Source organism: Amblyomma mixtum, chromosome 10 (genome assembly GCF_055824585.1).
Source record: "Amblyomma mixtum isolate Tamu chromosome 10, ASM5582458v1, whole genome shotgun sequence".
In the NCBI taxonomy this organism is placed as follows: domain Eukaryota; kingdom Metazoa; phylum Arthropoda; class Arachnida; order Ixodida; family Ixodidae; genus Amblyomma; species Amblyomma mixtum.
The window spans coordinates 144,166,664-144,455,021 of record NC_143021.1 but is presented as its reverse complement, the minus strand read 5'-3'; the positions used below and the strand labels follow the sequence as shown (position 1 = coordinate 144,455,021).

Here is a 288,358-nt window from a genome sequence, read left to right as displayed (position 1 = left end):
TACACTGGCTGCCGCACTCTCTACAGCGCTGCCAACGAGATGCTGACCCCCGAGCAGAAGCAGGAGCTGCAGGGATGGATCCCACCTATCCGGGTGGCCGTCCCGGACCTGACCAGCGATATGCTTGAGCTCCTAGTTGAATCTGCCTACTACACTCCCCTCCACGAATTCCTCGGGTTGCAAAATGTCAGCCAGGTGCTCGACTTGGCCAAGGACTACAAGGTGAGTTAGTAGAAATTAGCAACGCAGATCTTCAGAAGAAGAGTAAAACACGTGCTGAATAGGCACGACACCGACAGTTCTGACTGAGCGCACGTGTTCTGACCGAACAGAGAAAATGAAATCAGGACAGCAGTATCCCAGTGATATTGTGACTAACTATGATCCGGTGGTGTGGAAACGCGAAGTTGTAAAGACATAGTTGACCACAGGACTATTGCTGTCGGTTTGGCGAGACTATACCCGGCTCCTGAGAGTTCATAGAATTGAAGACAAGCAGACTCTAATCCGGACAGTTACGAGAGGAACGGCCACCATACCATCGCCCTTCTAATAGCTTAGCGCAAGAGCAAAGACCGCAAACGGGTATAAAAGAGAACACCGCTTAAATACAACCGATATGCGAGGCATTTATTATCTACTAGCGCTCGGCGCTGAAAAGGCAGTAATGTACCGCCCTACACCCTACCTCCACCTTCAACCAGGCTGGCTCCGTTCCGTTCCCTCTAAACACCGTGGAGCCCCGGCGGGGTGGATCATGGTGCTCGGCTGCTGAACCGAAAGACGTGGGTTCGATCCCGGCCACGGCGTTCGCATTTCGACGGAGGCGAAATGTCAGTGTCTTTAAAGAATCCCAGGTGGTCAAAATTATAGCGAACCTTCTACTACGAAGCCTCATAGCTTGAGTAGCTCTGGGACTTTAAACCTCAGAAAATCAATCCAATCTAAACACTTTGGCGTCATGAGAGCAAAGTGGACTGCAACAGAACAGAAGCGAAACAACCTAGGCTGGAAGCGAGCTTGCAAAGCAATGGAAGAAGGTGGGCAATTCATAGATATTGCTGACAAAATCAAGGCAGAAAGATGATGGTTGATGGGTTTAGAGGTTATTCCCGAAGCTGCATGTAGTCTATGAGGGTTGCTTTAGTGAAACGCTTCAGATTTCTTCCACATGAGTTTCCTTATGCTGTGACATTGCAAAGCATTCAACTCTTTTTCATCTGAATCAAAATTTGGTCACCACGGCCCGAGTCTATTGCCGCGACGATGTGCTTAGCAGCCGAACGTTAGAGTCACAGCTTTGGGTGGTATAGAAAGCAGATGTTGTAATTGAAACATCTGAAAAGCAGACGTTGACGTGAGCTTCTGTAAACAATCAATGTACAGTCTTTGTCAAAAGTTTAGAGCCCAGGGGGTTCACTTCCAAGCTTTATATTGGGACTCCAGGAGCATTCATAGAAGTCCTACCTATTGCAGGAGACAGTACCAGAAATCTTCTCACGTCCAGGAAATTTGGAGCGCTAGAGATCCATTAAGGCGGGGGTACCACGGCGGCCATCTTGGACAAGACGTTAGTTCAACCACCAGGGCGGCTCCATTTGTCCGTGGAAGCGAAAAAGCGCTCCTCCGAGACGGTCTGGTCCTCCTCTCTGCGTTACCTTGACCTCCTCTCCCTCGCGTTGTGGCAGAAGGAGGTGGTTAGTCACGGAGGGGGGATAAACACCACGACAATGACGACCGCGCTCGAACGTGTTTGGCACACCCGTACTGCTTCTTTCGCCCCTACGCACCCCTTGGCGGCCCTGCCATGGTGCCTGGCGATTCTTTTTTAGGAGGCACTATTTCGAATGTGACCTTTTGCGGGGCTAGTTGATGTGACATTGTGTTCAGTTGGAGTCAGCGCCTGTCCTGTCCGTCTTTCTGTGTGTTTTGTGTAGAATTTAGCGCTGTTTTTACTTTCCTGAACACGAAGTCTCTATATCTTTGACATTTATAGAACTAATATTTTGTTTCCATTTTTTTCCAGAGTTGTACACGTTGTTTTATAGTTATTCTTTTCTCGCGACCCTGACAAATGTTTTGATGACTAGCAGCGGCAGCCACGGGAAGCAATATTACAAAATAAAGCTTCGTAGGTTCCACTGGCATCCATAACAAAGGGCCACAAGACATCTATGGGCTATGGCCTTCGTAAAACTATGGATGATGTCGAAATGGATGCAGCGGAATAGTAGATGACCTCTTGGTTTCAAAGGGCGGTTGCCATGTGTGTTGTCACCGCCTTTTCTGAGGTCAAAGGCGCGTGGCGCGTAGCTTGTGTGCTATTGATTCCCGTTCCCCATGCAAACGTTTATTTCGCAATTCCAGGAAAAACACCTGCAGTGAAACATCAACCCGAGATTTCGAAGCATGGCGAGTGTTTTTATTGTTTACTCACACACTGCCAGTGCCATGTAGAATTCTAAGAGACAGCTGATATGGTAACAGTAAATAAGAGAAAATGGGCAGAATAAGTCATATCAGAATGGTACAAACATATTGCGTTCAAGTCGTTAGGTCAGTAGCTGCGGAGAGGAAAAGAAAGCAATATCACAGTGTGTTAGCCCCCTTCATCTCCCACCAGTTCCCGATAATAGCTTGGGAGAGGTAGTCTGTGACGTTGACAAGGGCGTCCGCAGAATTTTTTGCAGGGGGGGGCCCCATTGGTTGTTGGCGCCGGAGGGGGGGGGGGGGGGCATGTTCGTAGCAAAAAGGCACTATTTGCGGTATGAATTTATTTATTTATATATAAATAAAAAATAAGTGAAATACACACATGAAATAAAAATTACAAACAGCAAATTAAAGTGTGGCTAGGAGAGATACATTGCAGTTTATCAACGAAGAAACAATTAAAATTAATAAAAAATCCAAAAATATACTGTCACTTCGTGGAGAAGAGTGCTCAGTATTGCTGCATACGGGTTCTCGACTCACCCGGATTGATGACCAGCACACAGCACAATATGGTCACAAACACGCAACTACGTCACTCAGTCAGTCTTCCTTGAACAGCTACTGTAGACTCCACGGATTTTTCTGGGCGAATTGCGTGATTACACGGGTGATAAATTCATTTCTGCGCTTCATTACACGCTCTCGGTGGACACTCGTCACACACATTGATTGGAAAAACGGTTGAACGCGTACGTTGAAAACAAAAGATGTCTATACATACAACGAAAACTTATTTACAAGATAAATGCACGCTCGCAGCTTCATACACCTCGCTCCATCTTGCTCGCGCATCCGCACAGTCGAGCAACCGCACGCACACTGCTCGCCGCTCGTAGTTTTCTCGTCCACTGTCTTGGTTGTTCTCAGCTTCGTTGACAAACGGCCACTAAAAACACCGAAGCACAAATACAGAGGCGCGCACACGTGCAAGGGCTTACTTCCGTGCGACTTCCAAGGGGAAGGGACACTCGCCACTCCGGTAGGAAAATTTGTTTTGTGTGTTCTTATGGGGTCCAGAGCCCCAAAACGACTCAGGTTATGAGGAACGGAGTAGTACAGAGCTCCGGATAATGTCGACCACCTGGGTCTCTTTACCGGGCACTGACCTCGCACAGTACACGGGCGCTGTTGTCATTTGAGGCCCAGCCAGAGGTGACAGGCGAGCCAGGCAGGCGCCATCGGGCTGCGTTGACCAAAGGCGCTGGTTTTCGGAGAAGACGCAAGGGACGCTGGTGTGGGGGCGCCTCTGGAGACTGCGTCGCCGTGAACAAAAGATGCTGATCTCCTTTGCCGAAGATTCTGATAGCGGCGCTTCTACCGCACTGCGCTCTCCCGTGGATCGGAGGCACAGCGAGCGGCGGCGGCGCCAACTGATCGCCCGCTTGCCCATGAGCAGCCCGACAAAGCGGGGGTGGACACGGCTGATTTGTGTTTCCCTCCTGAAGAATTCATCGGTGGCCGGCATAACGAAGGCGAAAACAAGATGCACTGTGCACTGTCTGCCTCCGTGTCGCTATCTGTCTAGAGATCAAAGAAACAGGCACCCATTTCAAGACGGCTTGAAACACATGCTCGCCGGTGCCGCTGTATGTCTGCAACAGGTCGGCCTTCAACAGAGCTAACGATGGCGTGGTTTGAAAACGGCATAAAGACGCGTGCCCGGACGCGGCATTTCGCAGATGTGACCCAAAGCGTGGAAGCGGGGCTGCTTTTACCCTTTTGGCTGAGTCCACCACGGCCCCTGGCGTGCGGCCATCACTCACGGTTCGAGGGAGTGATTTTCCAGGGGGGTGCAGCCGCCCCCCCCTTGCCCCCCCCCCCCTCCGGACGCCCATGGACGTTGAGATACGTTGCAAGTAATGCTGATTTTCTTTCTTTCCGTCCGCGCATCCATGCTCGATAACAAAAATCCCGAAAGCGCTTACGGCCGCAGCCGGCAACATTCTTTTCGTTCACTTTTTTTTGTCAAATAAACTACTACCATCACCAAGGTTCGAAAAACGAAAAGGAAACACTGGCTGTGAAACTTCGGCTGGAGACTGCGGGACATAGCTGGCAAGAGCTAATAAGTACTCATTACAATCGCGTCGAGTTTCTCCCTACTGTGGCCTTAGCATAGCATTTCCATCCATTCAATGGAACTGCATTTTGTTGCCACACGAGGCAACGTTCCTGCTTTTGTGATATCGTTAGTGAACAGCACGAAATTGTGATAATTCCAACATTTCTAATTCCCTGCTGTCTTGTGAACACGGATGTGAGCGTGCGGCAGCATCTGTCTAGAAAATAAGCGATCGAATGTGGATATTGCACTACCCCCCCCCCCCCTCCCATCTTTTTGTACTGGCACTGTTTGTGTAGTAGATCTGTATAGTAAAAGGCTCATTTTTTCTGCATTCCGGGGAATGCGGGAAGTCAGAGCTATACGCCCCGTTTTAGTCCTCTAGCTGATGTCCGCAAAATCAGTGGACTTTTGCTTTCACGTCACTTTTCAACTGAAATCGCTTCTGCTTCTCTGTTTCGTTTGCTCTGTTTCGTGTTTGTTCTAGCATAAGAAAACATTTTGTACTCACGCTGAGGTCTGGGGCGAATCTATCCTTGCACAGTTAGTGAATTTCGGCGACAGGTAGCGGAAATTCGCAGATCTGGCCTCCCAGTGGTCTGCATTGTCCAGGAGCCGATGCGAAATATATGGCGGCGTTTCAAGACAGCGCTTCTCAACCGATGAGCCATAGCGCGAGGCAGGGGTGCAAGATCGTGTCTTCGCCCTAGGATAATCATCTCTGGCCGCCTCCTGTCTCGCTACTCACAGCGTTCCCTGTGCTCCTTCTAACACGGAGCGCCCGGCAGCTCTCTCGCTGTAAAAAAAAAAAATCTTTTAGAATAGCTGTGGAAACTGCGCAACGGCACCGGTTGTCAGAGCGTCAGCCAACACAGGGCATTCGTCCCGTGGATACCTAAGCCCGACAGAAGTCGAGTTCAGTCCGCATTTTGAGGGAATGTGAAAAAAAAATCGAGGAAGAGAGTAGAGGAGTCTCGGTTTTCGTTCTCAAAAGTTGCTCTTTCGAATACTCAGCTCGACCTGCACTCTGACCGCATTTCTTTTGATCGTGATAGTACGTTCAAAAAAGCGCTTGAGTAAGAGGCCTCAAGGGTCCAACTGCAAATTTTGCAGTAACACTTATTTCGTCGGTCGTGTTAAAAAAACTGCGCGAAAAAATACCCAGGAAGCGAGAAATAAATACGCCAACTGGCAGTACGGTTTTCTTTTTTTACTTTTTCGCGAAGTGTTGCAGTCACTTGATGCGCTAACCCCCGCGCCTTGGCAGCGACACGCGGTACGCCGGAGTCTCTAATGTCAAGTGCGAGCCATCTTGGCCCGGCACAGCAGCATACTCGATATCCGTAGCGGCAACTATTTTTCTGAAGAAACATGTCTGTTCCAAAAGTAACAACAGTGGAGCGAAGGCATAAGTCTAAACAGATCATATCAACATTTTGAAAAAATATCATCTACCAACCACGCGCACGGATGTCGAACCTGCTTCTTTCAGCCACACCTGACTGTATAGTTGTTATAAAGGTTATTCACGTGACAAAAGCTTGATAAGCCACTTGCCCAGAAAATTTGATAATGGCATCCACTCCAGAGGCACACGAGGGGCATAATTTGTCAGTACCCTCCGGCTGACGCCTTCTGAAGAAATGAGCACTGTTAGGGCACCCCTGTTGGCACCCTCATTTTTTGTACGATGTGCACGATGATCGGCTACCGTGATACAGGCTCGCCACAAACGAGCCTCCTAGAGCCCTCAAATCCTCAATAGTCCTGGAAGCCAGGCTAGTCGAGGAAGACTGCATACTGCATGTCTACTCGAAACGCAAAGCTCAACTTAGCAACTAATTTCTCATGATGAGAGCTGTGCCCGCTTCAGCACTCCTGCGTAACACAAAAACTGCAACAACTAAAACTCTTTATTATGAGAAATAAATAACCATCCAAAAATATAAAAACCGGAAAAGAGAAACAGACAATAAAGTGGCTGGACTACCAATTGTTTATTCGCAGGTCTGGGGATCAAATATATAAAGGGCACTCAGTCACACGATCCGCGCACCACTGCTATCACATCAACCCTCCTTCGTGGAATCACAGTTTGCAACGACTTCAGCATCTTCAATCTGACCGTCGATCTCCAAGTTCCGGTTTCCTGCTTATTGTACAAAAGTATCTTTGCAGAAGCAGCGTCAGAAAATCATTGCAAAATACAGTGATATACAATAAATCGGCAAAAAGAACAACAAACAAACAAAAAAGCGACAGAACGCTTTCAGCGCATAGCAATAAATCCACAACACGCAGAAAGGACTTCTTTATTAGAAGTCATTCACTATCAAGGCCTGGTGATTATGAAAAAGCATATAATGCAGCAGAACAAGCACTACAACATGCGGCTCCTTTCTTTGCAATGAGAAAAGCCCCAAAGAACCTCGCGCGCTGTCTTATTCGCGACTCCTGCCAAGAACCTTGATACTGTCAAGCGCCGGCTCCCATTTCCACTCTGCGCAGTGAAGAGGTAAATTAGATCCAGTTCCCTTTTCTAGCGATTTTGAGTGCTCTCATGCTGCGAATTTCATATACCACACCAACTGCACAATCCGCAAAGCATTCACAATGCCTCTTTTCGCACTGGTGCTTTTTTCTTCGCCCATTACGTGTGCGCAAACCGCTGAGCTGTATCGTGGCCGAGAAAACAACAGGCACGCCATACCTGGCCGCAATATTTTTCAGGCTGTGTAAAAGCAAGGCTTTTCCCTAGTTGTCTAAGCAGGGATAAGATTCCTTATAAAGTGCTAGCATGCGTCAAGGTGCGGTTACCTCGTCAACACATCTGCATATTCGCAGGACAGAGCCGTCGTCAGCAGAAGGTGCTAAGGCACGGTCAATGGAAGATAAAAATATATTGCATAGCACCGGTGCAACACCAGGAACAAACATGTTTGTTCCAAAAGAAACAACAGTGGAGCTAAGCACAACAAGAATCTTTGCACACTAATACCTGTTAAAATTTGAAACGATGTATCCCCATTGAAATCAGTACACTCGCGCATACTGCCTCAGGCAGTTCTGCGCGTGGCACAGACTATAATAAACCTTCAACATCAATTGAAAATAAAAACCCAACGTCCGTCTGCTTTCTCAAAAAAGGTGTCACATCTGTCACATCCTTGGTGGCGAAGGGAAGAACACGGCTAATTTGCGGTTGACATGAATTGCTCTCGGTAACAATACATCTGAAAAGCACATCGGGCATATGCGTTACCTCTAAATGACCCTTCTTGCACTTGCTTGGGCTCCATATCCTAACACAAGCCTATCGTTATGGTGTTCACTGTGCAGGCTTGTCTCCTCACCTGAACGAAGTTTTTCTATAGCGCGGATTGGTTGTGATGACAGCCTCAGCCGCCAACAAAAAGGCCTCCCTATAGGAGGCCTATAGGGACCCCTTTTTGTTGGAGGTTGGGGCTGTCATCACAACGAAAAACTTCGTTCAGGTGAGCAGATAAGCCTGCAGAGTGAACACCATAACGATAGGCCTGTGTAAGGATATGGAGCGCACTAGCTCCTTTTTGTTGTATAGTTTGGGGCTGTCATAGACTGGCTTTCTCCCAAAAGGACGGTAGGCAGGGAGTAGTTGTAAGCTACTTCGAAGACGACGACCTATGACTTTTTTATGCTGATAAACAAGACGATTCGTGGAGATGACAGCCCCAACCTAAAACAAAAAGGCGGCCCTTTGTTGTAGGTTTGGGTGGTCATCACCACAAATCCGTCTTTTTTGCCTCCATGAAGAAGCCATAGGTCGTCGTCTTCGAAGTAGCTCACTACTTGCTGCCTACCGTCCTTTGGGAGAAGGCCATTCTGTGCGGTTCGCGTTAGGCGATTACTTCCGCTAGAAGCTCCAGGACTGCGTCCATGCCCGACGCGCTCCAGTGGACGCAATCCAGCCGCCTGGCCACTCCTATCCTCCTGAAAGAAATAACAGTCGTTATTTTGAGCGGAAAATGCTGACATCTTTACTTACCTTTCGTAAAAACAGTATTTCACGCGATTTTTGCGCAGTGTGAAGAGGCGGTGCATCTGCACTGGCACCACGTCAGACAGGGCATTGCACCTCCTACTCCTTGCTCTTCATTCTTCCAGCGTCCCCTGTCCCTTTCAGTTCATTTTCTTTTTCCGTACAATGGTCCATTCTGCCATCCTATTCGTTATGTGAACGCGTAGAATTTTTCTGACCTCACACGTTTGCTGGGTATCGCTTCCTCGACTCAACATGGTAACCATCTTTCGTCCCAAGTATTCGTTACCTGTCCGACTCAGTAAAGCCGGCAAACTGCACCGGGTCCTCGCCTCCTGGAATATCTGACGATTATGCCGGAGGCTGGATGTCCACGCACTGTGCATGGCCATGCAGCACACTTTGACAGAGGTGGTTGTCCTGCAGCTGCGAAGGTTGCCGGAAGCGTTTTCAGGAACAGTAACCAATTTTCATGCAATTCCACAACTGTAGTAGAGGAAAAGCCGCAAACTAAGCTACCTCGCTGCACATGACGCGAGCGCTGCACAGCTTGTACATTCCGTTGGGGAAACGTTGTGAGCGACGCTTACGATAAAGAATAAATGTCAGGTTTTTCGAAATGACCAACACGGTTCTCTGCAACCTGTTACGATTGTGTGAACACGTGCGCTGCTTTTGTCGTTGCGAGATAAAAACGTCACTGGTGCTAATCTAATGCTAATCACGACTGTACTTCTGATTTTCTGTTTCAGGCAGGGCTATGGCTGCGTTGTTTATAAAGGAGGATGATAAAACATCATACAAAAACCTTCTTAGTGAATCTGCAAGAATCCAAAAGCCGGTTACGTACCCTGCAGAGCTAAAGCGCCTTCACTGTGGCGGCGTGGCCTATACTGGGGCAGGTACTAGGTGGTGCCCTGACAACAATCGCGCATCTCCATCATGCTTATGACACGCTTTACACTCGCACTAAAAGGACGTCTTCCAAGCCGCTAATTGGAAATTGTAACATACCTCCTGCTGATAAAGCATGATTGATTCGAGTGCAGAACACCCGTTTCCAAAGCTCTGCCTTGTTAGCCCTGCGTGACAAACGCCCTTGCAGTGTATGTCCCGTACTACATAAACCTCGTGTGTCAAAAACCCCGTGCCAGAAAGCTTGCGACAAAAGCCTCGTACCAAAACGCATTTGCCCAGCAGTGAGTTTGGCGAACACACTATACTTGGTCCGGCAAGGCGAGTGTGTAGTCTCAGCAGCCGTGCTCCGCTGTACCGTGCTCCGCGTCAACCCCCCGCCGTTGTTGACGCAGCAAGCGTCGTTCCTGGAAAGAAACGCGCAACGCACCGCTTCACCACAACGGTGAGAGCAAGGGTTGGGTGCCGCGCTAAAGATTTTTATTACAAACCCCACTGCGCCCAGGGCGGGTGCGCCCTGACAACTTGTACCCACTCCCCGCAGCAGAGGCACACAGGTCTGTCTCCTCTTTCTAGCCTGGCATTGGCTGCAGAAGAACCTTGGATTGGAATGGCCGCATGTCAATCGCCTTCGCAAAACATCAGCTTCGCAGAACTGTGAAACCCCCTCCTTATTGTAAGCAGCGTGACGTCAAAACGTTGTGGCCCGGTTGGCAGAACTGACAACTTTTGGTTCTGAGCAGGTGTTGTTGGTCCCGAGGGCTCCTTCGCCGTCTTTCTACCCCGATTCGAGACGCCTCGCCTGCCCTCACAGGATAGAAGAGGGGAAACGCTTGCGCTGAATGACTTAGGCCGGGTGGCAGGAGCGCGCTCCAGGCGCCAGTGAATCCGGCCGGTGCCTCATAATAGACCTCTCCCTGATGTAAACAGTGTGACGTCAAAAAGGTGTGCCCCGATGGTCAAAATCGTCGACTTTCGGTTCTGAACCGGTTTTTCAGGTGCCGAGCATTCCCCCACCAGCTTTGCTCCCTGATTCGAAACGCCTGGCAGCCTTTCTTCTCCCAGTGTGAGCCTTCTCGGTACGGCGCATGTTTTGCCCATCGGACCAAAAACACGTGCGTTGAGGACGTGTGTCTTGAAGGAAGTCAGTTTTCTTTGCACGTGTTGGGCTGCCTGCAAATCTGTATGCGCAGTCGCGTTTTTTTTTTTCTTTTTCAGGTGAGAAAAATGCAGAGCCTAAGATGTGTATCCCAGAAAATAGTGAAAACATTTTTTTTTTCTGCCAACTTGAAGGAGCGAAAATTGCTAATTGATCACGTGCACTCAGTGGAGCAGATTGTCAATGAAACGCTGTTACCTCAATGGGGAAGTGTGTGTCCTAAGTGAATCAACTCGAAATTCGAGGCCAATACAATGGGGTTTTGTTACGTTTTGCGCTAATAATAATAAACACAATCTTTATGCGAGCATAAAATAAAGTGCCTCTAAACAGATATGCGAAGCTGAAGAGATTACCGAGCATGCGGGAACACTTTATTTGCAGAGCCATAGCTATATGTGCTCATTCATGTGCAAGCAAACATTTTGACTTAGAAGTTACATTCAGCCAGAGCAATGCCTACTCCCGTAATATCTTAGAATTTCATGAAATGTTGAGGAAAATAGATGTGTGTGTAAATGATGGCAGATTTTTTGCACGTTTCATGACCATGCACACAAAAGCAACCGCTGTGGCAAATGCTATTTCAAGGCCGGAATGCGCAGACAATGCAAGCATGCTGCTGCTGTATGCTTTTTTGTAAACAAGCATGAGGAACCGTCCTGAACAAGAGGCTGAAGCGTTCGTCAGATCTGGTAAAATGTAGAGTTCCGGCCCCTTCCAATTAGGTTTTTTTCATAACCACGCTAATGAAAATCTGGTCGTAAATGTTTATCAGCTAGACGAGCACAATTTTGAAAATATTTATGGTCTTCTAATTTGTGAATACGGATCGACACTAACGTCATTTTATGTCCCCCGCTTTGTAAACCAGGTCGAAAAATAATTTGCGATGTAAAACCTGCTTCCCGCATAACCTTGCTGAATTATCCTGAAGTCCTTGATGGTGTTGGTGAGAGGGCTTCGAAATCTGCTGAAAAATAGCTCTTAGACGAAATGTTTTCACCAATGTCATCCACAGACCACGCAGCCAAAGGACTTCATACCGGTTTCCAAGAAATTTCACCGGAAGCTCTCGGCCCCTCGTGTTCACTGAACTATCCTGAGTAGTAATAGTAAGTGGCTTTTATTGCAAATGCAAAAGAAGGTAAAATGATTCTTGCCAGCCCCGGCATCTGCTATCATGTCTAGAAGCACCTGAGCTGGGGGATGGAAATGGAAAGCGAGATGACAGTGAAGGGGAAAACAAAGGGTAGAGAGAGAGGGAAAAAGGGAATACCTTCCCACCTGCTTGTATTTCCATTACGCGAGGCGATACAGCCAGTGGGAAGGACCGCGAAAAGTTTCAGCAGCCTCGCGTTGCCGGCGACCTGACACGTGAGGCGCGCACTTCGGGAGAGGGCGACCGCGCTCTCTCTCTCACACACACACATACACACACACTACGCTCCGCAAGCTCCCCCTCTCACTCGCATGCAACAAGCTGCCCCGCACGCCCGCAGCACAATTTTCTCCATTCTTGACCGGAGCGGAATTCCAGCCATGACTAACAATGAGGGACACCACCCCTTTTGAGCACCCGCGAGCAGATTGGCACGTGCACATAGAGGAAGTGCCAGCGGTGCGAGCAGCAAGCCCACCATAGCAGACTTCCATATTTATGCAACTCACCTACTCCTATCTAGACACTACACGCGCATTCGTGCAGCGCCATGCGCAGCAAATGTCGCTGTACTATTGCGGAGCAGCTCTTCCGGAAACCGCGCCATTTACAAGAGCTAGTTTTGAATCATAATACCCTGTAGCCGAGACTGACAACTGATTGCATTTCTAGCGATTTCGGTATCCGTGGTTTGCACACCGCTGAGGAAAAGTACTGGTATTTTATGCAGTGCAAACAATGGCAAGAGATGCTGGCATTGTTTTTGCTGCATTGTGCGCATGCATATCACCAGCTACGCTGCCATATACCTTTCAAGAATGTTATCCGTGCATTCTTTTTTTCTTGCAGTGTGTGATTGACATATAATTTTGGGGGCATGCTTTGCATTCACTACAATGCTAGTGAAATCGCACTGTCCACACATACACTTCGCCAGTGGTAGAGGCAGAAGCAGAAGGCTTCATTCACTTCCATTGATGTGCATTTTCAAAAGACAAACGCATGTTCCTTATAAAAACAGGACCATTTTATTGCAACATCTGCTAAGCACGTTCAGATGCCTTGCACAACTCCCCCATACATCATGGTGGCTGCCTGCAAGCAAACAAGTCCATACCAATGTCATATGTGAGTCTATTTCCAGGAAGTGACAGGAAATGTCAGTGCTCAAAAGTGGGTATTAGCTTGTTCTTTACTGCTCAATCATTGCAGTTACTTTCCATTGACTTAGTGTTTCAGTAACACACAAAGACATATGCTTACCTCCCGTCATACAAAAATGTGAGGGCAGTAATGGAAAAGGAAAGAAAATATGTGCCTAAACATAGCAAGTGGACTGAAAAGTCCTTACATACATCTAAGTAATTTGCTGCCACTGTAACAATGAGAGCAGATATGTTAGGATAAAAGCCTGCTGAGCACGATAGAAACATATTCTGCTTACGCCATACAGGGTGATACAAAGCTGCTGGAACAATGATACACTGCTTGTTTTGATGTCACCAGCAGTTCACGAAGAAAAAGCTTACCAGCAGAAGGCTGTATCCATTACACGCAAGCAGAAAAATGTGAGCTGTGAGGCGAGAAAACTATTTTTTTGAGGAGTGGGAAGGACAGATTTGAGAGAGAGGTGGTCGAAGCCTTTTACATCAGGAAAGAAGGGAGCAGATGCGTCAGCAAGCCATCCATTACGCTTAGCAACGAGGAGTACACTTTTCTAGAAAGTTTTCTGTAGGCTCTTCGTTTTGTTTTGTTGTGCACGCTCTTTCCTTTGGCATTGGTTGCAATTTTTGACGATTTTTTTGACGATGTGCGGTTTTTGCGCGGTTTTTGTTCTCGTTTTTTACACCTTTGACGCTGACCTTGGTCTGAGCTCCGCGTTCATCCTTTTTCATGTTTCTTGTTGGTCATCGGTTATCATTCATATGGCTGCTGGTTGTTCGTTTCCAATTTTTTTTTCTCGTTTTTATACCTTTGACGCCGACTTTGGTCTCAGCTTCGCGTCCATCTTTTTTCTGGTTGGTCATCGGTTATCATTCATGTGGCTGCTGGTTTTTGGTTTCCAATTTTTAAGGTTTGCACTCTTCATCCATTTCAACCTTTTTTTACCTTTGACACTGCTTTGGTCTTAACGCTTCATTCTTCACCTTTTTTCCACGTTTCTTGTTGGTCATCTCGTATCACTCATGAGTGTGTATCGTTTTTGGTGTTGAAGAGTTGTTTGGTCATGACCGTTTTAGTGTTGTTTGCTATACTTTTGTTGGGTTTTTTTTTAGCCATGATAGTATGTTACGTGGTTGCTTTTGCGCTTCATGTGGTAGATATCTTACAGTTATCTTTTCTACTGCCTGTGCTTGATTACACGGATGTTAGGGCGTGTTGGCCTACATAAAGGCGGGTTTGGTGCGAAATAAAATTCAGTTGTAAGTTGGCGCTGGTCCTGTCGTGTTTGTCTCTTTTGTCCACGTCTTTTGCGCCATTTTCCTGTTGAATCATGAACCAACTAGCCCAAACTAGAGTTCTTCGTGAGGTTGAATATCCCTTGAAAGTGTATATTGATACTGTGCTTCCAAGGAAAGTGAACGCCACAAGCGGGCTAGTAGCAAAAGAAAAGACGCAGCTATAGAACAGAACAAAGGAAAGTAATGGGCAGGCATAAGAAGTACAACATGTCCAACTAAGCTATACTTGGGAAAAAGAAACTCAACAGTGCCGTTGCAACGCAAATATAAAAGCCCCACATTTTTGAAAATATAAAGCGGAAAAAAATTAAAACACACTGTTTCATGTTTCGTATAGCAGCGATCTCGACGGTTATATTTGAAAATCAATTAGAAACATATTTAGAGTGCATTCATCCACAAATGTGCTTCAGCGCCTTTTCAGCTAATGAAAACACCCAACTCAAGGAGGGCTGTGTAGCTTTCAAGCATTTGTATGAAACAAGTGATAAGTTTATAGCAAAAATACCCTCTATAATGATTTTACCTAACATGTACTCACCTACGAGGCCATAACAGGAGGGCGTAAAGAAAAACTATTGTTGCAAAAGAGCAAACGACTAGGCGAGGTCTGATGGTCTGCAGCGGCAAGTCTTCAGGGAGTGCAGACATGTTGCATGCCATTTTGAAAATACAGTACCAGCATTTTTTCCAGCGCTAGATGTGGTGCGTATAAAAATTAGGCTCCCCGTGAAATTAGGCTCCCCGTGCTGCCAAATGCCACTCGCATAGAAAGGTGTCCATCCCCCCACAACGTAAACTGCCGCTTACACGCACTGCGAGCTCCTAACGAGCTCAGGAGGAATGCAAAACGCAAACGCGAAATGTTTTGCGCAATACAGAATGAGCAGGTGATTTTATCGCCCTGTATAAGCTGTAGTATATTTTTTAGAAATGCCAACAGTTTATAGACTTACTTCAGAGCGGAGTGAAGAAAAAAATTCCATCTGCCACATCTGGGATCCAACCCGCGACGTGCGCATGCTCAGGACGAGAGTCGTCATATACATAAAATATCCCTCAATGCCCTCTGTGACTTTTAAAACTCATCGCTTATTTCTAAACACAAGCCCGTCAACTCTCCAATTTAGAGCCACTTCTACAGGCCCCCAGCTAAGGAACAAATTATTATGCAGCAGATTTCTGCTCTCACCTTACGAAATGTCACAGTGCCGTGACGCTCGTAATCTTGCACACGCGTTCATGAAAAACCGCACTCGATAACACACACTACGAGGTAGCTCACGCACGCGACACAGGTACAATTGGGACCTCAATGCATATACTAATAACAAAATTGCGGTCCGAATGGCTCACCTGCGTTTGGCCCTGATATCAGCCATGCGCGTACGAAGCTTTGTCATCGTCGTCCTTTTGCGCTGAAGGTATCGTCGCCGATTCCCCATTTGACACTTTTACACACAAAAAAACTGGCAAGATAACGTGATAAAAAACAGCGCTGAACATAAATACAAAAGCACAGTAAAAAAAACACCAACAAGCAAGACAGCACGATACGCCGATGACAGCCTGCTGAGCAGCCGAAGAAACGACCGAAAGGAAGGACAAGTTTCAGCGAAGTCAGTCGTCTGTCTCGTAAGTCTTGCTTCAAAATATTTGACAGCGCCACTGTCGTTGACCGCCAGAACTCCATTGTTGAGTCAAAACGCCCGCGAGATTCAAATGCAGCAGCCCCGTCGACCAACAAAGGGGCGAGTGCGAGCTAACATGAGTCGTTTATTATGCCCAAATTTACATCACTGGTAGTATTAAGACCAGCGATTTCAGTTCCTGTCAAAAAAGCCTGGAATATAGCAGCGATCTTTCGCGCTGGATGTATTTTGCGGAGGTTACGGCGCACAAAAAATGGCGCAATTGAATGGCGCAGTACTACCGTTTTGTTTGTCATAGCGAAATGCCGCCTCGAGAGGATTTCGAATATTTCCTAAATATTTCGTGTGGCGAATTTGTTCCCTATACGACGTTTACTTGCTTCTAAAACTCAGATCAAAAAAGCGCAGTTTCTAGGTTACGACCAATTTTGAACAATGAAAACTTAAAAATTATGACATGTAGCTCAATGAAATTTTCAAGAATTAACAACATGGGTACTATCTACAATCCTGCTAAATATGTTTGTGATTTATGAATTGGACTAGGAGTTATTAATGCGTCATTCTTTTAAATTTCACACTTATTTATGGCACCAGTTCTAAATAACTACCCAATATAAGTCAATAACTTGCCTGTGAGGTTCTCGAGTCACACTTCATCTAAAAGCTGCAGAAGAACTTTTCTTTTCGGAGCAGTAGTTTTCGTAAAAATGCGGTCCAACGCAGGCAAGTCGAGCACAAATATCGTTTTATTCCCCTCGCTCTGTTGCTCACTGCTATTATACTAACGTGTATAGCTTTTAGCGACACATACCATCGCAAAGAAGATACAATTATCTTTACAATGCGCTCAATATCATTTTTCTAGCTCAAACGGATGAGCCACACCGCTCACACAAACATGACGAAAAACGGCTGCTGACCGCCGCTAGCGTACACAGTGTGGCTCAAAAGAAAACTCCCTGGGCTCCAAACTTTTGACAAAGGCTGTACGTATTCCCGGAGCGTAAGTTTAAAAATAAGCCCGTCCACTGATCAGGCGTCCAACATGGTGTTGTCTGTACCGATACTGTCGTTCTACGAAAGATGAAAAGCGTCTGACTGTGACATTGCAAGTGTGCATATGTGGAATACGCTCTATGCATGGCATGTATTAGCCATGATGCACGGATTTAAGTACAGGAGAAGCTGCAGCTATGTGCAATTGTAAATGAAAGGCGGCAAAACATTACTGGCCCTGGGGCAGCAAGGAAGCGTTGTGTGAAATGCGCTTCGGGTGCCCCGGTGCCACTTAGTGCCAACTGACATGTATACTGCAAGGCACTGTCAGGGCTCTGTTTTCAGCAGGCGCAGTCTGTCAGCGTATCAAAGGCAACTTTGGATTACGCTATGTCACTCCTGGCAGGGTAACTGCTAGTAGAGCCAGCATATTACATTTTGCTTACCGTTATCAGAAAAAGAGACGGCTTTCCTCGATCATGGTTAAAGCACTTCTTTGTTGAGTGACCTGTATGACGTTCAAACACAAAAATCATTCTTCTGAGTTCATGAGGTTATGATGCCATATATTACGAATCGATCACTTTGTATTTCAACACGGCCTTTATATTGGCCCCACTCCAGGCTTAGTTGTAAGTCGCGTATGAGATACGCATTCATGGTAGTCCTTAAAGGGAAACTGCATAAGTTTTAGAAATCAACGAGCTTAAGAGGGTCGAATGTGTGAAACTTGCAGGTAACGCATGGGAAATCTTTTTGGGCTAGCACTTGAAATAGTGAAGTAATCGCTGAACAAAATCCGGATGCCCTTCAAGCTTCTCCGCAGCGCACAACGCAAGGGGGAGGGGGGGGGCATGATGACGTCGAAGGCATCTGTACATTTCCAACGCACAAACGCCTGCTTTGAAGGAAAAAATCAACGCCATCGAAAGCAAACCCTGCCGAGAGTTGTTTGGCAGCGTCTGACGAGTCAGGGCAGGGTGTGGCTGACGACAGCGGTAATTTGAAATCATACTTCCATGACGTCACGCTGAATTTTCCTGCACTACTCCGGTGCATTGAGAAGCGCAAAATTAAATAGTCGATTACGTCATTATTTTAAATGCTAGTGCAAAAACACTTGGCCTGCTTTACCTGCAGCCTATATCGATTTGAATCCTTAAATATCGCGAAATTCTCAAAAAAGTGCTGCAGTTTCCCTTTAACGTGTTCGTTTCCTTTGTTTCTATTAGGAAATGCGGTCTGACTGAATAAAGCTTCAAACCAGATTCTTAGAAGCTTCTTTTAATGCGAATCCTTCAGTTTCAGTCCCGACAAGATTTTCCGACTAGTCGCCGTTACTTGATAAGAGCGCAGAAAAGAAAACACATATACAGAATAGTTAGTACTTACCAAATTTTCGCACCGGGCATTCAGTATCGTCTACAAACGGAAGATTCACGAGGCAATCACTATAAAATTACGATTTGCAAAAAGTGGAGTTTTCTAACCTGTGGTATTTAAACCGTGTCTGAACAGATTTTTCGCTCCTAATTTAAGGGGTTCTAGATTAAGAAAGTTGACCATCCCTGGCCACCTCTTTCTCCTAGTTACGGTGGGTAAAAATCTACCTAGTGAGCTACGCCTTGTTTCTAAGTTGCACCGCCAATGTGGAGCTAAGCAATGGGTCGGAGATTAAAATTATGTGAAATAAGAAACGGAAACACAGTGGCGACAACTAGTTAAGGAATTGATATTTACATACCACAAAAACACGAATACTTTCCTTGACATGACATGTAACGCTTGAAATATTTTAAAATTTAGTATAAATTGCCCTGTTAAATTGTTAAACATTGAGAGAGCTAGAAAACCTTTTCTCTTACGTTCCGAGGTGCGACAAAATAGAGATTGCATCTTAACACTGCGTGGAATTGCGGTTAGTATTTTGTTGTCGAAGCAAGGTTAGTCATAGCGGATGGCAACAACACAACTAGTTACTATTATACTTGCCGACTAGTGCCACAACGACCGCTTGTTCGTCTAGGGCGGAAGGTTCTGGCTTGGATGGACACTGCCATGTTTTCATGCGAAATGTGAAAATACCAAAGCTAACTTCTGAAAATTTGGTCCGTACGCTAACTTTATGTGCGTGTTAGCGATCTGCGCATTGCACTCTGGACGCGTAATTCCGCTAAGCACCCAGTCATGCAAAGCCCGCTATGTGAAAAAATTGCGAGGACACTTTGGCAAATAAAGTGCTGAGAGGCGAAAGCCGAGGTCACTATGCCGTCACTACTTCCGGTGGATGTGACGTCATACCGTTCCCGTGGCGGTATCGATACCCAAATTATACATCTTTTGTTGATCTTATGTGTTAATTGCGCTTAATTGCACATTTTTCTCTCTAAATTGACACAAATCCGACGTTTTTCCGACCATTGTGTGACAATTTTCACCATGCCGTGCCCCCCCCCCCCCCCGCCGTGATCACGTCACGAGACGCTGTGCGTGCGCGCTCCCTTCTCAGTTTATTTTTCTTCTATGCGAGTCCCCCAAAACAAGGTTTTAATTACTAGTGCAGCAGAGCCTTTCCCTCGCTCGCCCACTTGACCGCTCCACACACACCGCTTATCCTCCGTGCTTCTTGCGTACGCCTTGACTCCAATGAATGACATGGGCTTTGGAGCGGAGAAAAGACACAAACACACGGAACACAAACACGCATGGAGAAAAGCAAACGGGCGGTTGCCGGGTCCGCGCTTCGCCGTGTGTTTCGAACACAACCGACTTCCGCCCCTCAGCTCGTGAAACGGTGGGGAGGCCTAAAAAAAATGAAAAGGTGGCTCGCTAACTGGGAATGACAAAAGATGTATGAAAGGATGCGCTCGCTAACAAGTCTAGCGGCGAAACACCGCGAGGAGACCCAAAGAGCAAAACAGAGAGGGTGTTAGGAAACCCGCAGCGCCCCCCCCCCCTCCCCTCGAATAGATCCAGTAGCAAAAACCAAGAAAAGAATTCTATTGAAGGCGGGGCCATGACGTAGACGTGTCACGCACTCCCAGACACCACGCCTCCGGCTAACCTCGGAGAACGAAGGGGTGATTTTGCCTTGCCGAGCCTACTCGACGAGGAGCGGGAGAGAAAAATCTCGAGGAGGGAATGGAAGGAGAGGAGGCTCGCTCCAAGATAGGTAGAGAGTGTTTTCGTTAAAGGGCCACTGACCACCCTTGACGTACCGAAGCGTGGCCTTGTGGTAGAGCTTCCGCCTCGCATTCGGGAGGTGCTGGGTTCGATCCCCAGTGCCGCCGGGTACCCACCGGTTTCTTTAATGGGTACAAGATTTCCCCTGGCCTGGTGCTCGGCTATTCTAGGGTGAAATGCTTGGGAAAAGGGTCTTAGACCAAAACAGTTGCCTTGACGGATGAGTGATGAGTTCCCCCGCCAGGCAACCATAAGTCCGCCTCGTGCGGCATAAGCCCAATTTGTGGCCCTTTTTTTTTCACTTCTCCCAAACGTACACCCCTAATGGAAGCCGAGCGCCAGGCCGGGGACCGCTCGTACCCTTTTGACCGGTGGGTGCCCGGCGGTGGGTTTCGAACCACCCACCTCCCGCAGCCGAGACGGGCGCTCAAACCACTAGGCCACGACTGCGGTGGGGGGGCGCTGCGGGTTTCCTAACACCCTCTCTGTTTTGCTCTTTGGGTCTCCTCGCGGTGTTTCGCCGCTTTCATACATCTGTTTGTCATTCCCAGTTAGCGAGCCACCTTTTCATTTTTTTAGGCCTCCCCACCGTTTCACGAGCGGAGGGGCGTAAGTCGGTTGTGTTCGAAACACACGGCGAAGCGCGGACCCGGCAACAGCCCGTTTGCTTTTCTCCATGCGTGTTTGTGTTCTGTGTGTTTGTGTCTTTTCTCCGCTCCAAAGCCCATGTCATTCATTGGAGTCAAGGCGTACGCAAGATGCACGGAGGATAATCGGTGTGTGTGCGGAGCGGTCAAGTGGGCGAGCGAGGGAAAGGCTCTGCTGCACTAGTAATTAAAGCCTTGTTTTGGGGGGCTCGCATAGAAGAAAAAAAACTGAGAAGGGCGCACGCAGAGCGTCTCGTGACGTGATCACGCGGGGGGGGGGGGGGGGCGAACCAACCCACTCAGTTTTACTATTTTTTACTTTTTATTTCTAGGGTTCAAGGCTGTCGCCGTACGCTCCCTCCGCAGTTTTTTTTGTTGTTTCTTTATGCGCGTTTGTATGCATGTGCAGAACAGAAGGCGCTGCGGAAAACGTTGTGCAGACGACGCGACGTCAAGGCTACGCCAAACCTCCTCCCGTCAGTCAGAACGATGCACCAATGGAGTGCCTTTAGCGAAAGTAACCCCCATGACGTCAACGGGGTTCAGAGTAGTGGGGCCGGGACGTTTTTGTTGAAGGAAAGAACGAACGGGCTTTGATTTGAATTTTTGCAGCTTTTCGGGGCGCGCATGGCTCTAGTATTTTGCAGACTTCGATGCCTCATCTATGCAGTGGGCTTGTTTTTCAAAAATGTCCGGACCCTGGTCAGTGGCCCTTTAAAGCTTCATTTTCCTTTAACTCTTTCAAGTTGTACTGTCTTCATACGTTGCATGGCGTCTGCTGATTATAAATCTGTAGCGGGTTTCTGAAGGCTTTTTTTTTTCTTTTGTAATGAACTGAGGGAGTGGAACACACACGTGTGCTCAGTTTCTGCAGGACCGATGATTACTTCACACCTCTGTGCTATGCTTGGCTTCATGGCAATATTGAGACAAGTACTAAAAATTTGGCCATAATGGGGTATACACAATTAAGTCCTCCCAACCAGTTTTGTTCTCCTTCATTCTGGTCCGTGCTATTTCAACGCAATTTAGACATTTTTGTCTATAATTATTTAACTAATTAATTTACAGTTATCAAACTTAACTTCTAGATTTATTTTTTGCTCTTCTATCTGAAGCAACTATTCGTTTTCTTCTATCTTTTTTAGTTCCCGAGTTAACACGAGTTAAACGCTGCCAAAGGTGTGACACCCTTTGCGCAACGGACGGCAGTATGAGCCATTAAAGGCTTTCGCCTTAAAACAGTCTTATTTCACATGCGGAATCATAGCAACACTTCACTCGTGGACCACCCGCCCCGTTAAGTGACGAGGAGACGCGTTCGTAGGCCGTGCAAGTCTGGGGCCGCATTTTAGCGAGTGCGACATAACTTGAGACTCGTCTTCCCTTTTGTTTCGCTGGGCATGCCGTTAAGGTCGTCGGCGTCGCAGCGTTCGCAAGGATGTGGATGTTTAGAGGCGAACTCGAGTCCTTCCTAGATAAATTTTTCGCCAGTAGCGTGCAACATTAGCATGAGTGGCGCAAAACGAGGGTGCAAAAAAGTGTTTCGATTGCGATCGTGCCCACTGTGGTATTGCTTGGGAAGGGGAAGATCAAGATAATTCGATATTCTTTGTCACAGCTGAGATAATTTATTTGTAAAGAAACAAAGGTATCACGCGCCAAGTTATCTTCGCACCATTGTGTGAGTACATACATTCGCTCTTTTACATACCCTAAAATATAATACTGCACTCGACTGATCCTTTAAGGAGTGCCGACGTAAATAACTGTGTTATTGCAGCTAGGCCACAAAAATTAATGAACGAAATCTTAAATCCCTGTGACTTAGGCAAAAAAGAATGGTTACTTATCTTCTCGACTGATTCTAGAGAACACGCATTTCGCATTATACTTTCGCCTTAAAACATGGCCTATCTAGCCGAGAATGAGCAAAATAGAGTGGGGCGATGTTTACTTGGCCATGGTTTAGAAACACCCTTCGATGAAAAGATTTTACATTAAGCGCATGTCCTTCCCACCGCAGAAAACAGCGTTCAAAAGTTTTATAGTGAATGTTTGCCATTTACCGTCCAAAAAGAGCGTGTTTATCTAAAATGACCTCATTATAGTAGTAATAACTGGTTATCAAGGACATACAGACGCTCAATGTGTTTCACTTTCCATGGACACCCGAGGCGCGCCTTGGCGAGGGGAAATGGGGAGAAAAATAGGAAACAGAGGGAAAGAAAATCCGCAGCCGAACGCACTGGCTTAATTTCGGTTCTTTGCACGCGCAGACCGCACAGCACACGGACGTGTTTTTGCGTACCGGCTGCATCTACGTGCGGCACTGCGGCGGTACTCCACTCATCTTGATTACGCATTTATTTGGAGAGATAAGACACTCGAAATTAAAAAAAAGTAGACGAGCGAGGACTAGCCTCTAAGCTAATCCGCGGTAGTTGTGAGTGTGGCGTACCCATTAACCTACCTACACTGGTTTTGCAGGAAGGCAGCTTCTCAGGAAAATTCTTTTTTAGCCCGCAAAATAAGGCTCTAGCGAGTTATCTCGGAAGACAGTGGCCCGAGGAGGAAGTTGGAAAAGGGCCCAACAAGTCCATGCCAACCTGCTCGAATGGAAGTCTGGGCACTTGGACAGGCTGCAGTAAACCAGCTGGCCTTACAGACGGTATTTTCCGTCGCTGGCAATCGTGGCACGTCCGTACATAGTGGCGCACAGCCGCCGCAAGTTTGGGCCAGTAAAACCTCTTTTGAATGCGAGCCAAAGTTCGAGCATAGCCGAGATGGCCGGCGGTGGGCTCATCATGACATGCCTGCAAGACTTCGTCGCGGAGACACTCTGGCACGACGAGGAGATAATCCTTTCCCGTTGGAGAAAAGTTGATCTTGTACAGCACGTCGTTTAGGAGACAAAACGAAGAGTGCGTTCTGGCGAAGGGACGGGGTAGTTCCGTAGTACGCGCTTGCAGGAAGTCGATGAGTGGTGCGAGCCCTGGGTCCTCACGTTGGTGCTGCGAAACAGTGACTGCGTCGACAGTTGCGATGAGAGGGGAATCGGGCTCTTCGTCTTCGTTCGCCGACTGGATAGGCGAACGGGACAAGCAGTCGGCGTCGTTGTGCTGGCGCCCGGACTTATACACGATGGTCATGTCGAACTCCTGGAGACGGAAGCTCTAACGTGCAAGGCGTCCAGAGGGATCGCGCATGTTCGTTAACCAGCAAAGAGAATGATGGTCACTCACGACCTGGAAGCGGCGGCCATAAAGATACGGGCGAAATTTCATCACTGCCCAGACAACAGCGAGGCATTCTTTCTCGGTGGTGGAATAATTGGATTCAGCACGAGACAAAGTCCGGCTAGCGTACGCGATGACTCGCTCAGCGCCGTCCTGCCACTGTACGAGCACAGCTCCGAGGCCTACATTGCTTGCATCCGTGTGAACCAGGGTATCGGCATGGGCATCGAAGTAGGCAAGCACAGGCGTTGTTTGCAAGCGATGCCGTAATTCATCGAATGCCTTTTGCTGTTCGTCTGTCCAGGTGAAGGTGACATCATCTCGGGTGAGACGCGTCAACGGGGCAGCGATTCGTGAAAAGTTTGCAATGAATAGGCGGTAATAGGCGCAGAGTCCCAAGAAACGCCGGACTGTCTTCTTGTCGGAGGGAGTAGGGAAGTTGGCGACGGCTGCAGTTTTGGCGGGATCGGGCTGAACACCTCGACGGCTGACGACGTGGCCCAGGAACAGGAGCTCTTTATTTATTTATTTATTCAAATACCTCACGGGCTCCGACTGGAGTATTATGTGAGGGGGGTTACATACATAGCTCTTCATAACCAAAGTGGCATTTTTCAGGTTTTAACGTGAGGCCGGCAGATCTGATAGCCCGTAGCACGGTTGAAAGACGTTGGAGGTGTTCCTCGAACGTTGGGGAAAACACAATAACGTCGTCCAGATAGACTAAACAAGTTTGCCATTTAAGGCCGGATAAGACTGCGTCCATCATCCGCTGGAATGTCGCTGGAGCGGAGCACAATCCAAACGGTAGGACCTTGAACTCGTAAAGTCCATCCGTCGTGACAAACGCTGTCTTCTCACGATCCCGTTCGTCTACTTCGATCTGCCAATAACCACTTTTGAGATCGAGCGAGGAGAAGTAGCGCGCATGGCGCAGCCGGTCTAAGGAGTCATCAATGCGTGATAGCGGGTAGACGTCTTTTTTTGTGACCTGGTTAAGTTTGCGGTAGTCAACGCAGAATCTCAGACTTCCATCTTTCTTCTTAACCAAGACGACAGGTGACGCCCAGGGACTCCTAGATGGCTGTATGACACCGTCATTCAGCGTTTCGTCTACCTGCTGAGCGATGACTTCGCGTTCCCGCGGTGACACGCGGTATGGGTTCTGTCGGACTGGTCGGATGCGTTCGTCGGTAATTATGCGGTGCTTGGTGAGGGGCGTCACCGCGGAGGCAGACGAGAAACAGTCTTTAAACTGACAGAGCAGCCCTACGAGTCGATCCCTCTCGGTTGGTGATAGAGCGGGGTTCACATCGAGGGCGAATTGGGCCGTTTGGCTGGCGAATGTCCTGGTCTGGAGTGCGAGGCAGTCAGAAGTTTCGGCGATATCTTCCAAGTAGGCGACCGTGGTCCCTTTAGCGATGCGTTGTCGTTCATTGACGAAGTTTGTAAGCAGTACATCCGCGAGGCTGTTGGTCAGATGGACGATACCGCGGGCAACACAGACGCCGTGGTGGAGCAGCAGGTCAGTGTTCTGTTCGGCCACCCCTGCAGCACTGGACTGGTCATCGCACCGGACGGTAACGAGGGTACATGAGCGCGGCGGCATGGTTACATCCGCGTCAAGGATGCGCAAAGGTGCGTGGCGTCGTTCGGCGTTTGAGGAAGTCGGTGCAGGCGGTGAAAACGTGACCAAACGGCGAGGAACGTTAATGACGGCACCATGCTGTCGTAAAAAGTCAAGGCCCAGTATGAGGTCCTTGCAACAGTTAGGCAGAATAACGAAAACGGCAACAAACACGGAGTCGGCAATGGTGACTCGTGCAGTGCAACGCCCTAAAGGTGTCATAAGGTGGCCACCAGCAGTACGAATTTGGGGTCCAGGCCATTCAGTCCTAACTTTTGCGAGCCGATCCACGAAATTCTTGCTGATTATTGAGAAGTCTGCTCCTGTATCCACTAAAGCAGTCACTGGGTGCCCGTCGACAAGCACGGGAAGGTCGGCGCTAGGTGTGTCATCGATATGAGGGAAGCTCGGAGTCACGGAATCACGCTGCGGCGGCATAGCTGTCACGGAATCACGCTGCGTCGTCACGGGGGGTTCTTCGGGACGTCGGTTTCGTTTGTCAGCAACCTGCCCCCCTGAGGTCGCCGCCTTCAGTTTCCCCGGCGTGGGCTTGGCGACCGCCCCCTCAGCGTATCGCTGAAAGTACGACGGCTAGGTGATGAGTAGCGGACGGGAGAAGGTGACCGTTGGCGGCCGTTCGGTGAAGTCTGCCGGGCAGCAAGGTATTCCTCGATTTCTCGAGGTCGCTCACCGAACCGTGGGCGCGGGGCGTGACGTGAAAATCCCTGAAGCCCGAGTTCGCGGTAGGGGCAGCGCCGGTACAGGTGGCCGGCTTCCCCGCAGTGGAAGCAGAGCGGCCGCTGACGAGGAGTGCGCCAGATGTCTGCCTTCCGGACCGGTGGTTGCATGGCGAGTCCCGGCTGCGGTGGCCGCTGGTAGGAGGGTGGTGGCAGAACGGACGGCGGCTGCGAGTCGAACGGGAGAGGCTGCGCGTGAGGCACCGCGGGCTGACGGACAGCTGCTGCATAACTCAGAGGGCGTGGCTCGGGCAGCAACTGAGTCGGTGCAAACGCTTGCCGGATCTCCTCGCGCACGACTTCAGTGAGGGCAGCGGCTGGCGGATCAGGCGAGATGATGTGGAGTTTGCGGAGCTCTCGCGAACTACGTCTCGGATCAACTTTCGCAAGGAGAGTTCACTGGTGCTGCACGAAGCGGCCACCGTGCTGAAGGGCTGAACGCACGCAGACTCGTTACGTCGAGAACGTTGCTGCAGGGCTCGCTCAATGAGGGTTGCTTCGCTGATGAAGTCGGCAACGGTCTGGGGGGGATTCCGGACCAAACCAGCGAAAAGGTGTTCTTTTACCCCCTGCATCAGGTGGCGCAACTTCGCGGCCTCGGTCATGTCGGGATCAGCCCGCCGACAAAGACGGGTCACGTCCTCGGCAAACATGGCGACGGTCTCGTTCGGCTTTTGGATACGGGCTTCCAGGAGGCGGCGCGCTCGATCGCGGCGGTCGGGGCTGGCAAACGTATCGCGCAGCTGTTGGCGGAAGGCATCCCAGCTTTGAAGACCGGTCTCCCGGTTCTCGTACCAGTTTTTGGCGCCGTCTTCCAGCGCGAAGTATACGTTGCGCAGCTTCATGGCACAACTCCACTGATTGAAGTTGGCCACCCGTTCAAACTGCTCTAGCCAGTCGTCGACGTCTTCAACAGGAGCGCCATGGAAACTGGTCGGCACACGGGGCTGCTGGAGGGTTAGATGAGGAGAACTCGCCTGCGCCATGGGATGAAGCTCAACGGGGCGGCGGGCGGGAAGGAGACCGAACTCGGGGGAGAGGCCGTGAATGCAGCGGCTGCTGCGATGCACGGGCGTAGACACCAGCGGGAGTCGGTCGGGACTCGCAGAACCGCTGCGAGAAGAGGTCCGGGACATGGGATCTTGAATGCACCTCCACCAGTGTTACGTAGCCGTTGGGGCTCGTAACCGAAAGGCTTTAATGGGGGGTTGACGTGCACGGCACCGGAGAACAAGCCAAGAGCACCCAGAGGAGGCCGGAACCGATCTTCTTCTTCTTCCACTCGGCGGTGCACGCGACTTGCGAAGAGCAGCCGCCTAGTGGCTGCTTGTAGAAACGTGGCAATACCAACGAAATTTGTTTTCACTTGGCTGTAGCCGACCATGCTAACACTTCCCTTGGTAGAATGTGTGTATTTGTGGATAAACGAAAAAATATTAAACACTACGCAACTAGGAAGCCTGTTTGAATTGCATTTTGCATACATACAACGTGCGCAAAAGAATTTCAGAAGCTCAACTATTGACATACTGTTGAAATATATCGTGATATTGTTTTTCTTCGATGAATTCTGATGGCGCAGTTACCCATGCTTCGTCAGTACTGCATCAACATGCTAAGGCGGAGCCTGGATCCCGACACCTGCATCGGGATCTACCTCCTGGCAGTCAGCAAGGTATACAATCTCCTCGCTGCAGACGCCTGCAACTACCTGCTTTTAAACTTCAATGAGGTACGGCCTTTTGGGTGCACCTTCAATAATCAACGGCGATTGGCACCGAACCGATCCATTCCTTCAGGCTTTCAGGGGACATTTTTTATTTGCGTCGAAAGCAAATATCCTCCCCCCTGCCCCCCTTAATAGTATATTGAGTCATGAAGAAGGAAAAATGGCCTTTTTTTGAGCGGAAAACGCCAGCAGATAATTTTTAACAGCTTATATTTATGCACCGCCACCCGTGAATCTGAAACGCCTCGCAAGTGCCCTTTTCGCTCTCTTGGATCCCGATGGATAGGCAATCAAGGCTTTCTGACATTCTTTCTTGTCTTACGTGAAATTACGTATACTGCGTTCACACAAAAACCTGGTCCTGGTAAGTCCTTGGTCCAGAATCCGAGTGATGCAATCCAGAGCTTGGCTCGTGATGTTGGAGGCGTTTTTTTCTGTCTCCTTGGAAATCACTTTTTCGTAGCGAAAGCTACATTGGCCACGAACTTGCGATTTCGCTGTAGCGGTGCTCCGAGGAGGCACAGAGACCGACCTTGAGCCGTTGCCTAGCAACCGCCGCAGCTGGCGGACGCCGCGCGCTCGCCGCGCTATCTAGCATGACGTCACACCGCGCGCCTCGCCGTATCATCATCATCATCATCATCAAAACGTTTATTTCCACCGAAATGAGACTCCTTTTTGGACCCCCCGGCACGCAGGCCTAAGGGAGCCCTACTTAGGAGCCTCGCAAACTAAGGTCTGGTGAAGACACATTCTCTTCACGGCCTCAGCCGCCAGGCGGATGGCTTGTTGCTGCTTAGCGGGGTCCTCGCTCCGCAGCAAGATCTCCCAGGCTTCTCTATCTTCTATATTTTGCTCGGCGCCCGGGCTTCCAGCACATTCCCATATGACATGGTCGAGAGTGCCCCTCTCCCCGCACGTTATGCAATATTGGTCTTTCTCCTCTTTGGAGATTGTTATGTATACCCAGAAGGGGCTTATATGATTCCCCCCTTGCAATCTTCTCCTCGCAATTGCCTCCTCTTTTGCGAGGGAACGGTCGGGCGGCGGATAGACCCTCCTGCTCAGCTTATAATGTTCCGTGATCTCATGGTATGAAATTAGGCTATCTTTCATGTCTATGCGGGAGGGCTGCTCTGCGGCCGCCCGGTGATAGAGAGCTCGGGCAAGCTCGTGTGCAGCCTCATTTCCTGCAATAGACTCATGCGCTGGGATCCATATTATCTCTATGTTACGTTCTATCGGCCTCGCCTCGAGGACGTGTTTGGCCTCTTCCGAGATTCTTCCTTTCGCGAAGTTTCTTACTGCAGTTTTGCTGTCACTTAAAATCGTCGTGGCCTTGGTACCGACGCAAGCGAGCGCTATCGCCAACTCTTCCGCCGCATTGGCATCTCTCGTGCGGCTCGAAGCCGCTACCGTTGGTACTCCTGCCCCGTCGACCACAGCGGATACAGCCGCCCCGTGCTGTCCGCACGCCGCGTCTACGTACGCCACCTGGTCTGCCGGTCGCTCCTTCATCTTCCTCTCTTAGGCCTTAGCCCTATGTTCTCGCCTTTCCTTGTTATACACGGGGTGCATGTTCCGCGGCATAGGTGGGACGAGGCATACGCCTCGCCGTAGAGCCGCCGTGTGGTATGACGTCACACCACCGACCTCATCGTTGCGCTCGCCTCCGCTCGCTTCACCAGCTGTGTCGTCGCATGCCTGCTTTCGCTACGTATATCTTGGCATAACCGATCTAAGCCATTGCCAATTTTTTTCTTATGGCGACCTTATCCGCGATGCAAAGTTCTGAGCGCGCAGCGAAGCTTTGCGTTTGTCAAAAGATTTGTTTGGTTTTGTCTCACATAATTAAGAACGTAGCGTTGAGACTACACATAGAGAAGATTAAGACAGGACGTGCGCTGCACGTCCTGTATTCGCTCTTTTCTGCGTGGTTGTATCAAGGCTACGTACTTCGTTTAAACCCTGTATGTGACCCAATGGCCCAACGGCATACTTTGTCAATGCTCATTTCCCAGTCAGGCCCGTTTCCCGAGGATATTCATTGGCGTCCTTTCGGACCATCCAGTTCTCGAAGCTTAAGGTATTGCTGCATCTACAACACTAGCGATGTCTGCAGTTTGACGGTAGGAACTTCAGTTTTGCTTACCAGGAGCAGGACAGTTGCGTGCATTATACGTTATGTTGTGCAGTCACCGGAGTATAGCATAAGTAACAGTTATAAACACACTTATGGCAGTCGGCGCCTTTCGGTGTCGTGTGCATACCATTCTTCGTAGGGGTGGGTGTTTACAGTTTTGCACGATATAACGTTATCGCTCCTGTTTTGCATGAAATCCGGTCTCGTCATCGTCATCGTTATGAACGAAAAATTCCCGCAGAAGCCACTTAGGTGGGATACCTAGGTCGTATGACCTTGTGGCGTCATCACAACCTGCCCGCCGGAGTGTGAGCAAACTGACCTCCCTGGCAAGTGGGAGTTAAATTAAAATTCGCCTCGAGAGGTTGCTCGGGAAGAGCAACCTGGGTCGCATTAAACCCCACAGGTGGCAACACCTGTCATAGAGTGAACCGTTTTCCTCACTATTTGTGCCACGTCTCTGTCTTTTATTGCATTAAAGCCACGGATTTCGAAAGGCAGTACGAACTAGCCTAGCACAAAGCGTTATAAAAAAAAACGTCATAATTCGTACTTATTTAAGCCGAGAGTGGTCTAAGCACCGCCAGGGATCTACGAATATTTGCCGAGAGTGTCCACTTCCACGCTATGGGCATTCAACTCATTAACGCTATTGCATAATACACTTAAGGCGGAGATTAAGTGTGCACTCCGATTTTTGAACTAGCGTTGTGTAAGCCACGGCATCCCCGGGTAGCGACCCAAGCTTAATTGCCTCAGAGATGCCCAAACGAGGAGCTTGTTGTCTCACGCAAGATGGCGATCTTGATGGCCCCGAGCATTGGTCGTAGTCCCGTAATGATAAGGCGACTGCTTTTTCGCCTTGCCACGCATGTGAAACATAGGTCCATTGTTGCCAAAAAGCTCTTAAAGATTAGCACAAAGCTTGGAGGTGAGGGAAAGCGACTGGCATTCAAATGCGAAAAGTGCGTTAAAAGATCTTCAAATGCCGCAACCATCACAAGGACGCCGGAAAAGATGTACACATGGGCACTGTGTGTACGTCTGTGACGCCCCTCTTACGACTTGGTTGAGCTGTTTTAAGATGACCTGCCACCAACTCCCCCAAGCTTCTACACTTGAGTTAAAACCGATGAAAAAAGGAAGAAGAAACCAAAAACAGCGATAACAGCCGCAGTACATAATGAGACCGCTATGATTTATCTTAAAAGAGATTCCTCGTCCACTCAGGATATAGGAAGCAAAACTAAATGCGCCTCCCGGCAACTACGGACGTGGCAGGCACCCACCATTTTTCTAGTTATATGAGCAGGATGACAAACAAGAGCACTTTTCTAGATGAAAGTGATAAAGTCGCGAGATGGCAACTTGTAGTATTCCTACGTTCTCGGAGCTAGATATATTTTATTTATTTTATTTTTATTTATGAATACTGCGATCTTGTACACAAGATCATAGCAGGTGGGAAACAATGTATTAAGATACAAAAAATACAGACACGTACTAACAAAACATAATTTCACATAGACAAATCAGAATTGCACATAGAATTGCACATAGAATTGCACATAGAAAAATCAGGAAGAAAAATACCGCGGCAAGGTCATAAACAAACAATTATTTCTAATGCTCTTCAAACAAATGCAATAATCTCTGCCTGACAACATCATCCGTAAGGTTATTCCAATCAGTTATGATCCTTGGAAAAAAAAGAATATTTAAAACAATTAACTCGAGAATTTAATGGCGTTATGGAAAGAGAATGGCGATTTCTAGGTTGGTACCCGGAAGAATAAGCAAGGATATTAGAAGTGTCAACTTTGAAATTATTATGAATTAATTGAAAGAAAAATTTTAAGCGACATATGCGATTTATGTTAGGAATAGAGGGTAAGACGCTTTTTTTGAGGAGATCACTGACTGATGCTCGCCCGTAAGTATTATAAATAAACCGTACTGCTTTCTTTTGGATTCTTTCAAGTTTATTTATGTTTACCTTTGTGAACGGGTCACAGATAATCACTGCATATGATCAGGCATGAGGTAGTCTTTGTTGGTGCAGCCACATGACAGAGCTATTTTGAACACTTCACTCAGAGTGCATGGAGCAACCGACAACTTGCTTTTAGCGGCTGCATAGCTGTCTCTTACCGGTACTCACCTATGGGGCAGAAACGTGGAGGCTAACAAAGAGGGTTCACCTTAAGTTAACGACAACGCAGCGAGACATGGAAAGAAAAATGATAGGTGTAACGTTAAGAGATCGGAAGAGGGCGGAGTGGATGAGGGAACAAACGCGGGTTAATGACGTTTTAGTCGAAATCAAGAAAAAGGAAATGGGCTTGGACAGGGCATGTAATGCGATGGAAAGATAACTGCTGGTTCTTAAGGGTGACGGAGTGGATTCCAAGAGAAGGCAAACGTAGCAGGGAGCAGCAGAAAGTTAGGTGGGCGGATGAGATTACGAAGTTTGCGGGGATACGGAGGCCGCAACTGGCAAAGGACCGGGTTAATTGGAGAGGCATGGGAGAGGCCTTTGCCCTACAGTGGGCCTAGTCAGGCTAATGATGATGATGATGATCAGCTCCGGTCATAGAAAAAGTCCGCTGCCGGATTTTTCTTGCCTTCAAGCGCAACAAAAAGAAAAATGAAGCAAGTGGATATGAAGTCCAAAAAATAAAACCGTAGTAAAGCTCTCCAATCGCGAAGATTGCAGGCCACAGTTGCCTCCTCGATAACTTAGACACACCACGGAAAGCTGACCATAGCCATCGGGGTGGAAAAGTGGCGATGGCAGTCGCCTGCTGACCCGAAAGACGCGGGTTCGATCCCGGCCGTGGCGGTCGAATTTCGATGGAGTCGAAATTCTAGAGGCCCGTGTACTGTGCGATGTCAGTGCATGTTAAAGAACCCCAAGTGGTCGGAATCTCCGGAGCCCTTCACTACGGCGTCCCTCATAGCCTGAGTCGCTTTGGGATGTTGAACACGGTAAAGCAAACCATACAGCTGACCACACATGCTTTCGGCCCATGTGTGCTGTTGAGTAGAAGCCCGTGTACTGTGCTATGTCAGTACACGTTAAAGAACCCCAGGTGGTCTGAATTTCCAGAGCCCTTTGCTACGGCGTCCCTCATTAGTCACTTTGGGATGTTAAACACTATAAACCAAACCATACAGCTGACCACACATGCTTTCTGCCCATCTGTGCTGTCGAGTAGAAGCTGTCTCATCTCACTGCCTCTCACAGGTATGGGTGAGCAGCGCCGAGTTCTCGTCGCTGACGCCCGAGGAGATGCGTGCTATCCTGGAAAACAACCGGCTGTCGCTCCCAGTGAAGCGGATGACACCTTCTCCGCCATCCTGAAATGGTTCGGTGCGGATGCGGACGAGAGGAGGAAACACCTGGCCCAGTTCCTGCCCCTCGTCCGATTCATTCAATGCTCCGTCAGGTACGTTCTGTGATCTGGCCGCGGCTTTCTTTCGAAGCCCTGGGAGTGGCTTCCTAACAAGGCAATAATGACATCAAGAACTGAATAAGACAGGAAGACAGTATTACCACGTTACGCTGCAAACAATACTTAAACAAATCCAGGTATGGTATTGCGAGTTTTTCATGATGTAATGTGAATTAAGGACGGAAAAGCACAAACCGTCAAAAGGACAGGCTGCGATAAAAGCGGGAATATCAGTGGATCTCACTAGCTGGTCGTAATGACTTTCTTAGATCTTCCCAAATGTACGTCTTCAACAACTAAACATGTTTTTTTACAGCTTCGTTCTCTTCCTAGGTCAATGTAGTACACCAAAACGGTGTGTTGGAAAGCGACGCTGCCGTAGTTTCAACGCTCGAAACAGCTGAAAACTTATGGCAGTGCCCATCGTAGTTCTCGATTGCTTGTTTATACGAAATGAGCTCCTGAAGCTCGTGAATCCTTGCTGCACACTTTTCTGCATGCAATTTCTTTCGTGTCAGCATTTAGGGTTAATTTCTGCGTCATTTTAGAGGTATATAATTCCTTCACAGTGCTTTTTCAGAGAAGCATAACTGGATTTGAAAGCAAAAGTAGATTTGGTGTGAGTAATACCCCTGTCACAAAAACAAATTTAATGTCATTCGAACCTAATGGCATTCGATGCATCGAATGTCATTTGGTCTCTGTCGGTGCAACACGGAAAAAAATAATATCATTCGAAAATGATGGCATCGACAATCAGTGAAAAAAAAAATAGTCCAACTGAACGACATCAGCGCGCATAAAAGATGTTTGAAATTGTTGTGCAGTGTTTCAAAAGCGGGTGGGAACATTTATGTGCCGTATTATAAGCTTAAAACATTTTTTGCGGCCATCCTGCACCACTTTAGCAATCAAAAGCCAAGCCAAGTACAAAGTCAACCACAAGTCCGATAAATGTAAACAAACAAAATGGCTGACATGGCGGCGCGCGGACACGCGCGGAGATTGGAAATGACTTCCAAAAGGTGAACTGCTCAGTTACGTCTTTAAGTACCTTCGAGCTTAACGAACATGGCACGCCAACCAGCAAAGAATCACGCATCCTAAAATGACCGACGGTCGCGGGAAAGACGCTGCTTCACGCTCAGCCACTGCTGTATGCTGCTGAGACCGAGAGTAATGACTATCCACGACAGCCTCTAGTGTGAACAGATTCACACCAACGTTAACTTTTTTCAGCAGAACTAAATAAATGCACTTTCTACGTTTGGCAGTCTGCACAATATTTTTTCGCGTCGCTTGTTCTTGCTGCGTGTCTGGTGTCCAGGGTAGGCATTCGGTTCGAGATCGAATGCGAATGAGTTCCCCTAACTCATTCGATGGCGAATGTCATTCGAACCTAATGACATTAAATGTTCCCGTGCAGCAGTGGATTAATGACATTAGGTGCTAATGTAATTTGATTCAAATGACATTAAATTTGCTAGTTTGACAGGGGCATAAAACCGTGAAGTGATGAAACGAGCAAGAAAGAACAGTTAAGCGGTACCATTTTCAATGTTGCCGCTGCCGTACCGTAATATTTTGAGCTTGAACGCCACCTTAGGAATGAAGACCGAATTAGGACAGTTGTTTTGAATGGCTTCAGCATTTCAGATCGGACACCTTGAGAGCAGAAATGAAGAAATCAGTGGGCGCCTTCGATCATCAATCAGCGACGCAGAAGTTCCTGCCTTTAAGAAATTCATGCGAGGAAAGCCTTTTAAACATGTGAAATGTTTTGTGGACACTTTAATCACTCTAATGACACTACGTTTAAGTGTACAACTTCACCAACTGCTCCGACTCAAAAAATTAGGCGCTATAGCCCAAGCAACATGCATGGATCATCTGACAATCAGCATATATTCAACAAGAATCCTCTGGGAACCAATAACGGAACCTCCAATTATTTCTCTAACCTTGCTCCTTCTGAAATTTGCTGTGCGCTGCTCCAGAAATGGGGCGATGGCCGCCGTGAGCAATGAATGGCTAAGTTAGAAAAGCTCGATTTTACAGCATGTTATAAAAGTATATGGCATTATGAAGCCCACTGACATAAGCGGCGAACATGTCCACACATGTCGAGTGCATAAACCTAACTTTCATGCCATTCAAATTTCTGTCTAAGTAAACAGCGAAAGTCCGCGAACTTGTTGACTTCCTGTCGTATATTAGGACTGAAGTAACAGAACAGTGAATCGTCTTCGTCAAAAGTAAACAGGTAAGATTGTTTGTTTCTCAGCCGTAGAGCGAATTCGTATACAACAGTCCTAAACACAAGAACTTCTCTAAAGATGAGCGCAAAGGTTCTCCTTACACATAATTTAGCTTAAGGAGAGCTCCGCTACACGTGTAAGAAACAAACCCCGTTTCTTGGTAAAGGTTGCCAAAAGACGACGCTAGCCATCCCCGGATAATACAATCGCATTGTTCAAAGCAAGTTTACACTCTAGCAGTTTTCATTTATCAAACTTAGCGGTGTCGGATCGTTATCGAGCTAGCATTTCCTTGTTCGCAGTATCAGAATGCAGTAAAACAAAGGTGTCACCGATCGCTGCGCTCTGAACAACATTATAAGGCGGAAGCCATTAATGGCTCATACTCGCGGTGTCCGTCCGTGCGCTGGAATCGTGCCAACTCTGGCCTCTCCTTCGTACAGCGGCGCAACCTCTTCCCCACCTTAGCAACCGGCGCGCCGGTGGGGGGCGTAGTGTGCATAGCAACCGTGACGTCACACAGTAGCGGTAGAACGAGCGCGCGCGCGTCGGCGGTGGCAGCAGTTTAGTTCCATTAACGTTGGTGGCAGCTGCACCGCCGCTCCTTCGCCAGACGTCTCGTCGCAGACGAGTGAGTGAGACGCATGGCTCCGAAGCAGCCCAGAGAATCTCTCGTTTACTACAAGCATCTTTGGGTAATTCAAAAGGATATCGGCGAACACTTTGGCCATTCCACTGGGGCGCCATGTACAACACGGTATATGCAGTGGGTTGACCACAAGGCTTTCTTCAAGCACACTTTATGATTTCCAATGTGTTCAGCGGTAATTTTTACGGCGTTTTTCTAGTCCAAATGTTGTCAGATCAGAGACAAGTTCCTTAATGCGGCAGAAGAATTGAGCCCTTAAAGACAAAATAGCGGTGTCTGACGGCTTCCTTGACGCTCTTTCGTCGAAAGAAATGTGGTGCTGCGGATACTCATCTATCCTCGAATTGACGCGAAACGCAAACAATGCATTTGGCGAGGAAAAGAGTTCGCCGAAAAACGTGGACTAAGTGGAGAAACGGGTACTTTTCGTAGCAATACGCTCCAAAATTTTTTAAATTGAAAACATGCCTGATATCGAGCATTTACTTGTTAGTATTCAGAATCCACCCGGTTATTTTATACCCAGAGAACTGCAACAGCAATGGTGGAGTCGGAAATTTTAGGCCTTCAGCGATCCAGCCGAAATTGTTTCCACTCTAAATAAATGGAGATGCTAGGCCTAAATATTGGAGCACGTGAGTTTTTGAAAGATTATAGACGTGACACTTTTGTAAAGTTGTAAGACCAGTGCGCTTACTGCCGGATCGGCCGACTGGGCTTTGTGGAAGGAGAGCTAACGGATGTGTTGGAGAGTTACAGGGATGCCATAGCAGCCGCACTGCTCGGCTCAGAAACAACGGTGCTGGTAGCGGACTTTTAAAAACTACAGATGATGCGATGAGGCAACTTCGGTTTAGGCTGGCTTGCGGGATCTTTGTCAATTAGTTACAGCTCCGAAAGGACAAGGCACCGCTGGTATGCTTCTCCTCTCATCCTGGATCCTGGTCACATGCGGCTCTTACCGGTAGCCTTAAGTGCGTTCAGAGCTTCGTGAAGTGATTTCTGTGCCTGCGGTCATTCTTTTCAGCGCCAGTGGTCGCAATGTGTTCAAGCATTTGTTTCTATTTTTTGCGCTTTGAACAGCGACTGCGAGAAGGTGGTCACCAACCCAGAAGTGCAAGCTCACAAAAACAGCGTAGCGGTTCTGAATGTTATCCATCAGGTAGGCTGCTGTTCTTACCGAGGCGCTATTGCCTGTGTAAAAGCCGGCCCTGAGTAAATATGTGCATATTTGTGCCTGAGAGATGCTGCACATAGACCTTTTCGTGAAGCTATTAAAAGTAATGGCCGATTCTTTGTCCGCTTCCCATCAGAAAATCACAGCGTTGCGGCCTTCCTCTCTGTTAGCTTAGCAAGGGACACCGCGTTCAAACACAGCTATTTAACATCTCGAAAGCGCACGCAAAGCCAAGAGCTACGCTCAATCTTTGTGCCGCGAATTGCTGGCGGCTAACGCCGTCGTTGTCCTGAAAAGCCACTTACGCTGAAATCCCAGGGAAGAAATTCCACCCCTTGTAAAATCTATGAGGTAGTACGAAGTATCTCGTCACTGCTTTATTTTTTAAGCGGCCATTATTTTGGACGTCATGAGGAGTGCGCGAAAAGTGACGCGTAAATGCGTCAGAGATGTCAGCCGCGCTGCTGCTCCTGGTACCGTCCGGCAAAACTACCCCCTCCACGCGGGCCTGTCGCTCCTCGTCAAGGCTACCTGCCCGTACTTGGCGTAATACGGTCGGATCGGAAACCGGTTGGCCCTGTACGAGCGCCCTACTTGCTGTTCGCGATGACTGACGCAGGAGTGCGTGGTAGCGCGCCTTCAAGATGTTCAAGTAATCGCGCATGGCGAAAGTAAGCGGCGCGCCGCGCTGCATGTCTATCCTGATAATTCAGTGCATCTGTCCTACATTGCACTTTTCGATGCGAGGATGTTTTTCTCAGGCAAATGCTGTGCGTCCTCTTTTGTTGTGTTAGTTTCCGGCATTTCGTTGCAATCTTGTCTATGTTTGACACACAAGGCATCAGCTTTCATCTTTATCTGATGCCGCCGCTTAGCTATATCTCCAACGTTGTTGTCATACTCCTGCCTCGAGTGTGGTAAAGGCTTTGAGTTTGTATGCAAGCGGCTATTTTTTGGGCCTTGTGACGACCATTGACGAAAAGTTAAGGGCCATTTCCCTTAACCGTACACCCCATCGATCTTTCCCGATGCATATTTCCGGTCAAGATAACCGTACGCCCCACCGATCTTTCCCGATGCATATTTCCAGTCAAGATAACCCGCATGATGTTGGAACATGTCCGTTTGAAGTTTGTATACACAATTCATTTGGGCTTGTTTTAAATAGAAGTGGGACTTACAATAACATGAGTGCGTTAATTTTATGACCTTTGCCTTCCAAATGCCTTTTTAAGCGAAATGCTTCACTAGGGTAGTCAACACCGAGGCTATAGCGTGGGCCCCGTCATCAGAAAAAGCCACAGGTGCGCATGCGCGAACTGCGTGACGTCACGGTGGACACCCGAACCGCGCCGTAAGGGAAGGAAAATGAAAAAAAAATTGGTTTTAAAAGAGCAACACAGCTACTTGGCAATCTCAGCCTAACACACAGACTAACATGGACACCTGGTCACGAAGGACTAGCTGGAAATGAGGTAGCCAACGATCTAGCCCGAGATTTAACCCACCGGGCGGATCCTCATCCCTACCCCACGCCCATGCCTAGCACCTATGGTGACAGATTAGAACATATGCGGCTGGTGCGCCGAAAATACCCACCCCCTCACATAAAACTAGACTCCTCCGCAGCCATAGACTGGAGGAAAATTCAGACCAACACTTTCCCTAACTTCCTACACAAGATTAGCCCCACTCAATATCAGAATACATGCCCTTGGTGTGGAGCTTGCCCTACGCTCTACCACATATCGTGGGAATGTACAACGAAACCAAAACACTTAACTGTATCCAACCCGACATATGAGCAGTGGGAGGTGGCCCTGACCAGCGAGACCCTGGATCAGCAACTTAAGTTGGTTCAGCAAGTCCGTCAGTCAGCTAAAGCCAGTGGCGCCTTTGACTAGGGGTGCCACCCAAGTTGCTCGAGCAACCTTCCTCATTTTAAATAAAAGTTTTCTCTCTCTCTCTCTAAAGCAACCTTCAAGACAGCACCGTATTCACTACATGGGCGGCTCCTCCTCCGCCTTGCCGCAGCTTTTCGCTTCGAGATATCCAGGCTTAACTTCAGCTAAGCTACAGCCAATTTTGTTTCTCCGAATTTAATCGAAAATTCCTCTTATTGCAAAGACACCAATCCCCTTGTGGTTTTTTTCAATTCTGTATTTATGAAAACGTCCAGTTTGCAGTTCTGAACACGCGGGTGATGACCAGATTTCCTGTGACATCTTCCTGTTTCCCGGCATTTTGGCTCAACTTTGCGGCTTCTACCTTAGAACGTATGTCATTAAGCGTAGAAAGTTAGGCTAGTGGTTGCTAGTACTATTGTGAGAGTGAGTGAAGAAACCTTATTTCCGCCAGAAGAAGACCCGTGCCCCTCCGGGTCCGCACGCAGGCGTCCGGGGAGGGGCAGCGTCGCAGCTGGAAGACTAGCAACGATATAGTCGCGCAGCTTCTGCTGCCAGGCGGGTAGCGTATCGTTGTATGCTAAGGTCGGCACTTCTGAGTATTGTCAGACATTCCAACGGCTAAAAAGACGTGGACGAAGGCAGACAGGACGTCCTGTCTGTCTACCTTCGTCTTCGTCTTTCTAGCCGCTGGAATGTCTCACAATAGTACCTTGGAACGTGCACTTCTCGTTTCCGTTTTTTTTTTCCAGGAGCAGGAAACTGCTAGAAGATGGTTCCGTAACAACAAAAGCTGCTGCGCAAGCACCTGAATGGGAAAGGGGACTTAGGCAAGCACACCTGCAGTCCTAGCTGTGGGAGACCAGGTGAATGGAAAGACTCACTGGATGAAGCTAGTTCCGTCATCCTGCTTCTCAAGAACTCAGATGAATAAAATATGCGTTCGTCCCCTAAGCTGTCTCGCATCTTTGCAGGGAAAATATTGTACAGTGATGAGATGGGTTTATTTCCACACAGAAGTTAAGAGTAGTGCTGGCTTCGCTCTGAAGAGGTCAGACAGGCGTGATTCATCGGGGGACACATATTCCGTACTGCACTACATTATTTTAATTCGTGACTAATGGCCACTGGCAGAGCTGATCGCGTCGAATCATTGCCTCATAGGTGATTATGTCGTCGACTGAGAATATGTTCGTGAAAGAACGCGTGCAGCAGATAATACGTACTGAGCCTCAAGATAATAGAATTATTGCATAGCATGATCGGCTATCCGCTTTCGCGGTGCGCTTCACACTTGTCCGAAAAACCGGCGAGCGAAGCGGATTCTCTCACCGGAAAAACTATAGAAAGATATAACTTAAATAAGCAGCAATTGCTAACATTGGGCCGCGGGGTGCTGTATTACTCCGCTGGCTAATCGCAACTATAAACGAAATCAGCTTTTTAATGTTTGACTACACCAAACAACCCACGTATCAATATTCTAGACCTCAATAATTTTTTTCTTGCGATAAGCTTCTTACTCCAGGCCACCACGTCATCGCTCGCAGCAAACACAGATATGGTTAGAAACGAGCATAAATCGACGGTATTTTGTTCTATAACCGTATGCACGCTTGCGTACATTAAACGGGGCCACATTCCCGCTTTTCGTTCAGCGCTCCCTGGGCGCTGCCATATTGTTCACTGGACTGTCGTGACCCCTCGCTAGCACGGTGGAAGCGGCGGCGGAACCGGTTTCCGACAGTCCAGAGAGGAGGCTTTTCGACAACTCCCTCGCCCGATGCAAAGGTCTATAGCCGGACGGTAATTTCAACCTAGTGGCGCCATCTGCTTGTCAGGACCGGAAGCATTACTCTCAACAAACGCACGCAGATGACGGGCGCGTGGCGCCCGTCATCTGCGCTTTTATTGCGCCGTGCGCAGTGGCGACTCGGGGAAGCACATCGCGTGGACAGCCGGAACTCGAAGGGAACGGTTCATTTCAGAATGTTCTACTTTGGGCGAATGTGCCTTGGGATGTTTGGTGCAAGTTTCTGGCCGTAATGTTGGGAATAAACAAAGTCACGTGCTGCACCTGTTGCTCTGATTCGATAACAAGACTACTCGTACATCAAGATGGATGGACAGTTGGGCAAGTTCGTAACGGTTCATATCGGAATGGCGTAGCGCAAGAGACGCAAGACGTACAGAAAGAGGACAAAGGCAAGCGCTGACTCAACACAAATTTTAAAATAAAATTAGTTGCGAGTTAGCCCTTGTCTTTGTCCTCTTTCTGTGCCTCATGTGTCTCTTTTGCGTTGTACTAGAGTCTTTCTATGCTTTACTAAAATTATTAAAGGACTGTAGCTGTACCTTCCAATACGTGTACCCGTACATGACTGCAATCTGAAATTTTCCTAAGCAGAATTTCTCCAGTACCAGTACTCCTTCAAACCACATCACACATTGCTCAGTAGGCGCGCTTAGTGTTTTCGGGGTGATATGTGTTTGTTTGGGTTGATGCCTAATCACGTGCACAGAAATGTACCCGACGCTCTCCCCCTTTGAGTTAAAACAGGGATGCGAACGCGATGAGCAAGTAGAGGCAGGTATCAGTGAAGGGAAAGCGCCATTGTACCCAATTTGGCTACAGATGGCCCAGGCTGACAACAGTCTGGCAGCCTCTGGGCCTGAGGCCAAGGGTTCCCAGGGGCCCTAAGGTAGGGGCCCATGGGCACCTCGAGCCTACTCTGTTTTGTTATCCTGCTGAGGGGGTATTGTGAAGCCACGACAGGGATAAGGAGGGCCACCTCCAAACCTGTTTCCATTCACCACTGAAGTCGTCTAGTCTTTGTCTGTCTTCCCCCCATATGACTCACTATCGCCGTTTACAGGAACGCGACGCCCTGCTGTGGCATTCTGGCTTCTGCAAGCTTCTCTCCCTTGTTGTTAACCCTTTCACCCTACCCCCTCCACTTCCACATGTCCCTTTCTCATGCTTTCAGGGTCTTTGGTATCTGAAATGTCGTCATCAGCAAAAACGCCCAATGAGCAAAGCAGACTTCCAGTGATCTGGTACTCACCCGACACTCATTGGTGAAGACGTTAGTTTGTCGTCGCCTATAAGATAGGGTGCGCCCAATATGAAAGGAGCTTTCCAGTGGTCTGGCACCCGCCCTATACTTCGTCACCGCCTCGTAGGCGAGGAGGGTATATGCTAGATTTGCTTTAAAAAGGCCTGCAGCGGCCATACCGAGTCCAGTCTGTCGTTCTACCGGGTGGTAGTAATAGCTTGGTTTAGGCTGACAGTTCGAGACAGCGCCTGTCCCGTCCACTTGTGTGTCGTCCGTGTCCTTTTTGCTCTATGTTTTCAAAGCATTTTTCGTCGCTTCGTGTTCGTGTCGTGCCGGTGGTCAGTGGGCCAAGGCTTCGCTCCGGGTGCTGTTCGAGTCCGTCCTCGTACCGAGTGTCCCGTCTTCTGCACATCTGAGGACGTCAAGCAAGCGGAACCTTGGAGGAATGGAAGGTGAGTGTGATCTCCCGTTTCGAGCGTCCGCGCTCGTCACCATGGCCCGTACCAAGCAAACCGCGCTTGCTCGCGCGTGTGTTGCCTCGGTGCGTTAGCCGTTTGCGGATTTCCTTCCGAGAGACTGCGGCTTCGATTCTACCTGGGTGAACTGTTTCCATTCCATTCTGGACGCGTTTAGCCAGGTTTCGGGAGCTTCTTGTTGATTGTTGGCGCGGCGTGTTTACACGCGCGCGCGGTCACCGCGCTAAAGCGGCCGCCCGATCAGGCGGTCGCCACGTGGTGTGCCATCATGGTATCGCCCTCGCGGCTCAGGCCGTTTACGTTTTTCTCGCGTGTGCCGCAAGGCTTCACGAATGCTGATTTATGCAAGGACTTGGTTCAGCGTTTCAACAAGCACGAGCTTGGTGGAGTGCAGGATTTTGGTGCTGGTCGATTTGAAGTGATTTTTAAGACGAGGCAGGCAGTTGAGCGCTTTTTAAGCGATCCTGTTGTTAAGGTGCGGGATGTAGTGGTTGTGTTTGAGTACCGCGGTGTGCGGTCCAAGTTCGTTCGCGTGTTTGGCTTCCCCCTGGACCTGCCCGAATCTCTGCTCACTTCTGAGCTCGACGTTTTTGGAAAGGTGCACGGCCGTACGATGGAGTGTGTGCCTGGTTTTCCAGATGTCCCCTCTGGTAACCTTAAGATCAAGATGGAGATGGCGAGACCCGTCCCGAACCTGCTGCACGTGGCTGACAAGGTCATCCAGTGCGAGTACGAGGGGGTCGTTCGCGTTTGCCGCCGGTGTAACTTTGAAGGACACCACGCGGCCGCGTGCAAGACACCCAAGTGCTCGCTCTGCGACCAGTTCGGCCACGAGGCATGCCAGACAGCGTGTGCCAGCTGTCAAGGCGATCACGCAGTGTCCACGTGTCACGTGCGCACTTTCACCTCAGTCGCGGCCAACTCAGGCACGCAAGAGGCTACAGAAGGCATGTTCTTTGTTCCAGAGATGCCGCCCGAGCAGAACAAGGAATCGAGCCCTGTCCACGTGGTCGCCCCAGAGGAGGGAGCTGACGAGGCCAACGCCGGGAGAGAGGAGGTCCCGCCTGCCGCGGCGCTGCCCTTTGTCCCCGCCACACCCAGTGGCGGCGAGGGTGACGCATCCGCGGCGGGGTCGCCCCCTTCTCTCGCTTCCGCTGCGCCCAGCAGTGGCGAGAAGGGTGCGGCAGAACCTGTTGTCTCGAACAACAGCGAGGGCGCGGCGGGTGTTCCCGCGCCCATCAGCCAAGAGCCTGCAAACCAGCCAGCCTTGGATGCGAGCACTTCGGTGACCGCGGCTGCTGCGTCACTGCAGGACGAGGGGTTCAAAACTGTGAAATCCCGCAAGCGCCGCAAAAAGCGCAGCGACAAAGGCGTATCCAGTGCTGCCCAGGCACGGCCTGCAGCCAGGCGCCACGTGGCAGCGAGGTCTCCTCCAGCAAAGGCCTCCCGTGCGGTCCACTCCTCCCCCTCGGACATGGACTCGGATATTGGTGAGCGCAATTCCATTTGTCCAAATTGTCTGGTTGAGGATTGCGAGTGTTCTGTGCTTTCATCCGCCTCCTACTCCTCCACTCACGAGGGGTAAAACTTTCTGCTGGGCGAGTTGGCTGATTATACTAGTATGTTGTAGACTGAAGAAGTTACTGTACTCATCGCTCTCAAAAACACTTCTATGTTTGCACATGTGCAGTTGGTTGCTAAATGTATTATGTGACTAGAATTTGTTTACATTCTGAGTGTAGGTGCTAAGAAATTGTATGCACCAGGACTCTATCAGCGAGGTTGAACTGCGGCTCAGTGGTTATGGTGCTCGGCTGTGCTGACCCGAAAGACGCGGGTTCGATCCCGGCCGCTGCGGGATTGAACCGGCCTGTTAATGTCATGACCATTATGCAAATTGTTTTGGCAGTAGACGTGGACACTATATGTTGTTCTTTGCTGCTGTTCTGCTTCAAATCTAACATTGACAACACAGCAGTGGCAAGGTACAACAATTGCACACATTAGGTTTCAGAGCGTGTTGAGCATGAGGTAGGTTCTCTGAAAGTAGGCCAAAATATAGGTTTTAATTTATTTTCTTAGTGAGCTACTTCTGTTCGCTATCTGACGTGACTGGCTTCTGAATTGCAAGTTAGGGTAGAACTTCTTAGCTCTTTGGGGGGCATCATTATTTGACAGCATTAGCAAGACCATTTACTTGCTGTGTATACTTGGAAAAAGCATGCCACCACCACCTCTGCCGGTTGTAATGGTGTGATTCGTTGGCAGTACCGTTAATAGGATGTTGCTTTAAAATGTTGCTGTTTCGCTTTTGTGAGACTTGTGTGATGTTCCATTCACAGAGAGCTGATGCCAGTGCTGCCCCAAGATGGCATCTTTGTGGTGGACTCACTCCTTGTAAAACCCAACGCCCACCAGACCGATGCAGTGCTGTGGAAGTGGAGGGATATGGCACCCATACTCTTCTATTGACTGCAAGATCATGGAGGTTGGTGCCTGCATGTTCACTTGTGGCTGCTATTTTACAACTGCAACCATTTCATACTATGTCCTGGTTCACAAATGAGCAAGCGCTGGGCTGCGTACGCTCATCACCTTTTCACTGTTTATGCCTTGCACTGCCTGTAGTGTGATATTGAAAGTTAAACTACAGCGTAATCCACTTACGATACCAGATATAACTATATAGTGCTTAAGATGCTTTGTCTCCTTGCTTTTTTTTTATAGCCTTCTCCGCAGTGCTCAGGTGCATTTGGGCAAAGTATCGAAATGATGACTAGCTTGGCTGGCATTTCCTCTTAGTCTCTGAATGGATCATGCTGTCAGAATTTGACGAAATTAGGGACATGTACACCAGGGAATTGTTTTAGAAATTTATCCAGGATTTATATTGTGAAGATAAATAGCGTAAGATGCATAATTTTTGCGTTTGTTATACGGCAGATTACACGAACCAAGGACAAAATAGCAAGGTTCTACTGTATTTCTCTGAAGGGCTGTGATGGCTTTGCAGGGTGTGTAGCAACCTTGAATCATCAGGGGAATTTTCTTTACCTGGAGAAATGAGGGAATTGTGAGGGATACGATCAAGAAAGTGGCCAAGTTAGAAAAAAGGACTGACTGAAATTAACGCAGTGGTCTGCCGCAAGTTTCGACGGTACTGCGAGTGCCCAGCACACGGTCTCTCCACATTGGCGTGGCATATTTTTGCTTCTAACATGTATAAGGCATGGCAGCCTGTCTGTTTTAGGTGTCTTTTTCTTGTCATCCATGATGTGAGCATTGTATATACTAGTTCATTCTGTACAGGTTCCTGGACTCGACAGTAAATTTGCCACCCTAGCGTGGCATCAAAATCAATCGAGAAATCTTGCTCTCGGGCCTCGTCAGTCTTGTAGGCCATTGCAGAAACAAACAAATACAGGCTAGTTTCGCTGCGGTTTGAGCTGTGATGTGGTCATAGAAAGCTGATATTTTTTATGGAAATCTCTTGGTTAGTTATATGGGGTTTTATGGCGCATAAGCAACTATGGCTATCATGCGCCAAACACAAGGAATTCTCTTGGTGCTTGTCCCGTGGCATTGCTGAGGTCGAAAGGGGTGCCAGAGTGAGCACGGGTGCCTTCATTAGAAAGGCAGGAAAGGGCAGTACTTTTCACTGGTAGAAAAACCAACCTTTGAAAGCCTGAAATAATCTCTGGCAGTACAATGAGCAGTTTATGAATCCCCTGAAAGCATGCGGAGTGTTTCGTTTAGATAATTTTCCAGCATTTTCTCAAAGTGGTGCTCTTTGTTTCTTCTGTAAAAGCACGTATGACCACCACTCTTATGAACCATTAAAAGAGAGCAGAAACTTGTGAGCATAATTTTTAGAGACTTCCAGATCTAAGAGCCCAGATCACTGAGGCACTTCTCGTCTGGTGAGAAGGAAAACAGCTGCTGAAATTGCTGCACAGATTCCGAATTGAAATGTGCCAGCATCTGTGATCCTGTTATGGCAAGGGATTCCAGTGTGGTGAAACCCATACACAAGAGCTAAGCGGGCCATGTTCCGTCAAGAATGATGCATCTGGGACAGCATTCCACGGTTGGAGCTTTCTCTAGGTTGTCACGAGGCAGCGTGGAAGACGTAGTCTTGTTAAAGCTCTCACTCGCGTTGTAGCTTAAGCTGCTGTTCATTGATTTTTTTGTGTAATCTTTTGTTTCTCATGAGTGTGCCACATCACGTCATACGCCTTTGCAGTGTGAACTGTGGCAAGAGCATCATCTCCACTTGCCAGCTTACAAATTCAAGCTGTCACGTTTTTCCCTGCTCGCAGTTATGCTTCAGGCAAATTGTACCATTCTACATGATTTCCCCTCATTCATTGAGATGCTCAATAAGCATTAGGATGTGATATATTATGAGGAGTAAAATATTGGTGTGGAATACTCTGTTTCATTGCTGCATTTTAACTATCAATTTTAACTGCAACTATCTGTATTGATATCTGAACTACTCTAGAATATTCAGTTGTATTTGCTCTGAATTTTATTACTATTGTCTGCTTCAAAATGAAAAATTTGATGTTGACACGCACTTGGCAGAGAACATCAAATGCTGGGAAGAATAAAGAAGCTTTCTCAAACAGGGAAAGCAAATCTCTTTTCAATGCAGCTTTTGCAGCTTCATTAATTTTTTTCTGTGAATTGATCATGTATACTGTCCATTATTATCGCCACTATGTTTCTCGCTTCAACCGTCGGGAATTCAAAATGAGTAGCTTGTTGGACGCCCAGTTTTAGTTTTCTTTGTTGAATGTTCCAGCTCTCCTAGATAGGATATTTAACTCAGGAATGCATTTAGCGGCTACATTTTTGTCTTTTTGTCCGCAGTTTTTTGTTATTCCATCCACACTGCAAGGAAACTCGACCATGTAACGCACGCGGAAAGATATTTGAATGGGATTGGATTCGTACTTTATGTGCAATGTGGATAGCACCAATGCACTGCACTGGGAGCATTTTCATCCAATGCAAGCAGATGCTGCTTTCAGTTGGCATCTAGATCACAAGGAAAGCAAATATTTATTTAAAAAATGCATTGTAGAAAACAAATTTTATCTGCTTATGAATGCACAACATACAGTGCGAGATCACCAAAAAAAACTGCCGGAAAACGTTGCACCCTTTTATCCTTTTGGAATGGGCTGAGTGTTCCAAGTCTAAAACCCAAAGCTGAATACAACGGCCAAATCGTGTATTCCGGCAGTGATTGTCCCAAGTGAGCTGCTTGGTTTCAAAACTCGACATTGCCCCTCACCCGCTTTGCTAAGCATATCGTAGTACCGGCCGGCAATTCGAAAAGCCCTGCTATGCACAGCGTGTGTACGAGAGCAGACGACGCAGCAGTTCCTTTGTCTCTACTTTTGGAGCCCGCGTGACCAGGGTTGCTGCTCTTCCTTGGGAGTGACGTTATGACACACCCCGGCGCTCAGAAAGCGAAACCGCTCAGTATAACACGATAATAAATTATTTATGGTGCATATATCAATCGCGCAGCATGTATATGTGCCCTGGGCAATACGCAATGTTCGAAACAAAGACGCCAACGAAAAAATTTGGTGTCCTCCTCCCTTCCCCATTATAGGTTTTGGGTTTAGCATATGGAGCCTTCGACCTCCTGTGTGCCGCCAGCGTCGGGAGCCACAAAAGGAAATGCAGCAGTGTTGCTGGCTGGCCAAGCTTAACTGCCAAGACTTGATACCGGATAATTTGATCCTCTTAATTAGTACTGGTCTGACCCAGTGAAACCCTTTTGTTGTTTGTCTTGACTATTTTCATTCTCTGTTGAGCTCTGTGCACACTTTTTGTGTGTCGTTCTTCCAGCACATATTGAACAATGTTGCCTTTATCTTTCAAATGTCCATGCACAAGGCCACTACAGGAGTGTGTAGGCTGCTGCGATAGTGTGTTGAGAGATGTCCTAATCTTTTTCTGTCTTGCATGCACCTATTCATCGTTCCAGGCTACTGGCTCAAGAACGTGCTCACAAGTCTGCACCCTGGCCTGCAAGCAGAGTGACAATAGACCTATGTCGGCCGGAACTGCTGTGCCAAATAAAGCATTCCTACCAACATGCCTTGTCAGTGATTAATGAAGCGTATGAATAGATTACTAACAACTCGTTGGCCCTATAGACAAACCATGTTACAAAACAGTCGGTTGAGACCATACCCAGCCACCACATTGTTTCCTCTGCAGAGCCGCATATTGCCTTTCTGTTCGTGCCCTTGCAGCAGAAAATGCTGCAGAGAGTTAATGAGGAAAATAAATTTCACTGACAAGCTGCTCCGAGACTACTGCTAAAAGGGTACTGAAGCCCAGTGGAAATGTAAATTAGGTAATGAATGTTTGTGGGCGCTGCACGTGTACTTTCCATACATAGGAGGGGCCAATTTCAACTTTTTTTACAGGTAGGTCGCGCCTTTTCTGATTGCACCATCCCTTGGTATGGGATGCTTCTACCTATACTGCCACCTCATTCAGCACTGACAGTGCTAGGAAAGCTCTTGCTGAATATTGTAATCTGGGTGCTTTTAATTGAATGGTCTTTGTAGGTACATCAAAAGGGGTAGGCAACCGTCCTAGCACTACTGGGGTTCCAACCAACAACAAACTAGGCAGATTCTTTAGCGCTTGGCTCTCGCTGGCAGTTAGTGAAATTGGTATATCCCTAAACTGCACTTTAAAAGAGCATAAAGAAAACTCTTAAACGGTAATTCATGACATGGAAAGCATCACGTGGCTAAATTTCTCTTGAAGGCACTTTTTGAGCAGGAATTGGGTTTCACCCAGTTTTCATGATGATGCTTTGGGTGCTCAAACTGGGTAATGTTGGTCTTTACCTGTTAAAAAAGGACCCTAAATGATTAAAATGATATTTGGTAAATTCGATTTACAGTCTTCTTTTACCGTTTCTGACCTATCTTTCCTCAAACAGAACAGTGGCTGATTGAATTCGCATCACTTGTTAATGTCAGATTAAATTTTTTTCTTGCTCTGACCTTTCTTATCTGCTAAGGGCCATTATTGCCCGAGAGGTATGTAGGGTGTGTACTGTACACACACGGAAATCACTTCATTCAAACCTGCGGTATTTACGAAAAGGTACTTCGATCCCGTCAAAATCTCGTATTTCAGTGCGACAAAACTGCCGGTAGTACACGCTTATTCAAAGGCCGTACAGCTTACCTGTCCTGACCGATGATAAAGCATGGCAATGCAGCGTGCTGCACGCGGCCATAGCGCTTTCGACAGCCCCCGGACCGATAGTCTATGAAAGGCCATTACATGCACTATGCGCGCGTTGCTTGGTGTGGGTTGTGGTGTTTGCAGCTGCTTCACTGCAGTTCTTTTTTTTCCCCCTGCGCTGCTGTCACGACGTGAGGCCAGTTTATTTTAGAACATGCGAGGCCGATCGAGTGGCATCTATGAGGCGCCGCTAATGCTGCCAGTGCTGATGAGCGGTCGCGTAAGAATGACAAGACCAGTGAATGAATTAAACCCTCTGGTCGGGCTCTCTTTATTCCGAACTGTGTCAAGAACTATTTTCGGTCCCCTTGCCCTTCATTTAAAATCAGCATGATTTGAACAAATTTTTGAGACCCTTAACAGTTTGAAGTATTAGACGTCGAGATATTCCCGACCATTGGCGCTTGGCGTTGCAACGATATATATCCTTTCCACGGCGCGCGCACAATTTGGCTCTAAACGTGATGGTCCTTGCCTTCATCTTCAAAAGCCTTGGCGCAAATCTCAAAAGTTTACTCGCAACAAACATAAATATAAGACTGCTCAAAGAGAGCACGCGGCTACCAATCCACCGTACCGCACACACGTGTCCACTATTAGCACCATCAGTTTGAATAGAATTTGACCAAAAGTTTGAGCTAAGAAAGCGAGCACGAAACAAAGAGAGTTCACCGTGAGTGCGTGTGTTTGAGGAAGGGTCGTGCACAATAAGTTTTGCCACTAAAAGCACTGATCGTGGTGCTTGCGTGCGGTACAGCGAAACAGTGATATCGATACGAGATGGAAGTACGCGTTATATGTTGTTCCGCAGCTGGCGCTTGCCAATGAAAAGTGGAATGAATGGACAATGAAAAGTGGAAGGGTTGATTTTTTGTTCTGCAAAACAAACCTCGAGTAGAACCCCGCAGTTACGTTCGCGGTTGCTGTTTTACCAGTGCTACGTCTTCATGAGCCAGTCCAGCTGCCATAGATCGAAGCCCATGTATATGTAATTGAAACTCGATCGCCTGTATCTGTTACATAATGCAATTGTTGCATCATTTCCGCATCGCATGCTGCGGAAGTCGCCTCGCGATGATAGCTTACACCGTTCCGGCATTCGTTCAATGCGTGTGCAAAGACAGTGCCGGGTAGAAAAAGCGAAACTATACACTCTATCGGCGCTTGTCCGCCGCTGTGTTAGGCGACTTCTGGCGGGAAGCCCCCAGGCCAAAGCGAGCACGCTTACAGAATAGGTTATTTTTGGTGCGGCTGTTGGCCCAGTTACATCGCCGCTGTGATGCCAGCACGAACGACCCTAACGCGCGAAAACGAAACTATGCCGCGGCAGACAACACAAGCAGCACTATACGAGATGCGGTTACGCGTGTTGGCTCCGACGGTTTTGTTTTTACCATCCGCTTTATTCTTGTCACTTGCACCTTGTCACCTGCACCTTAAAAAAAAATTTTGACTTGGTCAGTGACCCTATGTTTTTATTATGCCTCTACCTGACCAGACGACGTTTCGTCAAACTCTTGACTACACCTTAAGATACACAATTTCGAGATTCCAGTAGGCGATGATCCTATGGGATTAATGTGGCCACCGCGATAACAGCGAAAAGGAGCACGCGTACCGCAGCTTCGCATGTTCTAGGCATGCTCCCTCTTAGCTGCTAAAATCCTTCCACAGACAGCTGCTCAGAAGCGGAATCGACATTTGAGCTATATATATAGTTGGCATAGCATCATGGAAAAAATAGCACACTCATCACTTGTGTTCTTTGGTTTTCTTTGCTCATGCAGAACGATCATGAGAACCACGCAGCCTTGCTAATTCCAGAGAAGAATATGGCGCACACGTCATAATAATAAAAAAAACTGCAGGCAACGGTGCACAATTTTTTTTCACGCTAAACATTCACCTGCCACGTTTCCTGGCTGTTCCTTTTTTTTTGCGGTCCTATGAAACACTCTGCAGCAATGTGTTTTGTTGCATTCGATGCTCTGGTGCATTTAACAACTATATGTGGACACTTGAGTGCACTCTCAACTCTCACTTAAGGTCGTACACGCATATATGTAGCCCAAAAATTTAACTTCATGTTGTCTCTCCCAGATGCACACAAATCACGTACATCACCACCTGGACAACATGACCACAGATGTCATGCATATTCAAGAATGCTGATTCCATGGCTGCAGTTGAGGTTTTCGGCCAGAAGCATGGGTAACGGGGCGAGCTGGCACAGGTTGATCGCTTGCAACAGAGAAGTAATCACTAGCGAAATGCGTCGTTGTATGTGCACCGACATTTGCAGCTGAACTGGTTTTTACTGCAATGTGAAATTTGTAGTTGTCACTGAAGAAGAAAATAAGAAAAGCGTGTATTGCAGAAACAAAAAAAAAATAAAATTTATTCAGCAGGTGACTGTGAGAGTTTTCAATTGCAACATATATATGCCAATCCTAATTTATCTTCGAGAAAGTACTCTACAAGCTTTAATTAGTCCAAAATTGATGGCCTGCGGATTGTTTCACTGAAGATGTGGCAATTTTTTAAATAGATTAAATACAGCTAAGATGTTTATTTAACCCGCAGGCTTGTAAATTAATATAACATATTTAACTTTTTACCAGTTGCAGTAATGCACCTTATTTATTGAGAGGTTGATTATAGCTGGCCGTAATATCCGGATCAGTTTTTAGATTTTTCAAATTGTGATTCTCATCGCGGCTGCAGCGCACTGAGTTTGGGGTGCCCAAATGGGCGAAACTCTACGGGCCAGGAGCACTCGCATCCACGCCGACAAGTCCATACCCAGTTCTTTCCTCGAGCAGTTCCCACTGCGGTAACTAAAGTGTATACACACTTTATTCCCTGCTACTGTTTTTCAAGCTCAGCCAGTGTAAAAGCAGGTCCCTTTAAGAGCTGTTCCTTATAAAAGAACTAATCCCAGCTAGGACATATCTTCCACAGAAAGATTACAGCAGAAGCCTTAACACACTGAAATACCTGCAGGCTTTTGACAGGTATCAACTGAAAATGTAGACAGTTTACTCTCACAAATCCCAACTGACCCTTGCTGAGATCACACACAACCCTGTGGTTTCCGTAGCTGGTGATCACTCGAAATCTGCCATGCTTGTGAAGTTGACCTGCTATTGGTCCAGGACAAACATTTGGCTTTTATTATGTCATTAACTAGAACTATTTGCAATGATATTTCAGGCACACCTCAGTTTTGATTACACAGTTTCACTTGGTTCCAGCTCGAACAGTGAAGCTGCTTTGCAAGAGAAGGTGCGGCATCATCTATTAGCAAACCGCTATGATTCTTAATTTGAAACTGTGGCCAACAGATTTCTGGTTGAGACTGAGTGATATTAGTACATATCAGCTGCAACTATGTCAAATTTCAGTTTAGGATGTTTCCCTTGCACATATGTAAATCCAGATGGGAATTGCCCAGTGAAAGCAAATTATATTTCACCTGAACTATAGCTTATCAGCTACTGCCTTCATGACTGTAGAAAAAAAGGTTTAAAGCTCCTTCAAGTAAGTGAAATATTAGTACAAGACCCACTTAATTTTCATTGAAAGGTATGATGGCATTTTCATCAAGCAGAGAGATACAGTAGGAATTAGAACTGCAATGTGGGACATGGGTCATATGGTTACTTGGTCATCACAAAGCTGAACTTTTCTTATTAAATAGAAGCAGAAATAATTTGCTCATTGTTAAGATGTCAGGTTGAAAGCTCTTGACTTTAGTCGTTATCAAAGCTGCTGAGGCAAGAAAATTGTGTAAAGCACACATTTTACCCCATTAAAGGTGAAGCATGGAAGAACATACCATCAGATGAACCTGTGCTCACTGAAAAAATGATGCAGACAGTACAATAAGAGCCAACAGCACCTGTAAAAGAATTTAAAGGCCCAGATTGCAGTATAAATCAATCATAAATCAATATGTTCAGAACTATGCTTGCAAAGTTTCAAATCAGGTCATTTACTGAGCAGAACAAATAAAATGTACTGCACTCATTCTGCCCACACATTTTTGAAAAGGCATGAATGGATGCCTGACAGTGTAATAGACCTCTTCGCTGTTTTTCTTCCATTCACACAATGTTAAATTAAAGATTACAAACAGCCTGACAATTGGATGACACAAGGTGGATGAACTCGTCCGCAGCGACAACCGGCTTTCGTCTAGAATAGAGAAGAATGTCAAACAGGAAGGGGTCCGCACATTCGAATGACAACTTGCAGTCTCTTCGAGCGCTAATATAGCTGCGAAAAGAACGCGGTGACCGCAGTGCAGGAGAGTGACTATATGGGCTCGAAGTCTCAGGTTTTATAGCGTCCAAGCGGGTGAGAAGGACCGGATGAGAGAGGAGAGTGAGAAAGTACGTGGAGAGGAGGAACAAAGGGCTCATCCAGACAGGACTGGAGTCTGCAGGGAGTGGCAGATGAAAGGAAATAGTCCCCCCCCCCCTCCGTAGTCGGGGATAGACCCCTCTCTCCATTGTGGCACCGCTCCTTGCACTGTTACCCTGGCAGGGTCATGAGAATCGGCCGTAGCCATTGTCTGGGAGGGGGTTTTTTTGCCGGGGAAAAGCCGCTTCGTTCTTAAGCTGTACCCGACAGTGCCTCTACAGGTACACGTGACGTCGCAGTTGATCCCCGAAAGTGAAATCACAGCTGACTGGAAGGTGCCTCCGCGAAATGGGGTTAACTGCGGCGTCATGACAGTCTGTCTACGCCATGGTTTCGAGAACTTCCCTTGAGGAGTATTTGCAGCAGATTTTTTTGTATGAGAATGCTGGTTCTGGTAGTCACCTGCAGGCGTTAAGCCTTGCCCACTGAACTAAGCATCGATGTTTTCAAAGACCGTGGGTTTGTTATGCGATCTTTTCTTGGAACCAGCTTAGAGGAGCTTCCAGCTAAACAGCAGCACATTTTAGGTCTTGAGCTAGTGCAATGAAAAAAGAAACATGGCCTCTTTGAATAGTAGATATTGTCCCGTTTCTACACATATGGAGAAGACAGAATGAAAGCATACCTTGTAATCCTTCTCTCATGCGGGTCAGGCTTCACTGCATCAGGCCCACGTGGGTGCAGCTTTCCTTTGCGGGGCGACCCCTCTCCCCTGCGGGGCGGTCGGAAGCGATAGCAGGGCATTCTGTGCGTGCAGAAGTAACAACACTGACAACCCATTTCAGGTGACTCACCTTACTGTCCCATGTGCAGGGACCTTCCTGCTTTTTCTTTCTTCTATTTCTCTCTCTCTCTGCCTAAGAAAACTGGGAACCACACCCGAATATCTGTGACCTGACGTATTCAGACAGAGATTCTGTGCTCACTGGCTGCTTTTCTCGGAAGAAAGTGCGGAATAAAGGTGACCAAGAACCTACCCTTATGTACCAGCTCGTCAGTGCGTCTACGGCCCGCGCTTTTTTTTTCGAAGCTAAAGATTTCGGTGCCGAAGATTCAAGGCGGTATTTTAGGCACGAGAGATGCAGGGGCTATTAGGGGGTCATTCTTGGAAGAGCGGAAGTTGGGCTTCGGCCAGCCCGCTTTGAACATGTATGCTTGAAAATTTTCCGCTGAAAACTTGTAGGGAGAGTGGTTTTTCTATTTGTAGTTTTTGTGGTTTCTTTAGGCGCCGGCTACCGCGCCCTCCGTCCTATTCGCTGTTACGACCCATCTTGAGACCCGAGATGAAACGGAGGGAGATTCAACGTAGCGGCAATTTTGACGGGTTGTTTGACTTCAACTTGACCTCACGAAAAAGGGTGACTTTCTGGGAAGTGGCCGACGAGGCTCTTCCCACACTCGGCTCGGCGAAAACGACCTCCCCTTCGAGAAGCAACCGACGACAGGAGAAGAAAGGGTGTCCCTCGTCTTGAAAAAAAACCTGGAACGAATCAGAGGAAGCCTGCGCAGCTGCGGCTGTGAGGTCAACACGACACAATGCTATAGGAATGCGGAATGCGGACTTAGCCTCTTCCTTGCCAGTTTCCACGTGCGGGCTCTCAACAGGTGTCTTGGCCAGCTGCGTCTGTGACGTGTGGTGGCGATCTTTTGTGCCACGATGAGTTACCGCCTAGTGAGGGGGCGCAACAGGTCTACGATGGCGGTGCTGGTGCCGAACTTTTGTGTCACGATGGAATGTCGCCTGGTGAAAGGGCGGAGCCTTGGGCTATATAAACTGCGACCAAAGTGGGCACGAAGGCTCTGGACCTTCGGTAATAGGTTCATCCAGTGTGGCTCTGAACCTTGGGTAATAGGTTCATCCAGTAGCTCTGAGCCTTGGATAACAGGCTCATCCAGACGCTCGACGCTATGAACTCTTAACTTTTGATTCCTTGCTCTTCTTTTTGTAAATTTATGTAAATAAGTGTCTTAGTTTCTTGCCATTAAATCTGCTTGTTTTTGTAATCTCTAACCAACCATCTGAAGTTCAAACCGTTTCCTCATCCCGGACGAGCCCCCAGGTGCAACAACTGGCCACGCCACCTCGAGCCGCAACAACTGGTGGCCGCGGTGGGATCCTGCTACCTTGCGTCTCAACATCGCCTGTACACCCGATACATGGAATAAATTATGGATACGATTTAAACCGCGAAGATCAGGCTGATAGCCAGGGAATGGGTCATTATCAAGCAGGTAGAAAGAGGCCGTGCTACAGGATGAACAAAAAAAATCTCCATCTATTGCCCTTCTGCGTTGAAAAAATGAAAATTGTTCATTTTTTTAGGAAAGCAAACTGTGCAGTAATTGTCTCACATGTCGGTGGCAAATTCCTGCTTGAACGTTCTGTATGTTCCCAGCGCTGATTCCGTCCGTATCCCTGTTTCCCACACTGTCACAGAAGTGGCAGCAGCCTGTAAATTACTTTTGTTTGTATAAAACTGATGCGTCCGCGTTTCTTTGTATGTGTCTCGGGAAGAGCAAGAATGCATGCACGCTTTTTTCAGTTATGTAGACAACCCCTCGCATTGCGAAAGCGGAGGCGGCTCAAAGTCGTCCCCGATACTGCCGAAGTCTGGAGCTGACCATTAGCGGGAAAGAAGTTGCGGCCTACGTGACTGGCTTTTTGGTTGTGTTTTACTTTTTTGCGTTTCCAAGGTCACCGAATCGAGAGTCGAAGCCTGGGGCTTCTTTTTAGTTGTGCGTTAATTTTTTCCTCCTCCAAGATGGCGGCCATGCAGAGTCAAAGCGTAGGTGCCTACGTGCTCTCGTCGCGCTTTTTGGTGTTTTGTTTTTTTCTACGCCGACGCTGTGGCGCCGCGAGTGCTCGCTCGCTAGCGCCAGAGAGCTTGAAAAGGGGGCCGTATGGAAACGAACTTCAGGGCGCTCGTCGGTGGAAACGCTGCCGCCGCGAACTCCCGGGTCTCCGAGCCGCCGCACCGCATCCTCGAAACCGCAAGCTGCCCTGGACGGACGTCGCCTTCGGGGGCCGCACTGACTGCGTTTCTGTGGATGGACTGCAGCCGCGCTTCCCGGTTGACTGTATGTTTGTTCACCTTCCGAATTTTGATCGACTGTATCTAATTGGCCTCTCACTTGTGTTCTGACCTGTGTAGAAATATTCAACGTATAACTTAATTCAGTGTGTTTACTCCTATGTGCTTCCCGCAATTGTTTTGTAGAATGTGAATTATGTATCTGTGAAAGCTGCCGCATCGTTCAATCGAACTATAAACGTTATTTTGTTGTTGTTACCTCTTAAACACGCCTCGGTCTCAGTCACTGCGTTTGCTTACCGGCTACGCCGGGCATCAAACGACCACCCCCTCATTGTCCGGATTCGGTGATGATGTCGACTAGTCGCCGAACCCGTGACACACACATTCCTCTCCGTTTTCTTTAACCTTTTTTTTCTTAATCTATAATTCTTGTTTTTCCCCTGCACTGCAAATATTTGGTTGACAATTTTCTAGTCCGCTTTCTCCGATTTGTGTCGACATTGATCATGTATGTACAAGTAACTGCAAAACTTCCTAGTCCTTTGCTTTTCACCCATTTCAAGGTGCGAGCACGTAGTGACGCCCTCTAGCAGTCCGCCAGAATAACCTATTAGGCTTACTTCCGGGAACAGTTAAAAAAAGCGCCGGTTTTGTCCAGTCAGAGCAGGCGTGCGTGACCAACCTATGGACATGCCTGTCGCGAAGTGCGTTGTCAGCACTGCACCTAATAAGCTTCCTTTCTTTCTTTCCATCTTTCTTTCTGTCTTTCCTTCTTTCTTTCTTCCTTTCTTTCTCTCTCTCTTTCTTTCTTCCTTTCTTTCCTTCTCTCTTTCTCTCTCTCTTTCTTTCTTTCCTTCTTTCTTTCTGTCTTTCCTTCTTTCTTTCTTCCTTTCTTTCTCTCTCTCTTTCTTTCTTCCTTTCTTTCCTTCTCTCTTTCTCTCTCTCTTTCTTTCTTTCCTTCTTTCTTTCTTTCTCTCTTTCTTTCTTTCTTCCTTTCTTTCTCTCTCTCTTTCTTTCTTCCTTTCTTTCCTTCTCTCTTTCTCTCTCTCTTTCTTTCTTTCCTTCTTTCTCTCTTTCTTTCTTTCTTGCTTAGACGTTTACCTAGAAGGAGCTGAGGCTAAAGGCACAATGTTGCCTGACAGGTCCTTAGCCCCCTACTACATGACAAACAAACATGTAATTTACAAAAGTCCGGCGGTCCGGTACGAAACAGTATCGTTGAAAACGGCATAAAACGAAATCAAAGAAAAGTAGGCACAAAAGTAAGCATTATACAGAGCAAAATACATACATACGAAAAAAAAAAGAGCGAAGCGCTAGACAAGGATTTGCATCGTAAATGTACGATGAGTATATAGAATCAGAGACCAGGACTTATACATGAAACACTACATCAAATAACGATGTTCTACTTAAGGCTAGGGCCTCGAGGGACAGTCCATCCGGAGGGTGTAGATACGGCCCGCTGGTGTGGGTTTCAGGAGCGGGGAGGTGGGAATGGTACAGGGCGTAGCCGCAGGAACCTCGAGGAGCCACGAAGGAGGCATCCGTGAAGGCTACACCCTGGATATCAAAGAGAGGGGAATGGTGCTGCGTGGCCCCATGACGACGGCCGGCGTGCAGGACGGGGAACATGTTGGTGGGGAGGGGGATGATACGAAGATTGGGAGCAGGGGTTGGAATAGGAGAGGTAAAAGGGGCGATGGGAATGGGCGAGATACCCGCTTGAGGCAGTAACCACTGACGCTGACGGGTAAGGGAAAGGCGGGCAAGCTGCGAGTCACGATGGAGTGAGAGAAGAGAACGGAGAATATGAAAGAGGCCTGTGGCAAAGGTCTTAGCGGTAGAGGTAGTGACAGGGAGGTTGAGAGCTACCTTGTAGAGGCCCCCAAGGGCAGTCTCGAGAGTGTTAAATTGAGTCTGATTGAAGGAAATGTAGGGTGCAAAGTACAAGACCTTGTTGAGGGCCAGCGCGTGGGCAACTCGGCACGCGTGAGCCTCGTAGAGACCTAAGCGCCGAGTGACCACGCGCCGCAGTAGGTGAGTTACGGAGTGGCAGGTGGTGACATCGTGGTGGAGGGCTTGCACGTTCTTGACCGCATGCAAAGGAAAGCCAAGAGCTTTGCACTGCGTGACGGCAGGAATCGAATAGCCAGAAAGGTGGAGATAGACGAAGTGGTTGTGTGAGCGCTGGTATCGGGAATGGTTGAGGAGAAGGAGCTCAGATTTTTCAGGAGCAGGAGAGAGGCCAGCAGTGGTGAGAAAGCCCGACGAACACCACAGAGTGATGCCATCGGCGTAAAATATATGATGCAGGTCGGGAATTTCAGCTAGCTGGGAGGCGAGAGGGGCCATAGTAAGATTGAAAAGGGTAGGAGAGAGAACAGCACCTTCAGGAGTGCCACGGGTGAGGTGGTGGGGGTCGGACAGATGGGTGTCTACTCGAAAGCGAGCCATACGTTTAGAGAGAAATGAACGGATATAAGAGTACATGCGGGGGCCACAGTCTAGGGAGTCGAATTGGGAACGGATGTGGTCGTGGCAAACACTGTCGAAGGCCTTGCGAACATCGACGGTCACAAGTGCGTGAATTTGAGGGGGGGGGGGGGGGGGGGGGTAGGTGATAGAAAGGTGTGCTGAAGAATCAGAAACATGTCCTGTGCACAGACGCGGCGTCGGAAGCCGATGAGAGAATGGGGGAAGACTCCCTCGCCTCGAGAAAATTAGAGAGGCGAGTCAAGGCCATTCGCTCAAGGGTCTTACCAACGCACGATGTCAGGGAGATTGGGCGGAGGTTGGGCGGGAGAGAGGGAGGCTTGCCCGGCTTCGGAATCATAGAAATGAGGGAGGAGGTCCAGGAGCTCGGCAGGCAGCCGCTGTTCCAGGCCTCATTGTAGGTTTGAAGGAGAAATTCTTTGGCGCAGTCAGGAAGGTTGCGAAGTGTGGTGTATGTAATGGCATCCTCACCGGGAGCCGAGCGTGTAGCATTAGCAGCCAGAGCCGATTCGAGCTCTCGGAGAGTGCAGGAGTGGTCCAGATCGGGGTTAGGTCCGCCCGAGTACATCGGGTAGGAAGGTGCCAGAGGGGGAGGGAGGTAGAGAGAGGCGAGCTGCAAAGCAGAGTCAAGACGGTCAAAAGGAGCACTCCAACGAGAGTGCTCGAGTGAGGCGCAGTTGGCGACGATCTCGGCCCGCAGAGCAGTGATCCGGGAGGAGAGTTGGGCATTGTGGGGTTGGGAGCGAAAGGAGCGTTGAAGACGTTTACGGCGACGCCATAAACGGAGAAGAGGAGGATCTGGGACTGTGTGACCAGTGCGAATGCGACGGCTACTGGACGTGAGCTCTCCTTCCCTCTCTTCAAGAGTACACAGTCTATTCAGACTCACAAGCCGCTATACACCACATACAGAAACGCACCCTAACCCCTTCTCTCCAACAGGAGGTCGAACGAGCGGTCTCCGCATTGCAGCTTTCCATCGTTTTCCTCCGCTGGGTCCCTGGGCATTCAGGGATTGACGGCAATGAGCTGGCCCATCAGCTCGCCCGGGACACACTTTTCCGGGCACCGTTGATCCCCTGGCCCAAGCCCTCGGAGGACGGTGTGAGACTCACCCTTCACCGCACCATAAACAAGGTCTACCTCGAGCTCCGCCCAGACAAACGCCTTTACCCTCCACCTCATCCATTGCTCACGGTCCCGGAGGCTCACCTTCTTCGGCACATCCAAATGAATGCAGTTATCACCCCGTCTCGCCTCTTTCTCTATCGCTATCAATCGGACCCTTCCTGTCCCAACTGCCCCCGTATCTATGCGGACCTGGCCCATTGCCTCTTCTATTGCCCGGCTGCTCAGCAGACGGGTTCCTACCCCCCACCTTCTTTATCCATCACCACCTGGCTCGACTGGCTTGGCGCTGAAGGGGAGGAAGAACAGCGACTTCTGGTCGCCCAGGCGGTCGACATGCTCGGCCTGTAAATTATGGCCGAATAAAGGTCACGTACTACTACTACTACTTAAGGCTTATTCTAGCCTACTGAAAAACAAGGCATTATGGACATATAAGCACAAACAAGAATACACAGACGCGAACACAAAATCACTAATTGTGAAAAAAAATGGACTACAACATGCTTGAATGAGAAATTTTCGTGAACGGTATAGGCGACATCGCTACAGAGAAGAACTCCCTTAGATTCGTTTCTGAAAGTGGACAAGGGTTTACTGTAATTTATATTTATATCTCTTCTATTGAGAATTTTGATAACTTGAAAAGAGTGCTTGACGACCATAACTTGTCCTTATCCTCGGCATCTTTATTTTCGGGTTTCTGACAGCGTACAAGTTTACTCTGTCGGTGGATGTGACATACAAACGATTTTTATGCATCCATTGTAGCAACTTAAAGTAGTATACCATATCTGCCCTCAGCATATTGTACTTTATAAAAAGTGGATGCGTTTTGAGTTCCCTTTTCTCGCCATGATAATTTTCGCAGTTGCGTAACACTTTCTTCCGTATAGTCATTATTTTTTTTTGTAATGAGAATCACCTTAATTCTAGACTCAAGGACGCTTGAGAAGCGTACCGCGCGTTTTTGCTTGGAGCCGATGAATGCATGGATCACTTGCGTGGTCACGTATATGCTAGTACTGCGCATTGTCGTCTGGCGGATTACCTCGACGTGCACTCCCAACGCAACGCCCTCGTTTGCAACATTGCTTTACGCAGAAATCTGGCACGAAATGCTCTCCGTCGCATTATGGAGAACGCGGCTGTCGACAGTACAGAGTTTTAGCGACGCCTGAGAACCATACGGGAAATATGATAACGCGCTGCCGTTGCTACCGTTGCCAGAGTCGCCTAGCCGCATTTGCCATACTGGGGCGGTTACCTTAATCACCGTGTTTACCGTACAGGGGTGCTAATAAAAGCCTCTAATTGATCTTGGAAGCCTCTCACACTAAGCAGCAAGAGGCGCGGTTTCGCTAGCGCTGACTGTGCTTCGAGGTGTTCTCGGGCAAATCTCCAATACCTTGAGCGCGGGGAACAACTTAATTATTTCCTGTCTGGAGAGAATTTACACACATGGAGTGGAATACATTTTATTTATTTATTTATTTATTTATTTATTTATTTATTTATTTATTTATTTATACCTCAAAGGTTTCACACTTGGAACATTGTGTGAGGTCAGGGGTTACAATATTTAGCAGGCAAAAGATGGTACAAACTGGGAAAGCATAAAAGGAAACAATATTACATACATTGGACTGCAAACAATTATTAAAACGTATTAAAAAAATAATTATTAACGGATGAGCTCTCTGTTTAGTACCCTTAATGCCCCGCCGCGGTGGCTCAGTGGCTATGGTGCTCGGCTGCTGACCCGAAAGACGCGGGTTCGATCCCGGCAGCCGCGGCTGGAATTTCTTTGGAGGAGAAATTCTAGAGGCCCGTGTACTGTGCGATGTCAGTGCACGTTAAAGAACCCCAGGTGGTCGAAATTTCCGGAGCCCTTCACTACGGCGCCTCTCATAGCCTGAGTCGCTTTGGGACGTTAAACCCCATAAACCAAACCAAACCATTGAAAGAAAAATATTTTATATTGACACAGAAGAAAAAAAAACAGCAAACGAATAGCGGCAGTGCATGGATTTGACTACACATACGAACACAATTTATGTACAATATCATGGATGCATAAAGGTGGTCAATTCGTTTTTGAACATTAATGGGTCACGTATGGTAGCAATGCAATCCGGAAGAACATTCCAACACTTGATAGCACGTGACAAAGCAGAAGAATTAAACGCGAGTGTTCGGCCGAATAGACGTTGGAAGCTAAGATTATTACGTAGGCGACGTGAAGTGCGCATTGGGCGTGTAAGTGGCAGTGTGGACGCGTGACGACTGTATATTAGTTTCTGCAGTAAGCAAAGAAGTGCGATATCCCTACGTGTCTGTAAACTTGTTAGCGATAAAGATAACTTGATGCTTGTAACGCTTGTTAACTTGATGCCCTTTTAGCGGTGCCTAAGGCCTGCTATCTATGACGGAAAGAGTTGGTAATCTTAGTCACCGTTTGCAACAGGTTCCTGAAAAAAACGTACCCATTTTCAAAATGGGAAAAAGTGTCTCGAAACGGGTACCACAAAACGTCCCGTAGCCTCCTGCAGTTTCATTTCATTTAATTTCATTTTAATGCGTTAATGACCCACTGGGGGGGTATTATATAAGGGGTGGGTACAAAACAGTCAATTGAACAAGTGTTATGTTGAAAAAAGGTTGGTAACAGCTTCGGCGAATGTGGATGGGCATGAGATGGTAGCGATGTCATTGGAGAGGTCGTTCCAGCCTACAGAAACACGGTGAAAAAAAGAAGCGGCGCAGGTGACAGTACGGGCACGTGGGCGATACACTTGGAAAGGATGACGAATGTGGTGGGATATGCCGGATGGCGGGGCAATGTAGGGTGCGCAGCGCAGCGAATTATGGAAAAATTTATGGTATAGGCAGAGGCTAGAAATACGACGACGAAGTGAAAGGGGTGCTAAACTGGATTCCGCGTTTAAAGATGTCACACTGATGTCGTACGAATAGGAAGAAAGAATGAATCTGGCTGCTCTGTATTGAAGTGACTCGAGCGCATTGATAAGGTAAACTTGATGAGGATTCCTAACTGGCGATGCATAATCGAACTTTGACCTGACAAGAGATTTATATGCTAGTAATTTTACCTCTTGTGGGCCGCATACGAGACGTAGGGGTTTGGACCCCAGTGCCCCCTGGTGGCCACCAGTTTTCTAACGTGTACAAGCCTTCCCATGGGCTGGTGCTCAGCTTATCTTAAAGTGCAGTAACGCCATGCAGTAAGCTCTAAACTTCGATACTTGTCCCCGCTGGTGCTGTGCCAGCGTAGATATAAGCTTTAATTGCGGCCCGTTCCCCAAGCTGTCCGAGGAACACTAGACTGCTTTGATCCAAGATGTGTTCTTCAGGAGGGTCAACGCAGCTACAACATGGAAACTGTGTTTACTCAAATATATGGTGTACAGGGAACATAATGCGTCAAAAAACACAAAACTTGTTTCGTACCATGTATCAAAGGTGTTTTCTATGAAACCCCCTTAAGCTGCGGGTAATGCTGCGTTGTACAAACGGGCCCGTACCATAGCGATCGGCTCCGAGAACTCAGTACTAAAGTCGAAAACCTGCGCCGAAGAAATTTACGCCAAGTAAATCTTTCTCTGCGTTGCAGGAACTGGAAAGAATGCACGCCCTGGTTCAAAGGACAACGGTGGTAGGCAAAGTCGGACACAAATTAAGTCTGCAGTGAAGCTTCGACTACATTCAGCCTCCGCGCAAAGAAATCATCGACGACAAAAGTCCACTGCTCCACTGTCCACTGTAGTCCACTGCTTAACCGTTTCATGTTTTCTAAACAAGAAGCTTCTCGCAAGAAAAAAATTATGAGCTCTAGAATTTTGATGCGTGGATTGTTTGATATAGCCAAACCAAAGATGATTTCGTTTACTGTTGCGATTGTCCAGCGGAGTAATACAGGACGCTGCGGCCCAATGTTAGCAACTGCTGTTGTTTTAAGTTGTATCCTACTATAGGAGCCAAATCACATTACGAGAGATAATAGGGGCAGAAGCTATCAAACGAAAAGGCACGTATGCGTTAGAGCAGAGTCCGTAATACTCCTAGACAAAGAATTTTCTGGTGACATATCAACCATACACATGCATGGTTCGACATTTAATTCACGGGCTAGTCATCTCGGGTTGTCTGGGAAGGGGGTAAAGGTATAATGCCAAACGATATTTTATGCTTTTATAGTTATTCATTTTTTCTTCTTTTAGCTGCCGCGGTGGCTCAGGGGTCAGGGTGCTAGGCTGCTGACCCGAAAGACGCAGGTGCGATCCTAGCTGCGGCGGTAACATTTCGATGGAGGCGAAACTCTAGAGGCCCGGGTACTGTGCGATGTCATCGCACGATTAAGAACCCCAGGTGGTCGAAATTATCCGCTTGAGACGTTAAACCCCGTAAAACAAAACATTTCTTCCGTCTTTTATTTACTGACAATGGAAAGCCATGTAGAGCTCGACCTGCTGTCTAATTTGCTTGTTATCATTTGTTCACCTTTTTTTTTTCACTGTGTCTGAACATAACACTATTTTCAGATGGCACATGATGGAAGGCCTTGTACAGATCGACCCTGCTATGTCTTTTGGTTCGTCGTTGTTCACATGTTGTTCTCTGATGTTGGTAATAATGGTCTTAGAAGGCATACGGCGTTTTGAGGTCTACTGCATCTCAGAAGCTTCTTATAAATGCCCCCTTTTTCAGCAAAGCTGACTTGAAAGTAAGCGCTGTGTGCGTTTTACTCACTGTGCGTCCTTTTTTGTGCACGCTATTTGAACCAACACAGTGCAATATCACCAAGGTCAAGAAAACTCTGTCTCACTTCCACAAACCCACAGCGGGGTGTACGTAAAAAATGACGGCAGCGGAAAGGCGGAGGCTCAGCTCAAGTGCGTCTCTGGATCGTTCGGCAGTTGAGCGAAGTCACCGGCGGAAGGGCTTCGTGGTGTGCCTTTCTTGGCACGATCTGCACTACATGTGCATTGTGTCACCTGGTACTGCAGAATGCTCCATGATTACTTCTGTCCTCAAAGTTAAAGGTGCACTGAAGAAGAATCTGAACTCGTCTTTTTGCCGCGGACACTCGATCTACACGTTCCGAGCATTCTTAGAAACTTCGACTTATCGCCCCGTGTGGCCGATTTCCTTAGTTAAATCGAAATAACGTCTGGCTGCCGCCTTTATTTTTTGAATTCTCCCCGTACGGTGGGCGGAGTCGACCGATGCGTGGAGTGCCTTTTAGCCATCTTCGTTTAGCCTTTGCTTTCGCTTTGTTTTTTAGGTTTTCGTAAATAAATAATTTCATTCGCAGATAATATAGCCGCAAAATAAGCCCACATAAATAAAAATACGCGCGGACTATTTGCTTCTACGGACTACTATGTATTACTCCGCCGATTCCAGAGCGGCAAGCCGCCACGGGACTGGGTGAAAGGCACTCCGCGCGTTGGTCGACTCCGCCCACCGTATGGGGAGAATTAAAAAAAAAAAGCGGGAGCCGGATGTTAATTCCATTGAATTAGGGAAATCGGCCACATAGGGCAAAAATTCTAAGTTTCTAAGAATGCTCGGAACGTGTTGATCGAGTTCCCGCGGTAAAAAAGACGAGTACAGATTCCTCTTCAGTACCCCTTTAAGGAAGAGTCTAATAAAAGGAGCATTTTTTTTTTCATTGTGGGTGCTTCCTCAGTGACATTTTTTTTTTCCGAGAACATTTTTTTCTACAGCAGTTTGCAATAAAGGTGCACAGAGCGAACCGCTGTTCGGCAGATTGTGCCGCATACACAGGCTGCTGTCAATGACAGATGTGTTCACTCATCTCGTCCTGCGCTGCGTACGACACACCGTACGCGACAAAAACTGCAAAGCAAAAACAGTGTCTGGCCTGGGGTGCATAAGATTACTTGTGACTGTGGCATCGAAAAAAAAAGAAACGCAAGAAATGGCACCGCGCAGAGCTCATAGTTTTATGTGGCATAAAAAAATACAAAAACAAAAAAATTACAGCTTGTGTGCAGGGACTTGCAACCGTCACGATTCTTCTTAAACCCCGTTACATTACTTTATCAAGGAAAATTCATGCACGCGTTAAGGTCTTCTAGACCATCAACAAGTTCGAGCGATGCTCAATAACGCCATTTATTAAAATAGCGCAATTTAGCATTAGGTTCACTATGTCTTGACGGTGTTGCTATTCTTAGGAAGAGGTTCATGCGATAATTAGTTGAAAGTCAGGCTTGGACCAACTACTCCTTTCCAGCAACATGACCCGAAAGACGCGGGTTCGTTCCCGGCCGCGGCGGTTGAATTTCTTTGGAGGAGAAATTCTAGAGGCCCGTGTACTGTGCGGTGTCAGTGCACGTTAAAGAACCCCAGGTGGTCGAAATTTCCGGAGCCCTTCACTAATGGCGTCCCTCATAGCATGAGTCGGTTTGGGACGTTAAACCTCATAAACCAAACCAAACCTTTCCAACAACACGATTAGGAGCTGTCAGACAATGCGAGAATCACGAGGGGGCCACGTGGCAGCAGGAAATCGAACACCACACGACCACGTCTCGTCTACTGAAACACATTAAACCGGTCTCTGTTCAGCGAACCTCAGCTTCGACACAAAGACTGCTATCGTTCAAAGCGCCAAGCTTTCACCAGGGAAGCGCCCTTTGCGTCGAAGCTGAAATTCACCGAACGGACACAGGCTTCCTTCACTTCCTCTTCTCTTCTTCGTAGGTCTTTGCGACACTGCCAGGAGAAAGTGAGCACAATATCAATCTCCCGTCGCTTGACACGGTACAAAATTCACAGCTGTAAGTGCACGCGCGTATGATTGGCCATTTAGCGGACGTTTCCTATCTTTAACATTCTCGCTTTCAAAGGAAAACAATGCAATTTGCTTGAAGGCCATTAGAACTCCCCGGAAGCGTTAGGATAGGCTCTGGCAAACAGAATGCACAACTGCGCTGTAGTTCAGATGCTGCAGGTGTTAGCTGGAATTTGCAACTTGCAGAATAACAAGCGCCTTCTACAATTTTCCGACCAAACACCCTCGTTCACAGACGGGAATCTCGCATTCTTCTTCGAAGAGGGAGGAGAGAGGTGTCCCTACATCTGTATAAGAGGGAAATTGGCGAAAGGACATAATAGAGCCGGGGCGCGAATGCGAAGAGCGGGTCGAAACAGGTACTCGTCAGGGGAATGCTACTTTGTAACCTTTGCTCAACTTTCCTTTATGCTCTTGGTGATGTCCGGAGGGGCTTCAGGTTCACGCGAATTTGGGGGGCAGCCCCGCACACCTTTTCGAAGAAGGATACAGCAGAGGACTGCTGACTCATTTCCCCCCGCGCTAACCCCTTCAGGCAGCGGGGCAGGACGCGAAAACGTGTCTGTGAACGATGTTTTTGGTTGGAAAACATCTTCCTGTGAGGCAGCTTTCGTGCAATTTTGCAAGTTGTCAGTTAGTTGAAGCATACAAATTCCTATGCTGAAAAAAAACCCTCGGCAGCCGACTTTCACGCGACCAAAGTGCGCCCGCATTTATCGTTTCCCTCTCACGTCAGCGTCGAATGAGTCGGGTCCACATGTGCCCGAAAGTAAAGTCACGGGGTCGTTTGAAACGTAGAACTTTTTAAGGCGAAAACCTTTAATGGTTCATACTGTCGTGACTAAGACGTGTCAGCAAATTTTTCCGCGTTTCAGATTGGTGGAAATGGTCGTGACGTCACTGTACGCGAATTTGGACGGGTGTCCACCGAAATATGTGAGGCGAAATATGGAAGACGGAGAGAGCGGCGATAGCGGCTGCACGCTGATGACGCGCGCGCTGTGCAGTGGTTACTGAACAGAATATGCAACACTTTTTCTTTTTATTTATTTATTTTATTTATTGAAATGCCCTAAAGGCCCTCCGGGGAGGGTATTACATAGGGGGGACACACGAAGCACTTCGATGACAATTTGTTCTTAATCGAAGGTGCAGAAAAGAGGGAATAATAAAATACAGACACCATTTTTAAAGTACAGAAAAAACAAATACAAACAACAAAAACGACAACAATAGAGCGCAATAAAAGCTAAAAAATGCAAACAGCTGAAATTAAGAATACAAAAACAACGCAGAACAAAAACCAATAGACCCTTTAGAAAATTCAGTCTGGCAACTTGGCAGGCATCATCATCAGCAACTTCCGTCGGCGCAGTGCGCCTTATTTTGGGCACCTTTGGCTAGCAGACGCGCAGCTGTAGCACTCTGCTCAGCCTTTGCACCAGTTTCCATCTTGTGGCATGTCTACAATACTTTCGTTGGGTTTGTGAAAGCGATGGCGCAAAATCTGCAGTCGTCGAGGGACCTGATTATCGTGCCGGGCGCATTTTCGGAAAGGCTTTTGGACTCCTTGTCCGGCCGCACCTCTCACGGAAGCTACAAAGCTGGTATAGGAGAATTACTGTGATTCGTCTACAGTGCGCGTTGCCGTGCAGGTCGAATCTGCTGTCGATAAAGGAGGGCTAACAACACCGGACTCGAGTACGAGCAGGCGCACTGCAGGGCGAAATGCATGTCGATCCGGATGCGTGCACTCGATCAGCAGTGCCGGTGCGCTAGCCGTCGGTGCAAAATCACTCGCGTTGTAGCTGTTCACATGCATAGTTTGCTCACTTCTGATCAAGGTGAAAAATTACCGGAGCGCTTGCTAAACCGCAGGCACTGACCCAACGAAAACACATAGCTGCTGCACTCTGCCTATCTCGCCGTCGTTTGTTGCAGATTCGCAACGGAGAGAACGACGGCGCTCCTCGCCGCACCGCATCGTCGCGCTCACGAAACTCACTATGAATGGTTTAGTCGCGGACGCTAGCAAACCCAAAACAAGCGGGCTTAAGCAATGTTTGATTTTGTGATGCGCCGAAACAGTCGCCAGCATCGGAATGCGTGTCCTCGAGTGCACCGAAGGTGGCACATATGTATATTTGTGCTCACAATACACCGGAAGGGTTACACGGTAGGATAACTTTTATGTCATTTATTTTCATGTGAAAACGAACAGGTCACGGACGAGAAGAAAGAAGCATGCCGCTATTTCATGCGCTCCGTGCTCTGGATACACAGCTTGTTTCCGTGCGCCTCATTCACACTTAGCAGAGGCCGCGCGACTGTTTTGGAAAAGCGACAGTCGCGGACCAGTCACTCCCTGCTCGATTTTCCAGCCTTGCGACTGCAAGTCACAAACCGTTAAACCAAACAGCGAGCGAGTCGAGCTTTCACCAATGACACCGTTCGCGGGCGCGCCGGGCGACGAACTGCGCTGCTCCCTGCTCGCCCTAGTCGTCGCTAAGCCTAGCCGGTTTCATATATCGATGCCGCAGCTGAAGGCGCGTCGGATCATGGCAAGCGCTAGTAATTACTGAGATGCTGCTTTCGTCACCGCTTTATTGTGAACCTCGTCTCATAATAATATTACGACGTGCTCGATTTCCGCGGCGCCTTCAGCAATGGGGTTAGCAGACAACAGTCGAGCCGCAGAGGGCAGCCGCAGCAAAGCGGCTATGGGAAGAAATTTGCTTGCGTCGCAGTTATCATTTCTACCAGCAACTCGGTATTGACCAGCGATCTTCAAAAATTATTCACTTTTTACATGCCTCTACCTACGGGCTTGGTGTGAACGCGAACAAACAATATTGGCGCATTTTTCTGACGCCGGCGGCCGGCATACAGGCTGGCAGGCCGACTCTGCAGAGAAGCGCGCCTCTGTCATCATGACGCTTGTACGACCGCGGTGCACTTCAAAACCTTCACAACATCCTCCTCTTCGCTAAGGTCGTAGTAGTACATTGCTAATAGCAGTTCAGAGGACCGAGCGCGAGTGCAGGAGGCGCGGCCAAAGCAGAATAAACTCTCGAAAGCGCGCGAACAACGTCAATATTCCCGAGAGTTTCGCGTGAACAACGTCAATATTCCCGAGAGTTTCCGCATCAAACGAGAATATAACGAGAAGGCGACCTGCTGGTCGCGCTTGCAAGTGTGAACAACGGTGTCGTCGATCTGCTCACTGGTCGCAAGCGAATGCTGATCGCATGCCCTTCGCGGCTCGCAAATGTGAATGGGTCCTGCGCTGGCTGCAGAGAGGCACACAGCAGGATGCCGGCATCGCGACTATAGCTTGGAGCAGAGAGCCAATGTCAAGGAAGGTGGCCAGGACACGAAACAAGAAAGTTGCGCTTGTTGTGGCTTCGACGGGCGCCGTACTTTTCAATGCGGCCCAAGCGCAGTCCGGCAGGTGTGTGCCCAAGAAATGGCGGAGGCACCGCGGTTCGCGCGCCACCCACCAGATGGCGCTGAATTTTCTAAAGGGTCTATTACAGCGCAGATTAAGAATACAAAAAAAATCTGAAAAAAGGTAGTGGTATTCGAGGGAGCAAAAAAGTAGGATTATTAACTCTGTAAGTATGCAGTGTTGCACGGGGACCTCACATTCTGATGTAGGTAATTAGCAGTTTGTAAAATTTGTCTGGGTGAACCTCGGTAGCAATATCTGATGGTAGGTGATTCCAGTCACTTATGGTTCTAGGTATGAATGATTGCGCGTAAAGAGATAACTGACACACTGGGCGATTGACTTTGTAGGGATGATACGGCGAGGGAAAATGAGGCAAGGTGGCTGAAAGCAGTCGTCATGTGAAACGTCGTGGTGATAAAGCTTGCGAAACAGAGATAGGCGAGCGTGTTTTCGTCGTAGTGATAGGGGATCTAATTCGGCACGGTTTTTTAGACATGTAACACTGGTGTACAGGGACTAGTCTGAAAAAATGAAGCGAATAGCACGGCTTTGCAGGGATTCAGTGTTACGTATAATGTAATGCTGGCTCGGGTCCCAGATTGCACATGCATATTCAGTGAAATGCAATTTCAATTAAAATTGAAAACGCTGCACCGGTATGCGTTGTCTCGTAGATCGTCTCAGGCCTTGCTCGGAGTCTCTTTCTTTCTTTCTTTCTTTCTTTCTTTCTTTCTTTCTTTCTTTCTTTCTTTCTTTCTTTCTTTCTTTCTTTCTTTCTTTCTTTCTTTCTTTCTTTCTTTCTTTCTTTCTTTCTTTCTTTCTTTCTTTCTTTCCTTCTTTCTTCCTTTCTTTCTTTCTTTCTTTGTTTCTCTCTTTCTTTCTTTCTTTCTTTCTTTCTTTCCTTCCATCTTTCTTTCTTTCCTTCCTTCTTTCTTTCTTTCCTTCTTTCTTTCTTTCTTTCTTTCTCTCTTTATTTCGTCATTTCCTTCTTCCTTTCTTCCTTGCTTCCTTTCTTTCTTTCTTTCTTTCTTTCTTGCTTGCTTGCTTTCTTTTACTTACGTCCATTTTTACAAAATGGAGGAGGCCGAGGTAAAAGCTGCGACAGTGCAGCTTGAGACGCCCTCGACCCCCTTTACGTGTGGCAGCGCGGAGAGGCACAAGTTACAAAACACCACGTATACAGGTCACCTTTCCCGGATATACATAAAAGATAAGATGAAAAACAACAGCTACAACGCACTACATAAGCGGTCGAAACCACATGAACCTGAGAAAGTCCTAATATTTGAGGGGCTCATTTTTTCCATACTGATGCCATTTTCATTAAGGGAATTTAATAGTTTATTGCGGCTGCCTCCGTTGTTGCTGTTCCTGTCTTAGGGTCAGCGGGAGAAGCGACTCTGGGAACCTGTTTGGGAGAGTTTGCGCCGTTCGGCGTGTTGTTTGTACAGCCAGACTGGTCAGTAGTCGTTGGCGGAATAGTTGGCGGGCCAGCTGCCGGGCTTTCCTCTCTCTCCCGACTTTTGGGCTGATGATGCTCCATTGCACAGCTGCGTTGCAAGCGAACCTGATCTGCGTGTGGCGAGGACAGCCCAGCTCCATGGTTGCTACTGTTGCCATCCTGGCACCGGACGCCGTCCTGACCCGTCCCGATATCCACTTGTCCCTTCTCGCACAGTTCGGCACGTAAACACTGATATCCGGCAGTAACGTCCTCTCATCTTGACCGTGCCGTGCCTCTGCAAGAATAGAAGGAAGAGAAGAGTCCAGCCGGGGTCGCATTTGATAACCACGAAGCATCTCTGCTGGAGATTGCCCACTTTGCTGTGGAGTTCTTGGGTACTTGAACAACAGTCTTACTAGAATGTCCTCCAACTTCCATTGCTTCATTTTTCGAAGCCCATCCTTCACCGTTCGGACAACTATTTCAGCAGCTCCATTTGCCTTCGCGTAGCAGGGGGCGCACCTTACATGCACTATGTTGCTTGTCTATAGCCGATTCTTGGGATCACGCGTGCTGACCGGGACCGGACGGACTGACGACTGCGAGAGCGACGTCAGTGCGTCAAATAGATGAGTGCTTTCTTTTAATATTTTGAAAATAGGGTGCAGTGTTTAGTTTTAGGCTAGCTAGTACTTTCTTTTATTATTTTGGGAATAGGGTGTGTTTAGTTTTAGGCTAGTTAGGGGAAGTGCAGGCTAAAGAGAAGAATTTAGGTCAGCGACCTATAACGGTCGGGTCTATTCTGGCCAGCAGCTGTAGTTTTTCAGCGCTCATTTGAGACATATATTTTTTTAGAAAGAAAGATATTAATTTTCTAGGTGATCAGCGTTTGCGGTAGGCTGAATTTTATTTGTGCACGTGTTTCTAAGTGGTTTTTTGTCTTGAGTCTGTAGGTATTCTAGAATTTTTGTGGGAGCAATAATCGATTTCTGCTAGGATGGTCAAGCAACTGAAAGTTAAATGCAAGGAGTGTGAGGCGTCGGTAAATTTGAAAGAACCGCTTTTCGAATCGGTACAGGAGGCCGGAGGCGCGAATTTTATGTGCAAATGTTGCGTATTAGGTGCGCGAATGGACAGCGCTGACCAAGCGAACACCAAACTATTGTTACGGATGGATGCTCTAGAAAGAAAGCTACGTGTAGAGAGTGCAGAGAAGCGCAAACTTCAAGGACAGCTTGGTCATTTGGAAGCAAAAATGGCTGACACTGCCATCGGACGCCACATTGGCGGACATTCCAGCGCCAGCCACGTGCATGGTGCTTGCACTGGCATGGACAGCGATAAGAAAGTAAGTAGGGTGTTGTATCGTATCGCGGCGTCTGCTCATGGCTTGTCGCGTTCGCTATTCCTTGCTGCGCATGCGCCGGCGTCTCACCGAATGTATTTAATCCCGTACGAATGCCGGAGGTGGTGGAGCAATTGCGGATTCGGCCGCCTACGCTTTTAGCTCCCGTTGTCGGCAGTGTTTTGACGTCACGCCGAGACCGAGAGCCAACATCCGGGCACTGAATTCCACTCATCCGGGCACTGAAACGAGAGCATCCGGGCACCGTACGAGGTTTAACGAGACCCTCGAAGAGAGAGGGCCGCGCTTCCGCGCCGTCCCCAAGGATGGCGCCGCGGTCCCACACTCACGCATGTAAAAGACCGGCCGCTGGGCCTACAGTTCATGAAGGTTCCCCCTTTGGCTGGCAGATGTATACACGCTCGCGGAGTATTCGAACGCGCTGAAGATACATTCTTCTCAGGCCTGCGTCTCGTCGTGTCCGCGTACGCTTCTACATCGTCCTGCATTTCATTGCCGCCACCGTCACAGCTGCTTAAGCCGAGCAATGGAGCGTGATGAAAGGAGAGATAGAAAGTGTCTTGCGGAAAGCGATCGCTTTGCGAGTGATACGCCACAGCAGAAGACTGCTCGCCCCTGCCGACAACGCCAGGTTATGCGGCCGCTCCCGAAAGCTACAAGGCCGCCACGGTTCGCGGCTGTCTACCTAAGCCCACAATATTGCAGGAGATCGCTTCGACGCAACAAGAAGAGTGTGGTGTGGTGGGCTGATGTGCTTGACGTTTTGAGGGAACTGAAAAAATTTTAACATACCGTGTCAGCCAAAGCTTAGTTGACACGTTATTGTACATTGTTGTGAACGTCGAAGTCGGGAATAAAAAAAAAGAGTGTGGTGTGGCGTGTTGAACACTAGACCCATTTCAAGATTTTGACTAGTACCATCTACAACCAATGTGTTATGCCCGCAAACATTTCATGCTTACTCTACTCTCGGTTACGGGAGAGGCAGATATTTTTTCAGCAGCGTCCGCTTCGGCGGACGCGGTTGTTGCAGCGACGCGCGTTTTTTCTTTTCTTTGTCTCTTTCACCTGATCTTTTAATTCTCTTCTATCTGCACGCGGCAGCGGTGGTGGCTCGGCTCGAGCCAGTAGGCAGGCCCGTGAAATTTCCTTTTCATCCTTCTCCCAGTCACAACAACAACATGCACGGGAGTCGTTGGTTCGAGGCTGGTAGTGAGCACCTCGTAATAAAGCGTCCCGTTCCCTGGCCGGCGTCTGGTTACAACAAATGACGACGAGGAGGACAACCAAGAAACCAGAATGACCGCAAGCGTCGGGAAGCTACAGGAGTTCCAGCAGGAAAGTGGCAACTTCGAAGTGTACTTGGAAGGCTTCCAATTATTCGCTGCTGCCAACGACATCAAGGATGGCAAGAAAGTGCAAGTTTTCTTAACGGCTATTGGCGAAAAAGCCTATGTCACGCTCAGGAGCTTGCTGTTGCCGGCGGCAGCTGCTAAGTCTTCATTCAAGGAAGTGGTAAGTGCTCTAAAGAAGCACTACGCTTCCAAACGCTCACTTGTCACCGAACGCTACCGGTTCAACCAGCGCAAGCAATAAACCGATGAGACCATCGCGGACTTCATTGTCGAATTGAAGAGACTAGCTTCAGCCTCCGAACTCGGCACGTTTCTGAGCGAAGCTCTGCGGGTTTGGTTCGTCGTGGGATTGCGTTCCGAAGCCATACGGTGCCAACTGCTAGCCCTTCCTGACGATGAGATAACATGTGACCCAGAGTGTAGTGTGGCCATAGCAATGGAAGATGCAAACCAGGACACCAAAGACATGCTGAAATCGCCGAGCAACAGAACAGCTTTGTCGGACAGCACCGAAGTCTACTGGACACGATAGGCAGGGAAGCAGCGTAATGCTGATAACAGAGAAACGCCTTTCAAGGAAAGAGGCAGAGAGAGTCCAGTTCGGAAGACGTCACATGAGACGAACGCTCAATGGCGCCCATGTGGAGGTCAACACTCACCCGTGAGTTGCTCTTTTTAAAAGAGCCGGTGGTACAGGTGTAAAAAGAGGGGACACGTTGCAAAAATGTGCAGAACTAAAGTAGTTGTGAGGACTCTGTGTGATTGCAGGTCTTATTTTAAACAGACACAAAAGTACAAACAATAAACGAGGCGGCTTTTATCGGAAAGGAAACCAATTTCAATATGAGCGAGAAAAAAGGAAAGGAACAAGACAGCAACGCAACAACACACGGGAAAAACACACGGGGGAACAGAACAAAGTGCTTACGAAAAATGCAGAAAAAAGAGTCAAAGAGTAAAGTCACACTACTTGTCTTATTCGAGCAACGAGCGGGGAGGACTGGCTGGGTGTCGGGCAGTCAGGGAGTCTCTGGGCGTTCCAATGTTGATGCAACGCTACCGCAGCGTCGGCGTCCGTGGGCTCCCGGCACGGTTTCCAGGTCTGGTATCCCGGAAAAGTCACGTAGGCGCCAGAAGCGGCCTGTGTGGAGCAGCTGACGGATGGACGGAGAAGAGTGGCGCCTGGGCCTGGTGGTTGAGGTCTCGACGATGGATGTCCAGGTCTGGTGGCCCGGACGTCTGCGGCTGAGGCCCAAGCCCGGAACTCGGGGAGCCAGCAGAACTCGTCCACGTCCGTCGCCCACCGCGCTCTTCTCTTCTCTGCCACGTAATCCTCTTCGACCTGCCCCGCGTTCCCCTCCGCACGCGCTCCTCGTGCTTTGTCTTCTTCTCCTCACGAACGCCGCTGGGTGGCGCTATCTCCTTACAGAAGGCCCCCTCTTCGGAAGTTTTTTCCAAGGGAAAGAACTCAACTTCAGGAGAGCGACACCAGACGCGTTCGACGATCGCAACACAGAACACCGCACCACAGCGCGCACACTACACACCACACACAATACGACGGTCGTCAATGTTCGAAGCGTTCACAGACCTTCACACACACAGCACAGAGATCACATGGAAAGTCAACGTAAAGCGTCCATAGAGGGCGAAGAAACACGGAAAGCATAAAAAGTAGATAGCCGACACTCAAAAACAAACATGAACAAACAAAAACAATTCCAACAACAGGTGTGGGCTACATTCTTCCGTATTCCATTGTTCACATCAAACCACTTCACCGTCGCGAGAACTTTTTCGGCTAGTACTTCCGTTTTCCTTTGTGAAACCGTTTTCTCCAAACCGACCTCCGTTTCCACCATGATTTTACATGTTCCCGTCCTACGATGTTATTCACTCTGTTCTCCCTTGCCTTCGACACAGTCTGCTGACACATATCACACGATCTGACATAACTCTTAATGTCAGCCTGTACACCGGGCCAGTAAAACTCACTGAGCACCCTAGCTATTGTTTGCCGTATTCCATGATGGCCGGATAATGCACTCTTATGTGCCAACTTAAGAACTTGCGTGCGTAAGCCCTTCGGTACCACCGCTTGCTCAACGACTTGGCCGGGACACACTTGGTACGACCGGAAAAGAACACCGTCATCTGTATCAAAGGAGTGGGCGGTCTGTCCCTTGCCATGAAATATTTGCCCCAACTTCCTGCGACACACCTCTAAGGTCGGGTCTTCTTCCTGTTTGAGGCGAAACTCCGGCCGTGACAAGTGGAGTGTGTTCAGAGTGGGGCTTTTACTACTCTCTGAAACCTTTGCTGTCACCATAAGGGAAGGAACATCGACCGCACCCGTCATGGCAAGGGAAACTGCCTGATCAGTGAGAACTGGCGGGTCAACCGGGAATGGAGGTTTAGCCCCGGGGACATTGCCTATTATAATGTCGTATAAGGGTGTAGACAAGCAGCGCGCGATGGCCTTACCCGAGAAGTATGGAGAAGAAATCATCACCTCCGCTTCCGGAACTTCTACACGGGTCCCATTGGCCAAGAATAATGTAGCCTTTTTCCCTGTTAGTGCCGCTGGCGGTACAAGAGACTCACGCACAACAATACCGGTGCTGCCCGTATCCCGTAATACCGAACCAGGCTGGCCGAACACCTCACCGTGCCCCACGGGCATAGCAGTTTCCACCGGGTTGGAAGGACAGACCATCTCCCCCAACTGGCCCTCTACGCGCGTTACCTCTGCAGGGTTATCGGGATGTGAATATCAAGGTGTCATGCAACAGGAGGACTCCTCACGGTCTCCTGGCCTCTTAGCTTTGCACGACTGGGCATCATGTCCTACCTCGCGGCACCAGGTGCAATACGATTGCTTCGGCTTCGTCCGACAATCCGCCGCCTTGTGCCCAGTCTTCTCGCAAAGAAAACACCGCAGGCGAGATTGTGAACCTGAAACCTCGTCCTTGGCTTTATTCATCGTATGCTCCCCCTGTTCTTTGAAGAACAACAAGTTATTTTGCCGCTGTGCTTCGAGAAAATGATCGGCAGCCTCCGCCAGCTTGGAAACTGTCTTGCCCTCCCGTTCACGTAAGAAAAGGGCTAAACGAGAATGACAGTTGTTCAGAAATTGTTCGCTCACGACCATCTCGCGAACCACCTCAAAAGTGCGGCCTTCTCCCCGCATCTCGACCCAATGGTCAAAGAAGCTAAACAACCTGGCAGCATATTGCGAGGCCGTTTCTCCATCCTGGGGCTTGCTCTGGCGAAACTTCTCTCGGTACCCTTCCGCGGTGAACCTAAACCTCTGAAGCAAGGCAAGCTTCGCTTTATCATAATCCACGGAATCCTCAGGCGAGAGCTGACCGAAGACCCTAGTGCTTCGCCGCCAAGGCACAAGCTCAACGCCGTTGCCCACTTTTCTTTTGGCCAACCCTGCCCCGTGGCCACATGCTCAAACCTCTTTAAGAAGGCATCGAGGTCATCCCGCGCTTCATTGAACTGTGGTATGAGGCTGTGCGGGTTAATGGAGCTGGTCGATGAGACGCTACGCTCTCCACGGTCACTCGGAGGATTTGCGCCATCCTCCTTGAGCCTTATTTGTAGCTGCAAGTTCTGCGCCGCTAACTCCAATTTCTGTTTCTCCGTCTCTAAATTCCGTGCCTCTAAATCCAATTTCTGCTTCGCAGCTTCACGCTCCGTCTCTAAATTCCGTGCCTCTAGCTCCAAATTCCGTGCCTCTAACTCCAGCTTCTGCTTCGCAGCTTCACGCTCAGCGGCTCTCTCTTCCCGTGCCTTACGAAGCTCGTCCTCCACCCACGCTCGTAACTCCGCGCCGCACAAGCCCATGCGCTCGCCTAAAGCAACCAACTCTGACGCGCTCATACTGTTCCTAAATTAACACAACAGGCAAAGAAATAATAACCGACCTCGTCCTGTCGTAGTGGACGCCAAATTTGTGAGGACTGTGTGTGATTGCAGGTCTTATTTTAAACAGACACAAAAGTACAAACAATAAACGAGGCGGCTTTTATCGGAAAAGAAACCAATTTCAATATGAGCGAGAAAAAAGGAAAGGAACAAGACAGCAACGCAACAACACACGGGAAAAACACACGGGGGAACAGAACAAAGTGCTTACGAAAAATGCAGAAAACAGAGTCAAAGAGTAAAGTCACACTACTTGTCTCTTATTCGAGCAACGAGCGGGGAGGACTGGCTGGGTGTCGGGCAGTCAGGGAGTCTCTGGGCGTTCCAATGTTGATGCAACGCTACCGCAGCGTCGGCGTCCGTGGGCTCCCGGCACGGTTTCCAGGTCTGGTATCCCGGGAAAGTCACGTAGGCGCCCGAAGCGGCCTGTGTGGAGCAGCTGACGAATGGACGGAGAAGAGTGGCGCCTGGGCCTGGTGGTTGAGGTCTCGACGATGGATGTCCAGGTCTGGTGGCCCGGACGTCTGCGGCTGAGGCCCAAGCCCGGAACTCGGGGAGCCAGCAGAACTCGTCCACGTCCGTCGCCACCACGCTGTTCTCTTCTCTGCCACGTAATCCTCTTCGACCTGCCCCGCGTTCCCCTCCGCACGCGCTCCTCGTGCTTTGTCTTCTTCTCCTCACGAACGCCGCTGGGTGGCGCTATCTCCTTACAGTAGTGCACTCTGTAGAGCCGGATGATAGCAGTGTTGAGCTACTGACTTTGTGTCACACTACCCAAAAAGCTGGTATACCTGCTATTGTTATTGTGGTTACGATAAATGGCAAAGATATTCCCATCAAAATTGATACAGGAGCAGCTGTCTCAATCATGTCGGAAGTCGAGTGGGCGAAACACTTTCCTAATGCCATTTTAAGACAAGCCAGTGTGAAATTGGCGAAATACAACGGCACAGCTGTGCCTACTGCTGGAGTTATGGACGCAAAGTGCTGTATATAAAGATCAGTGTTTCGACTGTCTCTAGTTATTGCAAAGGAAACGCAGGGCGCGAGATTGCCCGCGTTATTCGGCCGAGACTGGCTTTCCCAAATTAGGATCAATGGCCACGAGATCATGACTGTGCAGGCAGTGGAAAGTGACACTCCCCTTAAAAAAAAAAAAAGTATAGCCATGTGTTCGACTCAGGTTTTGGCGCTATTAAATGGTTCAAAGCTAGCATTGTCTTGAAAGAAAATGCGCGACCAGTGTTTGGTAAAGCGAGGCCAGTGCCTTACGCTTTACTTGAGCAAGCCGAACAGGAATTGACACATCTAGAGAAAGCTAGCGTCGTGTATCGGGTGAGGCACAGCACTTGGGCAACGCCTCTGGTTATAGTCTCTAAAAAGAACAGCAAGGAGCTTCACCTTTGCGGTGATTACCGGGCCACCGTAACCAGTGCTGCCAACCTACAGAGTCACTTCTACCCTAATTTGCAACTAAAAATTCCCTAGATTTCCCTAGATACGAAAAATAGCGTTCAGCTGTGCATTGTAAAATTTATGCGTAGTTCAGTACCAAGTTTTATCATGCAGCTACCCTATTACCAGACGCTGGTAAGCAAATTAGCTGTACATTTGAAATGAAGGATGTAAAATGAAGAACTTCTAAATGAAGCTACAGGATAAACCGTAGCGCTCTTTGGAAATTACAAATTAAAGGCTTTATATCGTATGTCTTTTTTTTTTCACTGTACGCAAGATATTAGTAAACATGCATCGGCATGTGAAATTAACTGAATATTTTTCCCTCATGTTGTGTCGGTCTAGACTTCAGCCGAAGGATACCATGTACAAAATGCCTGGAGGTCGCTTGAGGAGTGTACGGAAACTGCGATATAAAAGCTGCGTGTTCATTTGCTGCGATTTCTCCAGAGGGTGGCTGACGTAATAGATTGAGTCAATTAAAGCAATGAAGCAGTGATTGGCTTTTGTATGACTCTTGTGACCTCAACTCACTTTGTTCGTCGTGATGGAACTTGAAATTATGGTTTATGATTTTGGAGGGTATAACGTCCCAAAGCGACCCAGGCTATAAGGGATGAAACAGTGAAGGGCTCCGGAAATTTCGACCACCTGGGGTTCTTTAACGTGCACTCACATTCCACAGTACACGGCTTCCAGAATTCCACCTCCTTCGAAATTCGACCGCCGAGATCGGGATTGAAGCCTCGTCTTTCGGGTTAACAGCCGAGCGCCATAACCACTGAGCCACCGCGGCGGGTGAACTGGCAATTGTTCTCTTAGACTAGCTCCGATTTCCAGCGCGGCTCTCCTTTATAAAAAAAAAAAACGGCGCCCTTGTTCTTGTCTAGTCATCAAAACAAAAATGCAGATATGCTTACTAAATAGGAATTTCACTTCGTGCAGCGAGCTCCAAATATAGCGTAAGGAAGGGGTGCGCGTTTTGAGGGAAGGCGGTGGCGCGCCAGATCACAGCAGCGGGTGCAACTGGCCACGTCAGGGACCATACACGTCCGACTACGTCCGTGTAAAGGCTGGTTCACATGCATGCAAGCGGCAAATTTCTAACTTGTTGGAACATCGCCGCTCTGATTGCTGGAGCCGCCGCGATGGCTCTAAACAGCTTTTGCGCCGCAGCAACAAAGCGTCTTCACTAGCATGTGAAACAGGCTTTACTCGAGCGCGCGGCGGTGTTGTGCAGGCCTCCGTCAGTTCTAGAGAAAAAAAAAACAAAAAACTTGTACTGTCTTCAAAGTTTGAGAGAGGAAAAAAAAGAACTCTCCGAGCAAGTGAAATTTCCCTAGATTATACAAAAAACCCCTTTTCCCCTAAACAACGTCCAAACTCTCTAGATCTAAGGAAAAATCCATAGGATTGCCAGCATTGCCGAGCAGCCGCGATGGCGGCCGGAACGGGCTCGGAACCGAGCGGAGGCGCTGCGGTCTGCGGCGCTGGCCGCTACCCCCCGTCGTCGAGTGTAAACTGGGTGGCGTAAACCCATGCTCTCCCCCTCCTTCCTTGGATAATAGGAAGTAAGCTGGTATGGTATGAGCGGCAATCAGCTGTCACATGGAAGGCGGCTTCAGACTGGCGAGTCGCAAACGTAGTAGTACTAGTAGTAGTGGTTTTATTGGTACATTTCATATGGAAGGTAAGAGTGTTCGCTGCCCCGGCATCTGCTATCTCAGCTGGAAGCACCTGAGCTGGGGCAGCGGAAATAAAGGATAGCAGACAGTGTGTAGAAGTGAAAAAAAAGAGGGGAGAGGATAGCAGAAAGGACAGGGGGAGGAGTACACTGCCACGGTCAATCAGACTGTGCGGCTAATCAGACGGATCTCCAGCAAAAACGAGGCACGAAAGAGAAAGATCTATGTCGACTTGTGCAGGCTTTCGTGCTGAGCAGGATCGTCTACTCCCTCCCTTACCTGCAACTGCAGCTGGCGGAAAGAAACAAGGTCGAAGCTACAATCCGGCAGGCCTACAAGGCGGCCCTTGGGCTCCCGCACAGTACGTCCACGGAGAGGTTGCTGGCCCTTGGGGTTCAAACACTCTCTCGGAGTTGTGCGAGGCGCACCTCGTTTCACAGCTCGGACGACTCACTCGTGTGAGTGCGGGAAGACCCCTCCTATACAGACTAAAGATGTGCGAACAGCTCCCAGAGAGAGAATCGAAAACGCAGTTACCCACGCACATCAAGAAAGCTCTTTTGATCAAACCCCTACCCAAGGACATGCACCCCACGCACCACGAAGGCCGACGAACAGCGAGGGCTCGCGCACTACACACCAAATACAGCTGACACGACAACGTGGCGTACATGGACGCAGCGGAATACCGACAAACCCCGAGAAAAGCGTTTGCAGTGGTCGCGGTGAACGGGAACGGCGCCCCGTTGGCGGCCGCGTCGATAGAAACCACCTCCTCCGAGACGGCGGAGGAAGCGGCAATAGCCTTAGCTATAGCGAACACGCGTGCTGATATTATATTCAGCGACTCCAAAACAGCCATTCGCAAGTTCGCGAGGGGCCGTATCACATCTACCTCACTCCGCATCCTTCAAAACACCCGCCTTGCGATTAGAGAAGTTGAATTGATCTGGGTCCCGGCCCACTCGTCTAATCCGGGGAACGAGGCGGCTCACGCGCAAGCCCGAGGTTTCGTCGACCGGGCAGTGAGCGCGCCCTCCGACCCGAATTTCACGAGGGACGGGTTAATCTCATTTCATGACATCACCCATCACTTTAGGCTGGAGAGGCGCGCATATCCCCCTCCCTACAAGTCGTTAACAAAAGCGCAGGAAGTTACCTGGCGCCGTCTTCAAACACGCTCCCTTCTCAATCCGGCTCTGCTTGCCCTCATGTACCCTGGCCAGTACTATCCAAACTGCCATAAATGTGGTGAAAGGGCCACCTACGACCACATTCTGTGGAATTGCGCAGATGATCCGCCTCCGGCGGAGTTGATACAGCTCCCTTCTCCCGAACGGTGGGAGGCCGTGCTGGTCAGCTCGGACCCCAAGATCCAAGTGCGGGCAATCGAGCGGGCCAACGAGGTCGCCGCTAGCCTTGGGCTAGCGGCCATCTAGTACGTGCCTCCGCAACCTGCTCTCGACACAATAAATGTTTTACAATCCAATCCACTGTCAATAAATCTATTTACATATCTACGTGAAAAATATAAACATATATACAGCTCGCCCACGCGTGGGGATCTGGTAGGTCACAGTACAATCACACGCGCACGACACAAAGCACAGAAAAAGCTGGAGTGGGGGCGTCCAGCGGTTCATTGTCCGAGGTAGCACACGCTGAGAGTTCGGTCACTGCACGCAACTACCCGGCGGGGAACCGAACGATTTCGTTCAATTGGCTACGGTTTCCGAAGCACCAGGAAAGCGGGGGGAGAGCGCAGCAAATCGATTTAAGGCTGTCGCGCGACCTCCACGGTTAGCCAGCATTAGCTTGCAGGCTTATGTCAGCCAGTTGCCTTTCATTTCCGGTCTCACGAACTTCCCAACTGACAGTTTGCAACTTGCAACTTGCAGTTTAACATGGAGAAAATCGATCATGCTCTAAAGAGCGGAGGTAGCCTAAAAGCAGCGAAGAGAAAACTAGGCGTAGGCGATAAGAGACAAAGAGGGCAATGTCATTAGCAATATGAATAAGATAGTTAAAGTAGCCGAAGAATTTTACACAAATCTATACAGTAGCGATTGCAATCAGAATGTTACTGAGAGAGACAGTGGAACACAGCAATGGGACATCCCGCCAGTGACGAAGGAGGAAGTAAAGAAAGCCTTGGGAGCAATGCAGAGAGGGAAAGCAGCTGGTGAGGATCAGATAACAGCAGATTTGTTGAAGGATGGAGGAGAGATTGTGCTCGAAAAACTAGCCACCCTGTATACGCAGTGCCTTGTGACCTCGAGCGTACCTAGAGCTTGGAAAAACGCTAACGTTATCTTAATTCATAAGAAAGGGAACGTCAAGAACCTGAAGAATTACAGACCGATCTTTGCCTACAAGGTATTTACTAAGGTAATTGCTAATCGGGTCACGACAATCTTAGACTTCAATCAACCAAATGACCAGGCAGGCTTTCGTAAAGGATACTCGACAATGGACCATAATCACGCAATCAATCAGGTGATAGAGAAATGCGCAGAATATAACCAGCCCCTATATATAGCGTTCATTGATTACGAGAAAGCATTCGACTCAGTAGAAACCTGAGCAGTAATGGAGGCATTGCGGAATCAGGGTGTAGAAGAGTGTTATGTGAAAATAGTGGAAGATATTTATAACGATTGCACTGCTACCATAGTTCTCCATAAAGTCAGCAATAAAATTCCAATACGGAAAGGTGTCAAGCAGGGAGACACGATCTCGCCTATGCTATTCACTGCCTGTTTACAGGAGGTATTCCGGGGCCTGAAATGGGAACAGTTGGGCATAAAAGTTAATGGAGAATACCTAAGTAATTTGTGATTCGCTGATGACATTGCCTTGCTAAGTCACTCAGGACATGAACTGCAAAGCATGATCAATGAATTAGACAGGCAGAGCAGAACCGTGGGGCTAAAAATTAACATGTAGAAAACCAAAGTAATGTTCAACAGCCTAGCAAGGGAACAGCAGTTCGCAGTTGGCAGCCAGGTGCTGGAAGTAGTAAGAGAATATGTCTATTTAGGGCAGGTAGTGACAGCTGATCCAGATCATGAGAGGGAAATAACTAGAAGAATAAGAATGGGGTGGAGCGCATATGGCAGGTTCTGTCAGATCATGAATGGTAGCTTACCAATATCCCTGAAGAGGAAAGTATACAACAGCTGTGTCCTACCGGTACTCACCTATGGGGCAGAGGCGTGGAGGTTATCAAAGGGGTTCAGCTTAAGTTAAGGACAACGCAGCGAACTATGGGAAGAAAAATGATAGGTGTAACGTTAAGAGACCGGAAGCGGGCGGAGTGGGTGAGAGAACAAACGCGCGTTAATGATATCTATAGTTGAAATCAAGAGGAAGAAGTGGGCTTGGGCAGGGCATGTAATGCGAAGGCAAGATAACCGCTGGTCCTTAAGGGTAACGGAGTGGATTCCAAGAGAAGGCAAACGTAGCAGGGGGCGGCAGAAAATTAGGTGGCCGGATGAGATTAAGAAATTTGCGGAAATATGGTGGCCGCGGCTGGTGAAGGACCGGGTTAATTGGAGAGACATGGGAGAGGCCTTTGCCCTGCAGTGACGTAATCAGGCTGATTATGCTGATGATTAAAATAACGAGCGCCCTCTATAATTTGCCAACCAAACACCCTCGTTCGCAGACGGCAATCTCGCATTCTTCTTCGGAAAGGGAGGGGAGAGATGTCCCTTTATCTGTACGAGAGTGAAAGGACTCAATAGAGCAGGGGCGCGAGGAGCGGGTCGAGACAGGCACTCGTCAAGGGAATGCATCATGGTAACCTTTGCACAACTTTCCTTTACACTCAATCTCGAAAGCTGGTAATGTCCAGAGGGGCTTCAGAGTCACGCAGATTTGGGGGGCAGTCCCGCACACTTTTTCGAAGAATGACACAGCGGAGGGCTGTTCACTCATCTCCCCTCGCGCTGACCCTTTCAGGCAGCATGGCAGGAAGCGAATACGTGTCTGTGAACGAGCAACGCTAACGAGGTTATGAAACCTGAAAATACGAGAGTGCAATTCGCTGCATCAGCCTCTAGAGTGCATTCTTATTTTTTAGGAAGAACAGGATTGACGCTGTTAATTTCGCACGTCGCTGCTGAAGCACGGAGAACTGCGTTGGTTTTACGTGCATGGTGCCACGGACTGATATTGCGCATGCTCTTTAGTCACCTCAGTCTTTATACCGAACTGCGAAGGATGTGGGTTAAAACGACTCATCTCACGTTTCACGGTCAGCGTCTTCTGGCATCCAAGTGATGTAGGGCTGTGTTAACCCTTTCACGCACCTAGCAACGATCCTAAAAGTTTCTCAATACTACCAATAGACAAGGCATTGGCCACCGCAGCTAATTCATCACGAAACGGAACAGGCATGCCGGGAGGATTAGGTTTGGTGGTTTGGTTTGGTTTATGGGGTTTAACGTCCCAAACCGACTAAGGCTATGAGAGACGCCGTAGTGGAGGGCTCCGGAAATTTCGACCACCTGGGTTTCTTTAACGTGCACTGACATCGCACAGTACACGTGTTTGGCTCAGGTATTGTTGGCAAAAAACGTGGTCTCTTGCAATAACGACACGTTTCTTCTTGTAGCAAACCTCGAGGAAATGCTAATGCAGTTTTGAGTAATTACTTTTTTGAGCAATGAGTAATTACTCCCTTATTAAAAACCACAACGTCTATGTCAAGTTTAAGTGAAAGGCAAGTATGCGCGTCATAGGCAAGTAAGTATTGCGCGCAGCAGTAGCGCGTCTTCTTTGCTGAACTGTGTGGTCTACCTGAGTAGCTTTGCACGACTCATTCCAGAGACGCTTATACCTGTTTACATTCTTCTGGGAGAAATACGTGGCACATGCTAGCATCGCTATACTGTGAGAGCAGGTAAGCTGCAGGTTGGCCTTCTTTAGCAAGCTCTTTTTTTGTGTGTGTGGTCTGTGGTGTAAGTGGTCAATTTGTCCACCACAGAACGCGGTGGCCTTTCAGTGCAAGCCAACATTTATTTGTCCAAAATGTGCCTTCCAGAGACTTCTAATTGCCCGTGAAGGTTCAGCGTGCTCAAAATTCGACTTGCAGCATCTAAAAAAAAAACAGATGATCGGGGCCTACGTGAGCGCTGTTCACGCACGCTGGCTATGCCATTATAGGCAGACACGGAGTGAGAGAATAGTTGTCTCCCGTCTTCTTAAATAAAATAAATGAATAAATTTTGAGGACACTGTGGGCAACGCGCATGTTTGTTAACTTTGTTGGAATTTTTTAACACCGATTGGTCCCGAGGTATCTTCCTGAAAAAGATTCAATTCAATACCCGTAATCGTACACATACAAAGCGGCGACGATGCGGCTGTAGCTGTGTTGGTCATATGGCAGCGACAGGTGAAGTGGATGACGGTTTGCCATCCACTTTCGGCCAGTGAAATGGAAGCAACGTTTTACGGAACCCCTTCACTGCAATATAGAAGAGTTTCTATTACACACTCACTGCCTTGAAGGCGCGGTAAACTGGATTAAATTGTCCCTGAAAAGGGTGCTTGATGTTGCCTATAATGCGCTTGCATTATGTAGAGTACAGGGCACCGAGTGCAAACATGCCGCATACAGGACCTCAAAAGCGAACCGAATATTTACAGTATATTTTTTAAAATTCCCGCTATCACGCCTCGCGGCGACCTGCTGCGCCGAGCTTTCGCCGTAATCCGAACGCAATGCGTCACGCAGCGATCGTTGCGTCGCAGCGAAGTGCTGTAATTGGTTCGCATTGACGTCTCTCTCTGACGTCACACAGCTTCAGTGGCCGCGGCCGGAAGCTCCGCCCCCTCCTCCTGCGCGTTTGCCGGCCGGCGGAGCAGCGCCGACATTCCAGCGTGCAAAAAGTGACGTGAGGAAAAAGGCGCGGAGACCTGTCAATTTCCATTATTACTACAAATAACTCAGTTTCTACTAGACGCATTAAAAAAAAATTCTTGCTGGAGTATATTTGTGAAGCGGCGTCGTTTAACATCCTAGGTATACCACAGGTTTAGTCGGAGCCCCTTTCAGTTAAGTTGATACCCACGACGGGATTAGCTGGGAACACGCGTGTGTTGTCATTCCGCCATCAGAAGCAGTCGAGGAGTGCAATCGACTCAGAGTTCCCAGTAAACACGTGCACGCTAGCTGTAATGGTTAGAAAGTTTCAGAATCATTTTAATTGATTGCTAGGTTAACGTGAATTGTCTTCCTGCTTTTTCTGTGCCTGGTCACATAAAATGTGTAATGAAGATACGTTTCGTGTGCGGCACGCAGTACATCAGATGCAATACAAAAACAACCGCAATAAATCAAGGGAGCCTGGCGTCGCCTACTGACTCGATTAATTGGTCAGCACTACCTCTCGGTGACGTTGCCGCACTCTCAGTGTGCAACGCCTACGGGTAACCCAGACAACAGCCACGATACGGACCATATCCAAGATCTTCAAGTGACTGCAATGCTCACATTCTTTATGGATGTCCTCCGTGCTCTGCTTCTAGCCTGCGCACGCCAGCAGCGTACTGCGCACTGGACGCGCTACATCCAATTATTGCGGATCAACTTAAATGCAGCCATCATCCGAGAACCTACACATCAATGGACACTGCGGTACGAAAAGAAACCGCAATGTGTAGCTACTTGAGAGCGACTGGCTTAAGGGACACACTGTAGTCTTTGACCCTTCTCTCTTTTCCTTGAAAGGTCTCCTGATCCCCGGTGCAGGGTAGCCAACCGGAACACCCTTCCGGTTAGCATCCCTCCCTTCCTTCTTTATCTGTCTATGCCTTCGCACAAGTAGCGGTTTTTGTATTAGTCACCCCACTAATGCATAAATATGTCGTAATGTGTAACTGCGGAATATAACTAAGCACTAAATTCTGTGTGCTGTGAACCTCTTGAAAAACGGAGGCTTTTCTTCGCAACCTGCGACTTACGTACAGCTTGTCATACGGCCATCTCGGTTCCCATCAAGTCCGTTTATCTATCGTCGTAGGAACGGCAAGGACGAGGTACCAGAGACTTCACAAGAACTGCCATTGAAACATAAGCGCGTGGCTTAAACGTTCGCTTTTGCATCCTCTTGCACTTTTTGACCCCGGTCCTCCTCATAGCGCTGTTGCGACAACCATGAAAAAGTTGCAAGCCCGGACATTTATTTTAGACTAATCTACAAATGTAATTTCTGGTCAGACAATATGCACTTATTTACTCAATATAAATGCATTCGTCTATAAAAAAAGATGGAGAGGTTAGGGCACGCTGCAGGCAAATTATTTTTCTTTCTTTTATTTGTTGCTTAGACGTTTGCGACAAGCAAGCGTCCACGTGTAGCTGTTTGGCATGCTGGACCGCCCTGGGGATGGAAAGTGCCTGGTTGAAAGATGGATGAATTGAGTCTTGCGTCCTCTCCTGACGCACCTGAAGCCAATGGCTAGAAAATGTCAATAAGACCTAGCAACGCTCTAGTAGGTGCTGAAACATATTATTCAGAACAGCTACTTACTGTTAAGCGCGTGGGGAGAGAGCAACTAACGAAAAGAACACCGGGTGCGTGAGGTACATATAGGCATCACTTCATTGGTATCACAAAACGATCATTATCACAGCAGGCATGTTGCCGGTTCGTTCATAGTATACGGCCCCGCAAAAAAGAGGCAACACAAATTTCCACAACTAAGACAAACGGCAAAGCGCATTAATCATTGAAAGATATTACAGCTTTGGTTTAGCCATTTCTTACTGCATATGGCCGTTGATTCTATATCGTCAGCCGTAAGAGAAAGCCTCGGCATGTCAATGCTAATCAGAGAAATCTGACCTGGCCCCCCGCCGTGTTCCACCTCAATCTTCTCTCAATCTTTCCTTCTGGCCTTAAATCTCCCCTTACACGGAGAGGAGAATTTCACACTCTTCAATTTATACCTGCCAACTAGGGCAGGTGGTGACCAATAAATTGAATTTAAATTATGAAAATAAATTTAATCACTTCATTACGCTACGTACATTCAGTTCGCTTAGTAATTAAGGCCATACGGCTGACGCTGTGGTACCATGGCAGAATGCATGCCTATGTGGCTAAAATAACTAAAACAGCTTTCGCTCTTAACGAACAAAAATGGAAGCACAAGGCAGAACGAAGTGATCATATTTTGGACAATGCACAGACGTAGCACACATTTTTGCATGCTTTTCGCACTAATCTCGCCTCCGACTCATTTCAATCCTACGACGACTGGACGTCGCGCATCTCTGCAGCGATCACGTCCAGTAGCCGTCGCGTTCGCTCTCGTTACCCAATCCAAGACCCAGATCCTAACCTTCTCCGTTTATGGCGTCGCCGTAAACGTCTTCAACGCTCCTTTCGCTCCCAACCACACAATGCCCAACTTTCCTCCCGGATCACTGCTCTGCGGGCCGAGATCGTCGCCCACTGCGCCTCCCTCGAGCACTCTCGTTGGAGTGCTCTTTGTGATGGCCTTGATTCTGCATTGCACTCGCGATCCGCATGGTCTCTCTTAAAATCCCTCCTTGGCACTAAGCCTTCCCTTGCTCCCACTGTAGCTAAAGCCCTCACTCAGGGGACTCCCTCCGGAGTTTTTGATCAACTCGCCTCTCTCTACCTCCCGCCCCCTCTGCCACCCTCCTACCCGGTGTACTCAGGTGGACCTAACCCCGATCTGGACCAATACTTCACTCTCCGGGAGCTCAAATCTGCTCTGGCTGCTAATGCTACAAGCTCGGCTCCCGGTGAGGATGCCATTACGTACGCCACACTTCGTAACCTTCCTGACTGCGCCAAAGAATTCCTCCTTCAAACCTACAATGAGGCCTGAGAGAGCGGCTGCTTGCCGAGCTCCTGGACATCCTCCCTTATTTCTATGATTCCAAAGCCGGGCAAACCTCCCTCTCCCTCTAACCTCCGCCCAATCTCCCTGACGTCGTGCGTTGTTAAGACCCTTGAGCGAATGGCTCTGACTCGTCTCTCTGATTTTCTTGAGGCACGGGAGTTCTTCCCCCACTCTCTTATCGGCTTCCGACGCCGCGTCTGTGCACAGGACGTGTTTATGATTCCCCAGCAAACGTTCCTGTCCCCTACACCCACTCAAATTTACGCACTTGTGACCGTCGATGTTCGCAAGGCCTTTGACGGTGTTTGCCACGATCACATCCTTTCTCAACTCGCCTCTTTGGATTGTGGCTCCCGCATGTACTCCTATATCCGCTGATTCCTCTCTAAACGTGTGGCTCGCTTTCGAGTAGATACCCACTTGTCTAACCAACACCACCTCACCCGTGGCACTCCTCAAGGTGCTGTTCTCTCTCCTACCCTTTTCAATCTCGCTATGGCCCCTCTCGCCTCCCAGCTAGCTGAAATTCCCGACCTGCATCATATATTTTACGCCGATGGCATCACTCTCTGGTGTTCATCTGGCTCTCCCGGTCACGTACAGGACACCCTGCAACGTGGCCTAGATCTCATCGACTCCTTTCTCACCACCGCTGGCCTCTCTCCTGCTCCTGAGAAATGCGAGCTTCTCCTTCTCAACCATTCCTCCTACCAGCGCTCACACCACCACTTCGTCTCTCTCCACCTTTCTGGCTCTCCCATTCCTGTCGGCACACAGTGCAAAGTTCTTGGCTTCCCTTTGCATGCGGCTAAGAATGTGCAAGCCCTCCACCGCGCTGTCACCACCTGCCACTCTAACTCACCTCCTGCGGCGCGTGGTCACTCGACGCTCAGGCATCCACGAGGCTCACGCGTGCCGAGTTGCCCACGCGCTGGCCCTCAACAAGGTTTTGTATTTTGCACCGTACGCTTCCTTCACTCAGACTCAACTCAACGCTCTCGAGACTGCCCTTGTGGGCCTCTACAAGGCAGTTCTCAACCTCCCTATCACTACCTCTACCACTAAGCTCTTTGCCACAGGCCTCTTCCATCCTCTTCGTTCTCTTCTCAGTCTCCATCGTCACTCGCAGCTTGCCCGGCTTTCCCTTACCCGTCAGGGTCAGTGGTTATTGACTCAAGCGGGTATCTCGCCCATTCCAATCTCCCCGTTTACCTCTCCTATTCCCACCCCCGCTCCCAATCTTCGTATCCTTCCCCTCCCGACCAACATGTCCCCCGTCCTGCACGCCGGACGTCGTCATGCGGCCGCACAGCACCATTCCCCTCTCTTTGATACCCGGGGTGTAGCTTACACGGATGCCTCCTTCGTGGCTCCTCGAGGTTCCTGCGGCTACGCCCTGTACCATCCACACCTCCCTGCTCCTGAAACCCACACCAGTGGGCCGTATCTACACCCTCCAGACGCATTGTCTCTCGAGATTCTCACTATTGCGCATGCGCTCCAGTCATTTGCCCTCCTTCCCTCTCTCCAAGAGCACACAGTCTATTCAGACTCACAAGCCGCTATAAACCACATACAGAAACGCACCCTGACCCCTTCTCTCCAACAGGAGGTCGAACGAGCGGTCTCCGCACTGCAGCCTTCCATCGTTTTCCTCCGCTGGGTCCCTGCGCATTCAGGGATTGACGGCAATGAGCTGGCCCATCAGCTCACCCGCGACACACTTTTCCGGGCACCGTTGATCCCCTGGCCCAAGCCCTCGGAGGACTATGGGAGACTCACCCTTCGCCGCACCATAAAAGAGGTCTACCTTGAGCTCCGCCTCGACAAACGCCTTTACCCTCCCCCTCATCCATCACTCACGGTGCCGGAGTCTCGCCTTCTTCGGCACATTCAGATGAATGCAGTTATCAACCTGTTCCGCCTCTTCCTCTATCGCTATCGATCGGACCCTTCCTGTCCCAACTGCCCCTGTATCTATGCGGAACTGGCCCATTGCCTCTTCTATTGCCCGGCTGCTCAGCAGTCGGGTTCCTTCCCCCCACCCTCTCTATCCATCACCACCTGGCTCGACTGGCTTGGCGCTGAAGGGGAAGAACAGCGGCTTCTGGTCGCCCAGGCGGTCGACATGCTCGGCCTATAAATTATGGTCGATTAAAAGTCTTTTACTACTATTTACATGAACACGCGTGCAACATTCAGTACGGCATCATTCTACTCCGGTGAAACGGGCACGTCGCTCAAGAGCAAGAACTGCCGTATGTGACGTAGACAGGGTTCGGGCAAGTCACCCAGTTGCGTCATCCCGTCATCTCTGGCGCTGCATTCTACGCCGTCACGCACTACGCCTGCGAGGCGCATGAACTCCGCGAAGTCCTGCAGTCCGAGCACACACCGAGAAATCAGTTGCTGTGCTTGAGCTTCGTCGATAAACGCCGTCGCCTGAAGCTCGTCTACCAAGGTCGGAGAGGTGGAGACCATCTCGAAGGCCTCCGCAGTGTACTTCACACGGGTGCCGGTGACGAAGCGAGCAGCGCGCTTTGCCAAGGCTCGGTTCCTGTGTAGGATGTCATGGATGGCCAGGCGCTCGGTCATACACTCATCACCATTATAAAAACAGCTCATGTGAAGCAGAGTGTAATTATCCGCAAGCTCCGCCTTTGAGAGCTCCGTGATGAACGAAGTGAAAGCTTCGCGACTGGGAGCGTGTAATGTGAAACTACGGAGGGCTCGACTTCGGTGCAGGAGGCTGACCAGCGGTGCCATGTCACAGGAGTTCTGCCTAGAGAAGATGAAGGTCATATTGCTGATGCTCGGATTTCGGCACACGGCTTCGCATATAGCGGGTCCGCACACATTCCAGCACCGGCTACAGCACTCCGATTCCAGAGACAGCGCCAGGTGAGTGATGCTAGTCGCGCTCTGGATCATCTGAACGATGGGCGTTGTGGCTGGTTCTGTCGCACCATTAAAGCACAAAATCGAGAACACCCGTAGCTTGACGTGCGTGAGGTTGCTAGACACGGCCGCTCCGTCCCCAGCGGTCTGGAGCAGGCCGAGGGGCACGGCGAACGAGGGCCAGCCCAGCGGACGGGTGCCTCTGCCTGGGTAGTACACAGCACAGTGGCCACTGACAACCACTCTGTCTTGCAGGCCACATTCAGAGAGCGTTTTGCAGATTTCCCATCTGTGGTGACCGAGGTTTTCGAGGATGATCTTCTTCAGCGACTTGTTCGCGGTCACCGCTCGACAAAATTTCTGGCACTCTAAGAGGCTAAAGCCGCACATTGAGAATGTCAGCTCCGTGATGGAGGTGTCATTCTCGAGCAGAGCGGAGATCCAGGGCATTACATGGTCATCGTCACTGTAGTGCAGAATGTGGCACCTTCGGCATACATGCCTATGAAATTCTTCAAATGCTTCGTCGTCATCGTCGGTGTAGCTGCACCTCAAGCTGAAGTGCCTGAGCGTCTTGTTGGTGCGCAGAAGCTGCTTTATTGCCGTGGCGTACTCCATCCTGAGTGTGTTAACCTCTAGCTTAAGTCTGACCAGCACCTTGTGAGTAGCCAGGGCATCGCAGATAGTCAAGACGTCCACTTTTTGACCATACTTAACCTCTTTTATAAACAGCGATCTTAGGGACGAATTCTGCTGCAGGAACGCTCCAAGAACGATATGCGGGTTGCCTGGGCCGTAGGGTATAGCGCCGGCGTTAAGAATCCTTGACGAGAGTGACAGGTCTCGGATGCTCCTATTTTGGAAGAGCCTTGATAGGAAGGTTTTGGAGGCCTCAGGGTGCACACGGACCTCCAAAGCTATAAGCGTCTTCAAGGTAGTTGTTTGCGCGAGGAGTGGCGCAAGATCGGCAATCAACTGCCAGTGCAAGTCCACGGACAGGTCGAGCGATGTCAGTCGTGTCAGGGATATTATAGCCGCTGCAACGATGCCGGAGACAACGACTCTTGGCGACTTCAAGTCCAAAGAAAGCCTATTCAGTTCCAGCGCGTCGCGAATTGCGAGGCACACGATATCTTGATGGCCAGCGAGGATTTCATCGTTGATGGTGACTTCCGCAACGCACCGGTGCTTAGTCAGCAGATGGTATAAAAGTGCCGAGGCTCGGTGCTTCTTTTCCGTCATGTTGGGGTTTCTCGTGCATGTGCCGTCAATCGTCGGAACGAGGATGAGCTGGGAGGAAGCGTCCTCTTGTAGTTCCAGCCCCACGGCCCAGAAGAAGCTGTTCCAAGCTTTAATATTGGCTACGATGTGGCACAGGTGGCCTTCCCGGCTCGTGCATGGTCGACGATGGTCGACACTTAGACCGCCGTACCGGCTGCAGACTCCGTCCATTTCTTCCAGTGGTAGCAACGGGGCCTTGAGCGCCTCAACGTCTTCGGGCACGTCCACGTTTTCGGGCGCTTCCTTGTTTACGCGCTCCTCGACACCTGCGGGTTCCTCGACGCCTGCGGGCTCCTCGACGCCTGCGGGCTCCTCGACGCGTGTGGGCTGCTCGACGCCTGTGGGCTCCTCGACGCCTGCGGGCTCCTCGAAGCCTGAGGGCTCCTCGACGCCTGTGGGCTTCTCGGTGCCTGTGGGCTTCTCGGTGCCTGAAGATGCCTCGACTTCGGCAGGCACCACCACATCAGCGGGCACCTGCTCGTCTTCGGGTACTACTTTGTTTTCGGGAACATCAGCCTCCTCGGGAACTGGCACCTCCACAGGAACCTCTTCGGACTCTGGAACCTTTTTGGGCGCCACAACCTCCGCTTCGTCAGTTCTGACGGCAGCGCTTTCATCTGGGCGCTTCCGCTTTGGCATGGTGGCAGCCTCGTCTGGCTGGAGCTGGCCTGCAAGAAAAGCATCGCGGAATAAATAAAAGGCACTTGGCGCGTAGCTCAAATGACGAAACAGATTTCCTGCTGATCTCACCCAGGCTCGTGACATGATGAATGTACAGCATCTTGAATTTAAATCATTCACCATGCATGTTTTACAGCAACGCGTCCGCACTGCCGTGATCTCGTTCATTCGTCTGATTAGTCAACCGGCCATGACCCACAACGGCCTAGTTGGAGTGTAAGGTTGCCTGGAAAACATGTTGGCACGATAATCCTGGGCATGAGACGAGCTAAGAATTTTCTTAAAATCGCCTTCTGCCCCTACCTTCTGCTGTAAGATCTATCCCCGCAGTACAAGCATGGAACTGATGACGTCACGTCCAAATCATTTATCCATCCAGAGAATAGATGAAAATTCAGCTTGAGAGGATGATGAAGTCTCCTTAAAAAGCTGCCACAAGGATGCGTTCTTAAGTAAACAAAGTAAAAGAAAACAGGAGAAATGGTAAATGAAGCCAAAGAAAAAAGCACTCGAGTGTCACGGCGTCGTGCGGAATGTAAAATCATCATCATGAGCCTACGTCCACTTTAGGACAAACGCATCGCCAATGCATCTCCAATTAACCCAGTCATGTGCCAACTGCGCACAGCTTATCCCTGCAAACTTCTTTATCTCATCCACCGAACTATCTTTCTGCCGCACCGTGCTACGATTGCCTTCTCTTGGTGTCCAGTCCGTTACCGTTAACGACCATCGATAATTCTGCCTTTGCATTGCGTGGCCTGGCCAAGCCCATTTCTTTTTGTGATTTCGACTAGGACGTCATCACCCCACGATTGTTCCCTGACCCACCCTGCCCTCTTCCCGTCCCTTCATCATCGTCATCAGCTTGACTACGCCCACTGCAGGGCAAAAGCCTCTCCCATGCCTCTCCAATTAGCCCTATCATTTGCCAGTTGTGGCCACTGTATCCCCGCAAGCTTCTTAATCTCATCCACCCACCTAACTGTCTGCCGTCCCCTGCTACGTTTGCCTTCTCTTCGAATCCACTCCGTTACCCTTAAGGACCAGCGGTTATCTTGCCTTCGCATTACTTGCTCTGCCCTTACGCATTTCATCCTCTTCTCCATAGCTCGCTCTGTTGTCCTCAATTTAAGTTTAACCCTTTTCGTTAATTTCCACGTCCCTGCCCCATAGGTTAGCCCCGGTAAGATACAGCCGCTATATAGTTTTCCCTTATGGGATATTCACGATCAGGGAGAACCGGCAGTTATAATCTCCCCTCTACGGCTGCGCCAGTTGAAATCCTCTCTTAAGATCTCGTAGAGGAAAATTGGGTTGAAGATGATAATTGTAGGATTCTTGACATCTTGCAGGTTCGAATTGCTCAATCACATTGCAAGAGGACACTTCTGGAGAGGTTAAACTTTTATAACAATTAAAAGCACAAAGGAAGACACAAGCAAGGAGAAAACATATTTACACTTGACTGACTCGATGTGACGAAACCAGCCCTCGGTCCTGCCGAAGCAGCGGGTTTTAAATCCTATGTCCCCGCCCTCGGTGGGAGGAATAACCAGTCAGGTACTGTACAAACATCCACCCAATAACTTATTGGGAAAAGGAAAACACAACCAAGCAATGATTGGGGAAAGAAGGTAGCTCATCGCGACACCGTACACATATCGTATGTACACTTTCCACCATCACGAATGTGCTTTCCTGCTGCGAGCTTCGCGAACACTCTCACTTTCCCATGATGCAGATTACTTCAATGTCTGGTTGACCCAAGTTCCAGGAAAGCCACTTCAACTCATCTGTTAAGCATCGTAGCTCCTCATGCCTGCAGCTAGCGTGACAATATGTCAAAGCACGCCGCTGCAGACATGGCACAAAAGCCCACGCACTGTGATGTGGCCTAACGACTCCGTCCATGAGGGGAGCTTAACGTCTCCCGTAATCCCCCGCCATTCGGCGCCCCCCTTTCTCCCGCTGGGTTGAGTGACCCCTTTCTGTGTGGTTGTGCGGAGGGCCCAAGAAAAAGAAAGTAATGGGCATTCCACTATCGCGAACCGGATGCGGCAAAACAAAGTACAGCACCGTAAACTTCACTCCGGCCAAATGCGCTCAAACTCAGTTTTATTCTTCTAGTTATTTCTCTCTCATGATCCAGATCTGCGGTCACTACCTGCCCTATGCAAACGTACTTCCTTACCACTTCCAGAGCCTTAAAACTATTTGTTAACTCGTTTTCTTGCGAGAGTTTCAGGCCAACCGTTCTTCTCTGCCTGTCTGAGTCACTGATAATACTTTGCAATGCATCACCTGAGTGACTTAGCAAGGAAATGTCAGCAGCGAATCTATATTACTAAAGCCTCCCTAGACTGTGCCTCCCGCATGCACTGTTATATCCGCTAATTCCTCTCTAAACGTGCCGCTCGCTTTCGAGTCGACACTTATCTGTCCGACCTCCACAACCTCACCCGAGGCACTCCTCAAGGTGCTGTACTCTCTCCTACCCTTTTCAATCTTGCTATGGACCCTCTCGCCTCCCAGCTAGCTGAAATTCCCGACCTGCATCACATATTTTACGCCGATGACATCACTCTCTGGTGTTCGTCTGGCTCTCCCGGTCACGTACAGGACACCCTGCAACGTGGCCTAGATCTCATCGAATCCTTTCTCACCACTGCTGGCCTCTCTCCTGCTCCTGAAAAATCCGAGCTTCTTCTTCTCAACTATTCCTCATATCAGCTCTCACACAACCACTTCGTCTCTCTCCACCTTTCTGGCTCTCCCATTCCTGTCGTCACGCAGTGCAAAGTTCTTGGCTTTCCTTTGCATGCAGCTAAGAACGTGCAAGCCTTCCACCACGCTGTCACCACCTGCCACTCCGTAACTCACCTCATGCGGCGCGTGGTAACTCGGCGCTCAGGTCTCCACGAGGCTCATGCGTGCCGAGTTGCCCACGCACTGGCCCTCAACAAGGTCTTGTACTTTGCGCCCTACGTTTCCTTCAATCAGACTCAAGAGCCGCGGTGGCTCAGTGGCTATGGTGCTCGGCTGCTGACCCGAAAGACGCGGGTTCGATCCCGGCCGCGGCGGCTGAATTTCTTTGGAGGAGAAATTCGAGGCCCGTGTACTGTGCGATGTCAGTGCACGTTAAAGAACCCCAGGTGGTCGAAATTTCCGGAACCCTCCACTACGGCGTCTCTCATAACCTTAGTCGCTTTGGGACGTTAAACCCCATAAACCAAACCAAACCATCAACTTAACGCTCTTGAGACTGCCCTTGTGGGCCTCTACAAGGCAGCTCTCAACCTCCCTATCACTACCTCTACTGCAAAGATCTTTGCCACAGGCCTCTTTCATCCTCTCCGTTCTCTGCTCTCTCTCCATCATGATTCGCAGCTTGGCCGGCTTTCCCTTACCCGTCAGGGTCAGTGGTTACTGACTCAAGCGGGTATCTCGCCCATTCCCTGCGCCCCGTTTACCTCTCCTATTCCCACCCCGGCTCCCAATCTTCGGATCCTCCCCCTTCCGTCCAACATTCCGTTCTGCATGCCGGCCATCGTGATGCGGCCGCAAAGAACCATTCCCCTCTCTTTGATACCCAGGGTGTAGCTTACACGGATGCCTCCTTCGTGGCTCCTCGAGGTTCCTGTGGCTACGCCCTGTACCACCCCCACCTCCCCGCTCCTGAAACTCACAGCAGCGGGCCGTTTCTACGCCCTCCGGATGCATTGTCCCTCGAGGTCCTCGCCATTGCGCATGCCCTCCAGTCATTTGCCCTCCTTCCCTCTCTTCAAGAGTACACAGTCTATTCAGACTCACAAGCCGCTATACACCACATACAGAAACGCACCCTAACCCCTTCTCTTCAACAGGAGGTCGAACGAGCGGTCTCCGCATTGCAGGCTTCCATCGTTGTCCTCCGCTGGGTCCCTGGGCATTCAGGGATTGACGGCAATGAGCTGGCTCATCAGCTCGCCCGTGAGACACTTTTCCGGGCACCGTTGAACCCCTGGCCCAAGCCTTCGGAGTACGGTGGGAGACTCACCCTTCGCCGCACCATAAAAGAGGTCTACCTCGAGCTCCGCCTCGACAAACGCCTTCACCCTCCCCCTCATCCATCACTCACAGTGCCGGAGGCTCGCCTTCTTCGGCACGTTCAAATGAATGCAGTCATCACCCCGTCTCGCCTCTTTCTCTATCGCTATCGATCGGACCCTTCCTGTCCCAACTGCCCCTGAATCTATGCGGACCTTGCCCATTGCCTCTTCTATTGCCCGCCTGCTAAGCAATCGGGATCTTACCCCCCACTTTCTTTATCCATCACCACCTGGCTCGACTGGCTTGGCGCTTAAGGGGAGGAAGAACAGCGACTTCTGGTCGCCCAGGCGGTCCACATGCTCGGCCTGTAAATTTTGGCCGAATAAACGTCTTCTACTACTACTACTACTACTAAAGTATTCCTAAACTCTTATCCCAAGTGTTCTTAATTCAAGCCTCTGAATACCTCTTGCAAATAGGCGGTTACTTTATGAAGGATCCATAAGTGTTCGGCGGAGTTCAGTGAACACTTATAGCAAGATTAAGCATTAGGTTAAATGTGATGAATGACCAAAGAGTAATCTGAGACAGAAAAACAATAGCGCTGAAGGGACACAAACGCGGCGGCAGCTCGTGGGATCACCTGCTTATCGAGGAATCCTGCTTTTTATAGGTTGGTGTACAAAACACTCTTATTATTTTATCTACAATTAGCCAACAATGTTGCTGCTGCTGCCGCTGCCATAGTGTCACCCTGCAATTGTTCCTTCCGTGATTTGTTGTTGTTGCTGCTGTGCTTTTTTTTCCCTAAGATTTTCAGCTATGTCTTATAATTGCCTCTCATGTCAGTTGCCCATTGACTTGGATGAAGGATCGGTGTCACTGCAATGCTCAGAATGCTCGAGCGAGTACCACTTTGGCAAGTGCGCTGGCGTAACCGAGAAATCCTTTAAGGGAAAAACCGAAACCGCCAAGGCTAATTGGAGAGGCCCAACATGCCGAAGCGCTGCGACACGCGTTCAAAGCGAAGTTGAAACCGACGTTCTCATGGCCATTAATCAAAAGCTCGAAAGCTTGCCTGCACTTGTTGAAAAGATCAGTGAATGGAAAAATCTGTTCAGTTCATGTCAGAAAAGTTCGATGAATTTGAGCAGAAGAAGACAGGACGAAGAAATAAAGGTGCTCAGAGAGCGGGCGGCAGAATTGGGAGAGAAGGACTTAGCTCGTGCTACAGTACAAGTTGATCTTGAGCAACATATAAATGACCTAGAATTTCGCAGTAGGTGGCTTAATCTGCAAGTACATGGTGTCCCTGTTGTCGCGGGCGAAAACCTGTTATCATCTCTGAATCAGATCGCCAACACGCTTCAAGTCCCTCAGCTTACTGACGTTGACATCGCATCAGCTCACCGGTTGCCAGCCCGGAGAGATAAAATCCTCGGAATTATTATCCGGTTTACCAAGCAGGAGACAAAGGACACTTGGCTTCATAAAAGGAGCGCGCTGAAAGACAGTTAATCAAACGTTTTCATTCAAGAAAACCGAACTCGCTACCACAGAGAACTTCTTAGGGACGCTAAGAATAAGGCAAAGGAAAAAGGCTATGCTTCTGTCTGGTACGTGAACGGAAAAGTTCTGGTTCGATGACCAGCGGTGCAGTTGCCATCGTTATTAAGACCAAAGCTGACCTTGATAGCCTGTAACTGACGCATTGCTCGTTCTAATTTGTTGAAAAAAAGGAAAAAAGGAAAAAAAGTGATGGATGATACTCGCTATTATTTTCCCTGTGATGTGGATCAAGTGGTGTCAGATTTTCCGGCGACCTCTTACAAATGTATTCACCTGAATACTAGTTCTGTGAAAAACAAAGTATTCTGCCTGGAAGAATTTTTTGCTAGTTTTTCCTTTGAATTATCTGCAATAATGTTAACCGAGACGTGGAGCACAAGTGACTGTGATGTTTTCAGGTTGAAGAATTATACGACATATTATGCAAACAGACATTTTCGTGGCGGTGGTGTTGCATTATTGCTTGAGGACGACGTTGAAGGCGAATTACTTGAAGCGTACACTTTAATTACCCCAGATTATGAAATTATTTCAGTTTCTACACAAAGTGCATGTTCTCTGTGTGTTATCGCCCTCCTAACGGTAATACTGCATCATTTTTACAGTTTTTTGACATGTTCCTGGCTTTTGTTGTTAAGTATCACAATAAAAAAACCTTAATAGCTTGTGGTGACTTTAATATTGACATGGGTAATTCTAACCCATCTGCTAAAGATTTTAATGTGACTATTATGTCCAATGGCTTTGTTAACCTGATCAATACACCAACCAGAGTCACAAGCGAAGGCCATTCAGTTCTCGATTTAATTATTACTAACTCCATGCAGCTGAATGCTTTTTCTGGTGTTTTATCTTGTTGTGTTAGTGATCATCTTGTGTTTGGTTGCATTGAGAAGGCTAGTACAATAGGAAGTAAGTCCACATCAATCTCATACCAAGCTATTAGAGAATCATCATTGAAATCCTTTAGGGACCCGCTCATGAAAGTATATTGGAGTAAGATAGCTGAACTTCATGACGCAAATGTTGCCTATAATACGCTTGTCGATTGCTTTAAACGTATATCACGACTGCTTTCCTCTTTTAACACGTGTGAAAAGTCGCAGAATCCGCAAGCCATGGGTAACGCCAGAGCTTCGCAGAGAAATACAAATGAAAGACAAGCTCTATAGAAAATTTTTGAGCAACCGGAAGGTTGAGGACCTTGCGGTATTTAAGAAATATAGGAATAAACTGACTAAAAAACTGCGGTCTGCACGAACATCCTATCACGTGTCACTTCTAGAGTTTAAGAATGCTCTAAATGGTGTACTATGGTCGAGATTAAATACACTCTTGCATCGGGACAGTTCACGCATTGCATTAACAAAATTAAATATTGATGGAAAGGAAGTTTCTGACGTGGAACTGGCTAATGTATTCAATACTTATTTAACGAGCTTGGCTACCCGTGCTGTAACACGTGCTGCCGGATCTGACGCTTGCAAATATGTTCGAATTCAGAATGATGGAACAATTTTTCTGCACCCAGTCACGGTAGACGAAGTAGTGTCGGTGATAACAAATCTTAAAAATAGCAGCAGCTGTGACATTGATGATATCCAAATACGACCAGTCAAGCACGTAGTTGATATAATTGCTCCCATACTTGCTCACATCTTTAACATCTGTTTAGAAACTACAGTTTTTCCGGAAAAATGCAATTAGCAAAAGTTGTTCTTTACAAAAAAGGAGATCGCAAGGCCCTCGCCAACTACAGACCAATCTCTGTTTTTCCAGTGTTTTCGAAAGCATTTGAAAAAATGCTCCATCTAAGAATGTTAAATTTCATCCATAAATTTAACTTCCTAACACCATTTCATTTTGGCTTCTGCAAACGCAAATCAACTGAACTTACATTGCTCCAACAAAAGGAATATATAATAAAGCAACTTGAAAACAAAGCTATTGTCATTGGTGTATTTGTGGACTTCTCAAAGGCTTTTGACCTGGTAAATCATAAAATCTTACTAAATAAATTACACTACTATGGTATCTGAGGAAAAGCGCTCTCACTGTTAAGTTCTTATTTGTCGTTTAGACAGCAAGTGGTGTTCATAAATGGTATACGGTCTGAACCGAAGCCGCTCTTCTGCGGTGTCCCCCAAGGCAGTACACTAGGGCCTCTACTCTTCAATATTTACCTAAATGATATTGTCAACATTAGCGATAATACAAAGTTTTTCATCTATGCCGACGATAGGAGAGTATTTTTTTCAGGTGAAAATGTTCATGAACTTATCAAACAATGTAATGCCACAATGAAAGCTCTTGAGGTCTGGTCTGCAGTTAACCTGATGCAAATAAACGAGAGTACCAAAGCTGTCATATTTAGGCCGAAAATTAAAGTTATACCACCGCACGATAATAATATATTAAACTCGCGGGCTGTAGAAATTGTTGAGCAGTTTAAATGCCTCGGGGTTATATTTTCTGCCAGTATGTCAGGGAGTTATCATGTCAATTATATCTTGAAAAAAATAGCTCAGATCACTGGTGTTATAGGCCGTCTAAAATACATACTTCCCACAAAAACTAAGATGCTGGTATACAATTCAATATTCAACTCGCATTTAAACTATTGCCAGTTAGTGTGGGGCGCTACAACATTCACTAACCTTGAACGTATTCATTTAATGCAAAAAAGATATCTCCGAAATACATATAATTTACCGTTGCGACATCCAAGTGCAGCTTTCTTTTGTTATTCCAGAGTTATTAAAGCACATAATCTTTATAAATATCGCCTCAGTGTTACTTTTGAAACATAAATTAGGAAAAATGTAACAAATCTTAAAAATTTAGCAGAACTACGGAAAAAAGAATCATTCTATCCAACAAGACGTGGCGGAGAATGGACAGTGCCAACACCTCGACTAAATCTTGGTAGGGAATGCCTTCAGTACACTCTTCCATCTCTTCTAAATAGGTATATCCACATTAACCTCGATTTGTTTTCTTTTTCACGTCGTCAACTACATAATTTGTTTTTGAATAACATGGTTTAAGTTTCATTATGTATACATATTGCTGTTTCGTGTATTCTCTGGTGCTTCCTTGATGTGCTTGTTTTTTTAAAATTGTATAAACTCTTGTGTTGCCTCCCTGTCAATAATTAGGATTGTAGACTCGTCAAGCTGCCCAAGGGCAGCTTTTTTCTACGATTCCTCCATCTGTAGAGTTAGATGGGAAATAAACTTTGAAACTACTAGAGTTAGGCGCCTAGTTGTAATTAGAGATCTTAATAGCCATATCAGTGTTTAGAATTTCGAAAACGCAATTACCCTCGCCGCTGCGGCTCGACAACGTTTGGCTGCATCGTGCGAAAATACATGCGCTTTTGAAGGCAGGCAGGAAACGCAACCCCTCCAGGGCACATAACTATAGTGGGATACAACTTGGAAAAAAAAACAGCAGTTGCTAACACTGGACCGCGGTCTGTGCCGGTTTGTATTACTCCGCTGGCCAATAGCAACTGTAAACGAAATCAGACTTTTAATGTTTCACTACACCAAACAGTCCACGTGTAAAAATTCTAGAGCTCACATTCTTTTTCTTGTGATAAGCATCTTCTTCAGGTAACGGGCAACGTTTAAGCAGCGGGCTACTTTTTCGTCGTGGTGAAATTCTCTGCGCAGAGGCTGAATGTGCGACTTCAATGCAGACTTCAGTTGTATCCGACTACAGACGAACAAGCCAAATTTTGTCGAGCCACAGCGCTAAGGGTAATCGCGCTCTTGAAATTCTAAAAACTGATATCGCTATTACTAACCGCCGGGTACAGATCTCTAATTGCAACCAGGCGCCTAACTCTAATAGTTAAGAAGTTAATTATTAGAAATTGGTTAACCAGCATGCTAGCTAGTGTGCTGGTGTCTGCCAGGCCTGGCAATAGCATGCCGCAAAAGCCATAATTTTACCCCTAAAAACCTACTTTTGAAAACTTTTGAAAATGTTCGCTCAAACACCGGGTATATAGAAAGCATTCAGCACAGTGTTGAGAAAGATGTGCACCTCCTAGTTTTTTTTAGTCATCGTTCATGCTCAGCAGCACGGTCAATAACGCTCCGCCCTGTTTGGCACACACAGGTTTTTCCGCTAGTCAGCGCTATCATGTATACCACTGACCTTTGCTGCGCGGGTTGCAGGGCTGCATTGTTTTACTACATTTCCTAAAGGCCAAGCAGTGCGTAGCAACGTTAATGTGAGGAAAAAAGAAATCGCAGTGCACAAGAATGTATGCACTCCTAAAGCAAACACGCTGCACAGATTGCCACGGTCATTCAGCATCCACTTGAAATGAAATGCAATTGCTGCAGGTGCCTCAGGCGCTAGCTGCCACTCAAAATACAATAATAATACCATAGTAAATTAGTACCTCACGTAATGGGCAATGCATCGAGAAATGGGGACAAGCAGCGAGCTATGGAAAGAATAAAAGTGGCTTGGCTTGGCTCGGCTATGCCAGGATACACGTAGCGAAAGCGAGCACAACGACGAGGCAAGCGGTGTGACGTCATGCCAAACAGCAGCAGCGGCTCAGCGGCGAGGCGCGCGGTGTGACGTCATGCCAGATTGCGCGGCGAGCGCGCGGCGTCCGCCAGCTTCGGCGGTTGCTAGGCAAAGGCTCAAGGTCGGTCTCGGTGCCTCCTGGGAGCACCGCCACAGCGAAATCGCAAGTTCGGGGCCAATGTAGCTTTCGCTACAAAAATTATAGGTGCGACGTTGAGACAGCGGAAGCGAGCAGAGTGGGTGAGGGAACAAACACGGGTTACTGACATCTTAGTCGAAAAAAAAGCTGGGCTGAGGCTTAGCGAAAGTGTTAAGCCTGGATATCACGAAGCGAAAAGCTTCGCGGCGAAGCTCGTTGTTTAGCTTAAGGTTTCAACATAGGCCTACAATTTGGGTATAGCTTTCTAGCTTTTCCAAAACGTGCTGTCTTAGGTATACAAAGCTTGTACAATCGCTATACAAGGCTATTAAAATCTCTTCTCATCTTGGGACGGCGGCGGCGACCGCGCGGCGCCGAGGGGTGGCTCACGCGAAGCGTGGTGTTGACGAGCCTAGTGAAGCTTTTCGCTTCAAAAGTCGAGGAAGAAATGGGCTTGGGCAGGGCATGTATTTGAACAAGGCTTTCAAATTTAACCTGCGCTGTTACGTTTATATGGTGCAGGAAGGCAAGCTTACCAGAGGGCCGCAGAAAGTTAGGTCAGCGGATGGGATTAAGAGGTTTGCGGAGATACGGTGGCCACAGCTGACAAAGGACAGATCTCATTGGAGAGACGTGGGAGAGGCCTTTGCATTGCAGTGGGCGTAGTCACAACTGATGATGATGACAGTAGTACATGATCTTAATGGAGCTGAAGACGAGCGCGCTACTGCAAGGCTTACAAAAAAAGAAAAGACCGAAGCGCATGCAGGCACAGCCGGCAATCGCTAGCAGCGCTCTTATGATCTCGCACTGCCTGTAACCTAAGCGAAAACTGGAATTATGAGCCATTTCGAACTGGAAAGCAACGGGGAAAACAAAGCACAATAATGGAGGAGCAACGCTTACACAACGTTAAAGCGTTGTGGGAATCCTGGCTTTCCGCCGTCGCCTTTGCGCGGCTCTGCCGGCCTCCCGCGTTGTTTCTCCTCTTTCCCTTGCTCCCGCCTCAGGCGGTGGAGAGGCGGCTGGGTGACTAATCACTGTCATTTGGCCACAGCTCCGCCCCGGCTCCCCAACGGCCTTTGCCATTGGCGCCTTTTGGCGGGAATCGGGACCCGCTTTGGGGCGGCCGCGCACCGCGCGACCGTCCGAGCGGGGCCCAGAGAGAGAGAGATCCCTCCGAGACAGCGTAAGGTGCGTACGCTACTGTTTGTCCGTGCCGGCCTTTGCCGTTCGGACCAGTGTTTACTCGAGCTCGCCCGCACGTGTCCTCTGACCTGCAGCGGCTCGAGCCTGTCACTCGGGGTCCAGCGACCTCCGACAGGCGTACCTTGCGTTTATTGCCCACTCTCTCTCGCAACCGGCCCAACGGTCGACACGAGAGGGAGATCACAGCACTGCCGCGGGGACATTCTCCTGCAGCGGCGTGTTAGCGGCGCGCATTACTCGAGTCGCTTCGTGCGCGCAGCGGAGCCTTGCTCCTCGCGCGCCCCCGGGACGGGGTGACTATTGAGTGTGTGTGTATCAGCTAGAGGACGATGTGAATAAACGTCTCCTCTGTGAACTTGGAGGCCTATTTCTTTGCGGCGAATCGCTCTCCTCCCAGCGGAGGTTGAGTGCGCCGCAGCGGTGTCCCAGTGTGTGTGTGTGTGGTGACGGCTGATCGGGGCCCTTGGCTCGCGCGAAGCTCGAACCCGCGGTGGGTGGTGGCCTGTGTCCACGTAGAAACCCACAACTGGCGCCCAACGTGATAAGTCATTGGCGCTTACGCCTTTGATGACACATTAGCCGAGCAGGTCGCCTTGCCGATCACGCTTGCGCACCATGTCTACCCCCAGCGGGCCACTCGGTAGCTACATGTCGGCTCCCTACGGAGTTGTAGCGTCGTTTGATCCGCTGGCTGCTGTTCCTTCGAATAGCCAGACACCGTGGTTGGCCGCGGCCCCCGTTGGGGTTTACGGCGCCACAACCCAAAATGTCGACCACGCGGCTCCCATTGGAGCTGTATCGGAAGCACCCTGCGGTGCATCCGCTGGTCACATGCCTCAGCTGTGCACGCTTTCCGCCCAGTGCGAAAGCAGTTCGTGTCACGCTGCCGCAACCGGCAGTTTCGAACAGCAGCAGCCGTGCCCCGCGAGCAGTCAATTCTGCTCTGGGAACGGCGAGGCGCTGGCCCGGTTCCCTGCGGAAACCGCGCCGCTCATCGAACTAGGAGCCTTGCCTCCCTCGTTCGTGCAGCCCGCCCAAACCTCCACTGAGGCCGGGGCGCAGGCGCTGCTAGCCAGTGCTGCCCAGATGATCCAGTCGCTGTCAGGGGCTGTTGGGACACTTTTGGCCACGCCGAAGTTGTCTCACCCCGCGGTCAAGTTGCCCATGCCAACATACCGCGGGTATGATGACCTACTCAGTGCCCGGGATTTCCTTGAGTCCCTCACCCATTATCAGAGAACTATGGGTCTCACTGAGCAGGTGGTGCTTGCACACATCATCCCCGCAGCGCTGACTGACACGGCAGCTCGGTGGCATCGGCTTTCCGGCCACCGGGCAGCGACTCTCGAGGAGTTCCGTGCAGCATTCCTGCGCGAATTCCTGCCCGCTGACTACGAGCGTAGGATGCGGCGAGAGCTGGAGCTCCGTACTCAGGCTCCGGATGAGTCGCTGCAAGAGTATGTTCGTGCGATGGAAGACCTTTTCTCAATCGCCGAGCCCAGAGCCTTGAACGAGGAGCGTGTCGAACGGACGATCAGGCAGGCACATCCGACCTTTTCGGCTTACCTGCGCGGCGGCCGATTCCGAGATTTGGAGGAGTTGGCCGCCGAGGCAAAGCGCATTCAAGGCGACATTCTCGCCGCGCGCGCCTATCGTCCGCCACCGCCGGCAAGCGAGGCCCTTGAGCCACGCTGTGCATGGAGAGGGGCCTTGCCCTTACCCAACCGGCGACCACCCGCACAACCTGCCTTTGCAGCTGTTAGCGGGCAAAACGAGGCATGGGAGTTGAGCGAAAGAGCTCTCGATCCCTACTCGTACGGGAGACGGGCAGCCTGCGCTGCACCGTTTTCTGAAGCGCGTGCTGAGGGGCGCCAAGCGCTCCAACGCACAGCGGAGGGGGAAACCCGACTCGGCCGACCCTTTGGTCGTGCAGCGGGCGGACCCAGGCAGGGAGAGGCGCCATTGTCCCGCGACCAAGCTCGCGGCGGTGTGCGCTGCTTCCGCTGCCAAGAGAGGGGCCACTTAGCAAGAGAATGCATCGTAGCCAGGCCTCCTGCGAGGCAGGGAAACGGCGGCGGGGGTCGGTCGTAAAGGGACCACCGGCCCAATCTCTGCTAATTCCCTCTGCGTACAGAGCAAGCTGCCTTGCTAATGCGCACACGCCGTTTATTCCGGTCACCATTGCTGGCCGCGAATTTTCGGCGTTACTGGATACGGGAGCCAGCGCTTCCTTGTTCGGTGAAGAGGTGTTGTCCCACTTGCAAAAGCACTCTGTGCGCTTGCGGGACTGCCGTACGGCATTCAACCTTGCGAAAGGCGTAGCCCATTCGGCTGGCGCCGCGAGGCTGACTGTCAGGTGGGGAGAGCGGACGAGACGCACGCGTTTCATCCATCTCCCAGGGCTCAGTGTGCCCATGATTCTCGGACGGGTCTTTCTCCTGAAAACCGGGATCGTGGTGGACATTGCGAATGGCGGCTATCGCGATGGACCATTTTCCCAGCTTAAGCCGTTCATTAGCCCACCGGCGTCAGTATCTGCCTGCGCAGTGAAGGCGTTCGGAGAGTGCCACGCTCAGCGGACAGGGCCACGCCCTTGTGTCGAGCGTTCCGTCGTTCAGCCTCCCCATTGGGACCGAGCGGCGCGGCACGACCAGGCACCACATCCGCTGGCCGCCAGTGCGGTAACATTGGATGACACACAGAAGGCTCGTTTGACAGCGCTATTGCGTCAGTACGATGAGCTCTTCACGGATCAACCTGGCTGTACCACTTTAGTGAGCCACAAGATCCACACTGGAGACGCGCTTCCTTTGAAGTGCAACCCTAGACCCGTCAGCCTTGCGAAAAGGCAGGTGATTGATGGGTTGCTGGATGAGATGCTGTCGGCGGACATTATCCGCCGCTCGTCCAGCGCCTGGGCGTCTCCGGTGGTGTTGGTGCCTAAGAAAGATGGCAGCCACCGTTTGTGTGTGGATTATCGCCGTCTAAATGCGCTGACTCGCAAGGATGCCTATCCGCTCCCGACGATCAGCTCAATCGTAGGAAACCTGGGCAGCGCGCGGTACTTTTCCACGCTAGATGCCTCCAAAGGTTACCTACAGGTCCAGATGGCTGACACTGACCGGTCTAATCCCCGTATTCACAAACCACACTTGCCCTTATCTTTAGCGCCCCTTCACTTTTCTGCTCCTTAACGCGTTTCAGAAACAGACCTTACCCTTAACGGTCCCCTTTAGCCCAACTTAAAATTCAGGTAAAGGGAGCCATTTAAGGTGCCAACCCAGGCACCTTAAACTGCTCCTTACCACAATTCAACATGGCGGCGTGCTACGATGACGACTTCAGTGATGCTGAATTCCAATGGCAGATCGAGACCGCTCCGTCGGATCGCATACGGAGCGCGTCGGAGCGCGTAGATTTGCCACCTCCCATTTTGCGATTGGAATGCCAGTGCTCCCTCGGGAGCGCGATGCCAACGCCGCAGCGGCGAGCCGCGGAAACTAGGCGCGCCGCCGGAGCGGACGCCCTGCTAGCTTCGTGTTCGAGTGCGACAGGAGTTGCGCGAGGCGCGATCTCCGCGTTGACAGACGCCGTATCGGCGAAACAAAAAGGAGGTAGAACGAAGGCCGTAATGTAAAACCAAAACCAAAGCGTATGCACAGGATGGTCCACTCTCCGTGAACACGCGAGTATGCGGCCGCGGTCTTCGGAGAGCCAGTGAGTCTGTCCCTACCGTTCACGAAAGAAGTGGCGGACGACGCGCAGGCAAGTTGCTCGCTGCTCGATTTTCCAGCCTTGCGACTGCGAGACGCAAGCCGCTGAACCAATCAGCGAGACAGTCGAGCTTTCGGCAACGACGCCGCCCGCGGACACGCCGAGCGACGAACTGCGCTGCCCCCCGGCAAACGTTTCTCCCTGGCTGCCGTAGTCGTCGCTAAGCCTAACTGTTTTTCATCGATGCCGCAGCTGAGGGCGCTTCGGAATTGGTCAGCGTCCGGAGACCTTGTAAACGTGTCCCAGCCGACAGTTTCCCGGATTGTAACTCGATTGTCGAACATGATTGTCGAACCGACGTCGAGAAGCAAACACTCGCAAAAGAGGCGGGCGACGTGAAATCAACAAGCACGTTATTGTGACGGCTACACTACAGGGTGGCCTGCAAAAGAAGAAAAAATGTCAAAATTGGAAAATTGTTTGCCTAATATCTCTGATGCTTACTTGCAAGCGTGCTAGGAGAAATTTTTATTCACTTTTTGTCGTAGGAATAAATTATACGTGTATCTCCAGATGATTCCAACATAAAAACGCGAGTAGCCTCGCTCCCATATCACCAACATTTTCGGATAGGAGCCCCTTTTCGTAAGGCGCCCTTAAAATCGCGTAAGGTTGGTTTTTGAGGCTGACTTCAGCCTTATCTTACGTTTCAACTTAGGCCGTCCTTGCCGAAGGCCCACTTAACGCTTTAAGGAAAGGAACATTTGTGAATACGGGGTTACCGCGTTCACGTGTCACAGAGGGCTGTTTGAGTTTACTCGTATGCCCTTTGGTCTCTGCAATGGTCCTGCGACTTTTCAGAGGCTCATGGACCGCGTCCTGGGGGAAGCGAAATGGTCCCACGCCATGTGCTACCTGGACGATATCGTGATTTATTCACGAACCTTCGATGAGCACTTAGGCCACATTGCCGACGTGCTCGAGAGGGTACGGGCTGCTGGGATGACTTTGAATCCTGCGAAAGCCCAAATAGCGCGGACCCAGGTTCAGTTACTAGGGTTCACGCTGGGCGAGGGCTCCATTGAGCCTGATGCGGAGAAACTTCGAGCCATACTCGAATTTCCCGCGCCCAAGGACGTACGCGGCCTCCGCCGCTTTCTGGGAATGGCCAATTTTTATCGGTCGTTCATCCCGTCCTGTGCCCGCGTGCAGGCACCCTTGACCAAGCTCTTGGGAAAGACTGCAGCGTGGCGATGGGGGCCCGAGCAAGAGCGATCCTTTCGCCTCCTGTCTAGTGCCATTGCCGAGACAGCGCAGCTCAGGCTACCCGACCTGACCAGACAGTTCGTAGTCCAGACTGACGCGAGCGATCTGGGTTTAGGAGCAGTTCTCCTACAGGAATTCGATGGCGTGCTGCAACCGCTGGCCTTTGCCAGCCGCTCCTTGCTGCCCTCGGAGAGGAATTATTCCGTGACCGAGAAGGAGTGCCTCGCCATCGTGTTTGCACTGCGCAAATTTGACGTCTACCTTGATGGAACGCAATTCGTGGTGCAGACAGACCACAGTGCGCTCAGTTGGCTGATGCGGCTCCGCGAGCCTGCGGGTCGGCTGGCGCGCTGGGCTCTCCTGATACAGCATTACGACTTTTCCGTGCAGTATCGAAAGGGGAGCACAAACGTGGTAGCTGACGCGCTATCCCGTGCCCCACTCGCCAGCGGCGCCTTGACGCCTGTAGGCGGAGGGGGCGAAACAGCGGACGAGCCGCCGGGCGGCAAGGAGGGAGAGCCCGCGAACGGGTTAACCCATTCCGCTAACCAGGCAAGCAGCGCTTCGCAAAGAGGACGAGAGGCGAAGCTTTTCGTGAGCGCCTCGGAGTTGCCGACGCGAACGGAAATTTTGGCTGCAAACCTGAGTGGGGACGAGACCACGCTCCCCTCTGGAATGACTGGAATCGTTTTCAGCCGTAAAGAGCTACTGAAAGCCCAGCAAAATGACCCCTTTTGTCGCGTAATGAGCGACGGTCTCAGGGAGACGGAGCGCCGTGACGCTACTGGTATTGTAGCGGGCGCAGGGGGGCAGAAGCCAGCGTGTGTCGCGGCGAACCCCGGGGATTCATATTTGCTGGACCATGACGGGCTCGTGCTGAAGTACATAGCCACCGATGACGAGTCCATCGACCCGTTTAAGGTGGTTATCCCCAAAAGTCTAAGAGGCGCACTTTTGCGATTCTCGCATGACGAACCACTGGCCGGTCATATGAGTGGCTCCAAAGTTTTTGCAAAACTGAGTCAATCGGTGACGTGGCCCGGCATGAAGCGTGACATTTTCCGCTATTGCCGTTCCTGCCATGTCTGTCAAGCGGTGAAGTCACGGGGCGGCAAGCCGCCTGGAATGCTGAAACCAATTGACAGTGTGCGTCCGTGGCAGATGGCCACCTGCGATTTGATGGGGCCTTTCCCCAGGAGCAAGCAGGGGTTCATTTACCTGATGGTAGTCGCTGACCACTTTTCCAAATGGGTTGAGTTGTACCCCCTTCGGAAAGTGTCAGCACGAGCGGTGCTGGATAAACTCCAGGAAGTGTTCTGTCGGTTCGGCTTTCCGGAAAGACTGATCATGGACAATGCGTCCTATTTCACCGCTCGGGTGTTCGGTAACACGTGCCGTTCCCTCGGAATCGAGCACTACACCACTTCACCCTACCACCCCCAGTCCAATTTGACCGAGCGAATCAACCGAACGCTCAAGCCAATGCTTGCGGCCTTTGCCGAGTGTCAAAAGGATTGGGCAGACCATTTGAGTGAGTTCGCGTTCGCCATCCGAACAGCTGAGAATCGCTCAACTGGTTTCTCTCCCGCCTTCCTCAATTTCGGGAGGGAGCTGGCGAATCCGATGTCAAACGTCGTGCAGAGCCAGCTCGGGGATGAGCAGACGCGGGCAGACTGCTCTGCTTATGCGTCGACGCTTCGGGACCGGCTTGGTCGGGCTCTCAACAGAGCAAGGCAGAGTTTGGCGGCAGCCAGAGCCCAACAGAAGGCTCAATATGACCGCAAGCACCGCCGCCTGACTTTTCAGGTGGGTGATCTTGTCCTGAAGCGCAACCACGTTCTTAGCGATGCGAGCAAGGGGTTCTCAGCCTCGCTCGCTCCTAAGTGGCTTGGTCCGTACCGAGTGGTCAGAGTCTGGTCGCCACTCGCGTACCTGCTGGAGGATCCCCTTACGGGGAAAACCAGCCGTGCCCACATCGCAGACCTGAAGGCCTACGCGTCACGGTCTGACGAACTTGCGCCGGTACCCATTGGTATCAAAGGCAAGCGCAAAGGCACAACTGGTGCTGCGGAACGCAAGCGTACGGAGCACCGGTACAATCTGAGGCGACGGTCACCGGTGTGATTGATGCCGGACGGCGGACTTTTCCGCAACCGAAGGCACGCAGCCTCAGCTAGCTGGCGAGCTTTCTCGTCAGGCCCTACCCAGGCGAAGCACGGTGTGTTATTTTTTTTGTTTGTTTTTGCAGTATGCTCAGTTCCAGCCTTGTGTGTTTATCTGTTTATTTATTTGTTTGCTTGAGTCAGTTTCTAGCCACTTTCGTTTCCCGCTTGCTCGTCTGTTTTTTTTTCCTAACGTACCCAGATGTACATAGGCAAACTTCAGCCCGCTCGTGCTTGCTCTTATCTTCTAGAAGCAAAAGATTGGATTAGGTGTCGTTTGTACAGCGCGCCTTTTCTCATTTCCGGCCCGACTGTGGGTGGTTGGCTCGTTAAGGAGCCGTGTGTGGCGGTGCGAGTTTCGTGCGGCCCGTATGACGGGGCGTTTGGGGCGATGGGGGGGGGGGGGGGGGGCGGAAAGTGCACCCTTTGACCCTCGCCGCGGCGCCTCTGGACGCTTCTGAAGAGGGGATCGTTGTCGCCGACCAGCGTCCGCGCACTTGCCGGTGTATGCGTGGTTGTGGCTGTGACTGTGTGCGCGCGTAACCATGAGCCAAGGCGACGCCTGTGAGTTGTGCCGTTGTGTCCTTCTGCGTGAGCGCGAGGATGAGAAGGACCCCTCGCTGTGGACAAGGTTACACATCTGGACGCCGCCGAACGTCCTCGCCCGTTTCAGCTGGCGTGAAGGGGGTGCACTAACTGTCTTGTGCCCGAACGTGATGTCGTGTCCAAGGGCGCGAGGTCAGTGCTCTGCCGCGGCCCCGTCGTCATCAACGCACCCTACATCAACGGAAAGAAGACCGCCATCAGTCGTCGCCCCTCCCAACCCGTTCAACTTGAAGTCTGCGAGCGGTGAGTCGCCGACCGGCCCACTGGGCCGCGCCATCGAACTTTGAGGCTGACATCCACCTGTCACATAGTTGTACAGTTGAATTCACATCGCCTTGTGTACCGTGTATATAATCTGCAAGCTGTTTTGATTTACTGAAGTGTATGCAAGTGTTGTTTGCCTTGTTTTTCCTTTGTTTTCTTACGTTGTTCTGGCTGGAACTGAAGTGTAGCTAGTTTTTTTTTGTGTATTCATTTTGGAACTGAAGTGTAGTTTTTTGTTTGTGTATTGATTTCTTTATTTTGGCCGCGTGCTTTGCCGATGGGTAGGAGGGCATTTAAGGAGAGGGGGATGTGGGAATCCTGGCTTTCCGCCGTCGCCTTTGCGCGGCTCTGCCGGCCTCCCGCGTTGTTTCTCCTCTTTCCCTTGCTCCCGCCTCAGGCGGTGGAGAGGCGGCTGGGTGACTAATCACTGTCATTTGGCCACAGCTCCGCCCCGGCTCCCCAACGGCCTTTGCCATTGGCGCCTTTTGGCGGGAATCGGGACCCGCTTTGGGGCGGCCGCGCACCGCGCGACCGTCCGAGCGGGGCCCAGAGAGAGAGAGATCCCTCCGAGACAGCGTAAGGTGCGTACGCTACTGTTTGTCCGTGCCGGCCTTTGCCGTTCGGACCAGTGTTTACTCGAGCTCGCCCGCACGTGTCCTCTGACCTGCAGCGGCTCGAGCCTGTCACTCGGGGTCCAGCGACCTCCGACAGGCGTACCTTGCGTTTATTGCCCACTCTCTCTCGCAACCGGCCCAACGGTCGACACGAGAGGGAGATCACAGCACTGCCGCGGGGACATTCTCCTGCAGCGGCGTGTTAGCGGCGCGCATTACTCGAGTCGCTTCGTGCGCGCAGCGGAGCCTTGCTCCTCGCGCGCCCCCGGGACGGGGTGACTATTGAGTGTGTGTGTATCAGCTAGAGGACGATGTGAATAAACGTCTCCTCTGTGAACTTGGAGGCCTATTTCTTTGCGGCGAATCGCTCTCCTCCCAGCGGAGGTTGAGTGCGCCGCAGCGGTGTCCCAGTGTGTGTGTGTGTGGTGACGGCTGATCGGGGCCCTTGGCTCGCGCGAAGCTCGAACCCGCGGTGGGTGGTGGCCTGTGTCCACGTAGAAACCCACAGCGTGTAGCTCATTTCAGCGCATTTCGCACTGTTAATTAATTCGAAATGGATCAAAAGAACGCAACCTTCCATCCTAATCACTCGTATTCATTTAACCACTCTACTTATGACTTGATTACCTTCACTGGTATGAAAAAAGAAAAATTACCGACGATTACGTTACTTGCTAATGCGAAATTTGAGCGCAGCAAATAAGCTGTTTCACCTTTTCGATAGATTGAGGCAAAGAAATCGAGCAACACATGTATGCGCTATCACAGAATTTTTTTTTTAGCAGACGGAGGACTTCCATCGGTCGTCTCGCTCATGGCTCAGAAAGAACTGGCAGATAATTTCGCAGTGGCGAACGGCAGCGGCAATTTCGGCTCGGGCGGTGCACATATACAGATCCGCCGCCACCGATCTGGCTCTCTGATTGCCACCGCAGAGGGCGAACGGCAGCGGCAATTTCGGCTCGGGCGGTGCACATATACAGATCCGCCGCCACCGATCTGGCTCTCTGATTGCCACCGGACAGGGGTTGCATTGGAGGAGGAGCGAAGAAAGGAATTAAGTTCGAGCCGGCGCTTTGACAACCGGAGACTCGCAGGAAGAGGGGGGAGGGGGGCGGCGTGTACACCCAGCGGCAAACGATGGGGGCAGGAGCGCGCGCAGCAAGCGGACAACACGATAAAGGGAGGAGGGAAGAGATAGCAGCGACTGACTGATGCCGCTGAGGCCGATAGTGAGTCAACCCCAGCTGCGGATGAAAGGGGGGCGGAGCTGGTTACGAGGCCGACGACGACGCCGACGCGAAACCCAGGAACGGACGCCAAAGAGCTGCGCTATAAAAAGTTAATATTTATACCGTATTTTCTCACTGTGTTAGTAATACGACACGTAAACTGTTGTAGTTACCAATTACTGCTTAGGAAATGTAAAAAATGATGCGAATGTTTTTTTTTTTTTTATAATGCAGACAGGTTCAATCCGAGCTAAGACCATATACAGAGGAAGTTTCCGCCGCTATCAGCCGATTGCTTGCGTGAGCGTTCCTTGCTTTATTTTTGGGCATAAGTTCTGCGCTTGCTTTGGCGCTAGCTGTACAAGAAATGTTTCTCATATTTCTTTTTATCGTTTGCCACGCGCAGCGCCATCTCGGGCGGAACACGCAATAGTCACTCTCGCTAATGTGATTTATTTTCAGTTCTGTATACGTCCGCGCGCATAAAATATACTGCGTAAATAAGAAATCTGTGTTACCGGGATGGCAACTCTTTGTGACCCCTTTATGGGACCCAATTTGCAAACCTGTTTGTGGAGACCAGCAGTTCGAACCTCCCGCGCTTTCTGGCGTCAATCGACGGGTACTCGCTAAGCCTAGCAGCTCTGTAAACACGGAAGCAATCTGAAAATTTGGTGTGTTTTATCGTTAAACTTTTAAGGCGGAAGCCTTTAAAGGGGCTGCGAAACACTGCTTGGGGGGATACCGGCTATACTTCAGGTGGGTTCTTTATGTCACACAGATGCTGACTTAAAAAGAATTACAGGAATCGATGCACAGGAACGGGAGTTATTCAGTGAAGAAATTTGAAAATACAAGCAAACAAAACGCTGCCCTCAACTCGATTTTGGCGGGGCTTCCCACTCCTATTTCGCTCTCCCAATGACGGCACCTGGCGCAACCAATCAAAACAGCCAGCCAGAGCACGTCGCGGAAGTTTGTACTCCATGGTTGCCTGCTCTCTGTAACTCGTTCTCGCTGAAACTGGCAGCGTCGTTTCCATGCCAGAGCGCCCCTGGTGGTGTATTTTTATTTTACTTCCTTTGCAGGGCTTTTATCTAAGACGAACAAGTTGTTTTTGTTGATCTAATATAAAACGCAGACAGATGACAAAATGTGTCTCTATTTATTCACACAATTTGCAGTATATGTACTGTTTGTCCGATCATCAAGCTCGCGCCAGGTGATGTCATATCTGCTGTTAAAAACCCGCCACTGTGTGGCGACATCATCAGAGCCATGAAGTTGTTTTTCGGAGGACATTAAAATATTAAAAAACGGAATATACGCGGTATTACCGACGCTAATAGCACCATTATAACTCACTGTATGCAATCAACAGGCAAAACAGTTAACTATGATTGTGTTTCTGGGCCCCTTTAATGTCTCATCGTTGTAAGCAGCAGTTGTCGACAGAAAATGTCACGCTTTTCAATTCGTGGAAACGGTCGTGACGTCACAGTGCGCGAATTTCAAACGGGGCCAGTTGCACCTTGGCTAGTAACCATGCAACCAATTGAAGGGATCGTATAGTGATGCTCCAAGTAAGTGGGACTGAGCTTAGTTGATTGCTTAATTACCCAATTAGCCTAATCAGCTTTACTAACAGGCCATATAAACAAATAAAACCGATTAAGAAATTGGTCGAGCTCAGGAATCTAACCCCGGTCTTCGGCGTGAGAGACGAGCATGCTATCCACTGCGCCATGCCAGCTCGATGGTTTGGAATGAACAAAGGCGCGTCTAGTGAATACGGTTTCTTCACTAACTCTCATCCTCCTCCATTCCCTTCCGGCGAGGTTTATATGTCCACCGAGAAATGAGAGACAGATACATTTCCTTTCCTCAAAAACCAATTTACCGACGAGCGAGGCGTAGAACCGAATGGGCGATGGCGTTCTATGGACTCCTTGGCAGCGTTGCAAGACGCTGTCGCGTTCCACTTTGAGGGGCGAAGCTTAACATCTTAACCAAACATCAGTGACCACACTAAAGGTAAAAAAAAATGCCCCCTGAATTTTGTGAGACAGTTACTGCGTAATTTTCTGTCCTCAAATACAATATTCATTTTCTTCATTACGGCTCCTCTTTATCTATCTTCTTTCACTCCCACTTCCTCCCTTCCTCTACGGTGCGGTTCAGGTGTCCACCGAGATGACAGAGAATTACTGCGCCATTTCCTTTCCTCAAAAAGCGTTGCGTTCAAAGGGCAAGGCATCGCGCCGAACGGGTGGTGGCGTTCCGTGGACTCCCTGGCAGCGCTACAACGCGCTGTCGCGTTCCACTCCTAAAGGCGAAGCTGAAGCGTCATTAATTATCAGTTAATTAGTATTCAGGCATTAATCAGTAATTAACCATTAATTAGTGATTTGTCATCACTTAGTAATTGGTACTCAATTATATGTGACGCCAGCAGTGCCACAGAAACAGCGAAGGTGGTGCGGAAAACGCTTCCGCCTCTACCCACTTTAGGTAGTCAAAGTGCCCCCTGAATTTTTGTGGTTCAGGCAACTTCAGCCAAAACGAAAGCCTCGTGCGCCTTTAGTTTGCCGTGAGCGTGAGCCTTAGAGTAGAGGCAAAAACGAATCGGTGATGAAGCGAGAAGCCCCGCTTCGGCGGGCGCCGCCACGTTGACCGACCCTATCGACGTTTTGGGAGCCACGCTATTTCGCCGATTTAGCGTTAGCGTCGCCCGCTCACCCAAACACCCAAGGGCCGATAGCGTTCTGCGCATGCGCAGTAGTGCCCCGCTATTCCCCTATGCCCCAAAGCGATAATGTGACCCTATACTAAAACTCTCTATTTTAAGGCGATCGGCGGGTCATGAGTATTGGTCGACGCCATTGGCTGGATGGGGTCATCTCAGGGGGTAATCCGCTGCGTTCTTAAATTGTATTCGACTATAGCACTTCCATATCAGGTCCTATGAATGTACTCACGACTGAGTGACCCCTTCCCAACACTGAACATTCGATAGACAACAGCGAGCTATGTGATCGAATCACCTCTAAAGAAAACCAGTCGTCGTGGTTGTGAGCGAAAGAGCCCAGGCAAATAAATTGATTGGTAAATTGGTTTTTTTTTTTTGAGGAAAGGAAATGGCGCAGTATCTGTCTCACATATATCGGCGTACACCTGAACCGCGCCGCAAGGGAAGGGAGGAGTGAAAGAAGCAAGAGAGAAAGAGGTGCCGTAGTGGAGGTCTCGGGAATAATTTCGACCACCTGGGGATCTTTAACGTGCACTGACATCGCACAGCACACGGGCACCTCTTGCGTTTCGCCTCCATCGGAACGCGGCCACCGCGGTTGGGTTCGAACCCGGGTACTCCGGCTCGGTAGACGAGCGCCCTACCCCAGGCACATCCTAGCGTATTTCGCGGAACCGAAAAGTCTGTGAGAAAGACTCCTCCCCCAGTGCACACAAGGGTCGGGTTTAGTCAGCCGCTCCCGTCTTGAGGGCAGTCTGCTTTGTTATCCAGCTCAGAGGGTGTTGTATAGCAACTCAGGGTAAAGGCCTCAAAAACCAGTTTCCATTGAACGCGGAAGTCGCCTTGCCTTTCTATAACTACCCCTGCCTTGTGATGGCCTATTTTTCCTGCAGGAGTGCTGATGTCATTATGAAGGGGCGCGTTTGTGCCACGGCTTGTCTGACGGGGGCTGGTTATCGCTAAACAAGCCAGTTAATGCTGTTTGGTTAAAAAAAGAAAGCGCAGAAGCCATACGCTGCATGCTGATGCTAATAGCTGAGCCTTCATATTTCCATGTTCGCGAGGGATAGACAGGCGCCGGAGGGCGGACGCGCCACTTGCTGCTCTCAAAAGCCAACGCTTCATTTGTTAGCCTCCTGAGGCGACAAAAGCGTGTAATCTTGTCCTCTTGATGGTGCTCAGTATCTTATCACACAGTATCACGACCGCAAGCTGGGAACTTGCAATCTCCGCAGGCTAATGGTTAACGAGCATTGGAAGCAATTTAACAGTTTCCAGAACAGCTAACGAAATGCGCACGGTGATGACTCGAAACATGAAAACATCCTAGATAAGATTCCAGGGTCTTCCAACGCTCGTCGTCTCTTAAAGGGCCACTGACCAGGGTCCGGACATTTTTGAAAAACAAGCCCACTGCATAGATGAGGCATCGAAGATAACCTCTGCAAAATACTAGAGCCATGCGCGCCCCGAAAAGCTGCGAAAATTCAAATCAAAGCCCGTTCGTTCTTTCCTTCCTTCAAAAACGGGCCCGGCCCACTACTCTGCACCCCGCTGACGTCAGGGGGGGCTACTTTCGCTAAAGGCACTCCATTGGTGCATCGTTCTGACTGACGGGAGAAGGTTGGGCGTAGCCTTGGCGTCGCGTCGTCTGCACAACGCTTTCCGCAGCGCCTTCTGTTCTGGCTCATGCCTACAAACCCGCATGAAGGAACAAAAAAAAAAAAAACTGCGGAGGGAGCGTGCGGCGACAGCCTTGAACCCTAGCCATAAAAAGTAAAAAAAACAGTAAAACTGAGGGAGTTGGCTCGCCCCCCCCCTCCCCCCCCCCCCCCCCCCCCCCCCCCCCGCCGTGATCCCGTCACGAGACGCTCTGCGTGCGCGCTCCCTTCTCAGTTTCTTTTCTTCTATGCGAGCCCCCCAAAACAAGGTTTTAATTAGTAGTGCAGCAGAGCCTTTCCCTCGCTCGCCCACTTTACCGCTCCGCACACATACCGCTTATCTTTCGTGCATCTTGCGTACGCCTTGACTCCAATGAATGACATATGCTTTGGAGCGGAGAAAAGACACAAACACACAGAACACAAACACGCATGGAGAAAAGCAAACGGGCGGTTGCCGGGTCCGCGCTTCGCCGTGTGTTTCGAACACAACCGACTTCCGCCCCTCCGCTCGTGAAACGGTGGGGAGGCCTAAAAGAAAATGAAAAGGTGGCTCGTTAACTGGGAATGACAAACAGATGTATGAAAGGATGCGCTCGCTAACAAGTCTAGGTGGTCGAGCCGATCGCGCCTCTCGATCGTTCAGTGTGCGGAGAAAATGCAAAAACCAAGAAAAGAATTCTATTGAAGGCGGGGCCATGACGTCGCCCTGTGACGCACTCCACAGACACCACGCCTCCGGCTTACACCGGAGAAGGAAGGGGTGATTTTGCCTTGCCGAGCCTACTCGACGAGGAGCGGGAGAGAAAAATTTCGAGGAGGGAGTGGAAGGAGAGGAGGCTCGCTGAAAGAGAGGTAGAGAGTGTCTGCTGAGCTGGGGTGGTCCGTGGCCCTTTAACACTCGGAATAGTCAGCTCTTACTGATAGCCCCCTTGCTATCGATTCTACGTAAATCACCCCTCTCATTAGTCGGACTAGGTCGCATGAGAAGGCATAGTTCATCCCTTCGTTGGGGTCAGTTCTCTGTGGCACTGCAGCCAAGGCTGGGAAGGAGTCCGGCCTTTGTCCCCTCACGCCGACACTGCGCCATGTAGCCGCTCAGTAAACGAGAGTCGTTTCCGCTCCCGGAAACGAAGCTTCTGTTGCCCACACAAAGGGGCCACCGCCACATTCTCCTTACTTGTCTATACTTATAATTCCAAAGATTTGGTGGGGTAGTTCTCTAAAGCCTGTATCACAAGCAAGCGAAAACGCCAGCGAATCCTGCCGCCGCGGCGGAAAAACCTATTTTGAGCCGTCGTGACGATGAGCGGCGAGATTCCAAGTTGGAAAATTTCGCTCAATCGCTTGTTTGTGAGCCAGCCTTCAGGCGACAGCGTAGTGGGTTGGGATTTCTATTCTGAGCAGTTTGATCCCTTTGAACACATTTAAAAAAATTGTTTCAATTAATTAATAAATTACACACACTAATTTTCCCTAATTAGCATCAAACAATGGCTTTTAATTCTGGGCATTTTGACAACTTTAAAGCCCCCCTTTTTAATTTTTCCTATCTTTAATTAAGCCATTATTACAAAAATTTCATTCCCTCCGTCGCCTATCACACACCAGCAATATATCACTAGAGCCGCAAATTACCATGATAAATTTTTTTTTTACGCAGGTACCGATTACTTCCGACACGTGTTGCCGACTCCGACTACGCCGACGGAATATATCAGCAGACCTCTCTCGAGCAGGCTTTTCTTTTCGCTATTCCTGCTTTTGCTATTTGTCAAAAACGCCTAAACTGCAGGCCTGCTCGTCTTCCACCCTTGGCGTCTCCACCAAATTACATCCAACTGCGTTAATATATATATATCCATATATACCTTCTCTCTGTTTTGTGTGCACGGAGTGCTTGTCTAAGGATTGGTTTGAAACGTGTGATTCTTGCGAATGTCCTATTTTGTTTCCTGTTGAGCTGTCACAACTTCTTCCTGAGTGGAATTTTGCAGTCCTGTGCAATAGCGTTTTTCCTTTTCTTTTTTCTTAGGTGCTCCGTTGTGGCATTTCTGCTCACCTCCATTCCTACTAGTTTCACTTGAAACGTCACCCGCTCGTTGCGCAGGGGTCAAGCGCTTCAAGCTTGGCACCGAAATGCGGTAATAAGCGACACCTGGAGCATCACTCCCCAGTTTTTCTAAGAAAGCCATGAGGTGGTGGGGAAAGGAATTTTAGTCCCCCCCCCCCCTTTTATTTTCCTGCCCTTCCCTCTTGGGAACTTCTGCATCCCCGTTAAGGGGTGGCCCCTTTTTAAGTTGCCCGTATTCAAGATTTTCAAGATGGCCCGTAGTTTTCAGCCTTCCCCCTTGTTTGCATTGCTCACGCTATTCCTGTAGCTGGCGCGTGCCTTTAAAAGCTGCGTGTCTCGAATGCTGTAATACACTCGAAAAAGGCTGGGCCTCCAGCCGAAACGTCGTGAATTAAATCCTGTTATGTCGTTCAATTTCTGGTGACTTTATATGATATTGATTAATCAGCTGCAAAGAAATCACTATATATATATATATATATATATATACAAGGTCTCTTCTGAAAGTAGTAGGACTGGTTTTTTCCTGGGCGAACGGGCGGATGAGAGATGGTCTGCGCGTGCAGGATTGTTGAAGGGGGATATTGGGAATTCTGGGGAAAATCGGCCGTAGGCTCTCGGCCGTTGAAGAGAGGAGGTCGCTTGCACTGTGAACCCCTGTCGAAACGTCTCGTCACGCAAAATCGTCGAGCGTTTACTCGATCAGCGATCAAATTTCGAGTAAATCTTGAGAAAGCGGGCAAAGAGACTCACAACATGATTAAGGAGGCCTACGGTGACGCTTCCATGGCTAGATCAGGTGTTTTTTGAGTGGCACAAGCTTTTCCGAGAAGGTAAGGAAAGAGTGGAGGAAGACGACCGCTCCAGACGCCCTTCGACCAGCAAGACCAACGAAAATGTGTAGCGAGTGAAACATTTACTTAACAGTGATCGTAGAATGAGTATCAGAATGATTGCTGATGACTTGAGCATTCCTCAAACCCAAGTTTTTGAGATCGTGACTGAAAACTTATCCTTGAGGAAAGCGTGCACGAAGTTGGTGCCGGGAGTGGTGTCAGAAGAGGAAAAGGCCAACCGGTAGGATCTTATTCATCATGTGAATGAGGACCCCGATTTTTTGCCCAGCACAAGGCGGCAACGCTGCCACAGCCCCCCTACAGCCTCGACTTAGCCCCGCCAGACTTTTTTCTATTCCCGAGAATAAAATCGATGCACGAGGGGAAATATCACGGATCGGTAGAGGTGGTTCAACAGGCCGTGACGAGGGAGCTAAACAGCATTCCGGTCCAGGCGCTCCTGGAGGCGTACGAAAACTGTAAAATTCATAGGCAGCAGCGTGTAGGTGCGGAAGAGTGCTACCTTGAAAAATTGTAATCCCAAAATTGTAATACCCTGATTCCGTACTAGTGGCTGGTGCAGATAAGGTTCTTAGAACACTGAAATGTTCGGGTCAGCCTAAAGAAAATGCTGAGGGGAAGAAAACAGTTGTCATGCCATATGTGCACGCGTTGTCACATCGTTTTAAAAGGGTAGGGGCCAAGTATGGCGTGAGTGTGGTTTTTTCTGCTCCTAATAAACTGGGTAGGTTAGGAGCAGCAGTTCAGAGAAAGCAGGAAGGTGCCAAACGTAAGTCTGTCTGCAAAGTTAACCATGTGAACAAGTTCGTTAATTGCAAGATGGGGGTAGTTTACCAGATTCCATTATCATGTGGTCGCACTTACATAGGCCAGACAGGCCGATGCATTAATGTTAGGCTCATGGAGCATGCTAATTCGTTGCAAAAAAGAGATACTAACTTGTCAAGTCATTGCAGTGTATGCAAATGTGTGCCGTTCTTTGACGATACAGAATTGTTACTTTTTCATACTGACAAGATTACAAGAGAAGTCGCCGAAGCATTTCATATCACTAGAAAATCAAAAGGTTGCGTTAGCAATACTTCTTTAGCTTTGTCAAAGAAAGAAATGACATTGTTGCACAAAGGGTAGCTTGAAGGCAGGTACAACACGTGTGACCAACGTGGCTTGTTGATTGTATCTCCACTTTGATGTAGTGACTGTGCGCACGTGTGCGCGTTTTTGTATGTATATATTGAAAATTTTTCCTTCCAATAAATTCAGTTGTAAGTTCAGCGCCGTGTTTGTCTACTCCTCTTCTAGTCCTGTCGTTTAGCGCTGTTTATATGTACTTTCGCCAAATTGTAATCGTTTGTACTATTCTCTTGAATAAATTTTGTTTAAAAAAATGAGTCCTACTATTTTCAGAACAGACCATGTATATATATATATATATATATATATTGTTGTGTCCCCTTATTGCTTTTGTGTGTGTGCGCCCCCTCCTAACGACCACTCGCATTCCCCTCCTAACGACAGTTCGCATCCTCCTCCTAACGACCACGACAGTTGCCCCTCGTCGCACGCTGTCGCCAGAGGCCCCCCCACGGTGCGCCCCCGCACCCTCCTCCTGTTCTGGGAAGCCACTCCCTCCCGTGGACGCTAATCCGCTCCCTCCTTTCTTCGGGCGGCCAGTTCGGCTGCTGCCTCGGTCGACGCTGGTCGCACCCTCTTCAGCATTAAATAAACGAAGTATAAAAGTACCGTGTGCGTCTTTCGCTGCATTCAACACAGCGACCGGACACGACAGTGGCGACGAGAAAGTGGATTCGACCCGCGCTACGCAACGCTATTGACAAGCCATGGCTACGCGAGGGTTTCCCAATCAGATACCAGAGTTCAACGGCTCATCGCGGTCATCGTGGGTTGGACGCCTTCAGTTCTACTTTGAAGCTAACAACATCACAGACCCAGCCTTGAAGAGGGCCAACCTACTGACGCTGTGCGGGGAGCAGACCTACGATACTGTCTGCGCCCTTATTCAGCCAAGCACACCAGCGGCAGTGTCTTACGACGACATCGTAAAAGCGCTGCAAAAGCACTACGACCCAAGGCCATCCGAGGTCTACAGCCGGGCTCGCTTCCAACGACGAGATCAACTGGGAGGAGAAACTGTGAGCGCCTACGTAGCCGCGCTCAAGAAGCTCGCTGCCGACTGCAATTTTGGAACGCTGTCGACAACAGCTACCGGGCAGGAGGGAGACGCAGCTTCTTCTGCTAACACCACCATGCTTCCCTTGGACGTGATGTTACGCGACAGATTTGTGTGCGGACTGAGTGACGAGTCACTGCAGCAGCGCCTGTTCGCTGAGAAGGACCTCACATTCAGCAAAGCTTACGACATCGCCGTTCGAGCGGAGAGCGCCGGTCACCAGCAGAGAGGGATTCGCCGGAACACCGAGCCGGTACACCAGACAAGCAACCAGGTGCGCAAGCCTTCTGTTGTTGTTAAATCGGTCAAAAAGGCACAACGCTGCTGGCGGTGTGACGACCAACACAACCCCCAGGGATGTCGATTCCAGTCAGCCACGTGTAATTTTTGCCACAAGCGAGGGCATATCGAAAGAGCATGCATTACGAAACGGAGACTTGCCAAGATAAAGTCACCTTCCCAGCCTAATCACAGCGTCAACGCCTCAGAGAATACGCCGCTATCTGATCTCCATGGAACAACATCAGCAACACCATCTGTGTTGTACGACCTGAACACCATGAATCTCGGCACGCGACCGAAGATTTTTACAGAAGTAAGCGTACATCACCAGCTGATTAAGTTCGAGGTGGACTCCGGCGCAGCCTGTACTCTGATCAGTGAGGACACGTTCCGAACTTCATGGCCATCTGACGCACCCGCCCTGCAACAAGACGACACGCACCTGCGAACGTGGTCAGGACAGAATCTGCCACTATTGGGCTCTGCCAACGTGCAGGTTAACTACAACGGCCAGACCCATACGCTACCTCTGCTTGTTGTGAAGGGCACAGGATCAAGCCTTCTAGGGAGAAACTGGTTTTCTCCACTAGGCGTGATGATATGCGGCATACACCAGACGCCGAGCCAGAACATGGTTGAGCAACTGCAAGAGAAATACGAAAGAGTATTCTCGGAAGAGATTCCAGGAAACGAAGGGCCCCCGGTCACACTGGAGTTGTTGGACAACGCGCAACCCAAATTTCTGAAGGCCAGGCCGGTGCCGTTTGCTCTCCGAGATTCAGTTGAAAAAGAGTTGGACAAACTGGAGCAGCAAGGTGTCATCGAGCCGACGCAGCATTCAGAATGGGCCACACCACTTGTCGTAGTTCGCAAGAAGAACGGAACCATACGCCTCTGCGGAGACTACCGGAGCACCGTCAATCTTGCGACTAAAGCGTCCTCTTACCCGCTACCGACACCTGAAGAAGTATTCAGTGTACTACGTGGCGCAAGAGTCTTCAGCACATTGGACCTCACCCAGGCGTATCAGCAGCTGAAGGTGAGCGAGTCAACTGCTGAATTATTGGCAATTAACACACTGAAAGGCTTGTACAAAGTCAAGCGACTGCCTTTTGGCGTAGCTGCAGCCCCGGCCATATTTCAAAAATTCATGGAGACAGTGCTTCAGGGCATCCCAGGAGTTTGTGTCTACCTTGACGATGTCATCATCAGTGGCACTTCCACTGAAGAGCATGCAGTGCGCCTAGAGCTCGTTCTCGAAAGGCTAGCAAACGCTAATTTGTGCATAAGCAAATCGAAGTGCTGTTTTGCGGTGCCAGAGGTGCAATTTCTGGGACACCGAATTGATGCGGAAGGCATTCACCCTACCGAGGACAAAGTGCGAGCGATCACAGAAGCACGAGCTCCAACAAACAAGCAGGAGCTACAGGCTTTCCTCGGACTCTTGACGTTCTACGACCGGTTCTTGGAACAAAGAGCTACCGTGGCCAACGACTTATACCAACTCCTTCGGAAAGATGTGACATGGACATGGTCGCCACGCCATCAGCAGTCATTCGATGCCCTGAAAGACCTGATTCGAAGATGTACAGTCCTCCGCCACTACGACGAAAGGAAGCCTCTGCTTTTGGCTTGCGACGCATCACCGTACGGAGTCGGCGCGGTTCTATCGCAAACTGACGAGCAAGGAAGGGAAGCTCCCATCGCCTTCGCCTCACGTACGTTGTCGCAAGCAGAACGCAACTACGCGCAACTTGACAAAGAAGGGCTAGCCATCGTCTACGCGGCGACACATTTTCACCAGTACATTGCCGGCCGGAAGGTGACCTTTATAACCGATCACCGACCGCTATTGGGCATTCTGGGACCACAAAGGCCTATGCCACCAACTTTGTCTCCGCGAATGACACGTTGGTGCATCAAACTCTCAGCGTACGACTACGCTCTGGTCTACCGCAATGGGAGTAAACATCAAAACGCCGATGCGCTAAGCCGTCTGCCACTCGACGCAACTGTTGACGAACCATTTCCACCAGGAGACGTTCTGATGTTCGAAGCACTGCCAGAACCTCCGCTTACAGCAGGCACAGTTGCAGCATCTACGCAGAAGTGCGCAGCTCTCCGGCTAGTTTACACAGCTGTTCAACAAGGCAACGTGCATAAACTCAAAGGGGACAACTTCGACGCTTACCGCAGGCGAGCTACAGAGTTGAGCACCCATCGCGGCTGCATCATATTTGGGTCCCGAGTTGTGATGCCGAGAGAACTACGCGCACAAGCTATGTCTCTCATCCACGCCGGACATCGGGGCATCGTTGCAATGAAAAAGTGTGCCAGAAGCTACATGTGGTGGCCTGGCATTGACAACGACATCGAAACAGTGGTGCGAGAATGCAAGCCTTGCCAGAGCAGCCGGAGCGCCCCGCCGAAAGCTCCTGTCCCAGAATGGGAAAAGCCAGACACACCATGGCACACACTGCACATTGATTTTGCAGGACCAATTGAGGGCTGCACTTTCCTTGTGGTCGTAGATGCCTACACAAAGTGGCTTGAGATAAGGCAAATGGGACAGACGACTTCGGCAGCAGTCATTGACAACCTCCGATCACTATTTGCAACGTTCGGCCTGCCGCGCAAGGTAGTGTCGGACAACGGAACACCGTTTGTGTCTGCGGAGATCCTCAAGTTTTATCGCGACAACGGGATCTCATCAGTTACATCGGCCCCCTACCACCCAGCGACAAACGGACAAGCCGAGCGCTACGTAGCCGAGCTAAAACGCGCCCTTGAAAGAGATCAGACAGGCTCGCTGCAGCGCCGCCTTGCGCGCTTTCTCTTCAAGCAGCACACGACGGTTCAGAGCACAACAGGCGAGACCCCCTCGAAAATGATGTTCGAGCGTGAAATGCGAACCCAGCTCACAGCCATCCTCCCCGAGCCAAAGGCAGAGACGTTCCGGGAAGAAAAAGCAATTCCGCGCTGCGGCACGCTTAATGAGGGGCAGCGCGTCCTCGCCCGACAGTTTCTGAAAAAGCCACGCTGGGAGGAAGCTACAATTGTCAGACGCATAGGCCTGCGCTCTTGGCTCGTCAACATACATGGCACAGTAGCACGCCGACATCTCAACCAGCTGCGTAGATTTACGACGCCGTCTGAGAGCTGTCCGCCAGCGGAGAGAACACGTGCACCATTTTCCCACATAGCCTGGCACCTATTCCCGGAAGAAGAGACTTCGCCCAGGACAGACCTAGGAGACACAGCGAACAACAGCCAGCCTACAAGTGTTTCTCCCCTGAGCGCACAAAGCCAGCGCGCCTCCACGCGTGAGCGCCGACCCCCTGCACGATACCAGGCAACTTTCTAAGGGGGAAGGAAGTGTTGTGTCCCCTTATTGCTTTTGTGTGTGTGCGCCCCCTCCTAACGGCCACTCGCATTCCCCTCCTAACGACAGTTCGCATCCTCCTCCTAACGACCACTCAATCCTCCTCCTAACGACCACGACAGTTGCCCCTCGTCGCACGCTGTCGCCAGAGGCCCCCCCACGGTGCGCCCCCGCACCCTCCTCCTGTTCTGGGAAGCCACTCCCTCCCGTGGACGCTAATCCGCTCCCTCCTTTCTTCGGGCGGCCAGTTCGGCTGCTGCCTCGGTCGACGCTGGTCGCACCCTCTTCAGCATTAAATAAACGAAGTCTAAAAGTACCGTGTGCGTCTTTCGCTGCATTCAACACAGCGACCGGACACGACATATATATATATATATATATATATATATATATATATATATATATATATATATATATATATATATATATATTTATATACGATTTACTTATATGCGCTAAAATGGTGTCCATTTTGCTCGACTAGAGCGCTTCAGTTCACATTTATGACGCTGCGAACAGTCACTCACCTCGTCATTTAAACACAGAGCCCTCATGATTTCATTATGACACTACTGCCATATTCCCGACCTACACATGGGCGCCGTCATATTACTGCTCTCGATCTGCTCTTCCAATTCGGAGAGTGCAAACCAGGCGAGCACTGGTGTTGCACTAGGCTTTGCGAAACGAAGACGAAACTGCAGCCAGCGTGCGCTGCACTGGGACAAGGCAGGCGAAAGTGCTGCACTCCTTGCACTGGTGGAGAAAGTGCCTAGTGGCGCCAACGGGTTGTTAGGACGGAAACCATCTGCGTCAACAAACCGACGGCTCTCTTGGCCGGAAAGCGACAGAATCGTCAATCTAAATAAAAAAATTAGGCAAATTTATCAATCATACATTTTCTTATAGGCGAGATGAGGCGAGGCGAAAGGCTGATGCCCCATTTATGGCCAGCGAACGCAAAGAAAAAGGCACTAACAACGAAGAATTCATACCGAATCGATGGAGTTGAAGAAACGCTAGACGCCCGTGTGCTGTGCGATGTCACTGTACGTTAAAGATCACCAGGTGGTCGAAATTATTCCGGAGACCTCCACTACGGCACTTCTTTCTCTCTTCCTTCTTTTACTCCCACCTTCCTCCCTTCACTTACTGCGCGGTTGAGGTGTCCACCGAAATATGTGCGACAAATACTGCGCCATTTATATTTCCTCAAAAACCAATTATTATTATCGAGGGGCTCAGCTTCGAAGGGCGCCTTCATGGTTGTCACCGCGGGAATGCCACTCCCTACTCAGCGTCCTATTGGCCGATGGAAATCGGCGGAATTTTTCCGGTGGCAGAAATCGCTTAGTTCCTCCCGTATATTAACAACCAATTAAATATTTGTGCGACTAAATTTTTTTTTAATCAATAAGGCCGATCGCGTAAAACTTGTGAAGGAACCCTCAAACCCAGACGCGCTCCTTGATTAAAGAGAAGCGAGGAGAGCTTTCAGAGCTTTCAGGCTTCCTCCATCGAACATTCGCGGAAACGAGGCCTCGAGCAAGGTTAGGGTGACTTCGAAGGAAAGGAAGCTTTCAGAGTTTGGGCCTTAACCACCCAGCGCAACAAAGAACACCTTGGTATGAACGTGTTTTCGCTCACCGTAAAGGTCTGACAGGCAAGGAGAAGTATGACGCGCTGTGCCGACGTCTTCAAGAGCCCGCGTTTGAGCGATGCTGCGATGGCGTCAGCGTCTCTACGGGCGGCACTGCCAACGAGCCGACCGTCCCCACAGGAGTGCAGACAACAACTGGGCGTGGAAGAGCGTGTGGAGAAGAGAGGCCTCCGAAGACCAAACAAAGGGGAAGGAGAGGGCAGAAAGTGTGCGAGGAGGAAGCCCCACGTGCAACGCCATCCGGGTATCAGCATGTCTTTGGCTAGGGCGCACGACCGCCGAGGGTACAGCCACTGTACCGAGGGAGCGAGCTCGTCCTTTCTCCCCCTCCCCTTCTCGGAAAAAGAGACAGGAGGAGAGAAACACAACCACACGGTACATTGCTTTTCTCTCTTCCAAGGTCCGGCTGGTGTCAGCGTGCTAACACGAGCGGTTACCATGGATAGGGATCCCAACTTGGACCAGGCGGCGATCCATGCATGAATGGTTAGTTAGTTATATGGGGTTTTATGGCGCACAGCAACTAAGGCTATCATGCGCCAAACACAAGGTTAGATGATGTTTTGTTAAGTGTATAGAGGTTACATTATAATAGATTTAAAACATTGGCTTTCTTTAGAAGCTTACAAACAAGTGAAAACTCGACAAGTGTTTGTTCGCCTAAATGCAATGCGGGATGAAATGGAATGTGTTCATTGTAAAATACCTTAAATTTTTTTCTAAGTTCTTCGAGTTGCGAACAAGAAATTAAAATGTGATTTACTGTGAGCTCCTCACCACACATTTCACACAGAGGTTTGTCTTTTTTTGTTAATAAGAAGTTATGGGTGATGTGTGTGTGACCTATGCGCAAACGACATAAAATTACTTCGATAAAACGCTCTTTATGGCGGCATGATTTCCATTCTTTTAAAATGGGCTTTATGGTATGCAGCTTGTTGTGTCCTTCATTATCCCAAGAAGCTTGCCACTTGGCTCTTAGTCTGCTATGCACTAACTTCATGTAATCCCTAGGAGGCAAATTCGCATGTTTTATTTCCATGGTTCTGGCTTGTGCAGCACACATGTCGGCTCTCTCATTATCGCTAATGCCAACGTGACTGGGAACCCAGCATAATTTTATAACATGTTTTTGTGTTGTGATCTTTACTATGTTGTGTATGATGCTTCCAATCATTGGCTCCGTGGCATTTTTGGAGTTTAATGCTGTAAGGACGCTCAGTGAATCTGTATAAATGATGCTGTTTTTGATGTTTTCATTTGTTATTTTCTGTACCGCAACACTAATAGCATAACACTCCGCGGTGAAAACTGTAGCACATGAGGGCAGTCGTACTGCATTTTCATTTTTTCCTTGTATTACTGCGCTTCCTACATGAGCATGAGTTTTTGACCCGTCAGTATAAAATGCAGTGTAATTTCTGTATTTTTCTTGTAGTCCTAGATATTCTTGTATTATATGGTTGTGTGGCGTACAGGTTTTACTGAGGCGTGTTAGTGTGACGTCACACACTGTGGGGAGGGTGTACCATGGTGGTAACGCTTCGTGTCTTGGGGCAATATTTTTAATTTCGTTTAGTATGTTGAGAGCTTGGCATTTTTCTTCGAAGCGCAAGAGCAACGGCTTAATTGCGTGAGGCTTGTTGAAGAGTATTCGGGATGGGCATTTCGTCTCAATTGGGTAACAGATATGTTTGGGCAGAGAAAGGATTTTGAGGATGTATGTACAAGTTAGTGCAGTTCTTCGATCTTCTAAGGAAGGTACATTCGTTTCCACATACAGACTTGCTATTGGTGAAGTTCTGTAAGCACCGGAAGACAACCTTAATCCAAGATTGTGGATAGGATCCAGTCGTTTTATGTAGGATGGTCTTGCTGAGCCATATACTATGGACCCATAGTCTAACTTAGAGCGAACCAGAGAACGGTATATATGTAACAGGCATGCCCTATCAGACCCCCAGCGTTTTCTTGACAGTAGTTTCAGTACATTGAGGGCCTGGGAAGCTTTTTTCTTTAGGCTGTTTATATATGGCAAGAAAGTGAGCTTTTTATCGAAAGTTACGCCTAGAAATTTATGCTCTTGTTTGACAGGTAATGGGGTTTGGTTTAGATATAGTGTGGGGTCGGCCTGTAGACCTCGTCTCAAAGAGAACAGAACCGCTACTGTTTTCTGGGGGGAAATCTAAATCCGTTTCTATCTGCTCAGGTAGCCAGTTTATTTATTGTTATTTGTATTTGCCGCTCACAGGTAGGTATGCTGGAAGACGTGCATGCTATTTGGAGGTCGTCTACGTAAACTGAGTACATTATGGATTTTGGGATTACTTTTCCTATGGAGTTCATTTTCATGATGAATAAGGTCGTGCTGAGGATGCACCCCTGGGGTACGCCAGTTTCTTGAATAAAAGTCTTGGAGAAGGTTGCACCTAGGCGGACTCTGAATGTACGGTTGCTTAGGAAGTCGCTCAAACAGCCCAGCATCCTGCCGCGGATACCTAGGTCCGCTAGGTCACGGAGTATACCGAACCTCCACGTGGTATCGTAAGCCTTCTCCAGGGCGAAGAAGACGCCGATACAGTGTTGGTTGTGGATGAACGCTTCCCGAACTGTGTTCTCAAAGCGAACGAGGTGATCGGTTGTGGAACATTTCTTTTTAAAACCGCACTGATGTATATCTAAAAGTTGCTGGGACTGAAGTATGAAGGTTAGTCTGATGTCTAGTATACTTTCGAATGATATTGCTATACAGCTAGTGAGTGTTATTGGCCTGTAACTGATGGGACTAGTTGGTGGTTTGCCAGGTTTTAGGAAGGGTACTATGATTGCTTCTTTCCATGCTTGGGGGATTTCTCCACTCATCCATATTTTATTGAAAAATTTGAGGAGAGCCCCTATGGCAGCCTCAGAGAGGTGAGCAAGCATGGCATAATGTATATTGTCTGGGCCTGGTGCTGTTATTTTACCGGATGTTAGTACTGTGTTTAGTTCCTGCATTGTAATAAGCTGATTGTAGTCTTCGTGTATGCATGTTCCAAAGGGAAGTTTTTTGTTTTTCTACTATTGTTTTGTGCTTTTGAAATGTTAGTGTGTAGTTGGATGAGCTTGAGACTGTGGAAAAATGCTCACCCAATATGTTGGCCTGCTCTTCTAATGTTGTTTGAGTACTGGGTGTTGTTAATATTGGAAATGTGAATGGAGTAAAATTTCCTGTGAATTTCCGCACCTGCTCCCACATTTTCTTTGGTGATATTGAGCTGTTTATGGAGGATATGTACTGTTGCCATGATGACCTTTCTGCGTTGCGTCTAGTGTATCGTGCTTTGGCCCTTGCCGTTTTGAAGATGAGCAGGTTTTCTGCAGTGGGATATCTGCGAAGGTTGCCCCAAGCCTTGTTTTGCTGCTTTTTAGCCAATGAGCATTCATTTGACCACCAAACTTTATGTGCTTTTCGTGCAATTTCAGACGTTTGTGGGATGGCTTCTATTGCTGCAGATATTAAGCATGTGATAAATTTTTGATTTATTTCTTCTATAGTAAGGGTTTCGGCATATTCTTTTTCTAATGTGGCCTTCGTTCTAAAAAGTGCCCAATCGGCGAGGTGAATTTTCTATCGCCGAGGCTTCTTAGGGAGGATGACTGTAGCTGATGTTAGCTTTAAAACCGTAGGTAAGTGATCACTTCCTCGAAGGTCGTCTAAAACATCCCAAATAAAATCATTACAAACTGATGGAGATGCAAATGCTAAATCGAGGCAGGTAATTTTTCCAGAGCTGGGGCAGCAGTACGTGGCTTTTCCCGCATTCATTAAACATATGTTATTCGAAAGAATAAAATCCTCGATGAGCTGACTTCTGGAATCAGTATGCTCACTTCCCCAGAATGAGGAGTGTGCGTTAAAATCCCCAATTATGACATATGGCTCAGGCAACTGTCCAAGAACTTCTTCTAGGTCATGCAGGGTAATTTTGTTGTGTGGTGGTATGTACACAGAACATATTGTTATTGTTTTATGGCTAATGATGTTTACTGCGACCGCTTGTAAGTTCGTTTTTAATGATACCTCTCTTGCAGGGACATCGCTTTACGTAATGATAGCGACGCCTCCTGAGAGTCGGCTAGCTACTACTCGGTCTTTCCGGAAAATATTATATTTTTTTAAGATGTTTGTGTGCTGTGGCCCAAGGTTCGTTTCTTACAGGCACACAGCTGTAGGTGCCATTGTTTTGAGCATATCGGCTATGTCTGTGTAGTTTCTGTGTAGACCTCTACAGTTCCATTGTATTATATACGCCATAGTGATAAGTTGGGGATTGAGGAAAGTTATTTATTCTCAGGAGCGGTGATTCGTGGTTTCCCTTTCTTCTCTAGGGAGTCTCGCCGCCGCTGCAGCGGTGGCGAACCAGGAGTTGTATCCATCGCCACTTTCGTGGCGCCGGATTTCCGCGGAGACGCCGCGGATGCGTGTGTTTTAAATGTCAGCGGACTTTCGCTGACATCCATCTCCTCCACGGTGGACGTGGAGGATGCTTCTTGGTTGCGATGGCCCGTGGCCTTCGCATTCGTCTTTTTTGTTGGCACCGCTGAACCAGGCCCTGCTCCAGCGGCAGAGTCTTTTGGGCCAGCAGGTGCCTTCTTAGAGGGGTGGGGCGACAGGTCCAGTTCAGCAGAGCTGTTCTGGGTGTCTGTCGCCGAGGATGCCGCTGCTGAAAGTGGGGCCTGAGGGCCTCCAGCGAGGATCGCGTGGTCTTCTCGCGAAAGTTTCAGCCCTGTGAACTGTACCGCCGATTTCTGTGGTGGGGACTTGGGTGTCGACACCAGGTCCACCGGATAGACCTGTGTGCCGACAGAAACTGAAGGCGGCGGCCGTCCCCCCGTCACCGATTCAGAGTATGTCCCTTTCTGTTGGAAAGAGACGCGTTTTTTTGCCTCAAGGTAGGACAGGTTTTCTGTGGTCTTCAAAGTTATAATTTGTTTTTCTGTTTTCCAGACTGGGCACGACCTGGAGTACGCGCCATGTGCGCCATTGCAGTTAACGCATTTTGGTGTGCGTTCGCATCTTTCTTCTGTATGTGCGTCTTCTGCGCATGTGACACAAGTGGGTTTACTGCGGCAAGCCAACATGCTGTGTCCAAAGCGCTGGCACTTGAAACATCGTCTCGGATTTCGTATGTATGGGCGGACTTTGCAATGGAGGTATGCGGCGTGGATGGAGTCAGGCAGAGTTGCGCCATTGAAAGTTAGGACAATGTGTTTTGTCTTGATTTCTGCATTGTTTCTCCGGATGGTTATTCTTCGGGCTGCTATTACTCCTTGTTGAGCTAGTTCTTCTTCCATTTCCGCATCGGTACTCTGTAGGAGTTCATATTCAGATATGACGCCCTTTGAGTGGTTCAGGGTGCGGTGCGGGGTTACCTGTACGCTCATTTCTCCAAGATTCTGTAATGACATCAGTTTGATACTTTGTTCTTCTGTGTTTACTTCTACAAAGAGATCTCCGGTTCGCTGCTTTTTTGCTTTGTAGTCTTTGCCTACACAGCTTTTTAGGGTGTTGGCGATGACAAATGCAGAGAGGTTGGCTACCGGTTCATCAGTGTTTGAGTGAACCATAAAAAACTTCGCAAACATTTCTGGCTTCTGTGGATTCAATTTCTTCACATCGGTGCGACCCCTTTTCGGGGGCCGATCAGAGTTTTTTGCAGATTTTTCCATACGGCATGTATAAACTAAGGGCTCCTGATACTTTGTCACCTCTGATTCATCCTTATACGCAGAGGAAGGTCGCGGGACTCCCCGCCTGGTGGACAGACGAGGAGCCCATCGGCCGAGGATTGACCACTTCCTCGACCGCCATTGTTCAAGGTTTCTTCCCTCCACCTTTCAACCTATCGCCACGGTACGGATGGCAGCTTCGGTATGGGGGCTAAGGGTCCGTGGTGGCGCCAAGCACCAACACCTCGTTACACAAGGTGCCCTTGCGGGCCATGCATGAATGGAAGAAGCATACTATATCGATACTGGGAAAGGCAGATCAGAAAGGAATCGTTCTATGATAACTCGAGAGGAAGTGCCCTTTATTTGAATCTAGGTCAGGGTACAATGCGCAACTACAAAAAAAATTTAACGAAGAAAATGACACATTTGCTGTGTGCGGTAAATTTGTAGAAAAAATTGGACACCTCATACTGAAATGTGAGGGCATCCATCCGGATGTCGATGCAGGCACAGTCACTCTTCCTGAAGCCCTAGAGTTTAGAGATTACAATGGTAATACAAAGAAATCTGCGGTGGAAGGTAACAACTGGGCGTGGAAGAGCGCGTGGAGAAAACCCACGCTTACGATTGGAAGATTGGTGGCTCAAATGCAGAGAGGTGACATAAGTTTAGAAGTGTAGGAAAAATTATTTGAAGAAAATGGAGAATTTTAATACTTTACGACACAGTTAAAAAATAAATAAGAAAAAAAAAGCCAAGCATGATGACAGTTGCCACCCCCGCGCTTCGAAGGGGACGCTCCAATCTTCCATCCATACATCTGATTAGAGAACCGAAAGCGCGGGTTTCCGCTACGTAGATTACAACGATGAGCGGTAAGTGCCGCGCGACAAAGCGCTCGCGTTACGCCAGCTTCAGACTCGCAAGAGACGGTTTTGGTCGAGACAGAACCACGGGATCAGTGCCACGTAGAAGACGACGATGAGTAGGCAGTGCCACGACTCCATCAAGAGCAATTCAAGACCAAAAAAAGCACGAGGTCACATCCTTCCATTCAACATATCTAAGGAAACATTGGTGGCCGTCCTGCGTTTCTTTAGGATGCACTTCGCCAAAGAATTTTGCAGGTCAACCTAAGATTAAAGTGCGAAACGTTATACCACGGTCAGGCATGTAATGCAGCTCGGAAATCAACGCCTCTGCGCGGATACACAGTTATGCCAGGAGCAGCGCAGACGCGCCGCAGCTGTCGAGTGGCGCCCAGTCACCGATCACTTCCCCGCCAATGTGGCTGAACTGCACGCGGCTCTCCGGTGTCACGGAAGCGCTGCTGTCACTGACTGCTATCCGAGCTTATATCCCGGAATCGAGGGGAACAAGCACAGCTTCCCAATCAAATTGGCATTCGTTTCCGACATAGTTTCGTGCGGCTCTAGCGCTCGGCGACTTACCGGCCGAATTCCCGATGCACGCGGATTCCAAACGGCAGTCTGAACTCGACACGCGAATGAAACATCGTGACAACAACAGCACGGTTGGAACACGGACAAGAAAGACTACACAAACACAGGCGCTGACTGACAACATGGTTTATTGCCTTGAACTGGATTATGTAGGCCCAGTTCCGTGACAACACAGGAAAACAATAGCTCACTTCCCGTGGCATAGTTATCTCCTTGGTCCATAACCTTCCCTCCAGTCATTGGCATGCTCATGGGCACTTACAAAGATCAGCTCTTTTTTGCTAAGGTGTACGGATGGCTTGCTGACACATTTATGTGAAAATCTTGATATTGCTTGAGCTTCTACTATCACCCTTGTGGTGGTGTCGCGGCACTTGCGTAGAACGGCCCTTCTGTCAAAGGCCGGTGTGCAGTTTTTACATTGGGTGCAGTGTTTGCTTAGCTCACCCGAGTTAACATCCTGTAGTCTTTCTTGTCCGTGTTCCGACCGCACTGTTGTTGTCAAGATGTGTAACCAACAAGCCAGCAACTATATACTAATGAAGAAAACATGCTTGCGGAGCAGGAGATCGTCTTCTACGCGCACCGCAATCATGGCGACCAGCGGCGGCGCGGCTGCGTGCCAGTGCTTACCACCTATAGACAAAAAAAAGTTTTCTTAATGTTCAGTATAGGAAGACTCAGTCGACGTGGTTAATGTCAGCTTGCAAACGGCGGCAGTCTTCTAAGTTCTCAATCTTACGGAATAATTTGTAATAATGTGCAAAGAGCAAAACCCTCGTCTTCACGACGTGTAACGGCAAATTATTAATAAATACTAAAAGTAACAGCTGTGCTAAGTTGGAGCTTTGAGGAACTCCCGATGTTATAAACTCGTCGGGCACACAGTGGGATGAAGCAGCTCACGAAGAGGGGGAAAAAGGAACGCGAAAGTCAGCTGGGGGAACTCACGCATCAACTTAACCTGATTAGAACGCAAAAAAAAATGCGATCTCGGTTAAGCGTATTCAGAAGAGGCGCTAATTTCCTGACTTTCCTTGAAAATGCTGAGAGAATCTGCGCTGAGAGGAGCTGGACCAGGGTTACTGGTCAAAGATGTTGGTGGCCATCCTCCCAGGTGATGTCGGCGGCGTACTAGCGCGCCTGTCCGACGAGGAGGTCGACAATTATGAGACCGCGAAAAGAGCACTTTACAGGTACTTTGGAATTCGTGGAGAGGCGGACTCTAATAGTCCGAAGTAATGGAAGTGGGCAGCGCTCCCACCTGTGTGTCAGCGACCAGCCTCGGAACCCCGGTTGGTCAGCTGGGAACACAGCCATTGCTGAGGGGAGTAACGACAGGGCAGGTGCAAGCCCAGAAAGGAACGCAAGTTCGGCAGCTGCAGGGGCAGTATTTGGCGGTGCAAAAAAGTTGTAGCAAGCTCGACGAGAACACAGGCAAAGCGGTCGTCTCTAACCGGTGCTTTGAAAAGTGAGGCTGATGCTTTCCCTCAGGAAGACAGTAGTGAGCTCGCAGGCCAGTGCAGTGAAAAAATCAAAGGGGACTCTCCTTCGATGCGGCTGGCGAACAATAGTAGCCAAGTTTAGGAGACGCTTGACTGTAATCAGAGTGACACTGAGTCACCTGAGTGCGCCGCTGAAACACCAGGCCAGAACGCAGCGTTAACCAAAGAGTGCGGTTCAGGTAGAGTTGCGGGCCAGGTAGCTAGGATCATGGGATCGGATAGCAAGTCCCAGGAGAGCGAGTTGCTAGGTTCAGCGGAAAGTAAAATGCAGTCGAGACAATTTGGGGCTACGACGTGCAGTGACTCTTCGAAAGCGCGAGCCGATAGTTCAAGTGGGAAGTCCGGCTCGGTGCCGATTCAAAGAGAGGATGTGAAAGGTGAGGGCACCGCGAGAAAGGGGGGTGCGCAAGACAGGACAGCCGCGGCAGTTCCTGGAAAGCGGCCGAGCGCAAGGAGAGCCAAGCCAAGTGGTGGTCCGCAGAGAAAGGATGACAGATGGGCCCAAAACATTGTAAGAGTGAAGGCCAGTCCGAGACTGACACTGCGGCACTCCAGATGCGATTGGCACCGCACGAAAGCCAGATTGGCTAGACGGGTTCGCACAAAGCGAAAGCCACCTGCCCATCGTGGCGACGTTGTGGAAGTGCTTGCAGGGTAAGTAAAACTTGCAGTGGGCCGCAGAGAAGCAAGTACAGCTATCACTCGAAAGAACGCAGCGCAAAGCGCGCCTGGGAAAAAAAAAATGGGAGCAAAGGATATTTAAGAATCGAGAGAGGAGTACACGATGGCATTTCTTTCATACTCGATCATCCACCTCACGCATTCTTTTGAAGTCTGCTAAGGCGTTGTAGACGGCTAGCATGACTCATTCAACGGAACGTTATACCTGTTTACATTCCTCTGGCGAGAATACAGGGCACATGCTAGCATTGTTATACTGTGAGAGCAGGTTTGCGAAGGTTGGCCTACTTTACCATGCTCTTTTTTTTTCCTTGGTCTGTGGTGTCAGTGGTCTATTTGTGATAAGAACGTCGTACCCTTTAAATACAAGCCAACATTTATTTGTACACAGTGTGCCTTTCAGAGACTTCTAATTGCCCGTTTGGGTTCAGAGTGCTCATAATTCGACTTGCAACATTAAAGAAAAAGGTGATGGGCCCTACTTGGGCGCTGTTCACGCACGCTGGCTATGCTATTATAGGCAGACACGGAGTGAGGGAATAGTTAACTCCTGCCTTTTTAAATAAAATAAATGAAGAAACTTTAAGGGCACTGTGGGTAACGAACATGTTTGTTAATTTTGTTGGAATTTTTTAACACCCATGGGTCCCGAGTTTCAATTCAATACCCGTAATCGTACACATACAAAGCGGCGACGATGTGGTTGAAGCTGCCTTGGTCATATGGCGTTTCTTCCGCCAAACGGTGCTGAGCGAAAGGTGAAGTAGGTAACGGTTTGCCATCCACTTTCGGCCGACGAAATGGAAGAAATGTTTTACGGAACTGCTTCACTGCAATATAAAAGCGTTTCTTTTCCACTCTGACTGCCTTCAAGGCGCGGTAAATTGGATTAAAGTATCTGAAAAGGGCGCTCAAGGTTTCCTATAATTCGCTTGCATTATGTATAGTACAGGCTGCCGAGTGGTCTGCCGCATAGAGCAGCTCAAAAACGAGCCAATCATTTACAGTATATATTTTAAAACTCTCCCTTGCACGCCTCGCACCGACCTGCGGCGCCGAGCTTTCGCTCGAATCCGCGCGCAATGCGTCACGCAGCGAAGTGCTGTGATTGGGTCACTATGACGTCACTGACGTCACGCAGCTCCCATGGCCACCGCCGGAAGCTCCGCCCCCTCCCCCCTGCGCGGTTCGCAGCCGGCGCAGGAGTGCCTATATTTCAGCGCGCAAAAAGTTACGAGAGAGAAGAAGGCGCGAATACGCGTTAATTCAAATTTTGACTACAATTCACTCAGCTTCCACAAAACGACAGCCTCAGGGTTTCCAGTAAACACCTGTACACTAGCTGTAATAAAAGTTTAAAAGTTATTTTTTATCACTAGGTTAACGGAAATTGTTAAGTCACATTTTCTCTGCCTGGTCACATTCATAAAAAGCAAAACACAAAATAGCTTTCCGTAAGCTGCACGTAGTACATCAGATGCAATCCAAAATAGAAGCATTTTATGTTGAAATTACGGATCGTTTATTGCCAGGAAAATCACGCTTGATAGTAATACATATTGGTTTGTTTGTTGGTTTTTAGCGAGCGGTTTCTTGCGAAACGTGCCCCCGAAAATATTTGCGGGCGCTAGGAACTGTGTCCAATACCTTTCCGGACGTGTCAGAATATTACCAGCTAGTGCTATGGTCTGCTAGGCCCCAAGCGCCACCGCAGCGTGTCCCCCTTCTCCAACAACCGCGCTAAATCAAGGGAGCCCGGCGTCGTCTACTGACTCTATTAATTGGCCACCACTACATGTCAGAGACGTTGCCGTACTCTCAATGTGCAACGCCTACGGCTGACCCAGACAACAGCCATGATCTTCAACTGACTGCGATGCTTACTTCTTTATGGATGTCCTCCGTGCTCTGCTTTCTAGCCTGCGCACGCCAGCAGCGCACTGCAAGCAGTGTTGCCACTGCTACTGATTTATCAGTAGATCTACTGATTTTTGGAAAAATTTACTGATTCAGTGATAACCTCATTATATCTGCTGATTTTTGCTTTTCTCCTACTAGAAAGGAACAAAAACTACTACTCTTTGGTTCTACAGAGTATGTCTTTCCAACTTTTCTTATTTGTTAGGTGACACAGTGATACTGATGGCCAGGTTGCATCAGCCACTGCCGGTTCAACGGCTCACTCATAGCTCACTCATCTACCCTGTGTGGCGCACGAACAGAGCTTAGCACGAAGTCAGGTGTAGGGCCATTTCTTTGACCTACACCAGCTACACCAGTGTAGCAAACGTCCAATACCTCCAGAGGGTATTTTCTGCTGTTAACATGCTAAAAACCAATCAAAGAAACAAACTTGCAACGGACACTGTTATGTGCCGTGCTGCATACCAAGCGCCTCATTGCCTCTTCATCGTGCTTCCAGTTCAGTGTAGAGAAGCCACTGCTCAACAGGATGGAAACATGGCGCAAAAACCTCCAAGATGAAGGCGACGGATAGTTTCCGCGTTGATTTTCTGAACTTAATCATTAACTGCATTGTGTGGTATTTGGTGCCAGTGAACCGATTAAGAAATCTCTACAAGTCACTGCATGTGGTCATTATCTTTTCGATGTTCACTTCGTATTTTATTTTCTGAGATAACAACAGTTACTCTGTAAGACAAATACAAAACTTTTCTTTCACTGGAGATACGAATGTAGGGGACTGTTGACTGAGGTACCGTGGTTCCGGTCGGCTGCGCTATGCTGCGCGGCGCCGGCGGTGGGAAGTTTCATTGCGGGGCACATGATGTCGCAACAATCGCTACTTTCTCTACCCCATTGCTTTTGTTATTATGATAGCGACACTTGTCTTCTTCTCCCACCGTATCGTACCGTACTAAAGAAATAACTCATACCGCGTAGAGAAAACACGCCCAAACAAGTGACTGCAGCATATATGAAAATCTACTGATTTCTGCTGATTTTTGGCATCAAAATCTGCTACTACTTTTGTGAACGCTGTGGCAACACTGACTGCAAGTACTGGACGCGCTACATCCTATAGACGATATGCGAAATGCGCAGCGCCATCTCTCGGCGCTACGAGAACTAAGTCCTCCATGTTGGCACGGTACAGAAAACGAAACCGCTGCCCAGCGTTGGGTTAAAACGGCTGCGCTTCGTTTGCAAAGTAAAATGCCGATGCAGTGTTGCGCTACCCTCTCCACTGTGAAAAGACACTACGATGCGTGCCAGAACTAGGTGCGTTCCAGCTTTTCGCTTTTCTATTTTTTTACTCCGTCCCAACGTTTTAGTAACACAAAACGCCATGCGAGGTATCATGTGTCAGTACGCGGATCCGTGCGCAGCTTTCGCTTTCTGCGCTGATTTTTGACAAAGCTTTCGAGGTGATTTGCGTTTAAATTAAAATAGGGACCACAGCCTTTGTTGTGTCTGATCAAAATTAGAAGCCGATTTCGTGCATTTATCAACTCTCTGGTCTGGCGTGAATATATATAGACGCATACTTGAACAACGTAATAGAGAAGGTAATTTTTTTGAGCGGGCCAATCGCTCGTGCCGTGGCGAAATAAGTTCACTTGAAGAACCATATGCCGATTACTTCTTAGTTTGCTACGTGTTCCGTCAAGTTTTTCCCGTGTTCAATTAGTTTTAGAAGGGCGAGCAAACTCTCTGGACCATACGCATATGTTATGCGCGTTACGGAGTCTTTGTGAAGCAATACGCCCTACGTATAGAAACTGAGGTGCGAATGCTTTATTTCTTGAGGATTCCTATACCTTCGATAACTGCAGCGACGAAAATCTAAAAAAAAAAGCGAATAATATAGCTACTTTATTATGAAGGAGGGACGCATTTCTAAGCTAGAAAGTACGTGCAACAGTGTTCTGAAAACGCTTCAGGCCACCAGATTTTATTATCGTTGTGGCAAGCTCCAACAGCTTGCTTCGCAACAAAGCCATTTGTCGAAGTTTGGGAGTAAGCTAATTAAGTTTCGGAAGCAACCGAACATGCTAATTTCGCCCCTGCACACACTGCTTGACCAGAGTATCGAGTCCGTGCATATGCACCTACAGCTGTAGCATCTTTCTCTAGTCAAGCCGCCGCGGTGGCTCAGTGCTTAACTGAAAAAAAAAAAAGCTGCGTCTTTACTGACAATATTTTGAATTATATGTGCATGCCTACTTTCCTCTTGTTAATGTGACTGACTGACTGCGTCTTAAGCAGGACGCGGTTTCAACGATTTGTGGCGAAAATCAACCGACGCCGCGCTCTGAAACGGTGACGTTGAAAACCGCGGATGCGCATTGCACATTAGTAAAGGAATCGAATTACGCAGCTGGTAGAGGGTCTTGTGTGATTATACTGCAATGCACGAAGCTCCTGGCGTCGGCGCGAACGAAAGTTCGCACTATCACAGAAGTTTGTCAACACACGTGCGCACTCACCGCAAAATAACCGCTCGCTACCCTACCAGATGAATTCACGTCCACCTGGGAATAAAATAGCCATGATAATGCGTGATGCTTGCACTGGTGCTTTAATGCGAGCATTAAAACGACAACAGCACACGGTCACGGTTCGACTTTCCAACCCACTTTCGAGTGCCGATTATTGCGATCATCAGCGCCAGACTTCAAGCGAAGCTGAGGACGCGGTAGGAGTAAGCTGACGCTTATTGAAAGCACCTACAATTGGTCAAAGATCAGCTGTGAAAACAACGCAGCAGCTGAAGCTTGCCTGTTGAAATTCCACTCGCAAGAAGAAAGTACGCATAGCAAACGATGGACGAGCTCGACCGAACCAAACTGGAAACCGGAAGTTGTGGGCGCGGTGTTGCCAGACCGCCAAGCAATTTCGCATATCGTCTATTCTTCCGACGCAACTTGACTGCAGCCATCATACGAGAACCTACACATGAATGGGCACTGCGGCATGGAAGGAAACCGCACTGTTTTGCTACCTGACAGCGACTGGCTTAAGGGACACACTGCAGTCCTTGCCCCTTCACTCTTTCCCTTTAAAAATTCTCTCAACCCTCTTCCCAGTTGCAGGGTAGCCAAACGAAACACCCTTCCGGTTAGCTTCCCTGCCGTCCCTATTCATCTTTCTATACCTATGCACAAGCAGCGGCTTCTGTAGTCACCGCACTAATCCATAAAGATGGCGTAGTGCCTAACTGCGGAATGAAACTAAGAACTAAATGCTGTGTGTTCTGCGCACCCCTTGAAAAGCAAAGGCTTTTCTTCGCAACCTACCACTTAGGTACAGCTTGTCATACGGCCCTCTCGATGCGCATCAAGTCAGTTAATTTATCGCGGTAGGAACGGCAAGGACGAAGTACTAGGGACTTCACGAGAACTGCCTTTGAAACATAAGCGCGTGGCTTAATAATATAGGGTACTGAGGTGGTTTTCGAATCAGCTAATTTTTTAGGGTTTTGATGTAGTGTCGTTGCTGATCACGTCTGTGAAATTATTTTTTCGATTTTGGCTCAAACAATGGACGAATTGAAAGCGTGATGTTTAAATCTAGTAAGGCTGAGATCTGGGCGAGTTGGTATGCATTCATACTGGTGAACAGCGCAAAAAAAGGGTACTGAGTGCTTTACTGATGTTTAAATCTCCCGTGCCCCGCGCGAGCGCAGGAGAGGAGAACAGCGGAGAGGGAAACCTCGTCTATGTCGGCCAACGTGAGGTCACGTTGAGGAGCCGGGGATACTTCGACGAACCCGAGCGAGCTTTCAGCGCGCGTTGTTTCTCGTGCTGAATGCGTTGTTCCTCGTACTGCGTACATTGTGACGTACAAAGCGTGTCAGCCGACCTTGAGAATCAGGTTCAACACGAGGTGCTACTCTGCGTTCGTGTCCACGAGCAACTACGGCCGCGACTGTGTCGTCTTCCACTGTTTTCCGCCATAAGCTCGCAGCGCAAGCACTCGCTTCTGTGACGAAGAATTCAAGCCGACCAAAGCAAGCGTACTCTGCTCGAAGCACTTTCGTAAGAGTGGCTACATGCAGAGCTTGTCCCTAATGTGATCTCTGGAGATTTCTGTCGAAAAGGCGCAGCTGAACCATGACACAGTTCCTTAGCTTTTCTCGCGCATGAGAGGCGTGTCACCATTGCCAAGAAACGCCTCTTCTACAAGTAGAAACATGCTCCCTTAGCCCCTGCAGAAACCTCATAGAGGCTCAAGCATGTGTCGCTCTCCTCAGCTTAGGTGCGGCCAGACCACCTGAGGCGTGCTCAGCAAGGCTCGATTAGTGATTTTATACTTGGTTCGACGACTCCAAGCAAGCAAGCAAACAAGCAAAGCACAATAAAGCAAAGCAAGCAAGCATCGAAGCTCTTCATATGCGCCCTCTCGTTTAATCGTAGCTAAGCGATTAAAATCAAAGCGTTCGACGTTCTGATTTCGGATGCAAATTTGAGAGAAATGAATGCCAACCAAGTTTCTGCAAAAAAAAAGAACGTTTCGCAACCTTATTCGGTACCTTCTTTAAGTTGTGGCAGTGGGTGAGTTGCAGTTAGCTCGGCTTTTAAACACACATGTAGTTGGCGACCACTTCACAGAACCTAAACTGCAAATCTAGGAAGGGCAAACGTTTCCGAGGGAGCGATTAATATTATCTGGCACCTGCTGAACGCGCCACGAGTGAAGCAGCAGCCTTGTGCGCGTTTTCTTCGCTTGTTTCCCAGCTCAAAATGATTGCGTCACTATCCTGTGGTCACATTCCTCGCAGTGCTTGGCCACTGCGCTTCGCTCATTTTGACACCAACTTTGTGCTGCTAGTTTGCGTCATCGTTTCCTTGAAATAATTTCCTGCCCAATCTACAACGCCGGGTACTGAGAACAGGATATTTTGAACACAGAGCTTTGGGCCTTTTCTTTAGGATGCCGCTCTTTTGGGCGAGCCAGGAGGCGTCCGGTGGTGGTAATTGACTTGAGTATTGTTCGCACCCCTTCCTTTCCGAGATTACGAGCCGAGGTTGCACTGGCACCTTTTACGCATGGTCTGCACACGCGTCTTTCACGCTGGCTTATGCTTGTGCTAGGCGTAGAATTTTTTGCTTGCGTCTTTTTTGCCTTAAGGTGATACGTGGAATGAACAAACTGTAGTATACATTTCTTTGGAGGTCAGTAAAAAAATAGTCGCCATATTCACTTTTACAACACCAGGGAAAGCTGCGATCTGCACCCAACGCAGCGCCAGATCCGCATCGGCAGCTTCTACAGTCCTCAAAGTGTCGTCACGACCTCTTGAGCAATCACGGGCGGCACAGCGCCGCGCGGTGTGCCCCGCGGCACATGCCGCATATTTCTTCTAAAAATGGCAATTCGCGCTTGTTTTTGCCTTATTTGGATGCGATATTCCGGTATACAGTATGAAAAACTATGGGGCGCCGCTGCCAGCCTGATTTTCAGAAAAAATGCTTCAGTCTCCCTTTAAACGCTCGCTTTTGTGTCCTCCAGCACTTTTTGACCCGGGTACTCCTTATTGCGCTATTGCGACCATTATGAAAAAGTTCCAAGCCCGGACATTAGTTTTAGATTAATTTATAAATGCAATTTCTGGCCAGTCAAAGTGCACTTATATACTCAATACAAATGCATTCATTATTTTTCTTTCTTTTAATAGTTGCTTAGACATCTGCGATAAGCATGCCTCAATGTGTAGCTGTTGGGCATGCCGGACGGCCCTGGGGATCGACAGTGCCTGCTTGAAAGATGGGTGAATCGCGTCTTGCGAGCTCTCTTGACGCACCAGAAGCGAACGGTTAGAAAATGTCAAAAACCGAACAGCGCTCTATGTGTTGCTGGAACATTACTGAGAACGGCTACTTACTGTTAAGCGCGTGGTGAGAGAGCAGTTAACGAAAAGAACACCGAGAGCGTAAGGTGTATACAGGCACCACTTTATTGGCATCACAAAATGATCACTGTCACAGCAGGCATGTTGCCGGTTCCTGTCTAGGATATGGTCCCGCAAGAATTTGTACAACTAGGCCTAACGGCAAAGCGCATTAATCATTGAAAGCTGTTACAGCTTTGCTTTAGCCATTTCTTACTGCATCTGGCAGTTGATTCAATATCGTCAGCAGTAAGAGAAAGCCTCGGCGTGGTAACACGAATCAGGGAAATCTGACCCGGCGTCCCCGCCGTGTTCCACCCTGTCTCAATCTTCCCTTCTGAACTGAAATCTCCCCTAACACGGACAGGAAAATTTCCTACTCTTCAATTTTCCAATTTTATACCTACCAACCAGAGCAGGCAATGAACAATGTATTGAATTTATATACATTATGAAAACAAATTAAACCACTTAATTTACGCGAATTAAATTCGCTCAGTAATGAAGGCCTTACGGCAGACGCTATGATACCACGGCAGAATGCATACCTATATGGCTAAACCAACTGAAACAACTTTCGCTCTTAAGAAATAAAAATGTAAGCACATGGCAGAACAAAGTGATTTTGATATTTTAGACAATGCATAGACTTAGCACACATTTTTACATGAACACGTGTACAACATTCAGTGCGGCATCATTCTACTGCGCTGAAACGAGCACGTCACTCAGGAGCAAAAAATGCCGTATGCGACGGAGGCAAAGTTTGGGCAGGTCACCCAGTTGCGTCATCCCGTCATCCCTGGCGCTGCACTCTATGCCGTCACGCACTACGCCTGCGAGGCGCATGAACTCCGTGAAGTCTTCCAGTCCGAGCATGCACCGAGCAATCAGCTTCTTAGCTTGAGCTTCGTTGACAAACGCCGTGGCCTTAAGCTCGTCTACCAAGGTTGGAGAGGCGGAGACCTTCTCGAAGGCCTCTGCAGTGTACTTCACACGGGAGCCTGTGACGAAGCGAGCAGCGCGCTTTGCCAAGGCTCGATTCCTGTGTAGGATGTCATGGATGGCCAGGCGCTCTCCAATGCCATCATTGCCAATATTAATACAGCGTAGGCCCTGCAGAGCGTAGTTATCCGCAAGCTCCGGCTTTGAGAGCCCTGTGATGAACGTGGTGAAAGCTCTGAGACTGGGAGTGCGTAATGTGAAACTACTCAGGGCTCGACTTCGGTGCAGGAGGCTGACCAGCGGTGCCATGTCACAGGAATTCTGCCCACTGAAGAAGCACGTCATGCTTCTGATGCTCGTATTTCGGCACACGGCTTCGCATATAGCGGGTCCGCACACATTCCAGCACCGGCTACCGCCCTCCGATTGCAGATACAGCGTCAGGTGTGTGATGCTAGTCGCGCTCTGGATCATATGAACGATGGGCGTTGTGGCTGGCTCGTCTTCAACGGTAGCGCACGAAATCGAGTACACCCATAGCGTGACGTGCGTGAGGTGACTAGACACGGCCGCTCTGTCCACAGCGGTCTGGAGCAGGCCGAAGGGCAAGGCAGACGAGGGCCAGCCCATCGGACGGCCGTGTCTGTCTGGGTAGTACACCCAGTAGCGGCCATTGAGGACGACTCTGCCTTGCAGGCCACATTCAGAGAGCGTTTGGCAGATTTCCCATTTGTGGCGACGGAGGTGCTCGAGGATGATCTTCTTCAGCGACTTGTTCGCGGTCACCGCTCGACAAAATTTCTGGCACTCTAAGAGGCTAAAGCCGCACATTGAGAATGCCAGTTCCGTGATGGAGGTGTCATTCTCTAGCAGAGCGGAGATCCAGGGCTTTGCATAATCATCGTCATCGTTGTGCCGAATGCGGCACCTTCGGCATTCATCATCCAGATCGAATCCTTCAACTACTCCGTCGTCATCGCCGGTGTAGCTGCACCTCAAGCTGAAGTGCCTGAGCGTCTTGTTGGTGCGCAGAAGCTGCTTTATTGCTGTGGCGTACTGCAGCTTGAGCGTCCTCACCACTAGCTTGAGTCTAACCAGCACCTTGTTAGTAGCCAGGGCATCGCAGATAGTCAAGACGTCCATGTCTGGACCATATTTAGGGTCTTTAATAAACAGCGATCTCAGGGACGTATTCAGCCTCAGGTACGTTCCAAGAGCGACATGCGGGTTGCCTATGCCGTAGGGTGCACTGCCACCGTTGAGAATATTTGACGAGAGGGACAGGTCTCTGATGCTCCTGTTTCGGAACAGCCCTGCTAGGAAGACGCTCGCTTCCTCAGGGTACACACGCACCTTCAGAGCTATAAGCGTCTCCAAGGAAGTTGCTTCCGCGAGAAAAGCCGCAAAATCGGCAATCAAGTGCCCGTGCAAGTTCACGGACAGGTCGAGCGATTTCAACCGTGTCAAGCAAATTACAGTCGCTGCAAGGGCGTCGGAGATTACTCCTGGCGATCTCAAGTCCAACGAAAGCCTCTGCAGACCCAGCGCGTCGCGAATTGCGGGACAGATAATTTTTTCATGGCCGGTGAGGATATCGTCGTTGATTGTGACTTCCGCAACGCACCGGTGCTTAGTCAGCAGGTGGTACAGAAATGTCGCGACTAGGCGCCTTTCAGTCCTCATGCTCAGGCTTCTCGTGCATGCGCCGTCACTCGACTGAACGAGGATGAGCTTCGATTCCGCGTCCTCTTGTAGTTCCAGCCCCACGGCCCAGAAGAAGCTGTTCCAAGCTTTCAGGTTGGTTACGATGTGGCACAGATGGCCTTCCCGGCTCGTGCATGGGCGACGATAGTAGACTCTTAGACCGCCGTACAGGCTGCAGACTGCGTCCATCTGTTCCAATGGCAGCGACGGGGCGTTTGTCACGTGAACGTCTTCATCGTTATCGCGGTCCTCTACGCCTGCGGGCTCCTCGACGCCTGGTAATGCCTCGACTTCGGCAGGTGCCTCGCCGTCGGCGGGCACCTGCTCATCTTCGGGTACTTCTTTGTGTTTGGGAACATCAGCCGCCACGGGAACTTGCACCTCCACGGGAACGTGAACCTCTTCGGGCTCCGGAACCTTTCTGGGCGCCGAAACCTCTTCTTGGTCAGTTTTGACGGCAGCGCTTTCATCTGGGCGCTTCCGCTTGGGCATGATGGCAGCCCCGTCCGGATGGAACTGAACTGCACAAAAAGCATCGCAGGACGAATATAAGGCCGTTGGCGCAGCTCAAATCACTAAACACGTTTACTACTGATCTCGTCCAGGCTATTGACATAAGGAATGTACAGCGCCAGGGCGAAACGTACTGAGTGGTGGGTTGTGACAAAGGCAGTGCTCAAGTTTTTATGTGAAACAGACCTGGATACCCGTCTGTGATCTAAATACACGGTTTACACAGTTTAGTCTGTTTATTGGTTTGACATGCGTGAGAATGCACATTTGTGTTTTGGTTTGGTTTGGTTTGTGAGGTTTAACGTCCCAAAGCGACTGAGGCTATGAGAGACGCCGTAGTGAAGGGCTCCGGAAATTTCGACCACCTGGGGTTCTTTAACGTGCACTGACATCGCACAGTACACGGGCCACTAGAATTTCTCCTCCAAAGAAATTCCAGCCGCCGCGGTCGGGATCAAACCCGCGTCTTTCGGGTCAGCAGCCGAGCACCATAACCGCTGAGCCACCGCGGCGGCCATTTGTGTTTTCATGGAGCCCCTACTGCAGTATGTGTTAATGACATTCGTCGGTGTGTGTGTTCAAGAAATGAATTTCACGCTCTTCAAGTCACCGCTATGCGCGTGCCAACGAGTGTGCGTGGACAGCACACATGAAACCCATTGTTTAATGCCGTCATCAACCTTCATTCGCACTTTCCCTTGCGTCCCCTTCCCTTTCCCGTGTGGAGTAGCAGGCCAGGGCCATGTTACCACCGGCCGGCCTCTCCTCCTTTTCGTCTCATTAAAATTCCTTTCTCTCTCTCTCTGTACAGCATCTTGAAATAAATCATGCAGCATGCATATTGCCACGTATCAATGTAGTGTCTGTTCGTTCGCGCCTCAGGCCGCAGGAAAGGGGTGTTATCATTTTTGTTCGTGACGTGAGAAGCAACCGGACTAATCTCGATTGATCACAGCCATGAAGAGCTGCATCTACGTGTTTCCAGATTACTCTAGATGATCTCGACCTATTATCTCGAAGTTTCCTTGCAGGCTTTAAATTGAGCGATGCCGCGAGCAGCGGGCATTCGTAGTTCGACGACCGCCGAGCAAGCTTGTTGCTGCCCGAGCTCGTCCAGAACCAGCGAAGATTTTTCGGCCCTGGCTTGCTGAGAAGTTTTGGCAAGTGCAGGCGGGCCTCGGATCCACTGCGACCCCGAGGTTCCGCAACCAGCCTCCCAGCCCAGGCGCCGTGCCTTTGCCGGTGCTCGGGCAACTACGAGACCTTCAAGCAGCAGCCCAGTCGGCCACCCGTGACGTCATGGGAGGCCCGGGACCTGCTGCCCCCCCGGTGTTCCGTGCGCCGCCCCCAAAGGCGCACTGTTTCCAGTTCGAAGTTACTTCCGACGCGACGGCTGACGACATCGTCGACGGCATCGAGTCGGTTGTCGGCCCGAAAGGGCTAGAGAGCCTCAGACACCATGGAGGCATGAAGTTCTGTGCCGCCATGGCCTCGGCTGCGGCGGCAGAGAAGATGCTAGTGGAAGGCGCCTTCAACGTGAATGGCACTTCCGTCCAAGTAGCCTGCGTGGGTCCTGCCGTGGTCCACGTGACGGCTTTTGGTGTGCCGCTGTTCGTGGGAGACGGGGCGCTGGCGGCGGCACTGAGCTCCTACGGCAAGGTGCTTGTCATCACCCACCCCGTCCTCAAGGGCCGTCGTCACGTCGGCAACGGGACGCGCGTGGTCCGGATCGAGATGAAGCAGGCGGTGCCGAACTTCTTGACTGTCCAGGGCCACCGCGTCATGTTTGACTACCGAGGCGTCCGGAAGGTGTGTTCCCGCTGCGGGCAGGACGGCCACATCGGCGCGGCGTGTCGAACGCCGCGGTGCGCTCGCTGCGAGGTGTTCGGCCACGACACGGCAGGATGCGGAGCGGCTTGCAGGCGCTGCGGTGGAAGCCACGCCACAGCGGACTGCCTGCGGCCACGGTCGTATGCGGCGGCCGCCGCCCCGAGGAAGGCCCCGAGCAAAGACAACGTGGCCGCGGAAACACGGAGCACACCAACCCTCCGGACGCCTGTTGCCGACGTGGTCCCTACGACCAGCAGCCCGAGGGAGCCCGAGCCCACCCCCGCAACGGAGGTGCCCGTGAAGGAGCAGCTCGAGGGGACGCCTTCAAACGAGGTGCAGCCGTTCGGTGCTGTTTTCGCGGAACCCTTGCCGCCGCTATTCCGCACAGCTTCCTGCAACACCGAGAGCAGCAGCGGCGATGGGTCGAGCGTGGCGTCGGGCGACCTGGTGGACGTACCGGACAAAGTCACGCCGCTTCGCCTGACAGGCGACTTGACGTGCGGCCAGGTGTGAGGACCGACGACTCCTGGAGGTGCGGACGACGCGCGCTTCCCGTCACCAGCCAGCCACACCCTCCCATCGGCGACCCTGGCGTCGGCATCGGCTTCAGCTGCGAGCGTCGCCAAGACCACGCAGCAACCGGTGAGCGAGGCCACAAGCGCCGACGGCCCCGAAAACATGGACTTTTCCCGACCAGACTTCAAACGTGCCCACCCCCAATCATCGGAATCCGAAGGGACTGTTAACGAACGTTCTAGCAAAAAAGTGCCGCGCGCGCCAAGCGCCGCCCATGGCAGCGCTCTTTAGGTTGTATGCTATGCCGTCGGTGCTCTTGGCAGTCATGGCGGTTGTGCATCTCCTCTCCCTGAATGTTCGGGGATTTCAATCCGTAGACAGACAGAGAGAGGTGATGCACTTTGCCAGGGCTAGGGGCGTCGACATCCTGTTTTTACAGGAATGCAACTTCCGTACTTCACTTGATGTGCTGAATTTCACCACCCGGTTTTCTGTTTTTGCTTATTTTTCGTTGACTGATTTTCATATGTGCAGTGTTGGTGTCGTTTTTGTAAACCCCTGCCTGCGCGCGGGTGCTCATTGCACTTTCGGGCTGGACGGCCGCACTCTTGCGGTCGACTTCACACTAAACCAGCGGCGGGTACGTGCGTTGGTTGTATATGCGCCAGCACGGCAGACTAGTAGTTCTGATTTTTTTGAGCGCCTCGACTCATTCCTCCTTGATCCCTACCCCACTTTCATCGTCGGTGCCTTGAATTGTGTACTTAACATCGCCCGTGACGTCCGCGGACAGGGTCACGGTCGCCGTTATTGCGGTGCCCCCGCGCTCCGCGATCTCGTGACTCAGTTCCGCTTGTCTGACGCGTGGGTGCAGCTTCACGGGGATGCCTTTGGAGCGACGTTTGAGAGAGCACAGTCTGCGAGTCGGATAGACAAATTCTATTTTCCACCAGAGCTCGCTTCTTTTGTCGTTAGCTGCGAAGTTCTCGCGTTCCCTGCAGGCACGCCGGTGATTTCCGATCACCACCCCTTGTCAGTCAGGCTCGACTTCGGTTAGGACACCCCACGCGCTGTTACGTGGCGCATGGACACGAGCCTACTGGCGGATCCGGAAAGCATGGCGTCACTGCGTACGGCGTTGGCCGCATCGTGCAAGAGCTTCGTTGCGACTGATTCATGGGACACACTCAAGGCTCGTTGGCAGGCAACTCCGGTGGCAGCCGGTCAAGAACGCAGACGCCGGGTAACTCATGCACTGAATGACACCCTCAAGCGCATCCGTATAGTGCAAAGGGGAGCTCCCTTAACCTTTGCCATGAGCGATTACCTGAGCCTACTTAAAGCACGTTACCACGTGTTGCTCTGCCAGTCATCACGGGCAGCTAGTCGCGCACACCAGCTCGGGCGGCCTATATCAGACCCGGCTGTGCTACGACACGTACGCGCAGGCACGGCAGAGGAATTCGCTCCCGCTACTGTGCCTTTGGTAACACTCCCAGACGGCACCCAAAGCAAAACCACGGCCGATATCTGCACGATCTTCGCAAGCCACTTTTCGAACCTGTTCTCTACGGACAGTTGGCTACATCTTCAAGATGGTTATGACGGGCTTCTACAAAGTTTTTATGGAAACTTGCCACGAGTAGCTGAAGAGCTGCATGAAAACCTTTGCGCACCAGCCACAAACCAAGAGCTGCACGCCATCCTGCAGAGTATGAATGCAGCCTCTGCCCCCGGTCCAGACGGCATTCCAACAAGTTTTTATTCGAACTTTTTTTACGAGATCCAAGGAGCGCTCCTGAAGATGGTCAACGGCTTCCTCGCGGATGGGCTACGTCCAAACTCTTTCCGCGAATGTCGCATCATACTCATTCCGAAAGCGGGCGGTGACCCCTCCGACCCGCAAGCATGGCGGCCCATAAGCCTCTTAAACGCAGATTACAAAATAGTCACATCTTTACTGAACACAAGAATGCGGACGATCCTACCTCACCTAATCCACCGGGCTCAAACTAGCAGCGTCCCTGACCGCTTTGTGTTTGATGCATTGGCACTCACTAGAGACCTGTTCACATTTGCCAGCAGGACGGGCTTCAGTGGGTGCTTTGTTTCACTAGACCAGGCGAAAGCATTCGATCGGGTGGAACACTCGTATCTGTTCGGAGTCCTTGAAGCCTTCGGATTCCCTCCGCAAATTGTCAGCAGGCTGCACTTACTTTACGCAGACCTGAATGCTCGTCTCTCCGTAAACGGCCACCAGAGCGCTCCCTTCTCAGTCACCAGGGGCATAAGGCAAGGCTGCCCTCTCTCCCCAACATTCTTCGTGTTATGCCTGGATCCACTCATCCGGCGCATTAACGACAGCCCATCCATACGCGGCTTCCCTCTGCCTGGCCAGGGCCAAATCAAGGTATTGGCCTACGCCGATGACGTGTCGCTTTTCCTCAAGGACGAGGATAGCTACGCCGCTTTTTCACGGTTGTTTCTCGAGTACAGCGAGATATCTGGGGCCCTATTGAACAGCAGAAAAAGCAAGGCACTAAGGTTTGGCACCTTCACACCGAACCTTGCGGGCGAGGTGGAGTGGGTGAAGGTAGTGAAAGTCCTGGGAGTAGTATTCCTCGCCAGCGGAGAAGTAGCCCGCGAAACCTGGACTATCCTCCGCACGAACGCTGAGAAACGCCTCTCGGTGGCGTCAACTTTCCGACTTTCAATGGCAGAGCGCTGCTATATAGTTAAGTCCACAATCCTAGCCTCATGTTTTTTTGTCGCCCGCGTCGCAAACCCACCGCGCACGTTTGCGCGCAGGCTAACCTCGGCCTGTGGCTCTTTCGTTTGGGCGGGCAAAACCGAACTTGTGTCACGAATGTTCATGCGCCTTCCATCGTACATGGGTGGGTTTGGTATACCTTGTATCCGCACCATGTGCAATGTGCTCGCCTTGCGAGGAGTACGAGATCTTGTACGCAACCCAGACTATCCCGGGAGAACACTCCTCACATACTTTCTGGGTACAGCGCGTAACGTGTTTTTTTCACAACACGTGGTTGGCCCTACAGCCGAGCAGCCCCCGGCATTTTTCGTTAATGTGCGTCGCACACTGACGTTGTTGACTGCCAGCGTGCCCGATCTGGATGTTGATGAAACCCCGCCCTCCAGGATGTCTGAAGCACTAACGGTAGCTGAGCTGACACGCGAACAACTCCAGAAAACGAGACGGGCACGCTGGCGCCAACTGACCTGAGCTACGCTTCCTGCAGATGTCAGGGACTTCGGCTGGCTGCGAGGCTGGCGGGTCCTGCCCACAAGAGACCGCCTTGCGGCGTGGGGCGTGACGCCCTCCGCCCGAAGCCCGCAGTGAGGTCTGCTTGAAACTTTGGAGCACGCAATGTTTGAGTGTGTAGTTGCGCGCACCTTTTGGGTACTAGTGTCACGAATGTTCGTAACCCGTATCGAAGCGCGCACTAGTTCACGCGAACTGTTTACAAATATGCTCTTGTGTGTCGGCATGTTCGTTTTGCGGCGGCAGCGTGGAGCGGCTTCCTTAAATGGGCGTCCGCAAAGAGCAATGTTTCCCATGTTGCAGCGCCTCCGCACGCGCTTCTTTGAGCAAGCATGCGTGGACGCACTGACAATGAGCGAGGCTGAGTTCTTGCGCAAATGGTCGACATACTTTATCGTCCTGCGCGGCGGTCGAGTGTCGGCTTTCATATTGCCATACTGACGTGCTCAGTGCTGCGTCACTGCGCATGTGCTTCAAAGATCAGACTTCAGTTCAACTGTTTTGTTTCGTATTTTTGTACCTTTCGGAAAAAATAAACTTCTCTTTATGCCCGAGCTCGTCCAGACCCAGCGAAGATTTTTCGGCGCTGGCTTGCTGAGAAGTTTTGAGAAGTGCAGGCGGGCCTCGGATCCACTGCGACCCCGATGTTCCGGAACCAGCCTCCCCGCCCAGGCGCCGTGCCTTTGCCGGTGCTCGGGCAACTTCGTGAGCTTCAAGCAGCAGCCCAGTGGGCCGCCCGTGACGTCATGGGAGGCCCGAGACCTGCTGCCCCCCGGTGTTGACCAAATATTTTAGGGGAATCCCCCAAGGTGGAGTAGATTTTTAATAAGGGAGTAATTACTCATTGACGTCCACCCGAGCGCAGCCCCGGTGTTCCGTGCGCCGCCCCCAAAGGCGCATTGTTTTTCGTTCACAGTTACTTCCGACGCGACAGCTGACGACATCGTCGACGGCATCGAGTTGGTTGTCGGCCCGAAAGGGCTAGAGAGCCTCCAGCACCATGGAGGCATGAAGTTCTGCGTCGCCATAGCCTCGGCTGCGGCGGCGGAGAAGATGCACGTGGAAGGCGCCTTCAACGCGAACGGCACTTCCGTCCCAGTAGCCTGCGTGGGTCCTGCCGTGGTCCACGTGACGGCTTTTCGTGTGCCGCTGTTCGTAGGAGACGCGGCGCTGGCGGCGGCACTGAGCTCCTACGGCAAGGTGCTTGACATCACCCATCCCGTCCTCAAGGGCCGTCGTCACGTCGGCAACGGGACGCGCGTGGTCCGGATCGAGATGAAGCAGGCGGTGCCGAACTTCATGACCGTCCAGGGCCACCACGTCATGTTTGACTACCGAGGCGTCCGGAAGGTGTGTTCCCGCTGCGGGCAGGACGGCCACATCGGCGCGGCGTGTCGAACGCCGCGGTGCGCTCGCTGCGAGGTGTTCGGCCCCGACACGGCCGGTGCGGAGCGGCTTGCAGGCGCTGCGATGGAAGCCACGCCACAGCGGACTGCCTGCGACCACGGCCCTATGCGGCGGCCGCCGCCTCGAGAAAGGAACCGAGCAAGGACAACGTGGTCGCAGAAACGCGGAGCACACCAACTGTCCGGACGCCTGTTGCCGACGCGGACCCTACGACCACCAGCCCGAGGGAGCCCGAGCCCACCCCCGCGACGGAGGTGCCCGTGAAGTAGCAGCTCGAGGGGACGCCTTCAAACGAGGTGGAGCCGTTCGGTGCTGTCTTCGCGGAACCCTTGCCGCCGCTACACCGCACAGCTTCCTTCAACACCGAGAGCAGCAGCGGCGATGATTCGAGCGTGGCGTCGGGCGACCTGGTGGACGTACCGGACAAAGTCACGCCGCTTCGCCTGACAGGCGACTTGACGTGCGGCCAGGTGTCAGGACCGACGACTCCTGCAGGTGCGGACGACGCGCGCTTCTCGTCACCAGCCAGCCACACCCTCTCATCGGCGACCCTGGCGGTGGCATCGGCTTCAGCTGCGAGCGTCGCCAAGACCACGCAGCAACCGGTGAGCAAGGCCACAAGCGCCGACGGCCCCGAAAACATAGACTTTTCCCGACCAGACTTCAAACGTGCCCACCCCCAATCATCGGAATCCGAAGGGACTGTTAACGAACGTTCTAGCAAAAAAAGGCCGCGCGCGCCAAGCGCCGCCCATGGCAGCGCTCTTTAGGTTGTATGCTATGCCGTCGGTGCTCTTGGCAGTCATGGCGGTTGTGCATCTCCTCTCCCTGAATGTTTCGGGGATTTCAATCCGTAGACAGACAGAGAGAGGTGATGCACTTTGCCAGGGCTAGGGGCGTCGACATCCTGTTTTTACAGGAATGCAACTTCCGTACTTCACTTGATGTGTTGAATTTCACCACCCGGTTTTCTGTTTTTGCTTATTTTTCGTTGACTGATTTTCATATGTGCGGTGTTGGTGTCGTTTTTGTAAACCCCTGCCTGCGCGCGGGTGCTCATTGCACTTTCGGGCTGGACGGCCGCACTCTTGCGGTTGACTTCACACCAAACCAGCGGCGGGTACGTGCGTTGGTTGTATATGCGCAGCACGGCAGACTAGTAGTTCTCATTTTTTTGAGCGCCTCGACTCATTCCTCCTTGATCCTTACCCCACTTTCATCGTCGGTGACTTCAATTGTGTACTTAACATCGAGCGTGACGTCCGCGGACAGGGTCACGGTCGCCGTTATGGCGGTGCCCCCGCGCTCCGCGATCTCGTGACTCAGTTCCGCTTATCTGACGCGTGGGTGCAGCTTCACGGGGATGCCTTTGGAGCGACGTGGGAGAGAGCACAGTCAGCGAGTCGGATGGACAAATTCTATTTTCCACCAGAGCTCGCTTCTCTTGTCGTTAGCTGCGAAGTTCTCGCGTTCCCTGCAGGCACGCCGGTGATTTCCGATCACCACCCCTTGTCAGTCAGGCTCGACTTTGGTGTGGACACCCCACGTACTCTTACGTGGCGCATGGACACAAACCTACTGGCAGACCCGGAAACCATGGCGTCACTGCGTACGGCGTTGGCCACATCGTGCAAGAGCTTCGTTGCGACTGATTCTTGGGACACACTCAAGGCTCGTTGGCAGGCAACTCTGGTGGCGGCCGGTCAAGACCGCAGACGCCGGGTAACTCATGCACTGAATGACACCCTCAAGCGCATCCGTATAGTGCAAAGGGGAGCACCCTTAACCTTTGCCATGAGCGATTATTTATTATTTATTTATTTATTTATTTATTCAATACTGCAGGCCTTTACGGCCCAGGCCTACTCAAAGCACGTTACCACGTGTTGCTCAGCCAGTCATCACGGGCAGCTAGTCGCGCACACCAGCTCGGGCGGCCTATATCAGACCCGGCTGTGCTACGACACGTACGCGCAGGCACGGCAGAGGAATTCGCTCCCGCTACTGTGCCTTTCGTGACACTCCCAGACGGCACCCAAAGCAAAACCGCGTCCGATATCTGCACGATCTTTGCAAGTCACTTCTCGAACCTGTTCTCTGCGGACAGTTGGCTAAATCTTCAAGATGGTTATGACGGGCTTCTACAAAGCTTTTTTGGAAACTTGCCATGATTAGCGGAAGAGCTGCATGAAAACCTTTGCGCACCAGCCACAAGCCAAGAGCTGCACGCCATCCTGCAGAGTATGAATGCAGCCTCTGCCCCCGGTCCAGACGGCATTCCAACAAGCTTTTATTGAACGTTTTTTTACCAGATCCAAGGAGCACTGCTGAAAATGGTCAACGGCTTTCTCGCGGATGGGTTACGTCCGAACTCTTTCCGCGAATGTCGCATCATACTCATTCCGAAAGCGGGCGGTGACCCCTCCGACCCGCAAGCATGGCGGCCCATTAGCCTCTTATACACAGACTATAAAATAGTCGCATCTTTACTAAACAGAAGAATGCGGACGATCCTGCCTCACCTAATCCACCGGGCTCAAACCAGCAGCGTGCCTGACCGCTCAGTGTTTTCTGCATTGGCACTCACAAGAGACCTGTTCACATTTGCCAGCAGGACGGGCTTCACCGGGTGTTTTGTTTCGCTCGATCAGGCGAAAGCATTCGATCGGGTGGAACACTCGTATTTGTTCGGAGTCCTCGAAGCCTTCGGATTCCCGCCGCAAATTGTCAGCAGGCTGCGCCTACTTTACGCAGACCTGAATGCTCGTCTCTCTGTAAACGGCCACCAGAGCGCTCCCTTCTCAGTCACCCGGGGCATAAGGCAAGGATGCCCTCTCTCCCCAACATTCTTCGTGTTATGCCTGGATCCACTCATCCGGCGCACTAACGACAGCCCATCCATACGCGGCTTCCCTCTGCCTGGCCAGGGCCAAATCAAGGTATCGGCCTACGCCGATGACGTGTCGCTTTTCCTCAAGGACGAGGATAGCTACGCCGCTTTTTCGTGGCTGTTTCTCGAGTACAGCGAGATATCGGGGGCCCTATTGAACAGGATAAAAAGCAAGGCACTAAGGTTCAATTCAATTCAATTTTTATTCTCCAGTTATACACTGGAACGTTCTCCGGGCTAAAAGGACCGACTGGGCCTTGACTGAGTCCCGGAGACGTTTTCAGAGCAGCGACAGGCAGTACATACGGAGAAATACTATACAATACAAAAGTTAAACAGAGTATACACATATAAAAAGTACATACATATATACAAAGCACACAAAAGAGGACACTTATACAGAGTTATATAACTACAAAATGCGAGGAAGAAGGCAATTACAATTTACTAAAGTATTCGTGTAGTTTTTTACGCGAAAGGTTATTCATATCTTTATGGCGATTTAATATAACAGGTAGATTGTGCTTTATGGACTGCAATTTATAATTGGTGCGAAAATGAGGAACGAGCCAAGGATCGGTGTTACGGGTAGCAACATTGTGTTCGTGGCGTGTCAATGAAGATACACGTTTAAAAAAAGATTGGAACTCTTTTGTGGAAAAGAGAAATGACTTCAAGATGCGATACTCATAAAAGTGATGAATTCGGATAATATTGTAGTCAGGAAAACTATCGGCGGTGGTCAAGCCAGGATCAATATTTGCGATGTTGCGCATAATTTTCTTTTGAAGGATACTGATTTTGTTTATGTTGGTTTGTGTTGTGGTAGCCCAAACTAGATTGCAATAGTTTATTTGAGAGAAAAATAAACCATAATATACTTGAAGCCTAGCTTTTACAGGAAGTAACATTCGACAGCGGGATAGCGCGCCAGCAACGACAGAAAGCTTCTTACAGATGTGACCGATATGATTGTTCCAGCTCAAATCGCTGTGAAACGTTACGCCTAGGATTTTATGTTGTTCGACGAGTTCGATAGGTTGGCCTTGATATTGTAGTACGCTGTTCATTTTAAAAATCTTATTTCGGGCGCGAAATAATATTGCTTTGGTTTTGGTAGCATTAAGTTTAAGAAAATTAGACTGTGACCACATGCATATTTTACCGAGTATTTCATTACATTTTACAACTAGTGTGTTTGGGTCACTACCGGTAATTAGAAAGCTACTGTCGTCGGCATAAATGAAAAATTTAACTGTTTTGTCAATTTCCACTAAATCGTTAATGTACATGTTAAAAAGAACGGGGCCCAATATACTTCCCTGCGGCACGCCGCAGACAATAGGTAACAAGGAAGATTGTTGGCTGTCTAGGGATACGCGTTGTCTTCTGTTACTCAGGTAGGACTTAAGCAGCATTAGCGGTTCTCCACGAATGCCGTATGAATGTAACTTGCCAAGAAGAATGTTATGGTTTAGGCAGTCGAAGGCTTTACTAAAATCAATGAAAACGCCTAGTGTAAATTGGTTGCTGTCAATGTTTTGTACAATTTCTTCTTTTATTTCCAATAACGCTGATTCTGTTGATCTACCCTTTCGAAATGCAAACTGCGCATCGCTAAGAATATGAAATTTTTCTATGAATTTTGTTATGCGGAAAAGAATTATTTTTTCAAGTCCTTTTGAAAAGACGGGAAGCACTGAAATTGGCCGGTAGTTAGACATTAGGTTTTTGTCGCCGCTTTTGTAAATTACCGATACTCTGGCTACTTTCATAGCGTCTGGAAATGTATGTGTTGCAATTGCCAAATTAAATATGTGGACAAGCACAGGAGTAATATATTCAAGGACATATTTGATTGGCTTGATTTGCAAGTTATCAAAGTCGAGGGCTCTACTGTTTCTAAGGTTCAGAAATGAACTGAAAACTTCAGATACATTTGTAGGTTCGAAGAAAATACTTCCCAAAGGAACGTTACTGATATTGACTGTGTTTTGGGGCACGTGTGTGGCATTACTGATTGGCCCTGCTATATTTACAAAGTGATGATTAAAATGGTCAGCAAGCTCTTTTCCAGATAAGTTTTCATTGGCATGTAATATGAATTTCGGGGCTTGATCAATGTTTCCGCGATTTAAGACCCTATTTAATATTTTCCAGATAGCAGTGGGGTGCTTTCTAGAAACATCGGCGAACAGCTGCTGGTAGTAGGTCATTTTCGCTTGTCGTAGTGTAGAATTTAACTTATTCCTAGTAGCCTTAAATTCTTTCAATGCCATTTCTGACCTTGAGAGCAGAAATCTGTGGTAAAGACGGTTTTTGTTTCTGATCATGCAGATATGCTCGTGTGAAATCCAGGGTTTTCTATGCTTTTTCGATCGCTTACTAGTTTTTAGAGGGAAATGCTTAGCGTAAATACGTGCGAAGGCTTCAATAAATTTGGAATACGCTTTGTTGACATCTTTCTCGCCGAGAACAGTAGACCAGTCATGTAAGCTTATCTCATATTTGAACGCTTCGAGTGCCGTATCAGAGACAGGCTGGAAACAGAAGGCCTCATTATGAAATGCATATTTCCCGGTGTTACTGGAGTAGAACATAAAGATCGGACAGTGGTCGCTAATATCGGAAGTTATAGTGCCGGCGTCAGAAATACTGGTTTCCATATTTGTAATGAGAAGATCAAGGGCAGATGAGCAACTGGCAGTAATTCTTGTGGGACTCGTAATGACGTTTGAAAAACCAGATGACTGCAGCGTAGTTACAAGATCATATGTTCTGTTATTGTCTTCAAGAATATTGATGTTAAAGTCACCAGCACAAATAAGATGGAAGTTGTTTAGTGAAACATATTGCAGAAAAACATCGAAGAACTTCAAGAACTCGTTAATATCCCCATCAGGGGGCCGGTATAAAACAGATATCACTTCACCTCTGCTCCTCAAAGTCAGTATCTCATATTCATTCGTGATAAGGCTAAATTCTGGTATCACAGTGCACTGTGCACATTTTTTAGCATAAATTGCCACACCACCACCTCTCCTATTTTCTCTATTTATGAAATAATGATTGTAACCATCAAGGAGGAATGGATTACAGTTTTCTTGATACCACGTCTCTGATATCATTATGATATCAAAGCAAAATTGGAATTGACTTAGGAAGCATACTATCTGGTCGTGTTTGTAGCTGAGCGGGCGTTGAAATGCAAAACAGACTTATGCGAGGGGTCTTGAAGGTTAAGATGATTGGGAAAGACAAATTCAGTGTACTTCATGGTGACGGCTTACACGCAGTAACAAATGACTAGCATATTTTGTAGATATCTGCGTTATGCAGAATCTTAATGACAGGTGCACCTTCACACTTCCTTGCAAAAATTTGGCCATTGTACGCCCAAACTGACTTCCATTCATGTTCGCGCTTCCTCTGTATTGCCGTTCCTAGAAGTCGTTTCAGCGACGGACACAAATGCTCATTGACATAAAATGGCTCTTTGCTTTCAATGCCGATGTCTTCGTTTGTCAAACGCAGGCGTTTCGCTTTTGTTAATGCAGCATCTCGCTTTGACCGGGATTTAAACTGAACTAAAATGTTGTGCTTATCAGGGTTCCGAGTGGGCACACGATGACATGCCTCAATGTCACTTTCTGTGATTTCCTCACTTATGGCACGGCCAATTTGTGAAACAATGCTAACAATATTTTCATCCTCAAGCTTTGTTACGCCCTGAATTTCGAGGTTCTTATTCCTGCTATATTGTTCCATGTGAACAATGCGAGTTTCCTGCTCTCGATGCCTGCTTTCCAGATCCAAGATCTTGGCCTCCAGGGCCTCGTTTTCAAGTACTACCTTTTGTTTTTCTGATTCTAGAGCTTTCACCTTAGTTTCCAGCTCGTTAATTGACGTATAAGCAAACTCCAAACTGTCTTTCATGTTGTTTATCTCGGTCTTCAGTTCCCGGATTTCAGCTCTGCAATCTCTTTCTAATGCTTCTTTGTAGGATTTCAGTTCTTGTTTGCATTCTTCTTTAAAGCGAGCAAATTCTGCCTTTAGTTCTTTTTCCATTTTCGCTAGATCTTTCGTCATGCTCGGTACAAAAAAAAAGTGATCAAAATACAACACACTCAGTACAAAAAGTTGGCAGCACCTTCACACCGAACCTTGCGGGCGAGGTGGAGTGGGTGCAGGGAGTGAAAGTCCTGGGAGTAGTATTTCTCGCCAGCGGAGAAGTAGCCCGCGAAACCTGGACTAACCTCCACACGAAAGCTGAGAAACGCCTCTCCGTGGCGTCAACTTTCCGCCTTTCAATGGCAGAGCGCTGCTATATAGTTAAGTCCACAATCCTAGCCGCATGTTTTTTTGTCGCCCGCGTCGCAAACCCACCGCGCACGTTTGCTCGCAGGCTAACCTCGGCCTGTGGCTCTTTCGTTTGGGCGGGCAAAACCGAACTTGTGTCACGAATGTTCATGCGCCTTCCATCGTACATGGGTGGGTTTAGTATACCTTGCATCCGCACCATGTGTAATGTGCTCGCCTTGCGAGGAGTACGCGATCTTGTGCGCAACCCAGACTATCCCGGGAGAACACTCATCGCATACTTTCTGGGTACAGCGCGTAATGTGTTTTTTACACAGCACGTGGTTGGCCCTACAGCCGAGCAGCCGCCGGCATTCTTCGTTAATGTGCGTCGCACACTGGCGTCGTTGTCTGCCAGCGTGCCCGATCTGGATGTTGATGAAACCCCGCCCTCCAGGGTTTGTGAGGCACTAACGGTAGCAGAGCTCACCCGCGAACAACTCCAGAAAACGAGACGGGCGCGCTGGCGCCAACTGACCTCACCTGCACTTCCTGCAGACATCAGGGACTTCGGCTGGTTGCGAGGCTGGCGGGTCCTGCCCACAAGAGACCGCCTTGCGGCTTGGGGCGTGGCGCCCTCCGCCCGATGCCCGCAATGCGGTCTCTTAGAAACATTGCGGCACGCTATGTTTGAGTGTGTAGCTGCGCGCACCTTTTGGATATTGGTGTCACGCATGTTTTTAACCCGCCTCGAAGCGCGCACTAGTTCACGCGAACTGTTGACAAATATGCTCTTGTGTGTCGGCATGTTCGTTATGTGGCGGCAGCGTGGAGCGGCTTCCTTAAATGGGCGTCCGCAAAGAGCAATGTTTCCGATGTTGCAGCGCCTCCGCACGCGCCTCTTTGAGCAAGCATGCGTGGACGCACTGTCAATGAGCGAAGCGGAGTTTTTGCGCAAGTGATCGACATACTTCATCGTCCTGCGCGGCTGTCGAGTATCGGCTTTCTTATTGCCCTACTGACGTGCGGAGTGCAGCGGCACTGCGCGTGTGCATGTGATATCAGATCTTTTATTTCAGCCGTTTTGTTTTGTACTTTTGTTGACATTAGAAAAAATAAACTTCTCATTCTACGCGCTCGTCCAGACTAAGCGAAGATTTTTCGGCGCTGGCTTGCTAAGAAGCTTTGACAAGTGCAGGCGGGCCTCGGATCCACTGCGACCCCGAGGTTCCGCAACCAGCCTCCCCGCCCAGGCACCGTGCCTTTGCCGGTGCTCGGGCAACTTCGTGAGCTTCAAGCAGCAGCCCAGTCGGCCGCCCGTGACGTCATGGGAGGCCCGGGACCTGCTGCCCCTCCGGTCTTCCGTGCGCCGCCCCCAAAGGCGCACTGTTTTCAGTTTCAAGTTACTTCCGACGCGACGGCTGACGACATCGTCGACGGCATCGAGTCGGTTGTCGGCCCGAAAGGGCTAGAGAGCCTCCAGCACCATGGAGGCATGAAGTTCTGCGTCGCCATGGCCTCGGCTGCGGAGAAGATGCTCGTGGAAGGCGCCATCAACGTGAACGGCACTTCCGTCCCAGTAGCCTGCGTGGGTCCTGCCGTGGTCCACGTGACGTCTTTTCGTGTGCCGCTGTTCGTGGCAGACGCGGCGCTGGCGGCGGCACTGAGCTCCTACGGCAAGGTGCTTGACATCACCCATCCCGTCCTCAAGGGCCGTCGTCACGTCGGCAACGGGACGCGCGTGGTCCGGATCGAGATGAAGCAGGCGGTGCCGAACTTCCTGACCGTCCAGGGCCACCGCGTCATGTTTGACTACCGAGGCGTCCGGAAGGTGTGTTCCCGCTGCGGGCAGGACGGCCACATCGGCGCGGCGTGTCGAACGCCGCGTTGCGCTCGCTGCGAGGTGTTCGGCCACGACACGGCCGGGGACGGAGCGGCTTGCAGCCGCTGCGGCGGAAGCCACGCCACAGCGGATTGCCTGCGACCACGGTCCTATGCGACGGCCGCCGCCTCGAGGAAGGAACCGAGCAAGGACAACGTGGCCACAGAAACGCGGAGCACACCAACCGTCCGGACGCCTGTTGCCGACGCGGACCCTACGACCAGCAGCCCGAGGGAGCCTGAGCACGCCCCCGCGACGTAGGTGCCCGTGAAGGAGCAGCGCGAGGTGACGCCTTCAAACGAGGTGGAGCCGTTCGCTGCAGTTTTTGCCGAACCCATGGCGCGGCTTCCCGGCACTGACACCTACGACACCGTGAGCAGCAGCGACGAGTCTAGCGTGGCGTCGGGCGACCTGGTGGACGTACCGGACAAAGTCACGCCGCTTCGCCTGACAGGCGACTTGACGTGCGGGCAGGTGTCAGGGCGGACGACTCCTCGAGGTGCGGACGACGCGCGCTTCCCGTCACCAGCCAGCCACACCCTCCCATCGGCGACCCTGGCGTCGGCATTGGCTTCAGCTGCGAGCGTCGCCAAGACCACGCAGCAACCGGTGAGCGAGGCCACAAGCGCCGACGACCCCGAAAATATGGACTTCTCAAGACCCGACTAGAAACGTGCCCACCCCCAATCATCGGAATCCGAAGGGACTGTTAACGAACGTTCTAGCAAAAAAGTGCCGCGCGCGCCAAGCGCCGCCCATGGCAGCGCTCTTTAGGTTGTATGCTATGCCGTCGGTGCTCTTGGCAGTCATGGCGGTTGTGCATCTCCTCTCCCTGAATGTTCGGGGATTTCAATCCGTAGACAGACAGAGAGAGGTGATGCACTTTGCCAGGGCTAGGGGCGACGACATCCTGTTATTACAGGAATGCAACTTCCGTACTTCACTTGATGTGCTGAATTTCACCACCCGGTTTTCTGTTTTTGCTTATTTTTCGTTGACTGACTCTCATATGTGCGGTGTTGGTGTCGTCTTTGTAAACCACTGCCTGCGCGCGGGTGCTCATTGCACTTTCGGGCTGGACGGCCGCACTGTTGCGGTAGACTTCACGCTAAACCAGCGGCGGGTACGTGCGCTGGTTGTATACGCGCCAGCATGTCAGTCTAGTAGTTCAGATTTTTTTGAGCGCCTCGACTCCTTCCTCCTTGATCCTTACCCCACTTTCATCGTCGGTGACTTCAATTGTGTACTTAACATCGACCGTGACGTCCGCGGACCGGGTCATGGTCGCCGTTATTCCGGTGCCCCCGCGCTCCGCAATCTCGTGACTCAGTTCCGCTTGTCTGACGCGTGGGTGCAGCTTCACGGGGATGCCTTCGGAGCGACGTGGGAGAGAGCGCAGTCAGCCAGTCGGATAGACAAATTCTATTTTCCACCAGAGCTCGCTTCTTTTGTCGTCAGCTGCAAGGTTCTCCCGTTCCCTGCAGGCACGCCGGTGATTTCCGATCACCACCCCTTGTCAGTCAGGCTCGACTTTGGTGTGGACACCCCACGTACTCTTACGTGGCGCATGGACACGAGCCTACTGGCAGACCCGGAAACCATGGCGTCACTGCGTACGGCGTTGGCCGCATCGTGCAAGAGCTTCGTTGCGACTGATTCTTGGGACACACTCAAGGCTCGTTGGCAGGCAACTCTGGTGGCGGCCGGTCAAGACCGCAGACGCCGCGTAACTCATGCACTGAGTGACACCCTCAAGTGCATCCGTATAGTGCAGAGGGGAGCACCCTTAACCTTTGCCATGAGCGATTACCTGAGTCTACTTAAAGCACGTTACCACGTCTTGCTCTGCCAGTCATCACGGGCAGCTAGTCGTGCACACCAGCTCGGGCGGCCGATATCAGACCCGGCTGTGCTACGACACGTACGCGCAGGCTGTGTAAACTTAGAGACGCGCACAAATGACGACACCATTGTTTCGAGTTACAAGCAACGACTGGTGTTTATTGCCGTAAGGCTGCTCCTTATCGAGCGAGTATATGTTACATAGGTTGCCAGATTACAAGTCAGAAAAAGCTAGAATGAACAGTTTCTTTATACTCCCCCCGGAATGAGCTTCAGATCATTCGTGGGTAGTCTCCATGGGGTACAGCAACTGGATCGGTCTTCTTAGGATGGTCCCACCAGGTAGGCGCACCATGCAGGCTCTAGTGTACCCATCCCGTCCGACGAGCACATCAACCACTTTTCCGGTTTTCCATAGCTGCCTTGGCAGATGAGGCTGGTGAACTAGCACAAGAGTTCCTTTCTTCAAGGCACTAGATGAGCTTGGCACAGCAAAATGAGCGGAGCGAAGACCTGTGAGGTACTCTTTCTGCCACCTGCGCCAGAAGTGATCAGCTAAGCTTTGATGATATCGCCAGCGACGAGTTAGTTGACCCGGTGTTGAAGTCGTTGACTCTGTGCTACAGCCCGGGGGCAAGGACGTTAAACGCTTTCCGACGAGAAAATGGGATGGAGTGAGAGGCTCTGGCTCGTGAGCCTCTGCGGATACGTAGGTCAGAGGTCTTGAATTGATCACGGCCTCGATTTCGGTCAAGACTGTAGCGAGCTCCTCGAAAGTGCAGAAGCTGTTGCCTAAAACCTTCTTCAGAGAAGTCTTCACTGAACGAACCATTCGCTCCCAGAATCCGCCCCACCAGGCGGCTCTCTCAACGATAAACTTCCATTTTATCTGGTGGTCTAAGAAATAACTTCGGATCTCTGTGCCACGCAGCGTTGTCCACAGCCGTTTCAGGTCTCTCGAAGCGCGCTGAAACGTCTTAGCATTGTCCGAAAATATTACTCGACAGACTCCTCCTCTGGAAATGAACCTCTTGAATGCCATCAGAAAATTGGGCGTAGACATGGCAGTCACGAGTTCTAGGTGCACTGCGCGGGTAACTGCACATGTGAAGATGACGATGTATGATTTCTTGTTGCCTTGATCCCTTGTGTTCAACGGCCCGGCGAAATCAATGCCTGTCACCTCGAATGGTGGAGCTTGGGTTACCCTGTCACGAGGTAAAGGGGCAACTGGCTCCGTGGCAGGGCGGCTGTTGAATCGGTTGCAAATAAAGCATTTCTTCAAGATCTTTTTCACCATCTGTCTTCCCCGAACTATCCAAAACTGCTCTCTCAGCTCTGTGAGAGTCTCAAGTGCGCCTGCATGTAGAAGGCGGCGATGGTTGGCGATTATTAAAAGTTCGGTGAAATGATGACCGGCAGGCAGGATTATTGGATGCGTAATGTTGTAGGAGAGGCCAGCATTACTCAAACGTCCCCCAACTCTTAGCACTCCGTCCTCATCGCAGTAAGGTTTCAGATCCCGCAACGGAGAGCTGCAGGGCAAGCGTGATGCGCGACGTACGCACTGCAGCTCTTCACCGAAGGCCTCTCGCTGCACCTGACTTATGAGACAAGTCTGTGCTTGGGCGACCTCTTCCGCCGTGAGATATCCACTACGTTTCTGGTGAGGGTTCCTTGAGTTGTGCAAGAATCGCTGCATCCATGCAACAACACGAACAAGTTTAGAGAGGGAGCTGTGCCGTTCCAGCGGCAAGACAGTTTCCTGTGTTGCTACGTTGTGTACTTGCACCGATCTTCTCTCCTCATCTGCTGCGGCCATATCAACGTCAATTTCGTGCCTTGGCCAGGCGATGGGCGTTTCTCTGAGCCAAGTAGGTCCATTCCACCAAACGGTGTTTGTCTTGAGGGCTTGGGGACTCACTCCTCGCGTCAGAAAATCAGCAGGGTTGTCTGCTCCGGGGCAGTGATTCCAGGTTTCTGGATCCGTTCGCTGCTGAATTTCCAGCACCCGATTGGCCACAAAAGGCTTCCATTGTTGCGCTGACCCGCGAACCCAATGAAGCGCAATTGTAGAATCACTCCAGAGATGCCATTTGGCAACTGGTAGTTTCAGTGATTGCATCAAGTATACCTTCAGTCTTGCGCCTATCAGCATTATTCCCATCAATTCCAACCTGGGAAGAGTGAGCTTCTTAATCGGTGCCACCCGCGATTTGGATAAGATCAGAGTCACGGCTGGGGCCTTGGTTCCCGAGGCACGCAAGTATGCAACTGCCCCGTAAGCCTTCGGACTAGCATCGGCGAAAATGTGAATATCGATGCTGCCGGCATTATGAAGTCCGTCGTATCTTCTGGGTACGGTTACTTCAGTCAAGTGGTGGAGTTGTGAATGCCACTCCTTCCAAGATGACTGTACTTCTTCAGGTAGGGGTGCGTCCCACTCAACTCCCAACTCCCAGAGCCTTTGAAACATCAACTTGGCTGTAACAGTGACTGGGGAGATGAGCCCAAGAGGATCGTATATTCGAGCCGACGCCTGAAGAATAAAGCGTTTTGTGTTGCTGTTTTGGTTCAGGAGGTCCAATACGACCTCTAACGAAAATCCCAAACAGTCATCGTGCTTGTTCCAGACAAGTCCTAACACTCTCGACACACTTGCTGTCGGACATTCCACCTGGTCCCCGGCACCTCCTGTCCCGTCGTCGTCAAACAGTTGGAGCAATTTCATGGAATTCGAGTTCCATTTGCGGAGTGTCATGCTCGCTAGACTCATAATTTGCAATGCCTCGTGGTAAAGGTCTTCTGCTTCTTGTTCAGAGTCTGCTCCAGTGATTAAATCATCCACGTAGAGGTTTTCTGCAATTATTGCCGTTGTCTTGGGATGAACACCTGTTGTCGCTAAGTGGTGACGCAAGGTAGCGGCTAGAAGAAACGGACTGCTCGTCGCTCCAAAGGGCACCCTTGTCATTCTCCAGGTGTCTACGGGCGCCCTTGGGTCTTCTTCTGTCGGCATCTGTTCATACCATAAGAATCTCATCGCATCGCGGTCCTCACGACGGACTGCTATCTGCAGGAAAGCCTTTTCGATCTCTGCAGTAATGCCGATGCAATGAATTCTGAAATTTAGCAAGATTTTCAGGAGATCAGGGTTCAAGTTAGGACCAGCCTCCAGAACCTGATTTAGAGAGACACCTCCTGGCTCGCTGGATGATGCGTCAAAGACAACCCTGAGCTTGGTGGAATGACTGTCAGGCTTAAGAACTGCCCGATGCGGCATGTAATAAATTCTGTTTTCTGAGCTGCTGCTTTCCTCTGCAGGGAGTCGTTCGGCAAACCCTTGATGGAGGTACTGACGTATCGCAGCATCATATTCGTGCATCATTTCCTCGTCCCTCCTTAGCTTCTTTGTCAGGTTGTACAAACGCTTCTCTGCAACTGCCTTGTTATCGCCTAGGTTGAGTTTAACCTGCTTCCACGGTAAGGCGACTTCGTAGCGCCTGTCAACAAGCTTGACAGATGAGGCAAATTCTTTGATGATGTCGTTGTCTTCGTTTTGTTCGGATACAGGCTCAACAATGCCCATGCTGTCGAGCTCCCAAAACGACTTAAGGTCAGCTGAAAGGCACTGGGCTTCGTCACTCATGCTGGCCCGCAGCACAGCCACGGATGAACAGCTAGCGGTCGAACTACTGAAAGGAATAGGACCTTGCAATGTCCAGCCGAATTCCGTCTTCAGTGCCATTAATGAACCTTGCAGTTTTCGCACGTGGCCAGATGCGAGAGTCCAATAATAATCAGAACCAATAAGAATGCCGATGCCTTTTCTCGTCAGATGACCTGATGGTAAGGTTACATCTGCAAGCTCATTTATCTCTGCTTGAACTCCTTCGATGACCTTTCCGGGAAGAGTCAGCTGGTCAGAGCATATCTCGGGTATCTCTAAAGCTTCGATGGAGTGTTGCTTTCGGTTGTACTGACTTCTCAGCCAAACGCGGACACGCTTCCGTTTATGCTTAATAACGTTTCCGGCTCCTCCAAAGGGGTAAATGGTGATGTCTTCTTCTCCCACAACCTCTAACTGGAGTTGGTGCGAGAGCTCTTCGGTCACAAAACTCCTCTGGCTACCCCCGTCAAACAGGAGACGAGTTAAAGTGCTTCGTTGCGGTCCCTCGGCCCATACTTGGGCAGTCTGGAGCAGCACAGTGGGAGCCTTGTCGCTCTTCTTGCCTGTAGCTGAATGCAGTTCGGTTGCTGAGCTGTTAACTGGTCTCCACGCAGGATCACACATTTGAGTTAAATGCCTTTTGCCACATATCTTGCATTTCACTCCTTTGTTGCGACATTGTTTCGACGTGTGTCCTTTGACAGAGCAGCGGAAGCATCCGCCTGCCTGACGCAATGCCCGTTTCTTTTCTTCCAGAGAAAGCGAGGTCTGGCAGTCTTTGGTCACGTGATCTTTGGCGGCACAAAATGCACAGGGCTCATTCCGCTTCAGATCACTGGCGGAAAAGAGCGATGCCGCTGAAATCTTTGAAACTCTGGACTTTTCATTATCGAATCGTGGTTTTGCATTAATGTTCTTGCTTTCCCGATGACCAACCTGCACCGCCTTCTCCCTGCTCTCAACTTCTTCTTTTAGAAATTCTTGCAGACTTGCAATGCAAAGGATATCCTTCTGCTTTTCTGCTGAACAACGCTTGTGGTAATTCATTACAAGGTCGCTTGGCAGCACTCTTAGCAACGCGGAGGCAAGCATTGCGCCGTAGCTGTCTGTTTTGACGCCAAGCGCCGTGAGAGCGGCTATGTTGCGCTGCATGTGGTCATAGAGTCGACGTAGGTCCCTTACCTCCTGCCCGCTTCGTACCGTCGGGAGGTCCAGCAGTTGGGTGAGGTGCTCCTGGATTAGCACATCTGTGCGTCCGAAGCGCTCCTTCAGGAGCTCGATGGCAGTGTTGTAATTGGCTCCTGTAGCTTGAATCCCGGTCAGCGCTGATGCAGCCCTCCCAGTGAGCGCTGACTGCAAATATAAGAACTTCTCGCCGTTGGAAAGGGCATCGTTGCTGTGAATCGCTTGCTGGTACTGCTCCCAGAAGGGCTGCCACTCCGTGGCGGCGCCGCTGAATCGTTGCAGCTCGAGTTTCGGCAACATGACCTTTGAGCCGGCACCGCTCCGGTTACCGTCGCGAGGCGCCCGTGTAGCATCCGGTCCTGGACTGGCGTTCGCTCGCTGAGCTTCGGCATGTTGGCTGAGTTTTGCAGCGTATGTGACAATTCTGTCGTTGTACGCGATTGTACGCGTGACGTTTTCCTCAGCTTCTTCATCAGGCACAAGTGGCTCGATAGCAGCGTCCACCTCGTTGAGCTGTATCTGAAGGGCGCTAAGCCTCGCTGACAGTATGTTCAGAGCCTTTTCGTCAGCGTGCGCCTCTATTGATGAATCCACTTCGGAAATCAGTTTTGTCACCTGGGATCTCAAAGCTCCTCGTTTCTTCTTCAGCCGTTCCATTTCAACCTCGTTGTAGTGTCGGTCGTCGTCGTAGCGCCAAGCTTGGCTTCAGGTGTGGCGTCTCCAGGCCTCGTTTTAGAGCGTCGGGCGTGGCTTTCCTAGGCCTCGTTCCTGGAACCTTCAGTCCAAGGTGGTTTCACCTCCAAGGATCGTTGCGGTGATGGCCCAGAATTCGTTGTCCCGCCGAGACTTAATGGCCTTGCTGTTTACGCACCGTTGCAGCGTTTTAGTCCCGGGTTTCGGCACCATAGATTTGTGTAAACTTAGAGACGCGCACAAATGACGACACCATTGTTTCGAGTTACAAGCAACGACTGGTGTTTATTGCCGTAAGGCTGCTCCTTATCGAGCGAGTATATGTTACATAGGTTGCCAGATTACAAGTCAGAAAAAGCTAGAATGAACAGTTTCTTTACAGGCATGGCAGAGGAATTCGCTCCCGCTACTGTGCCTTTCGTGACACTCCCAGACGGCATCCAAAGCAAAACCACGTCCGATATCTGCACGATCTTCGCGAGCCACTTCTCGAACCTGTTCTCTACGGACAGTTGGCTACATCTTCAACATGGTTATGACGGGCTTCTGCAAAGTTTTTTTTGGAAACTTGCCACGAGTAACTGAAGAGTTGCATGAAAACCTTTGCGCACCAGCCACAAGCCAAGAGCTGCACGCCATCCTGCAGAGTATGAATGCAGCCTCTGACCCCGGTCCAGACGGCATTCCAACAAGTTTTTATTCGAATTTTTTTTACCAGGTCCAAGGAGCGCTGCTGAAAATGGTCAACGGCTTCCTCGCGGATGGGTTACGTCCAAACTCTTTCCGCGAATGTCGCATCATACTCATTCGGAAAGCGGGCGGTGACCCCTCCGACCCGCAAGCATGGCGGCCCATAAGCCTCTTAAACGCAGGCTACAAAATAGTCGCATCTTTACTGAACACAAGAATGCGGACGATCCTACCTCACCTAATCCACCGGGCTCAAACCAGCAGCGTGCCTGACCGCTCTGTGTTTGATGCACTGGCACTCACGAGAAACCTGCTCACATTTGCCAGCAGGACGGGCTTCAGCGGGTGCTTTGTTTCGCTTGATCAGGCGAAAGCATTCGATCGGGTAGAACACTCGTATCTGTTCGGAGTCCTCGAAGCCTTCGGATTCCCACCGCAAATTATCAGCAGGCTGCGCTTACTTTACGGAGACCTGAATGCTTGTCTCTCCGTAAACGGCCACCAGAGCGCTCCCTTCTCAGTCACCCGGGGCCATGGAGAAAGCCTTCTATCTCCGTGCCCGGGGCATAAGGCAAGGATGCCCTCTCTCCCCAACATTCTTCGTGTTATGCCTGGATCCACTCATCCGGCGCATTAACGACAGCCCATCCATACGCGGCTTCCCTCTGCCTGGCCAGGGCCAAATCAAGGTTTCGGCCTACGCCGACGACGTGTCGCTTTTCCTCAAGGACGAGGATAGCTACGCCGCTTTTTCGCGGCTGTTTCTCGAGTACAGCGAGATATCCGGGGCCCTATTGAACCGGCAAAAAGCAAGGCACCAAGGTTTGGCGCCTTCACACCGAGCCTTGCGGGCGAGGTGGAGTGGGTGCAGGGAGTGAAAGTCCTGGGAGTAGTATTCCTCGCCAGCGGAGAAGTAGCCCGCGAAACCTGGACTAACCTCCGCACGAAGGCTGAGAAACGCCTCTCGGTGGCGTCAACTTTCCGCCTTTCAATGGCAGAGCGCTGCTATATAGTTAAGTCTACAATCCTAGCCGCATGTTTTTTTGTCGCCCGCGTCGCAAACCCACCGCGCACGTTTGCTCGCAGGCTAACCTCGGCCTGTGGCTCTTTCGTTTGGGCGGGCAAAACCGAACTTGTGTCACGAATGTTCATGCGCCTTCCACCGTACATGGGTGGGTTTAGTATACCTTGCATCCGCACCATGTGCAATGTGCTCGCCTTGCGAGGAGTACGAGATCTCGTACGCAACCCAGACTATCCCGGGAGAACACTCCTCACATACTTTCTGGGTACAGCGCGTAACGTGTTTTTTGCACAACACGTGGTTGGCCCTACAGCCGAGCAGCCGCCGCCATTTTTTGTTAAGGTGCGTCGCACACTGGCGTCGTTGACTGCCAGCGTGCCCGATCTGGATGTTGATGAAACCCCGCCCTCCAGGATGTGTGAAGGACTAACGGTCGCTGAGCTGACCCGCGAACAACTCCAGAAAACGAGACGGGCACGCTGGCGCCAACTGACCTCAGCTGCGCTTCCTGCAGATGTCAGGGACTTCGGCTGGCCGCGAGGCTGGCGTGTCCTGCCCACAAGAGACCGCCTTGCGGCGTGGGGCGTGGCGCCCTCCGCCCTTTGCCCGCAATGTGATCTTTTAGAAACGTTGCGGCACGCTATGTTCGACTGCGTAGTGGCACGCACCTTTTGGGTACTAGTGTCACGGATGTTTTTAACCCGCCTCGAAGGGCGCACTAGTTCACGCGAACTGTTTACAAATATGCTCTTGTGTGTCGGCATGTTCGTTTTGTGGCGGCAGCGTGGAGCGGCTTCCTTAAATGGGCGTCCGCAAAGAGCAATGTTTCCAAAGTTGCAGCGCCTCCGCACGCGCCTCTTTGAGCAAGCATGCGTGGACGCACTGTCAATGAGTGAGGCTGAGTTCTTGCGCAAATGGTCGACATATTTCATCGTCCTGCGCGGCGGTCGAGTGTCGGCTTTCTTACTGCCTTACTGACGTGTTCAGTGCTGCGTCACTGCGCATGTGCTTGACTAATCAGAGCATTGAGTTCAGCAGTTTTGCTTTGTATTTTTTGTTGACATTAGAAAAAAATAAACTTCTCTTTCTACGCCGCCACCGAGTGCTTCAGTTCTTTTGCGGGCGCAAGTGAGCCCAAATAAAGAGCTTCGTTTGCAGGTCTTTCTGGTGTCTTCCTGACCGCTGGACTACCGTCACTACAACGTGACATCTGGTGGAGGTGCGGGGTAGCCTTCCATGTTCTGGACAGCCCCTACAAGTCGTGACGCTAGCCCTCTGAGTCATCTACCGCAGGACCTGAGTCCAGTCCACCGCGCAAGCCGACGCCTGCAAGGGGACGCACCTGAGTTCGGGATTCTGCCGGACCCTTCCCGGGAGCGAGAGCCAGCAGCAACGTCTACCATGAGCTTGCCCCAGACGACGACTCCAATCATTCTTCAGCAGCCCCGGGTGCCACCAACCTTCGACGCTTCGCCTGGCGCCGACCCCGAAGAATGGCTGGAACAGTTCGACCGTGTGGCTGTCTTCAACAACTGGGATATAATGGTACGAAACTTAGGTACGTCTTCTTCGCCTTGGAGGGACCAGCAAGAATCTGGTTTGAGAATGAGGAAGCTAGCCTCACGAACTGGGAAACCTTCAAGGAGCAGCTTCTGAAGGTCTTCACAAACGTCGTGAGAAAGGAGAGATCCCAGCAGCTGCTAGTCTCGCATACAACACCCAAACGAGACCGTAGCAGTGTACACTGAGGAGATGAAGCGTCCCTTCCGGCGTGCCAACTCGAGCATGAAGGAAGATGAAAAGGTCAAGCTGCTTATGCGAGGAGTTAGAGGAACTCTTTGCGGGCCTCGTACGGAACCCACCCAAAACCATCGCGGAATTCGTCGAAGAGGCATCCACCATGGAGAAAACTCTTGATGCCCCCCTTATAAAAATTTCTATAGAAAGTCCATAGACTGTCTATAGACTTTAGTCTATGAAGTCTATAGACTGTCTATAGACAAATCCTTTAGACTGGTCTATGGACAGTCTATAGATTTATGGCCATACACTTTTAGTAGACTTTTGTCTATAGACAGTCTATAGACAAATGTCTACTGAAAGTCTATAGGTCTATAGGAAGTCTATAGACACAGGTCTATAGACAGTCTATAGACGATCTATAGACTTATGGTCATACATTTCCTATAGAGTTGTCTATAGACCGTCTATAGACACTTGTCTATAGACGGACTATAGACGACCTATAGACTTATGGCCATAGACTTCCTGTAGATTACCGTCTATAAATAGTCTACAGACAAAAGTCTACTGGTCCAGTAGACATATGTCTATAGACTGTCTATAGACATTCCATAGGTGTGTGGCCTGGCAGTGCTATAGACCTTCGTCTATAGACAGTCTATAGACCTCTGTCTACTAAGCTATTAGTAGACCGCCGCCGCGGTGGCTCAGTGGCTATGGTGCTCGGCTGCTGTCCCGAAAGACGCGGGTTCGATCCCGGCCGCGGCGGTTGAATTTCTTTGGAGGAGAAATTCGAGGCCCGTGTATTGTGCGATGTCAGTGCACGTTAAAGAACCCCAGGTGGTCGAAATTTCCGGAGCCCTCCACTACGGCGTCTCTCATAGCCTTAGTCGCTTTGGGACGTTAAACCCCATAAACCAAACCATAAACCAAACCTATTAGTAGACCATTATCTATAGACTGCATATAGACTGTCTACAATAATTGAAAAAGGTCACCAGACAGAGTTCACACATGAAACAATCAATATACTTACAAATTTAGTTTATTTCCAAGCTATCCAGGCTGGGAATATGAAATACATGCACCATAAGAATGCACCACAGTAACATAAAAGTTGAAAGTAACAGTCCGGCTAGTTTCCTCAGAAGCATTCTTGTGGCCTGTTGTCTGCAGTAAATCGTCCGGGCATGTTTACCTGTACAGCACAAAGGAAAAAAAATAATATAAGAGGAACTGACAAAAAAAATTCCCATTCCATCTCTACACATGTGCTTTACAATGGAAGACATATCTTGGCTATACCATTCTAGAAAGGCAATCTTGATCTTTTGGTTTGGTTTTATGGGGTTCAAAAACCCAAGGCGACACAGGCTACGAGACGCTGAAGTGAAAGGCTGGGGAATAATTTCGGCCACCTGTGCAGAGTAGACAGGCCTTTAGCATTTTGCCTCTATTAAAATGCGACCGCCTAGGCCGGAATCGAACCTGCATCTTTCAGGTCGCCATACGAACATGACATCCACTGAGCTATCACGCCGGCTCAATCATATCAGTAAATACACGAAAGATTATATGCGTCGTCATAAAACATTGTAACAAAGACCCCTAATCCCTGGAGCACTCTACTCTGAATCCAGTACTGATACAGATTTCTGTATGGCAATACTGTTACAGCCAATACTGACCTCTTTATGGCAATCCTTTTACATTATTTGTAACAGAAGACTTCGAACAATTGTGCCACATATCTGCATTGACTCGCAAGGAGCTGTTAAGAATGCCACCTCCATAAAATACATATTCAGTGCAACTCACACAGAGATCCAAAAAGGAGATATTGCAGCATTTATTCTTATAACTGCTATAGAAGAAGCGCTTCAAAATACCCTGCGTGAAGCCTGGTGCACCCGGCCAAATTTTTAACTGGCTCGGGTGTTGCATCGCTAAATGCACCTTGTAAAAAAGGTGCCTTTCGGCTACACTGCTGGCATATTCATGCTGTAATTTAACGAGTGAAATGTCATTTCGTGGTTCCTTTTTGTTCATATAATGTTTGAGTGCAGTACTTGCGTGTTTAGATCAACATTATCAGAAACATTCGTCTGCCACTACGAACAGCTGAAACAAGCGGCATACGCAGAAATGGATCTGGTCCATATGGCCTCATTCTCTGGGCAAAGTACCACTCCTTTCATGGCGGACAAGTCGTTCAGCCAGATTAGTGCAAATGCGCCACCAGAACCATTGCTTCGTATTTCGCTTGTTTCGGCTCTTCGTATAGCGGCAGACGATGAATATTTTGATACCTTTGATCTAAACACGCAAGTACTCCACTCAAACATTATATTAACAAAAAGAAACTATGAAATTCCATCTCACGCGTTAAATTACAACATGAATATGCCAGCAGTGTAGCCAAAAGGCACCTTTTTACAAGGTGCATTTAGCGATGCAACACCTGAGCCAGTTAAAGATTTGGCCGAGTGTACTTAAGCTGATACTCAAACGGGCACAAGCTATACAAAACCAGCAGGGAGAAGCAACCAGTTCACCACAGATTTGCGCCTATAACTTGAAGCACAAAGACGGAACAGCATACTCATACATCTGCGCGCGCTCTTAGAAACAAGCGGGTTGCAGCGCTTCCATGCCGCGCTCATTATTCAGAATACTGATACAGTAGAGAGAGGCTGCAGCTGCGCCGTTTCAAAAGCAGTCGCGAGGTTGAGACAGCAAATTACTGTCACGATAAAATGCCGTCTGAAATTCACTTAGTTTTTCCTTCAAGTGCAGCCCCAACAGCGCAGTAAAGAGGTGTGTTTATTGGATGGAGGTAGCCTAACCCAACGCTGCTAGAAAAATCAGCGAAAGCATTGAACGTGCTCAAAGTCGGAAGTATTTCAATGAAACAATTACAGGCGCAGCTATAATAACACGAGAGCTTAATTTAATTTTAGGCGCAAATAAGCGGCGAGTCACATCGGCGCTTTCGTAACGTAGCAGTCTGAAATCAGAAACACATACTTTGCCTCTAGCGCAAATGGTATTCGAGAAATCTGTGCACGCGTGAGCGGGATTCATGAACGAACCACTCGGAACGAAATGTAAGCCACCTCTTGCCGAGCCGACCTTTACCCAGCTTTCAAAATGAAGTGCCCGCAAGCCAGCGGCGGCGGCCAACGGCTCTGATGACAGACACGGACGAATCCATACGTGTGCAACGAAGGGGAGATGGGATGGAGCTCGTGGGTTCTTCGCGGTGTTTGAGCACGCCGGCCATTCGCGCCGGCAACGAATTGTATTCACCCATCACACTACAAGCATTCCTCCAGCGCCGCTTGACTACAACTTTGACAAACGTCTCGGGCTCCAGTCTATAGCGTTACAAGACACCTTTGCTGAAACGTCGGCGTCCACGACGCGCACCGAGCGAGCGTCCATACGTAGCAAGCAATGCACACCTCCAAAAGAACAGCACTCCATGGTCCAGACAGGCGATAACACAAAGGTAAGAAAATAAATGTAATCCACCACTGAACGAGACTGTATGTAAGCACGTTTTCGGAGGTGCAAAGTAAACTGAGCTCACACGGCGCTAACTAACACACAGTTCCATTTCGGCCGTCATTCACAGGCTAAACGATATTTCTGCCCGCGCATCTACCTTGAAACACGAAAAATCTAGTAGACAGCTCGCGAGGAGCGGCTTATCATCAAGGGCATCGCACAGACTGCCTTTCCGCGCGTTAGTAAAGACAGCGGCACAGAGATAAGCGGCATTAGTCGAGAGCCCGATGGCTTCCGCCTTAGAAACGAAGATAGGACGTTTGTAACTGCGCACATAATCTGTTCTGCACACATAGCTCTGCTTAGAGTGGTTTAGGAGACCAAATGAATAAAATGTAAACGTGTAGACTTACCGTAAGCGGACGATGAAGCTGGATTTTGAAGAAAACGTAATCCGTGAAAAACACGCCAACGCCATTGATGCAGCCACGCACAGGGTTGTTTGCAGCCCGAATGGTTTTCCGCCGTCTCGCGGTAAAATGGGTAAAACGTGAAACAGAAACCCATTTCACGGTCGTATCTTTATCGCTCGCACTCTTGCCGTGCGCAGCTTGATCTGATATCCAAGACCACAGAAGGCAACCGGTTTATAAGCTTAAATTCTTCGCTTACCCTCTAAAAATTTTATTGTTTTCGTGAAAACAGAACCGAAATCTAACTTCTTGTCGGTATACGCGCCGCATCTCCCACCGAATAGTATGTGGTACAATTCTCAAATAATAATTATAAGGTTACGTAGCATAACGTCTTTTTTGCGTGTGTTCGTGTTTAGAGAACTGATATGCGCCACATCAGCGTGTCATCGGCTCCGAAGCAACAGGTACAAGGGTAGGAACGAAAAAATACTGGCTTTGTGATTGTTGCGTCGCAGCACTTATTCACGTGAATACAAACTGCAAAGGTAGAAATGGCAGATGTTAATCGCAGAGAGGACCAGGCTCTTTGAGATTAATCTAAGATGTTTCTAAGGGATGGGCGCTTCCTTGAATGCTCACACCCGTATTTCCCCCTTTATTTTCAGGACGTTTTAAAGAGAAATGTAGATCCGTTGATAAAATGTTTCTGATTTCAGCACGTTGGACAGTAACGATTGAAAGATGGAATGAAATTTTGTCGAGCAGATTCCTTTAAGGGACAGCGTATTCGTTCGATGTAGTACTGTTTGCGGGCGCCCTTACTTCAAGAACGGCTGCTTTTCCTCGGCTTACTTGTTAGCATTAAATATTTAATTGTATTGACAATATACGTCACGGTATAACGAAAAGGAGCTTGTCAAGGCTCCTGAAAACAATATACAGGAGGGTGTTGTAATGGCCTTACGCAATACATTTTAATTTCCGTAATAGCGAAGGAGGTGGGGGAATCCCGACATAGTTGCGGTCACTAGATGCAGGTCCCCTCAACATACAGTGCAAAAAGAAATTGACATTGTTCTGGACTTAGTCGAAGGTCAGAGTATCGAACATTGTTGGATAAAATTACGATTGTTATAGACTGGTCTATAGGCAGTTGACTATCTATAGTGTACAGTCTATAGACGAAAGGAAATTGAGGTAGTTGTAGACTGTAGTCTGTAGAGAGTCTATAGACCGTCTATAGACGAAAGGAAATTGAAGCCGCTATAGACCGTAGTCTATAGACAGTCTATAGACCGTCTATAGACGAAAGGAAATTGAAGCAGCTATAGACCGTAGTCTATAGAGAGTCTATAGGCCGTCTATAGACGAAAGTAAATTGTGACAGCTATAGACCTTAGTCTATAGACCGTCTATAGACGAAAGGAAATTGAAGCAGTTATAGACTTTAGTCTAAGACAGTCTATAGACAAAAGGAAATTGAGGCAGCTATAGACCTTAGTCTATAGCGAGTCTATAGACCGTCTATAGACGAAAGGAAATTGAAGCAGTTATAGACTTTAGTCTATAGACAGTCTATAGACAAAAGGAAATTGAGGCAGCTATAGACACTAGGCTATAGCGAGTCTATAGACCGTCTATAGACAAAAGGAAATAGAGGTAGTTATAGACTTCAGTCTATAGAGAGTCTATAGACCGTCTATAGACAAAAGGAAATTGAGTCAGCTATAGACTTTAGTCTATAAAGTGTCTATAGACAGTCTATAGACCAAAGGGAATTGAGGCAGCTATAGACCTTAGTCTATAGAGAGTCTATAGACAGTCTATAGACGAACGGAAATTCAGGCAGCTATAGAGCTTAGTCTATAGTGGGTCTATAGACAATCTATAGACGAAAGGACATTGAGGCGGCTATAGACCTTAGTCTATAGAGGGTCTATAGACAGTCTATAGACGAAAGGAAGTTGAGGCGGCTATAGACCTTAGTCTATAGAGGGTCTATAGACAGTCTATAGACGAAAGGAAGTTGAGGCTGCTATAGACCTTAGTCTATAGAGAGTCTATAGACCGTCTATAGACAAAAGGAAATTGAAGCAGCTATAGACTTCAGTCTATAGATTTTCTATAGACTGTCTATAGACAAAAGGAAAAGTCTATAGGATGGCTATAGAGTCTATAAAAAGTCTATAGAAAGTCTATAGACCATTTTTATAAGGGCCGAGCCCGCCAGTATGACCGCCAGCAGCGCGTTTTTTCATCAAGCTGCCTGGACACCGTTAACAACGATAACCTGCGGGACGCTATCCGTCAGGTTGTGCGAGAAGAGCTCCGACGATTGCTGCCAACGGAAACGCAGCCGCAGCTTTCATCGCTCACTGACGTCGTCCGGGACGAGGTTCAACAGGCCTTGGGTGTGACGCCGACACCCACGCAGCCTCTGCAGCCCCCAGCCATGACTTACGCCGCAGCTGTGCGCCGTCCTGCACCTCGACGACGGGACCCAAGCCCCTATCGCCCTCAGCCAGCGGCGTTGGACCGCCGCCCTCTCGCCCCAACCCGCCCGTCCTACGAGCGTCGCACACAGCCGAGGAAATGCGACGAGTGGAGAACTCCCGACCAGCGCCGCCCACTATGCTTCCACTGTGGCGAAGCTGGTCACGTCCTCCGGCACTGCCCATACAGACGACTGGGCATCCGAGGGTTCTCTTACGACGCTCCACGATCCCGACCCGGCCAGCGACCAGCCGAAATCGAGGAGTTTTACCGTCGGGAAGGATGCTCATCGCCGAGCCGCCTATCACGTTCCCCGTCGCCATCTTCACCGCGCTTTGTATCTCCTAGCCGAGGTTACACGATGCGTGGACGCTCCCTCAGCCCCCGAAGGTTGAACTGAATGAAGCAGCCTCTGGAGGTGAGGTTGCTTTTGAGCTCAAGAACTAAGATCGTCTTACGGCGAAAACACAAGACTATGCGTCAACTACGACGAGAACTACGACGGGAACTACGACGGGAACTACGACGGGAACTACGACGGGAACTACGACGAGAACTACGACGAGAACTACGACGACGACAACTACGACGACGACAACTACGACGACGACGACGACTACGACAACTACGACAACACCGACGTCGACACGGCCAGACTTGAAGCTTTTACCGCTGCCCTTAAACCTTATTGCGAGCGTTAAAGGACTCGAAGTTTGCATTCTCCGTGTTTATTTTCGTTTTAAAGCATCGAGACGATGCTTCTTTGAGAGGGGGTAATGCCACGTATCAATGTAGTGTCTGTTCGTTCGCGCCTAAGGCAGCAGGAAAGGGGTGTTATCATTTTTGTTCGTGACGCGACAAGCAACCGGACTAATCTCGATTCATCACAGCCATGAAGAGCTGCATCTACGTGTTTCCAGATTACTCTAGATGATCTCGACCTGTTGTCTCGAAGTTTCCTTGCAGGCTTTAAATTGAGCGATGCCGCGAGCAGCGGGCATTCGTAGATCGACGATTGACGAGCACGCTTGTTGCTTACGCCGCCACCGAGTGCTTCAGTTCTTTTGCGGGCGCAAGTCAGCCCAAATAAAGAGCTTCGTTTGCAGGTCTTTCTGGTGTCTTCCTGACCGCTGGACTGCCGTCACTACAACGTGACAATATTTTACAGTAACGTGTCCGCAATTGCCATGATGTCCTGCATTCCTCTGATCATTCAAACAGGCGTGTCCCAAAACGGGCTATTTGAGTGTAACGTTGCCTGGAAAACATGTTCGCATGATAATCCTAAACATGGGGCAAGCTCAGAGTTTTCTTAATTCGTTTAGCGCCTTCTTCTCCTACCCTATGCAATAAGATCTATCCCTGCAGTACCAGCATGAAACCGACGGTGTCACGTGCAAGCCATTTATCCGTCCAGAGAAGAGATGAGAAAGACAACTTGAGAAGATGCTTAAAGGTGCACTGAAGAGGAATCTGAACTGGTATTTTTGTCGCTGGAACTCGATCTAAACATTCATAGCATTATTAGAAACTTCGAATTATTGCCCAGCGGGGCCGATTTTCTTAATTTAAATGGGATTAACGCCCGGCTCCCGCCATTTTTTTTTAATTCCCCGCAGATGGTGGGAAGAGTCGACCAACGCTTGGAGTGCCCTTCAGGCAGTCGCGCGGAGGCTTTGCTTTCGCTTTGGGACGTGAAACCCTCATAAACCAAGCCTTGTGTTGGTATAATGGGATAGAACTTAAGACCCCAGCGGCTTTTCCCCACTAGAGGACACCGCTTTCAGCCAATAGCGTTGGCCGGTTCTTGGAACCCTGCTAGTGTGACAAAGCAGGGAGTGGTAGAGGCAAAATCCCTTAGGCCGCCCTCTCTATTGTGGCGCGGCTGGCTGGTGCAGGGTAATGAGAATCGGCCGAGGTCATTGGCTGGAAGGGGGTCCTTTTGGAGGGAAACTCCGCTGCGTTCTTAAATTGCGGCCCTCTATAGCACTTCCACTTTACGTCCCATGAGTGCTTACGAATCAAAAAGCGCTTCCGAAGACTGAACATTCGGCACACAACAGCGAGCTATGTGATCAAACGAATCACATCTACAGCAGATCGGCATAGGTCGCCACACTGGCTCACGAGTGCACTCATATCCACTCACTCACACTCACGTCTGTGAGTGGTCGTGAGTGTGAGTGGATGCGAGTGTGGTAGTCATGAGTGCGAGTGTGAGTGGACATGAGTGTGAGTGAGTGGATGTGAGGATACCCGCTCAGCTATTCTCATGTTGTTGACAGCTGAGGGAAGGAAATATTCACTACTGATGATGCTCGAGGCAGCATAAGGCATCTGCCGATGTCTTTGGACAACCCAAGCAGAGGATTCCGCTGGCACGGGAACGACAATCTTTCCTTGCTCTGGCAGTTCACCGTCGGCACCGGGGCAGGCCCTTCGCGAACGCAATGACCCGCTACGAGTTTTGTGAGATTCTTTATCGAATTTCGCATTGCCAGCCCTGAAAATATAGCTAGATGTCTCTTGCCGCGCTCCCCGCACGGCTCGATCGCATGCAGTGGACTCTTAGTTATATGCCCAGGTGTGCGCATTGCAGAGCTCTGCTCTGGCTGTGATTTGTTGTTTGGTACGGACCCACGCGATAACCTGACCTACTTGGCCCAGCTCTTGAATTGCACAAGCCCGGCTCAAGCCCGGAAACGACGCGAAAACCAAGTGCGCTTTTCGGCAACGCAAGAGGGTTCTTGTTTCTGCCATGTACATGAAGGAGCCCAGCGTCGCAAATTAAGCATATGGTTTTTATTTTTTTGTGTGTGCATAATAGCATCAGACATGGTGATGCTTTTGACGCTCAAGAAGATAAACAAAATGGTAATATTTTACGTTTTAATTTGCGCCACAAATGGTTCTTTCGTGCCGATGGTGATAGGAAGTTCTTGGTGCTTTGCATCGTTTGCCGCGCGCGGGTTCGCCATACAGGAATGTCCATTGAGTTTTTTGTTGTTGTTCTGCCCTCTAGACAACTGCAGAGAAGCGGGTGAGTCACACACGCTGCCCACTGGGATAAGGGGAGCCGGAAAGTGGAGGATTCCGAGAATACGGAAAAGGTCAAACTCCCTGCGGGAACGTACACGTCAGGCCGCACGTTCTTGCGGCAAGGCGGATCCGCGTCGCGTGGTTTTTGTCCTGTCTATGGCGGCGCGCGTTGACAGCTTGAGGCGCGGTCAACTGGACATTGCCAGGCTAGTTGCAGGCATGCAGCCAGTTTGTAAGAGACGGTACTGAAAAGATGGGCCTTGAGGTCACTTTTCTCGAACCTGGATTTAATAGAGGATGAAACATGATGATGTAACGAGAACGTTCCCAAAGGTCGCAGGAGGAAGGGGAATCCTCGGAATTATTGATGGCAGAAAGTGCACATATTTATACAGAGTATGTCGAGATGAGTTACTTTCTTTCCAAAATAAATTATTGGCTGTTCCAACTTCCCAGTTGTTGATTGGTGATGTTTTCCATTCCCCGATGATTCATTGGGTGGATGTTCGAGCAGTTACCCAAATGGTTACTGCCCCCAACGAGGGCGGGGACATAAGGTTTAGAATCAACTGTTTCGGGGGATACCGAGAGCTGATTTCTTCACGCAAAACTACAAATAAGTCAAATGTCAGTAAGTTTCTCCTTGCTTGTATCTTTCTTCATTTTATTAATTGTTAATAAAAAGTTAACCTTACCAGAAGTGTGGAAGCATCCTTCAATAATCATTATCGAGGCAATTTCCCTCTACAAGATTGAGACTGAAACTCAGATCTGATGAAACATTGTGGCGATTTTCGGCAGTGGATATGAGGTGGCAACCAAATTGGCCGCACCCTCTTTGACTGGTTGGACTTAGTTTGAACTTGATTTTTATGTACGCGGGAAAGGGATATAATATAGAATGTCTCCGAGTATTGTCACCGTTTCGCTCGACAAAAAAAAACTGCGAATGAAAAGCAGTAGAAGCGAATGGAAGCTAATAAGAATCAAGCTAGGGCGACAGTTTTCGTTTCGGCCAAAATTATCGCGCAAGCGAGTGCCGCTGTTCAAACTGCCAATACCGGGAAGGCAGCGCAGAATAAACCGTGCGAAGGGCGCCACAGCCAAAAATGTGACCAGCAGTGTGCAGGAAACTGAGGGCGGAAGGGGAAGCAGGAGCTTTTCATAAACAGGTCGAAGGGTTGTTCGGCACTGGACTGTGCCCGCAGAACAGGAAATAGTTGAAAATTAAGCTCCCCCACGCTCTCCCAAAGTAAAAAAAAAAAGATTTTTTTGCTCTCATGAAGAAGCTGCCGTTGAGGCAGTCTTTTCAAGTTCTTTTTTGTAGTGACAGTAACCAAAAACAAATCTGTCACATTTTCGGGGGTATAGAGAGAATGTAAATTACTCTGTAAGCGCGATGTTACACTATTGTTTCAGCGACGCAGTGACTGCCTCCCTCTGCCGGTACTCACGTGGTGAACAAGGAAGGGAAAGCCACAGTGTGTTTGCAAACGTTTCAGCAAGAGGGCTGTGTTCATCTGGGTGAAGACAAGACCTCTTCTGGAAACGCTGGCAAGCCCTCCCTTTGTTCACATTTTGAGTGAAGAAACCAGCGGCTTATCCTCTCAATTCCATATATTCCTCTGCCGATGTTAGACTAAAATAAAAACTACTGCTAAATAATATCTTGTATATTTTGCAATTACATCCGCCTGCGGATCCGCCAGGCAGGCGGACTGGCGGACCACCCGACCAGACAATAGGCAACCGCCCCGTCCGGCGGCTGGAATGAAAGTTGGTCAACTTTAACTTTCGGGCGGGTGAGCGGAACCGCCTGGCGACCGGATTGCAGCGCTTGGCTGCTTTTTACGTGACGTCGGCATCCGCTCCTGCCGGGGCAAGATGGCCGTCCGTGCTCCTTTATTGAGCATAGGTGGCTTTGTGGTGGCGTGACTGTGACTACGTCCTTGACTGTGTGACTGCGACTCTGTTTTGACTGCGTGACTGTTACTGTGTCCTTGACTGAGTGACTGTGACTTCGGTTTTTTTTTTCTTTTGTCTTGATTATGTTTTCATTTTTCTGATTTTTATTTTGTGGCCGGCGCTCAGTGCTTTCTTTGACTGTTACGGTGACAATGACCTTGCAGTGACTTGGGTTTTCTTTTTTATTATTATTATTATTTATTTCGCGGACTGCACGCTGTGTTTTGGCTTTCTGCCTGCGTCTAACTTATTATGACGAGACTTTTGTTTTCTTTCCTTATGAGTTTTTTTTAATGCTCTCTTTTTCGCTTAATTTTTTTTTCTTCTTTGGAACATTTAGTTATTTTTCATTTATTTTGAATTGGCGTTAAGCCTGGCAAAGCATTGCTGGTCCAGGCATCCTCTCTCTTTCTTTTATGTTTTTTTACCTCTTTTTTGAGAGGACCAATAAAAGGGTAAAAGGGGAGCGAGGCTGTAGTGGTGGCCGCTATGCCGCGAGGCATACTATATTGACCACATGTTGATATTACGAGTGTTCAGAGCGACTGCGAACTTCTCCGCGTGCAGCAGCGGCGAGCAGTTATAGTTTCCCGAGTTGAAATCGACGCTGATGTAGTTGACAGAGCGCCTCTTCAAATGCTACCGACGCAAGACCTACGCGTTGGCGGTGTCTCGAAGTGTTTATATGGAACTGTTTGTGGTTGCTGCAAGCGTTCCTAATTCCTGCGAGGATCATCACGCACAGCGGCGAGCAACAGCTGCTCACGGTGAACTTCTGTGCGTGCATGAGCTGCCTAGCACAGTGACTAGTGTCCGCGTAGTGAAAGTGATTGCGACCGAAGCGAGTGTTCTTACATCAAGGCAGTGAAATGTGCACCTGGGAGAGCTCACTATGTATACGCACTCATTTTTGAAACAGCGCAACAAAGACGGGACGTGGAAACTGAAGGGTAAAGACAAACAGGCGCTGACTAACAACTGGGTTTATTGAAAAAAACACACAAATATATAGACAGAGTTAGGAAAGATTAATCGCCACCTTAGTCAACTCATGCCACATGTGACGCCAGATAGCCAATCTCCCCTTCGGAAAGGGCAACCGATGGGCAACTAATGCACGTTGCGCCCTTCTCACGTATAAGAATAGCTTCAATAGCTTCTCGCGTCATCTTATGACTATGGCGGAACACGATGTTGGTGTTCTTATAGTCGGGGATACATTTGCATTTCTTGCAACGGAATGCACATTTAGCGAGAGGGTCTCCTTCTGATTTTCTTTTTTCGTAATCTTTTTCATGTTTACATTTGCACTTTCTGCAGTGGACCGCCACGTGTGACGGGGGTCTTTTTTTCTGGCGTTCTCATGTTCCATGAGTCGCTTGTTGATGAATCTTCCTGTTTGGCCAATATATGTGGCGCCACACGAGAAGGGAATTTGGTATACTACCCCTACCTCGCAAGGTACATAAGGGGAAACATGGCGCACCTGACAAGCCCTTTTGTTTCCCTCCTGCCTCTGCCTTACCTGTTTGCACATCCTGCCTAATTTCTTCGGGGCAGAAAACACGACGTCAACGCCATTTCCGAAGGGGAGATTGGGTATCTGGCGTCACATGTGGAATGAGTTGACTATGGTGGCGATTAATCTTTCCTAACTCTGTCTATATGTTTGTGTGTTTTTTTCAATAAACCCAGTTGTTAGTCAGCGCCTGTTTGTCTTTACCCCTCAGTTTCCAAGTCCCGTCTTTGTTGCGCTGTTTCAAAAATGAATACGTACCAACTTGCCCAAATTTCTGCTTTACTCACTACGCACGCCGTGCTTTCCTAATGCTGAAATGAACGTGGCGTTGTGCAGCTAGTCGCTTTCGTTGCGATGGTTGCAGTGATCGCGACCGAAGCGTTCACATGACGTTGTTTTTGCTGCTCACTCATTACCATTTTGATCGCGATTCGTGCTGGCACTGTGCTTGAGAATTGCCGTGTGTGCGACGTCACGTTAGCTTGGCTGCACGGCCGTCGGACTGTTTTCTGCGGCGACAACAGCGATGTAGCCATCCGTAATTGTGCGCCTTGGTGCTCCATTCAATACATTTTGTGATGATGGGTGCTCGGGTTACGACTCGCCGGAGGAACTGTGTAAACCTGTGTGAAAACATCAGTGCAGTGCAAATGTATCTTCAGGAGCGCCATTTGTTTTCATTTCCTGCCGGCTGTGCGCACATTTGCCTGCAATAAATATATCGGCGTGATGAATGGGTGACTGAACACTTCCTATAGCCACTTCCGTTTAGGTTGTAACAACATGGTATTACGCGATTACAAACTAGAATCATTGCCGCTTTTAAATCACGGCTGGTTGACAGTGTACAAATCTCTAATATGTGCCAACTCATAAGTCTGTTTCTCATCAGCATTTCAACTGATGTAGTGCAGAAAAAGAAAGTGTGGCAGCAGCTTATGCAATCAGAACTGTCCACAGAGCAAGTTGGGCATAACGAGTTTTGATGAAAAACAAAAAAAAATGAGAAAACCTTTGCCATTGCTTTTTTCTCTTTTTGCTTAGCAGTGTTAAGTCAATATTGACAAATGCTTGGCAATATTAAGTTGAAGTGGGATGTTGGTTTCCACTGCAATCAGAAAAATGCAGTGGTCTTGAAGCACATGATGGGCAATGATGGTGTTTGTTGTTGATCTTGCTCAGGGTCCTTTTTCATCCGGAGATCAGTGGTACGAAACTAGATGTGTTCACAATGGTATTGTTGCAGTGCTGCTCGTGAAATCGGCTTTAATGGTGTTAAGCAGTTGTTCAGCAGCGCTTCCTGACTTAGCCGCAGCAATTTGTTTAACAAGACATTCTCGAAGCTTTCAGAAGATGTTGTCGATGCACTTGCATATGTCTATATGCCACCTTGATTTGCCTGTGACTGCCTGCTACAGACATGATTACTTGCAGACTGCAAAATGAGCCCTGTGAAGCTGGTAAGGCTACGCTAGGAACAAAGATAATGGGAACAACACCACTGCACAGGGTAGCAATTCTTGCTCTGTCATCGTCCCTTTGCACAGTTTCGACATGCCAACTTGCCACCGGTTCACCCCACAGTACACTATGATTAAGTTCTGTGAAATTTACATTAAGCAACAATGTAAGAGGAAGCAGGTTGTGTAGGCGTATCTAGTGCATGCTGTGCAGATAGCTTCCTGCCTCATCATAGCCTGGCCACTCTGTGTTTCTTACCCTTCATCAACCAGCACCTATGGCCCATTTTTGTGACATTGGCATGTGCTACAAATCACCAAACACGTTTCATACTCTTGCCCCTGCTAGGTTGTTTTGGCCCATTAAGTTTTTTCATACAAATCGGCAAGCTTTTAGAAAACATTTGTACAATAGCAAACTTTCTTTTGTTCTTCACGACATGCACCTTGGCTGCAACATCACCCTATGACGCTTTTTTCTTTTGCTTTGAAAAAGCATGCGATTCCTTTATTTATGTAAGGCTGGTTTTCTCGTGCTTTAACTTGCATCCAATAGCTCTAAACTGGATCCAAGCTTAAACAGTCAGTCGTCGGCAGATTTCCCTCGCCAATTCTTATGCATCCTGCCTTTTCCTGCTATCTCGGACGTCCCCATGGCACTCTCTTGGACCTCAGCTTTTTATTACTTCCATTATTACCATCCCATCAGTGTTTTGTCACATGTTTTTACTGACAGCTCTATGGGACCTGTCACGTTGCAATCAATACCAGCATTTCAGTTCTCCAAAGAACATTTTACATGCTTTGGATTGGCCTGTTTGCTAATGTTATTAAGAATGCACTAATATTTTTTTTATTGTCAGCATCACATTTTTCCAACTTATATGGCCTTCCGTTAAACGTATATATTCACGGCATTCTGGTTCAAATACTCACCTAATAATCCTCATACACTCACCAACAACCTATGATATTTACACCACGACGTGTCCTTAGTATCACCGTCTTCTAAGTTTCTTGTGTTCAAATCCCCTGTGTGGCATTAGCTTGGGTATTCTAATGGCACATGCCACAAATCTAACTTAATTAGAATCCTGGAATGAGTTCAGACCTGAGGCGCTTGTTTTATTCTCTCAGACTATTTTTGAAGCTCCAGTGTAATAGCACAAAAAGGTGAATCTTCAAATTTCTGCATGTCGTGGAGAAACTGCAGATTTTTTTAACTGTTTATCGTCACATGACCAATTAATCTGTTCTGACTCATGGTTCCTTCTGTACTAGTCGCACAAGCAGTGTTGTGCCTCAATTAGCTCATGCCACTGCATTTCAAGACTCATTTTTGTTTTTCCCACAAAAGGCTGAAATGGCCTTCCAACTCACAGGGCTTACTAACCTCTTGTCTTTTGAGCTAGTCACTGCAGAAATCCATGCAGTAAATGGTGATATTCATCCACTGGATTAGGTAAATCCCCCAAGGTGAAGATTTGTGATAAGGGAGTAATTACTCATTAGCATCAACTGAAGTGAATCCATAAGGCTACAAAGAAAATCTACAAAGCTTTCCTTTGTAGCGTATGGCTATACTTGGATGATAATGGGTAATTGCTTCTTAATAGTAAATTACAAAAGTCATCAAGTTCCTACTTGGTCTATCATGTTAGCTCACCACTCAAATATTGTCATTTAGTACTGTTTAGGTATAATAAATGTTAAAATAAGTTGTTCTAATGAAGTGCTTAGCCACTTGCTCAACTCAGCAAACCAATACAATATTATCTTATTCGTAAGAGCTCTCCTCACAATCTATTTCAAGTAATATCGGGGCAGATTCACATATACAGTTGCATTTAGGCTAACTTGCACACTGCACAAGCTAGGTCTAGCCAGCTAAACTCGTGCACTGAAAAGCTAAGCATGCATTACTGTGCCTGTCTGTGTCAGACTTTCCTTGGCGCTTCTCTCTTATCGTCTCTTGAGCTAAGCAAGACATCGACTTCATAACATGGCTCAGTGAGAATGCTGCAAATGCGACTTATGCGTGTGACTTTTATATATTCAGGATAGTGTTAACAGGACTGCTGGTTCATCTTAAACACAAAAGCCGTCAACATTAAGTTAGAGTATAGAGATGCCAGAAATGAAAAAAGCCATCACTGCTTTTCTGTTTTCCTTCGGCATAACTTCAGATTGGTCTTTTCCAAATTTCTGTTGCCTGTCAATGGCTCAGTTAATTTCTTTCTATGAAAGCAGACAGGAAGTGATATAGGTATGTTTTACTGAACATGTTAATAGTCAGCAACAAATAGCACTCTAAAATTCAGCGTATGCTGAGTGACATTAACAAGTTACCTGTTAGCAATGCTCACTTTTGCTTGCTACCTTGGGAACTGGTCATCGTTACATTCAGCCATTCTACATTTTTCTGATCAGTGAAAATAACTTCAGACATTGCTTTAAGGCTGTATTAGAGAACATATGCATATATACCTGTCACATACTTAAACGGCTTATTTGTAATTTCATTTTATTGCACGACATCATAGCTGCTTACTCGAAATTCAATTTGACAAATTCTGCTTGAGATGTTAACGTTTGCTCGAGATAACCAGATAATATGGCCATCGTACCCTGTTTCCCTGACTATACAAGTATTATCAGCCTAAGCCGGGAGCCGTGGCCACGTAAACCCCCAAATTTGTTCTTGCATTTGCTCTACCTGTAATCCGATTTACTAGCTCCGACATCTCATTATATTTATATTAATGAGAATGGCATGTACAGGCTTTTATGCAATATAAAGGCACCCACTTTGTTTTGTATTCACAGCAACATTTGAGAATGCTTTGGAGTTGCACAGAGTATATGCCAGCTTGTTTTGCACATGGCAACAATGACATGGCCTTCAGCAGAACTTCCCATGCTTGTTTTCAACACTGCATTCTGGCTTGTGCAACTGCAATATGAGCTCAGGAAGGAATGCTAAACCACAACTTGATGGCCCGCTGTCACTGTGCAGAACAAAGCCATGCACTTTTAGCCCAGTGATGCACCTCTAAGCCCCTTTGTAGCCACATAGTTCTATTTCTATTTTGGCTTTAAAAATGGCCTGAAAAACATAAATATAAATCGCTATTGTTGCATTTTTACTGTTCTGTGCAATGCAGAACTGCTTTAATTACAACTGATTTTACCTGTTCCAATTAACTGGAAACATAATTTCTCATGTCCATTAGCATTTGTGTTTGACAGCACTGTCGTGCTAAATTGTGAATGTTAAATGCATGCACAATTCACATACGCACACGTTCACACCTTATATATTGAATAGGTAAGCATGCCTTTTGCCATAACAATATAGGGAGCCAAGGAAAAGGCCGTTTACATATTACAGTGACTGTGCAAAATTCTTGGGAACGGCTGGAAGTCCAATTATTGTTTCTTTCTCAGTCAGCAATGCAAAAACACTGCAGTGTGCTATTTTGAATAACTAACTAAAAAATTTTAAGTATGTAATCTTAACTATTTAGAAAAATGCGATTATACCGATTGTCATTACGGACGTTTGTTAGCAGCCCATGCTGCAGCCTGGCCCGATCGAGAATTCGCAGTAAGAATCGCGTCGTCGTTCTGGAGTCGTCGGGGCAGCGTAGCTTTCAGAGCAGGCAGCATTCTGTTATTTTGGGGCAGAAATCACGGGCCGTTGTGATAACGTATCGTCGAACGGGGACGCGATGTGACGCGTTTTTCAGTCTCTTGGGTGGAAATGATCCAAACACGTATCGTTTCCGACGGCATCGCTTGAGATGAGCAGACTCGCCTTCGATCTTGCAAAGTTTTGTCGCGAATTCTTTCGCGGCCGTCAGGGTCGCCTGAACCTAGATTCGTGCCGTCCCAGCCCGAACCACAGCCTACCACGAGTCTACCTTCAACGAAAATCCCGCAGCAAAAGAAACGTTGACGCAACGGATATTGTCTTGAATACGCCGCATTTAATATGGGTAATTTCTACCGCAAGATATCTGCGTCTTTCGAAATGTGCCTGTACAGCTGCAGGCGATTAGGCGGGCGGCACTGCCGGGAGCGCCAATCGGAACGTTCGAACCATCCGTCTCGTCCGCCAACCGCAAAGTGATCGTACAACGTACACCATTCCGCCCCACGCCCGAGCAGAGGCTGAAAGCGAGCGGTCTGCTCGCTGGCGGATCCGCCCAAAAAACGATCGTACAACGGCCTTAAGGCCGATTCCCACTTGCGAGTCGCAAAGGGGACGCGACCAAGCAGCAGCATGACAACATCGTTGGATGTATGTATTGTTGCGACGCAAGGTAGCAGATCCCACCGCTGCCACCAGTTGTTGTGACTCGAGGTAGCATGGCCAGTTGTTGTTGCACCAAGGGGGCTCGTACAGGATGAGGAACTGGTCTTAACTTCAGATGGTTAGAGATTACAAAAACAAGCAGATTTAATGACAAGAAACTGAGACACTTATTTACAAAAAGAAGAGCAAGGAATCAAAAGTTAAGAGTTCATAGCGTCGAGCGTCTGGATGAGCCTGTTAACCAAGGCTCAGAGCCACTGGATGGACCTATTACCGAAGGTCCAGAGCCACACTGGAGGAACCTATTACCCAAGGTTCAGAGCGTTCGTGCCCACTTTGGTCGCAGGTTATATAGCCCAAGACTCCGCCCCTGCACCAGGCGACATTCCATCGCGACACAAAAGATCGGCACCAGTACCATTGTCGAAGACCTGTTGAGCCTCCTCACTAGGCGGTAACTCATCGTGGCACAAAAGATCGCCACCACACACCACTGCCAACTAAGACACCTGCTTAGAGCCCGCACGTGGGAACTGGCGAGTCCGCATTCCTAAGTCCGCAGTACGCATTCCGCATTCCTATAGCATTGTGTCGTGTTGACGTCATAGCCGCAGCTGCGCAGGCTTCCTCTGATTCGTTCCGGGTTTTTTTTTTCAAGACGAGGGACACCCTTTCTTCTCCTGTCGTCGGTTGCTTCTCGAAGGGGAGGTCGTTTTCGCCGAGCCGAGTGTGGGAAGAGCCTCGTCGGCCACTTCCCAGAAAGTCACCCTTTTTCGTGAGGTCATCGTGGGGTCAAGTTGAAGTAAAACGACCCGTCAAAATTGCCGCTACGTTGAATCTCCCTCTGTTTCATCTCGGGTCTCAAGATGGGTCGTAACAGTATGCATGTTCCTTGCATCCGTCCGTCCGTCCATCCATCCGTGGATGCGTGCGTCCATCCGTGGATGCGTGCGTCCATCCGTGGATGGGTGGATGCGTGCATGCGTGACGGACAGACGGATGGACGGACGGACGGACGGACGGACGGACGGATGGATGGATGGATAGGAGCGCCCCCTTGCAAACGGGGTGGTGGCAATTGCCACCATGCTCAGCTTTTCTTTATTATTTTTTGTTTACTGTGTTGGCAATTCTCATTAAGAATCGCCATGATCTTTACCTACGGTTTCCTACACTTCTAACCTTATGCGACATCTCTGCTTTTCAGCCACCAATCCTCCAATCGCTTTTTGCTAACTTCTACTGCTGATCTATCTACATGACCATTGTTATCTTTAAACCCATGGAGGAAGGAAAGAACCCTAGGGCCTCAGGAAGAGTCACTGCGCCTGCATCGACATCCGAATGGATACCATCACATTTGATTATGAGGTGTTCAACTGTTTCCACAATCTACCACACACTGCACATGTGTCATCTTCGTTAAATTTCTTTTTGTAGCTGCGCGTTCAAAGACACCCTGATCTAGCTTCAAAAAGTAGGGCACTGCCTTTTGAGTTATCATAGAAAAATTCTTTCCTGATCTGCCTTTTCCAGTATCGATATAGTTCTACACTATGTTTCTTTTCCATTGAATTCATCCAATTTTTAACTTCCGCGTTTTTAACCTGCCGTTTAATGCTCTTTCTTTCTCCGTCCTCATGACCTGCATACTTACTGGTTAGTTTTCTAGTTCTTTTCCGCCACTGTGAGTCAACGCTCTTTCTGCATAAACATTTAAATACCTTAGCTGCCCACCTGTTATCGTCCAATTTCCTCAGGCGTTCTTCATATAGTATTTTACTCTTAGCTTCCCGTGCTTCGAACGATGCCCAGCCCATATCCCCTTGTACTGCCTCGTTTGTGGTTTTGCCGTGGGCACCTAGTGCTAATCTTCCAACAGCTCTCTGATTTACATCTAATCTCGACTGAACTTCTGCCCTCAAGCACAGAACCGCATTGCCGAAAGTAAGTCCCGGCACCATTATTCCTTTCCTAATACCTCTTAGTACTTCATATTGGTTGTACCCCCATAATGCCCTATGTTGCATTTATCCCGGCGTCTCTTCGTCCTTTTGCCCTAAGAGCCTGTTCGTGCTTTTCCGTGTATATCTGCCCTTCGTTTAGCCATATCCCGAGGTATTTGTATTCGGCCACTTTGGGTATTTCGTGGCCTTGTATTGTAAGCATCTGGTCAGTTGTATCGTTAAAAATCATCACACCTTATTTAGTTGCGCTAAAACTGAATCCTAGAGCGTCTGCTTCGTCACCACAGCAATAAACCAAAGTTTGTAAATCTTCCTGGCTATCTGCTAAGAGTACAATATCGTCCGCATACATTAAACCAGGGAGTCGCTGCTCAACTACATTTCCGCCTAATCTGTACAACAGATTATAACCTAGATTACTTTCTTCTAGCCTTCTTTCCATATTTATCACGTAAAGCATGAACAGCAGCGGTGATAGAGGACACCTTGCCTTAATCCTTTGTGCATCCCCACAGTTATGGTACTTTTTTTCCCTTCCCATGTAATTTCAACTTCATTATCTCGGTAGATTTCCTGTAGAAAATCAATTACCAGATGACCGATACCTAAATCTTTCAATATGCTCCACAGGAGTTCCCTGTTCACGTTATCGTATGCACCGCTTATGTCCAGAAAGGCTAAAAACAGAGGTCTGTTTTCCGCCTTAGCTATTTCTATGCATTGGGTAAGCACGAACAGGCTATCATCTAAACGCCTACCCCTTCTGAACCCATTTTGAAGTTCTCCGAGTATCCGATTACCTTCTCCCCATGCCTGCATTTTTTATTTCACCGCCTGCATTGCCAGCCTGTACATAACAGAGGTTATCGTAATCGGACGGTAGGATTTGATGTTCATCTTATCTCCTTTCCCTTTATAAATCAAATTCATTTTACTCTGTCTCCAGCTGTGCGGAATTTGCTGATTTGTTATGACTGTTTCCAATGCTTTTATCAGCGCTTCCTTGCTTCTTGGGCCAAGTTCATTAATCAGCTTAATTGGAATTTCGTCTATCCCTGCGGATGTGGTTTTAGGAATATTCGCTTCCGCCTTTTCCCAGTTAAGACTAGTAAGTTCTAAGCTGTTCTCTATTGTGCTGTCCTCTGTTGCCGCCTGACTTGGGGACATTATCCCATTGTCATTGCTAAAAGACGCAGCTATAAATGATGTAATGTCGTAGTTCACAGCATCGTCTCCCAATAAACATTTTCCCTCAGCATCTATAATCTGTTCCTGCGTTCTTTTATTTGTTTTTCCCAACCAGCTTATATGGTTCCAGAATTTTCTTGGCCCCCCTTTATTTGCCTCGCGAACTTCAGCCAGCCATTTATCAGAGGACTGCTTCATTATAGCCTGGACTAGGACCTGAACTTGCTGCTTCTTTTGTCGATAAGATTCCCATTTTTCGCCTATTTTCTCTTAAGATAACTGCGCCTTCTGTGCTTCTCTGTGTTCCCTTGAAGCCACCCGTCGTTGTCCGATGGCCTCCTTAATTTCCACATTCCACCAGCTTCGTGGCTTCCTCCTTCCTCTCCAGCGGTTTACTCCTTTCACTTGTTTCATTTTTGTAGCGATGAGCAATTCTAACTGATTGCAGGGTCTGTTCTGAAAGTAGTAGGACTGATTTTTTCCTGGGCGAACGGGCGGGCGAGAGGCAGTCTGCGCATGCATGATCGTTGAAGGTGGATATTGGGATTGCTGGGGAAAATCGCCAGTCGGCTCTCGGCCGTTGAAGAGAGCAGGTCGCTTGTACTGTGAACCCCGGTCGAAACGTCTCGTTACGCAGAATCATAGAGCGTTTACCGGATCAGCGATATGCGATCTAATTTTGTTTAAATCTTAGTAAAACGGGCAAAGAGACTCTCGACATGATTAAGGAGGCCTACAGTGACGCTGCCATGGGTAGACCAGGTGTTTTTTGAGTGGCGCAAGCTGCTCCGAGAAGATAAGGAAAGAGTGGAAGACGACGACCGCTCCGGACGCCCTTCGACCAGCAAGAACAACGAAAATGTCTAGCGAGTGAAACATTTACTGAACAGTGATTGTAGGATGAATATCAGAATGATTGCTGATGACTTGAGCATTCCTCAAACCCAAGTTTTTGAGATCGTGACAGAAAACTTAGCCACGAGGATAGTGTGCGCGAAGTTGGTGCCGGGAGTGTTGTCAGAGGAGCAAAAGGCCAACCAGAAAGCGATCTGCCAGGACATTCTTCATCATGTGAATGAGGACCCCGATTTTTTGCCCAGCACAAGGTGGGAACGCTGCCTCAGCTCCCCTACAGCCCCGACTTGGCCCCGCCAGACTTTTTTCTATTGCTGAGAATAAAATCGACGCTCAAGGGGAAACATCACGGATCGGTAGAGGCGTTTCAACAGAAGCGTTTGCGGGTAGGCAGGCTGGAAACGCTGATTGGTCCATGGGATGCGCTTCTCCGTGACGTTTTTTGACTTCGCCCTCGTTCTCAACCGGACGTGGCGTCAGCGCGCCTTTCTCGACCTCTCCCTAGAGCGCCTGGGGAATCGCTAGGTGCACCCGCCGCGCCACGCGTGCGTGGTGAGCGGGCCTTCGTTTCGTGATCCTCGGCGCGCTCGTTTCGAAGCGTGTGCAGCTATGGCGTTCGTGCGTGGTGCGCTCGTCGGCGACAGCCAGCTGAAATTTCTGTGCAGTTTTTGCTTGCGGTTTGCGGCTTTCGCCGTTTCGCCAGGAGCACGTGGCTAGTGTCGTGCTCGTATTTAAAGTTTTTGCCGCGGCACTACAAGGATCCGCATCAGGCGCGCTTTGAGGACAGCCGTTTGACAGCTACGCTGACGCGCTTGTCGGGCGTGCGCATTCTCAACCCCGAGGTAAGGACTGAACTACATTGTCGCAAGTTTTCTCGTGCATTGAGGGCTCACCAAATTTCGGTGCTTGTAACGAAACTTTTTTTTTGCAGCATCGTTCCCTGGATATGCTTCTCGGAAGCCGATGTCATTGTTCGCCGCGGACGCTGGGCCTACTGCTCGCCGCCACGCCGCTGTAGGTTGACATTGAAGAGCTGCTCCAAACGGCCCTTGTCATAGCCGCTTCATTGCTTCCTGGAAGATTGCGGGCATCCAATCTCGCGGCCGTGTTCCCTCTCTGTTGAAATCGGCGCCAGACATCAGAACCCGCGCTAGGCCTCGTTGCAGGGTTAAACGAGTGGTGTGGCTTTAGAGAAATTATGACTTGCGCCTGGTCTAGCTATATCATTCACCCAGTGCAGTGTGCCTTTGCTTCTTTAGCGACTTCTCACGCCTTGTCGAAATCGGATTTTAAAGCTCACGCCACGCCTCGGTGAATGGGTTAACCGAGTGCAGCGCCTAGCTTTGTTTTTTTGTGTTCTAACCTGTAAGCAGTGCACCTTTCTTCGCTCCTTACTTTTGTTCTTTTCAGTCGTTTCCGGAATCCGTCGAAAAAGCCGGGCTTTTGTTCGCCGTGAATGGAACCACGAGGCGATCGCATCTGCATACACAGCACGACTTTGTTCCCTCGTGTTTTTTTTAACAAGGATTGCTTCGACAGCTCGGGCAAAACGAGGACTGCGCACGCAGTGTCGTCGCTGCTTAGTGAAGAGGCACAAAACGGATGTCGTCCTTACTAAAGGCCCTTCTCGGGGCCACCTCAGTGTTTCCTGGGAGACCACGCGCTTTCCGCCCTGTGCACATGTCCCCCTCATTTCCAATCATTTGTAAGTTGCATATCAATGAATTAATAAATCAGTCAATGCACTTTATTTACCAGAAAAATCTGGCTGGTCACCCTGGGCTAAAAGCTGTGCACACAGCTTGACAAGGCCCAGGGGACCATTAGATGACAGTTTTGAACGTAGGAAAAACAAGTTGGTACTTTAAAAGAACATGGAAAGTACACCAAACAATATGAGAGATAAACATTACAATCGCCCATTACAGTAAAGAAAAAGAAAACACTTTGACAGCAGACATACAGTATCAATTTACACTATAATACATACAAAAATTACGACATTCAGCACTATGGCACGAAATATAAAAACAGCACATAAAGCAAAAAAGAGAATGCAAGTTACAATAGATTAGCAGATAGATTAGCTGTTTACATTTACATGCATAAAATTAGTCCTCGGCTCCTTGGGCCTCCTTCAAATCCTGCAGAAGGCTTGAATTTGCAACTGCTAATATCAAAGAAGATTTAGAAGAACTTCAGTTTGGGGTACATGGTGTATAGTACTTGAGAAAATAAACAATAGCGCCTACAATGACACACACAGAAGAAGAACGATGCAGCACAAGCGCTATCCTGCGCTCTACAGTATGGAACTGTGACTGAAAAATGAACCTTCACGTCAGTGAAATATGAGTCTTTAGGCTGGCTACAAATCGTTATTACAGAAAGAAAGAAATCTTAGTGAATGTTGTGTAAGAGGCTTGCATATTACTCTGTTTGTTTATTTATTTATGTTACCCCTCAAGGCCAGTGGCATTAGACAGGGGGAATGGTAAATATACGAAAACTGGGAGAAAAATACAGTTGATTACATGAATATTAAACAGCGCCTGAATATACAATGTTAGCTAGTGTTACACGGAACTGCTCATAATTTTCAGTGCCGGCAACTTCTGCGGGAAGGTGGTTTCAGTCGCATGAGGTTCGCAGCAGGAATGACTGCGAGCAGCATTTTCTGTTGCATGACATACTTCCGACTTTGTGATCATGATCAATGCGGCGGGATACAGAAATTGTATGGGGGATGAGGTGATCACGAAGAGCGGGATGATGGTGCAGCTTGTGGAACAGGGTGATACGAAACAATTTTCTACGCGATGTCTGTTATGGGAGGCAGATATTAGATTTCATAGTAGTTATACTCGCTGTGGGGTTGTAGTTAACAAGGATTAAACGCACAGAGTTATTTTGCACCAGCTCAAGATCATTAATGAAGTTGTCATGAGCAGGGTGCCATAAACGTGTTGCATGCTCGAGTTTTTATCGTATTAGTGTTTGATAGAGCAATAGTTTCAAATTGGAAGGAACGTTAAAGAAGTTGCGACGTAAGTAGCAAAGCATGCGATTAGCATTTTCAATTATGTTCTCGGTATGAAGAGACCAGTTAAGATAATAAGTAATGTGGACGCCGATGCACTTATATGATGAGGCTGATTTCAACGAAATGTTGTCGATGTAGTAGTGAGGTAAGTTTTTCTAGATACACGCATGACTTTGCATTTGTTCATATATAGCTGCATTCACCATTCTTCGCACTTAAGTCAGTGGCGGTCTCGTCAAGTAGTCCCCTGCTTTGTACGTTCACCTTGTTAGCGGCTGTCTTATTTCACACAATTCCACGTTCTACACGTTGATAGTTATACGAGCACAATTCGTTGTGGTTGTCGAGGAATCGTGTTCCTGCCTTGCCGCTACCGTTGGCTTGCCATGCCGCCGGCGCGGCGGCGACGGCGGTGCCATTCACCTGCGGTTGCGGTGGCCAGCAACCTCGTCGGCGGGGGAGGGGGGGAAGGGATGCACCCATTCATGTCTTTATCCCACCATGGGACACAGCGACGCCAGCGAGGGGACAATCCCTTTCTGGCTTGACAAGGAGCGCCGACCAGCCTCCTTGAAGGAGGGGACTGAGGGCGGAACAAAGCCACTTCCCAGAACTGAGAAATGAAGGCCGCTAACCCCACTGGTGAAATGTCCGGGCAGGTGCTTTGACCTTAGTGGACATGTCGTGGCGGGATATCTCAGACGTCGACTCGTTTCCCCTGGTATCGAAATGAATATTGTTCGCGTAAACGTTAACATTCAAAGATTGAGTAATGGTATAATGTCTATACCTTTCGCCATTTATTTTTCAATAACAAAGCGCAAAAAATTTTTTGTGCAAATAAAATAAAAAATCGTTGTTTCTATTTTTTCTTTTTTTATATACAGCAGTCTGTCCGCTCCCCCTAAAACCACTCTCTGTGACCGCTACTGACTGAAGTAATGTAAGGTTGTTAGTGTTGGTTATTTCTCTAAAAATGACGCAAACATCAGCGAATAGGTGAATATGAGAATCCATAAGAGAGCGGGGATCATTAATGTTAAATCAGGAACAGTAGCTAGGGTCCAAGAACTGAACCTTGTGGAACTCCGGAAGACACCTCTGTAAAACAGGTGTTATAACCGTTAGCAAAAACTAATTGTGAGCGATTAAGTAGACCTTCAATCCATTTCAATAAGTTACAGTCAATATTCAGATGTTTTAGTTGTGAGCCAAAAGGTTGTGACATACATCGTCGAAAGCCTTCGAAAAATCCAGAAATATACAGTCAGTTAGTGATGGTAGGTCTAGAATACAGTGCAATGCATGTGTAAACTATATTAACTGTGTTTCGCAAGAGTAAGGTTTTCGAAAACCATGTTGCGCTGACATAAAAAAGTTGTTCAATGAAAGGAAGTTAACAAGGTTGGTGAATATTATATTTTCGAACATTTTGGGTCAAGTATTGGTAAGGGATATGGGACGATAATTAATAGGGGATGCTTTGCTGCCGGATTTGTAGACTGTAACCACCTTTCTGATCTTCCACTCAGTAGCAGCGTTGACTGGTCAATGCTGGAAAAGTTTGGTTAGTATAATGGGCGAATAAGCTGCAGTGCTTTTTAAGTAACGCAGTCATAACCCGGAGCGGAATGAACACTGAGTCCATCAATAAGCTTATTCACACCAGTAGGAGCAACAGTTATAGGTGGCATGAAAACATAGTTGAAGTGGTGAGTTGTAGGCATATGTATACATCAGATATGAGTGTAAAGTTGTCAGTGATTGCGCGGTTAAGAATCGTGACGCAAACGTCGGAAAGGATGGGGTCGCCTAACGGGTCAGATAACGCAAAACTATCGTCGGTGGAAGGGTTAATGACCCGCCAGAATTTTTGATATTGGTGGTTACATGTGAGTGGAAGTGCTTTTAGCGCTTTTGAGCGCCTGAACATACATGTTGGAAGCCGCTGAATACGAAGTCCGATCACTCACTAGTTGGTGAGAACTTTACGATGCGTTAGAGGCTTTTTTTTGTTAGATAAACGTTTAATGTGATTATTACACCAGGGAGCTATTGAGTGGGTGGTAGCAGTGCGTTCAGGAGTGTATTGTCCTGTGAATTGGGTGACTATAGCTGTGAACATGCTCCAGTTGGTTTGAATGCTGCGGACACCAAAGCTATGGGAAAGCGTCGATAAAAAAAATAGTTCATTATTTGTCGCCTGAAAATTTGCTCCGTTGTAGTCTCGTATTATTATTTTTTTCTTTTTGTTAGTGTTCGGAGTGCCTAGATTAATGTCAGAGTGCATTGGCAAGTGGTCGCTGATGCCTGGCAGGTATGTAATAGGTGAGACTATGTCAGATCGATTTGTCAGGATTAAATCTAGCGTATTCGCCGCGTTGGCTGTTATAGTCCCTTGTGAGCACAAATGCACTAACGAGAATTCTGAGCGCACATCTAAAAATTCGCGACTTCGAGACGAGAACGGGGGCATTAAAGGGGAGTTGTTATTCCATGTTACCTTCGAAAAAATTAGATCGGCAAATAAAACTATACTGAAATAGATCATGGTGCTTTGTTTTTAAGTGTTTCCATAAAAAAGTATGGCAACAGATACGGAAAGGCTTAGGTGATCGTGATCGAGGAGGTTAGACTGAATTATAGTGCAACAGCTTGAAACAGGTCTTCACATCATTCGTTTATACTAGAACATTGCAGGAGCCCGGACAAAGCAAAATTACACAAATTACGTTTGAATAGAGATCATGGCAGGAAAGTGGATGAAATATAGCTAAAAGAAGAATTGTGAACCGAAGCAAAGTATGTAATGAGCCAGAAATATGCCTATCAAAGAAGACACTGCTCTGAGAAAATGGACAGCATGAAATAAATGAGCAGCACAAGTGCAGCTCACAGGCCTTTATCAAATAATTTATTTTTTGTTTATTTACCACGTCCTGGTAGTGTTAGCTCCATAAAGCATTATCAAAATTATCACAATTTTCAGTTTTATTTGCTTAGGAGAACGGTAGAGCAATAAGAACTTGGTTCATAAATGCACTTCAAATATTGCCATGTATGAACTCAAAATATGTGTGTTTATTTATAACGAAATAAAAACAAATTACATTAATTTTTTTAACACGTACCTAAATAGATCCACTGGTTACAGCTGGCGTCAGACTTCTGTTGTGGTAAATATGTCTCGCACCAACTACGGAACACAATCAATTGAGCACCAAATCATGTTGATGTGTAATTCTCATCCGTTTGTAATAGATGCAGCTAAAAATAGTTCCACGCGCAGGGGTTTTAAACGCATCTGTTCGTCTTTCTTTTTGTCTAACGTTGTGTCCTAGACGACAAAATGCTTACTTCTGGCTCCGTTTGATGTAACCCTGCTGGGGGGGAGTTCTATGATGCAATGGACTCATAGATCGTTCATCGTGGGATGTTGTGCGGTCTGTGTGGCATATCGTGCAGTCTGTGTGATATGTCATACGGATTATGCGGTGTGTCGTGCAGATTGTGTGGTGTTCTGTGGTGGATGGTCTGTGGGGTTGTTGCGTCGTGGAGCTTTTTTTCAGCAGGGAATGCTATGTCGGTACGAACAACCCTAATGTATTGTATTTCTGTACCATTTTTGTATATGATTTAGTGTGTATTATTATTTTATTATCTGTATATATTTACAAGAACTGTTTATGATGCGTCTGTTGTGTAAGTGATGGCAAAGACAGCCTTTTTTTGTTGTATAATCCAATACCGCTCCTGCTGCTCCCAGGCGAGGACAAGACCCAGTCAGGAGGTTCAGCACCTCCTTTTGTCTTGCCTCGTGGGCAATATCTGTATGTTGCCCGAAGGATGAAATAAACAAAAAAAAATCATCGTACTCTTCGTCCTGGGCCACAAGAGCTGGGGCTTCATGAGATAATTATTACGGTGCAACAACGAAAATTTCAACATGCCGTCAGCATGCAAAGATATTATACTGGCGCTGAAAAAACCGCATTTTTTAAATTTTCACTGGCAGGAGGGAGTAACTTTCTTGACTGCGCTGCTTTCTTCCTAAGCAAATGAAAGACGTGTATGCCGACCTCTTATACCTGTTCTGCAGCAAAAACAATTCGAAAATATGTAGCGTAAGATATAACACTAACGCACTGTGAAGCTTGATGCCTTATTGGTCCAGTAGAGTGGAGAGCTGGGCGAGTTAATTGGTTCACGATTGTAGAAAGAAAAGCAGCGCAAAAGACGGGGACACAGAACTGGGAACACAGAACACAGCGTCGTCCTGTGTTTCTGTTGTGCGTCTCCGTCCTTTGCCCTTGTTTTTTTTCCCTTAATTGGCCATGCACTTGTGGCAATTTAAGTGCACTTCTTCTGAATTTTGCACAAAAGTAGTGTATTTTTGCATTCACCTTTTTACACGCTGAGTTGTTTTATCTTTTGGTCACTTCAGAAGGGAGGAGTTAGTATAGAAGTAATTTACTTGGAGAATACAAGGAAATATATCTTGCGATGAATTTTCTCATATTTTAATTCTGCCTGATGGTAATGCATTACGCGTCATACGGTGTTACTCACAACCAAACGCCCAGGGCTCTAAGTTGGGCAAAGCATGTATCATATATGTGGAAATGAGAATATGGCTGTGGTGCGCTGGGCGTCTTGCATGCACAGCTGGAAGTGATTTGTGTCTAGACCATCCAGGAGGGAATGTACAAGGACGGGAGGATAGTACAAACGCTAAAAAAAGAAAGCTAGCTGGGGCTGGAAACGCATTTTTGGTTCTAGCAAGTACCAACGTTGGGGAAAAGCAACCAGTTTTGGGCGCCTTGTAAGAAGAAAGGAAGGTTCTGGGAAGCGGAGGCAGGGCTGCGTACGGCGCACGCGAGGTCGCGGGGTCACGGAGTCGCGCGAGATGTCTATCTTGCAGCAGCACATCGGGAAAAGGTTAAATTCTTCCACTCGCCACACGCAGCGTACCGCAGAGCCGGCAGCTTTCTCTCTTGTCCGCCTACCCGGCAGGGGCTACTCTCTCCCGTTCCGGCCGGGGAGACGGACAATAGTCGCGGGCGAGAGCGAAGGGGTGGCCCCCTCCACATGAATGGCATTAGAGGAATGTCACTGGCGCCTCCACTACGGCTCAGCTCGTACTGGTTGCTGCGTTTCGCCGTAATTGCTTGTCAGCGAAGTGAACACAGCACCGTGCCTTCCCGTGAATAGTAGAAGCAGGGATGTCGCGGCCACATCGGCATTCACAGGATAGCGCCGCCCTGTCGCTTATTTGCTCACTTATCCTCTGACAAGTCAAAAAGTCTTCCTGTCGTGGCACGCCATCCATGGCTTACGACACCACGTCTGTCATTCTCCTTCGTACTTCAAGCGTTTCTATTCTTGCTATGAAAGTATTAGCCGTTGCCGCCACCAATTCAAGCAGCGACAAAAATTTCAGCGCCGCAGGATTCGTAATGAAAGAGTGCCGCTCTTGTTTCGATCAAGCCATCATCAATGAACAACTTGCATATTTAGAGTGATAAATCTATACCTTTATGCGTTCTGTTTTGTGTATAATCCCAAACTGTGATCTGGAATGCGAGGTCAAAATTTGAATGCCATTGAAATAAACTCCTTTTCCTGAAATTCTCTTTTTGTGTCGTCGCCGCTTTGCAGGTCGGGCCGAGCACGAGCGTGCTCAGGGTCCTTCAGTGTCGGGCCGGGCTTCCTGTCGGTAGGTTAGGTCCCGGGCCGGGCGCGGGTTCGAAATTGCGGTCCGTGCACAGCTCTATTCATAAACCTAATCACATTTCCTTTTGTGAAAAAAGAGCTATGTGCAGAGTTTAAATGGTGCAAGTATGAAGCTACAATGAAGTCAATTACAGACTTCTGTGCAGCAGCTAGAGGAATTTCAAGAGCATGCTATACGTGATGCTATACCTCAGTCACAATTGATGCAGTCAAGTATTATTTCGTATATTTTTTTTTGCCCAACAGACATGAAATGTCTGAAGATGAATATGTACCAAACACATCGAAACATCAGTTGTGATGCCTGAAAAAAGTTGTACTGCAACATATAAATGCTCAAGTCTCGATAAGCAGGAATACTGAAGGGGAATAAAAACAGTTTTCTTTTGTTCGGGCTCACGCACCTGCTACAAACATATTCTTTATACATAGCAATAAAACTTGAAATAACTGTTTAAGAAAGCCTTTTGGTCAATAGTAAAGCTAAGTATGACTGAAAGGAGTCCGCAAGAAATGCACAGAAGCAGGCATGCAGTGTGACAGCGCAGGGCGACAGGTGCGCTTTTTAATCTCGCGCGCGCTCTGAAGAACATGGGTTTATGGTTTATTGGGGTTTTAACGTCGCAAAACGACTCAGGCTATGAGGGACGCCGTAGTGAAAGGGGTTCGGAAATTTCGACCACCTGGGGTTCTTTAACGTGCACTGACATCGCACAGTACACGGTCCTCTAGAATTTAGCCTCCATCGAAATTCGACCACCCCGACCGGGATCGAACCCGCGTCTTTCGGATCAGCGGCCGAGCGCCATAGCCACTGAGCCACCGCGGCGGGTCGAAAGACATGACGGGGACACGCCGAGCAGGCAACGCTGCAGTGCACGCTGCCTCCTCGCCTCTCGGCTCCTCGCGAGCAGCCCCGTCCGCTGACGAGCGGTGGCGGGGAAAAATCTAGGGAAAACTGCCTGTCCCCAACCGGACATGACGTCACTAAATATCACGTGACCTATGACGTCACGCGTATGACGTCATATTTTTTTGACCAATCAGCGTTTCCAGCCTGCCTACCCGGAAACGCTTGTGTTTCAACAGGCCGTGACGAGGGAGCTTAACAGCATTCCGGTAAAGGCGTTCCTGGAGGCGTACGAAAACTGGAAAACTCATTAGCAGCAGCGTGTAGGTGCGGAAGGGTGCTACTTTGAAAAATTATAATCTTTTGTAGTACTCTCATGAATATATTTTATTAAAAAAATCAGTCCTACCACTTTCAGAACAGACCCTGTATAATCCCGCTTTTCCATGGGGAGTTTCTCGATTACTTCTTCTATTTCGGCTGATATTAGCGCTATTTGTTCATCGCTTAATTTTGCGTTGTGTTTTTGACTTCGCTGCATTTCTCTTTTGACTAGGGCTCCCAAATGTAGACTAATACGTTTATGATCACTTCCTAAGCTGTACTTCCCCTCTTCGTCTATTTCCATTATTGCGAGCTTGCTATAGATGCCCTGAGACATTAGACAGTAGTCAATGGTTTTTTGCCTGTTACGGGATTCCCACGTGATTTGTCAATCACATTTATTTATTTATTTATTGTTTCCTCAAGGGTTCACAGGGGACATTACATGATGGGTGGGCAAACAAAAGAGTTAATATAAACACAGATGGTCTTCAATGGCGGTTTTGAATGGAACAGGATTGATGATGGTCGCCACTTCGGATGGAAGGTCATTCCAGTCATTAGCTGTTCGAAGAAAAAATAACATTTTATATGTTTCGGTGCGGGCCCGTTCAGGGTAGACGGCGTTAGGGTGACTATTACGAGAAAAGCGATGAGCGCGTGTTATCGGGGAAGTTTCATGATCGGAAGTGTGATAAAATTTATGATATAGCGAAAGACGGGCGGTTTTACGCCGAGAGGCCAGTATTGGGAGATTAAGCTGAAATTTTAGTGCTGTAACGCTAGTATAATGAGAGTAGTCTGAGCAAATGAATCTGGCGGCGCGGTTTTGGACTGCTTCGAGCGTGGTGATTAGGTTAGTATAGTGGGGATCATATGCAGCACATGCGTAATCAAGTTTAGGACGTATGAAAGTTATGTAAGTAAGAAGCTTAATGGGAGGGGGAGCTAATGATAGGTTACGGTGCAAATAGCCTATAACTTGATTAGCGGAATTGGTGACGTGGTGGATATGATGCGACCATATTAAATCTTTACTTAAATGGATACCAAGATACTTGTATGAGTCAACGGACCAAATAGGATTGTTGAGAATTGTATAAGTATTGTCACGGTGGTTGCGCCGGCGATGGAAAGAAATAAGTGACGTTTTACTGCTATTTAGGGACATGAGCCAGGTACTACACCATTCTTCGACGCGTGCGAGATCTTCTTGAAGAATGGTGGCGTCGGAGGGATTATGTATTGGGCAGTAGATAACGCAATCATCCGCAAAGAGTCGGACATTAGATCTGATGTTAAAGGGTAAATCATTTATTTAGATAAGGAAGAGAAGAGGGCCTAAAACGGTCCCCTGAGGGACGCCAGACAAGACAGGGGAGAGGGATGACGAGTGTGAGTTAGCATGAACAAATTGATAACGATCAGTAAGGAAGGCTCGAATCCAGTCCAGAACTAGGGGATGGAGGTTTAGGCGTGACAGTTCAAGAATTAGGCGCGCGTGTGGGACTTTATCAAATGATTTTTCGAAATCCAGAAATATTGCATCCGTGGGAATGTTACGATCTAGGCATGTGTGTATATCATGAAGAAAAAGAACAAGTTGCGTGTCACAGGAATGGTCTTTACGAAAGCCGTGTTGGTTAGAATGAAAAAAAATTACGAGATGATAAAAACTTGGCAGTATAAGAATATATGATATGTTCCATAATTTTACAACAAAAACAGGTCAATGAGATTGGCCTATAGTTAAGTGGTGAAGATCTGTTACCTTTCTAATAGACTGGAATGACCTTCCCAATGCGCCAGTCCCGTGGTAATGAGCACGAAGAAAATGACTGCTGAAAAATCAGAGACAATATGATACTGCAGAGGTCTTTGGTGTTTTTGAGGATTTTGGCACTGATGCCGTCAATACCGGCGGATGAAGAATTTTTTAGTTTATCGATGACCATGGCGATGCCGCGCGGTTCAAATGCAATGTTATCCAAAGGCGTGTGAAGAAAACTGGGTGCATCAGGGAGGTTATTAAGTGGTTCGTTTGTGAATATAGAACAAAATGCGTCATTTAGAATATTTGGAACCTCTGATTCGGGAGAGGAAACACCAGAATTATCAGTCAGAGAAATTATGCTAGAAGTGGAGGGGCAAATAGTTTTCCAGAAACGCTTCGGGTTTTCATGCAGCATGTTAGGCAAGGTGGATGAGTAGAAGTTATTCTTATTTTTGATGATCTCGGTATCGTAATTAGCAGCGGCAGTGTAATATTTCTCCCAGGCGGTAGCCGTGCCTGTAGTTTTAGCTGCACGAAATAATCGCTTTCTCTGTTGACAATAACTAGGTTGTGCCGCTCACACAAGTCTAGCATTAACTTCCCGTTACAATCTGTGTATCCATCCAGATCCACGATGTGGCCGTTCATGTCTCCAAGCAAAATAATAACGACACCGTCTCCAATCTGCTTTATATCGTCATTGAGGCACTTAACTAGATCCTTGTTTTCTTGCCTGCATTTGTCCCCGGTTCCTAAATAAACTATCCCTAGCCATGTCCTTTTGCCAGCAATTGTACCTGATACCGAGACATGTTCTTTGCAAGTTGATTTTATTCTTTGCCAATTTGTTCCTTGATGTATCAGCATACCTACTCCTCCTCTCTTCTTCTCCGTTCTTGTTCTGTTGCACCCTTCCCAGATATAGCCATCGATTAAAGGTGGATCTTCTAGATCCCTCAGATGTGTCTCGCATAGAGCGTACACACCTACTGCTTTGTCATTTAACTGCTGTTCTATTTCTAGCCATTTCGCTCTCTTTCTACCCCCTTGCATGTTTATGTAACTGATCCTGGCGTTAAATTTCTTTTTCGTAGTTTTCTTTCTGGGCCTCCTAGTGGCCATTTTGTTGGGCTCAGCCGCCATTGTTACATTTACTACATCGCTTCTACCTACCCCTACGCCCTGAGCCACCGTGGACCCCCTAAAAAGCTACCGCTCGGCCTCCCAGGCGCCCGCCTATCTCTTCTCCTACCCTTCCACTGAAATGGATGCCATCTCGTCCAGTCTCTGCCCGAACCTGCTCTGTGCACTTCCTTGTTTATGTCTACCACCTCAAAGCCTTTCTCGAGGCCTAACTACCTTATCTCTCGATTAAGATTCACAACGTCTTTAGCAACCTCTACATTCCTTCCTTGTACCTCCGGCACTGTACACACCCCGTTCTGCGCTTGCTGTGCTATCGCCCTTGTACCGTCAACTCCCTCAGCTAATCTTTTCCCTACTTGTGCGGCGTTACCATTCAGGACATCATTTAGCCCCCCCGCTGCCACTGCCAAGTTACGCCTCAGAACATCTTTACTTAGCTATGAAGAACAAAGCGTTACACAGCCTCTTTCAGTGTAGCAATGTTAAGCAGATTTTCCGGTTTGTCGACGACTATCTTGTCATCCTAGACTGCGAACATCAGGCCCTCCCATTCGAAGCTTCAAAGGTTCTTTGCAATTTTTCTAGCATACTGAGCCCTTTGATTGCCACCAACGAACTGCCTTCTAATGGTTTCTTACGTTTTTTTAGAATTAAGACTATTTTAACAACAATCATGTGTGCTGGGCCTTTGAGGATCGAGCCAAAAAACCCCTTCTGCCATTTGATTGAGCTCCCTCGAAGTTAGTTAAGCGCAGTATTGTTAACTCTAGCTTCCATAACGCCGTCAAAAATCATGCAATCATAAGCTTGAAGTAGTTTTTTAAACCAGACGCGCCGACTTGTGCAGGCTGGTTGCCCTCTCACGCTCTTGTCATGAGTGGCCGAGGCCATGCTGACAAAAAAAGCACGTCAAAGGGACAGAGGTACGAAGATCGCCGTGATTCCTTACCGACACGGGATTTCACATTCCCTGAGAAAGATCGGAAAGAAAACAAGAATAGATGCCGTATTTTCAGCCCCATATCGTCTGTCAAGCCTGTGCAAGCGTGTAAACCAGATGGGTCGCAGTTACGTTGGCTGCACCACGAATCATCGGGATCAGTTGTTGCCTGCGATCAAGGCGTAATCTACTCAATTCCCCTGTCTTGTGGTCATGCTTATGTAGGACAAACCGGCAGATGCCTTAACAAAAGACTGCCAGAACACAAATACAATGTAAGCACACGAACCTCGGGCCATCTGGGCGTTCATTGCCGTGACTGTAAATTCACTCCTCACTGGAGTGACACGAGCGTGCTGAGCAACTGCAGTGACCAAATCACGCGAGAGATAATTGAAGCCAAAAAAATCGCAAGCCTAAAAGACCGCTGTGTCAGCACCCCATCCATAGCCCTTATGGATAAGGAATTTCGTTTCCTTGCGTCAGCTTCATGATTCTCTGTGTTTCATGATTCCCTGCTGGTTTCCTGCTGCGATTGTCTGTTTCATGTCTTATCCTTCTTGTTGTTTTTGATACCTTGTGTATATTTACCGATGTGTCAGAGCAATCAAATTCCAACTGTTAGTCAGCGCCTGTGTCTCGTCTCCCTTTTCTGCGTCCTTTGTGTAGTTTGCGCTGTTTTCGTGTGACCTAATATTCAGTAATATTCTAAATTGACCAAATGTTTAGGGGAATCCCCTAAACATTTGGCCAACACTCTTCCCACTTCGAGTTATTGATCAATTCGCTCTCGTCCTACCATAAGCTTGCCGTCCTGGTTAGGGCAAGTGGTAGAGCGACTGCTCCGGTGAAGCGGTGGTCCCGGGTTCGAACACCAGACCAGGACGAATTTTTCTTTAACTACGAAGTTTCTGAGAAAGTTGTGAGCTTTCCTTTGTAGCCGCATGGCTGCGCTCGGGTGAACGTCAATGAGTAATTGCTCCCTTATTACAAATATTCTAAATTGATGAACACCACAAAATAAATAAATAATTAAAAATACCCTGTGTACTTTGGTTTCTGTGGCGGTTGGTATATATATATATATATATCAACAACCCTCAGTTGGTTTCACTGGACTAGCACACTTCGCGCATTTTTTATAAGTTTGGTTACATTTAACTGGGACACCCGGCATATATACCGGGTGTTTTTTTTAGAAAGTCCAAAATTTTTAAAGCAAGGTAAATTCCTTTAGGTTTATTTTAACCCTGGGGCTATACTAAGGGCTACTGCGGACGCCAGGTAAGAAGAAAACTACTTTAATTAGTTCGCTGATTAACTGAATACGTTAATTAACTCTTATAATTTTTATTTTAGGGGATCTGTTGCATTAGCAGGATTGGAGATCGTCTTCCAAACAATCCAGCCAAGAAAAAAAATTTCATGAAAAAATTTTTTGCGCGCGTTACGAAGCGAGAAAAAGTCACCCTGCTAGGCAGCTTCACACTGTCACACAGCGTCTGTGAGCGCCTATGACGTAGTTCGCTCCGCCCTGCGCTTTGTGACAGTGCGTTTTTTTTCCAACGCGGCATTCCGTGAGGCCGCGCAGCGATACGAGATAAGCAGCGATAGCGCTGGCCGCCAGTCCGGGACGCGTGACGCCCGTGACGCAAAGCGCAGGGCGGAGTGAACTACGTCAGAGGCGCTCCCGCCGCTGAGTTACGGTGTGAAGATGCCTACCAGGGTGACTTTTTCGCGCCTCGTAACGTGCGGGAATAATTTTTAATTAAAATTGTTTTTGCTCGGTTGGACTGTTTAGAGGACGTTCACCAATTCTGCGAATACAACACACCCCCTAAAAGAAAAATTAGAAAAGTTAATTAACTATTCAGTTAATCAGCGAACTAATTAAAGTTTTCCTCTTGCCTGGCGCGCGCCGTAGCCTCCAGTATAGCCCGAGTGCTAAAATAAATCTAAAGCAATTTCCCTTTTTTTTAAAGATTTTGGACCTTCTAAAAAAAAAACACCCGGTATATGCCGGGTGTCCCAGCTAAATGTAACCAAACTTACAAACTTATAAAAAATTCGAAGTGTCCTAGTCCAGTGAAACCAACTGAGGGTTGTTCATAGCCGCGTGGCCTAGTCTTGAGCATTTTTTTGCTCTTCAAAGTTAATTAATTAGCTAACGTTTTACTTATTGACTTCAGGAAGAAAGTGTCAATGAAAAAGTTTTAGATCGCCTCGAAAAACCGCTAGTAGTGCTGTTTCCGTGAAGTTACGATTTACGTAGCTTCATTTATTGGCCTTAAAAGAAAGTCATCACGTGACCAGCTGCTCGCTCACTTCTCTGCCCCAATGTGCACCCAAAGTCTCATCGAGGAGAGGACTTCAGAAAAAATGGATTTTATTATTTAAGGCGCGTCTTGGGACGTTGAAGTGGCACAGTTGTCATGTGGAAGCTTTTTCTTACTGTGCAGGTTATGGTTAAAGGCCTGTAAAAAAATTACTTTACGTAATTATTACTTTGTTGCAAATGTCTCAGTAAGCTGTTTCTCAAAGCGATCTACAATTTTTCCATTGACACTTTCTTGCTCAAGTCAAAAATTAAAAAGTTAATTAATTAAGGCTAACTAATTAGTCAACCTTGAAGAAGGAAAAAAATACTGCTGACTAGGTCACGCGACACTAAACAACCCTCATTTGGTTTCAGACGGCTAGAACATACCGTGTTGTTTAAAAGCTTGGGTTACATTTAGCTGGGACACCTGGTATATAAGTACTCCCGTCATTCATAGTGGCGCCACGCAACTTTTCTTCACCAAAGGCACGTACAGCCGGCCAAATCCTTGACTGGCGTGCATGAAGGCCGCGTTTTCCGTGCTCGTGCGCTTCACGACGAAGCAAACTTGCTGAAAGCTCAATAGTAAGCACGGGCTTAGTGAGCCCGTGCTTAGATTTGATATTTCAGCGAGTTTGCTCCGTCATAAGCTGCAGAAGCACGGGAAACGCGGCCTTCATGCACGCCAGCGAAGGATTTGGCCGGCTGTACGTTTCCGGCTTTTCTTTTCTTGTGGGTGTCTGCATGTGTACGCGTCTACAGCTGCAGGCCACGTGTGTCTAGTTAAATTCCACTGCGCCCGTCTTGACTGTGCCCCGAAGGGGTTACACATGGCTGAAGTCCTCCGCCCTTTCCACATTTGTTCCGCTGTATTTCGTTCACTCGTTTACGTCCACAACACGCGAGTGCATCTCAAATCTATTCTGTGCTTCGGCCACTCTGTCTCCACACATTTTACTCGCTGCTGCTGCCATTGTGCTGCGACTGAGACCACCGTCCCTGCTTCCCTCCCGTCCTTTCTTTTTTTTCTCTTCTTTTTCGTTCTGCCCGTTTTTTCTCCCCGCGATCTCAAACGTGGGTGGCGGGCGACGACGCCTATTCTCCCCCTTCCAGTTCCGTTTTTCTTTCTTTTTTTATTTTCAGATTTTATTTTATATATATATTCTTTCCTTTTGAGCCGTCCTCTCCCGCACCGTTTGCTTGTCGTTTTGGTTCATGTGTCCGACACCAGAAGCAAGAACCCTGTATCTTCAGTCTTGAAAAAGGACAGGCTCTGTTCGAAACGTCGACTAGCAATAAATGTGTACCTAAATAAAGCGTTTCTGAATTTCGCATTTTACCTCTAGCAACCAAGTACGTTTATTTTTTTGTGCTATATTATGCGCTAGAATGGTGCCCATGCTCCTCGACTTGAGCGCCTCAGTTTACAGTTATGACGCCGCGAACAGTCACTGACCTCCTCATTTCAACAAAGAACTGTCATCATTTTATTACGAGATTACTGCCATATCTTCGCTTTTCCCGACCTACACATGGGCGCCGCCATATTGGTGCACTACATCTGCTCTTCTCCTTCGGAGAGTGCAGATGTAGCCAAGAACTCGTGCTGCACTAGGTTGGCACTCCTGCAAAACGAAGACGGCACGTTGCACTGGCAATGGGAATGCGAAGGTGCTGCACTCCCTGAACTGATGCAGAAAGTGCAGCAAAACAGAAGAAACCTTTCACTGCGAGAAGAATGTTTTAGACCGGCCATTTAACGCTATCAGCATAAAAACCGGTCGACAGTCAGCGCTTGTTTGTGTCATTCTTTCGTATCGTGTCCCGTTCTTGTTGCGCTTTGAGCAAAAACATTTAACGCTTCCAATGACACAGCAGCGGCCATTTTACTGTCTATGGAGCAGTGCGAAAGGCCGCCGGCGTGTATCAAAAAATTCAGGGGGCACTTTGACTGTCTAAAGTGGGTAGAGGCGGAAGCGTTTTCCGCACCACCTTCGCTGTTTCTGTTGCACTGGTGGCGTCACATATAATTGAGTACTAATTACTAAGTGATGACAAATCACTAATTAATGGTTAATTACTGATTAATGCCTGGATACTAATTAAGTTCTAATTAAGCTCAAGCTTCGCCTTTAGGAGTGGAACGCGACAGCGCGTTGTAGTGCTGCCAGGGAGTCCACGGAACGCCACCACCCGTTCGGCGCGATGCCTTGCCCTTTGAACGCAACGCTTTTTGAGGAAAGGAAATGGCGCAGTAATTCTCTGTCATCTCGGTGGACACCTGAACCGCACCGTAGAGGAAGGGAGGAAGTGGGAGTGAAAGAAGATAAAGAGGAGCCGTAATGAAGAAAATGAAAATTGTATTTGAGGAAAGGAAATTACGCAGTAACTGTGTCACAAAATTCAGGGGGCCACTTTTTTGACCTAAAGTGTGGTCACTGATGTGTGGTTAATTAAGCTTCGCCCCTAAGAGTGGAACGCGACAGCGTCTTTCAACGCTGCCAGGGAGTCTACAGAACGCCATCGCCCATTTGGTTCTACGCCTCGCTCGTCAGTAAATTGGTTTTTGAGGAAAGGAAATGTATCTGTCTCTCATTTGTCGGTGGACACCTAAACCTCGCCGGAAGGGAATGGAGGAGGATGAGAGTGAGTGAAGACACCGTATTCACTAGACGCGCCTTTGTTCATTCCAAACCGTCGAGCTGGCATGGCGGAGTGGATAGCATGCTCGGCTCTCACGCCGAAGACCGGGGTTCGATTCCCGAGCTCGACCAATTTCTTAATCGGTTTTATTTATTTATATGGCCTGACTAGTAAAGCTAATTAGGCTAATTGGGTATTTAAGCAATTAACTAAGCTCAGTCCCACTTGGAGCATCACTATACGATCCCCTCAATTGGTTGCATGGTTACTAGCCAAAGTATAATTGGCCCCGTTTGAAATTCGCGCACTGTGACGTCACGACCGTTTCCACCAATTGAAAAGCGTGACATTTTCTGTCGAAAACTGCTGCTTACAACGATGAGACATTAAATGCTTCCGCCTTAATACTATCGAGTCCAGCTCCGGCCGGCACTACCGATGCTACGCGCTCAACAAAATGGCAAAAAACGTGGCCAAACACGAACATTATCTCTTTGTCCGGTACACACCCATCGTTTCTACGTCACATACCCTGGATGCTACAAGAAAACCTATTAACCACTCTGCGCAACAAAGAACTCTTCGGTAGGAACTTGTTTTCGCTTACCGTGGAGGTCTGGTAGGCAGGATGAAGTGCGACGCGCTGTGCCGAAGTCTTCTTCCAGAGTCGACGTGCGAGCGATGTCGCGTCACTGTGGGCAGCAACTAAACCCCGTCGGCCGTCCGCTCCGAACTGGCGACAACCACTTCGGGTGAAAGCGCGTGTGGAGAGAAGCCTCCGAAGACCAAACAAAGGGGAAGAGGAGGGAAGAAAGTGTGCGAGGAGGAATCCCCACGTGCAACGCCATCCGGGTATCGGCATGGCTAGCATGGCTCGTCTCGACCACGGTGGTCTCGACGCGCGCTCTCCCGCTCTCTCCTTACGGCCTGAGCAGGCGCCGAGAGGACAAAGCATTTTTCTCTGCGCTGCCCCACCGCTGAAATCCGCGAGAAGGCGCTGCGCGCCGACCCTTCCTGCGGCAGCGCGGGGCCGATTTTGCGCATTCACCGCGCACGGGCGCATTGTTGCACGTGTCTGACGGTGTCGGTTTTGTCGCTGTGTTCAGCTCGTGAACGAAAGGTCTCCCATGTGCCTCAAGCCTCGCCGCCCGCATGGAGCGTTTTTTACCCGCGAAATCGCGTCGCTCGCCGGACGCCCGCGCCAGCGTCGACGAATTCACTCCCGCATTGTCAGCAGCCGAGCGGCGCTGACCATGCGGGACTCATAGCCTGTGTCCCAAAGCGACTCAGGCTATGAGAGACGCCGCAGTGAAGGGCTCCGGAAATTTAGACCACCTGGGGTTCTTTAACGCGCACTGACATCGCACAGCACACGGGCCTCGAGAATTCCACCTTCATCGAAATTCGGCCGTCGCGGCCGGGATCGAACCCGCGTCTTTCGGGTCAGCAGCCCAACGCTGTAACCACTGTGCCACCGCGGCAGGTAAAAGATGCATGCAATCGGAAATCAAGCCTTGAGTCCACAACAACACCAAGGTCTTGTACACGGGCAGCACGAGAGATTTTCACGACAAGAAAGGCATAATCAAACTTGAATGCGTCACAGCTTCGAGCGAGGGACAAAACGGAAGTTTTTTTTTAATGTTCAATTCAAGGCGATGCATTGTCAGATTGCAAGCGGTGGCAGTCTTCTAAGTTCTCATTCTTACGGAATATGAAATAATCTGCCCAGAGCAAAACCCTCGTGTTCATGACGAGTAACGGCAAAAATACGGTAATACGGTAATAAACGGTAATAAATACCAAAGATAACAGCGGTCCTAAGTTCGAGCGTTGAGGCACTCCCTATGATATAAGCTCGTCCAGTGGCGGTCGTAAGGGGGGGTGGGGGGAGAGGGGCAATGCCCTTCCCCCCGCCCCCAAAAGCCTTTGCACATTTTCCCTGAAGTCCGTTTTCGGGCTCTCAAAGGGCGAAATGTGATTTTTGACGTAGAAATGGAAAGCTTTTTCGTGTGTGATGCGTCAAGTTGTCCCCTACTTTTTACGTTCACCGTGTGAGCCGCTGCCTTATTTTACACAATTCTACGTTGTACAGGTTTATTTATTTATTTATTTTGGTACCTCAAACACCTCAAAAAATGCCATTACATGAGGAGTGGGCTGTACAGAAATATCAACAAAAACGAACATATTTACAATGCCAACATCAAGGCTCAGTATGCAAAACGCTCAAATGCTTTAGAATACTTAAGAAAAAACAAGATAAGAATAAAAGACAGGAAGAAGCGCTGAACGGTGGGTAAGAATTAAATAACGGATTAGAGAAGTATTTTGATTTGGGCTAGTTGGTTCATATCTTGAAAGTAGTTCGGACGGCGCGAAAACAACAAAGACAAAGGAGACACGAACACGACAGGACGGGCGCCAACGGATTAGAGAACAAAAAACGGATTACAGAACAGTAAAAACCGCATAGTAAAACAAAGTGCGATAGGTCAATGTTAGAAAGGAAAGGTACACAAAAACCTAAAATCTGTCTAAAGATTTAGGCTGATCTTTGAATGCAAGCATGTCTTCTATTATTACAGCGGCATTGGGAAGGTCGTTCCAATCTTTTGCTGTTCGGATGAAGAAAGACTGCGCAAATGTTTGTGTTTTTGGACAAGGGTGTGACACCTGGTGATTGTTTTGTGACGAGCTGAAAACAGGGAGTGTTTTGTGGCGTAGACGCTTAACGGGAATGAATAGTGGAAACGATAAAAAAGGGCTAGTTTTAAGCGGTGCTTTAATAATTGCACGCTGGATCGGTTCTTTAGACTGGTTACACTTGCGTGGGATGAATAATCGGAGTGAGCAAATCTAATTCTGATGGATAGTTACTATGCTCTCAGGAAGGTATTCCTCCTGTGGATTCCAAGTGGCGGCTGCATATTCTAATTTTGGACGCATTAATGTGGTGTAGCCTAGTAATTTTACTTGTGCTGGGGCAAACTTCATTGAGCGTCGAAGATAGCCAAGGAAACGGCTGGATGCTGCAGTGGTGTGGTTGATGCGCGTTGACCACGTAAGATCACCAGACAGGTGTAATCCAAGATATTTGTATGCTTTAGTAGCATGTAAATGAGAACCGCGTGTACAGTAGCTATGTGGTATTAAGTTAGAGCGTCTATGGAAATGCATGAGCTTACACTTAGCAATATTTAAACACATTTGCCATTTTTCACACCAGTTCCCTACAGCTAGTAAGTCACGCTGTAAGCTAATACTGTCTTACAACAGTATCAGTTATACAACGGATTGGTAGTTATACGACTGCAATTCGCACGTATCGAGGGATCGTGGTCCTGTCATGCCCCCACAGTTACTTTTATGCTTCGTGACTCGCACTATCATTCAGTTTGAAATATTGTGAGATAAATATATCAATTTTTGTCGTGTCCGGTCGCTGTGTTGAATGCAGCGAAAGACGAACACGGTACTTTAAGACTTTGTTTATTTAAAGCTGATGAGGGTGTGACCAGCGTCGACCGAGGCAGGAGCCGAACTGGCCGTCCGAAGAAAGGAGGGAGTGGAGAAGCGTCCATGGGAGGGAGTGGCTTCCCAAAACAGGAGGAGGATGCGGGGGCGCACCGTGGGGGCAAGTGGCCGTTCGGACGGGACACTGCAGGGGTAACACACACACAAAAGCAATAAGGGGACACAACACTTCCTTCCCCCTTAGAAAGTTGCCTGGTATCGTGCAGGGGGTCGGCGCCCACGCGTAGAGGCGCGCTGGCTTTGTGCGCTCGGGGGAGAAACACTTGTTGGCTGGCTGTTGTTCGCTGTGTCTCCTAGGTCTGTCCTGGGCGAAGTCTCTTCTTCCGGGGAGAGGTGCCAGGCTATGTGGGAAGATGGTGCACGTGTTCTCTCCGCTGGCGGACAGCTCTCAGACGGCGTCGTAAATCTGCGCAGCTGGTTGAGATGTCGGCGTGCTACTGTGCCATGCATGTTGACGAGCCAAGAGCGCAGGCCTATGCGTCTGACAATTGTAGCTTCCTCCCAGCGTGGCTTTTTGAGGAACTGGCGGGCGAGGACGCGCTGCCCCTCATTAAGCGCACCGCAGCGCGGAATTGGTTTTTCTTCCCGGAACGTCTCTGCCTTTGGCTCGGGGAGGATGGCTGTGAGCTGGGTTCGCATTGCGCGCTCGAACATCTTTTTCGCTGGGGTCTGGCCTGTTGTGCTCTGAACCGTCGTGTGCTGCTTGAAGAGAAAGCGCGCAAGGCGGCGCTGCAGTGAGCCTGTCTGATCTCTTTCAAGGGCGCGTTTTAGCTCGGCCACGTAGCGCTCAGCTTGTCCGTTTGTCGCTGGGTGGCAGGGGGCCGATGTAACTGATGAGATCCCGTTGTCGCGATAAAACTTGAGGATCTCCGCAGACACAAACGGTGTTCCGTTGTCCGATACTACCTTGCGTGGCAGGCCGAACGTTGCAAACAGTGATCGGAGGTTGTCAATGACTGCTGCTGAAGTCGTCTGTCCCATTTGCCTTATCTCAAGCCACTTTGTGTAGGCGTCTACGACCACAAGGAAAGTGCAGCCCTCAATTGGTCCTGCAAAATCAATGTGCACTGTGTGCCAGGGTGTGTCTGGCTTTTCCCATTCTGGGACAGGAGCTTTCGGCGGGGCGCACCGGCTGCTCTGGCAAGGCTTGCATTCTCGCACCACTGTTTCGATGTCGTTGTCAATGCCAGGCCACCACATGTAGCTTCTGGCACACTTTTTCATTGCAACGATGCCCCGATGTCCGGCGTGGATGAGAGACATAGCTTGTGCGCGTAGTTCTCTCGGAATCACAACTCGGAACCCAAATATGATACAGCCGCGATGGGTGCTCAACTCTGTAGCTCGCCTGCGGTAAGCGTCGAAGTTGTCCCCTTTGAGTTTGTGCACGTTGCCTTGTTGAACAGCTGTGTAAACTAGCCGGAGAGCTGCGCACTTCTGCGTAGATGCTGCAACTGTGCCTGCTGTAAGCGGAGGTTCTGGCAGTGCTTCGGACATCAGAACGTCTCCTGGTGGAAATGGTTCGTCAACAGTTGCGTCTAGTGGCAGACGGCTTAGCGCATCGGCGTTTTGATGTTTACTCTCATTGCGGTAGACCAGAGCGTAGTCGTACGCTGAGAGTTTGATGCACCAACGTGTCATTCGCGGAGACAAAGTTGGTGGCATAGGCCTTTGTGGTCCCAGAATGCCCAATAGCGGTCGGTGATCGGTTATAAAGGTCACCTTTCGGCCGGCAATGTACTGGTGAGAATGTGTCGCCGCGTAGACGATGGCTAGCCCTTCTTTGTCAAGTTGCGCGTAGTTGCGTTCTGCTTGCGACAACGTACGTGAGGCGAAGGCGATGGGAGCTTCCCTTCCTTGCTCGTCAGTTTGCGATAGAACCGCGCCGACTCCGTACGGTGATGCGTCGCAAGCCAAAAGCAGAGGCTTCCTTTCGTCGTAGTGGCGGAGGACTGTACATCTTCGAATCAGGTCTTTCAGGGCATCGAATGACTGCTGATGGCGTGGCGACCATGTCCATGTCACATCTTTCCGAAGGAGTTGGTATAAGTCGTTGGCCACGGTAGCTCTTTGTTCCAAGAACCGGTCGTAGAACGTCAAGAGTCCGAGAAAAGCCTGTAGCTCCTGCTTGTTTGTTGGAGCTCGTGCTTCTGTGATCGCTCGCACTTTGTCCTCGGTAGGGTGAATGCCTTATGCATCAATTCTGTGTCCCAGAAATTGCACCTCTGGCACCGCAAAACAGCATTTCGCTTTGCTTATGCGCAAATTTGCGTTTGCTAGCCTTTCGAGAACGAGCTCTAGGCGCACTGCATGCTCTTCAGTGGAAGTGCCACTGATGATGACATCATCAAGGTAGACACAAACTCCTGGGAGGCCCTGAAGAACTGTCTCCATGAATTTTTGAAATATGGCTGGGGCTGCAGCTACGACAAAAGGCAGTCGCTTGACTTTGTACAAGCCCTTCAGTGTGTTGATTGCCAATAACTCAGCAGATGACTCGCTCACCTTGAGCTGCTGATACGCCTGGGTGAGGTCCAATGTGCTGAAGACTCTTGCGCCACGTAGCACACTGAATACTTCTTCAGGTGTCGGACGAAGACGCTTTAGTCGCAAGATTGACGGTGCTCCGGTAGTCTCCGCAGAGGCGTATGGTTCCGTTCTTCTTGTGAACTACGACAAGTGGTGTGGCCCATTCTGAATGTTGCGTCGGCTCGATGACACCATGCTGCTCCAGTTTGTCCAACTCCTTTTCAACTGAAGCTCGGAGAGCAAACGGCACCGGCCTGGCCTTCAGAAAGTTTGGTTGCGCGTTGTCCAACAACTCCAGTGTGACCGGGGGCCCTTCGTTTCCTGGAATCTCTTCCGAGAATACTCTTTCGTATTTCTCTTGCAGTTGCTCAACCATGTTCTGGCTCGGCGTCTGGTGTATGCCGCATATCGTCACGCCTAATGAAGAAAACCAGTTTCTCCCTAGAAGGCTTGATCCTGAGCCCTTCACAACAAGCAGAGGTAGCGTATGGGTCTGGCCGTTGTAGTTAACCTGCACGTTGGCAGAGCCCAATATTGGCAGATTCTGTCCTGACCACGCTCGCAGGTGCGTGTCGTCTTATTGCAGGGCGGGTGCGTCAGATGGCCATGAAGTTCGGAACGTGTCCTCACTGATCAGAGTACAGGCTGCGCCGGAGTCCACCTCGAACTTAATCAGCTGGTGATGTACGCTTACTTCTGTAAAAATCTTCGGTCGCGTGCCGAGATTCATGGTGTTCAGGTCGTACAACACAGATGGTGTTGCTGATGTTGTTCCATGGAGATCAGATAGCGGCGTATTCTCTGAGGCGTTGACGCTGTGATGAGGCTGGGAAGGTGACTTTATCTTGGCAAGTCTCCGTTTCGTAATGCATGCTCTCTCGATATGCCCTCGCCTGTGGCAAAAATTACACGTGGCTGACTGGAATCGACATCCCTGGGGGTTGTGTTGGTCGTCACACCGCCAGCAGCGTTGTGCCTTTTTAACCGATTTTGCAACAACAGAAGGTTTGCGCACCTGACTGCTTGTTTGGTGTACCGGCTCGGTGTTCCGGCGAATCTCTCTCTGCTGGTGACCGGCGCTCTCCGCTCGAACGGCGATGTCGTAAGCTTTGCTGAATGTGAGGTCCTTCTCAGCGAACAGGCGCTGCTGCAGTGACTCATCAGTAAGTCCGCACACAAATCTGTCGCGTAACATCACGTCCAAGGGAAGCATGGAGGTGTTAGCAGAAGAAGCTGCGTCTCTTTCCTGCCCGGTAGCTGTTGTCGACAGCGTTCCAAAATTGCAGTCGGCAGCGAGCTTCTTGACCGCGGCTACGTAGGCGCTCACAGTTTCTCCTTCCAGTTGATCTCGTCGTTGGAAGCGAGCCCGGCTGTAGACCTCGGATGGCCTTGGGTCGTAGTGCTTTTGCAGTGCTGATACGATGCCGTCGTAAGACACTGCCGCTGGTGTGCTTGGCTGAAAAAGGGCGCAGACAGTATCGTAGGTCTGCTCCCCGCACAGCGTCAGCAGGTTGGCTCTCTTCAAGGCTGGGTCTGTGATGTTGTTAGCTTCAAAGTAGAACTGAAGGCGTCCAACCCACGATGACCACGATGAGCCGTTGAATTCTGGTATCTGATTGGGAAACCCTCGCGTAGCCACGGCTTGTCAATAGCGTTGCGTAGCGCGGGTCGAATCCACTTTCTCGTCGCCACTGTCGTGTCCGGTCGCTGTGTTCAATGCAGCGAAAGACGCACACGGTACTTTAAGACTTTGTTTATTTAAAGCTGATGAGGGTGCGACCAGCGTCGACCGAAGCAGGAGCCGAACTGGCCGTCCGAAGAAAGGAGGGAGCGGAGAAGCGTCCTTGGGAGGGAGTGGCTTCCCAAAACAGGAGGAGGATGCGGGGGCGCACCGAGGGGGGCATCGGCGACAGCGCGCGAAGAGGGGGCAAGTGGCCGTTCGGACGGGACACTGCAGGGGTAACACACACACAAAAGCAATAAGGGGACACAACAATTTTGTTTCTGTATCTTATGGGGTTTTAACGCCCCAAAGCGACTCAAACTATAGCCTCGTATACATGGAACCCGACGTTGCGGGTCGGGTCGGGGTGCGCCAGATGTCGGGCTAACCAACCCGACCCCACCGCGTTTACATGAACCGGTTTCCGGTCGGGCAGAGATCGTCGCTACCCCTAGCGTCGAGCAAGCAAACCACACGCATGCTAGAGGAGGAGGAACGCGCTGACGAAAAGTTCCCTTTCCGGACTGGTGCTCTTTCCCGTCGGCTGGTTTGCACGTTCGCGTGCGCGCTCCCTTCGAAGCCGGCCGCGGCTCGGTTTGATTTACAATGGGTGTCTCCGCTGCTGCGTTGAGCTTCATGTTATGTTTGAATCAGCTCTATTTCATGGAGGTTTTAGTTTCATGGACGAATGTGCACAACATGGTACTTGATGTAACGTCAAAACGTTCGCTTCCGCCGCTTCCGAAGCCTCACGTCAAAATGGTCTCGTTCAAGACTGAGCGACGACTGGTCCGATCCGAACAGCTCCTAAAATCCGCGAATAAATTACCCGGGAGGTCACACAAGGACGACTTTTTCAATATTTACAAGCGTAAACCTTTTCTTCATGTTCTTCCAGCAGGTGCGCAGCTGTTCCCATGTAAAATTATTACCCATACCGCGCATCTCCCGCTCCAATTCTTTATATACGTCTTGATTTCGCTGTCGCTTGCTGTCGAGTGCTTCGCTGAGGTGCGCGCTCCATCTTTCGACAGCAGCGCCATCTTGCGTCTGGTTGATTTCGCCGCCATGTTGGCTTGGGTGGCCATACAGGCAGCGAGTACTCACCGCGCTGTTCAGCCTTATCCGAGTATTAATTTTTGCATGATTTTGACCTGCAAAGTGTTGCACTGTATGCACTCAGCAACTGTGAACAAAATGGTTCCTGCTTCGGCGAGCGGCAACGCAGATGTTTCCCTGCAAGTTGTGCCGAAAATCGACAATGGAGGTGCGCTTCTACTCAAGTGTGCGAAATTCATTTAACGGCTTTCTGGTATCTATAAAGGAGACTTTTATCAATGCGAGCACGAAACTTGCTGAGCGCTTCTATGTTGTAGTTATAATTATAATAGAAAAACCGCTCCGTTCCGGGCTAACAGCAGTGTTGCTGTCAAGCGCTCAAGCGGTCTGCCCTGCGTTGCGCCGGTGACACGAACAGATTGAAACTGCGTTCGACCAAGTCTTTCACTACATTTACCCTCTGCACTGTCCTGAAAAACGGTACTTTCTGTAGTGCTACATGGAGAAGGCACCGCTGGAGCGCATAAGCGCACAGAATTCTGTTGCGGCTTTTGGCTTTGCATAAATTTCTTGATTACCTCGTACTAACGGTAAAATAGCTGGTGAAGCTTGCAAATTTAGGGTGGTCCACTCTTAGCGTGAACATGCGAGTGTGTGGCAGCGCTCTTCGGAGCGCCAGTGCATCCGTCGGCGCGGCGCGTCGAAGCAAAGTGTCGCAGGAACAGAGGAAACTGGATGTGGAGCTTCGCGTCGTCTGACATTTCGCTAAACTCGGAAAAGGATGTAGTAGAAAGGCATCTGGCCTTCGAACGCGATATAATTTACACACTCGAAACTGGTGCACATGTTGTGACAGTTCCTGAGGAGTGTATCTGTTTGGTCCGTCTCGGGTGCGGCCTCTGATTAATGCCGAAAGAGCGAAAAAGTGCATGCGTGTGGTCGGGTGGGCACTGCGTGCCTGTTGATTGCACGTCCCTAATAGGCACATTTTTTTTAAAACAATCGGCGCTTTGTATTATGGCGTCAGTTGAAAATAGTATTTGGTCGATGAGGTGTCACGATGCAAGGTGGACACGTCAAAGCTGCGGCCCTCAGTTTTTTAAGTCCTGCTGGTTTATCGGATATTTACTGCAAGCTGTGGCATTTGTGCAATGCATCATGGCTTTGAAGTACTGTCAAGTAGCTAAGTTTACAGTGTCGTTAATAATCAGTCGCCAGTGTCGGCAGTTATAACAGAAATGTTTCACGTAACCCGCAATGCTGCTGCATCATTTACCCAAATTATTATGTTTTGATTTTGCAAGGGTCACAGACGACACATATCTTAGCGACATCAGCAGTAGGTGCTCGCGTGTAAGGTATGTGTAGCTGAAACAGCCCGCAACCGCACAGCCGCCGTGGCTCTCTGTGTTCTTCACACTGCTCCGCTTCAAGCCGCCTTCGCTTCCTGTAGTTGTTTGAACAGCAGACGACTGCGCAGTGCTTTCCCGAAGACCTCGTTTCAGCTTTAATCGCACATACACCCAAATCGGGCTACTACAGCTAAGCAACCGTATACAATAAACACGGAGAACCGCAGAGAACGCACGGGACGCACGGACACCGCCTTTCCGAACAAGCTAGAGAGGAGGAAAGCAACATGGCGGTGTTCGGCGCACATCTGGAAAAAATATCTCCGAGTTCCTGATCAGCGCCAGCCAGACCAGAGAGGAGGAAAGAGAGGAGGCAGGAGAGGCGGCGCTAAACCTATGCGGCAGCGTATACATGCTCCTTCCAGCCGGGTCGGGCAGAGTCAACCCACCCCCTGCAGTCGGGCTGGCCCAGCTCGACTCGACGGTCCCTTAGCTCTACCCCCTAGCGTATACATGAGCCCGACAACCGGTTCTCGGCCCGACAGCCCCCTTAACCCGACTTTTGTCGGGCTCATGTAAACGACCAGTATGAGGGACGCCGGAACGGAGGGCTCTGGAAATTTCGACCGCTTGTGGTTCTTTAACGTGCACTGATATCGCACACTACAAGGGCCGTTAGAATTTTTCCTCGATCGAAATTCGACCGCCGCGTAAATATATACGAATTATATAAGTTAATGGTTCCGTTTGCGATATTCATATATAAATCCTAAATAGATATCAATTACATATGAATATTGTTCACGTAACCATTAGCATCCAAAGCATGAGTAATGGTATAACACCTTATCGTTCGCAATTGATTTTTCAATTTTTCAACGACATAGTGCACAAAAATTGTTGTACAAATAGAGTGTAAATAAAAAAATCATTGTTTCTTTTTTTTCTTTTTTGGTATACGGAAGTCCGTCCGCCACCCCTAGAACCAATCGCTGGGACCGCCACTCAGCTCGTCGGACACACAGCCGGAAAATAAACCAGATTGCGACGGCCGCCAGAGCAGCTTTTGAGCCATTTGCAGAACATATTCAAAGCCCATATTTTTCCCATCGACATCAGAAGTACCTAATGGGAAACCGCGTAGAAAGAGTTAGTCATCTCAAAGTAGATTATTACCGCGTTTACATGAGAGCGACAGCAGAGAATCGCATTTATATAAACGGTGATAATCCGCTTGGAAAGCGCGTCGCATCAATGCGCCAGACGGGGGCAGATTTAACGCAAGGCAGCTTTAACGCAAGCACTTCCCGACCTTATGGCCCAGGTCACTGACTCGGTCCTTAAAGCCGTGCAGCCCTGGGTCAGCACCCAAATTAAGAACGCCACTAGCTGCGATTCCCCTCACCTCAAACGTAAGACAGCCTCCCGCCAGGCAGCGAAGGAACACGGTTCAGGCTCGGCAGCTGTTGGGTCGGTGCGGCCCCTCGCTGGGGTTGCGCTGGCTCCCGGCCAGAGCTAGTCCGCTCGCCCGTAAATAAATAACACAAGATGGCTAGCACATCTAATAGGAATGATAAAAACCTTGAAAAATTCGAAATCATACAATCGAACTGCAGGGGTTTCAGAGCTTGGAAAAAACGGTCACACCTCCAGCTTTACCTGCAGTCCCTAGGTGACATGCCGGCACTCGTTGCCCTGCAGGAGCCCGGCATAGACGCTAAATTATCAGGCTACAGCACCTTTCAGGGGGGCCTCTCTACGTGCATCCTGGTGAATAAGGCTTACACCGGGGTTCAGGTCGACTTAGACTAGTACCAAGCAAGAATATACAATGGTCCGGGTACTGCCTCTCAGACGCCGCGACCCGTCAATACATATCCTCAACATATACTGCCTGTCACAAAATTCGGCGCATTTTAGAAACAAAGAAAGAAAAACCGCCGCGCGCACGGCGTCTCGCCGGCGCGAGCCCAACGGGAGAGAGGGAAAGCTCTGCCGAGCGCGTGCCTCTCTCTCCACCGCCACGGCGTGCGCTGAGGAAATGAGTCATCCCCGCCGATTATTCTCGAACATGCGAGTCGGTTCTACAGCTGACGGGGGGAAAGGGCGTAGCCTTGCGTGCACTAAGACACGTCCCCCTCGCCCGTCGGCGTCGGCGCCACTCAAGAACACGCTCGAAACTTCGAGATGCGACCCCCGACCTCTGACCAATGGGGACGCGCGGCCGGTGAGAAGAGGAAAGGGAGACAGCACTGCCAATGCCGCGTGTATGTGCGCGCCTACTCGGGCGCGAACAACAAACAGACGGGAGAGCGAGCCTATAAAAGAGGACGTTGACAGCTATCAGTCAGTCCGGACCGCCGTTTAAGCTTCATCGAAGCGCGCCCGTTCGACTCCCGGGGAAAACACCACTCGGCCAGCATCGGACCAACGAGGCAACGGTCGCCAGTCTGCGGGACGGCATCGTCGTGGAACTCTGGTCGTCGGACTGCCGCAGTGCCCGGTGAACAAATTGTGTTTTGCTTGTTTACCTCTCTCTCCTGTTTTAGTGCACTTTAGGTGTAATATTTCCTTTGAATCGTATTCTCTCTCGAGTTTAACTTTGCACGAATTGCATTGTTTGTTAATCACTTGGAATGTGTTTGTACTAGTGTTTGTGAAACCCTCTGTATCGTCTCTTTGCTATATAAACTTGTTTTGTTTTTTGAACCTTTGGCTCCGACCCATTCTCTGGCTTGCGACCAGCGAAAGCTGGGCACCGAACGCCCAAAAACCTCTTGTCACTTGGCAGCTGGTCTCCGCTGAGTTTGCCACGCTGAGTCGAGGGCATCTCCTTTGAGTCCGAGACCGCTACCCCCACACGTTCTAAGGGTGTCTGGGAGCTTCCCACGTAAAAGTGCGCGAAGTCTGGGTGACAATATATTCTGGCGTCCGCGACAGGACGTTTGGTGTTGCAAGCACAGAGAACGGAGAAAGAGTCAGAAGGAGTTTACGAATCGTAAACGAGTGTTAGCAGCAGAGCGATATTGTGAGGTGCCGCGCCGAAGCGGTTAGTGATGTTCACCGTGTAGAGGTATTCATTGCCTTGAATGTAGAGTTCGGTCTCCAAATATGAGCTTTAAGGAGCTAAAGGAGCTAGTAGAGGCCGGTCTCCAGATGGGGATGACCGGAGCCGAACTGCGTAAATGGGTGGACCAGGAAAGAGAGAAGGCCGAGAAAGAAAGAGAGAGGGCTCGGGAAGAAGCCGAAAAAGAAAGAGAGAGGGCTCGGGAAGAAGCCGAAAAAGAAAGAGAGAGAATTGAAAAGGAAAGGCAGAAGGCTCGAGAAGAAGCGGAGAAAGAAAAAGAAAGAGAATTTGAACGCGAAATGAAGCTGCTTGCCGCGAAACTGGAACTGCAACGTGGTGCGAATCAGTCAGCTGTAGTTCAGAGCACTAGAGAGGAAGGTAGCAGCTTGCGTATAGATGCCAGCAGGTTGCTTCCAAAATTTGATGAAAGAAGGGACGATCTCGACGCATTCCTTAAGCGATTCGAAGGGATCGCAGTGAGCCAGAATTGGTCAGACAGTGAGCGCGCCACCGTTCTAAGCACGTGTCTGAGTGGCGAAGCACTAGGTGTATTCGGGCGACTGTCTCCTGAAGACGCAGCAAGTTATGGCAAGGTGAAAGCCGCTTTGCTTAAAAGATTCCGACTCACCACCGAGGGATTTCGGGACAAATTCCGGACAGCAAAGCCCACAGACGGAGAAACGGCAACCCAATATGTGGCGCGATTAAGCCACTATTTTGATCGGTGGACGGAACTGTCGGAAATCGCACAGGAGTACAGTGCACTCCGCGAGCTGCTGATCAAGGAACAATTCCTGAGCAGTTGTCACCCGAACCTGGCGCTATACCTCAAGGAGAGAAGGGCCAAGACCCTCTCTGAAATGCTAGAACTTGCCGTCCAATTTCTTGAAGCCCAAGGAGGAACTAACCTGAGTAAAGTTAAGAATGCAAATTCTGAAAGCGCAGAGAAATCCGACAGCCGCGATACTCGATCCAGCCCAAAGCCTCCACCGAAGTGCTACCTGTGTAATAAGACAGGCCACTACGCATCTAACTGCCGCAACAGCGCTGCGAACGGTAGCCCGACAGCTTGTTTTAAGTGCGGCCAGAAGGGACACAAAGCCGCGGCTTGTTCCAGCCCGGGCAAGTCCGCTCCCCAGGTATCGTGCGTGCGGGCCTCCTCAGGTGACCACCTGGAGGAAGAAGACGAAAACGGCTTTGTCGAGCTGAAGAACGGCAAGAAGGTGCCCGTCGTGAACGCCGTAGTGAACACGCGACCTGAAGGCGGAATGCACAGGATGCCTGTCTCGGAAGGGAAAGTAGGGCCGCGAAGAATTTCAGTGCTGCGAGACACAGGAAGCAGCGCGGTCATCATAAAGCGAGGCTTGGTGCGAGATAAGGATCTCACTGGAACGAAGAGCCTTGTACGGCTAGTAGACGGATCCTTTCAGCGCTTACCAGAAGCTAGAGTACAGGTGCAGACTCCCTACTACAGCGGTAAACTCACTGCACTTTGCATGGAACGCCCCATATACGACCTCATATTGGGTAACATCAAGGGGGCAAAATTTCCCAAGGACCCAGACGGTAGCCGCGAGGGAGAAAAATCGGAATCCTGCACGCCAGAGCGTCGCAGCGATCGACAGGGAAAAAGGCGGCGAAGGAAGCGCGAGCGAGCTAGCGCAAGAAAGGAAGAAATGAAAGAATCACCGAAGAAGGAAGAACGGCAAAATGTAGCGCAGGAACGTTCCGCGCAAGAGAAGCCTTCTTCGCAAGAAACATGCGGAAACAAAGGAAACAGCGGTGAGAAGCTAGAGGATAAGCCAGCAAGTGGCCGCAGCGGAGCACGAATGCCGAAGGAAGGAAGGAAAAGCCAAAGAAGGACACGTGGAAACAACGAGTCTAGAATTTCTGCTAAGTTCAGCGTAAGGCAGGCTTTAGAAACGATTCTAGTCCTGATCGGCACCTTGCTTCGGCTGTTTTCCTGCCGCACTGTCGAATTCGGGAAGGAGACCAGGAGTGTGTTCACACCGGTTCTTATCGTGAGCCTCTGCGTTATGATGCAAGTGCCTTGGAACATGTCGATTGTCTTGTTCGCATGTGCATGCCGCCCCGAAAACTTTTTGTATGCTTGGGATATGAAAGAATTTCCCAGGGCAGAAAGCCAAGAGGCAGACATTGACAGAGCGAAAGAGTCGCGTAGGAAGGAGAGCCAGAAGTGCTCCCCAATTCTAGAACAGGGCCAGCCTGTTCGGCCTGAACCCAGTAAGACGAAATTGGGAGTATAGGCGAAGGTGTGCCACATACTTGTGTGCCTCCTGTATGCAATGTCGTGTTAATGCACTGCCCAAACGCAGCGTGTTTTTATGGGGATTATGAACATTGCATTGAGTTTTGTATGTAAAAACATCGTAGTATTGATGTATGTATTTTCATATGCAGTTTGTGAGCGCATGTATGTGCGCGCGAATTGTACCGCCGAAACGCGGCGTGCTTTGAAGTGTTGTGAAGTTTGGAGTGCACTCTGTCTATTGCACTGTGTTATGTATGTGAAAGCATCAAGGTATTGTAGTATGTACGTTAGCATTCGCCACTGACTTTGTGAGCGCATGCATGGGCGCGCGAATTTTGTGTTTTGTGAATATTGTTACACAATATTCTTAAAGGAAGGGGCAGTGTCACAAAATTCGGCGCATTTTAGAAACAAAGAAAGAAAAACCGCCGCGCGCACGGCGTCTCGCCGGCGCGAGCCCAACGGGAGAGAGGGAAAGCTCCGCCGAGCGCGTGCCTCTCTCTCCACCGCCACGGCGTGCGCTGAGGAAATGAGTCATCCCCGCCGATTATTCTCGAACATGCGAGTCGGTTCTACAGCTGACGGGGGGAAAGGGCGTAGCCTTGCGTGCACTAAGACACGTCCCCCTCGCCCGTCGGCGTCGGCGCCACTCAAGAACACGCTCGAAACTTCGAGATGCGACCCCCGACCTCTGACCAATGGGGACGCGCGGCCGGTGAGAAGAGGAAAGGGAGACAGCACTGCCAATGCCGCGTGTATGTGCGCGCCTACTCGGGCGCGAACAACAAACAGACGGGAGAGCGAGCCTATAAAAGAGGACGTTGACAGCTATCAGTCAGTCCGGACCGCCGTTTAAGCTTCATCGAAGCGCGCCCGTTCGACTCCCGGGGAAAACACCACTCGGCCAGCATCGGACCAACGAGGCAACGGTCGCCAGTCTGCGGGACGGCATCGTCGTGGAACTCTGGTCGTCGGACTGCCGCAGTGCCCGGTGAACAAATTGTGTTTTGCTTGTTTACCTCTCTCTCCTGTTTTAGTGCACTTTAGGTGCAATATTTCCTTTGAATCGTATTCTCTCTCGAGTTTAACTTTGCACGAATTGCATTGTTTGTTAATCACTTGGTATGTGTTTGTACTAGTGTTTGTGAAACCCTCTGTATCGTCTCTTTGCTATATAAACTTGTTTTGTTTTGTGAACCTTTGGCTCCGACCCATTCTCTGGCTTGCGACCAGCGAAAGCTGGGCACCGAACGCCCAAAAACCTCTTGTCACTTGGCAGCTGGTCTCCGCTGAGTTTGCCACGCTGAGTCGAGGGCATCTCCTTTGAGTCCGAGACCGCTACCCCCACACGTTCTAAGGGTGTCTGGGAGCTTCCCACGTAAAAGTGCGCGAAGTCTGGGTGACACTGCCCTCCGCATAAGCCGCGCGTAACTTTTAATGAAATCTTCCTTCGCGCGATAAAAATGGCAGCCAAAGAGCTTCTAGTGATCGTTGGAGACCACTTCGAACAGGCAAGAGGACGTAAGCTGGCCGAGCTCATCTCCACCCTCAGCCTCACGTTGCTCACGGACCCGGCGGATCCCACCCGAGTGGGGAATTCGGTAACCCGCGACACGTGTCCAGACCTTTCGTTAAAAATGCTAGAGCGGCTGCTTGGGAGAACTTGGGAGATTCTCTAGGCAGCGATCACCTCCTTCTCCGGATTACACTCATGGCGAAGGCAGCGCGCAAAAAATGGGGTCAGGCCAAGCTGACCGATTGGCACAAATTCCAAAATCACACTATCCCTCCCGTACTATTTTCCGGCGGCTACGCGGAGTGGGCTAACCACATATACAACATTCAGAAACAACACGTCACAACACTACAAACCACGGAAGAGATCCCCGCAGTGGACACCCACCTCCTGCATTTGAGGGAGGCGCGCCGGAGCTTAACTAAACGGTGGAAAAAGCAGAAAACTAATCGCAATTAAATTACGCGACCGCATAGCCAAATTCACAGAGCAAGCTGCAGCGTATGCTGCCGAACTCTCAGATTCAAATTCGATAGCACGCTGCGACGCCGCAGCTCATCAGATGAGCTAGAAGGGGACGTGGCCTCTCTTTCGCAGTCTAATCGACCCCTCCCAAACGAGAGGGGAGACGCAAAAGCAGCTCCGGCGGGCTCTGCAAGGGTATCAAGGTACGACGGCGCAACTTGCGGACAATCTGTGCGACAGATCTCTCTGTCGTACGGAGGACCCGCCTGGGCCTGAGTACATGTACTCTGGCAGGCCTAATGAAACACTTGATGCCCCTTTTGAGTTGCACGACCTTAAGGCGGCCTTAGCAAAAATGCGCCGGGGTACGGCTCCGGGACGGGATCACATAACAGCGAACCTGTTGGCGAACCTACCGGACTCAGCCTACCTCCATTTATTAGAATACATAAACCAGATCTGGGACGGGCGTCCACTCCCTCCCGAGTGGAAAACGTCACTTGTGACGTTTATCCCTAAAACAGGTAAGGCCGTGAATACGGACAACCTGAGGCCCATATCATTGACCTCATGTGCGGGCAAGTTTATGGAGACGATGGTTCGGGATCGCCTCTCTCCATACCTGGAGAGTAAGGCCTTCTTTGCAGTCACCATGTTCGGGTTTCGCCCCCACATGTCTGCACAGGATGTCCTTCTCCAGCTGCACAGGGATGTAATACGACCCACAACTATGCAACACAATGACAAAGCCATCATCGCCCTTGATCTGAAAGGGACTTTCGACAATGTTAAACACGGAAGCATCCTGGCCAACTTGAGTTCTACCGATTGTGGGGCTAGGGCCTACGCGTATGTAAGAGATTTCTTGACTAGTCGCCAGGCCTTTCTTCGGATTGAGGGCGAGGAATACGGCCCTTACATGATGGGAAAACGGGGTACCCCTCAGGGAGCGGTGTTATCACCGCTCCTGTTCAACATAGCTATGATGCGCCTCCCAAGCCAACTAGCCCGGGTGGAAGGCATTCAACACGCGTTATACGCAGATGACATTATAATTTGGACCACTGAGGGGAGCCTTGGGGACATGGAGGCCCGCCTTCAGCAGGCCGCTTCCATAGTCGACGCGCATGCTAATGACTGTGGGCTCCAATGTGCTCCAGCGAAATCAGAGCTTTTGCATGTCAGAGTGAACCCAAAGGATAGGACAGCAATTTGCATCTCTGTCAGGAGGTCCTATAAGAGAGGTGGAGGAGCTCCGTATTCTGGGCCTTTTCATTCACCACAGACTCAGACCGGACTCCACCATTCTGAAACTCAAGAGAGTATAGCGAACAGGTAGGGCGCATGATCCTCCGCGTTTCCAACAAGCGGGGCGGTCTGCGGGGCAGGGACACGCTTCGGCTCGTCTATGCCTTCGTGACTAGCCGGATCCTCTACGCCGTGCCATATCTCCGCACTACTAAGCAAGACGAGGCGCGAATAGACGCCATCATCCGCAAGGCAACTAAGCGAGCCCTGGATCTCCCGGTGGCTACCTCTAATGCCAAACTCAAGGCATTGGGGGTGCTAAACTCCTACCAGGAGCTGCGGGAGGCCCACCTCGTGAACCAATACACGCGGCTCATGCAGACGGCCCCTGGGCGCCGCCTGCTAAACCGCTTACACATCCAACACGACTGCACTCCAGAGGAGGCGGAGCGTATCCCAGTACTTTGGCGCCATATGCTCTGGGTCTCCCCGCTCCCCCGTAACATGGAAACCGACATGCACGTAAACAGGCGACAAGCGCGGGTCGGGCTCTTGAGAGACAACACGGCTCCCGACCCGGTGTGTATTATGTAGACGTAGCAGGGCCATCGCCTTTTACACGGCCGCTGTCGTCCACCAGGAAATGCACGTTGATGGACTCTCTTTTCGAGCCCCGAATTCAATGCCAGCCGAGGAAGTAGCGATAGCGCCTGCTGCCGCCCACGCCAATTCGAGAATCATCATTACGGACTCCCGAAAAGCATGTGATCATTACTTGGCAGGGGAGATCTCCCCCTTAGCTGCTTGTATTCTAAGACGGACTGCCACTTATCCAAACACCCAAAAGAATCATTTGTGCTCCTGGCCACCAGGGCTTACGAGGTAATAAGGCCGTTGACGCGGCTGCCCGAGCGCTTACTCACCGGGCTCCTCATCCCAGCTCTTCTGGCTCGGAGACTAACCAGCCGCTGCTGCGATTCAGGGAATTTATAACGCATTATAGCGACATCCACCGCCTTTTCCCGGCCCCTGCAAAGGGGCTGAGTAAGACAGAGGAGCGAACTTTAAGGCGCCTGCAGACAGGTACTCTACTCCGTCCTGCAATCTTAAAGCATTACGATCCTAACACGGATGGGCGATGCCCGCACTGTGGGGAGACTTGTGATATCTTCCACATGATGTGGGCATGTACTCAAAATCCCCACCTCCACCCTTCCCCTACCCCTTCCAGAGAGGCATGGGAGACTGCCCTGCTCAACTGCTCCTCGCTTGAGTTCCAAAGTGCTCTGGTGAAACGGGCGAGAGACGGGGCATTGTCATGCGGTGTCCCGGACTAGGGACGCCGACCATGTAGCGGGGCCACTCTGTGGCTCCCAAACTCTATTTTAGTAATTAAAAGTTTTCATCACCACCTGCTTTGCAAGTGCAAGATGCAGCAGTCACTCTCCTTCCTTTTATTTCTATCTCCAGCTCGTGAGGGTGTTTGTTGACAGCGGAGGTCAAGGATAAACCCAACAAATGTGACTTCATCGTCTTTGCAAAGCTTCACGCTTCACACCACTACGTGCTTTGCGTCATAGACAGCCTCCCCTTCTATCAAAAGCCGGGAGATCTCAAATTTCTTCTCAATGAAGTCATTGATGCTTGACAACGGAAGTTTCACTGAAACGAAATAAAAGATTTTGCCGCGTGAAAGAAAATAACACGCACGCGCCTCAACTGGAGTGATAATTTCGAATGGCCGAGCAAGCCAATAAACACAAACTAGATCATTACAGATTGTGACCTCATAAGGAAAGAGTCAGCAAAATTACCCTGCGCGGGATAAACAAACATTCGCCTGAAGCTCGAATGGCAATACCGTCGCGGTCGGTGCGCAAGAATGCGCGGCGTGAAATGCAGAACACTGACATTTAAACATTTATCCGCGTCGTCTCCAACTGTCGAACCTGACTGCTGTACAAAGTTCTAGGGAGAGTCGAACAACGCCGCTTCCGCCGGCGCTGCCTGAAAGCGCTCGGCACCTGTCACAGAGAAATCTTATTACCGATATTCAGTGGCCGAGTAAATTCTCTTCCTTCTTCAGGTTCATTTGCTTTTCTTCGGGGGAGTTCAGCCTCCTCCAAACGTGAGTAGTTCGGTGGTGTTTTGAAGCACAGGAGTCCAGAAGCAGACGGTACGAAAGGGAAATTATATTTACAGAGTATATACAAGGCAAACTCAGTTGCAGAAGCGTGAAGTCACACAGACGTTCAAGTACTGTAACTTAGAGGGTACTTATCTCACACAGAGATGCTATTTCACACAGAGATACTATCTCACACAGAGACAACTTCGGGGAAAATCTTACTCATCGACCGGCGGTCTCGGTTAGAGCCTAGAAGTTTTCCGTACGTGCTAAGCACGGAGCCTCGTTGCGACTTATCTCACACAGAGATACGACTTCGGAAAATCTTACTCATCGACCGGCGGTCTCGGTTAGAGCCTAGAAGTTTTCCGTACGTGCGAAGCACGGAGCCTGTTTAGGACTGCCATTCCTGGCTTTTCCTTCCGTTTTTATTACATACATAAACAAAGGCGCTGGGGCGGTCATTTCTCTTGACCCGCCCCAGTCTTTGATGGTTTGGTTTAGTTTGGTTTATGGGGTTTAACGTCCCAAAGCGACTAAGGCTATGAGAGACGCCGTAGTGGAGGGCTCCGGAAATTTCGACCCCCTGGGGTTCTTTAACGTGCACTGACATCGCACAGTACACGGGCCTCTAGAATTTCTCCTCCAAAGAAATTCTAGCCGCCGCGGCCGGGATCGAACCCGCGTCTTTTGGGTCAGCAGCCGAGCACCATAGCCGCTGAGCCACCGCGGCGGCCCCAGTCTTTGATCAACCAATCGCTACTTAATTTCGCAGTAGCCACGGCCCTGTGGGTTGGGCATAGCCTTGAGACCAGGGCTCGAATAAATAAATAAACAAATCAAGAAAACATTCGTAAAACGCTCTCCACGCAACACCCTCGCCTTCCCCCAAGAACGCACTTTTCATCTTAAGTGCATGCACGTGCGTAACTGCCTCAAGGCGGCCACCCTCTCGTGCTGCGTCCAACCGGAAGACCTTTGTTTACCTCCCCGCATGGCTACAACGCTATCAGTCAGCGGATCAGTCCTTTGATCAGTCGCGGTGGGAGGGAGACCACCCCTTTCGGGACGGCCAGGCCACGCCGCACGCGCGCCCTCTGCCCGAGGCGTCACGGCTGCGTTCCAAAGTGGCGTCCTCCCCATGCCGGTAATTGCTTCCGCATTTGTTGCTGCACTGCGCGATCCACGCGGGAAGTACAAAGGGGAGAGCCAGCGAGGTCGTGCACGAGGCGCGATCTTACAGGCCGCTTGCCTCTGACTGGTGTGGCACCTTCAGTTCTCTCCATAGCATCAACAACGGTGGTCGTTGCACGATCGCTGCCACTTGAACAGCTCGCTCACACGGTAACGTGTTTTGTTGTTGCCGAGTGAGTGGGCCTGATGCCTCAAATTGAGCCTAAACAGGTCCAGACCCAAGTGCATTTATTAAATGAATAAATAAACTATTAGCGCACAGCCAAACTACCTGGGAAAGCGTCACACAGTAGCAGTTCAACGCGCGTTACCCCACTTAGTGCGTCAGGCGCGAGCAGCCGAGAGGTGGCGCCACGGTATGTCCTCGCGCCCAATACACCTTTCCAAAAAGGGCTCCCTGGGCGCTCCAAGATCCCGACGTCTCATCGAAATAGCTAATGATTCAGACATCCCGCTCGTTCCTCTGCCGCCCAGGGCCGTTCTAGCAGCCTTAATGCCACTGTAGTTGCACATTCAGAATAATATTTGTGCAGCATCTTGGAAATATCTCCGTTAAACAGGAATCACCGGCGTAAAGTGGCGTGAAGCACGGCGCGCTGGAAACCGGTTCCGCTGCCGCTTCCACCGTGCTAGCGCGAGGTGCCCACTGCAGTCCAGGGAACAATATGGCAGCACTCAGGGAGCCCTTTTTGGAAAGGTCTATACAATACCACCCTCTCCCCCCCCCCCCCGCACCAACCCACCCCTTAGCCAGATAAGAAAGCAGACTTCGCCCAAGATAGGGGCGGCTAGATCCCTCTGCTGGGAGCAATGGGCAAAGGGTCACGTCCCGCCAGACTTGATGCCTTACGCGCAAACAGTATCGCATTGCATCCGCGAGATACGCTAGGAGACGCGATTCGGTACTGTCATATACATGCAAATGCGTTTTGTTAAGCTCATGAACTGCCCATATATCCTCATGCCAGCGACGCTTTCATAACGCCAAGCAGTCAGCGCTGTCTTCAATATGTCTTCAAAAGTGATAGCAGCACTTGTGTTATCAGGGCGCACAAAACAAGAGTTCAAGGATCAGCGAAAGCTCGGTATACATCTTTCGGTTTGAAACGGATCCCATCATGCACCTTTAGCACCGCACCTTATCATTACTTTACTTCCGCAATAAAGCACCAAAACTGTTAGGTTAAAACTTTTAGGTTCTGTCTTAGTGTTCTGACCGAGAAGTTTGTGTATTAAGCTTAATCGCGTGCAAATGATTCACAGTTGGTCTGCATAATGAATATATTTGATATAGATACTCACATTCTAATTTTACAAACAGTTTGTAACACCGCTGTTTTTTATTCAAGCAGTGTCTCAAATCGCAAGGAAACCATGACGGGAAGGCTAGAATACCTTGGATGGCTCCTTGGTATTTTTTTCTTTCCTATTCACTATACAAGTGATGTCAATAGCTCGACGACTGATTCAACATTCTGGATCTTAAGGAATAGAGGCCAATCGCAATTCTGGTGTTCATTTTACAGCGCACCTAAATTTTTCTGGTAACCACCTCATGCACTGGACGAAAAGACAAAAAGAATGACAGATGTGAACTTTGAATATTCAGAGATCAATTTTTCCCCCTAGTATCTAAAGAATTATCCGTGAAAACTGCAGGATCCGTATTTAGCACAACGTAATCACAGCCGACGAGATAGTTCGAACTGTCACGTGTTGGAAGTTCCAACCACAAACATTCTTCGTATATCTCGAGGTATGGTCTTCTAAATGCACTTAATAAACAACGGACGCTATCAGAACACCGCCCATCCACGTGTTTACCCAGCTCAGAGTGCATTCTGCAGGCTTTGAAAACAACTTACTCGTCAGAGAAATAAGAGGCACTTGCACTCGATGAGTGTATAGCCATGTTTCCGTCACGCATATCATGACTGAGATTAGTATGCATTCACGAAGAGCATTTCCCTTTTAGTTGGGAGCACTCTTCTTTTTATATTAGAACTTAATTTCTTGTGCCAATTCTGGGATATGGTTAGACCACCGTTCGGATTACTCACAGCCGGAAGGAATACAGGTTTCCACCGGAAGGGCGAAATACGCAACTATATAAGGACACGCTTGAGGTTAGCTCCCAAGTTCGAACAAATTCCCATCCAGAGAAACATGGAAGGAGCAATACGTATTGTGCCTCGTTTTCAGTCTTGTACACGTAATAACCTTGTCCCTTACTATATCCGCCAAAGTTCCTGTAGGTCTGACGCGGTTGCATAGCTGGATTCAGGACAGAAGCAAATAGTTGTTTTTTTTTTGCCGCTAATCTGGGCGCTTCTTTAAGCATCGCCGCTTAGCTGCTTAGCTGTGCCGAACGACGCTCGATGCAAGGAAGGCTGGCTCACCGTTTTTGTCGGGCGTGGAAGATGAGTATGTTGGTAATGAGAAGGAGGCCTGAGACGGGCGACAACTATTCGTGGCAGCGAAGTTTGTCACCACAGCAGACATGTATAGAGGTGCCCCAAAAGTAATACGGAGCACGCGAGCGGTGGCAGAAATGAAAAAAAACCGGATGCCAGCGCACTCTATCAGCAGATGCGCGGCAAAGAGCAAAGGGGCGTCGGCACATCCGGCTGACCCATCTCGATAACTTGATGCTCGCGTTATCGCCGCCACGAGCGAAGCTGCGCTGCTACCATCCCTGCCCGCCAGGGGCGCTTTCAATACCTCATGGTTTGTTGTTCGTCCGGGCCGTGCATAAATGTTTGCCATCGGCACCGTGCGCTTTGTGCTTCGTCAGGACGTGCATTATTTTTGTCTGTGGAGCAGCCGAAATCTGTGCTACACATGCCGGCGAGTTTGTGCGCTGACGGGTATAAGCACTCGAGCAACGTTTCGGCAAATGCGGTGACAACTTTTCTTCGCTCTAGGGAACGCATGAGAAGCAAAAAAAAACAAAAACAATACCATGCGTGGGCTGTCGCGGATAAAAATAGGTGCTCAACGGCATAGCAAGTGGGCTAATAATTTATGACCATTTTCTTCCACACAAATTCACTTTCTTGCACTGGACAACCTTCGAGAGCAACCCGGATACGTCGACTCATTATACGAGTCCCTTCCTCGACGTATGTTCGATGTTATTAACGTGAGCGGGAGCTTCACCCGTCCTTAAACTTTGAGTTTGCATGAAAAGTGCGTTTGGAAGTTGTATTTTAATCGCCTCCACCCTGTTGCCCTTTTCTGCTTTGCATGTTTGCAAAATATCGCCTATAGGGGACGACTAAATGAGAGACAAGCTCGTTTTTCGTTCGTCTTTTTTTCCTCTATTGTAAGAAAGCAAATTTGTGCCAAGGGAAGTGATCCTTAATTAGTTCAGTTGCTATACCGTTGAGCCCCTATCTTTATAATGAAAACAACAAATGCAACACATGAATGTTATTCTTTTTTTCATGCACTTCCTTGAACCAAGAAAAAGTTGATCACACTTGCCAAACCGACGGACGAAGCATCTATAGCTCGCGCACAAACTCGGCGAACACATCATGAGCTTGTTCATCACGACATAAGCAGCGCGAACTTCATGACGAACGCAGAAAGGGAAGACGATCAGGGTATGACGTTCCATAGTTATATCAGTGTCTGTGTCTCGTCTTCTCTTTTTGTGTCCTTCGTGAAGTTTTCTCAGTTTCCACTGTCACAAACTACCCGCGAAGCGAAGTGCGAACCACGGCGGTCTCGCAGGCTGAAAATGGTAGCATTCCTGAAAAAGCAAAAAGTGCAGTATGCCGAACGCCACTTTCTACACGGCGCGGACAAACAACAAACGCTTGCATGATGTTTTGAAAGTGCCCCTGGCGAGCACTGATGGTAGCAGCGCAAGTTCGCTCGTTCAGGCGATAACGCGAGCATCAAGTTATCGAGATGGGTCAGCCGGATGTGCCGACGCCCCTCCGCTCTTTGGCGCGCATCTGCTGATAGAGCGCGCTGGCATGCAGTTTTTTCTATTTCTGCCACCGCTCGCGTGCTCCGTATTACTTTTGGGGCACCTGTACTGGTTGCGAGATTCCAGACAGTCGAAGAGCGAGCCCGCGGGCCACTCACAGCATCAGGCAGGATCGCAAATCTCGGATCGAAGCTGTCGCACCTCAACGCCCAACGCGTCCATTCGACTAGCCATATTTTTTTTTCCACCATCACAACAACACTCGTTGGAGCACTGACAGAAGCAGTGCCTTGAAGATCACGGGAAGAGCGAACTGCTTCGTGGAGCGTTCCCTCGCCGCCGGTATTGCAGATAAGCTCTGTTGTCGAAGCATCGCGCAGTAACACGCAGGCAACGCATTATCACTTCTTGGTCCCGGATTCGATGATCTGTTCCTCGGCATGTATGTTGATGCATTTGCAGTGAAAATGCTGCTTACAACACTCGCACGACAATAATTGCTGCCTACCATGAATGGGCTGGGAGCAGCGCGCACATGTGTAGATCTGCGTCGGGCGCCATCTTGTTCAATATGAACGTGAACAGCCTCTAGAGCGCGCCGACGGGGCTCTGCGGAGCAAGTTGGCGCGATTTAACTTTAGGCTCTGGGTTATAGTAATGCGCGCCGCACGCATGCGCGGCAGGAACAGAGGAATGCCTGCTCATCATCTCTTCCTTGTACAGCCTTCGCCTTGCCACATCGTTCCGCCATAGAGTAATATAGAAGTAAAGAGCGGACACTCCCGTAGGCCCCAGCGGCCGACTTTTGTGCACAGCGCACCTAGCGGACCCGGGGAAACGCACTGGCCTCAGAGATGATAGGCCTAAACAGGAATCTTGGAGGCTTTACTGTCAAAACCTGGTGGTAGGCATCTGCCCTTGACGCAGCTTTGTTGCCTCTTTGGAAGTGCTTAGGAAGAGCCGCCGCCGCCGCCTTTAAGGCCGACAGCTGCAGCTTCTTGTTGGACAGTTCACGGGGTGGAAGAAACAACCGTCGCAGCACCACAGCAGTACACAAAACGGACGTGCCCACGAAGCTTGCAGACGCCGCAAAAAAATACAGCCGCTCACACCGTCGGTCCGTCGCACACTGCCGCCTGGGCGTGCTTGCCCGTTGGCTTGACGCACTTAAAAGACGCCGCTGTTGCTGACGTAACTGCGACCGTAGGCGCGCAGCGCACGTCACTGCAAGCCAAGATATGCCAAGACCATACTCTTTTTCTTTTTTTATTTGCACGTTCAGTGCCATCTGGCGGAAACGGGGAAGCGCCGAACTCGGCCGCGAAAGGGCCCGAGTGTCCGCTCTTTACTTTTATGTTACTCTATGGTTCCGCGGCCCCATAGCGCGCTGCCTGCATTTGTGCCGCTGTGACGGTGGCGAGGGCGTCGACATGCCGCCGTGTTTCACTGGTGTAACGAGACGGCCAGGCAAGCAATCGCGACTGACAACGGATGATCGCGCGTTTCTGTATGCGCCCCACTCGCCGCGTGTCTTTCGGCGTGCACATTCGCTGCGTATTTGGCAGAGAGGGAGGGTGCATTTTGCGTGCGTTCAGAGCGGCCTACCTGGCTGCCTCTGAGGCTTAATTTTATGCCGCTGCTAGTGCAGCGGAGTAAATGACTCCTCAACGATATTTTGATTGGCGTCTGTAACGGTCTAAACTCAAGTGCGTTTTTCCTGAAATTACGAAAAGAAAATTTCCGGAAGGTGGTTTGAAGAAAGAGTGGCACATTTATTTCAAACCAAAACAACCAACTGATCCCAATTCACGCACTCTTAGCCAGGTACGTGTTTGAAACGCGCGATCGCCCGATATCACTCGCACTTGCTTGCCTAGCCGCCGTGTGATTCGCGCGAAACGGGATGGTTTTCCGACCGCTGTTGCATATCATTCAGCGCGTCTCCGGCAGAGTGAAGAGCAAGCACCGAGCAGAAATGAGGCCTAGAACCCGCGAGCAGGGGCCGCTTTATTTTGACCGCGCATGCGCAGGGGACGCGTAATTCTAACCCAGAGCCTAACGCTGACTTGCTCCGCAGAGCAACGTCGGCGCGTTCTAGACAGGGCTACTCACCACTGTACCTGGCAAATTTCTGATGTTCACGTGGAGGTTTTGTTTAGCCGGTAACGCTACAATAGAACGCGTGTTCGCAAGAATATACTACTTGGTTTGGCTACCATGAGAACTTTCTGGTCGTTTATGAAGCGATCGCCACATATATTCCACAGATACTCAACACATAGATATTCAATGATCTTTAAGAAGAGTTTTTAAAACAAAACGCAAAATGACTAAAGCATCAAGAAAATGGTGGCCATCCTTGCAGATAAATCACTGATGACCTCTTGCATGCTGTATTCTACTTTCCTTGGTTTTGCTTCAGATTTATTTATTTATTTATTTAATTACCCTGAGGGCCGTTAGGCGTTACAGAGGGCAGTGGGAATAACATGCAAGTACAAAAGAGAAAACAGCAGCAAGAAAAATTGAATATAGTTACAGCACACAGTGGTATAAAATCAATAACAGAATTAACAAAAGGCAGCATTTCACAAAACAAAACAAAAGAAAACAGCAGCTAATAAATTAAGAAAGATATAGCCACATACTTATATAAAATTAATAACAGCGTTACGAAATGCAGGAGTATCAGTAATTACAGCAATATTGTGGGGAAGGTGATTCCAGCTGACACAAGTTCTGGGTATGAATGATTCGTGAAAACATCTTGTACGACAAGGAGGGATCCAAACTTTGTGACGGTGATCAATGCGTGCTGAAATATAGGGTGATCTTTTTAATAACTTCTCTTTAAGATAAGGATTATGATAAATTTTGTGAAAAGTACATAATGAAGCTATTGGCCTGCGATGGGAAAGAAGCTGTAGGGAAAGGTTAGCTTTCATGGCAGTTACACTACTAGTACGATGATAGCTGGAAAGTATGAAGCGACAACCGCGGTTTTGAACTGATTCTAAGTCAGAAATGAGAGATTCGACCCCAGGGTTCCACACCGATGAAGCATATTCCAATTTAGAGCGGACCAATGTTTTGCAAAGTAATAGGTTTAATGAACTCGGTGCACATGAAAAATTTCTGCGAAGGTATCCAAGCATGCGATTGGCGTTATTTGTAATGTAGTCAACTTGAGTTTTCCATGACAGGTTAGAAGAGACGTGAACACCCAGATATTTATAAGACGACACAGTTTCAAAAGTGATGCCATTAATGCAGTAGGTAGAGGGTGCATTAGATAGACGAGAAATGGGCAAATGTTTGCATTTAGTAATGCTCAGCTTCATATTGCACAGGTTACACCAATCCAGTACCTTGTTAATATCTGACTGAAGAACACATACATCATTATCATCATTAATTTCGCGGTAAATAACACAGTCATCGGCAAAAAGACAAATAGACCATATATTAGTTGCTAAGTCGTTTATATAAATGAGAAAGAGGAGGGGCCCAAGAACGGACCCCTGAGGCACGCCAGAGCAAACCGGAGAGGAATCTGAATTGACGTTATTTGCTGTTACGAACTGACTTCGGTTTGAAAGAAAACAATGCAACCATGCAAGCAATGTGGAATCAATGTTAAGGCTGTTTAGTTTAAGAAAAAGAAGCTTATGTGAAACCTTGTCAAATGCTTTAGAAAAATCCATAAATAAGGAATCAGCATGGGACCCACGATCCAGAGTGCAATGCAAATCATTTGGGAAACATATGAGTTGCGTTTCTCATGAAAACGATTTACGGAAGCCGTGTTGGGCATTAGTGAAAAAGTAATTAGATTCTAAAAAGTTGGCAAGATGAGAGTAGATGACATGTTCCATGATATTACATGGAATGCTGGTGAGTGACACAGGGCGGAAGTTATCAGGGCAATGTTTATCGCCAGACTTATGCAGCGGAATCACCCTCCCAACCTTTCACTCATTGGGAATACAGCCTGTTTCCAGAGACTGGTCAAACAGTTTTATGAGGATCATTGAACTGTACATCTTTGTGTTAACCAACCAGAAATTTCGAATTAATGTTATCGACGCCACATAAGGAAGAAATCTTAAGGTTTTCAATTATCCTCAGGATGGCAGTTGTGTCAAAAAGAACTGAATCCATGGGAAAAGCATCCAAGACCGGACACTCCTGATTTGTAAGGGAAACATTGCCAGAAAAAGCACCAAGAAAAACACTGTTAAGAACACTAGCGCATTCATTAGGTGAAAATGCAACGCCGTGTCAGAAGATGTAAGTAGTATTGACGAGCTATCTTTCTTGTTCATAGTGTTCCAAAACTGTCTAGGGTTATTAATCAGCAAAGAAGGCAAAGTACTGTTAAAGAAGGTGTCCTTAGCATGTTTCAGAGCTAATTTGTACTCAGCGGCCGCAGAAAGGTAACCGCCCCATCGTTGTTGCGAATTTGACGATTTCGCCAAGCGAAACAATCGTTTTTTCTTATTGGATAGCCTTTTTAAAACGTTATTAAACCACGGTGATTGGCTATTACACCGCAAAATTCTTAGCGGCACAAATGCATTAGTGCGACGTTCAACAGTGTCCCTAAAGATTTCCCAGTTAGTGTGGACAGAACGCTGTGGAAAATCTGGGAAACAATTGTTTAAGAAAAGAGCTAATTCACGATTAATGACATCATAGTCCGCCCGCTTGTAATCTCTAATTGACTTGAAGATATTCCGGCCATTAGGAATATTAATTTTTACATCGAAATGAAGCAATGTGTGATCACTAAGACCAGGTAAGTACGAGATTGAAGGGATAAGATCCGGCGCGTTGGGTAGCACAAGGTCTAAAGCATTGGAAGATGATGGCGTGACTCGAGTTGGCTTAGTTACTAGCTGCGAAAGGTTAAAGTCCAAACAGGTTCACAAAAAGTTATTGCATTCGGTAGAAAAGGGGCGAGGATACGGCGATGTATTAGCCCACACGATATTGGGATAATTGAAGTCACCAGCAAGAAGGATTGCCGCACCCGGATAACGTACTGAGATCATGTTAAGAGCAACATGCAAATATCCAACGAAAGTTGCACACAGAGTTGTTTAGATATGGCTCATTTGTTGTTGTTGTTGTCCTCTAAATAATGGCGCGTATACCACTGCGGAGGATTGGCCAAGACACAGGCGGCAACTGATAGGTACTCAGAATGTTAAACAAGAAAATAAATGTTGGGGAAAAAATCACAATAGTAATGATAATAATAGTAATTAGGAAAGAAATGAATGAAATTCAGATGTGTAATTAAAATAAGCTAAATAAATACTGTGAGATCGGTGACTGAATTAGAGAACGGGGCTAAATATTCCATGTTTCGGAAAGCTTTCGTTGCAGAGAAATATTGATCATGAGAAAAAGCAGAGCTTATGACGGCAGCCGTTTAGTGTCCGTAAGGAAGTTTTGCATGGCGGAGAGCACATTCCAGTTACTGTGCCCAAGGGAGGAAGCCCGAAGAGACAGAGCAACCCCGGCTGACAGACTTAAGCTACGAACACACCGGCGGCAAAGCGCGCGCGGCAAGCCGCCGGCGGCGAGAACGCAGCGCGGCAGAGAGGCCACATCGGTTGTGCGCGCGGCGGCTGCCGCGGGGTCACGGGACAGCGCTGATCTCGCCTTGTCTCGAACTGGCCGAGTATAGGCCTGATTTCGCGGTTTTCGCGCGCTTTTTTCTTGCTCTGCTAGCTGACCGCATTCGTCCCTCGTCGTCTACCGCGCTAATCGCGTTGACTTCTGCAATGGCAGATTCAGACGACGATGTTCTGACGACGATGAGCATTTTGGTCATTCTGTGTTCTCTGTTGTTGCGACGGCGGCGCATGCAAACGGCACGTAGGCGAAGGTTTTGGGTGCACCCCTGCTGGCGCTACCGAGACGCTGAGGGGCAAGCGAATGCTTTGCTGCCCCGGCTGCGCGCCCGAGATGAATGCTTCTTCAGAGAGTGAGTGATTACAACCTTTTTAAACGCGTAGTGTGCCGTGTGTTTGACATGACATATAGTGATGTTGCTTTTGATTCTTGATTATAGCTTCCTTCGGATGCCGCCAAGCTCGTTCGACACACTGCTTCAGCTAGTTCGGCCTGTGATTGAGCGGCAAGACACTCCGTTCAGGCAGTCGATTCCGCACACGATCGACTTGCCATGACAGTAAGGTAAGTCCGAAAGTCCGTGACCGGGCACTGTCCCGTCATAGTGCCTGATCAACAGTCCCTCGGAAAGTATTGTGTTAAAACGTGCCGCATGAACAATATGATGCAACTTAGCCCCGCCCCCTCCTTCCCCATTTATCCTTTGAGACGTATGTGATGAGAATACGCTGTTCAGACTCAAAAGAAAACATTCGACAGAAGTCTGTCTGGTTGGGAAATTTAATGTTAGGAGAAGGTAAGTGACGCCAACCAAGTAAAATACAGGAAAAACACGACGTTTCGGGACCGGCTCGGCCCCTTCTTCACGGTGTGACTACGGGCGAGCGCAGCTTGGCTTTTTAAGCCCCTGTGTGGAGGACCTGCGGGTCAATGGCCGCAGCCCATGGACGTAGGATGAGGGGAGAGTCCCCAGGGAACGATTAACATTCTCTCGTGTTTGCTGTATGTGCCACGACTCGAGTAGAAGCCTCCTGCGTGGGTTAGCTTCCGTTTCCAATACAATGGTGCTGTCGAAGTCAATTGGGTGGTCACACCCTTCACAGTGTTCGGCCACGGCGCTGCGTTGACGATTCATGTGACGGACGTCCGCTTTGTGTTGGTTCATCCTTTCCGCGAAGTTCTTCGTTTCCCCTATGTACGACGCCGGGCAGACGGAACACGGAATTTTGTACACGACGCCCTGGGCCTTTTCTCTGGGCTGCCGGTTTTTTGGGCGGGGGAGAAGGCGACCGATAGTGCTGGTCGGTTTGTGCGTTGTCAGCACCCCTTCTTTTCCGAGAATGCGACCGAGCGTCTCGCTCACGCCTCTCACGTAGGGGATGCAAACACGTTTCCGCTTCTGGCATGCGTCTGAGGAAATAATAGACCGGATTTTGTTTTGCCTTTCTTGTTTCCTGATAATGCGCCGGATGAATGAGCTTGGGTAGCCGTTCTTTTGGAGGTCAGAAATGACTGGGTTCTTCTCCTTCCTTTTATCTTCACTTGAGGAACATATGAGGAACTCCATATGTTCCTCAAGTGAAGATAAAAGGAAGGAGAAGAACCGAGTCATTTCTGACCTCCAAAAGAACGGCTACCCAAGCTCATTCATCCGGCGCATTATCAGGAAACAAGAAAGGCAAAACAAAATCCGGTCTATTATTTCCTCAGACGCATGCCAGAAGCGGAAACGTGTTTGCATCCCCTACGTGAGAGGCGTGAGCGAGACGCTCGGTCGCATTCTCGGAAAAGAAGGGGTGCTGACAACGCACAAACCGACCAGCACTATCGGTCGCCTTCTCCCCCGCCCAAAAAACCGGCAGCCCAGAGAAAAGGCCCAGGGCGTCGTGTACAAAATTCCGTGTTCCGTCTGCCCGGCGTCGTACATAGGGGAAACGAAGAACTTCGCGGAAAGGATGAACCAACACAAAGCGGACGTCCGTCACATGAATCGTCAACGCAGCGCCGTGGCCGAACACTGTGAAGGGTGTGACCACCCAATTGACTTCGACAGCACCATTGTATTGGAAACGGAAGCTAACCCACGCAGGAGGCTTCTACTCGAGTCGTGGCACATACAGCAAACACGAGAGAATGTTAATCGTTCCCTGGGGACTCTCCCCTCATCCTACGTCCATGGGCTGCGGCCATTGACCCGCAGGTCCTCCACACAGGGGCTTAAAAAGCCAAGCTGCGCTCGCCCGTAGTCACACCGTGAAGAAGGGGCCGAGCCGGTCCCGAAACGTCGTGTTTTTCCTGTATTTTACTTGGTTGGCGTCACTTACCTTCTCCTAACATACGCTGTTCATATTTCTCGCAAACGGCGACACGATGAGAAGTTTGTCATAGGACGATCAACGGCTGGAATGATCGTAAGAGAAACTTGTGCTGCATTATGGGAGATACTTCAGCCAATCTATGTAAGATTTCCACAAACAGCAGAAGAATGGAAAAAAGTAAGTGCACTACAGCCCGTTTTCTTACTGCGGTGAGGGTTTATAGTGTCGACAAGCGTCCAGTTTGCATTTCTTTACCTTATTTGTTATGCTACTGACTTTCCCAATGCCCCTTACATACTGACTGTTGAAATGTGTGGCTCTTGCATCTCATAACGCGCATAAGAGAATTAAATGTTGCCTTATGCATTACTACACTATTGTTTTTGTCACAGTCTATATTATATTGCCGCTCGAACACATTCAGATTGCCACAGACATGCTTGCAGAGTGGAATTTTCCCAACTGCATTGGATGCATTGACGGAAAGCATGTGAGCATTGAATCTCCTACAAAATCAGGGTCACGGAACTTGAACTACAAGAAGTCATTCAGCACAGTCCTCATGGCAACATGCGATGCACATTACAGGTATGGTTAATTCATGGCAAAACAAAGCTTTTGTTAAACTGCTCGCTCATGGTGTATTTTTCTTGAGAATCATGAAAACAGTGTATTATATTCATTCAAAGAGAGTGCCATTGTATGCACTGGAAGAAAAGAGGACAGTTCAAGGCTATAAGTCACATGACGAATTAAGGGGCATAGCGTGACAGGCGCATGATTACCATGGTTTGCTCACGCATGTTGACATTAAACATATTTGATTGTGCACAAATTGCAACAGATTTCAAGATGTTAATCTCTGAGTTCTGATTGTGTGTGGCATGTATATTTAGTCCAACTATAATGCAGCACAGAAAGGACTTTACGAGGATAGAACGCAGTAGTGACTCCAGGAGGAGCAAGGTGCAAGTCATGTGCTACATCAGATGCTAAATGGGTTACACAGAAACTTCTTGCTTTATTTCAGATTTCTGTATGTGGACGTTGGCCACTACGGGGGATAAAGTGATGGGGAGTTTTCTTAAGAACAAAGTTGACGCGCATATTGCGTGAGCGCCGATTTGTTATCCCCCCAGCAGCAACAGTGGGATTAGCGGGTCCGATACCATACTTGATTGTGGGCGACGAGCCCTTTCCATTGCAGCCTTACCTCATACGGCCTTATCCTCGACGTGGCAAGTTGCACTAATTACTTTTAATGCTGACATGTTTCTCTGATTGCCGAGATGAAAAATCAATGCAGCTGTACTGTGCTACTGCTGCCACTGTTTTCCATAGCAGATACAGTTTTGTGCAATGCGTGCATGCAGCAAAAATGGTCAAACAATTTCTACAAATAATTTACATATGCAGTTTATCCTGCATGCATGTACATGGCATGCCTTATAAGGAAAGGTTTAGTTTCTGCATGAAAAAAGATGGTTCAGAGGACTAAATTTTGTGTATGCAGTGCAATATCAGTGTATTAAAATACTTTCATTACTGCTAATGTTAGCTTGCATTTTGTGTGAAAGCAATGGTATGATGCAGTAATAAAATCTAGTGGGGACATATATGGTTTAATTGCATGATTGCAAGCAAGTGCATGAGTAATATTTAACCTGTTTTTCTGAAAGTATAATATACTGAAAATGTCAAATTGTGCAATGCAGCCAAAGGTGGCCCTATGTATTATTTCGTTAGCGCAACAGTATGCAAAAATTGAATAAAATCCCCTATAATACCAAGTAATGTAGTATTTCAAATTGGCCGCATAGGCAAAAGAGCACCTAGAAGACATAACACGTCGCATAAGTTTTTTCTTTTGAAGTTGATTTCAGCGGGTGCGCACAGCTGCCACTTATTTCAGTGATTTGAAATTAGTGCCATTGTATTTTTCATCTAAGTATGTGCATGTTTGCTGTAATTTTAATTCCCTGACCTTATGTTTTTGTCTAGCTCTTCATGCCTACAGGGCCAGCCAGTACAGTGAGTACTTGAAGAGGGCAGTATTCAATTACCGGCTGAGTCGTGCGAGGAGGATCATAGAAAACAGTTTTGGTATCCTAGCCAGTAGGTGGCGCATACTAAAGAGACCCTTTCGAGCGTCAGAAGAAACCACTGAGAACATTGTAAGGGCATGTGTGGCGCTCCACAATTTTCTAATGAAAGACTAGGTGTCCTCAAGGACAACGTACAACCCTCCTGGGTTTGTCGACCATGAAGACTGGGAGGATAATGACACAAATGGGGCATGGAGGAATGATATAGTGCCCTGCCTGGATGGACAGACCAGGGGTACCACTCTGCTCGGTAATTATTTTTTCCAAGACCGCATGAAATCAATAATAGTTTGCATTTCTTCCTTCATTTACATTAAAGCAATTGAAGCTCATCAATAACAAACAGTGAAACCTTCAAAACAGTTGATTTAAATTGATCATTTACCGCAACATGACTTAAGATGTTGCTCATTAGAGTTTGCGTTAAGAACTGTAACGGTGCAAAAACACATGCTTAGTGCATGCTTGGGTACAGCTAGCGGCGAGGAGTAAAAGACGCCCATTAGAAGCTGTGACATCAGTTAGGCAGAATAAGCTGAAGGAAAAGGATGAACATCTCGTGCATTTCTGTGTTACAGGACTGCATTGGAAGTAAGGGATAGGCTGGCATCCTACTTCATGAGTGACGGCCAGGTGCCATGGCAGGAAAGTGTCGTGACCCGTGCAGGACGGCAGGTGATTTCCGATAACAGGAAGCTGCTTGTCAGCGTGCACAAACGCTATCGTGTCGAAAGAAAGCCGAAATTGCTTGCTTTCAAAGAAAACTCTTTTCAGACTGCTCGCAGTTTATATTTCGTTTAATTATACTGCTCCATTTCAGCTTCATACAGCAGCTTGTGGATCTTGAATGTCACCCCGCATCTTTTTTTTTTTTCTTGTGGCAGCATCCTCAACTTAGCAGCGATCCAGTTTCCTGCCTCTTGACTGTCGTCTTTTGGGGCAGGCATTTCATTCTTTTTTTTTATTTCAAGCAACGTGGCCGAGCAGCTCCCCAAAACATCTTTCACCGCTTCATCGAAGCTGTCGGACTGCCTTCTTTTTTCCTGCATATAATATATCAGCACAATGTTTTCTTGCAATCACTGATTATCATTCAATTCCTGCTGGAAATGTGAACCACACCAGTACCGAGAGGAAGGTCCATTGGATGCTCGCCTTTTGGCAGACCTGCTGGAGAGGCCAAATGCAGGACAGGACTCAAAAAATGCACTGGAAAAGTATGTCTGCTTCCAGTAAAAGAAAGTGTGCACAGCTTTCTTACCCTGGATCTGGGGCAGCGGCTGCTGCTTGTGGAGTTCTTCAAAAAAACGTTTGTTGTTGTGCCATATCCCGACACAAGAAAGTGAACACCAACTCACTCTGAAGAGCCAGCAGGACATGCCGCTGCTTCTGATGTACTGGGGAGCCTGTAGAAAAAATAAAAATTGTGCCATTTATGCCACGCAGAAAACATGTTGTCTACTTGCAATGCTATGAAAACGAACAAGCCACATTACACTCATCTAGTACCCGAAAGCTTGGTTTCACACCTTGTTGCAGTTTTTGGGTGTGCAGTCATTAAATCTGACACTGAAAAGTTAGTGTTTGGTTTAATGGCGCATAGGCAACTCAGGCCATCATGCGCCAAACTCAAGACACAGAAAATTTTTTTCTCGTGCATTGCAATGCAGTGTTGAATGTATGATTCACTTGAAGCTACAGACCAGCGGCGAGTCATGACAGCAACTAAGCCAAGATCTGTATGCACATAAAACTAATCCATTTCTATGGGAGTGCAGCATAACAGTGAAAAATAGTGGCGACCCACTATTAAACGTGAAAGGCTGGTGGAAAGGGTGTATTGATAAGGAACCTGTGATGCACCACAGCTACGAAAATTGAAAATCCGCACCCACCTCAAATCATCTCCATCAGTGAAGTCGTTGGGGCTGTCAGTGCACCTGCATTATTAAAGGCATAGGATATTGCTACTATTGGTGGATGATGACACCACAATTAGTACAGCTTACATTTCTTGAAAAAGCACAGCAGCCGGGCTTGAGGCATAGCTGCACAGGTTAATGAAGTGGCAATGCTGTACACAAACTGTTTCACTGCAGTAATCGTTATGGAAAGCAAACAATGAGGTGCACACCTGGCCACCAGTCTTGGACTGGAAGGGCTGTTCGATGCCAGCGAAGACTGCTGAATGCAGCTGCACAAAAGCACAGATGCAATTGCTTTCAGCGTAACAAGTTAAATCATTTGAAGCTTTATAAATTAAAGTTACACTTATGGAAACAAGACTTAGCGTACATGTCCTCTTCTGGGGGCACATTTGTTGAAGACCTGGAATGTAAAATGTGAGGTGTTTTGATGCAATCCGTGCAGATTTCTCGCCAGGAAATTAATGTCAAAATAATATCAATAGCAAAGCTACCAGCGCATTTGAAGGTAAAATATATTGTTAAAAACACAGAAGCTTGGGCAGTAAAAGCATGTAAAAAGATATTAAACACGAAGAAGGCGGCTTAAAAAAGAGTGGTAGGGCGGGTGACAGCAGTGAGTTATCAATGCCAGGCTGGAGTTCGCGCAGATGGCTGCGCTACTAAGTGGTGTTTTTTTTTTTACCTTTCGGCAGAATGTGGCGTGTTCCTCAGCATGGCATCCACGATGTCGAAAAGTGTCCACTTCGTGTGGACCTTTCCGGCCTCTCCTCCAGCGCCACTTTTCCGGGCCCCCTCCGACGCCGACACAATTTTAAGCCAACGATCTTTAACATTTTTAAATTTTTCGGCTGCTTGTGGTCCTGCAGAAATGTCACAGTTTATCACCAAGCAAGGTTGCAAAATAAACAGATGAGCAACTTGTTTGAGCGCTCAAGCGGCGCTGTACAGCGCCGCCTGATACGACATGCGAACCGCTCAGGCAAAATCACCAAGCCGAGATTCCACCACATTTGCTCCGCAGCTCACCGCTTGAGCACTCTAAACAAGTATGCTCACACCTGCACATTCCTCCCGACGTGAACATTCAGCGGAAGCTCAGATAAAGAATGAAAACAACTCACCAGTAAGATCGAATGGTCTACGGATGATCGCCCACCGGTTCATTTTGGCGTCCTTATCTTTGTATTCCGGGTGAGTTTTGTCATACAAAAAGGGGAATACACGAACAGTCTCCAGAAACTGCTCCATCATGCTCTCTCGGCTGACATTCATTTTTCAACGTGGCTGCTCAAAAACGCGGAGAAAGCTCTCTTTGTCGCGGCTGGCTCAGAGCGCTCGATCGTGGTCTAGCCGCCGCCGCTTGAAGTTAACTTCGGCAGTCGCCAAGAGGTGGCGCTGAGCCGGACGTCTCTCATTGGTTCTACCCTCTCCGCGGCACGCGGCAAGCCAGGAAAGCCGCCGAAAATGGCTCCTCGACCCATCCTCTGCGCGGCACGCGAACCCGCCGCGGCGGCAGGTTTCGCGGCAAGCGGCTTGCCGCCGGCGGCGTGCCGCGCGCGTTTTGCCGCCAGTGTGTCCGTACCCGGCTTGCCGCCGGCGGCGTGCCGCTTGCCGCTTAGCTGTCGTAACGGATGCTCTAGGAGGCGGCTCCGTAAAGAGGAGAAACGGCGGCAGGTCAACAAGAAATGATCTATCGTTTCGGGTTCTCCGCAGAACGGGCACAATGGGGAGACCGCCAGACCAGATCTATGAAGGTAGAAGTTTAAAGGTACGAACACACTAGCGGCAAAGCGCGCGGCATGCCGCTGGCGGCGCCACCCCCGCCGCGAAAGGGACGGCCACACTCGGCGGCAGAGTCGCCGCCGCGCAAAGCTCCCTTCGTGAGCCAAACCGGTCGAGGTCCGCGATTCTGCAGGAGCGCGCGCGGCACCGCCGCCGCCGCTGGCATGTAACTTTAGTAGGAGCCAAGAGGTGGCGACACAGACGCTTCCTACGTCACAAAGCCGGGCGCCCCTCATTGGTCTCCCCGCTCCGCGGCACGCGGCAAGCCGCCGAAAATGGCCCCTCGACCCATTCGCTGCGCGGCAGATAAACCCGCCGCTGCGGCAGGTTTCGCGGCAAGCGGCTTGCCGCCGGCGGCATGCCGCGCGCATCTTGCCGCCAGTGTGTCCGTACCTTCAGTGAGGCACGCGACAACGTAGACGCGTGAAGGAAACTTCAATCTTGCGTGATCGCCGTTCTTTACTGCGCCACGGGTAAAGGAGATGCTGAAATTCAGGAGAGGAGGTCAGAGATGATGCTGCGAATTCTTTCAAGAGCAGATACCTGCGGAACCTAGCCGCAGTAATATATGCGCTGGGTGGAAGCAAAGATACGACCGGGCCTTGAAGAGATGCCTTCGCCAGGGTATCAGCAACCTCATTGAAATGGATCCCTCTGTGCGCAGGCACCCAGACCCACCGTAATGAACACACGTGGGGTGGAATCAAGCATTTGAGTAAGCGTAGGGCCTGATTTGTTGTAGGCGCTGTGATAGAGGAACACAACGATAACGAATTCGTCATAATTATGACAGAAGACAAAGAGCTGTTTAATTTGCGCAACGCCAAGACTACTGCTAGAAATTCGGCCAAATAAATAGGGGTGTAATCGGGAAGGCAGGGTGAGAATGACCAGTCAAGGGAGATGGAGAAAATGCCAACATCAAGCTCATTTCAAGCTGTTACGATTTCCTCTGTTCATTTTCGTTTTATTTTTTCTCGAGTTGTATTCCTATTGGCTCAATATGTACACATAATTTTTACATAATACGCATGTAATGTGCCTAATGGCATTGTTTTGTGGATAATATATGTACACATTAGGTGATTCACCGTATTGCCTGACCCAACAAGCATGCTTTGCTTAGGTTGGACAGAAAAAAACTCATGTACTAAACGAAGAAGAATAAATCTTGACTTTATTTGCAGGTAAAGTATGCAAGGACCTTTTGGGCTAGCATTTGAAATGGTGACGTAATCGCCGATTGAAATGGAGACGGCCATCAAGCTTCTCTACAGCGCACAACTCCAAGTGGGGGGCGCATCGCGACGTCATCGAAGGTACCAGGACATTTCCAACGCATAAACGCTTGATTTCAATGAAACAAACCAACGCCACTGAAAGCAAAGGCCTACGAGCGTTGTTTGGCAGCATCCAACTAAACACGGCGGGGTGTGGTTGGCGGCAGCGGAAATTTGAAATCTTACCCTCCGTGATGTGACACTCTGCACTCCTATGGCGCTCTGATGAGAAGCCTAAAATTTAATCGTCGATTGCGCCACTATTTTAAATGCTAGCGCAAAAACACTTGGTGTGTTTTTCCTGTAGCCCATATAGGTTTGAATCCTTGAATAGCGTGACATTTTCAAAAAGTGGTGCAGTTGCCCTTAAACGAAGGCTACGAAGGCCAGGAATGCCGGCCGCCCTAGTGGCGCCACCTGTCATGTACAGAGCGAACTGTTTTCTGTAAAGTGCCTGCTCGGTGTAACTTTCGATCTGGACCCTAGAGGTGCACAAGTAAGCTAAACTGGGCTAGTCGGAGCAATTGCATCTTCGAAATACGTAGCGCGAAAAACAAGACACAGGCAAGGTGAAGACAGGACACGAGCGCTTTCTGACGACTGAATTTTTTATTAGGAAGGATATCAGAATATATACCATAGATATGGAAGCGGAGAAGAAAGAAGGAAAAACAAAATAACAACTCAAAAAAAGAACAAGACGAGGAGATAAAAGGCCGGTGATGGAAACAGGTACATAGCATAGCAACATAAAACACGTGCACTGTTACTTGACAACCGATTGGAGGTACACAATCTCACTTTTTGTTAAGGCGATGGATGCGTCACTAATACACTTTTCCGCCCCTTTCGCGATATAGAACGCTTCAATAATCTCTCTTGTACGTTGATAATACGCTTTGTCAAGTACTACAGTCTTATCGAAAAGGGGGCGACATTTACACCCTCTGCAATGCTTCGGTAAATTTTCAAGAGCTGTTGGCGTTAAAGAATTTCTGTGTTCGAACAGCCGGACATTTAGACAGCGCCCGGTCTGCCCTACATAATATTTTTCACATGAAAGAGGAATCTTGTAAATCACCTCTTTTCTACATGGCACAAACCTAGATTTGTGATTAACATGGCAACGATGATCACTTTGTAATCCCTCTGCTTTCGCTCTGACCACCGCATACAATCCAGATAACTTCACGGGAGCTGAGATTACTGTGCCCACCTCGTAGCGATTGGCAACATTTCGTAACCCATGTGATTGACTAAGTCCGGTTATCCGCTTTCGTTGATTAGCACTATTTGCGAAAAACTCCTGTTGTGGCTCAAGGGAAAGGATGCCAGGAGGGCTATGTTATTCGACGCGAAAAGAAACCTGTCGTTTTGCCCTATGTACATCGTTTTTCACATGGGTTACGAAATGTTGCCAATCGCTACGAGGTGGGCACAGTAATCTCAGCTCCCGTGAAGTTATCTGGATTGTGTGCGGTGGTCAGAGCGAAAGCAGAGGGATTACAAAGTGATCATCGTTGCCATGTTAATCACAAATCTAGGTTTGTGCCATGTAGAAAAGAGGTGATTTACAAGATTCCTCTTTCATGTGAAAAATATTATGTAGGGCAGACCGGGCGCTGTCTAAATGTCCGGCTGTTCGAACACAGAAATTCTTTAACGCCAACAGCTCTTGAAAATTTACCGAAGCATTGCAGAGAGTGTAAATGTCGCCCCCTTTTCGATAAGACTGTAGTACTTGACAAAGCGTATTATCAACGTACAAGAGAGATTATTGAAGCGTTCTATATCGCGAAAGGGGCGGAAAAGTGTATTAGTGACGCATCCATCGCCTTAACAAAAAGTGAGATTGGGTACCTCCAATCGGTTGTTAAGTAACAGCGCACGTGTTTTATGTTGCTATGCTATGTACCTGCTTCCATCGCCGGCCTTTTATCTCCTCGTCTTGTTCTTTTTTTTAGTTGTTATTTTGTTTTTCCTTCTTCTTTCTCCGCTTCCATATCTATGGTATATATTCTGATATCCTTCCTAATAAAAAATTCAGTCGTGAGAAAGCGCTCGTGTCCTGTCTTCACCTGGCCTGTGTCTTGTTTTTCGCGCTACGTGTTTCGAAGATGCCCTAGAGGTGCGACGCACAAGGATCGTGGTTATTTACGCTGAGAACGGGCGAAAATTCGAATACAAACTGTAGTGTTGCTGAAAACACTTTAGAGGGCTAGATTACGTTCTTAGAGTTTCGTTCATAGAGTGGACGTCAAAGATTTCTTGGTGGTCAGAATTATTCCTCCACTACGGCACCTCTTTCTTCTTTCACTCCCACCTTCCTCCCTTCGTCTACAGCTTATTTGGGCATCCACCAAGACGCGAGACTATTACTGCGCCATTTCCTTTCCACAAACACCAATTTTCAACACCCTGAAGCACAGATGCATTACTAATTAAAAACATTGCATGCCAGAACGATGGCTCGCTTATAGACAGACCAATCATGCCGTATGGTAACAACTAATGGTTTGATTATCTTTGTTAACGGGCGGTTTCTTCCGAAACAGTGCCCTTAAAGACATTTTCAGGCACCAGGAACGGGGCCTAAAACCTTTCCAAATGTGTCAGTTATAGATGCTAATGCGTGCATGCATTTTGTGTCTCCCACAACTAGCAGGTTTTGTATCAGTTACCGCACAAATGCATAAAGACGCTGCAGTGCATAATCTCGCAATACTACCAAGCACTAAATTCTGTTTGTCCATTGGGCCCTTTGAAGAGCGAGCCACTTTTTTTTTTTTGGAAGCAGCAACGACATAGCTACAGCTGTTATATCGGCACTTTCCGTTGCCTTCAAGTCGATTAATTTATCGTTGTCGGAAACAGTACTTCACAAGCACTGCCCTGGAAACATAAGCGTCTAGCTTAAACGTTCCTTCTTGCGCCCTCTTGCACTTTTTGACCCGGGTCTTTATTGCGCTGTTTCCACCACTGTAAAAGTTCCAAGCCCAGACATTATTTTAGATTAATTTACACAGCAGTTTCTGGTCGGTCAATGGGGCCCTTATTTACTGAATACAAATGAATTCATTTGCGAAAAATTAAGAGACGGGCACGCAGCAGGCCCATTGGTCAACAAGCATCGCCGGCAACGTGTAAGCTGCTTGGCATGCCGGACCGCTCCGGGGATCGAAAGAAAGATACAGAAGAAAGGGACAGAAGGAGGAAAGAAAGATACAGATGAAGGAACGAAAGAGACAAAAGAAGGAAATACAGAGACAAAAGAAGGAATGAGACAAAAGAAGAAATGAAAGACAAGAAAGAAAGAGACACAAAAAATAAAATAAGAGGCAGAAGAAAGAAAGAAGCAGAAGGAAAGAGAGAGAAGAACGATAAATAAAGAGAAAGATGAGAAGGAAAGAGACAGAAAGAAAGAAACAGAGAAAAGAAGAAGAAAAGAAAAAAGAGTTAAAAAAAAGAAGAATGAAAAGAAAGAAAGAAAGAAAGAAGGAAAGAAAGAAAAAAAAAGAAAGAAAGAAAGAAAGAAAGAAAGGAAGAAAGAAAGAAAGAAAGAAAGAAAGAAAGAAAGAAAGAAAGAAAGAAAGAAAGAAAGAAAGAAAGAAAGAGGAAGATGTATGAACAGTCTGCTGCGACCTCTTCGGATGCATCTTAAGCCGACGGTTAAAAAATGCCAAAACACCGAAGAGACCTCTAATAGAACTGAAATATGATTCAGAATAGCTTCCTGCTGTCACGCGCTTCGGTGACCCGGTACCAATGGCAAAAACACAGAGTGCGTGAGGTGTGTATAGGCAGTACTTTATTGGCATCACAAAATGTTTAGTATCACAGGAGGGATGTCGCCGGTTTCTTTCCAGTGCGCAGCCGCGCGTAAAGCAGCAAAAAATGTTTGCATCTAAGCTTATGGGCAAAAGCGCATTAATCACTGAAAGCGGTTATAGCTTTGGTTAAGCAATTTCGCACAGCTTTTGAGCGTTGCTTCTCTATCGTCAGCGGTAAGAGTAAGCCTCGGCGTTCCAGTGCGAATAAGCGAAATCGGAGTTTGCCAACCGTTGCGTTCACCCTCTCTCAGTCTTCCCTCTTGCACTTGCATCTCCCACCTCGCCCCTGACGCGGAGAAGGGAATTTCCTACTCTCCACTTTTACACCTACCAACCAAGGCAGGTGGTGACCAAAAACTTGAATTTAAATTCTGAAACTAAATGAAATCACTTAAGTTATATGCGCTGAATTCGCTAAGGGTTATCAGGGTCCTATGGCTGACGCTGTGATTCCATGGCAGAATGCACGCCTATATGGCCAATCCAACTGAAACAGCTTTCGCACTTAAGGTATAAAACTGGAAGCACATGGCAGAATGAAGTGATCATGATATTTGAACAGTGCAAAGACGTAGCACATATTGTCACGTCGTGCCGAACAGCCGCCGAGCGGCTATTGTTGTAGACGCGGCATTATATTTACAGGAACACGGGAACAACATTCAGTACGGTATCATTCTACACCGGTGAAACAAGCACGGCGCTCAAGCGCAAGAAATGCCTGATGTGACGTAGACAGAGTTCAGGCAAGTCGTCCAGTTGCGTCTTTTCGTCATCTCTGGCGCTGCACTCTATGCCGTCGCGCACTACGCCTGCGAGGCGCATGAACTCCGCGAAGTCCCGCAGTCCGAGCACGCACCGAGCAATCAGTTGTTGTGCTTGAGCTTCGTCGATGAACGCCGTGGCCTGAAGCTCGTCTACCAAGGCTGGAGAGGTGGAGACCCTTTCAAAGGCCTCCGCAGTGTGCTTCACACGGGAGCCGGTGACGAAGCGAGCAGCGCGCTTTGTCAAGGCCCGGTTCTTGTGCAGAACGTCCTGGATGTCCAGGCGCTCCTTGAGCATCTCACGACCACAATAAATATAGGCCATCTCTTGCAGAGCGTAGTTATTCTCAAGCTCCGGCTTTGAAAGCTTTGCAATGAACGAAGTGAAATCTCTGCGGCCGGGAGGCGTTAATGTAAACACACGAAGTGTTCGGCTGCGGTGGAGTAGGCTGACTAGTGGTGTCATGTTATAGCCACACTTATCCGGGAAGACGACGACCAGGTTCCTGATGCTCTGATTTCGGCACAGAGCTTCGCATATAGCGGGTCCACCCACATTCCAGCAACGGTTACAGCACCGCGGTTGCAGACATAGCACGAGGTTTGTGATGCAAGTCGCGCCCTGGATCAGCTGAACAATCGGTGTTGAGGCTGGATCTGTTTCACCGGAAACGCACAATATCGAGTACACTCGTAGCATGATGTGCGTGAGTTTACGAGACATGGTCGCTCGGTTCACAGCAGTTTGGAACCGACCAAAGGGCACGGCTACCGAGGGGCAGCCCTCCGGACGAGGGCCTGTGTCTGGGTAATACACCATGCAGTAGCCGTCCACAGTGACTCTGTCTTGCAGGCCACATACAAAGAGGAGTCCGCCGATCTCCCACGAATGGCGACCAAGGTCTTCAAGGATGATCTTCTTCAACGACTTGTTCTCTGTGATCGCTCGACAAAATCTCTGGCAATCTGAGAGGCTAAAGCCCCGCATTGAGAATGTCAGTTCCGTGATGGACGTGTCGTTCTCGAGCAGAGCGGATATCCAGGGCCTTACATGGTCGTCGTCACTGATATGCACAATGCAGCACCTTTTGCACTCATGTCGACGAAAGCCCTCACCTTCGTCGGTGTAGCTGCACTTGAAGCTGAAGTACCTGAGTGTCTTGTTGCTGTACAAAAGCCACTTTATAGCTGTGGCGTATTCCAACCTGAGCGTCTTCACCTCTAGCTTAAGTCTCACCAGCTCCTTGTTAGTGGTCAGGGCGTCGCAGATGGTCCAGACATCCACTTCTGGGCCATATTTGGGGGTTGTTATAAACACCGATCTCAGGGATGTACTCAGCTTCAGGTACGTGCCAAGGGCAATATGCGGGTTGCCTGGGCCGTAATGAGGACTGCCGTCGTTAAGAATCCATGACGAGATTGATAGGTCACTGATGCTTTTGTTTCGGAACAGCCCTGATAGGAAGGTGCTCGCGGTCACGTGGGCCTTAACGGCATTCACAGCTACGAGGGTCTTCAAGCAAGCAGTTTTCTCGAGCAGAGGCGCGAGGTCGCGAAGCAAGTGGCCATGCTTGTCCACGCCCAGCTCGAGCAACTCCAGCCGTGTCAAGGAGAGTACAGCTGCTGCAAGAACACCAGAGAGAGCAGAACTCGGGGACGTCAACTCTAAGGACAGCCGCTTCAACGTCAGGTTATCCCAAATTGCGTCGCAGATCATGTTTTCATGGTCGTCGAAGATTGCGTCGTTGATGATGACCTGTGCAACGCAGCGGTGTTCAGTGAGCAGATGGCACAAGAGTGCCGCGGCCTGGTGCCTCTTTTCCACCATGTTCAACTGCTCCACACACGTGCCGTCACTCGATGGAACAAAGCTGAGTTGTGAAGCAGCGTCCTCTTGTAGCTCCAGATTGAAGACCCAGAAGAAGCTGTTCCAGGCTTTCAAGTCGCTTACGACGTGGCACAGATGGCCTTCCCGGCTCGTGCAAGGTCGATGGTAGTCGACTCTTAAACCATACGGGCTCCAGACTCCGCCCATCTTATCCAATGGCAGCGACCATGCCACGGGCGCCTCAAAGCCTTCGGGCTCCTGAATGTTTTCGTACACCTCGACGCCTGCTGGCATCTCGGGCATCTCGGCGCCTGCTGGCATCTCGGCGTCTGCTGGCATCTCGGCGTCTGCTGGCATCTCGGCGTCTGCTGGCATCTCGGCGTCTGCTGGCATCTCGGCGTCGGCGGGCACCTCGACGTCGGCGGGCACCTCGACGTCGGCGGGCACCTCGACGTTGGCGGGCACTTCTCTTTCTTCGGAAACCTGAGCATCCTCGGGAACTTGCACCGCTACAGGAACGTAAACCTCTTCGGACACCGGCACATTTTTGGGCCCCGCTACCTCCTCTTGGCCACTTTGGACGGGAGAGCTTTCATCTGAGCACTTCCGCTTGGGCATCGCGGTAGCGCCAGCACGGCGGGAACTGGCCTGCAAGGAAAGCATTGCGGGATGGATGTAAGGTGATTGGCGTAATGCAAATGAAGCGACACGTTTCCTGCTGATCTGAGAAGGTTGAGAGTTGTGTCAGCGCTGTTTCTACCATGACGCACTGATATCGCAAAGGGTGGCGGCATGAGGAGTGCGGAGCATCATGAACGTAAAGCATGCATCACGCATGCTTTACAGCAACGCGGCTGCATCGCCGTTGTAGCGCATCGCAAGCGAACTCCTTCATTCACGTGATCTGAATGAGCGTGACCCACAAAGGCCTCATGGGTGTGTAGTGTTGCCTGGAAACATGTATAAATAATAAGCTTAAGCATGTGACAAGAGTTTTCTTTGCCCACTTAAAGCCTCTTGACCCTACCCTGTAGGCTAGAAGCTATCCCTGCAATACAAGCATGGAATTGCTGACATCACGTGCAAACCATTTATATATCCACAGAAGAAACGAAAAAGAAAACTTCAGGACACTTAAGTTCCACCTTAAGGGTTAGGTCCCTTCAGCGGCATCAAGTCCCCTTTGCGTGTCACTTGCAGACATGGATATGTATTCTTGGATCTTATCATATCACATAACGCTAAACCTATGCTTACAATCCTTCGCCTAGTTTCTGCCAACGTGCCCATATATGCGGAATCGGTCGTTCTCTACTTTATATTCATAGTTCTCGGAAAGTCCTCATACCGCTCCTGACGCAATTGTGCAGCGGGTAAGCAGTGCGGCACTGCCCTGCTAAACGGCTATTTCGAATGCAGCCACCGGTGAGGCTTGTGAGGCCTTGGTTGCTGTTCCCGAACAACCTCTCGCTACCAGTGAATTAACTGCTCCCTGTCACGGTGGGCAGTGTCCTCACAATTCAGCGGGCAGGTTGTGATGACGTCGGAAGGTCACGTGACCTGGGTGGTAGGCGGGCCACCTTTTTTTCGATGTGGCAGCGACGCCGGGGTTTGCGCTGAACAAGATCCCTAACGCTGCCACGTTAGATACCTTTCGCAAGGATCCGTTTTTATACGTGCCATGTGGCGTGCTTCATGACATGACAGAGGTGCGGCTTGGAAAGTCATCGCAAGCCACCGGACGCCACGCCGAACCACATAAATATGTTCTTCTCGCGCCCGAGGTTTCGTAGCGCTAGCGCTGGCGGCATGTGTTGTCCCATCGGACCTCCGTCTGGCCCTCATCCCAAGAAACATGTCTCCTATCTCACACACGGGCCGCCGGGAGGCCCTACTACGCCTTACTCTTAAAGAAAGTTAGTCAAAATGTAGTAAAAAGGTAGTAAGTGCAGCAGTTACTAACTCTGACTTGGTTTTACTACTTTTTATCGGCTATTTACCTCTTCAAGGTATACTTAGTAAAAGTAGCCTTCGTTACCTTTCTACTAATTATGGTCGCTAGTTACTACCCAGTTAGTAACCGTTTATTTAACCCTAAAATAAAGTCAAATAATTTAACTGACACAGACTGTCGTGCCAATAAATTAGTTTTGTAATTAAAAATTTCTGCATGGGCATATGGTTTTGGCAGACTACGCAGTTTCTACAATCTTAACGTCATAATTAGCGCTGGTATCTTAGCTCAACCGGTAAGAACCACTATAGCCCGTAAATGAGAGTCTTATTTACGGAGTATAGAAGACTGAGAAAGGCTACATGTGCACGCGCAGTGCGCGATTGTGACTCTTTCTGATTTGTGCTTTTCCTGCATTCTGAACCTTTGTGTGCGCACGGTAAGACTATTGATGCCATCACCTCGCATAATTTGTTCAAGTAATGCGCGATAAGCTTAACCCTTAGTATGTGATTTACATCCAGCACGCTCTGATAGCTCTGTTTGGATTCGGGAATTAGTTAAATTGACTATAAGGCTTTTTTTATTTTTCGAGTACGCATACATTTGACATGCCACGCCAGCACACCGGACGATGAATCTAGCAACATATGCGAGGTTCTATTCATTTTCCTAGTAAATACTACTAGCTTCCCGTTACTAACTGCAAGTAGCAGCCGTTACTAACTCAGTGGGTTAGTAACTCTCACTAACCTTCCCGTCACTAACTGCAGTTACCAACGGGGTAGTAACATATGTGACAACCAGTTACTACCCCGAAGTTAGCAAGTACTACTACCTTTTTTTATGAGTATACATCGTCCTGCCTCCCGTTTGTACAGTACGGATCAGGGCCGGATGAAGAAAACTGGGGGCCCTGGGCTAGTGCGCATGTAGGCCCCGTCTACCTTTCCCTCCACTGACCCCCCTGCCCCTGCTACACTACTGGAATATATCCAATGTTTCATCGTAATTTCACCTAATTAAAAAGAACGAAGTGCGATCAATATGATTCATGCAACACTGAGGCAGTAGCATTAGTTTCACAGCGCACAAAACACAACGCGGCTCTTGAAACGCGCGACACGCGTCCGTCTGTGGCCGAGCACTGAACATCACCAAAGAGCCACGTGAAGGCCGTTGTACGATCGTTTTTCGGGCGGATCCACCAGTGAGCGAACCTCTCGCTTTCAGCCTCCGCTCGGGCGTGGGGCGGAATGGTGTTGTACGATCACTTTTGCTGCTGGCGGACGAGACGGATGGTTCGAACGTTCCGATTGGCGCTCCCGGCAGTGCCGCCCGCCTAATCGCCTGCAGCGGTACAGGCATGTGTTTGTAGCGAAACACGCAGATATCTTGCGGCAGAATTTACCCATTTTAAATGCGGCGTATAATGACAATATCCGTTGCGTCAACGTTTCTTTTGCTGCGGGATTTTCGTCGAAGGTAGACTCGTGGTCGGCTGTGATTCGGGCTGGAACGGCACGAATCACGGTGTAGACTACCCTGACGGCCGCGAAACAATTCGCGACAAAACTCTGCAATATCGAAGGCAGTCTGCTCATCTGAAGCGATGCCGTCGGAAACGATACGTGTTTGGATCATTTCTACCCAAGAGATTGAAAAACGCGTCACATCGCGTCCCCGTTCGACGATACGTTCTCACAACGGACCGTGATTTCCGGCCCCAAAATAACAGAATGCTGCCTGCTCTGAAAGTTACGCTGCCATGATGATTTCGCTGCGACGACGCGATTCTTACTGCGAATTCTCGATCGGGCCACACTGCAGTACAGGCTGCTAACAACCGTCCGTAATTACTATCGGCATAATACCACTTTTTAAAATAGTTACGATTGCATACTTAAAATTTTTAGTCAGTTATTCAAAATAGCACACTTCAGTGTTTTTGCATTGCTGACAGAGAAAAAAAATAATTGCACTTGCAGCCTTTCCCAAGCAATTTGCAGTCACTGTAATATTTAAACGGCCTTCTCCTTGGCTCCCTATACTGTTACTGCGAAAGACATGCTTACCTATTCAATATATAAGGTGCGTGCGTGCGTGCGTGTAGGGGTGTGTGTTAATTGTGCATGCGTTTAACATTCACAACTTAGCACAACACTGCTGTCAAACACTAATACTAATGGACAAGAGAAGTTATGTTTCCAGCTAATTGGAACAGGTAAAATCAGTTGTAATTAAAGCAGTTATGCATTTCACAGAACAGTGAGAATGCAACTATAATGATTTATTTTTGTCATGTTTTTCACGCCATTATTAAAGCCAACATAGAAACAGCACTCTGTGGCTGCAAAGGGACTTAGACGTGCATCACTGGGCTAAAAGGGCATGGCTTTGTTCTGCACAGTGACAGCGGGCCATCAAGTTGTGGTTTAGCATTCCTTCCTGAGCTCATATTGCTGTTGCACAAGCCAGAATGCAGTGTTGAAAACAACTATGGGAAGTTCTGCTGAAGGCCATGTCATTGTTGCCGTGTACAAAACAAGCTGGCATATACTCTGTGCAACTCCAAAGCATTTCCAAATGTCGCTCTGAATGCAAAGCAAAGTTGGTGCCTTCGTATTGCATAGAAGTCTTTGCATGCCATTCTCTTTAATATAAATATAATGAGATGTCGGAGCCAGTAAACTGAATTACAGGTTCAGTAAATGCAAGAACCAATTTGGAGGGTTTACATGGCGACGGCTCCCGGCTTAGGCTGAGAAAGAATACTTGTATAGTCAGGGGAACAATGTATGATGGCCATATTATCTGGTCATCTCGAGCAAACACTAACACCTCAAGTAGAATTTGTAAAATTGGATTTTGCAGTAAGGGAGGTATGATGCCGTGCTATAAAATGAAATTACAAATAAGCCGTTTAAGTATGTGACAGGTATATATGCATATGTTCTCTGATACAGCCTTAAAGCAATGTCTAAAGTTATTTTCACTGATCAGTAAAATGTAGAATGGCTGAATGTAACGATGACCACTTCCCAAGGTAGCAAGCAAAAGTGAACATTGCTAACTGTTAAGTGATGTTCATACCACTTAACATATGCTGAATTTTAGAGTGCTATTAGTTGCTGACTATCAACATGTTCAGCAAAATATACCTATATCACTGCCAGTCTGCTTTCAAAAAAAGAAATTAACTGAGGCATTGACAGGCAACAGAAATTTGGAAAATAGCAATATGAAGTTAGGCCGAAGAATGCCGAAGAAAAACAGAAAAGCAGTGATGGCTGTTGTCGTTTCTTGCATCTCTATACTGCAACTTTAAGTTGACGGCTATTGTGTTTAAGATGAACCAGCAGTCCTGTAAACACTATCCTGAATATATAAAAGTCACATGCATATGTATGCATTTGCAGCATTCTTACTGAGCCATGTTATGAAGTAGAGAGTTGAGTTGTGTTTAATGGCGCATAAGCAACTAAGGCTATCATGCGCCAAGCTCAGGGTATAAAATTTTTTTTATATTGATGTTATACAAAAGTCTAAATGAACGGCGGTGTAGAGGGCCTAAAAAGTTAAGGGGACAGGGTAAGCCCCATCTTACCCATGTATTTTGGGGCATATTGTGGTACACTTTTCTCAGCAACTAATAAAGATAGCGGCAAGATATTTATGTCATTTTGTTCAGAATTTCATCGTCTAGCCGCTGTACCAAAATTATTTTAGTATACGAGAAATGAAATTATTAGTGATTTTTTACTTTCTACACCCTAATTTTGACCAAATTTTGTATATATATTTTATTTTAAAACAAACAATATTATTTGCACGCCGACAATTTTGGTACAGGAAATTGCCACATATGTTTACTGTGTACACAGAAAAAATCAGCTTGATATCTACTGTCATTTAGAAAACAATGGTACCGACGTAACAAAAAATCTTGTTTTGAGAAAACTGAGTTTAAAATAAACAAAACCTTAAATCCCGAGATATCGACTTAGCCAACTCATTTTGACCAATTTATTCAGTAGGCACCAGCTGCATAGTTATCATCTAGGTCAGCATGGTGCTTCTTTTCCTGCCGTTTAGCTTCTCGTGCCTGTTTTGTCACTTGCTGCGTAGCTCGATCAGCAAAGTAAACTTCACGCCGATCGACTTGCTTCAGCCAGCGGACAGTGTTGCTGCCCGGACTTAGTCCACGTGCCTCAAGAACTTTAGTTCTTGCGATAGCGCCATCATTGAAGGTCAGAACAGCATCTATTGTAGCAGTCTTCATTGTCTGTATGCCCGCAAAGACATTTTTTTGAGCACACTCCCATAAGACGTTGTTGAAGGACTTGTTTGGGTTCTGGATGGTTGCCAGAGAGCTTTCTCTTTCATCTAAATTCCATAACATTTCGAGTTTTTTTAGCTTTTAGTAAAAACGGAAAAAACACATCGCTGGTAAAGGGGTGTGTTGCTGACCGCTTTGCTTTCAGATAGCTTTTTCAGGTTGATATAAATTGCCCAGGTTGAAGTGTGATACATCAAACGATGCAGAAAAGAATGTAATTTCATATTTAGCAAAAAATTAAAAATTGATATTTTTCAGAATTTTTGCTTACCCTGTCCCCTTAATTCATGCAACCTAGTAAAAACGTAAGACAAAAGTTTAGAGGTGACTTATGGTAAAAGCTTTAAAGAGGGTCGGACGCCTCACCAGCCATCCTTGGCTGGGCAAGGATCTCGAGGTTCCCACCCGATGGAATAGGAACCTCAGCCGTCTTCTCAGGAATGAGAAAGTGGCTGAGGTGTTTCAAAAACAAGTAAGGCAAGATGAGGTGTGTCAATAAATTGTAAAGCACGGGGTTAAATGCATGTTTCTAGAATTTATGTGTTACAGTTGTTGTAACCTATAGTTTGTTTAGAACATTTGCTTCTTGTAAAAAGTTAAATGTGCAGGACAAGTCGACAAGTGCATTCTCTCCCAAAACCAGTGATGGATGAAAAGGGATTTGTTCATTGTAAAACCGGGTGAAATGTTTCTTCCTCAGTTTTTCGAGCTTTCGACATGAGTATAACAAATGGTTTACAGTGAGGTCGTCTCCGCATGCGTCACATATAGGTTTGTCTTGTTTTGTTAGTATGAAGTTGTGTGTGAGGTGTGTGTGTCCTATGCGAATGACTTCCTTAATGCGTTCCTGGTGAGTACATGTTTTCCATTCGCCCAACACAGGCTTAACCAAGTGGAGTTTATTATTTATTGTATTATTCCATGTTGCCTGCCATTTATTCCTTAGTTTAGAGTGTACTAATTTCATGTAATCATTAAAAGGTAAATTTACTTTCTCGATTTGTTTGTTCCGGGCTTGAGCTGCGCATAGATCTGCTCTTTCATTCCCTTTTATACCGACGTGCCTAGGGACCCAGCAGAATTTGACGTTTAGTCCGTGGGCAGTGGCTGTTATTATCTTATGTATGATGTCGCCGAGTAATGGCGTGACTGCATTTCTGATGTGAAGCGCTGTGAGTACACTGAGCGAGTCTGTGAAAATAACGCTGTTGCTTATGTTCTCGTTTAATATTTTCTCTACCGCAACCCAGATGGCATAACATTCAGCAGTGAAGATGGATGCATACTGCGGAACTGTTCTTTTTTCCCATCTTCCTTGTACTACGGCACTTCCAACACAATCGGCTGTTTTTGAACCGTCAGTATAAAAAGTTTCAAGGCCACTGTACCTTTCCTCGAGTGCGAGGAATTCTTGGATGATGTGTTGTGAGGGAGGTTGTGCTTTTCGGAACTGTGTAAGCGTGAGATCGCAGTCGGTGTGAAAATTATTCCATGGGGCAAGTGGGTCCCGTCTTTGAGCCATGTTAGGTAATGTGTCAGCTATGTCAACATTCTGGCATATATCTTCGAACCTTAAATTCAGAGGCCTGGTAGCTTGTGGTTTGTTCCCGAATATTATTCTAGAGGGGCACTTTGTTACGATGGAATAACAGATGTGTTTTGGCAAGGATCTCACTTTGAAAACATATGTACAAGTAAGGGCATTTCTTCTGACTTCTAGCGGGGGTTCATTTGTCTCGACGTAGAGACTGGTTATGGGCGATGTTCTGTAAGCGCCGCATGAAAGGCGAAGGCCTGAGTTACGTGTGGGGTCTAGTCTTTTCAGATATGATGACCGTGCTGATCCGTACACTACGCATCCGTAGTCTAAGATGGAACGTGTCAAGGAGCGATAGATGTGTAGGAGGCATGCTCTATCAGACCCCCAGTGTTTTCGAGATAGTACTTTCATTATGTTCAGTGATTTAGGGGCTTTCTTTTTTAGGCTATATATGTGGGGGTAGGAACGTAAGTTTTCTGTCAAATGTTACGCCCAAAAATTTACGCTCCCTTTTCACAAGCAGTACTGTTTCATTTAGGTGGAGTGTGGGGTCGGCCTGTAAGCCTCTCTTCAGTGAAAAAAGAACGGCGACTGTTTTTTGAGGGGAAAACTTGAATCCATTTCTTTCAGCCCAAATTGCCAGTTTGTTCAACGGGAGCTGTACTTGTCGTTCACATGTTGACAGGTTCGTGGAGGTGTACGCTATTTGAAGATCATCAACATATGTAGAATACATAATAGACTTTGGCATTATTTTCACAAGAGAATTCATTTTCCCAATAAAGAGAGTTGTACTGAGAATACACCCCTGGGGCACTCCATTTTCTTGACTAAAATTCTTCGAAAGTGTTGAGCCAAGGCGGACTTGGAATGAACGGCCAGAGAGGAAGTCCTTTATGCAGTTTAGCATCCTGCCGCAGATGCCTAGATCTGCAAGGTCACGAAGAATACCGAACCTCCACGTGGTGTCATAAGCTTTTTCCATGTCGAAAAAAACTGCCAGGCAGTGTTGTCTGTGAATAAACGCCTCTCGTACTGTATTTTCAAGGCGGACTAGATGATCGGTTGTTGAGCACGCTTTCCTAAAACCGCATTGATGTATATCAAGCAGTGTACGGGATTCAAGGACGAACATTAACCGGATATTAAGAACACTTTCAAAAGTTTTGGTAAGACAGCTTGTGAGCGCTATGGGTCTATAACTACCGGGGGAACTTGGTGGCTTTCCGGGTTTAAGGAAAGGTACAATTACTGCTTTCTTCCATGCCTCAGGTAGCTTCCCGGATACCCATATTTTATTAAAAAACTTTAAAAGTGCTTCTACGGCAGGTTCTGAAAGATGGGCTAGCATTTGGTAATGTATTTGGTCTGGGCCGGGCGCAGGATGTTTACCGGCAGAAATTACTGTTTTGATCTCTTGCATTGCAATTAAATTATTGTAGGGTTCATTTCTACCACAGTTTGTTGTCAGTCTTTCCTTTCCGCTGTGTTTTTGTGTTTTAGAAAAGCTGCTGTGTAGTGTGATGAGCTGGAAATGGTAGAAAAATATTCGCCTAAAATATCTACCTGTTCTTCTAAACTCGTCTGTACACCAGGAGCTGTCAGAAGGACTGCGAACGGAGAGTAGTTGCCATTTAGCTTTCTGACCTTCTCCCACATTTGTTTAGACGTGGTCGAGCTGTTTATTGATTAAACGTAATTTTTCCACGAACATTCTTCGGCACTGCTACGAATATATCGAGCTTTCGCTCTCGCCTTTTTAAATTTTATAAAATTCTCCTGTAAGGGATCTTTAGTGCGTGCGGGGTCATTACTACCGCTAATTCTTTCTCAGTACTCCGCCGCTGCCGTCTTCAATGGACCCCCCCCCCCCCCCCTTCGACGGGACGGGACGGGACGGGACGGTGAGGTGCGCTCGAAAGGAAGAATGACATTTCTTGGAAAGATGTGCGCGCGCGCGCAGGCGCCGGGCCGCTCGGGCGTACATCGCCCTTTGGGGCTGCTTCGCGTCGGCTGGGCGGTGAAAGCTATGTGGCTGAAGGGCCGCCACACGTCGACCCCCCCCCTTGTCTTAATCCCCTCGTCTTAGCGGACACCAGATATGCGACACAAGCTCGCGACGAACGTCTCGTTCGAAAAGTATGCAGGATTCCTGAGAGGATTAAGCACTGCCGGACGGAACAGCGTCAGGGCGCCGTGACGAGGGGGCAAACGAGATGAGGAATAGCCGGCGACAGCGCGTCTAGCCGCGAGCAGCGAAGGCCCGAGTTGGGTGACGCTACGGGTATCGGTGCTACGGGAAGATCGAAAATAAAACCATCCGCTGAAAAATATGCGCAGTGACGACTAGATTTCGGTGTAATCACATTCCGAGAATCTGTTCTGAGCGTTCCTGTTTTCAGATTTTGCTTCAGTTAGCCCGTCTCAGCTGTATACTTGTGTAATACACCGCTGACAATGATATGCCGTAAAAAGCACTCTTTCAACTCAAAAAGCTTATTTTTAAAAATTGTTTAAAATCTGAGATAAAGCACTCGTATAACGTGTGCTATTCAATTCAAACAGTTTTGCCCGAACCGTCCAAAAGTCCAGTCCTGTAAAATTATGTACAGATGAGTTGGTTGGTCACGTGTTGTGCCCTGTCGCGCTCTTTTGGCCTCCAATGGGTCTCTCAGTCAACGCGCCAGACAAGCTACGGCGGTGAAAGAAAGCGCTGTGTGGCGACGACCCCGAATCCCCGGAACCTGGGGGAAGCAGGAACCTTTTTATCCCTCCCCCCATAATAAAGAAAACGCAGGAGCCATACTCTGCTTGTCCCCTATGGTCGGGAGGCAGGCTGGCGCCGGAGGGCGGGCGGGATGCCTCTCCAAAGCCAAGTATGCTTGACCCCGTTGGTGCTATATATCTTATAACACCAGAACTAAATGGCATGACGACTGCAAGCTGTGCACGTGCAATCTCCGGAAGCTAATCAGATGCGGACATCGGAAAGAGCTCACAAGTTGTCAGAATAGCCAACGAAATGGGACCGTTGATAACTCACGAATGAAAACATCCCAGTTAAGATACGCGGGCCTTGCAACGCCCGTTGTCGCTTAGCACAGTTAACCCGACTGTTGCTATCGATTCTACGTGAATCATCGCGCAGATCATTCGCACCGGGTCGAGGTCAGTTTTCTGTGGCACTGCAGCTAAAGCTATAGTCGGACACAACTCAAGAACGCGACGGCTTTACACCGTCAAATGATCCCCCTCTATCCAACGGCGTCGGCCGATTCTCAAGACCCTACTAGCTTGACAATGCAGTAAGTGGGGTCACAATGGAGAGACGTGTCTATCCCCGACCACAGAGAGAAGGGATTATCCCCATTCATCTAACACTCCCTGCTTTTTCACAATAACAGGGTCATGAGAATCGGTCCACACCATTAGCTGGAAGAGATCCTTTGAAGAGGAAAAGCCGCTGCGTTCTTTAAAGCGAAGGAGAGGTGTTGTCCCCTTGCAATGCCATCGCGCCAATCAGGTCGGTCAGTAAACAAGGGTTGTTTCCGCCCGCTACGTAAAATGAAGCTTCTGCCGCTGATTTCTCCCCTGCTGTCTAATCTTGCAAGTGATAGGGGCGGCTCGCGGGGTTGTTCTCTCACTGAGCACGAAAAAGCAGCAGCATATTTTCTATAAACGTGTTAGGATCGTTACCACAGTCTTCGGGACTATAATTTACAGAGAATGTTTAGTACTGATTAAAAGGAAACAGCGCAAACACAGGACAAAGAGAGGCACGTACATCACAGGCGCTGACCTAGTTTTTATGTCAGCGCCTGTGTTTTACGTTCCACTCTTTATCCTGTGTTTACGCTGTTAACCAGCTAGCCCGGAAGAACACCCTCGTGAGTGTTTAGAACATTGGAATGAGTGCGAAAGCAAGGATTTGTGCTACGTAGAAGACGACGAAGAGCGGACTGTGCCGCGGGACGGAGAGCTCGCGCTAGGCCTACTACGAACAGGCAAGGGAGCAGACAACGGACTATTTTGCTCGGGTTGCTGCTACCGATTGGATTAGTGCTTACTCACTAATAGCCCAGATTGCTGACTCCAGGAGAGTATTCGCCCACTGCTTAGCCAAAAGATGCGATTGGTTATCGCAGAGGGGTACTGTGAAACCGCGCTCTTCTCTGATGGACACACACACAAATAAGTACGAACTGAAAAAAAAATACATATATACGAGCTTCAACGTATAAACTATTGCTACATTATTACATGGCGATATTTCTAGAACGCACTCCTGCAGAAGGCGACTCAGAAAGAAGCGAAACGACGCAGTAAAGAGAATCTCCGTCTCCTGCTCCGGCATGCACTGATCATACTACGCGCTGGACAACAAAATTTGGTTTATCTGGTTTAACGTCCCAAAGCGACTCAGGCTACGAGAGACGTCGTAGTGGACGGCTCGTGTAATTTTTACCAACTGGGGTTCTTTAACGCGCACTGACGTCGCACAGTACACGGGTCTCAGCATTCAGCCCCGATCGAAATGCGTCCGCCGCGGCTGGGTTCGAACCCGCGTATTTCGGGTGAGCAGCGCGGGTCAGCAGCATAGAGGAATGTTATCCGTTTTTCTGGTGTACAAGCATTCCTTGTGATACAGGAAAGCATATTAACCGCTCTGCACAAGAGAATAAAAAAAGACTTTCGTAGGAAGTTGTTTTCGCTTACCGTGTAGGTGTGGCAAATAGGAAGAAGTGCGACGCGCTGTGCCTGAGTAGTCTTTCACAGTAGACGTGTAGCGATGCTGGGATGCCACGGCGCGTTCGAGTCGCTGCGGGCGGCACTGACCACCGGCCGACCGTCCGCGCAGAACTGCTGACAGCCACCCGTAGTGGAAGCAGTGCGCAGAGAGACCCCCGAAGACCAAAACCAAGGGGAAGGAGTTGGAAAAGTTCTAGGTGGAGAGAAGGAGGCCCCACGTGCAACGTCGCCCTCCCCTGTATCAGCATGGCGTTGACAAGGGTGCATGATAGCTGAGGGAGTTAGCTCCTGCTTGTCGCCACTTCTGGGAAAAAGAAAAAAAGGAGGGGAGAATGACATCCGCCTCTTACAATGCGTTTCTCTCTGCCAAGGTCCGGCGGATGCTACGGGTCTGCCCAGACGGTTGTGACATGAGCGAAAACTTGCGCGCCGTCGGCACTTGCGAACTGTCAATCCACTGCAAGCCTGGGCACCCGGTCCAGACGATGCTGACACGGTGCAGCAAAATCGCCCCCCCCCCCCCCCCCCCGCGGTTCCTCCTTGGCTCAGGGTAGGGGGGGGGGGGTACTGCCGCGGGTGTTGTATGAATGATGAAGGGCTGATGGGTTGCGTGTGACCCTGTGAGAAGGCGCTTTCGGGTGCCAGCACCCCTTCCCTTCTGACAACGGCAACTCGAGCTGGGCCCACAGCCAGTGCCACACTTGCCCACCGCGCATTAGTGCTCGAGCCCTTCTTGGATTAGTGTACTTGAAGTTGGCAACAGAAAAGACAAAACGGCATTAGAAAGAAACCTCTGCCATACTCGAGCAGCGACAACGAATGCCTGCGTATTGCCAAGCATATTATCGGTAAGCATGGTATTGCCACAATACTCAGTGCCAAAGAATTCCACTCTTTTATGGCCAAAACAAGCTAGGACGGCGGCCGGCGTCCACGCTTGCAGGTCGTCCGCTGGATGCAGGCCCGTATACGTCAGGTAGATTTCACCTCCATCGAAATTCGGCCGCCGCGACCGCGATCGAACCGGCGTCTTTCCGGTTAGCAGGCGAGCGCCATAACCACTGAGCCACCGCGGCGCCTACGGGAAGTTCGTGGTATTTAGATTCATCTGGGGCAGTCAGTGTTTTCCAAATTCGACTACATATGAGTATATTTTGTACCAATAACCACTGTCTGGTTTTACGCAGAGTTTGTGATATTGCTGGTTTTTCTCCAAGTAGTGTCTTATATGAGAGAAGCCAACAGCCGCAGAAACCAAAGGACACAGAGGATTTTCTTTTTGCATTTATTTATTTTGTGGTGTTGATCAATAGAGAATATTACTGAATATGTTATCGCTTAAAGATAATTGACTAGAAAATCAGAAGAAAAAACAACCAGACGCCACCGGTAGTATTAGTAGCCGTGGCTTTATTTGTACATTTGATATGGAACTTAAAAGAATTTTTGCCACCCCGGCATCTGCTATCGCGGCTGGAAGCTCCTGAGCTGGGGCAGCGGAAATAAAGGATAGCAGGCAGTGTGTAGAAGTGAAATGAAAGAGGTGAGGGGATAGCAGTGTTGTATGCGTTACCAAAAAAAAGTAACTAAATACGTTACTCGTTACGCTAAGAAAAAAAGAACGCGTTACCACCCTACGTTACCTAAAAAAAGGTAACGCGTTACCATTACCGAAAAAAAGTATCGCACGTTACTTTGCCGTTATTCCATGGCCAAAAATTTTAATATGTGCGTGTTCGCTGTAACTGTAACTTATAACTAGTCTTCTCTGCAAGGCTTGTGTGGTGGTGCCAAAACAAAGAAGGACGCCAAGGTTCGTGGCCGGCGGCGTGTCACCAAATGACCCCCGTTTATTCCGGTGACGATGTTTATATACATATGAAAGTGGGTGGTGCTCGCGATGCATGATAAGAACAGCGCATGGATGGGTGGATAGGAGCGCCCCTTTGAAACGGGCCGGTGGCAATTGCCACCATGCTGAGCTTTTCTTTCTTTACTATTTTTTTATTACTGTGTTGGCAATTCTCATTAAGATTCGCCATCATCTTTACCTACGGTTTCCTACAATTCTAACCTTATGCCACATCTCTGCTTTTCAGCCACCAATCCTCCAATCGCTTTTTGCTAACTTCCACTGCAGATCTATTTACATGACCACTGTTATCTTTAAATCCTAGGGCCTCAGGAAGGGTGACTGTGCCTGCATCGACATCCGGATGGATACCATCACATTTGATTATGAGGTGTTCAATTGTTTCCACAGATCTACCACACACTGCACATGTGTCATCTTCTTCGTTAAATTTCTTTTTTGTAGCTGCGCGTTCTAAGACACCCTGACCTAGCTTCAAAAAGTAGGGCACTGCCTCTTGAGTTATCATAGAAAAATTCTTTCCTGATCTGCCTTTTCCAGCATCGGTATAGTTCTACACTATGTTTCTTTTCCATTGAATTCTTCCAGTTTTTAACTTCCGCGTTTTTAACCTGTCTTTCTCTCTCCGTCCTCATGACCTGCATACTTACTGGTTAGTTTTCTAGTTCTTTTCCGCCACTGTGAGTCAACGCTCTTTCTGTATAAATATTCAAATACCTTAGCTTCCCACCTGTTATCGTCCAATTTCCTCAGGCATTCTCCATATAGTATCTTACTCTTAGCTTCCCGTGTTTCGAACGATGCCCAGCACATATCCTCTTGTACTGCCTCGTTTGTGGTTTTGCCGTGGGCACCTAGTGCTAATCTTCCAACAGCTCTCTGATTTACGTCTAATCTCGACTGAACTTCTGCCCTCAAGCACAGAACCGCATTGCCGAAAGTAAGTCCCGGCACCGTTATTCCTTTCCAAATACCTCTTAGTACTTTAATATTTGTTGTACCCCCATAATGCCCTATGTTTCATTATCCCGGCGTCTCTTCGTCCTTTTGCCCTGAGAGCCTATTCATGCTTTTCCGTGTATATCTGCCCTTCGTTTAGCCATATCCCGAGGTATTTGTATTCGGCCACTTTGGGTATTTCGTTGCCTTGTATTGTAAGCACCTGATCAGTTGTATCGTTAAAAATCATCACACCTGATTTAGTTCCGCTAAAACTGAATCCTAGAGCGTCTCCTTCGTCTGCACAGCAATTAACCAAAGTTTGTAAATCTTCCTGGCTATCTGCTAACGGTACAATATCGTCCGCATACATTAAACCCGGGAGTCGCTGCTCAACTACATTTGCGCCTAATCTGTACGACAGATTATAACCTAGATTACTTTCCTTTAGCCTTCTCTCCATATTTATCACGTAGAGCGTGAAGAAGCATGATAAGACTTACGCCCTCTATACGCAACAGCTTGTTTTGCAACCAAAAGATCTCAAACCCTGACGACACGCTCATATTCTTCAAGCGCATGGTAACTCCGGATGGTCGCACTGTGCTTGCAACAGGGTCTAGGCAGGAAAAGGAGCGAGGCCGTCCTTAGTCACGGTGCTGTGGGGAGTGCGTTGTTCCCTGTTCTGGCTAAGGGAGAAGGGGGCAAGGGGGGGGGGGGGGGGGGAGGGGGCATGACTGTGACGGGAGAAAGTTGGAGCGACAGTGTTGTTCAGCAGAAATTTTTTAGAAAGTTTAGTGTGAGGTAGCTCACTACTCCCGGCACAGGAATTAACAAAGGCCCATTTCCTTTTTTCCTCTACCTCGGTGCTACAGCCGGTTGACTGCAATCCCCTTTTCTGTGCTGTACCATTGTACTCTTTCGACGGCTGTCTTGGGGCCATCTTGAAGTAAAGTGGCGACATTCCTCAGTTTACTCACAAGAGGTAATGCGAGCGTGTCGCCAGGGAACGGGACCTATTGGCTGGAAAACAAGCGTACGGAGAAACTGACTTACAGATTTCTGCAAATGGTCCATTGGTGGCTGGGCAAGCGTCCACTCTTTAGAGAGTTGAGTTGAGAATGGTTTGGGGGTTAAGACAAGTGTGTGAATGCGTTCGTGCTTTTTTTTTTTAGTTGAGTGCGTCGTCAAGGGCAGGTGTTTTCTGGCATGCATGCGAGCCGCAATAAAGGTCGTCGAGAGCACCAGTAGGTTTTGTTTATTTGCAACATCATTTTCAGCGTTTTTTTTTCTGAAAAAGAGGCGGCGGGGGACAATTGAAACAAAAAGTAACTAGTAACGTGACACCTCACGTTACCGGAAAATGTTAACTCAAGTACGTTACCCGTTACAGCTCCGAAATGGTAGGGAGTACGTTACTAAGTTACCGAAAAATGTAACGCGTTACCGGTAACGCCGTTACTTGTAATGCGTTACCGACAACACTGGGGGATAGTAGAAAGGACAGGGGAAGGGGTACACTGTCAATAAATCTATTTACATATTTACATATCTACATGATAAATATATATACAGGTCGCACGTGCGTGTAGATCTACCACCGGTGGGAACCGAAAAGCGAGAAACAGCCGCACCGGGCGTAACAGAAAAGGCTCTAGTTTTCCCGGCAAGCGATCCGCTTCGCTCGCCGGATTTCTGGACAAGTGTGAACCCACCCTTAGAGTCAGAGGGGATTTTGGATTCGCTTGAAAGATAAAACACGAAAGAGAGAAAGCCGTAATAATTCAGGCATTGCATCAAATGCATAAGCTTGTTCGCTTGGTACAAACGAACACCAAAAGCCAGGTGGCCATCAAAGGAAGGATCTGAAGCAACTGTGGGTGCGCCTTGCGGCAAAACATGCCTGTGTGAGTATGTTGGCAGTCATGGGCGCAGCTTTTATACATTCTTTTTACGGGGATCACCGCTTGCAGCCCTTCCCATGCTCTCAGCCAATTAGTGGAAAGAGACGGGGGACGCCCTCTCTAACGATGGACTACTTGAATGCCAGCAACACTGAGAAACCTCAATTCCTCCTGCACCTTTTCCCAAGTATATTTGCTGTTGCTTTCAGTAGAAGTGAGCCTTACTCAGAAAAAAAATTGGACTCAAAACAAAGGAGTTTCATGGCGGGAAGGGCTGCGTAGATAAGGGGCGAGCCTAGCTGGTGAAGATTTCTCTCTGACAATTGTGGGAAAGGGAGATTAGAATTTCTAGGGAAGCATTAATGCACGCAGAGTTCACAGGTCCTAATTTTTGCTTATTTTCTTCAGCCCATTCATTGAGTAAAAGCAGAAATGCGAAAGTCTTTCCTTTTCCTTTCTTTATTCCTCCCTTTCCCATTTTTATGTCATGGGGAGTAGGCTTAGTAGGCTTAACTATGTCGACGTCCATGGCTATTGGACGTCCGTTTCCGAGACGAACAAACTATGTCGCGTTAATCGATATCGTGACGTCCGAGAGACCTTCGCTGAACTCGAACCCACGACATTGCGGGATTCGAACCCATGACCTTCAATGATTCGAACTCAAGACCTTTTTGATATCCCTATCATCATCATCACTATACCCACTATCAGTATCACTATCACCAACTATCACTATCATCGTCATTACCATCGTACTATCTATCTCTAGCACTGATCCCTAGCGGCAGCGATAATTATCACTATCAGTAGCCATCATTATCACTATCATCACAATGTCTACCCTCTATCACTGTCGGCAGCTATCACTATCATCCTTATAACTACCACTACCTCTAGCACTGTTAATAAATATCGTTGTCACTATGTATCACTATTTTTTACTATTTACTATGATTACATATACTCGTATATGTAGCATATCAACTGCTGCTTGATCAACTTTTACAAGGTATTTTATCACCATAGAACTTATGGCTGACAGTTCTTGCGGACAGCCTGTGTCTACAACTTCCGTCCACGTCAATTATGAGACAAGAAAGGCTTCCCTCTCGATCTTGTAGAGGGAAATTGCGTTGATGATGATTATTGAAGGATGCTCGACGTCTTGCGGATTCGATATTGCTCAATCACGTCGCTAGAGGATACTTCTGGAGAGGCTAACTTTTTATTAAAAATGAATGAAACAAAGAAATATACCAGCCGTTAGAAAACTTATTTATACTTGGCTAACTCGTAGTTTTACTAGACAAAACCAGCCCTCGGTCCTGCCGGAACAGCTGGTTTTGAACCCAATGTCCCCGCCCTCGATGGGGACTGTAACAAATCAGGTAACTCTACAAACATCCCCCAATAAATAATTGGGGAAAGGAAAACATAATCAATCATCATTTGGGAACGGACAACACAGCCAATCAATGATTGGGGAAAGAGGATAACTCATCTCTACAAACACTGTATAAATATGTACACTTTCCACCATCACGATTTTGGAGGATTCTGCCTTCCTCCCGTGAGCTTCGCGAACATTCTAACTTTCTCATGGTGCAGGTTGCATCAGCCTCCGGTTTACCCTGGT

At 48.9% G+C, this 288,358-nt stretch overlaps 3 protein-coding genes and 2 pseudogenes across 5 annotated transcripts; 2 read left to right on the top strand and 3 right to left on the bottom strand.

Moving 5' to 3' along the window:
- The first annotated feature begins 75,986 nt into the window (after positions 1–75,986).
- Positions 75,987–76,574, top strand: LOC149327185 (uncharacterized; annotated as a pseudogene).
- Positions 76,575–94,218: 17,644 nt separating this feature from the next.
- On the bottom strand, positions 94,219–222,810 carry LOC149327183 (uncharacterized). 3 transcript variants are annotated; one of them, XM_089562341.1, is made up of 2 exons: positions 222,521–222,810; positions 94,219–96,851 (listed from the first exon to the last, which is right to left on the bottom strand). In XM_089562341.1, exon 2 carries the CDS (start codon positions 96,820–96,822, stop codon positions 94,219–94,221), a length of 2,604 nt encoding a protein of 867 aa, XP_089418467.1. In that variant the 5' UTR covers positions 96,823–96,851; positions 222,521–222,810. The 3 variants fall into 3 exon arrangements, 2 of the variants coding, with proteins under 2 accessions (XP_089418467.1, XP_089418468.1); XM_089562342.1 differs by lacking the exon at positions 94,219–96,851 and adding an exon at positions 150,430–153,467; XR_016285903.1 differs by lacking the exon at positions 94,219–96,851 and adding an exon at positions 220,783–220,895.
- On the bottom strand, positions 175,240–176,917 carry LOC149327184 (uncharacterized). The gene is made up of 2 exons (XM_089564810.1): positions 176,258–176,917; positions 175,240–175,248 (listed from the first exon to the last, which is right to left on the bottom strand). Exons 1-2 carry the CDS (start codon positions 176,915–176,917, stop codon positions 175,240–175,242), a joined length of 669 nt encoding a protein of 222 aa, XP_089420936.1.
- Positions 222,811–234,919: 12,109 nt separating the features above from the next.
- Positions 234,920–242,171, top strand: LOC149327182 (uncharacterized). The gene is made up of 2 exons (XM_089564809.1): positions 234,920–236,746; positions 242,152–242,171. The coding sequence occupies exons 1-2, from the start codon at positions 235,225–235,227 to the stop codon at positions 242,169–242,171; spliced, it is 1,542 nt and encodes a 513-aa protein (XP_089420935.1). The 5' UTR covers positions 234,920–235,224.
- A 16,727-nt stretch (positions 242,172–258,898) lies between these two features.
- LOC149327181 (uncharacterized) lies at positions 258,899–261,209 on the bottom strand (annotated as a pseudogene).
- Positions 261,210–288,358: the final 27,149 nt, after the last annotated feature.

Excerpts from the sequence above, each read along its gene's own strand:
- LOC149327183 (XM_089562341.1), bottom strand. The coding sequence starts at position 96,822 with ATGCCAAAGCGGAAGCGCCCAGATGAAAGCGCTGCCGTCAGAACTGAC.
- LOC149327184 (XM_089564810.1), bottom strand. The coding sequence starts at position 176,917 with ATGGAACGGCTGAAGAAGAAACGAGGAGCTTTGAGATCCCAGGTGACA.
- LOC149327182 (XM_089564809.1), top strand. The coding sequence starts at position 235,225 with ATGAGCTTTAAGGAGCTAAAGGAGCTAGTAGAGGCCGGTCTCCAGATG. Across the intron at positions 236,747-242,151 it reads ATTTCCCAAGGACCCAGACG|CTCGTGAGGGTGTTTGTTGA; the intron begins GTAGCCGCGAGG and ends TTCTATCTCCAG.